The sequence below is a fragment of the Synchiropus splendidus genome, chromosome 8, assembly GCF_027744825.2.
Source record: "Synchiropus splendidus isolate RoL2022-P1 chromosome 8, RoL_Sspl_1.0, whole genome shotgun sequence".
NCBI classification, from domain to species: Eukaryota; Metazoa; Chordata; class Actinopteri; order Syngnathiformes; family Callionymidae; genus Synchiropus; species Synchiropus splendidus.
In genome coordinates, this window is record NC_071341.1 from 17,390,786 (window position 1) to 17,638,101 (window position 247,316).

Below are 247,316 nucleotides of genomic sequence, written 5' to 3' on the forward strand. Positions count from 1 at the left end.
ATTCATCTGTATCTGCACTGCACTTGAGATGATCGATACTAATGATATCAGTACTTTGTGAAGGTCAAGTCGGATTTAACAAGTGCCTCAAAGGGCACAAACAAAACACAAAAATTGCCACTTAAAAGGCAGTAAAGCAGGGATCTCGAAGTGGATTTAACACAGATTTGGGGGCCACCAGAGGCCAAGTCCAGGTGAGGCTGGGCGGCAGACCAGGGCAAGTGAGGGGTTCTGTGGTTTGTGCACATGTCGGCAATAATTTTGCTCATATTGTCATTAAAGTCTTCACAAAGTTATCTTGAATTGACACTTTGGATAAGTTCAACTTCAGCAGTGTTTATGTTTTGGGGTGTGAGTGTGAGATGTTTATAGAAGACCCTCCCCCGACCTTGTTGTTACTGCAAAGAGTCAAGCATGAAACTGCAGAGGACTTGGGAAACAAATGAAAGGGAGGATTAATGAAACGATGAGGGAAATGTTTTGGCACATCTGCCATTCAGCCCAATTGCAAAATTTCAAAAATTTTGGCAGCTTCCTGGTTGGTTGGATCATCATTTCACATGAAAACCCAACGAATAGTGTGCCGTCCCCATGGGCCCCTCGGTCTACAGCGGCTCCCAGATCCTGGCAAGTTGGGACAACGAATAAATAACAATAAACGGAGGCGAAAGCAGCACTCTCACATCCGACATTCTAAAAATGATTATTGATTCAGAATAATTCCAAACAGAGCAGATTTTATTTGCATGTTTCGGGTCCGGAGGCTAGTTGAGCTCGCACGCCGTGCTGTTTGGCTCCCTGCTGTGTGGCGTCTTTGAGTCAGAAGCCGCTAAAAAGAAGTCAAACTCTGATAAAAGAGTGAATATCTGAGTGTTGGAGTAATCTATCGTGGTTTGTCAGCGCAAACTCCTCTCACTGAAAAACTCTTCTTCGAGGTTTTTCACTTTCTCCAGTTTCCCAACATCACTTATTTATATGTTTATTTCGCTTTGATGTTTGCAAAGATTGTATTTGCGTCGTGGCTACCTCAGTTTCCTTAATGAAATGTTAATCTGTCTCCTGTGAATTATGTATAAGTTCCACATCATACGCGGGAATTCCAAGATTTCTTCACCTCCATATGTTATTTACCAACATCAACTTTAGCTTGATTGTGCGGCGGCTCCGACCGCTGCGTGGACACGCTTCACTCCGGGCGTGAGTTGCAGACAGTTTGCAGCCGTCTGTCTGAGGCTTGTGAAGGCAGTACAAGTCATTCCTCTAAAAGCCTGAGGCGAGCGGCGGAGTTGTTAATATACCTGAGCCGAGGCTCCACTGGCGGCTCGAGGAGAAAGTGGTCAATGTGGAGACCTGTCAAGAAAAAGGTGAGGAAAATAAGCATGTTTATTTTATTTCACAAAGCCAAGCAGAAGAACATGGCTAAACAGCTTGTTCTGCCTTTCTTCGGTTGTGTATTGTGATGTTAGCTTCTGCTTGGTTGAGGGGTTAGACCAGGGGTCTCACGCTGATCCACATGCTTTTGTTCCAACCCATCAACCACAGTTTAACCAATCAGATGCAGCTAAAACAAGCTGAAAATTCCTCACATGACTTCGCTCTTGGATGCAGTCGTGTCATGCTCAACAGATATTGAAGCTGCTTCATAAACCTCCTGTCCTTAGTTCCAATGATGACTCGTGTCCTTCCTTTGCAATGACCACTGTTTGAGTCATTTAGTTTTGACTTGGGTTTCTTTAGCTAGTGCTTCAGTCGCCGAACTGCGGCGGGTAGCAACAAAACATTATGACAAGCAACGCTGCAACTCTACCCAAGCAAAGGGCGAACACCTGCAACCTCAATCTGAACTGCATTTGTGGGCGCGTTTATTCAGGACTGGTGGTGCTGCGGGACAGAAGGTGGCGCTGCTCCTGTGCTCCAGATGCTTGATGAGGAAGAGTCACCAGATAAACCATCACCATCGCCAGGTGACGTCATAATATGAAAAGTAGATGAGTGAATTGCTTCCATTCCAACCTTTGGGTCACACTGAAGAGTCTTCTACGGTATTTAAAAGTATTTAAAGCTACAGTATTTAAAAATATTGACACCAAATACAGGGGTTATTCATAATTAGAAAACTGACACTGCTATGTAGATATTGTTACAAACTCAGTCCAGCTGGACTATAAAATCTGAAGGTCTGAACTCAGTCCAGTTGGAGCTTTCGGTACATTTCATTCCGACAGAGGCATGAACTGTAACCCAGGCATGCGGTCTATAGTATAGTAAGGATCTGAAAGTGGAAGCTTTCGACTACCAGCCTCCTCAGAACATCCAAAGAAAAACGATGGCGTAAAACGATGGAGCATTTCAGTCCAGTATTGTGACATTTGAGTGGATCAATATTTTCTTACCCCACTATTGCTAGAGTCCTATCACAGTCATAACTTTAGTATTATGACAAAGTGCTACACTCACTTGGCTCCCGCTCATTCAATAAGTAGCCGTCACTGTCCACATCTCAACTGTTGGTGTCGTTCCAGTGATACCTGCGAGATTCAGAGCCAGATTCCCAAGGTAAACACAGAGTCACATATTAGGAATGTCATGCTTCATAAAGCACTTCTTGCTCAAGTTCATGGTGGACAAACATTTATTTGATTTTGAATGGAAATGCGACCTTCATTGAAATCTTGTGAATATTTTAAAGAAGTAGTGTTCTAGCAGGCAAATACAGAGGGTATGTTGGACTAAGGATGTTGCTCCAACATACCCAGAATGGTCTAGACATGAGTGCTTCAGGAGGGAGGAGGGGTTCAGGTGGGGGGCTTTCTGTGGGAAACGTTGAGACGTCAACAAGACAGACAAACAAAACCCCTCTGTATCTCTAGTTTTGGAACAGAGAACATGCGTCAAAAATCAGATGCTGAAATTGCTCGCTCATCTTGGTTTGGGTCCGACCCGGTTCCTCTCCCTCTGCACTTGACTTCTTCTTGATTCAATACTCTGCTGCTACTAACAAAAATGATGGCTCCTTTGTAAAGATTAAAGACCAGGACAATCATGATTTGATGACCTGTGAACGCTTGCCACAGACTTCCTGTTTGACACGCTGGACGTGTTGAGGAAAGTGTTTTTATTTTTGGCTCTAAAAACAGACGGCAAGAAAAGAAAGCAAAAGTGGTTTCGGAGAATAAACGCCACTATTAAGATAAATGGCGAGGAGGGCTTCGCTCCCAAACATGACTCCGAGTCTTGTTGTCTCCTGGGCTGGCAGCGCTGATGCCGACTGTGTCGCCGCACCACGGGAAGTATTATTTGGACAATATTTCACAGCGGGGAGTTGTATATGACATCATTATCGCGGCGAGGGGATGAGAAGCATTAACAAAGGAAAGACAGACAGGCCATTACGACCCTCTTCGGCCTCTCCTGTCGAAGTACTGGAAAGAAAGAGGAGAACAGATTAGTCCACCATCAAAAAGCACTTAGAAGTTGGAAGACCCTCAGCCGGGCTGGCTATCCTGGAGCCAGAAGAGGAAGAGAAGCCAAGATTTTGAGAGCCGCGGAGATCGGTGGCTCACACGACAAGAGCCGGGTGCTGCCAAAATGTCCATATAGCTTCTGTTGACAGTGTTACAGTGGCGGTGCCTGAAGTGGAGGAGCAACCAGACAGTTCACTCAGACAAGCTGTGATAACCGAATGGAGAGGCTCTTTGTAGGAGGTGCTGTATCCTGTCCATTCCTTTATTGTGTCAGGTCAGGTCAACAGTTCCTTAAGTGGAACTCAAGGCAGTGATAATGCCCTCGCGTATGTATGCGGTTTGACATCTTACTCCTTCTCTCCATTGGGCTCCATTGGCAAACATCTGAACAAGGTATGACAAAAACAATGATTCAGCGCTATGTAATTCAAAACTCAAAGATTGACCAGATTAAAGGCCCATTTATGGCCAACGTTTCATACAGATCCCTGTATGTTTCCACAAACAGATACAGACCAAAGAGAGCAGTACCACTGGAAACCATGGGGGGCAGTGTTGCGGTTACTACCTGATAAGTAGCTCTAATGAGGCATGAAGAAGACATAACAATGGTGGAAATTCTCCGATATATTTAAGAGCCTCACTGACCTCCGCCTCCTACAACCTACAAATGTTTTCCTCTTTTGTGGAAGAGCAAATATCAATACTTCTTCCACAGTCGCCATGTTTGTTTTGGAGTTTGTCGTTGTCACAAACTTTTGATTCTGGGCTGCTCCCCTTGGTGGATATATTGGTGACCAGCAATACCAATGTAAAGAACGCAACATCTTTTGAAAAGGACGGTACATTTTCATTTGTAAGGGGAGCAAAAATAGTCCTCAAGACATGGGCGGATGCAAAGCGTGATTCTAGCAGAGCAATGGTGGTGCAGTGGTGACTGGTTCTTGAGGCAATGGAGGTGCTGATGCGGGTGGGAGCGAGTTTGGAACTGTCTGTAGGGAAACCAAACAGCAGATGATGGATAAAAGTTGTCAAGGTGCTCAGTTGATTGCCGGCAGGTGTGGCAGAGACAGTTAGAATTGAGGTGGCAGAACCGTGACTATTGTCAAACCCCCCTCGAGGCAAACCTCCACTGCCTCCTAGTGGATTCTGATTAGTCTTTGAGGTCACTCAAGAATAGGATGTTCAGTGCCACTGAGACTAGAAACAAGCATTTGGGGTCTAAGATAGCGCAGCGTTTCGGTACGTGTAAAACAACGTACTAGCCTGAGAAGGTCGTCTTTAAAATGAGCGGTTCATTGACTGGATTGTGTGGTATATAGCAAACAGGCCTTTTTACGAGTCCTTGGCGACAACATGAGGTGGCAGGTCGTCACCGAGTGCCTGCATGCCCCAGGAGGAACAGCATCAGGGCGTAACCCAGCATGTTGAACACCGCTCGTGACCCAACTCTTCAAGTCGCCTGCGGCGCCGACCAGACACGGTAATCAAAAACTTGAGGACTCGCGCTCCGCAGCTCGACTGAACTTCAGACTGTCACGTATGAGAGATGACAGAAACAAAAAGGCGGCTGAGGGAGGGCGGGGGGGATATCATATGTATTCCACCGCCGACTCCGGAGAGAGCAGACGCCGGGAAGATTGGCAGCGGGGAACAGATGGTCAGGAGGAGAAAGGAAACATGACCGGGATGTGTAGTTATGCAAAGATAAGCAAAGGAGGTGCCGGGAGTGCTGATGAGCGATGAGACTCTGGCATCATAATTCTGTGTCGAACACAGCTCTCAAAGTCTGGAGACATTTGGACTTCAGAATAGGTGGACTTCTTTCCGTCTCAGCTGTTCAAAACAAGTCTTTTGACGCGCTTGCAAATGTAGTTAGCATACAACTTTGATGTTTTTTTTCTTCTCTTGGAGACAACTATCACAACAACAGATGCGTCAGCGCCTGAATCTTCTGTTTAGATGCAAATATGTTGGCGTTAATAGGACTGCGACTGTCAGAGCTGCATAATGATGCTAAACAAGAGCAGCATGGAGACAAAAACCCATAAATATGAAACTGGGTGTGAAGTGGAAATGTAAACGTGTAGGTTGACATATTTCCCATTCAAAGAGGATGAAAGGACAAAGCGTTGTTGGAAAGTCGACGGGTCAGAACGACGAAAAAGAGCGATGTTTTGTGTAATTTAGCATGAAGGGTCTGGTTCTGTTGCGGCGCGCGAGGCGCAGCGAGTGTGACGGGAATGGAAAATGAAAGCTAAACCCGACTTGTCGACTCGAGCTGTCACATTTCTTGTTAGTGTGAGTGTTCTGGCAACAAATCTAACAAAACAAACGTCCCTTGGTTAGCGTGAGCTCTCTGGCTGGACTCAGGCAGCTGAGTGTGAGCTAACTGTGTTAGCAGTGTCAAGCTAAGAAGCCACACAACAGCAGGACTTGTAAAAGAAGTGCCATGGAGGGAGACAGACAATCCACAAAGACACATTTACAAAGGAAGGAGCAACAAATAATGATGAGAGACACTCACTGTGACACTCACAGAAGATGCTCAAACACACAATTCAGTTCAACACAAACACACACACTCAACACAAATACGCACGGATGCATTCATGGACACACAGGTTTGTCACACCATCTTTGTGGGGTCCAGAATAAGGGCCAAACACAAAGGTGTCCTCCGAGTGAGGATAGAGCACACACGCATCTTTGTGGCGTTCATCATTGCCATAACCCTTTCCCCAGCTACTCCCCCTAAACCTAACCATCCCAAACACATGGTTAACCTTAACCAGGACTCTGAATCAGACTGAAACTCAATTGTAATTACCTTGTTGTTTCGAAGCCCTCATCCTCAAATTGAGACTGAACCTTGTGGAGTCATAGCAACAACTCCCCAACAGACACCCAAGGGCCCCACAAGGGGGTGTTTTCCCTAAAATTGGACCTCACTAGGATAGACATGCTTAAATACACACACATAAACCCGCACGCATATGCTTTGTTTGCAACTTTTGTGAGGACCTCTAATTTCCTTAACCCTTTCCCCAGCCTCTCCTCCTAAACCCAACCATCGAAAACAAATGGTTAACCTTAACCGAGTTACAGTATGTTGAAGTTTTAATCCTCAAATTGAGGTTTGGACTTAAGTCCAAAATGTCCTCACAAAGCAAAATGTCCTCATATGTAGGTGAGTATTTTTGTAGTAGGTGTGTATTATTATGTATTAAGGGAGGTACTGTATTGTATGTGTCGCAAATGTTGCGAAGTGGCGCACATTCATTGTAGATGTGTCGAGGTGGTCCACACTCACTGACACAACACATGGACACACACACGTTCATGATGAGGAACACATTTTCTCAGCAGTGATCTGACGTCCCCCTCGCTCCGCCCAACAACAGCGGGCCGCTCGGGTCCGTGCGTGGACTCGGTTCTGATCTGACGAGCGCCGGCTGCCCTTGAAAAGATGCTTGGTCGGTGAAGTCCAGACGAATGGCCGATATTGATTCAATTATTACCGACAGAGCAGCCGAGTCATGAAATAATAACCCTGCATGACTAAAAGATGACTCACTCTTTCGGAGGCGGTTCAAGACAAATCCGACGCGATGGTTTTGGGGTCAGGGGCGAATCGTGTGGCAGACTTAATTCAAAGTTGTTTAAAATTAATGAGCGGAGCAGTCGCTGCGTGGCGCGCCGCCGTTCCCCGCTCAAACAGAGGAAAGTGAAGTTTGTGTTGTTTGGTAAATGTTTGTGCTCAGCATTAGGAATTCAAACCAGTGGAAGTTCAGCCGTTTGGAGCAGCAGCAGTTCCACTCTGGAAGCCTGAATTAAAATGAGAACATGTTTGTCCGGGGGCTTCAGTGGAGATCTGAGTTACCTGCGAAACTTTCCACATGTTGGAGCCGACCCAAATTCTCCGCCTGTAGAGACCACCGCCGGTTGTTTCACTCACCTGCATGTGGTCCAGCACAGAGAGTCTGAGTTGAAGGGTCAGGAGTTTTTCAGATGAACATGTAGACGGATGAAGTCGAGATATTCTCTCTTCTGTTTTTTAATACTCTGAATCATGCTCTCTGTGAAAGTAGATTTCGAACTGGATCGGCTCGGTTTGGAGTCTGAATAATTCCCCTCGATTCATGTCGCTTGGTGCTTTGCTTTACAGAACACTTTTGTCCCCTGAACGCCTCACAACTACTAGTTCGATTCATCAGTGTCCACCGTGCAATACAGTGCTCCCAAAACATTATACAAATTATTTCTCATATTTCTTTCACACTGATCGCTTCAGTTCCCTCCCTGCTCCTCAAGCGTACCGGTCATCGTCGACCTTTAACCCCAGAAATGCCAAAAATAGTTCTCTTCCTTTCCTTTCTCTTTTTCTTGTCAAGATTTATTTATTATCATTATTTTTTTATGACCAAAGTTGGAGGCCAGAAGTTTTTATCTGGCACAACTTCTACTGACATGTCCCCTGTTAACAATAAATAAATAAATACATGTTTATTTTTATTGGAGAAAAAGCCTTGTTGACTTTGATAACATTTTAATTAAAAAAAAAATAAAAATAAAAACCTTCCATTGAATTTCAATATTTTCTGTCTAATTTTGGGGTGAAATCTCTGTAAGAGCTGCTGTATTCCTATTTAAAAAAATAAAGACAATCCAATTTGACTTTGGATTTTATGCTTTTCCAGTCACATCCAATTTACAATTAAATTTCAATCTCGATCACCTCTCACTTGTCAAGGGTCAAAACCATCTTCGAAAGCTGTTTCGGGAAGTTTTGATCACAGACGTCTCAGATGAGTTGCCCCCCGCGATACGGTACCGAACAGTCGAACAGTGTTGAAGCTGAAGTAAAATTTAAGCCAAGGGCTTAAAAAAACTCTATCAATGTATGAATCTCATATATTAATACAAAATACTGACCATGATTTTGTTTTTGTGGACCAAAATAAATTGAGATGCAGTTCTCTGTAGAGCCAATAGGAGGCTCCACTTCCGGAAATGCTGTCTATACAGTTTGCAATATTTTGATCCTCGCCCGCTACACTAAATCAATCTTTCAACCTGTAAATGTCACTGGGGGTTTCCTAACTTTTATTTTGATAGTGCAACAAAAACGGCTGATCTATCAGCATCGTGGCGCCTGTGTTTTTCCTGCGCTCTAGTATATTTATTAAATGACAGAATGAGTGACGTGGTCGGTTTCCTGAGCCAGCGCGCGGCACTACATCACCTGGGATGAATCACTTTGACCTTCGCCGGAGCCGTCAGTCATCCAGAATTAGATTAAAACACTCCGTCATGTAAAGTTTTCTGTGGGCTCAGGAGCTCGCCCAGCAAACACGCCCTTTGCCCTTCAGATGAACCCTCCCAGTCCATGAATCTCACCGAGGATTCTCCTTCGGTGGCTAAAGTTAGGGAACATATCGTCGCGCTCCTCTTGTGCTTTGTGTCTTTTTGGCAACAGGAATGTGTTTAGAGCGTGAAGAGGAAATGACTGTTCTTTGTGTTAGTGGAGTGAGTAGGGAGCGAGAAGAGATGTCTGTTTTTGGGAACATGGAGCGTGATTGCTCTGCTTCGGTAGTTGAATTCAAGTGCATCTTCCTCCGGATGTAATCCCACGTTGCTCAGGGAACACAGCCGAGTGTATGCTGAGTGAATGTTGTTCGGCCTCGAGGTTTTTGCGAACAGGAGTGCGCTTCATCAAGTCATGTCGCTGGGCTATATTTACTTTAAGTGAAGGGAACATTAAAGCATCATGTAGTTCTGTTTACTGTGTGGCAGCTAACTGGATCTGATGTTTGTATAGGGAACTTGTTTGAAGCTTCATTTTGATAAGGGAACACTTTGTTTTCATTTTCTCTCTATAAGCTCATTTATATTTTTCCTTAGTTGGAGTGAAGGTACTACGAGTTGCTTTGGACTGTCAGGCTCACGTGAAGTAGTCAGAATTTTAAGTGGGAATTTATTTTACAAACTCCGCTGAATGAAGTGAAAAAGTCACAAGGGTCCTTCCGCAAGTTATTTGTATTCAGTGCTCCCAACGCAATGTGGGACGTAGCGTAACATAGAAGCAAGGCGACTGAGAAACAAGGAAGCAGCATGACAAACGTGTGTAAAGTTTACTCCACACTCTTGGTCATGTTGGTCAGTGTGAAATAATATTTTAGAATGTTAAATTATGTGTTTTAATATGTAGTTTCAGAACCATAAAAACCAGAGAAAAAAAATGTGTGAGTCCGGCAAATATGGAAAATAGCGAACTGATCCTGCCTACTGCAAAAGTTAAAGACTTTCAGGGAACATACTGAAATCAAATTAATGGAAAACATTTAAGAAAAGGCTTTGAATTTTTAGTTTGACCATATGAATCCTGCAGTTCTGTCGGCATTGAGTATCACTTAGGGAACACGGGGGACGGTTGAGTGAAAGGAACATTTTTTTCAAGATCATATTGCCTGTTTTACACGTTTTACTTGCATAAGTGAAGCTTGGGGATAAAAAAAAATGCTGATATCTATATTTACGGGTATTTATTTATGTGTTTCAGTGAACTATTTTTGGGAACATAGATGTTTTGCTTTGTACTGTAGGTCCTGGGTTAAATTGGGGAACATTTATTTCCTTTCATCAAAGACATCAGCTAAAACAAATACAGTTATTTTTTCCTCAAATGAAGTTTGGGGAACTGTATGGTATTGAGGTATTGTTTGCATTTGATAATATTTCAAATATTACACAAGTGCCCAACAGTGAGTTGGTGTGTGTTTTGGGGAACGCTGCCTCAGAATTGCTCTTGATGTCAGGACAAATGAAAAAGTTGCCTAAATAATAATTCATTTTTGTGGGCCAGTGTTTTTTCCCCTTCAGTGTGGGAACATATATCCTTAACATAATATCTTACTTTGATTCTGTAAAAAGTAGTCAATGTTCAGGGAACACTGTCTTGTCAGTGTCTTCAGTCTGGTTCCGGGGATTTGGGAACATTTCTTTGGCTTGGGTGACTTTAAAAAAATAAATAAGGGAACAACCAAAACAAGGTGTTTGTAGTCTGTCAAGGTCATGAAATGGATGGGATGCTTGGGAACATTTGAGCACGCTGCCACCGATTGTTATTTGTTGGTTAAACTTTCAGGAACATGGTGACCCATTATCTCTGTGAATGTCATTTAGGGAACATAGATGCTGAGGGCGCTGCATCTTGCATCTTAGTTGGGAACATGAGGACTTCGTTACTTGAACTTTAATGGGGTTTAGGGAACTAGTGATGTTGTTTCTGAAGTTGATGGTGCAGTGACTGAGAGCGTTTTGTGGGTTTATGATGACCTGAGTTTTAGGGAACATTGCCAGTCGAGTGCGCGCTTGCTGTGAATTAAACTTGTTCACTGAGCTCCATCAACACTGTTCAGGGAACACTACAGTGTGCTAGCGTCTCACAGGCCGCGGCGTCACGTTGTCCGGGCGAATGCAAAGCGGAACACGTTCCCTGTGTCAGCAGCCCTTTCTCTTTCCAGCTGAAGCCCCACAGTCAATAAATTCAGGCCGTTTCAAAGATGCATGAGAGGAATCTGCTCTCTGAGATCTAAGTGACGAGGAATTGACCTTCAGCACTCGTGGGATTGATTCTTTACCACCGTCCTCATGGTAATAGCCCCAAGTTCCGTCCTGAATCGTAATATGTCACACGAGAGAGGCCGGCTCATGAGGGCTTACAGTTGAGGAGGCAACAATGGCCGCGGCGGGAGCGGCGCCGTGCTCAGATGAAACACCAGAAGTCGCCGGCCGCCTGATTCCAAGCTGCTGTTTGGATAATAAATAGCAGAACTTCACCTGTCATTTGCTTTCACTCTCGCCGAGGGGGAGAGGGAGGGTAATTCACCCTCGCCTGGATTTATTTTTAGCTCCGCTTTTCCTCAGGTGCGACGGTCGAGTCAGCAATTTGATGTCAAATGGGAGTGGCACCGAAGGCCACGCTGCAGAATTGAACCAAATTCGGTCGGCAGCATGTTAAACCATGTGGAAAATCCTTGCAATGGGCTTCCAAAATGATTCCTGGACACACACACACCGGCGGTGGCCTCTGTCTTTAGGCATGGTCACACTCATTTATGTGCAGCGCTGGTGGCGGGAAGAGGGATGTCCAGCAGCCCATTAACACCTCCCCTCACCTCCACTCCTCCCTCTCCTCCTGACACCGCAGGGTCACCCTCTTCCCGTCTCCTTCTCGCCTCCAACCCTCCATCAGCTCTCATCACAACCGCCGCTGGCTCCTGAATTCAGAGGAATTCTGCCGCACATTTGCCGTAAATACTCAGCACTTTAGAGGTTTTCATCAAACTATTTCTCCTGTGTTTCAACTGGCGGATGACATGCTTTCGAAACTAACTTATTTTATCTCTGGATTTGGCCTGGAGCTCAGTTGGATCTCACAAATGTATCTTGTATGTTAACTGAAGTTGACTCTGCTAATTCTGTCCCTGCCGCTCCGAGTTTTGACTTTATTCTCTCTCAATTCATCCCACTATTTTGACGCTAGGTGGCGCAATGGTTAGCACTGCTGCCTCTCAGCAAGAAGGCCAGGTTTCATGTTCTCCAGTTACTCCACTTTTCGCCCAAAGACATTCTCCACACTACATTGGACACTCTGAAACTGCCCCCAGGTGTGTGTGAATGGTGTGTGTGAACGGTGTGTGTGAATGGTGTGTGTGCCCTGCGATAGACTGGCAACCGTCCTGGTGCATTCCTGCCTCTTGCCCAATCACCGCTGAGATAGACTCCAGCACTCCCAGGACAGGACTGAGTGGTGGTTAACTGATGGTGGACGTAGTACGTATGTATATTTTTTGGACTTCAGGGTTGCCGTATTTATGCTGTAGCTCTCCTCATTACGATTTTTATCACGTCACTTTCTCCTTTTCACTTGTTATGTATTCGTCCACTGACAGTAACACGTTCAAGTGATCTACTCTTTAAAGTTTTCATTCTGTCTTTTCTATTCAGTACTGCAATTTTTACCTCTTAATTTTTTTTTTCTTATGTAATTTAGTAGTTTAGTAGTACTTTCAACCTATGTCAGCCGAAGTTGTTCTTAATATATTTCCTCTTTTCTTCGTAATAACTGATAGCCCAGTTTATTCAATAGTTAATTCTCTCTATTTACTTATCAATTTTTGGTTTTCTTTGCCTTGGTCTAGATGAGTCAAGTGGGGAGGAGGAGGGTTGTAGATGGGAGCAGGTGATGGACCTGAGGATGGAGCGTTGGAAGGCACAGCCACAAGAGATAGAGCTTCTGATCCAGTCAGTCGCTGACGTCGTCCCTAGCCCTGCTAGCTTCTTCTGCTGGGCGCTGGCACGGACTCCATCTTACCCATGGTGCCAGCGGAGAGGATTGCTGGAGCCCATCCTGAGCGGCTTCCCTGGAGGAGGCGGCCATCGCTGATGCAGAGCCCAGGTACTGAGGGCAGTGGCCGATACCAACAGGACAGAAATCTCTCGCAGTCGGTGGCGACAACACCCTGCGGGGAGAAAACAGGGCGACGCGAGAGCCATGCCCTACCCCAGCAGGGGGCGTCAGCGAGAGGCGAGCAGCTGTGAGTTGCACCGTCTGAAGCAGCTGCCCGATCTCATCGCAGTGACCACACTTGATGTAGGCGGGACACAGGCGCTCTGGGAAGTAAGTGATGGTCAAGTGAAAGTATGAGGTGCTCGCAGGTGACCCCATGCAGCCCATTTGAGATTGAAGATGCTTGATATTTGGGGCGGAGATCAATCATTTGTGGGTGGCCATGACAGGTAGCCCAGCCAAGGCTGTCTGCTGAGGCACCCAAAGACCCCGGGTCACTGATGTAACTGGACTGTAAGATGTTGACCAATTACTTCCAATAACTTCAATTCATCTCAGTACAGTGATACGTTGGTTTTCAAATGTCCGGGACTTCGAACAAATCGGTGTTCGAACAAAAATTTCGAACGAAAATCTAGAACTCAGATGCCCCCGAAATAAGCCAGAAAAACCATGTGCGCGGACCGATCAGCTGACCCACCACGCGCTTTGTTATTGTGTATAACGCAGCCTCTGTATGCAGATGTGTCCTGTTAGCTACATTTACGGTCTGTGTTTTCTTCATATTGAGGTGTAAAACCTTTCCTGTCTCCGCACTGGACCGTGGTAGAGAGTCACAGGGGAGGTGCTCGCTCTCACTCCGGGGTTTGATGTCCTGTTGTGGGCTGGAGCTGGGACAGGGATGAGGCGAGTCTGGGACAGAGCGTGACTTGGTTTATGACTTTGTCACAGCCAAACTGCACAGAAGCGCACATTCAGAGCTGGACACGCACCGGGCACCTCTTCACTTCTGGAGAGACCTCACTCACTCGGCAACCCCTCCCACATGCAGCGGTCGCACACATAGAGGAACAGCGCACCTGCAGCAGACACTCTACATTCACTCCTACAAAAGACTATTTTAAGGCTTGGAACACATTATTTCTTTCTCCATTTATTGTAATGGGAAAAATCGATTCAGATTTCGAACAAATCGCTTCTCAAACGGCTGTCTGGAACGGATTGTGGTCGATAACCGAGGTACCACTGTATTTCATCTCACTTTGAGTCCCTGCTCTCTTTGTTTTACGCTTAAAATCGGACACACACATTAGAACAAGCATTTTTATTTTTCATTTTATTTTGTCACATCCATGTTTCTAATTTGAATTTGTATTTTTCTTTGTATTAATTTAGTCAAAGACATTTTTTTAATTAAAAAATGCTTATTTCAATATAATTTATAACGTAATTTATGCTGTTATTATTGTTTTACATTTTGAAGTGAGCTCTGAAATTATCCAGATTTTAATGTTATTTATTCATTTATTTTGCCTCACTCAACCCTTTAATAAGGTGGCGGGTGGTCCATCAGAGCCAACCAAAACAACCAAATATAATTAAAATTAAGATGAAAAAGCTTATGTATATTGTTTGCTTACATATTGTTTCTCGTGCCATGATTTTATGAAACGAGTCACAGTGGACAAATCACAAGCACGGGTTATTTATTATTTTAATATAACATATTAATATATTAACTCCTCTTAAAAATCCTCTCCATAAAAAAACACGCAAGTGTGGTAAATGCATGCAGATTAAGCTCCGTTTCTCGAGTGAGGGGCTTCACACACGCGACAGCGGAGCAAAGATCGTCTATTGGCGAAGCGTCTTCATTAGTCAAAAAAGCGTGGGCGGGACTCCGGCTCTCTGCAGCGAGTCACAGGGAGGTAATAAAGGGAGGCAGGCTCGCGCATCTGTGCCGTCCTGCTTCAGCACACTCCTCCTCAGCCAGGATCCGAGGCGGCAGGACTTGCTTGACTTGAGTTCATCAATGTGACTCCGTTTACCTGGATAAGAAGAGTGCGAGCGAGAGCGCCAGTGTCAGAGAGAGAGAGAAGACTGACGGAGTGTCGACGTGAACCGCTGAAGGAGAGAACGCGAGCAAACATGATGGTCCAGCAGAAGCTGCTCCTCGTCCTCTACAGCCTGAGCGCCAGCGTCTTGAAAGGTGAGCGGCTGGAGACGGAGACGGGCGTGGTGGTGGTGGTGGTGCCGCGAGTGATGCTCTCGCTGGAGCACCTGCCTCGGTGGCGCGGGCTGGAAGGCTCGGAAGTTGGATTTTTTTTCTTCTTCTTTTCCTGCGTCGTAATGCGCAAGTTGAGGTGTCAAGTTGAAGGAGCTGTCCAACTCTGACGGACGGCGTCTGTGTAGTAAAGTTGTCGTGCAGGGGGTGATGCGTTCAAAGGCATCCAGGACGCGGCGGCAACTCTCCAGACTGTCCCGCGGCTGGACTCGACAGCGCGGCCACCGCCCTGGATGCTCACGTCAGGTGGGCTGCTGTGGAGGGGAACAATCTCCCAACGCATCGTTTCACAGCGAGGCTCGGCCCACTTGTTGGTTTCCTCCGGGTACCCCATTTGAGCTTCCATTGTCGTGGTGTGATGGATGCCCTGGGTTTCCTTCAGGTACTCCACAAAGCACTTGACTGTGGAGAATCGCTCAACAATAAAACCCCCCCAAAAATCAAATAGTTTATAAAGGAGAAGGTTTTTGGGTGCCATTTTGTGTGGCTTTGAGGGTGCTCTCCTGGTACTCCACTTCAATTTGACTGCATCATGTGTTTGAAGCCTTTTCTGTTGCTTTTGTTGTGTGGTCCTCTCAGAAGGTTTCCTTACAAATATCCTCCAAATGAATGAAGGAAACCTGAAAAACAGAGTTGGAATCATATTTGGTATTTTCATTTGAAGCTTGGTGGTTTCCTCTAGGTACCCCGCTTAATTTTACCTGCGTTTTACTCCTTTAAGAACAGTATACACAACAACCATCCTGGTATTCTTTGGTGATTAACAATATAGTATTTCAGAGTTAATAAAGAACTGTGATCATGAAAATCCTGTGCTAGTTGTGGGGTTCCTCTGGGTACACCATGTCAGGAATATCTGTTTTTCTGCTATAAAAACTCAACAACTGAAGTTAATTTGAAAACCAATGCTTTTTTTTAAAAAACCACTGAAGGTTTCCTTGGGGTACCCCACTTGAATACTTCATAGTCTTCACTAATTTTCTTTGGGTACTAATAAAAAATCATAACTAAATTTGAAAAGGATGGTTTTGCTTGTCTGATACAGTAAAGCCTCAGGTTCTTCCAGGTACCCCGCTTCAAAATTGTATTGCATATTCCTCCTGTTAAATGGTAAAATAAATATGCAGGAGGGTTTGACAACATACTTTTGATGTTTATTATTTTAGATTGAAATCTCTGTGGTTTTCTCTAGGTACTCCGAGTTTGCTTTGCATGTATATTTATTGTAGCAAAAATATAGATTTGAGTCTTTTTGTATCAGTATCACACTTTGTGGTGCCAATCCTGTATTTCAAGGTTTACTCCATGTACTCTAATGATCCCTGTAATAGAGAAAAGTCGTGTGTGGACGTGGTGTTAAACACAGGAAGAGATGGTTTCCTCCTGGTAATCCAGTTTTTACTTGGAAAACAATAAACAGAATGGCCAGAATCTCAAGGAAACGTCCTTGAGTTGACAAGTGCTCCACTGAATGGTATATGAAGGGCTTTGATTTTATGGCCCTGAGCAGGTGTTGGCAGTTATACTCTAGGTACTCCCAACCTACCAGGTGGGAGAAAACACCCTGAAAACAATCAGCACATTCATGGAAGCTGTTTCACATGGAATTAGAAGGCGATTCCACCGTTACCGTTATCACCAGTCTGGTGCAGCATTGATGTGATCTTCTTTTTCATCCTGTAGGTTTACTTGAGGTACTCCAGATTTAACCCGCAGCAAATCAATAAGTGGTCCCTTTAATCGCAACGTAGACCTGAATTTGAGCTCTTTTTCTATTGTTGTGTTGCCAGTTTTGATGATCGCTATTATCTTTTGTGTGGCTTGGTGTGGTTTACTCTGGGTACTTGCATTGCATTTAAGAAGTGTTAAAATCAATAGCATTTAACGACCTTGTATAAGCAGGCTCCTTGTGGAAGTGTACTCCTGGTAACCTTGGTTCTTGTTTCAGGCCAAACCTTTGGATAATGATGCCGCTCATCTGTTGGTTTACTCCTGGTACTCCAGTTTTCAAATGCAAAGCAACACCGTACATAAACAGAAAACAGACGTCTTGTTTGGAAAATGTATATGAAGGCTGTTATTGAAGTACTACCTCTTGGGTTTACTCCTGGTACCATGGGAAAAGAACAACAGCCACAGGTGATCTGGAGGAGCATCTTAGTGCAGTTTCTTCCTGGTACTCTCATGGATCCGACAAACCAGAGTTAAATCCGTGGAATGTGGTTTAATACTTTTTCTGTGGCGCTGTTTCTGATAAACATATGTGTGAGTAAAAGCCGTGTTTTGTGCACCAACAAGTGGCCGTCCTATTCACGAGTCGTCTCCTCACATTAGTCAAACGTGGTGTTTCTCGGCGCCGTCACTTTCGGCGTCTGCGCTCCCGAGAGTCAGATCATTACCAGGACTTGAGCAGCTGTTAGGACTCGAACCAGGCTGCTTAGTGGGGTTCAATCTTCGCGCTGACTTGTAAATTCATCTTTAGCAAATGATATATTTTTTTGATCAGCGCTCGACGTGCGCGTTGCCTTTGGCGGCCTCTCGACGGGAAATTTCCGCTTTTGATTGATCTCTCTGAGTCGTCTCATTTAAAACGGCATCAGTATCCAGCTGTGGCCTGATGACACATCCGACCACATCCGCCTCCCGTCGCGCCTCTGAGACGCTGCCATGCAGGAGAAGTGACCATGTTGGAGATTTAATAACCAGCCGGGGCCTGGGTTTCTGCTGTTCTTGGTGCTGGTGTTAAGGAGGCAGCTCTTTGTTTATGGAGCCATTTGGAGTCTGTGTTGGAGGTCGTCTCTCATTTTCATGCTCGGAAACGTTGCTTCTACTGTGAAAGCTGCTTCCCTCCCAGTGGTCTTGGTTTCGGTGGTTCCTGAGGATTGTGTTATCTGGCGTGAGTGACTGGTGTGTTACTTCAAGTTCTCAGTGTCATGGCTGTCCATGTGATCAGACAGGTGCAATGTGCACTTTTTAATAAACAACGACAAAGTTATATGCAGACGAACAGATACCAGGCGCTGGAACCAGAACACGCACACACGAGGAAATAACGAAACGAAGCGAGAAGAACACGAACTAGGGAGAATTTAAAATATTCAGAGAAGCGAACAAGAGAGTGGAGTCTTGGGTGAGTTTACCGTAGGAACGCGAAGTAACCATCTGGCGACATGAGCGGGAACCAAGGTGTTGATATCCATGAAGACTCGATTAGCCGATGAATGAAAGCCGTGTTGCTCGGAAAGCTGGGGAAAAACAGGGAAACAGAAAGGAGACACAACCGGAAAACAAAAAAATAAAAGCATGAAGAACGCGGACATGTACATGCACATATTCAGTTGGTAGTTAGATTTGTGTTCGAGTCACCACCGTGTCTGGTTCACTTGTGCGAGTTGTAGAGAATAAGTGCACAGTCAGTCAGTCTAAAGCTGGGAGTTGTGTCGATAAGTGAGCTGAGCCAGAAGACACACAGCCCTTGATATATGATGCACCGCGGTCCTAAACCGCTGGAGAGTGGCTTGGCTTTTCGTGAGAGCCTCTGGTTGAAACCCTTGCCTCTCTGCACCATCATCATCTGGCCCGTGTTCTGGAGTTGGTCATGAGCTTGATGGACGTGTTGGACTGCTTCTTCGTTGTCATATGGAAACCTCTTGAGGTTGAGGACGACTTGCTGGTGTTAACGTAGACCACTGGATTGTTGTCGAGAAACAATCTCTTCTCACAGACACACAAACCCTGCGCCAACATTGACATCATGTAGCGTATCAGTGCAAGGTCATCGTGAGAGTCAAGGTCATCCATTTGCCTTGTTCAGCTCTGGACTGTCATGTGTTCCTCGATGGATGTTCTGATAACCCAGAACTGCCTGTCAGAATTGTCTCACCTGACAAGAATTCTCACGTCAAGTGTGTAACACTGTATATAATGCGTAACCAGCCTTGAAACTTGGAAGCGAAAATATCTGTAAATAAAAAGTAAATTCCAGTAAAAGATGGTTAATGAAGTTCCATCTGGATAATAGGTTTTGAAGGCGCCGTGAAAGTAGATGGATCCACACAATAATTGCTAGAATAAATCAACTTTCATTGACTGCAGTGACAGAATGAGGTGTTAGTCGGGAGCTCTGCCTTGCTAAGCTAAAGTGGCTATACGCTACCAAGAAAAACAAAGTATCTCATGAGATAATCCTGTGGTCTGAAGTGAGTAAGCCCCGGTAATCGACTGTATTGGCACATAACAACGTTAGCTGTCCTTGTGCGCAACTGGTGGCTAGGACTCTAGTTCGATTCCCTGTCACGACGCTTGCATTTTGCTCTATGCCGACACATTTCTTGAGTCGAGGGAGTCGTTTTGGCGCAGCTAAGCGCCGCCTCAATGCTTTATGGTTTCTTAACAACAGCTGTTTATTTGGCTCACAGATGGCGCTCTAGACTTAAATGAACCAGATTATATTGACTACTGGATCCTGAAATAAAAGTTAGACTTGGTTCTTTTGCTGTCCACATGTGCTTTGATCCATGAAACAAATTTGTTTTTATTTTGCCGCTAAGTAAGTCGCGAAGGAAGAACAAAGATGGTCCTGTAGAAAAATCTTTTGTATTTGGATTGTAATTTGGCATCAAGGAACAGATGACAAACATTTAGTTTCAATGAAAAACCCAGTCAGTTTATTGAGTTTGTAGCAGACGCTTTAATCAAAGACAGCGTGACTCACTCATCAGGAAGCTGTGAGATGTTGGTTTCAGCTGTTTGATGGAGGTATTTGCTAAAAATGAAAAGAGTTTTGAATCTATTGAGTCGATGAGATGTAGATGTGCCAGCTACTCCACTGGAAGTGGGAGCTCTCTGCTCCTCCAGGTCATGACAGCAGCACACATCATCGCCATGAAAACACAAGCGCGTCACAACGTGGCCATCACAACGCTCACTGTCTTCACCGTCAGCATCCTCATGTCTCAAGCTTGGGGACTGCTGCGAGGATGAGGTCACTCACCAAAGTCGCACCACTGGAGGTCAAACCACTTCTTTGGCTCACACTCCAATAACACGGATGAGGAGTCATTGTCTTCTCCTGGCTCTCCAACAGGTCCTCCACCTTCACCCTCTTGATCTCGCCTCTTCATGCCCTCCTTCATCCATGAACCTCCATGCTTGTCTCCACGTGAGAACCACTGCTGAACGCGTTATTGGAGCTGGAGTATCAACCATCCCATGCCGAGCCTCCTCCTGGTCTTCAGCTCCATCTACCACACCGGCTTGACAAAAATTGCACCACAATCATAAGCCTCTTGGTGGAGGTCACGAGGAGCATGCAACTCCAGCGTTATCGCAGCGTAATTGACAGTTCAATAGCCGCCCTGCTTCGCACGCCGCAGTGATACTGTAGACTCCCGGCTCAGCAGCTCGCTCATGCGCCAGAATGCTGAGAGTCGCTTCCTTGCAGGCTCGTCTTTCTCCCTGCAAACGCTGCCGCCGGCCCGTTCAACGTTAGAGGCTCGCGGCCCGTGCAGTGCAGTGCTGCATCGCCTAAATGTTTAATATGCCACTCTGACAGCGGAGACTAATCGTCTTGAGAGTGGTCAGGAAGGTGATCGAAAGGTTGTTCGGCGGTTGCTGTGAACAGATCTGTAAGACTCCTAAAGAACGGTGAAAGAAAGAAGGAAAGTTACTTATTTAAATATAAAGTTTTTTATTAAATATTGATGACTAAACTGTGTTGGTGATGATGAAATCCTTAACGGTTATTAACCATATGAAAGATGGAAACTTTTAGGTACTGAGCAGCTCCTTTTAGTCTGTGACCATGGTTCTCAGGTAGAGCAGTGAGACTGAGACATTTGGGGGGTGATGTAGTGTGAAGGCAAAGCTCTCAGCTTGAGATGGTGACTCCAGGATTCGGTCGAAATATAGTTTTCCACCTGAGACGGTCTGGGCTTTTCCAGCGAGATACGGTGAGGAGCTTGTTCATCTTCACCTCAGCCAGTCGAGGTGGTTCTAGTCTGGGACACCTCCCTGGTAATGTGGCCCTGGCTTGTTGTTTCAACAGGAATCCTGTACGTTCTCACACAGCGAAGATGATTCGATTCCTGTTGACAGACCAACAGAAACTCCTGTAACCTGGACGATATCGTGGCCTGAACGCTGACCTTCAGCTTTCACTCCACCTGAGGTGCTCGACGCACCCAGCTGGAGTCCACGCGACGCCGCGCAGACCAATGCTAATTAGCCTCTTTCCGGGCTGTCCGTGGAGACCTTCATCTCCGAGATGATCTGCATGTAAATATTTTTCTCTTGACTCGGTTTCTGTCTGAGGTCAGCGCTGCTCAAGTGTTTCATCACTTTTCATCTTCTGGACTGAAAAACACTCCAGTGTCGGCTTGAACTCGCGGAGTTACTGAATTCTTTCATTATGTATCTCTCTGGCTCGCTGTGTGTGTGTGTGTGGGTGCCTTATAATGCTATCTTTGTGAGGACCAATTATTGGAAACACACCTACTTGTGAGGATATTTTGCTTTGTTGGTCCCCACAAATGAAGCCCTAAATCTGCAGGTTAAAACTTCAAAATAACTGGGTTTCAGTTAGATTGAGAGTCCTGGTTAAGGTTAGCCATGTGTTTTGGATGGTTAGGTTTAGCGGGAGAGGCTGGGGAATATTATTATGGCAGTTAAATGTCCCCACAAAGACGGTGGTATAAGTGTGCGTGTGTCAGAGTGCATCTTCAGATATTGAAAAGCTGCTGTATTAATGGCTGAGAAGTGCTCCGAAGCCACTCCAATTCAACCTACACAACGCTGTATACTTGCATCTGTTATGGTTCAAGACGCTTGACGGGACCCAAGTGCAGTGGTGAAAGAGTCACAGGAGGCTGGCGCGAGTCAATACAATTATTTAATAAGAAAATACAAAACAATATAACAAAAGGCGTCAACAGAAAAAGCGAAAACAGAAAATAAATCCAGAGTGTCACCAAAACCGGGAAGAGTCCACAATAGAATGAGTCCAAACGAACCCGAACTGAGCAATAAAACAAAGTAAACTATCGACAATTGACCAGACAGACTCAATGTAAGACAGTCAAAGGAAATTAGGGCTTTCAATAGATTCAAATGTTTAATCTCGTTCAATCGCACAGCAGGGAACTTGCGATTAATTGCACATTATTCACTATTTTTTATCTGTTCTAAATGTAAATAAACGGATTTTATTTGCGATTCATCACAAGTTAACTCTTATTTAACACGATTAAACAAGATAAAAAATGTTGTCTATTGACATCCCTACAAATAAATACATAAATAAATATAAAAGAAAAAAACTTTTAGCTAGCAGAATGAATTGACCACACGGCAGAGGAGAAGACAAGAAACAAATTAATATTTGGGAGTCAAATGTCATGTACAGTGACTCAATGTGCATTGGAGGGACATTCACTTTAGCTCGCTATTTTAACTCATCGATAGGGCACCGAACTGCAGTCAGTACGGGAACAGGAACATCAGCATCTGCTCTGAAGTCGCACACATTGTTCTTTCGTTAAATTCCACTGCAGCTAGTTTCCCTAGAACCAGGTGATGCATCTGAAAATATTACAAATTAATGTCATCTGGAAACATTCCGCTACATAACAAGTTGCCTGTTCAGTCAGATCTGCAGGAGGCCGGTGAGACGGCGCGTGAACGCGTCTCCTGTGGTTTAGAATAATCAGGCGGCAGCAAAACTGAGCTGCTGGCGAACGCCGACGCCGCCGGTGGGGAGCAGGGGAGGAGGGGGGTGCGACACATTCACGTATACCTTTAAGTCTCAACTGAGGGCTGGCTTATCCCTGCGGACGGGTCTCTGGCTGCCTGGTCGAATACCGCCACAAATGAATAATCCGGTAAAAAGGACAAATCTATTTAGAAAGTTGACAGATACACATCTGCAGGGATAAGCCTCCAGTCAACGCCAAATGTGCTGCGACAAGAGGAACAGGCTTAGAGATTAGGTCCTCGCTGGCCGCGTGCTGTCGTCCGGCTTTTTGTCACGCCGTGTTTGCATACTCAGCCTCGTCGGAGTGAAGTGAGGGAAGCTGTTGGACGCGTGTGCCATCACGCTGCTCAAGATGATTTGGACCTCGGCGGGGGAGGATTTGAGGAACACAGATGTTTGTGATACTTTGGTGAATGACACTGAAAGCATAGTGGTATGCTACCACTGAACGCTACACTGACATGTGAGGTCCATGAGCGTAAAAAAACTGGTGCTGCAATATAGGAGGGGGGTGTTTGGATTGACAGGCTTTCAAGCGACTTTTTTGAACGCTGAAGTTCAAAGGTGCCTTGACCACAGCTCAGATTTCATGCCGACATGTCTAAGAGGTGATGTGGACGGCAAGTTGATCGTAGTGGGAGCTTAACATCACCAAGCTAATGCTGCCTCGGGAGCATCATTACATGGGAACAATATACAGTGCTACCTCGGTTTTCGAACGTCCCGGACTTCGAACAAATCGAAAGTCGAACAAAAATTTCGACCAGAACTTGAACGCCCCCTAAAAAAGCCAGAAAACCATAATGTGCGTGGACTGATCAGCTGACCCACGGCACGCTTTGTTATTGTGTATAACGCAGCCTCTGTATGCAGACGTGTCCCGTTTACTGACTGTTTTTTCTTCATATTGAGGTGTAAAACCTTTCCTGTCTCCACACTGGACCGTGGTCGAGTGTCACAGGGGAGGTGCTCGCTCTCCACACCTCCACTCCAGGGTTTGATGTCCTGTTGTGGGCTGGAGCTGGGACAGGGATGAGGCGAGTCTGGGACAGAGCGTGACTTGGTTTATGACTTTGTCACAGCCAAACAGAAGCGCACATTCAGAGCTGGACACGCACCGGGCACCTCTTCACTTCTGGAGAGACGTCACTCACTCGGCAACCCCTCCCACATGCAGCGGCCACACACATAGAGGAACAGCGCACCTGCAGCAGACACTCTACATTCACTCCTACAAAAGACTATTTTAAGGCTTGGAACGCATTATTTCTTTTTCCATTCATTGTAATGGGAGAAATCAGATTTCGAATAAATCGCTTCTCAAACGGCCGTCTGGAACGGATTGTGGCCGAGAACTGAGGTACCACTGTAGCATGTTTTGTCCACCATGAAATGAAGCTGGTGACGTTTGTTGTGCATTTCTCCAGCTGCAGATTTTTTGCATTCCCCGCGTCCCCGCATTGTCCCCGAGACGTCGCCTTTACTTCATATTCTGCTGTTTGCGGTGTTGACCTTTCCCAATCTCTGCCGGCCTCGTCTCTGTTGAAGTGGGCTTTGTGCCCGACCAGGGATGAGCCTGTGAATCTCATTTAGCTCCTGCGATCATCGGCTCTCTCTGCTCCCGTCTCAATGAACAAAGTTAATATTTTTCTCTGAAACGACAGCCCTAATATTCCGTGACCCAGTGGGCATGTAATCTGTTTTAGCCTTCCCCTCTCTCCTTCCTTTCACACGCACGGAATATTGACTCGTGTTGACGTCGTGTCACCTTGCTTTGTTTTCTTGTTTGTTTCAAAGCCCCTTTGATTATTTCCTCCCGAGTTCAACTGCAGAAGGACGGTCTGCACATTTACAGCCTTTTTCCTTCTTCAATAAACCTGCCTATTTACATTGACTCGCAGCACAGATTTCCTTTAGCTCAGCGGTTCTCAGTTGATCTGGCTGCGGGGCCCGTCATCACCCCTGAATGAGGTCATGGCCCAAACCAAGACAAAAGGTCACTTACTTGTAAATTGAAGTGTGGAATGCTCGGTTCAAACCTCACATAGAGCGCAGTAAAACAGTCTAACAGTGGTATTTTAGTTTTTTTAAATCAATAATAACACCTGGTAGAGATGTCTCGGGCAGCTTGGGTAAAGTTGGTGCCTCTAAATTATGAATTCCAAGGCTGGAAATTGTCTATAATATTTAGCTGGGCTGGAAGTTAAAGGGCCAGCGACGGCGTTTTAAAATAATAGCAGATTATTTTTTGCCCGAGAAAAAGACTCTGAAAGTCAGTTTCATGATCCACCAGTTGAGGACTTTATCTTGAGCAGGCTACTTTTCACTGTGGGCCACAAGGTTTTTACACTTGGTGTCCACCAGGGGGCTCACTACTTGGTTCTGACTCATCTGAAGGAGTCCCAGTTCTCACCGTCGATATTTTTAATGAGCTCATTTTTTTTGCTCAGGTTCGTTAATCTTCTGAAGGTGGAGTGGAGGTTCAGATGGAAATGCACGCTTTGTTCTGCGGTTCTTAAATGCTGTTTACTCCGAGGCAGTTGGTTCCACTCGACTGAGTTTTCAGATCACTGGGCGGCTCTTGATCCACATTCAGATCTCCAGACCCCGCTGGAATAACTCCTGCAGCACACTTGTTAGCTGCGAATGGAGCTATTTACTCCGGGATAATGTTTCATAATTTATGGCTGCGTGCGTTGATGTGAATTAAAGACCTCGACAGTAAATACATGCAAGCGGAGAGAGACCAGAGTGACGGGTCAGCGCTTGTTTGTGATGGAGGGTCCCAGCCAACGTATAACAAAAAATCACACCCACCACAGTCAGGTCTTTAACGGCAGCTTTTTGTTGAACTTTGTTTTTAGCTAATAAGGATTCTTTTTTTTTGTGTTGCTGTTCAGCAATAAATCCACCAGGGGGAGCATCCTTAAGTCAAACTCCCAAACAAACATGGCAACTGTGGAAGAAGTACTGATAATGTACCTCTTGGACAAAAGAGGAAATGGAGGCAGCGTTGAAGGAGGTTATGGGTGGTGAGGTTTGTCACTGTCTGATCTGGTCCGCCTGCCTGAAATTCCTGTGCTACAACTGGAAATTACCCATGTTTTACCAACTGACGTTTACTTGTAAGTGCGTACATGGTTGTGTCGCGCCAAGGTGATGAAGTTTTTTACGTACTAAAATACTTTTTTTTACTCAAAATAGTCTAGATTTAGAAATTGTATGTTTTTTATCTGATATTCTATTTTTTTTTTTTTTATCCAACAACATAAACAAACTCACGCACCGCACCACGGTAGACATACACCTCGTTCAGGGGCAGCATCTAAGGAGAAATGTTTCCGTTACAATAATGATATATGTATCGTAAGCAATACACTGAGCAGGTGAAATGTATTGGAGGAGCTTGAAATGGAGGAGTATTGATTCAATACTGCAGGACTTAAAAAAATAAAATATCAGATCCTAACAATTTCTAAATCTAAATTGTGACAATGTGATGACATCAATACGCTAAAAACATGTGCGCGTACACTGTGAATACTGCGTACTAACGCATGCGTAAAAGCATATAATTTCCAGATTTTAATGTTAAATATAGACTATTTTAACAATTATTTTTAAAAAAATGACAACTTCACGCGATATAACCAGTAAACACAATTCGTAAAACTTGCGCATGTCTGTTACTAACATTCAGTTCCAGTCCCGGAACTTCCGACGGACCGCATCAGGTGACAAGATTGTGATATATATATTGCGACTGGACAAAGGACAATTTCAAATGTCCCATTAGAGCTATGTCTCCGGCAGTAACAGCAACACTGCCCCTCACGGTTTCACGGTGGTACTGCTCCGTTTGGCCAGTGTACAGAAGAAACACGGAGGAAGTGAACGCAGAGCAAGGTTCAATCCGGATCCTAGTGGAACGCTGTACATAAATGGGCTTTAAGTCTGACTCACTTCCTGTCAAGGTTTTTAGCTCTAGTCTCTTTGCTTGAGTGACACTCGACAACACACGGGTCCACGAGGTGTCTAAGGATTGTTGCTTGACTAGCCTCTGCCCTGGTGGACGCACATGACACTGCACTTATAAAACTAGGTCCCAAACAGTGATCTGAAGCGGATTTCCGCCCGACTTGCCTCAGACTCCGTCTTTTGAGAGCTGGATGGTATTTAATTCACAGGTCCAGCACCCAGACAGGCAGCCAAGCACAGCCATCTCGCCGCCTTTCGGAAGACAGTTTACAACCCCGGTCAGGATTGAAGCGCCCACAGAAGGACAGCATCAAAGACGAGCTGAAAACATGTAAACGTCTCTAAAGGGACTTTGTGAGTGAGAAAGAAACTTCAGTGCAGAACCGCAGGGAACTGGTCTTTTTTTATTTTAAACAAAAACATGTCTGTGTCTCACACAAGATAAAAAGTAGTCTGCACCACGGAGCACAACCCCAGACATCACCCGTGGAGCTGCAGGCGCGTCGACTGACACGTTGGGGAGAAGTGGGAAAATAAAAAACAGAGATTGCTTTATGTTAATGAGTTCAGATGTGGCAACATTCAAGTCTGCGGCAGGCAAAATATGGCGGTCCGAGTCCAGATATCAGCTGACTATCTCTAGGCGTCCGCCTGGCACACTTGACTTGGATCTGGTTGCTATCTGGGTAAATGGTCACAGATAGTGTGATCACATGGCCATCGAGAGCCAATCAAACAGCTCTCTGGAAGTTTTGTGGGACTGGTGTTGCAGCATGGCATGTTTTAAAGTTCACTCTGAAAACAGAATATTTAGAAAGGATATTCAAGTCATTGCTGTTTTTTTAAAAATAGGAGCTGCTTTTAGAAGTGTCCTTATTATCTTTGTGAGTTTAGGAAAGTCCCCACGGTGATGTACTGAAGTTATTTATGGCAGGCTCAGGATTTTTGTTTTTCACTGGGAAAAAAACAAAAACGCTGTGAATTGAAAAAGGAAATGTACAGCTTGGATTTTAAAGACCCTTGGTAACCACGGCAGTGAGCACTACTGTTCTTCATAGCTTCCCTCTCGCTCTCGCTGCTTCGACCTCTGCCACCCTTCCCGCACTCTCCTCTTCACCTCTCATGATCCACTATAGCTGATGAGTATCGGCCTTCTGTGTACATGTATATATTTATGAATCTATGACTCACATTAAGCCGAGTTCAGAAGTATTTCAAATGAATGATTTGTGCTCTTTGGCTCTGATCTCCGTGGGAGCTGGTGTTGCCCTCCACAGCGTTAATGGCTACACTGTGTGCCGTATATATTCTAATCCTTAACATGGCTTCAGTGGTTCCTTTATTAGAGACCAGGATCAGAGTGCCTTCATCACTCAGTGGTCATAATATAAAGCTGTTATCTCCCTGGAATGGTTTTGCCAAATTGGCCTGAATGACCGAGCTTGGCTTGCTGCTGATCATAATGTAGAGCCAGCGTCCTTCCTTCCTCCCCAAAAAGCCCTAGTTTGAAAAAGACGCAGAGAAAAGCGCAAACTTAAGCTCATGCATGTTTATAGCCTTTTATTGACTTCCTCTTTAGAGGCTTCCCACGGCTCTCTAAAGCTGGAGTGTAGAAAGTGAATGCTGGCATATTTGCAAGTGAAGGTGGGGGATAAAAGCATTGAAACTCATGTCCTCATAAAGAGGGATCAGCAGTGGGAACGCGAGCAGCATAGCGATGCAGGAGGACTCGCAGCCAGAGAGCACGAGGAGGAAGAAGGAGAGAAAACCCTCCGAGCCTGTGAGCTGAGAGCGAGATGGCCAGGCAGGACGGTGCACCCAGTCTCAGTGCTCCCTCTCCTCCACTTGGAAACCGCTCCAAATGAACCAGTGAATATGAACTGATTGACATCACCGAGGTGAAGAAGAATCTTTACTCTTTTTTTGGGTTCCGGAAGAGTCGCTCTGAGCGACCTCCTCCCACGCTGCCGAAAAGAAAATGTGAGCAATGTAGATGTGACTGCAACCCGTGTGAGTTTGACCCTCTCCTGACCCCGTTTCTCAGATTGAGAATAAAGAATGTTTCGACTGTGTTGTTGAAGGATGTAGAAATGATGCCACAGTGGGGTTCCACACCGATGTCGCTCCTGTGTTCCAGCTCATCTTGGAAATATATCTACAAGAATACAAGTTAACTTCCGCAATATTTATGCTTCTGAATGAAATCTGAGATGATTTAGTTTTACTTTTTTGAGTGCCATTTTTTTATTTATTTGAAAAAACAAAAAACAAACAAACAAACAAAAAATATATATATATATTTAATATATATATATATATATATATATATATATATTTTAAAATTCCTCCTGACAAAGAAAACACCCTTCCTTCTTTTGCTTCTAAACTCTCTTGATGAGCAGCCACCGTGAGAGACTCAAGGTGGAACTGCAGCTGCTCTACTTTCAGGAAAGCTAGTAGCAGTGGCTCCACTGACTCCTCCAACTAGGAGGAGTCCCTAGGACTCACTCCATTTTTATACTGGCGGAGGAGATCTGGGCCTTTTGACCTCAGCTGCTGCCCCCCCCAAACCTGATCTTGAATAAAAGGAAGAAAAGAGATGGAGAAACTCAAGATTATATCATGCAGGGAGGTTCCATTCTGGGGTCATTCCCCTCCAGGTCAGTTTGGAAATACATTCAGAAGAATATTAATTCATGTGCTCTTAATTTAGTCCTATAAATATATTTTAATGCCTGCATGTTCTTCTTGTCTCATACCAAAAATATTGTTTGAATTGTAATTTTTAAAATATTTCTTAGTTTAAATGAATGTTTTCTGTATTCTTTTATTTACCTAGTAATATTGATCCTGTTCTGGCTGCATATAAAACTTCATCAGAACAGAACCAAAACCTGTTCAAATATTTGACAACAGAAACAGAGTAATGCCAGAAGTCACAAATTGAAAACAAACAAAACAATAAATAATTAAAATAAAAGAACGGAGCCCTAAAGACACACACAGAATTAGAAAAACACAAACTTATAAATCTAAAATAAAAAACAAAAAACAATGGCTGACCTTCCGTGAGACCCTGGTCACGGACCAAACAACGCTGTCGGGTTTTTGCGCACACAGTTGTCAACTGATCTGCAAAGTCACAAATGCCTAAAAGAGGAGTTTTGTGAACTTCAAGTCCTCCAGAATGTTCTGCAGGATAATGACGAAAAAGCTGTGATTTCATTCCCAATTGTGCCTCTGGAATGGTGGTTATCTGAAGCTCCCATGCAGCCCCCGGATAAAGTGCTCTAATGGCCGGTCTGGATGGTCCCGACACATCCTGGGCTCCGAGAAGATTACACATTTAGCTTGCTGTCATTCTGCTGCAGCATGTGGACAGGAGGTGCGAGTCAGGTGACCTTAACGACTGGACGCTGTAGTATCCCCCAGATAATGACCACTCTGAGCCCCGGGAGCTGACATCATCACCCCTTAAATACAGGGAGCATATGGACCGGCGGCGGAAACCTGCCGACGGTCACTTTTCAGAAGCCTGGATGAGGCTTTTGTATGGCGGGAAAAGAAGAGAAGAGAAGAGAAATGTCTGTTGGCATTTTTTCAAGTTGTTGAAGGCTGTGTTTTGTGGAGGCTGTAGTTCAGCCGCGCGGCCAAATAGCAGATGTCTCGGAAAGTGCACATTTTTTCTGGTCGCAACCCGAAGACAATGATGCGTTCAGAAATACACACCGGATCGAAAGGTTCTGGGAAAGTGCCCGTCTGAATGGAACGCTGCCTTTTGAAGGGCAAATGCGGGTCATTTGTGTAATGGAGATCGCTGAATCGCCATTTTCCGACTCGTAGTTGTTTTTCTCTTTTGACCGAAACGCTGCCTTGAGATTTGAAAGATGATGGAACGCTTCAAAGTCCAATTGATTACATGTAGCTATCGCTATGTTAAGGTTGCTAGCTGTACTTTAGCAAATTTCAATTGGTTTTAGCAGGTAATTCAAATGTGGTTTTGTTTAACATTCATATGTCTTCTTTTGTAGACCAGTATTCTCAATGTAAAAAATATGGATGCTAGGTTTTAGTGCCAATATACTTGTTTATCAGTCACACTTACTTCCGTTTACTTTCAGCATGCTTTAGTACGATACACTTTATCCTGTCAGATTCAAGATCGGCATTCGAGCCTGACCAGAGTGAAGTTGTGACCAGTCAACGGAAATATAAAATGAAAGACAAGAAGGGGCTTTAGACTTCCACACGCCACTCTGGTTTCCTCCCACACTGTGAGTGAGGCATTCATCCCAAACATAATGGAAGGAGAACATGAAAAACAAATGCTTGACATGTTTTCTCGTCTCGAAGTAAATTAAAGTAGAATGAAAAGAGTTTTACGGTGCAACTTAAAAGTTTCGCCGCTCAGTGACCTACTTTCCTTGTGCTAAAACTTGTGGTGAATCTGGAGGTCGTGCCGGGCTGCGGTGAGTCACGACGACTACAAAAACGTTCTCATCGTGTCTGAAGGTTTCACAGCCCTTAGCTTGTGGCGTGCACAATTTGGATAAACTCTATGCTTGTGACAACTTAATAATGCGAGAGCCAAACATTGTGACTAATATGAGAAGCTGGATTAAAATTTATGTATTATATTTTCAATTTTCTGTGTGGAAAAGATTTGTTTTTTCTCTTTAATCTCTTCTCTCTCTCTCTCTCTCTCTATATATATATATATATATATATATATATATATATATATAATTTAATTTTTTTTTCTTTCGCTGATTTATATTTTTTATTGTAACATTTTTTCCTTTGTGTTTCAATATCTAAAAGCTAAAAATACGGAAATGATTTTCTATTTCTGCTTCATATTTTTGTCTAAATTCATCATGGCTGCCAAAGTTATTGCTGATTCATCCATGGTCAAGATTAAACTGATTCAAATTTTTCAACCCATCTGCTGCAAAGAACGTCTCACTGAAGCCCAATATCCGCTGGACACTTCTGAGCCACGGCGCCCTCTGGTCTGCCTCCAGAGTGGATGCATCTGCTGTCTGTTTTTCCTGCTACAGCCTTTATTTAAGTGGGACAACTCTCCTGTAGTTTAGTTCAGTTTGGGTTGGACCTCCTCGATACATGTGCTTTCTACACTCAGAGACAGTTGGTTCGGCGATGAAAAGAGTTTGTCCTTGAATGAATGTAATTAGCTTCCTTGCAAAAGCATCATTTCAGCTTGTTATCTTCTTAACTTGTGTCCACTTTCCTGCCGCAGCGTTTAAATTAGCAATTCCATTAGACGAGTGAAATTTTATTGAACCTAATTCAAGCGATTCCACCGACGGCGTCGGCGGATGTCGGCGATTCTCGGGTGGTAATGGCGGCTGTGAATGTTTGATCAGAGAGCCGACGGCTTATCGAGTTAGCGGCGAATCGGCGTACGTACAGCAACAGTAATTGGACAACAATATGTTTAAGTAGTGGGCTTCATTAGATAAAAAAGTAATAACACGCACGGTGCAGCAGAAAGTGATGAGACTTGTAATTGCGACTGACTGTAATCCTGGTCTCGCTGCGCCGCTTCTCTCGCTGTGAGGATATTTTAAGGTTCCCGCGTCGGGCTGATATTGTATCACTTGTGCTCTTGCCACGGGCGACACGAAGAGCCGTAATAGGAAATATGGGTTTTCAAGATATTCTCTGTGCCACAAAAGCGCCGTCACTTTCACCCCAGACTGACATGCTCCAGCGGGGATTCACGCTCTGATGTGCGTCTGCGCGCGACAAACCCGTCGCACTGACTTGGCTCGGCTCAAACCAACATGTTGAGTCAGATTTCTCTTTCTCTAATTGTCATGGAAAACAAGCCAATCTGAAGATGAATGAGCTCTAGATTGCACTGCGTTACGAGTCGGGGGACCGGAGAGCCATAATACGGATTGTGTTGTGATGTCTCCGATTTTACCGCAGAGACCTTCTCGGACCCTGCAGCCCCCCGGCTCTCATTTAATTATCCAAATGTCACGACTGGAACTTCAGGAGCCTCTTTCTGACACTGGGTCTGAAGCTGATGCAAATTCAACTTGTGTATTTTTGTCTTTACTTCTTTATATTTTATAAAGATGTTTTCAACTTCCTATAAACATAGTGACTTTTTTATTCTCTTTTTGAGGTCTAATTTTAACCACCATCTTTGGAATATTTACATTCTCAAATAAAATAACATTAACGTGGAAAAGCACAATGGAGGTAGTCTGGTGTTCTGACTAGTACTTGGTACGCTAGCATTTCTGACACAAACTGGTCTGACTAGGAAGCCAAAAAGCAACTTGGTAAACGGACTTTTCCGAAACATACGCAAAAAGACTGGGTAATTCAGTAAGGTATATTCAATAGTCAGAAAAAGACTTGAACTATAAAGTCCGAAATTAGACTGGATAAACAGGAAACAACAAAATCGCCTTGAGCCACACAAAAGTTGGAAAAAGACAAAATGAAGGCCAAGAGCAACTCCCTAAACTAGGCAGTAGTGATGGGTAGCTGAGGTATCATGAAACAGTCTTGCAGGGTTGATGAAACAGCATCCTAATTTTCAGAGGCCACTAGATGGCGCTCATGGTTTCATTGAATTTACAGCAGTCAGCACCATCTTCAGGCCTCTAAAAATGGTGCTGACTGACTAACTAGTTTAACTTCATAGGTCCAGAATCAGCACGTCAGAGCGATGGTTCAACGCCGCCACTGTCACGGAGCTGTCTATCATCTGCAAACTCAAACAGGCCACGTTCAGACAGCGTTGCAGCCAGTCAACACAATACATACATGAAATTCACTCCATGTGATCATCGCCTTGTTGTAGTATCTATTCCCGACCATTGAGTGGCAGCATGTGTTTAGGGAGGTGTCACGAATGAGCAGCACACTGTGCTGAGTCGGCCATTGCTGTTTAAATGAATGCAGTCCATTGGGGTGAAACAAGGATGCCTTGGTGATGTGGCCGCCCTTCAGTTCCGACCGGAACAAAACCGGCTTTATTACCGAAAGTTCAGAACATGGACTCAATTGTTTGGTTTCTGTGTAAACAGAGGGTCAAAGCAGGAATCGATAGATAGACTTGGAGAAATTGTACTAAAATAAATAAGTACATCTTGACCTGACGGACGTAAGCTTTAAAGACAAATCTGAACAAGACTTGGAATTTAAAAAGACTTGGAAAAACGAAAGGGTTTTCTGCCTCCACTGAAGTCCGTATCGACACCTGTGATGACTAGTTCTGCCTGCTGCTCTGCCTGGTGACTCTTCAGTCCCTCGGTTGTCGTGTCAGTGTTTGAGAGGCCTCACCTGACGGCGGCGGGCGCTTTCCTCCACAGATTAATTTCTTCGCCGCGATAAATTAAGCGGAGCCATAAAAACGGCACATCACGGCCAAAGAGCTTTGAAAATAGTTTTTTCTAATTTGCTGACAAGTCAACATTACGGCGTGATCCTCGGAAGACCGCGGCGCTGGGCGCTGTAATGTGCCATTAGCCTGACACGTCCGCTTACCTATAAGTTAAAGCCAGGCCAATTAGAGTTTGAATGCATCTGGATGATTCATGCTGAAGTTTAATTGGTTTGTATGCAAGGCCTTAAGTGGTCTTCGGAGACGCTCACGGAAGTGTGAAGAGAAAAGGGAGGAAAACGTCTTAACGGCTCCTTGTGGAGTGAAAAGTTTGAGGTACACAATCACATGCTGATCCTTGAAAAAGTTTGCAGCCAAGTCGAGGGCTTCGGGTAATTGTTGTGCTGGCACTTTGGAATTTCCATTAGGGCTAGAAAGACTGAGGTGCACGAGTGGATGGGAGCTGCAGTGAGGGAGAATGGGTTTTGCGTTGTCATTTTTTTGTCATTTCCGTGACTCACCAGTAGATTTTCCGTTACTTCCATTGGTAAATATTGCCTGGTGAACCGAGTTACTTCTTTGACATGTGGCTCTGGGCAGACCAGGCAACCATTTTTAAGGGTGACAGCATCGGCACGCTTAAAAAAAAAAAAGGAAAAAAAAAACCCATCATCTATGTCAGGGTTAATGACTGCGGGGAATTGACGAATTGAAGCCCGCTGTAGCTGCGGGCGCCCCTACTTGACACAGAAGCAGCGTGACACTGACGGCAGAGAAAGGGGGTTCACCTCAGGTTCGTAGGGGAAAGGGGAGAAATTGACAGCTAGTTTTCATCGACTGAGGCCTTAATGAACTGCTGAACGCTAAATCGTGCAGCGTAAAAATGACGGCGGTGAATGGGGCCGCGGGATCCCAGTGCAGCACGTGCTTCAATGTGGCCTCTGAGCTTTGTTTTTCATGTTTCAAAACATCAGATGGCAGAATAACAAAAACGGCTGCACTACTTTATATTCAGCGAAGTGCCCCTTGTGGAGAGTTGTGGTAATGACTGTCTGAATTGCTGTTCCTGTGTGAGCTACCTGCTCGATCGACACAAAGGACCCCAGCACGCCCTCTAGAGGACAACTAAGTCGTCGCTTGATGTCTTGTCTTAGCTGAAATATTCTACATCAGAATGTTCATCCAGATGCAAGTGTGACGTATTTCACAAGTTTTTAAAATAAACTCCCGACTCAACAGAATATAAATGTATGAAAGGAAGGTGTTTTTATTTATGGTAGTGGGAACGTGTGAGTGTGAAAACACTTTCATTAGCACCCTTCATTGGATCATATGGAAACAAAGACGCGTAAAAATGTAGATGCATTCATGAACCTCGCTGTTGTCTTCCTCTTCTTTATCGCCAACACTGTTTCTCCTCTCCACTGGTCCAAACCATCTGGCCTCCTTAAGTTAGACCAAATACCCCTCAACCAGACTCATCCAGGAAAAGTCACTGAACTCCCTCCTCAAGTTTTTGAGCTATTTTGACCTCCACCGCGGTGGTCATGACAATGTCATGACCACCACGGGGGAGGTAACGGCAGCTTTATTGAGGCTACAACCACACATTCTCTTCTTCGAACACTTTCCATGCCTGCCTCATCGACACCACAGGGAGTAATGAGCTTGAATTTCAGTTTCATAAGTTCTTCACGGTGGCTGGGAAATCTCAGAGCAAATGCAAAACACTGCAACAAATTCAGACGCGACAACACGCGAGAGCGACTACTTTATACGGGTAGGGAGAACATACGTGCATGCACTCGTAGACCAGGTAAAACTTTTAAAACTCAAACATAGTACATTTCTGAAAAACAGAAAGCAACATAAATCACATGAACTTACTTTTCCAAAACCTTTTGCCGCTGTGTCCCTCAGTCATTTGGTCCTTGGCAACACCAGTTGCCACTAAGTTCATTGTGCATTTTGCTGTGAGCATCCGGATCCACTGTCCACATGGAGAAGTGTAACCATATCCATATAGCATTATGGTTCAGGGAGTTTGGGATACGGCGGGTGAAAAGGCCAGAGTCGTGTGGACAGAAGGCCGAGCCGACAGAATTTATGCGGACATGACCGACTCCGTATGGACAGGGTCCAAGTGAACATGTTGTTTGGAGAAGCTCCTGGCTCGGTTCCTGTGAGCCAGCAGATCATTCTTGATGTGATTATTTTCCAAGCAAAAGCACAGTGCCACACTTCTGTGCTTTATTTGACCCAGCCAATGGCGTTGGAGGATGAGGAGGATGGAGGTTTAGAGGGAGGACTTGCTGTGACTTAGAAAGACCTCCGACTTTGGGTCCTTCCTCTGACTTGCTTCCCGACCCTGACACCGCTTCAGGTTTTTCAACACATTCCCACGCCTGCAGGTTTGATCACAAGCTCGTGCTCGACTCAGTATCAACTGATAATTGTAATAAGGCTGCAGCGGAGTCACGCTGGGTCCCTCAGGTGACGGGATCCAGGCCAGCGCTCCGGTCTTTAGGACTGCCATTACACACAAGTCGACCCTGCCAAGGTGCCAGAGTCATCAGCGAGATGGAAGCCACACAAAAACCTGAATTAAAACCTCTTGTTTGCTCAATTCCGGCCCCTCAGCCGAGCAGCAGTGTGAAGATGCTCAGTCAGGTGCTGTGTTGCAGGAAATTGTGGATGCCAACTCTGTGCCTCCTCATCTGTGAACGCTCCACACACACTGCAGCTAATCGCACAATACAAGAATTGTCATTAAGCTGCATTTGAGCTGTCGGGAGACGCGGGAGGCATGAAATGATGCTTTGATTGACGTCAGCGCCGCTGCAAGATGTTCGCCGTGTGACTCGCTCCGTCTCATAGCGAGCGTTTCGCCAAGTGCCACGTGCCAACAAGGCTCTCGCCGTCATTATGGAGTTATTATTGCTGCGGTGTGCGTCCGTCACCAACAGCTGCGCTGTTTACCTGCCTGCTCTCGTGACTTCTGTCATCAAAGTCAGGGCCTCTGTGAAGGTCGTGCAGTATTTTCGGAGACATCCGGGTCGGAATCCAACGCACAAATTGCCTCCGCGCCAAATCAGGAACCTGACTGTCGTATTTCACCTGGATCTTGTTCGGATCCAGACCATATATTAACTTGATTTTGCTCCTCCACACCACAGCTGGCACGCATCCATTTCAGATCCAGCAAACGGATCCGGCCCATTGTTCAAAGAGTATGTGATCTGAATCCGGATTTGATGTTAGGCTAATGAATCCTGTCCAGTTAGTGAGGACTTGTGATGGGTAGATGAGCTTTTATGAAACAGAGTCCCAATTTTCAGAGGCGACTAGTGGGCGCTTTTGGTTTAGAAATGATGTGAGGTTTCATTGAATTTGTTTTTTAAGTCCAAACATTTTGCAGCAGACAGTGCCCTCTGGTGGCCACTGAAAATCAGGACACTGTTTCATGAAACCTCATCGACCCATCACTCGTGTTGACCAACAGCTACACCAGTGTGTAGAGTGTGGGGTTCCACTAGGGTCCAATCTAAGGCCTTAATATTTGATTTTTCATGAGAACCTTTATCGTACTGAGACTCCATAGTCAAGTTCCACGAAAACAGAAATCTCACTTGCAACTTCGACCAGAACTTTGTTTTGTACCTCCCCAACATAGTCTCAAACAAGACATGAAACAGATGAATTTGAATTTTATCAATGCTGCTATTGGCTTATGTGATGTGACATGTTGTTGACTTGACTTAGACACTGTTCAGGTGTGTTGTATGACTTATGAGACATTCATTTAAAGTTTTATCAGAAATATAAACTTCATGTATCCCTCCAGCTTTTAAGTAGCATCGACTGTTGCAGTGCATTATGGGACTTGTATCAGGAGGGGAAACGAGACAAGGTGCTTGCATGGGTCTTTAAAGTCATAAAAAGTGAGGACATGTTTTAGAGTTTCATCTAAAGCACATCCTCTATGGAATGACATGAGGAAGTCATTCACGGAATCTGAGGCGTAAACTGTACTTGACACTGACCACTGTCACGGCACTGAGCAAGGTGGAAACCAAGTGCAGGTGCGGGGAGTGGAGTCACAGGCAGGGATAAATGCAGTAAACACCAATAACAAGAATCTCCAAAACATCCACCAAACCTGGGAAAAAACCCTAGAGCAACCTAAGGAGCACATTGATGTTTGAAACAAACACACTTGGAGATCAGTACTCACAAAAGGATAAAGCAGACACACACAAAGGGATCAAAATTCCCCACCGTGGGATTAATAAAGGTCATCTAGTCTATGCGCTCTTATTTTGGAAAACGTCCCTGTCTTAAAGTGCACTTCCTTCAGCAGGAAGCAGGAGGACTCGAACTGTACCGCTGAAAACAAAAAAGCGACTCTGTATTTAGTCCTGTGACTATGTAGTGAGCTGTAAAGAACAGAATCCGATTGTTTATTTTTCCCACAGTCTTGTGTATGACATGACAAAGCTGACCGCATTGACCGCCTTACACACTGCGCATATGTGATGTGAAGTATTGATCATTTAGTGCAGTTTTTAGTTAGAGATCTGCCAAAGTGAAATTGAAATGAGGCTGACATTTCAAGTTATTTGACAATCAAAATTAAATGGTCCAATTTTAAGACGCGTCAAAACACCCCTTGAATTGAAGTGTATATTGAATATCATTTTGTGGAAGATTCTGGCAGAATAATGGAGTTAAGTGGTGATTATTTTCAGCAGCGTTTGAGATGGTCCAACTCTTATTGGAGCCCCGAAAGGCCGCTTTTGCTTTTACCAGAGTAGCTTTTGGTCAGTGTATTTTTTTGCCTTCATTCACTGCGCTTCTTCCGCCTCTGCTTGCGTGTGAACTGAATTCCATCACCAGCGGGTTGAAGTCAAATCCGTCTTCCGGACAAACTGGAGATCTCAGATGAATAATTAAAATTTAATTGGATTATTTTTCAGCTTCTACAACTTGCAGTATTGATATTTTCACACTGTGACTTGAGTGTTTTTTTTTTTTACTTGCTCCTGAATACAACCATATGAATAAACATATCTGCTGTCGATCCGATCATTAACCTGGATTTTGCTGCTGTACTCTGGTGACAAAAACAAGAAAAAACCCCAAAACAAAACGTGTGTTTAATGAGTGTGTTTGTGAAGCTCGGCAGCTAAAAGTGGAAACTCTGGCTGTACTTGACTGACAGGTACATAACAAACAGAGTAAAACCCATGACTGAATTCCTGCGTGCGCCCTTCAAGCTAAAAGCTGAAAATAACGTTCTCCCGAGAGTCCTAGACGCGTCCCAGAGCAATATCTGTGTTTATGCCCTCATTAATACGGAGACACTGAGCTTCAAGTGGGTGCTTATCAAAAGGAAAATTATCCCGCGTGACATAAACAGACGTAATTACACCATCAATCAAGTGAATTAGTTATGGATTATCTCTCCGTAATTGACCCCTTTGTATCGGCGGTTCAAAGTTAAAGCGATTGCCGCTTCCTGTCCCGCCTCGGATTGATACAGTTGCCTTTGTGTTTGCTCACCGAGTTCTGCCCGGGCTGTGATTTCGCCGCGGAAACGTTGGCGATGACGGATCCCCTTGAAATCGGTCTGAAGGAAAGAGAATGGACAAACGGCCCTTTGTGTTTGATCGTGAAACGGGGCAGGAGCCGTTTTAAAGTGATGAATCATAAGCTAATACTCAAAGGCAAAGCTTGGCGAGCGCTCCCTGCCAATATGATCATTTTGCTCTCCTGGAATGTAAATACTTCCTGGCCGAGCTTCTAAATGAACTTGATGTACTGTATCAGAGGATGCAACAACACAAGTGCTGCTGCTGAGCAGAGGTGATTTCCATGGAGACGCGCTCGGGCCTTCGCCGCTCTACCTGACGGGGCTCCCCTGCTCCCAAACATGTTTCGGTGAAAACAAGCAGGCAGTCGGCGATCGTGATGTCTCCAGATGTTCACTGCAGCAGCCTGATGCTTTATTCACGCCCGCATTTCAATATGACCCGACCACAAGGACGCAGAGGCTGAGCCCAGCCTGCTGCTGCTGCTGCTGCTGCTGCCGATTTCAAAAGGACGCTTTCACTTTTCACCGGGAAGAAATGGCTGCATCTTCTATCTTTCTTGTCAAGATCCGGTGGGGTTTGTCTGGGAAATGTATGCGCCCGGATGGTGAGAGGACGTGAAATCCCACCAATCTGGGCGAGTCTCCAGAAGTGATTCTGTCGTATTTGTTGAACCCCTGACAAATACTATAAACTTATACTACAGTGGTATCTCCGTTCAATCCGTTCCAGACGGCCGTTCGAGAAGCGATTTGTTCGAAATCTGAATCGATTTTTCCCATTACAATGAATGGAAAAAGCAATAATGCGTTCCAAGCCTTAAAATAGTCTTTTGTAGGAGTGAATGTAGAGTGTCTGCTGCAGGTGCGCTGTTCCTCTATGTGTGTGGCCGCTGCATGTGGGAGGGGTTGCCGAGTGAGTGACGTCTCTCCAGAAGGGAAGAGGTGCCCGGTGCGTGTCCAGCTCTGAATGTGCGCTTCTGTGCAGTTTGGCTGTGACAAAGTCATAAACCAAGTCACGCTCTGTCCCAGACTCGCCTCCTCCCTGTCCCAGCTCCAGCCCACAACAGGAAATCAAACCCTGGAGTGAGCGCTCCAGCCTTGGAGGTGTGGAGAGCGAGCACCTCCCCTGTGACACTCTACCACGGTCCAGTGTGGAGACAGGAAAGGTTTTACACCTCAATATGAAGAAAAAACAATCAGTAAATGGAGCTAACGGGACACATCTGCAAACAGAGGCTGCGCTATACACAAACAAAGCGCGTCGTGGGTCAGCTGATCGATCCGCGCATGTATGGTTTTACCAGTTTTTTTTTCGGGGGCGTTCGAGTTCTGGATTTTCGTTCGAAATCACAAGCAAAAAAAAATTCGAAATTTTTGTTCGAACTCTGATTTGTTCCAATTCCGTGACGTTGGAAAACCGAGGTACCACTGCACTACTCCAACTATATCCCGCTGAATGCTGCTATTATTATTGATACGACTACAAATCCATAACTAACATACTATCGTCGACGTGGCTTCCTTCCCCCGCTCACGCATGCAGGAAATGCGATTCCTTCTAATACTGCTGTTGTTACGACTAACACTGCTGCTGCTAACACAACTGTTGTGCGCTCACGCTACTGCTACTACTAACAGCAATGTTGTCTGTGCTATAGCCTGTGTGCAAGTTTCCCCTCTGCCTGTGAGCGTTCCCGCTCCTCCTGCCTGTGAATGCTACTAGCTATTCTGTAACATGTACGTCTGCTTGAGCTAAGTCTGGAGCTGCTAACTCTTCTGTGGATGAGAGCTACTTATCTGTCTGTCTGGTGGAAGGACTAACAAGAAGCTCACGGAACGATTCTCTCGTGAGCGGTCGCATGTTTTTAGCTTCATGTAGCAAGGCTAAAGGTCGGCCGTGCAGGTCTGCATGCTAGCTGAAGTAGACCTGTGTTTCAAGTTAACCCCACTATTAGTGAGTTGGAGCGAAGTAAGAGTGATAATTGTGTGGTAATTACCATGAGATAGTGGTAATTACAGTCACCTCAAGTGTAGCGATGTTATTTTTAATTGGCCGTTTTTGAGAGCTTGAATTTAAAAATGGAAACCACGCTGCAAAATGTCTGAGTCGTTGTCTGAACTCCAGGGTGTCAAACCAAGTCACATAAGAGACCAAAACTCAAATATTATTTATGGTCACTCAAAGAGTCAATTTCAGGTGATCAAGAATAGGAGTCCAGTTGCATAAAAGAAGGATAAATTTAACTCCTTCACCAGCGACTCTCGGCGCTAGAAACACTACTTTTTTCTCCTGGAAACACAAACATGCATTTTTTATTTTTGATTGATTTCTTTGATCAAATTCCCGTCTTTCCATGTTTCCAGACCAACTGTCGATCAGTACAACTTGAAAGACTTCAGTTCTGGTGCGCTAAGCTATGCTAAAAATATCGACGTGCATCGGAGGTGAGCTAGCTTTTGGCGCTCTTCGAATGAGGACCGCATTTATTTTCCCACAAGCAAATGCATATTTAAAGCTCCATGTGAAATGACATCCCTGAAGAAACCGAGCGGCTCAGTCATTATTCCAAAGTTTCCTCGTGACATTAACAGAAGTTGCCTGTCGGTCCCCGGATATTATGCTTCGTTCCACGGACTGGCGGGCCGACATCGCCAGCCGCCGCATCAGCGATGCAGAAGTTCTGCAAAGCAAACTGTTGACTTTGTGTTTCTCCACAGAAGTTGGAAGTTTTCCCGCGCGCTTCAAAACAGTTTTACTTGGAGCCAGCATCTCCTGCCCATCAGGGAGAACCATCTTGGGGCGCGTCGGTATAAATTTATACCCTCGGCCTTGCTGCCGGCATCGACTGTGACATCATTGGACGCTTGTCTCAAAGTTTCCCAAAGTCTGCCGATTAAATATTTAGCCTGTGTAAGGAGTTTAACTTGCGTTCTTACATTCCTTTAAGCGGAGTCCACAAGGCATAATGTGTTTTCTAAAAGAGTCGCGGCGAAGATTTGCATGACGCTTGATTCATATTTTGTGCCAGTGCTCGGATCCCTGCTGCTTTTTGTGTGGAAAATGAAAACTAATCACGCAGGCAGGCGGCAGCAGCTGGAAACAAGTATTTTTTTTTTTTTAAATGGGGCAGAATTGTTCCGACAAAAGCCTCTGTTGTTTGTGACACAAAAGCAGCTCAGTGGTTGGAAATGTCAGGGTCCTAATTAGGCGCAGTCAGACTGACCTCCAGTAACCCCGCCATAACAGTCTCTGCTTTTCTTTCAAAGACGAGGAAGCGGCGTCAACATCCTGCACTCGGATTTGTGTGTTACAGTATCTGACTCATCAGTCCCTCGACTGAGTCACATGACCAAGATATATTTAGCATTTTAGGGCTACTAGCTTTCTGTGGTGGAGTAGTCCATGACTCTGAATGTTGGAAGCAGGTTCACTTTCACCTTCCACTTCTGTTTTCCTCCTCCACTTCTGCATCGCCAGCGACACAGCGAGCCTCACACAAAAGGCAAATGCAGTTGTGTCAGACTCAGGCACTGACTCTACTGATGAAGCTGATGCATGATGCTACATTTTAAGCCAAATTTCCATCTTTCATATTATCATGTACTCTGCAAAAATATCTGTTGAAAACATCACATATTGGGTTGTTTTTAACTCAACTTCGGGGTTCAGGACCAGGAAAAATGTGAACCCAAAATGATGGGCTGAATAGTCAACACAATATTTGGGTGAAGTAACTGCAATTCTGAGTCAATTCCACCACAAAAATGAGTCTCAATTATTTTGTATTTTAATGCATTAAAATGTTTTGAATGATATTTTAATAATTATGTAGTGCTTTTCATCACCCACGGCACCATGGGAAGGGTTTAAGTGACTTGCTCAGGGACTGAACAACACAAACATGGCGTAGCAGGATTTGAACCAACAACCTCTAAGTCGCAGGACGATATAATAATGCAAAAAAATGTAAAAATGTAATGTAAAAAAATATATTTTGAACATGTCACATGACCATTGGACTTATCAAGACTGATGAAAAATGGTGTATGCACACAAAATTAGAAAAAAAAAATGTCAGAAATCGTGCTAACCCAAACAAGAAATTGGGTTTAAACAATAACGAAAACAAAAATCTTCTGAAATATAATCCAGAAATGCTGGTCTCCAAAACAACTCACAAATTCTGGTTAAAATATGAGCCCCTTACCCCAGAAAATGGGTTGGTCTCTCGCAACACAACCCATAATTTCACCCCCACAAACAGTGTATGCATGTATTAGTTTCATAGTCATCTCCCCATGATTCCTTCAAAGACGGGGACTGGAGCGTGACCCAGGTCACCAGTCCATCCCTGAGTACAAATGTTTAAACCAACATGTCCCACAAAAGTGAGCTCCGCTTTGCTCCCATGAGTTCGCTTCACCTGTAAACCAATAAAAAGTTGCGGGCTGTGTACAGTTTTGCCGCACGTCGTGTTCAAACACGACTCTTTCTTTTCTAAAACATCGTCTGTGACTAATATAGAATCCAGGACGACGTGGAAAAACTCAAGGAACTATTTGGAAACCAGGGCAGTAAAACCTATTATTCCTCACTTCTGGTTTGAAAGTGTTAATTTCATGGTGTGACCCATTTTCCCACTTCGCCCCTGCATTTATTGTGGCGCGAGGTAATTGTAGGCCACCGTGTCTTGGCTGCACTTGCTATGTTTCAAGGTGTCAGTGTACCGAAGCGCGCGCGTGTGTGTCGGCGTGTGTGTGTGCGCCTGCAGGGAAGGCCCATGCTGTGGATATCTGTCACTCCACTATAGCGGAGAGCTTATCACAGAGGGAACATTTTCTGCTCCGCCAGTTATTTGAATGAGATTCCTTCTGTGTGCCTGATTCTTACAGGATGAAATTGGCAGTGTTAATATGCAACTTTATACTGCAGAGATAAGATGTTAAATGACATCATTTGACGCAGACGCACGGTGTAATTTTAATTTAAACTGCTGTCGGCTGAGAGCGTGAATGGCCGCCCTCAGTGTGTGATGCTGGGATCTGCACCGACTTGAACGTGGGCGTCAGGAAGGACGTGAACGATGGCGGCTGCCGTGAGGAGGAGGAGCGTGGTGGCCCTCGTGGTGGCCCTCGCAGTGATGTCGAACCCATGATGGAGCAGACGGCGAATTCCGAGATGTTGGTTGATTTAATTACTTTCACTCCGCCATAGTGCGCTAGCTTCCTGATTGTCATTTCATTATTACAGTGAATGAGAATTCAGCCTCAGTTTTCTACACTCCACTGACCACTTTATTTTGGGTTGAGATTTGTTTATGTTTTTGCTCCGCTGTCATGTGTTTAAGTACCATGCAGTACATGAGCGTTGCCTCTTGTGTTGTGAGTAGCAGGGCGATAAACCTGGGAAAAAAATAAAATAAAAACAAAACCCACGTTTAGAGCCTTTAGCTGCCATACAAAAGCTTGTCAGTTATTTTGTTTATTTTTCCCCTTTTGTAATCCTCTCTCTGGTCATACAGCACCCCTTTAAAATATGCTGCTAGATGGTGTGTGTAGCTAAACACCAGTGAAGTCCTGAAGACCAACAGTAGAACAAGAAGTAGCCAAGGGACACGAGACCATCCAGCAAGACACACAGAAAACACAAGCAGAGGGCCAAAGCTGAGCGCACTTTGGCTAAAGCAGAGTCTAAACACTGCAGCATTTTTCATGCGAGACCTTGGTATGGATTCACATGGATTCAACTCGATTTGATTCAGTTTGGTTTGGATTTGGATCGGGATATTACACTCAATTTATCCCTGTTGTGTTTTGTCCCTCACGAACAATACTTCCATGCGAACCTCACGTGAGTATTGCTATTCACCAATATATCCACCAGAGGGGGCAGCCCAGAGTCAAAGTCCAGAGAATCAGACATGCCAATTTCCACCGCACCGGATTGGATAGTTGGCTACTACCTGGTATCTGACTGTCATATTTGGAGCGGATGTGACCTGGATCTCTACTGGTACCGGGCTGTAGATCTTGCTACTCCTGGCCCACATCCATTATGGATGCAACAAGGGGAATCTGTACCGACTGAGGCCCCTTGTTCAAATGGCATGTGGCCCAGATCCAGAACAGATCCCTGAGTACATCCGCATCACATCATGGAGTCACCACTTCTTGACACTGAGCTAGGCTAACGTCTACTGCATTACTGGGCGACATCTATGATGACATAGAAGAAGCTCACAGAAGCTGCACAGCAGAAGTTATGGGGAATCAACATTGTTTTCACCTTTGTCTTCCTGACACGGTTGTTGTTGCGCGGCTGGAATTAGCGCCGAGGATCTGGAATCTGGAAGAGAACGCAGAGGTGTCGAGCTGACATTTACAGCCGGCAGCAAAATTGTAACGGCAGCGAAAGTGTGAGTCTTCACATGGAAACATGATGAAATCTACTGACAACATCAGTGTTTGTTGTTCTCTGCAGGTGAGTTTAGGCAATTTAAACGCTCCTCAGACGAAATCACTGCGTCGTCCTGTCTGTGTTTATGACAGGGCTGCAGAGTACCATTTGCTGAAGTACCTCTAAGTGACATTGCAGTTTTGTGAGTTGCTTGTTTACTGAAATGGTGCACTATACCAGTAATGTGTTTTAATGTGAGGTTGGAATCAGTGGATGGGGTCGTGTTGATGTTTTAAACATGGAAGCACCGTCGTCGTTTCTGGAGACTCCTTCTCCTCCTTGTTTCTACACCTACACCTCATCTGCTACTCACACCTCGAACCTCGCTGGAGTCTCCCCGTTCTCTCCTCCCTACCTTTGTCTCTAAACCTCTCCACATGTCCTTCCAAAGACGACCTCCTTCATTTCTGACTCCTGAGTCTCAACATGTCAGTGATGACTGCTGTCCTACAAAGAGTCTTTCACTCTTGGTTCTGCTATGACGTCGCAGTCGTCCCCACCCTGCCTGCACTCTCTTCCTCTCTGACCATTGATGCCAGCTCAGATTTGCTGGTTTTATCTGACCAACATGTTTTGGAGCGACTGTGCTGTCGAATAAGTGCAAAAGGAATATTGAGGTGTAAAACCTTTCCTGTCTCCGCACTGGACCGTGGTAGGGTGTCACAGTGGAGGTGCTCGCTCTCCACACCTCCGAGGCTGGAGCGCTGACTCCAGGGTTTGATGTCCTGTTGTGGGCTGGAGCTGGGACAGGGATGAGGCGAGTCTGGGACAGAGCTAAGTTACTTGGTTGATGACTTTGTCACAGCCAAACTGCACAGAAGCGCACATTCAGAGCTGGACACGCACCGGGCACCTCTTCACTTCTGGAGAGACGTCACTCACTCGGCAACCCCTCCCACATGCCGCGGCCACACACATAGACGAACACTAGCTACCATGGAGCCACGTGATCTCCAGGGAGTCCTGCTTGCTGTACCTTAGCTTAGTCTGAATCTATGCCTCTGTTTGACTCATTTAAAATTGAAACACATAGCCCTCAAAAAAGTAAAAAAAAAGGTCAAACAAACATGAACAATGACTGATCTCTTTAAGAAAAGTGATTGAATTAAGACAGTATTACTAAATAATAACATTTGTCCCATCTTTGGGTCTCCGACTAGAAACCAGGCAAGTCTATTGAAATGAGACAGTGAAGTCCTGCACGTCTGCCGCAGAGAAGGCGGGATGTATTTTTATTGAATTATTCTGCCTTCAACCTTTTTGGTTTCATTAACATTGCAAATGCTTCCTCTGCGGATCCATCTCTAATGGTGTTTGGCAGAATTGTATTTTTATCAAACAACTTGTGCCAGATACATATTTAATCGTTTGCAAATCTGATGAGCGGTTATATTTGACTGAGTACGACTCGGATTAAAACAGGGTCAGAAGTTTCATCTGAGTAACCAGGTGCACTTGGATGTTAGTTTTAGACTGTTGGTTTTAAACTGGGAGAACTAGTCAAATGGCTTGGAAAGACAGGCGTCCTCTCATCCAAACATTAGCTGAAGCAGCGCAGGGTGTTGGAGCAGTGAAGGAGAAGGTTGGTCATGTTCTGGAAAAGGTAATTTTACTGAGTGATGCGAACTTAAATGTCTCTTTCCTTTGACTTCTTTTATGATTCATCTATTGGTTTTAAGATCTCTACTCTTTGCAGATGATGTGGTTCTTGTCGACCCATCAGGATCTCGGCCATCGTTGAATTAGACTTTTGGAGAACTATCCGTCGAAGCCATATTACCTCAAACGACTGAAGGATTTGCAAATTCTGTTTTAATGCCTTTTCAAGAATTTGAATTCGCTTTTGCTGTGGAAATTTCTGCGTTTTGGTGATGCTACAAAGCTACTAGAGGGTGACACATTAGTTACCTGGATGTAACTCCAGTTCTACGACTGAGGTCAGGGGTAGCCTCCTGTATAAGCCCTCTGCTACTGCGCATTGTCGCTTTTTGAAACTCAGCAACGGAGCGAACATTTAGAGGGCTTCGCATGTGCTCCTAGAACTGGAGTTCCATCCACGTAACTAGTATTTCTTTTTCGCAATGCTCCGCCCTCCAACGGACTTTGCTACTGGTTTGTTACGCAAGCAAAGGGTTTAGGGATGATTCACCTCAGCCCGAGAGTCCCCGCTGACCTGGTGGATAGATCTGATGATGTCATTTAGCTATTTTCGCAAACTGAATTGTCCTTTGTTTCTTGTGTGCTGGGGTATTTCACAGTACACAAGACCTTCTCGCTCCCAAAGTGTCACATATTGACAGTTGCCACGTGGATTTATGGGTCCCTGGTTGAGGCAGAAGTCACGTCGCATGACACTTTCTATTGAATTTCCCCTCCTGCTGCAAAGTGAGGATAAATCATTTGGAATAATCTTGAGTATTTCTATAATCCTGACTTTCACCTGACCAATTTATCTTATGGCCAGAAGGCAGACCCGTCATTTCCAGTGCCATAAACAGTGATGAAATGTTCCCCGTCCAGAGTATATTGTGGATAATATGCGACACAAATTTAACAGTCTACTGTACCTCAAAGAGCCTCAAAGATGTGTCGCTCATGCTGTTCCTACACCAATACTGTTGTTCTACTTGAGAACTGCTACATGTACCTGAGCAGACAGAGGTTCGAAACAGGATCACAAGTTCCATCCTCGCTGCACTGAAGTCTCATGGACCTGCACAACCTCTGGAACTAGATATCAAACCACTGTTATTAGATCTTTGAGATGAGAAGTTCAGAAGGTCTCTTCACTGACTTGCACTGGATGTCATCCCACGGCTAACCTAACCCCAACCTCAAGTCTTTGTTTTACGTGATGCGCTGCCCTCTCTCGGAAGGCGGAACTTGAGCTTCAATTGAAAACATCACGTGTCCTCGGCTGACGCTGAAGTCAGAGTTGCGTGTTGTCCACTATCTCAACATCTTTTACGCCATAGGAGTGAGGATGTGTTGACAAGTGCCCCGAGTCCTTATGTAGGTAGAACATTTTTGTGTCCGGTTCCTGTCCAGACTCATGTCAGGCTAGTGGCAGAGTGGTTGCTCTTCTCCCTGAACACGTTCATCTTCATCAGATACATCAATATCTGACTGATAAATCACTCATTTTGTCAGTGTAGATCCTAGCTCAGCCCACTTCCCAGCCTGTACATGGCTGCTGCTGTTGGTCGGATAAAAAAAAAATATATATATATATTTCATCCTCATGTCAGGGAACATCTGTTATGCAACATACTTGTGGAAATAAAAAAAAAGTCTAAGCTAAATTCTCAACATGTGGAGCAATGGTTCAGGGTTCAAATCCAGCTCTGCACCTTTCCAGGAAGAGTTTGCATGTCGTACCTGCCTGGGTTTTTACTCCGATTTCCTCCCAGAGCGCTGCTGAAGGGGTGAGATTAACAGCAATTCATGGTGAATAATAGACTTTTGGAAAAACAGTCAAAGTACCGATCAGCTTTGGTTGTCGTCCAAAACGAAACATCCTTCTCATCCCTCCAAAGACAGAGCCGGATCTAAACTGCGACGCCACGAACCCACATCCATGTAGACCGGCTGCAAACACTGGCGGTTATACAACGATCCCTCCTGAAGCTGAAATCCTCGCTTCTTTCCAGCCTCCACACGTCTGCAGTTCACTTCCTCAGAGAGACGCAGGATTGTTACATGAATTAAAAGATAATTACCTGTCTCGCTGGATAAAAAAAAAAATATGCCCTTGCTATAAATATTGGAGGCACTTTGCGAATTCAGCCTTCATCACTTTCCAGCACAAATCTGCGGCAGACAATGCTGCCTAATGGAGACTGGCTGACGGCTCAATAAAAGCAGCTGCTGGTCTGAACTCAAACGCGTCAACCTTGCGAGGATAAGTAGCTACAGACGAGCGACAAACATGTTCAAGTAGTTTGTTTCTCAACCTTCCTGGATTGTTCTCCACTCTTAATGCAGCTGACGCAACATCTGACTGAGTGATTATGGCTTCGGTGAGACAGGAGAATGTTTGTATTCAAGGGACTCTATCTATCAACACTTTGAATAGTGACCATAAAAGCAGGTGTTTCTAACTGTTGAGGGCAGGAAGGTTATTGTCGAATGTCAGGTCTGTGAAAAAATATCAATTTATAACGGGGATAGCTGTTATATGGCATATATAATATACAGTATATTGCAAGAGTGGTGTTCTTTGGAATGCAGTGCAAATGTATTTGCAAATATATTTAATGTTTCTACTATTTCCAAAAACGCATATTTGACTTTTCAGTGCCTTAAGCATCTTCATCCAAAGTTGTGTCATGGGGGCAGCTGCCCCACAGTTTCACTCGCCTCCATTCATCTAAACCTTGGTGGTGCTTTACATTTTTATGATCTTAATCACTGTTATGATTATGAATCAAATGTTATTATTAGAGAAAGCAGAGGTCATTTGAATATGCCCCAAAAATGTCTTCAAATATTCTCAAATATATTTTTGTTTGTTAAGTTAATGTATGTGTGAATTTCTAATAGCATATACCGCTGAAATCGATTCTGTTTTTCATGCAAAACTATGCTTTGGTGACACTTAGAAACATCTCTCAAACAAAAGGTCAAACAGCAGGGGGCGGTCTAAGTGTCACATCGGTTGCGATGCCTGGGACCTTACTTTTTTACTGTACTAGAATAAAGTATAATTGCACATCCACTCATGATTTTTTATTTATTTTTTTATTTTTTTCAATTTTGTCTTTTAGACTTTTTTGTTACAGACAAAAACAATATTGAATTGTTTAAATGTATATTAAGGTAAGTTAATAAAGTTATTCTCTATTGTAATGATCACATCCAGCAGCTACCATCGAGATTTTAAAAGAGTTTTGGAGGCATTTTACTGCATGCTGTTGATATTCATTAGTTCTGTGGTCCTTATTGTTTGAAATATAACTTTGAGGTTGTTTTTAAAATGCTCTCCGGGGGAGAACCTCGGTTGTAAAATTTTATAAGAACTGCTACAGATGACGCTGGAATTGAAACTAGCACCCTGCCAACCAGCGTGTTGCCTCCTATACTGTTCCGTGCTTTAAATCGTGTTTGGAGTGAAGGTAGTTTAAGAGTCAGTGCTTTAACAAGCGGTAGGAGCCAGAAAGAAATGAGAGAAAATAGAAGGAAACCGAAGCAGAGCACTTTAAATCAGCAGAAGTCAGAGAGCAGCAGAAGTTCTGTGTATGGGAGCGACTCTTAATTCACGGTCAACTTCAGACAACGTCCGGTCATCGTGACACAGGTCGAGTGACTCATCCGCTTCAACGGAGATTGTATTTACTGTGAAGAATCTTCTGGGCTCCTTTTGTTTTTTTTTTTTCATTCAGATGCCGAGCATTAAAAAAACATTTCTGTGAAAGCTGCCAATCTGAGAGGGTTCGCCAGCAGAAGGTCAGCGTTTCTTTAGAGCCGAGCCTCGACTTTGAAAGTCGGCTCCTCGAGTGCGTCTGCATAACCTTCGGCTGGCGCTATCGGCGGGTGCGGCGGGTTTGCAAAAATCTGGCCCTGCATACATTCAGATGAGTGAAAAACCGTATTTCTGCAGCCACCGCATCAGCACAAGTGGAGCGGAGCTAACAGGCGGGGTAAAGCGGTGAGACGGCCGATGTCAGCACATCCAGCCTGCAGCCAGTCAGCTGGGAGCCACAGACGCGCTCCACCTTCGCAGATTCCTGTGTGCAGGACGGGCAAGGTGAGCGCGGAGATACCGCGAGGATTAGGACTCTGACTTGTGAGGACAGTCATCTGCAGCTAAGAGTCTGACTCCACCACATGGACTTGGTCTGCTGGAGAACACGGCCATGTCAACGCTTCCCGGCCAAAGTGATGCACCTCACCCCCAGATTTATTTCATCCCTCCTCCTGCTGTCAGACTGCCCTGGTGAGCCGACCCCCGCCGGTGGCATCTGCAGATTCTAGCAGGCAGCTCCGTTCCGCCGGCTCTCGGGGGGAATGTTAGCGATGATTTCTCTTGAAAGATACTGACGACGAAGCAGGCAGAAGGAGTAAATATCCCTCGCTAGCCTGTCGACGCAGCACAGCAGCTGTCCTCCGGCTCTGGACTCATGAAGGAACGGCGTGTGAGGAAAGAGGTCCAGATGTGTCGTCTTTACCTCCACAGAGGAGGATAGGTCTTCTCCTCTGTTGCATGCGACGATCATGGCTGCGGCCCTCTGGCCCACACGCTGAATCGCTGACTCAGTTTCCACTGGGTTGTGCGACCATTACTGCCCCCTACTGAGTCATTTTAAATCTAAATGCAAGATGTTTGAAGTTTTAACCTTCAAATTGAGCCTTGAACTACTGGGGTCTGATAAAGGTCCCCAAATGAGGTGTGTTTCCAGAAATTGGTTCCCACAAGACAGACACACACAAACATACAGTACATGTTGAACTTCATTTGTTGATATAAATAAATAAATAGTGTGTTTTCATTTATGTATTTCTTCTTTTAATTGTGCATATTAAGAGAAATATTTCAATTTATTTTAATATAATATCAAATAATATAACAGTAAGTTAATCGGCTAAAATAAAAAAAATACATTTTTAGACAATACTATATGGAACACAGTAGTTTTTGAATTAAGAAAATGTGTGTTTTGCCTTTGTGTGCCTTATTCTAGTAATAAACAAATGCAAAACCTTTAAATGGTAGAAATGTTGACTCCTGGAAATTACAGGAATTAAACTGAATCTACATAATGGTAAAGCATTCGTTATTATGGGTCGCAAATGCTAAAAATAGAAAAATAAATAAATAAACTTCAATATATTTGAGAAAATAATCTAAAATATTGGTCACAAACCACCTGAAACACTCTCAGAGGCAGGATTATGAATATTAAATCCATGTTTCAGATGTAACGCTGCTCATCAAAACTCAACTCAAGGTTTAATTTCACTTTCAGTTGCAGCTTTCCTCCACTCAAATCCTCGCACTCACTGTCCAGTTTTCAGGAGAGTAAACAGGTCAGGCCTGAAACACAAGTAGCTTCTCAGCTGGCATTGTCATGTTCTCACTGTCAGTACTGTCAAACATGACGTCCAGAGACTCACGCTATAAGATGAGAAGTCCAAGAGTTCGCCGCTCTCCTCCGAACCACTTACCTACTGATCCCGGGGTCTTTTACGACTCATCAGACCGGCAAAAGCTTTTTTATTATTTATTCATTTTACAAAACAGACAGAGGAAGGAGCCCAGATATGTGGTGTCAAGGTCTCCATCAACAGGAAGCTCTGTGCTTTCTGGAGCGTCTCTCCAGTGTTGTTGTGTTTAGCAGCTCCAGCGCATCGACTGCAGATCTTCATGTGTTGAGCAGCTTTAAAGGGTGCCGCGAATGATAGTTGAAGTCTGATAGAAAGTGTATTGTATGTTTCAGCATTTTCATGGTCATTGCTTGTTTGTGTTTTTTTCTCATTTGGTGTCGTGTTTTTGGACTGCAGCTTTCCTGTGCATGAGTAGGATTGTTGTTTTGTGTGTCTATTTTGTGTTGTTTCAGGTTATTGTGCTTCTGCTGTTGTGGATCTGTGCTTTCATGTGCTGTTTTGTGCTTTTGGTTGTACGTCATTATCCGTCAGTGTGGGACACCCCCTAATGTGACACTTATGAGGGTTTCTGACACTTCTGAGATCGCAGGTGACATTAGGTAACTCCGTCAGGTCTTTGGTTTGTTGTGCGTCTCTTTATTCGACTTGTTGTTTTTTGTGTTGTAGGCTGCTGTGTGGCTTTTATTGGTGTGTTTCGTTGCATTGTCTGAACCCTTCTCTATTTTTTATTTTATTGATCGTTTACTTTGGGTTGTTGACGTCTTATACTTGTGGTCAATTTCTTCATTGTTTTTTCCTTTTTTTCCCTTTGTGCATCGCTCTGCTTGTCTTAGTTGTTCCTGCTTTGGATTTTAAAAAAAATATTGAGTTTACTTTTGGTGGCGTCTTTGTTGTGCTTTGTCCATTGTGTCTCACACAGGTCCCCACAAGTATATTTGCATACCCACACAGGCACACACACAAACATACAGTACATGTGAAACTTCATTTGTTGATATAAATAAATAGTGTATTTTATAATTTATTTATTTGTTCTTTTAATTGAGAATATTAAGAAAAATATTCCAATATCCCCACATGTATATAAAAAAAGAAAATTTTAAGAAAATACATACATAGTACACAGTAGTTAGGCAAGTGTTTTTCAATATGATTTTATTAATAGAATTATGAAATTGCCTTATTCTAGTCATAAACAAATGCAAAACCATTGGATGGGAGAAATTTTGACTCTTGGAAATTATAGGAATTAAATCAAATCTACAAAACGGTAAAGTATTCATTATTATCTGTCACAAATGCAAAAAATAGAAAAAAACAAAAATAAATACAAAAATAAACTTTTTTAGGAAATCATCTGAAATATTGGTCACAAACCACCGGAAACACTTACTAATCCGTAGTTTGGATGTAAAGCTGCTGATGAAGACTCAACTCAAGGTTTAATTTCACTTTCACTCTCTGTTTGTCTTAGTTGTTGTTCTTGCGTCTTTGTTGTGAAGTGATTTCTGCTGTTGTGTCTCACTGCATCACTGGTCTGTTGTGTCTTCATGTTTTGGGCTGAAACTTTGTGTTTTTCTTGCGTTGGTTGTGTCACTTTTTCCACTTATGGATCAAACAGCATCATCGGCGTGAACTGTATGAAGTGTGAAGTCTGCCGTTCTATTCTTGACACAAACCGGTCTTAATCGTGGCGCGAGTGATGATGTCATCCACGGACAGACGGCAGCTGGGTTTGGGTTTTATCAGGGTGAGATAGTGTTGCATTTCCTCGACGCCCGCAGACTATCTTGTCGGCCAAACTTGTCGAAAACCTATAAGCACAGCCGCATGACAACTGCCACGTCGGTTCAACTTCATTTCCTGTCCGGTGGCAAGATTGAGTGTGAGCAATATGTTCCTCTGCGCGCTTGTTTTATCTCCAGCGGGGCTGCCGGGCCTCTGCCGGCTGCCTGTAATTGCAGTGTCAGAGGGGATGTTGCGCGCTCTCTCCCTGCATGTCCACAGACAGATGGACCCAAGATCCGCGTCGACGTCCTGACGCTGACGGGCCGTGATGCCTCACATCACGCTGGCGCCGGCGCTGCGCAATAATCCCACGCCGTGGCCCCCACGCTGTTCCGGAGCGGCTCAGACAGCAGCGGGGGCGCGACGCGACACGGGAACATTTAATATCCACATCGCAAGTTGACAAACTTCAACCCAGGTGGAATTTCAATTAATAACAACAAAGCCTGGTTCGCTTTCCCCTCATAAGTGCGTCCCTATTAATATGCAAGGTGTGCCAAGGTCTCGGATCTGCAACCTTAAAGGTATGGCAGTTAGTCGATGCAAATGCTGAATAATTTATGGGAGGGCAAATAAATTCTGGCCAACAACACGACGCCGGGCTCCTGGGCCGATTGGTTGTTAACGTGAAGTTGGTGAGGAAAACTTTGGGGCTGCTAAAAAGGGCAGTGGCTGAATATCTTACTTGAGGAATTAGTCCGGGGATAGCCGGCGCATGCAGAGGCCAGATCAATGCAAGGCACGGCGGGAATTTAAACAGAATCGGAAGGTACCAATGCAGATTATGTGAATGTCAGGACGGCGTTTGATATTTCTCTGATGTTATTCCACTAACATCTATCATCAGCCAGGGTCGCGGAGGCAGTGACAGACATTAAGTTTGACATTTACTCAAAAGTCCAGATCCTGCGAGAGGCTCGCGCGCCGCTTCTCGGCGTTTAACCTCTTTTATGCTTCTGAGCAGCCGTGATCCGGGCAGTTGGGCTCATCACAGGATATTGGTGAACTCCCATGAATATTTCAGGTGGGCTTTTAGATTATTTGGGGTGTTTGAAGTCATGAGGAAAAGCCCCCTGAGCTGGCGGATGTAACTGTACAGCAAGTATAAAGGATATGAGGCTGTAGTTGGATCAAGACGCGGACTGGGACCAAGGGTGGTGGTGAGAGCGTCGCAGGAGGCTGGAGCGAGTCGATACAATTATTTAATAGCAAGATACAAAAATATCCAACAAAAGGAGTCACCGAACCGGGAGAAGAAAACAGAAAATAAATCCAGAGCGTCACCAAAACTGGGGAGAGTCCACAACGGAAACGTAAAGTGTCACCGAACCGGCAGAAAGAACGCAAGAAGAGTCCGTAATAGGAGAGCAAACACACAATGAACAATAAAACATCAATCAGTAGGGATTAACAGATACAGAGAGAAAACCAAGAAGCCACGCGGAGTCAAAATACAAAAACTCTGAGCACCAGGGTTTAGAAAACGAAAGATAATTTAATGTACGGCGGCAGAGAAGAACGAACGGAGCAGATAACCAGTTGGAGACAAAGGAGTCGATCTGTTGCTGGAGTCCATGTGTTTTTAAGCTTGGAAGATTATGGGTTGTGCTACAGGAACAGGAAGAACGGAGGGAGAAGGCAAAATGGGACGCAAGTGACCAAAATAAAAGCGGACTCATGACCGTAGGAACGCCATGCTGTTTCCCAGCTCTGATCTGAAGTCACAGGGGCAGCACAGAGTCTTCTCTCTTCAGGAACCTCCCTTACCTCTCCTGAGGGCAGAGTCCCTCCAGCGTGTCTTGGGACTCGTCCCATGCAGACGTGCCCAGAGTACCTCACCAGGGAGGCTTCTCAAGAAAGCGTCCTGGCCACCTCAACTGCTCTCTCTTCATGAGAAGGAGCAGCATTCCCAGTCTCTCCCGGTTGACACCGGTCTGCTCTCCACAGAAGCGTAAGCCCACAATCATAAAGCATCCCTCAGAAACCGTCTCTGCCGACATGAAGAGGGTGAATCCCTTTACCCTTGAACTCATGAGTAGCATGAAAGTTTCCCGATGCCCCACTAACTTTCACTCCTGGCTGCTATTTAAATATAGACCGGGCTATTCTTAGACTCCTTGTGGGCGCTGATGTGGCATCGATATGAGTGTCTTAATGTCTCTTCAGTCAAGAAAGGATATCGTATATTGTAGCAGCGGATCTTTTAAATTCACTGGGGCGACTATCTTCAGCTGCGCTGCTGCAAAGCACCTCGGATATCAATCGAGGCTGACGCGCCTGGCTGCTGCTGAGGCAGTCTGACCCGCTCTATCAATTAAGCCTTCCTGTTTATTGGCCGGCTAAATTCCTGGAAGTCAATGGCGTATCTCTGGACTGGCCTCGTCAGCATTCCTGTGTCTTGATCGGTCTGAGATACACACGGTTACATTGGTTTCTCAGTGTTGCGTCTCCCTCCGTCAGCTGCTAGAAAGTCTGTGGGTGAAACTTGCTAAATATAACCATGTGACTGACTCCCCGTCCAGATAAGGAGGGGGGTCTTATCCTGCCGTGGCACGTTGCATCACGTCGGGAGTGAGGCTTTTGTGTTACGTTGACTTATCAGTCTTTTTAGTCGCCTTCTGAATGAATACTTTCATGGAGGACATCAATGGAGGACGCAATAAGGTCGCTGTTACTGGACGTTCAGTTATTGTCTCAGTTCTTCAAGCTACTTCATTAGGTTGTCAGTGATTTACTCTTTACAGTGAGGGGTGTCCCCAGATCGGGTTTTTGAGGTGTCGGTTATCGACACACTTTTGGTTAGTAATGGGTTGGTGAGGTTTCATGAAACAATTCAATTCGTCTGGTGTTCCTGATGGGTCAACTGCAGGCCCTCTTTTATTTAGCCCCAGTGCTAAAGAAGCAAGGCTGCGCTGCATACTAGTGTTGGGTTGGTGAGGTTTCATGAAACAGTATTGAAGGGTTGATGAGGTTTCATGAAACAGTGTCCTGATTTTCAGAGGCCACCAGATGAAATGTTGTTGATGAAATGTGGACTTGCACAACTAGTTCAATACAACTCACATCATTAGTACACGGTTTCATCAACCCTGCTACTGTATCATGATACCTCATCTACCCATTCTTCAACATTCTGATCCCAAGAATAAAATCAAATTTAATGAAATTGTGCATCAAAGACAAATTTGTTCGAAGGACAATGTGAAAATCCTGGCTGTTTTGCATCATACTTATGAGTATATAGTAGTGATAAGTTGATGAGGTATCATGAAACAGTTTTGCAGGGTTGATGATTCAGTGTTCTAACGTTCAGTGGCCACAAGATGGCGCTCTCTTGTTTAGAAATGATGTGAGGTTCCAGTGAATTAGTTGTTCAAGCCCAAATGAACATCAGGACACTGTTTCATGAAACCTCATCAACGCTTCAATACTGTGTCACGAAACCTCATGGACCCATCGCTAGTATATAGCACACACCTGGCTACATTAGCACTGGCCCCAAATAAAAGTGGACCCATGAGGAACAACAACCTCAAGAACTGAACTCAAATGCTAAATATCCGATTCAGTGATGGATGCACCATCTGCCTCGTGTGCTTGTGTCTTTGCTAAAATCAGAATGAGCGGCTGTGATAAAACGCTAACAACGCTGCCTCATCCCTCTGTGTTTGCTCTACCGTGCAGGTTTACACTGAGTGGGATGTGCTCGCTGTGGGAAACACAAGCTGATAATATCTAATTCCCAGTGTGAAGGACATATTTGTCTTCCCACCCAGTATCCTGCGTGTGTAATAAGCCCACAGTAGCCTGCTGAAATTTCAACTGCAGGCTGCTGAGCGCTGGCGAAGCTTCCAGTTAACATGGAAACTTGCTCCGATTATAAATACACAAGAGGAATGACAGAAATGTGGCTTCTGAGGGATCATATCTTTGAGTGTCCATTAGCTCAAAATAGAATTATTATCGACTTTGAGTGGTGTATTGAGCTGAATTCTGCGGCTTAAAGGTGAAACACAATACACAGGGTCGTGGCCTCCAAGTGGCTACATCATGGAGTGGTTATAGATCATAACTTCCCCTTAGCCTTTTGAGGACGTTTGCTCGACAAGCTGAATTAATATATATTGATACAAAAGTAAATGTGTGGTAAGTCAGCTCAAAAGCTACAATATTTAGCGACACATAAATCCACAGAAGGTTGCTAGTTCAAGTACAGGATCAGCTCTGACCTGCTTTACTTTCCCAGCAACCGGAACCCTGGAAAGGGTCCAGCTTTCGCCCCGACTAGCTGGGAAAGACTGCCACCCTGTGAAGGGGTAATGGATGAACAGTGACAGAAGTTTAGAGTGAACCGAAGGACTGGATGAGAAGAATAGTTCGCAGATGTTTTGTCGTCTTGCAGATCTGACATGAAAATAACGTTGCATTCAGTCAACTGTTGTCTTCAGAGTTGTGAAGCTAAAAGCCTTTTATTGCAGCTTCCTGTCTCTTGTTGATCGGAACTCGCCATGAAAAGAGTTCCTCGACGGCCAAATTTCAGCCACAGACAGAACCTCTTTTGTCCTGTTTCCTCATCGCAACATTGCTCTCATAACAGTCGTAAAGACTCGCCATCCTGTTGGGCAGATTCCAGTCGGCTTCTTTCTTCTTTGATGAAGTTTATAGGAACTTTCTCTCCCACTGGCCTCTGATTCGAATGTCTTCCATCCCGATGACACCGGCTCCATCAACTTTGCATATGTACCGTCATCGGTGCGAAACATCTGCTCACCGTATCCGGGGGGAGTTGCCACCTCGCGGAGTTTTGCATTATGCTAAACTGTGGAACCAATCAGCCCGGCGCATGTACTGTGGCAGGCGGCAGCTGTCGTGACAGGGACGGCTCTTCATTTGTTCCTCTTTCTTTACCTGACAAGAGAGCCACAGCTGCAGGGGGCAGTGTGGTTGCTAGCGACGATGATGGTTTTGAAGGTGCACAGCAACAGTTACAGATATTTTAATAGGTATCTGTTAGAGCTGAGGATGAAAGACGATGGGTTTTCTGTTTAATATCTTTAGCACACAGGATAAACTTCATTTTCTTGTTGCAAAAGGTGAACTGTTGCAGTGCATTATGGGACTGGGAGTGGTGATACGACCAGCGGACTATTACTGATCGACATCAAATAAGTAGTTTGTGTGACAAGGAGCATGAGACACAAGGGTGGAAGGAAATGGTGAGGCAATAGAAAAGACTTTAAAGTATAGTTCTTCCTGCAACTGGATCACTGCGACTGGGGTTTCCAAGTACAGGGGGTTAAAGTGTGGGACCTTGACAATGAGGGACGGTGCCAGAGGGATGTCAAGTGACAAATTTTTGGGGGAGAACGTAGTCATAATGGGGTCAAATTTGTTCGTTTCTCTGGAGTCGATAAGAATTGTTAATTCCGCACCATAAAGTCTGACTCTATTCTCTGTGCGTTCACAGAGCCGCGTCACCGCTGGAGGAGTTCTAGCGGAGACGGATGGTTCATAAGGCTTTGTTTTGTTTGCAGAGACGTTGCGGCCTTAGGACGAACAAACCCCCTCGACATCATGGTCTCATGGTGGAAGAGTCTTCTGTGCTGGATCAGTGACAGTGGACAACCCTGAGCTAACAGCTATGTTGACGGTTAACATGGCGCTAACTGTTGTTGACAGAGGAAATTGGTTTATTTTTAATGATTGTCACTGCCTGATGTGGTCCGCCGGAAATTCCTTTGCTGGATCCGGAAATGCACGTGTTTTACCAACTGACGTTACTGATAAGCGCATGCGCACATGGTTATATCTCAGTTTTTTTACGTCGATCGTATCAATTCCCAAACCGAGTTTCGACTCAAGAACACAGGGAACCAAGGCTGTTATTGTTGGCGATCTTGCGTGCTACTGTCACGAGGGAGAACAAGCACTAAACTCTAGATCCAGTCCATACATGGGCTTATCTTCTTGGCATTTCTTCAGGAATCCCTTCACTCTCAAATGTTGCCGTACATTATGGGTCTCGCCCTGCTGTATTTTTTTGACACCATATGTCCTTGCAGGCATTTTAAGTCTGCAAGGTCTTCATCATTACCCCAGACAGCTGGGATTTTATATGGAAAACAACACACCCAAGAAGAGTCTGCCAAGGACGATTTAACCAGCTTGTGAGCTCATTCCAGTGATCAGTGCCCGTCCCTGTTTTTTCAACCCTGTCAGAGAGTGTGCGTGGAGAGGTTGCTGTTCCTGGCCTCCGTTGAACCGCCTGGATGTTTGTTTGTATCTCCGTGGCTCCCTGGAACATCAAGTATGCATGACTGGCCTGCGGACATAACGCCGAGGCGGCGCGAAACCACACGATGCTCCAGACAACTGCAGTAAAATGATATTAAGCGAAGAGCTACGCTTGTTATCAGACCAACTGCCACTTGATAAAGAAAATAGCTGCTCCCAAGAGGGCGGATGGCGTTTTAATTTGGAGCACTCAAGCGCCAAAGGGGTTCAGTTGTGTAAACATGTGATTCAACATGATTCGAATTTACCAGTATCATTATTCAGTTGTTTTCACAGTGAAATTATACAGCACTTTTTTTTTACTCCCTGATAGATGCGGCACGTCAGGAAGCAACATGGGCGACTCGGCAGGATGTTGAGATCATGTGTGCCCCCCGGGAGGAAGAGAACCAGAGTGTGAAATGGTTTATTATTTAACACTCAAACTTGCAAACGTTTAGAAACTTTTAGATGTGAAACCAAGAGCAGCAGAGGTGGGAATCTCAGCTTCCTGTGGGGCCACATTACATGCTGCGACCCTTGAGAGGGCCGTCAAGCCATATAACAGAACGAGAAAAATGAACCCTCGATGGGTAAACTTTTATAAATATTTGAATAATAAAGACAAGATAAAAAAAGATCAAAATCTGAACACTGAAACTGTAACTTGAATGAATATTTATCATTTAATATGCACTTCATTTTAAAATGTCAAGTTATTTATTTAGGTTTTTTTCCCCATATATATATATATATATATATATATAAATATAAACTCAGGTTCTGTATAATATAAAAATACAATATAATAATATTATATATTTTAAAATAATTTATATATATATATATTACCGATTCCCTTTGACTTATTGACACTGCACTATGGGATGGTAACTGAAAGATAACTACCCATGTTTACATCTGAGTGGTGCTGGCTGTGTGGGTTCCACAAATCTGGAGAGCAGGAGGAGAACCAGAAGAACCAATGGAATGCCACAGAAGAAGTGGGATGCAGACTTAGTTTATTCCAGATCAGCACCAGCATCTGGTTGTCAATGGTCAGCATCAAAGGAGTCAAAGTACAGAGAGTGTTACATGATTTCCCCGAATCCAGGACGCTTGGCTGGGCCATCATGTTGGAGAACAAATGAATATCTCTCATGAGAAACATGTGCAACAGTTAAGGATCTGTTTCTTAACACAAATGGAATGTTGAACTGAGGTTCAGCCATGCTGCACTGTTTAACAACAAGAGTTACTTTTGCACAAACAGAATGTTCAGCCAAGTATTTCAGACTTGGAGGGAAGAAAACGGGGATATATATATCAACTGGACCTCAGTTCAACATTCCATTTGTGTTAAGAAACAGATCATACTTTAACTTAACTGTTGCACATGTTTCTAATGAGATATATTCATTTGTATTTTCTCGTTTGCAGTCCGACTTATTTTCCTCGTCACTCTTTAGTTTGAAATATTTGCCGATCAAAACCCCGGGATCCACTCGCCAGCGACAGTCTGTTGATATTTGACTGGGAATCGATGAGCGAACGCAGCGCGGAGAAAGCAAAACAGAATAATCGATCAATGCCAGGCGAACATTGATCCCAGCCTGCCAATAGTCCTGATCCGTATATAAGTATTTGCCTTGTCGGGACAAAAGCAGGACGATACGTTTGATCTACTTCAGGAACCGTTGCGTCCAACTTCACTGCCTGTGATGAGCCCAACAACCGTTTTCCAAAGAGATGAAACCGCTCAAACTTGTGAGAGCAAATTGGACTGAAAGACCTTCTAATGATGATATAAAGCTCCGACCTTGAGCCGTCATATTTCTCCATGAACGCGCTCAAACCGAACGCCACCGCTGTAAAACCTGTAAAAAAAAAAAGAAAAAGTCCTCTGGGGCCGACTCTTTTAAGGGCTTTGAATATCCCTGAAGTCAAAGCAGCGGCCGTAAAACCATCACTACAGGGGTTGAGAGCTATTACCGCGAGGTGCCCCCAATTTTTTAAACATAATATGAGCCGAGGTTTAATGTTTAATAGGACACCTGCAGGTAAAGCTGTGCTTTTGCAGCTTGTTCTCAGCTCAATACCATCTGGAAAAGCACAACCCGAACCCGGCCGTTTCATGCGCCTACAGCGTATTGTTTTCCGTGGTGTTCGACTTCACCTTAAAACAAATTGGGGTGATGTTTCTCCAAAAGGCCAGTGTTGCACTTTTGTTGTTTGGGATTCCTCCACCTGCGATTCAGCAGTGTCTTTGTGGGAAGAAGTGCTCCTGTGCTCTTTGCAGGCCACGGGCTGTACAGTAATCAATGTTGATGAATGGGTAGGAAGACTCTCTTTATTCCAGCTCTGGCTGAATAGAAACTTTCCATTATCTCTCACAATGTATTCACTCTATCAAAGTGACAGGGGTGAGGCGAGCCACACTCCATCGCCCTGGCTGGGCCCAAACCTACATTCATCCGTCGACACCAAAGACAAAAACACACACACACACACACACACAGAGAGACAGACACATGGAAGGCCATGAGAACCTGCTAAAATAACAAAGTATGAACCAATAACATCTACGAGGATTTAGCTCCATCCATCACCGGTGTAATGATACTATTACTGCGTGGAAATATCTACAAGGATTTTCCTGATGGATGGTAGCTGTGCGTTTAGTGGCGCAGACTAAACAGAACTTGTGTTGGTAGATAATGTTTCGCAGATTTACGCACGGTGTTTTGCTGTTGTGAATAAACTGTGAGTTTAAGCCTTGGGTTTGGCGGAATGCTGTTTCCCTGGATGGCACTTAAAGTTCCTAAAGGGCCACTGCTGTGAAGGGTTGCATTGGGATAAGAAAGAAGACGGAGAAGAAAAAAATGTTAAATGTTTGTTACTTTAATATAAAACAAGGAGAAATAGAAATAAAGTCTAATAACAGCATTATATGCTTAAAATAAATGTTAGTATATTTTTTCATACGCATTTTATTGAAATATTGTCAGTATAAACAATAGTATCTTGTTTATTTTGGTGAATATCGGTTTAGTTAAGATACTCTGCTCAAAAGGTTCACCGTGTAGCTGTGGTGATCGGCATTTTATTTTGGTTTTATTTTGGTACTCGCACTTCCACTCTCCTGTCTTGTTTTCTCAAGCTTCACAAATGGCGCACAGTTGGAACTAAACTCAAATCACCTGCTGGAGGCAGCGGCCTTTCTATTCCACCCAGTTCCAGTCTCGTGTGCTGAATTGTGGAGTTTGCAGACTGCTAAAGAACGCGCTTGTACTGTCTTGCTGTTTAGAATTCATGGAAGTTTTTGCTTCTTTTTTTCAGTTGGACTTTTTTGTGTGTTGTTCTGACATCCACATGTGCTTTTGATTTCCAGATTTCTACTCCCTTAGTCACTCATTTGTTTTCTCCCCGTCTTGGTTGGTCGTTTTGGATTTTTTGACTTTTGGACTTCTGTTTATTAGAGACTGTATTTTTTGGACTATTCGCAGTTTCAATCACTTAAGTGTCTTTTGTTTTTCATTTTTTTCTAACTTTTTTTTAAATCCCCCTCTGTCCAGGGCTAGTTTCATGCACGCCCACTGTCATGATATGGCTCACTGCACTGCTCATAGAACTAGAGTTACATCCAGGGGACCACTACAACTACGGCTCCTCTGGAAGTTCAACGTTCATCCAACAATTTCATATTGTAGCTGTTGCTGAGAGCTGCTAGAAGCTAGATGATAATGCTTAACATCCTTAGTATAAGAAAAAAAACAGGGAAAAAAACCCATTAAAAACAACATGATGATTTAAGTCAGAGATTTGGATGGTGCAAAGCTTCTGAAGTAAGAAAATAAGGTCAGGTTATTTCACTGTCGGTGTGTCATTGTTGTTCTCCTCTGTGAGCAGCATTTGAACACATGGATGCAGAGTCTTGAGAGGCAATAGGCGGCTGCACACACGCTTCATTCTAACCGCTCGGACTGCAGCGAACTTCCCTTCCAAGCGTGTAGAAAGATGTCCTCTGCCATTATTCATGTCCACTCTCAGAAATGATTGCCCTCCCTTTCCTCGGAGTGAAAAAGGTCACTTCCTCTCCACTGGTCAGACGGTGGTCAAGTCCAGAGAGAACACGGCTCAAGATTCTCTCCTCATGACTAAAACATGAGCTGATTCAGGACATTGAGAGAGAGAGAGGGCGGCGTGATACCAGGGCTGAGGGTGACTTCCAAAACGTTCCCGGTCCTCTGGAATCATTTGTCCCGTCTGTCAGTCACTTTCTGCCGAGGACAGGGTTGAATGTCATTTGAATGAATCATGATGAAGTTCGGGATGACCAAGCTTGCGCCGTGCTCGGTTCAGCGTGGCCAAAGGTTGGTGGCCATTATGGCAACAGCATCCGCAGACAAAGACGTGACCCGGAGTTTGTCTGAACTTTCATAGCCTCATTATTGCTAGTCAGGCACTGTTGACCCTTGACCTGTGAAGCATTGATTCTCCACCATCAGGAAAGATGGTGGACATTGGTACTGCTATAAAAGCACACTTCTGAGTACGCACTATATTATACAAGCATGAGCGATGTCACAGCCTGTGGTCTGCTCTGAGAATTAAGGCACTAAAATTGAATTCAGATTTTCACCAGCTGTCTGAACCAGTGGTTCTCAGATGGGCCTCAATGTTCCCCGAGAGATTTAGAAAATTAAAATATATTTTAAAAGAATAGTGTGAATTCAAAAGCACAGAAGGTTAGATAGTAGTCTAGAAATGTTTTAATAAATATCTTATTATATGCTGTATAATAGTGCCTCAAATAAAGAAATAAAACCTTCCCCACATCGGGATGGTTTGATCCAACGTCACTCAATTAGCCCCTAGTTGTTGAGGGGAAAAAAAATAAATAAAAAAACAGCTATCAAAATATTAATATGATTCTTGAGTCTATGCTTACAGTGATTACTATGATTCTTAAGACAGAGACTATGTTTACATGGATTTTATGACCACCAGTTCAGGCATACACATTTTTATTAAAAAAAAAAAAAAAATTAAAACAAAACAATGTTTTTTAAATGTCATCTAATGTATATATATATATATAATTTATATCTATTTTATATATAAAAAAATACATATTTTTAACAAAAATATGTTTTGTGTTTCTGAAGCGGCTAAAAATATATTTTATAATGGGTACGTTGCTGATAAGAAGCACTGCCCTACATAATGCCACAGATGAAAAATGAAGCGTTTTTGTTTTTTTAAAGGATTTAAATGAGTTTCTCAGAATGACAAAGAGTTGATGTATATGATTTGGATTTCAAATGAATGCATGAAATGCATTTTTAAAAATGACTGCTTCACGTGGAACTGGAGGGTTTTGGGGTTTATTGGTAGTGATGAGGAAAAGGTGACGAAAAGTTTGATCCATGTTCAAGCGACACACCTGGTGTTTGATGCAATGAAATCCAACTCTTTGCCACAGGTCAGAATAACCTGCCTGAACTCTCACAGGGAAAATACACAAGTAATTGCAAGCAACTTGTTTTGCTGAGTGCTGCAAAAGAAGATTTGCTCTCAAGAAGGAAAACACTGCATCATGGGGTTGAGTTGAATGAAAAAATACAAAAATAAAAAGTCACAAAATTGTCTCGTCATTCGTCGGTTTGACTGAAATCCTCCATGTTTGTGTCGGAACAACCACTTTCGGCTTCACTCTGGACATACATTTTCATCACAGTAACTGCCGCTTTAACCTTTCGCCTTAATTTACTTTAATTTCATTTCTGCCGTGTTCTGTGTCGCGATCATTACGCCGAACACCGTCTCCAATATCCGCGCTGTGGGATGGTGTGTGTGACCATTAGGAGACTCGCACCGGAGCCTCTCCCCTGGATCATTATGCCTCTGCTGCGGCTGCTCCGTTTCCACCCAAAAGTTGAACTCATTATTTTTTCATGTTTCCCTCTCAGGAGAACAAGGTGATTCTCTTCACCGCTAATGCTCTGAAACAAGCTCTGGACTGTCGCGAGGCTTCCCGCCCCAGCGCAGGTTGTTGTTCTTTAAAAAGGGAGGACGCTGATGTGTCCGTCACTCATCGTTCCTCTCCGTGCTGTTCTTCATCTGCCACGTTTGGAATTCAATTCCAGTGATTTTATTGAACATGACAGTTTGGGGTTCGTGTGAAGGCACTGATCAATGGCGCTGTGATACTTTTAGTTTTTCTTGAGCGAAACAAAACGCCAACCAGATACAAATCCAGACGCATTTGTAACTGCGGCGATGAATCTAATTACTTTTGATTCCTGTTGGCTGCCACTTTACGGAGGCTTGTGCCGTCGCCTCTGATATCCCAGCCTTTTGTTGATTTATTAGCAACGTTAGCATCCAGCAGGCGGCGGCAGGACGAGGTGTGTCGCCGACCGCTTCCACTACAGGACGCAGAACATGAGGCCGAGACGGAAGAGCCGAGCTCGGAGATGTGATTTGAAGGTGTGTAATGAGGTTATTGCTCAGTGGAGCTGGGTTTCAGATTCAGGCAGAAGCTACCAGAATCCATGATGGACGAGCTGGAGAAAGTGACTGAAGGGAACCAGAGGAAGAGTGCGGGTTTTCGGGGGTTCATCGAGGTGTGAGGAAGCAAGGTTATTGGGGGATTTGAAGGTGAGCAGTGAGATTTTAGAATGATTGAAGATGGAGCATGAGTGGCGTGTTGTTGGAGATGTCCTGGTGGGAAGCCGGGTTTGTTTGGTGTGTGAAGTGTCCTGCTTTATATATATATATATATATATATATATATATATATATATATATATATATATATATACACAAGTAACATCCAACTTACGTCCATCCATACTTACGTAGTAGCCTGGCACTCCGTACGACAGTTACGGCAGCATCCCAGCATCTCACTCTCACACAGCAATATACCACTACAGTAGTGTATATATATATATATATATATATATATATATATATATCTCACTCCCTAGTGTCGTTGGGAAAGTGGACTTTAGCGTCCTATACTGGCGACAAAGGCAGCCTTCCGTGTTGCATGTCGCCACATAGGCGTTTCAATCGAGTAAAAACACGTTCCTTCCCGCGTAGCTTTGCAGATATTGCTATTCAGAAAACGCTTTTTGTGAAACACATGGCTATTTGAGGGGCTTTAAAAATCAATTGCAGAATGAAAGGAGCGCCATCCCATGCCTTACCTAACCCCAACCTCTGTCTTTCTTTTACGTGACACGCTGCCCACGGTGGCAGGATAACCACGGAAGGCAGAACACGTTCTTCAACCGAAAACCTAATGCAGTAACATGGATCGCTGAAGGCTGCCATCTGAGCCAGTATAGGACGCAAAAGTCCGCTTTCCCGACGTCAACATACTACGCCATAAGAGTGAGAAAGTACTGACCACATCGCAACCATGTCCAGCATGACTGACTCCATGCTGTGTCTGTTTCCTATAATGAAGAACTGGGGCCCAAGTTCAGCGCACTTGTGGACACCACTGGTGAGATCTACTGTGTACCTTGTACACAGTACCCCTCAAAAAGCAATCGCTTTTTGCAATAAGCAGCCTGACACCCTTTGCAGACAGTGTCGTTTGGAACTGTATTTTAAAAAAAGCACCATTTTAAATGACATAATCTCGCGGTTTTGTAGGTGTGACACGCCGCAGCCGTCGCCCGGCCACGCGTGGACGTGTTATTAGTTCAAGCATATTGACCTAAAAATGATTTGAGAGCATTCCACATAAGACAAAGAAAACATTTATATGTTTGAAGTTCAAGAGTCTTTTATTTCCAGCCGGGCGACTCTGATGATAATCCCTGTTTACACGCGGCGGCGCTCCAGCGGCGCAGTGACTGACATGTGACGTGTGCGCACTTCAGATTTGCACATCTCAAGCTGCTGTCTGATGCTTAAACTCCTTTCCTGGTTTATTTCACTCGAGGACAGACAGCTGTGGCTCCAAGGAGCCAGTCTGTTCATGCTCAATACAGGCGTCATTTAGAGCCCCTGTCTGTGCGACACCTACACCTGTGCACCTGAAGAATGCTTGTAGAGACGGCGCCAAACATGTTCCGACATTAGCTTTAGCCACACAGATCACGTTCACAACACCGGAGAGTTTGATGGTGACGTACTGGGCTCAAGTTTGCCCCCAATTGTGGAGGGTTGAGTCCATGCCTCGCAAGAGCAGCTGGCTTCCATTTGTCACCATTAGGAAGCAGAGCTTTTTTTTCAGCTTTTTATTGGCTTTTGTTTGCAGTAAATTTGAAAAATCATATTTATCATCTTATCTTTCTTTCATATTGCGACGTCCTTGTGTCAATATTTCTTTGCGCAGCTCCTTGAACGCTCTTGTTTATTCACCAAACCTGCCTCAACCCTGAAGAGGTGTTTTTGTATGCAGTCATTTATAATAGGCAGGAGACGTACTGTATATGCAATAAAAAAAATAAAAAAAAAATTAATAAAGTTTCACGGCCTCAGACCATTTGAAGGCGCAGGATTTCAACATGAATGGAATAAGTGAATTCAGAACAACAAGCAAAGAGTCATGGCAAGCTTCAACCACTTTCCTTTAAAAATTCCATTACCTGCAGTCTAATCTGGGCTTCCCAGGCTACAGCGGAGATCTAAAGTTCCGTATCTGGGATCTTCTCCAGGATTTATTCGGAGACGCGTAATGACTTTGTCCTTTCGTAGCGGTGACAGCGCTACACTCACTCTTCACATCGAGTCTTACCGTTGCTCCACAATCCATATTTTGGGGTCCTTTTGTCTGTTTCTCCCCTGCTCTCCAAAGCTGTCCAAAAATGTACATTCAGGTGAATTGGTGTCCATAAGCAGCCTGTCGGTGCCGGTGTCTCCAGTGAGCACCTCGCGTGTCGCACGTCCACTTGAAATCCAAACTGCCTTCCAAAAGTTTGAGGGGAATACAAGAAATCTGGGGATGAAAGTGAAAGTGAAACTATCCGTACTAAACTGGATTTTGAAACTGGGTCAGGAGCCTAAATGCAACAGTGATTATTTCCCAGTTCCATTGACAGACTACACCTTGTTGTCTGAAGTATGTCACCAATTGTAAATAATAATTTGGGGCGACGGCAGCTCAGGTGGCTGAGAGGGTCGTCCAATAATCGGAGGGTTGGCAGCACGCAGCTTGCTCCAGCCCCGTTATAATTATAATAATAATAAAAAGGCTTCATTACATAGAACCTTTCAGAACACAAAGTGCTTCACAGACTAAGCAGGGTTTAGACACGGACATGCTAAGAATAGGGTCTACACTTGCACATACGTGCACAGAGACATCAATGTCTCTGCGATAAGTAAAAAAGTAAATGTTTAATCGCATTGTGACATGTTGACATTGAAAAGTGGACTTTTAAGTCCTATGCTGACACCGAAGGCCGCCTTTAGTGTTGCATGTTGATGCATTAAGTTTGCAATTGAAGCACATGTTCCTCTTCCTCGGCATGTCCTTACTCTGTGGGCAGTGCGTTTTGTAAAAGAAAGACAGAGTTTGGGGTTAGGTACGCCTCCATGTGGTTACATGTACAATGAAAGGGGCGCCATGGCTAGCTCCATGTTTTTACGTGACGGCTGCATACGACGTCAGCATATTCCACGGAAGACGGAATGTGCTTCAATTGAAAGCATAATGCTGACGGTTACAATTGGCATCAGTATAGGATGCAAAAGTCCACTTTCGCAACATTCCCGATATTATGCCGTAAGAGTGAGGATGGGTTGTTGTGGTCGGTAGAAGTAGAAGTTTAGACAATACATGTAAATGCAGGCCTATGAAATGTGTTTTAAAAGGTGGAGGTTCATGTTGTGTTTCAGGTCTGTCACCTTTAGATTTAAATCTTGAGTTAGGGACTATTTTCAGGTACCTTCCTGAGGAGGCTCCTGGCTAGCTTGTAGGGGGTCAGCAATGCAATTGTGGGCAGGCCAAGAAGGGCATTGATCAAATCTTAACTATGATTCTGAAGCGGTCAGGGAACCAGTGCCGGGTGCTGCGGTGGTGTCTGTGGAGAGACACCTAACCCATCTCAAGTGTGCTTCAGTGACCATGGTGGTGGTCGGAGCATCTGTTGCGGCACTTGCGCAGCTCCAGGCGTAGCTTAGCACCCTGGGTGTGACTGTGTCTTGAAGGGGAAATACGTTGTGTAAGGCACTTGAAAAGTGCCATTTAAACACAAGCCAGAGTCATTAAACAGGAGAAGGAAAGTCCAGATAATGTGTTTGGAAGGCAACGTTTGGACGTGACTGCCCCGCTCTGAAGTCCAGGATCAGACAAGCTGAGGCGTTGAAGTGATTCCAAAACCTCCCTCTAAGTTCTCATCCGCCCATTAATATCGCTCCAGAAATCTGATGGCCTGTCACGGATCAGCCTTTATCAGGGAAAATGCCTCCAACATGAAAACCTACCATTAAAAACAACGAGATCCCCTCAAATTTGAATTCTGGGCGTTTTGTCTTCGGTTTAATTAGAAAGCAAATGAACGATGGGCTCTGCCAAATCCTCTTCTTTTTCATCTTCTCCAGGAAGGATTGTTTGTAAAAATAAGGCTGTTGTTGTTTTTCACGTCCTGATGCCAGATGGTGCCGTCCACAGTTGCAGTAAGATTCAGCGAGAAAACAAAAGGAGGAGAGTGGTAAAGCGGCGACGTATCTACGGGAGGCATAATTCATCACATTGGATTTGAGATAATGAACACAAAGTCTCTGTCGTCTAATAAAAAAACACCTAGGAAATTCCGATCAGCGAAAGCAAGGCAGCGAATGACAGAGTGCGATGACATTTGAGAGTTTCAGTTATTCTTCACCAGGCTGCGTCACGTCATGTGGAACCGTCTGACATTTGTCCTTTAGCGGCAGTAAAGATGGATTATTACCATTTCCAGCTCTTAATGCACATTATCTGCTTGGTGGTTTAAGAGAGCACATTCCGAATGCAATGAAAGTGCAGTTGAATTCCTTTTTGGTAAATCTGAGCTTGCAAAGAACACTAGCTTTTTATTGGTCGTGCTATTTCGCCGCACCTCCACCCTGCTGTTCCCTCCAGTGCTGGGCTTTCCATATTGCGACCATATAGTCAACCTACATCCCAGGCGAGGTCTCTGATCCAGCTGAGTCCAGTGTAGTCAAAGCTCTTCCATCAAACCTGCTAACATGCATCTCAAATGGCTTTTGTAGTTCGGCAATCGAGTCCGACACTCATCTTTCGGGCGTATTCCCACATTCTAAGGCAAAGAACCACCGCCTGGAAGCTCATTTTCTTAGCTGTTCATGCGGCTTTTGGAGGTAGACTGAATGACCCTCGGATCAAGCGGGGATTTTAGCGGGTTGCCTCAGCTCCTCAGTAGCTGAACGTTCATGCCTAAGTGATTTCCCTCGGATGCTGAGCAGACCCTTGTGACACACCCCAAGTTTTTTCTTTAGAGATGCAATATTAGCTTTGTTTTATCAGCATATGTGTGGTCAGGGTTTCCTCCAGGATTTTTGAAACTGTGGCAATAACAAAAAAAGCCTGTCAAGAAACAACAGAGAGACATGGAAGCAGAGGGCCACGTTTTGACATATACTGAAGTGGTAACCATAAAAATGCTAGTTTTTATTCATGAGAAGTAAATCTCCCTCCCATCTACAGCCGTCCTCGTGCGCTCCATGTCTTCATTTGCCAGAATGCAGCACTTGAGTTCCATGAGCAACAGACTTCAGTCAACCTGTTTCTGTCAGACTTTTTCATTAAAAACATGCCAAACCACCAATCGTGTCGATGTTTCCACTCCGTAATGTGTACAGTCGTGTAAGGATTGTGCTGCAATGTATGGCCGTAACCTGGTCGTAGTCATCATTGTCGGCAAGACACACAGGAAAGGACCAAACAAGACACAGGAGACGTCCACACTGTTCTCAGCTGTTTCATGGCGGACGAGAGCTCATGTTGAGCCCGACACTCATCTCATCTGGGGGGTTCAGGTTAGGCGTTTTTGGAAGGGTAACGTGTCTAAAGGCCGCACAAAGATGGGACGATCCATTTGTGTTTAAAAATCTGGCAGCGTTTTCCACATCTTTGAATCGGATAGGCCAGAGGGTGCAGGCCAACCATTCATATTTTCACGAGTCAGGTGTTGCTTGTTTCAGCTGACACCTCATTGGTTGAACCGTGAGTGACTGATCGGTTGGAACAAAGACCTGGCCTGGGTTTCCCACCTCTGTGTCAGATTAGATTGAATTAGATTACCTTTATTCTTCCCACAATTGGGAAATTTTGGTTAGTACAGCAACATACATTACATTACATAAAAGACAAACATTGAACAATAAAGACATTGACAGAGCAACAGCACAGTCAACATTGAAGCAGAGACAAATCAGCATCGTAACCAAAAAACTGAAATATACTACTTAATTGTGTTAATCATATAAAACAAATAGAAATGCTAAAATACAACAGGAATGTGCAGAAATACCACACAATGAACAGTGAGTCCAGAACTTCAACATGTGAACAGCAAACTGCAGGGACATTGGTGAGAAGAGAGGGCAACATAGGGGGTATTTTGGTGAAGTGAACGGCCGTCCAGCCAAGACCTGTATGTTCAGGGGTCGACACAGACACACACACAATAAAGTGAGAGCTCATTTGTATCAATAGCTTCATCCACAGGTTTGAAGTCGCACATTGATGTCATGTCCAGGGCCTGTTATTGCTTTACAGGCAACAGTGAAGCAACGCAGAGCAACTGCTACCTCAAACTCCAGCGATTTGAAAGGCAGGTTTTTAAGCATTCTAAATTGTGTTTGGCTGCTTTCGGCACCCACTTTCTCTTTCACGGGGGCTTTTAAAATTCCAGTCCACCTCTCCTCCGGATTCTCACCCAGTCATTCCAAACTGATGGCTCAACCGAGGCCTGACGAACATTTACACTGACAACTCCTCAACATGTGCGAGGTATTTCTGACTGTCAGGTCGCTTAATGCTGGCAGCTGGAGTCTTAACTAAAAGAGTGGAGGAAGAAGAAGAGGAAAAAAACCATCCCTTCACAGGTAATAAACACTTCACACCTTCTCAAATTGAAGTCTGAAGCAGTTCGACGCTGGTGTGAGTCTTGATTGTAAGTGTTTTAGTCAAACGTCTGGGTAGAAACGACGCAGCACCTGAGATGTGAGCGCACCGGAGCTATTTGTGTTTCCTACCGTCGAGTGCCAATTATCTCCAATAAAAGCAGCCAGGATGCTGGGAATCCTCCTCAAACCCTCCAATCTGTGTTGGGATCTAAATCAGAGACGAAAGCCAGATATGACTGCTGTGAAAAGAGACGTCGCTCCGTATCTGACAGAGACCACCTTCTCCTGAACTGCGCTTTAGCTCTTGCAAACGCTTTCATCAGGGATCCTCAGGAGGCCAATTTCCATCTGCTCCCAGTTTTGTTACCCAAATTCAACCCGCTTGCTTCGGCGGCCGCTCCTCAAACACAGGTTTGCCTGTCGGTGACATCAGACTGTCGCCAGGTGCAAAGTAAAGAGTCCTGCTTTTGTCTTCGGTAGACGCCGATGAGTTATAGCCAGCAGCTGTTTAGTTCACAAAATAACTTTCCTATCTCCAGCCCTGCCGTCAACTGTGGTGTCTCACTCTGGAGCAGACTGAGCCAAAGTCAAATGGGCCCAGGCCCGATATACCCTGCTCACCAGGGGGTCCCGTGTCCCCCAAAAACGAACACATTATCCTCGGATTGTACAAGAGACCTGGTCTCATTCCTCAATAATTCTGAGCCCCAGTTCAAGTGGTCAACGGCACCAGTTGGGGAATCGAGAAAGAGGTGACTCCATTTTTAGTTATAAACTGTCTCTCGAGTTGGGAGCGCCCTGCTCAAGTCAAGGTGGCAGTGAACATGAATCGCCCAAATCCTGCTTCTGCGGAAAACAAATGGCCTGGATGAGTTGGCACTTTCTGGTCCTTGCTGGGGGCTTTCGCACTGGTGCTGCCTCGTGCCAGTTCTGGTACCTGAACCAAATTTTGAAAGGACCGGCGAGTTCAGACAAGAAAAAATGGTTTGGAACATAGAAATTTGGTTCATGGCCGGAATCCTAAAAAGTTGGCTCGAGCTTCTGATCTCACACTTGTTGCACTTTTAGCGCCCTTGGACTTCAGTTCCGCTTAAACTACGATGAAGGTTCGATAGACAGCACAGAGCACTGGATCCAGAGTTGGGATGAAAGTCCTCTCTCACTAGTGTTTTGGGCTGTGACAAGCCACATGATAGCTTCCACAAGAGGGCGTCCTTGTTCACCGATCTCTACGTCTCACAACACCTTCTTGCATTTCTTTATTTATACTACTGAGCCTGAAATACTGTAAATACAGTCAAATATAGTATTCTGTTTGAGCTGTAGCCATTAGCGCAGCTGCTATGTAGCTATCCATTTTTGCTGTGTAGTTTTAGAACAGTGGAATGAATCATATCAGTATTTTTAAAGTGTTCAACCAAAGCTTCTTCATCCTACATTCTGCAGTAACAGTACTTCCAGTCTTCACTTGCGCCTTTTAACTGTTAGCATATGCACCCAACATCCTCATGTGGTCACATGAAACTGCTGGCATCTTCAAACGCTGACGAGAAAGTGCTCTTTTTCATTTTGGAGATGAAAACAATGCTTGCATTGTCCTACCTGATCACTGCTCTCGAGCAGCAGCAGCAGCAGCGAAGCACGAGACGCAGCGTAATGATGCAGACTGAGCGAAAAACCCCAAAATAATTAGCCAATTAAAGGTGTGAAACAACAGAGCGGAGGCAAAGTCTCAAGGTCAAACGTATTTAAATGCAAATGGAAAAAAAAAAAAAAAAGATCAGCGAGGAGGATGTGTGCTTTAACCACCTCGTAGGAATGAAACCGTCTGCCAGAGTTTAAACAGCACCGATAGAAACGGTCAATAGAGGGCACCGGAGTGAGGCCTTCTGAGGAGGAAGCTGCTCACAGTAGATACTAACAGACTTGGAAGGAAATGAATCTCCAGCCACCTGTGACTTCAGTCGTTGGATTCCTGAAAGACTGGACTGACCACTGGCTCCGCCTTTCTTTCTGCAACTGCAGGCTGACATGGGCGCAGAAGGAAGGGGACGTACTAGTTTATAGATAAACAAAGATGTACACATGCTTGAGGAGACTGCAGGGAATAAATACAGAGATATTACTAGGTATTTTATGTGCACATCTATGTTTGTTCTTGGAAGTTGATGGACAGTTTGACTGTGTAGGCCTCGACCTCTCAGGGGCCAAAACTCCAACTCACAGCTCAGGAAACAACAGAGCAGGAAGTTCTTATAAAGTTGTTCAATTCAAATGTATTTCCAAAAAATAATTTTTGTTTTATGCTTTTGTGAAGATACTAGACTGAAAGGTGGTGCAAGTGACAGTGATAATAAATAACTCAATAGATAAATAAGAGCAATAACAGTCCAGGTCCTTAGGTTTACATCTTGGTATCTGAGATACGATGACAGAACGACCGTTTCCTTTTGGGTTACCCTCAACACTGGACATTTATTAAACTTTCCCAAGACAAATTGATTCACTCCGACTTGGTTGTATTGTATTTTTAGCCATTTATGAACCAGTATTGGGTGCCATGGCTGTTGAGGTGCTGCAAACCCTCTGCAGCCGACTTCCACTCGGTGTGTCTCCTGGAAAACAAAACAACAACTGAAAAGAAAAGAAGAAGAATTTTAAGACACCGTAAACCTTTCTCTCGTTCTCCCTTCCTTCAGTGCATCTTCCTTTGGTCCTCTCTGCGGGAACCCTGCACACACTCTTGACTGATGTGCATTCTTATTTTAGAAAACAAGAAAACAAACTGAAAAGAATAGATCGCTGACAACTAATGTAAGAACAGAACATTTATTATTTATTTATTTTGGGTGTATGTTGGTCATAATACAATAAAATAGGATACAATTCAGAAAAGCATTGAAGTGAAGAAGCAACTTTTGTTGTTGTTCAGGAGAACCATCTGGATCCAGGAAGGTCGTGAAGGATTCGCCACTGACCTCTGTGTCTTCTTCTGCGTCTCAAACACAAGGCAACGTTCAGAAGTAGCAAAACGAAACAAGCGTACAATGAATGAAACAGTAGTTGTGATGAATATTGTGGTTATTGAACATCGCTTCACTGTTCCTACAGTTGATAAGAGGAGCCTTGACTCTGGACTGACATCGCTGGTGGTGTGGTAGCTTGAAGTCAGCCTCAAACTTTCAGCCTCTGTGCCAACAAGAACTATACAATTCTAGAATCATGAATTATGAGGGGTGTTTTCCTGCATGCTTCCTAGTGTCGTCTTTATCAGCCGCTCAAATATTTCAGCTTAACATGGCGTCTTATGTGTAGTTTCGCCTCAGGCGTCTGTTGTCACTCAGTTATGTAAAAAAAGCTGCAAGTCGAGTATTGTAATCACATTAGCATGGCAAACATTAAAAACTGAAATGGTTTATTTTGACAATTCACCGAAGCCTTCAACAAGTCAAAGTCGACGGAGCTGTTCTGAACCTAAAAGCTCATTTACATATTGTTTGCGATTGTATAATGACTCAAAATTAGCCTGTAATTAAATCTGAGGAATTCACACTCGAGTGCAGACAGTGTGTGTTCCGTCGGTGTGTGTGTGTGTGTGTGTGTGTGCGTCCACAGAAATCCATTTAGCCGCGTCTTCAATGGAGGAGGCGGAAAATAATGGGAGATACACTGGAGCGAAAACACACATCATCAAGGATCAAGTTTACTTTGAGAGAAAGTAAATGTTGTTTATGCCAAGAGCTGCTTCCAGCCTGCAGCAGGGTGTTTGGGTGGAGGTGATGACATCCTCTCAAAGCGATGACTATAACCGCCTATTTGATTAAACTTTGGCACATTATGGCCACATTTTTTACAAGTCAACTCGATTCCGCCGCCTCTGACAGCGATCGTATATTTGACAGGTCGCCTTTTAACAAGTTTGACACAATAAAATGGTGCAGCCCTTTTTATAAGTTATATAAATCCGGTTATCCATCTTTCCACACCCACGGAATTTCAAGCGCTCCGTCCCTCCACTCTGTCTTGGGCTGCCAGCTCTGGCTCGGTGCAAGGCCTGAAAAATCACTTATCAATAAATACATGCACCTGCTATCAATCAGCACATATGTAGGACGGAGCGCGCGACAAATACTCCGCCGCTGAAGTGTGTTCATCATCATCCGCCCGTGTTTGCTTCGCTGGCAGCTGCTGGGAAAATATGCAGTTTGGATTCGGGGTGGCTGCGAAGACTGCGGTCCGCCCGCTGTTCAGAAGAATAGTGGTTGTGCGGCGGCTGCAGGAGTCGTGGGATCTGAGGGGACATGAATCTAAACGGCAGTGGCGTCCAGAATTTGTTCCACCGACTGATCGCTGGAGGGATCGATGAGCAATAGGAGGGTGTGAAAAGACAAAGGTGTGATTAGAAAAGCCAAGCCAGTTCTTTAAAGAAGGATAATTTATAGGTCGAGCCGGGACTCCGTCCAGATAAATGTCCACGTTTGCTTTCCGTTTAGTCGTTGCCAGAAACTCTGAGGAAGCTGGAGCGTTAAAAAATAGTGGATATTCCTGGGCATTTCCGTCAGAAACTGCTTCTCGGAACATCAAGGTCGCCAGTGCTTGTTTTACACTTCCTCTTGATATATTGCTCAAAGTTTCTTCGGGAATGTGTGAAATAGCTGAGTAAAGTTTCGAACTGTTGTGGATCTCTACACACGATTCGTATTCCTATATAGCTTTCTGTAGAGCAACTGTCTGGTGTCTCTCATTGACAGTACTTGCGAATGGCTTTCATGTGCGGAGACCCTTAGTTTTATGGGATTCAAGTTCACTATCTCCAGTGAATCATTTCGTGTCTGTGGTTTTGCCACCAAAACCCGGGGTTCATTTTGCCTGGTTACAGGGTGTTGACAAACATTAACTGAGGAAGGGAGAGGACACCTCAGTGATCCCCAGTTTGTGAGACGTCACATGCTTTCAACTAGCCATGCGTAGTTGAGGTGTCATGAGGCAGTATTGCATTGTTGATGAAACAGTGTCCTGGTTTACAGAGGTCACTAGATGGCACTCTTGGTTTGCGTCACGGTCCCACCCTTCTTCTGCTTTTATTTTGGAACTGCTTCCTCCTCCTGGTCTGTTTCCCTCAGTCCTCAATAGACAGAGCCTGGCACACTCACACCTGAACATGATCTCTGCTGATCACCTCCACCTGCACTGAAAAAGAACTGACACATGGTGTTCAGTGCCACAGTGTCTTCTCCTTTACCTCAAGTTGTGTTCCTTGTCAGTGACTCACCAACTCAGCCAGAAATGTCACCTGAAAAGAAAAGGCGAAACATCACTACAACGGAAAGAAAACAAACATGGAAGGGGACGAAATGATGATGGCCATGGACATGGACAAAAACGACTGTGGAGAAAATCCTGGCAACAGAGCGAACACAGACTTTGCGTTTTAATGGGCGAACTTGAGGTGAGTTGCTCTTAAAATTACTCAAGAATATACCTTGTTATAAAAAGTATTGGTAGCTAAAACATGAGTAAAAGACAACGTTCATCAAAAGACTTTTTTTTTTTCTTTTGGTTCGCTTCTGGATTGGCAACACTCCTTTCCACGTCACAGTTTGGGTTGGAAGCGATGGGCTCTCTTGACACACATAAGCGCTATATTGAACAAGTATAACATTTACGATTGACAGCCTGACCAGAGTCAGAGCCGGTTATCTGGACGAGTTCCCTCTGAGCGCACCCCGGACCGAAAGAGTTTGTCATGGGATGATCTGATGAGAGTTACGGTCATCGGGAAGGAGGGAAATCATGATGAAACTGCCCAGTTATTCTTATGCGTGCGTCCCCTTTTACTCACATCATGTTTCACTCCATTGGAGTCACTTTCTGTTTGTCACATTTCAACATCCTGCGTCAAGAAGCCACTAGCTTTTTCCTTATTTTCCTGTTTACCTCTGTGCTTGGGTCTCCACCCCCCGTCGTCACATGTCGCTCTTTCAAGATCAAGCAGAGTAGTTTGAGTGAGGCAGCCATTTTGTTAACTTTACCAAGCTTTAACTTTGAAAATACAAATATTTCAACCTTTATTTTGATGCCAAGCTCTGTTAGTCCGTGAGATTGGAATACTGAAGAGAAAAAAAAACATGATAGTGCCCTTTTAAAAGGCTGAGATTGTGAACTCAGTATTGGTCCCCAGAAAACAGTACAAGTAACATCCGATTTACGACCGGGATCGGTTTCGACCAACCAGTCGTAAGTCAGATTGGACATAAGTCGAATGCCATTCAAAATAGCCGACGTGAGGGTTATAGGTCCTACTGTAGTGGTAGATCACTGCGTGAGAGTGAGATGCTGGGATACTGTGCTGCTGTAACTGTCGCACGCGGTGCCAAACATTGAATAAAAAAAACAAAAAAACACATCTGCTGGCCGACATAAGTTGAGCAGGTTGTAAGTCGCATGTTACTTTTACAGTGGTTTCCTCCTTGGTCCAATTTCAGTTTAGCAGTGACGGTGCTTGTATATCTCGCCGATGTCTTTTGTTGACCAGCAACATCACAAGACTCCTACTGGTGGTCGTTTCACTGGCTATCTTTACCGTCAAGCTGGCCCTCAATACCATAGTATAACTGCCGTATCGTGGTACAACAACAACAGCAACAACAACTCTCAGAATATTTGAATCATGTAACCACAAGGTCCAGACTGGATCTAAACCTTCCTCCTCTGGGCCCCTCCACTGTTTTCCTTCAAAGGAATGAAGTGTGAAGGTGCAGATTCAGTGTCGACTCTTGTTCAAGTGCAGAGGAACCATCTCTGCTGCTGCCTGTGTTGGACATTCGAGGTAAAAACAGCAACACAACACATGAAATGTGCACGGAATCCAACCTTTGACGCCCCACAAATCTGTGTTTTGATGAGGCAGAGGTGCAGTCTCTGTCGAGATCCCGACGAAGGCGATTGTTGGATGGTAACAAGGTGCCTGTGTGCGCTCAACAATAATAAGCGGATCAGACAGTCTGTACGTCGATGTCGGTGGCTCCGCTTTTGTTCCTGCGGGCGAAAGAGAAACTACACCGCCGTGCCGCCTTCCTTTCTAATTAAGTTTCTTTGTTGCTGTGGGATTTCAGGCTTGCTTGTCAAGACCACCCACTGGAAATGAAACTTGTCATACTTTCTTCAATGCCACATTCATTTTGAGGAGATGAAAAAAAGCAGCGAGAGCAAAGACTCGCTAAGATAAAGCTGTCTGAACTCTCCCATTATGTGCCAAGTGGGACGCTGAGATTAAATCTGCTGTTGACTCGTGGGTTTATCAGCAGTCACATTGCCCTTGGCGAGGCCTCCTGTTGTTTGACTTAAGCACCGCTTGTGGCCGTGTTTGTCTCCCTTGAAAAGATATTTGCCTTTATAATTGAGATGAGAGGGTTGGCGTCCAGGCCTTGATGTCCCATTTCAAGGCTATTTCTTAGCAGTCAGCTGAAGCAAATCAAGTTAATTCTCTGAACGCCAGATTACAGCCGCGAGCGTCATCACCGTGCCGCGCTCCGTCTCTGTGTAAATACATAATCAAGTTGTCATGGAAATGAAGGGATCTCTGGAAAAAAAAAAGCAGCCTATTACATGGTAATTAATTATAAAAATGACAATTGTTGTGTCATTCAAGTGCCGTGGGACTCTGGGTTCTGGATGGAGATAACCTGAATCGACATGGCGCCGGTGTCAGCAGTCATTACTCTGGGAGATTTAGCGACAGATCGTCTTCAAAGGGATGGCGTGTGTATGCAAAACGCAGGCGTTGGTCGGAATATCAATCAGGCTGGGACACGTGCAAACAACGTGAATTAAAGGGAACTTTAGATTGGAACTGGAAACCGTCGGAGCGGCCCGACCTGAAAGTCACCTACGACTCCGCCGAGGGGGCTGAATACAAACGCTTCTATTTAGAGACGGCGGCGTCTCTACAGACGTGGTGGGAATGAGGCGCGACTTGAAGGGCGGCTTTGTGAGGAGACACACGGCATCGTAGCAAACACCTGAATATTGACATTGTTTATACGTCCACACACACACACAGTGGCATAACAACAGAGGGAAGCGTTCAAGAAATTCACCTGAATGGCCCGTACAGTAGGATCCATACCTTTTAAAGGTGACCTTGTCAGGTCATCCTGCTGGTTTAGTTTGGTTTTCGAGCTTCTGTCTGGAGGTGTAGTGCCCCACCTCTGAAACACATTAATAGTACTGTAGATCAGCCCTTTATCTACGAAGGACTTGGACGCCGCTGTCTCTGGGTCCATCAGTCCGGCTGAGGAACTAGAATGCTAACCACTGGGATCACTTCTTGTCCATGAATTTTCCTTCTCTACGAATGAAATGTGGGCTGTGGTTGGTTGACTGATTGTGACGCATAGATGTAGCGTGAACGTTCCTTTATACTGCAACAGATATTGGATTAGTCCAGTTAGCTGGTGATTCTCGCAGTTTTACGACTTGTGACTTCAGTTTTTATTTTCATTTGCAAGAAGCCACTGGGAGAAACACTGTAACTCAACGAGGTTTGTTTTTTTTGGGTGATTCCAGTGAAATAAAATCATGTTATGTTGAAAACTAACGTGGTTCTCACTTAAAAAAAAGTAGGCTACTCCACTGCGAAGAGCTTGTCGCAGTGGAGAGGAAATATCGGTGCGTTTATCATGACTGGACGCCACTTTATTGATGAGAATAGAGGCCTTTCAGCAAAGCACTGGTCTTACGATGACTACTTCCTGGGATGAACGCTGATCCAGTGACATAAGTCTTGAATTGAAAGAACTTTCCCGCCCAAAAAATGGAATCTTTATGACAAATATAATTTGTTGAAAAAGGACTTTCCAAAAAAAAAAAAAACCACATCCACAGGAAGTAGCCATGCCCGAACAAAACAATGGAACTTCCTCCAAAATGCCACCAACATTAAATAAACTTGGAATAATACTGTAGCATAAAAAACAAGGTTCCTCTCAAAATGTCAAGCCTCAGAGTTGCAGTGGTGGGTTTTTGATGCCTACAACAGGCATGTGGACACTCGACCTCTGACAAGAGAGAGCTGCGGTGAAACAGAACAGGAAGTGTCCTTACAAAATAAAGCATGAAGGTCACTACTTATTCGTTTCGTCTTTGTATATTGCAATGTTTAGGATAGACTGCACCGAATGGGCTCGGCACAGTGCTGTGTTTTTAGAGTTCAGACTGTAGCATCGTCTCTTGTAATGAAATGGAAAAGCAGCGCTTGGTGTTTTACTTGGACAACCTTGGCTCAAGGATGAGTCGAGTGCCGTCACACTCTGCTATTTAATGACAAGAAAATGGAACCAATGGACATTTTTGACTTGAGTCATACAAGTTAAAGTGTTTTTTTTCTTTTCCGTGTTCATACTGAGGTGAACTGGTGACTGGAAACCGTCGGCTCCAACCCCGGTGAGCGTCTTCAGTCTAGAAGGATCCCTGCTCCACATCGTTTGCGGATTGATAAATGGAAAGTGAAACATTCCGCCCAGCGCAGGAAGAGATAGCAGAGGACACTGCAATGTGCAAACTGTAAAACAGAACAGGACGGGAGATAAAGTGAAATTAATGTGAACGACTCCTTCTTCTTTCCCCGGACTGATTCCGAATTTTTATTACCGCCATCAATCACGGTGTCCTTAAAATGCTAATTTGACATTGCAAATATGATTATTGTAGTAAAAAGCCTCCTGCGATGATAGACAAGCCGCTCGGAAGTAAGCTGGATCCTCAAAATATAGCCAGCAAAGATTAAAGTTGCCGGCTGCTCCCGAGTGGAACAATTCTAATTGATTTGGCAACTCTTCAAGCCCCGCCAGCCAAATTCTTTCTGGGGAGAAACAATATTGGATTCTTCTGAAATCCTTTTGTGTCCGACTTGTCGTTTTGCTCTAGAGTTCGTGTTCCTTCACGCTGTGCTGGCTCAATATTGCCCCTTGAGGGCAACAGGATTTCAGGAGATGATTGTTGAATTGACAAGCATTCGGTCATGTTTGTCATGTTTTTGGTTTTTTTTTCTGAGTCAAAAGTGAAGAATGGAGTTTGAGGTGAAAATTCTGAGGGTTTTCATGAGGTGGAAAGACCAGGTCAGAAATGTGCATGTCAGAGGGGCGTGTGGAGAGGTTTGGAGGCAAAGTGAGGGAGGTCGGATGGTTGGTGGAGAGGAGAGACAGTGTTGGACGGAGAGTGGGTGGATATGTGTGACTCGAGGATGATCAAGATCTACCTGTGGAAACCCCTGATAGGAGATGAAAGAGGACCTTGGCAGTATTTTGCTGCCTGATGCTGCTTTTGACTGCAACCAGGACCAAGACTTTTTCTGAGGTGTGGAACGGTTGGAGACCCAACAGAGCTTGTGTCTTTGCTCGACACAACAAATCTAAACGGAGATAAACAAGACAGAGAGTCCTGACACTCCCAGTTGAGATGAGTCAGAGTTGGTTATAACGCTATAACCATCTCATGAAACTGGGAACAGGGTGAGTGTTCAAAGCTTATATTCCGACTGAGAGCAGGTTCATCTCACCTGCTAGAACTTGGGATCAGTAGCTATACATGCTACCTCATTTAGCCATGAGCTTCAGTCGTGGGGGGCAAATGTTTCATGTTTGGCCAGATGCCACCACTCTGGCAGTGTATGTTTTATGATATGATACTCCTGAGCTGCGTTATTTAGGAAAAACCATGTGTTTTTTTTGACCCATAATTCATTGCAGCAAAACAAAACTCTCTCATTGAATGGTGTGGTCACTACCTAGACACAGTAGGAGCCTACTGACACATTTAAATGGGTGATGCGTACTATAAAATGATTTTGTTTGTATCGGTTTTTTTTTTTTCCTAACTCTCCAGCGGCACCACAGGAGCAATATCTGTTGGACCTAATCTCACATCGCACATCTGTCTGACTGAAGAACCAACCAAAGTCATGTCAGGTCGAGGGGTGATGCTCCGTTCTTCAAACTTGAATGTGGAGTCACATATCGAAGCTTTGTATTTTGGACACATGAAGTAATATTTCTGCAACAATTTCATCTCAGAAACAGGATGAACACGAAAATATTTTGGAAGCTTTTATGCTAAGTGCTAAAAGAACTCAGGTTTGACTGTCACTGACTGTCTTGTTTAGTTAATGCTGATTTATTTGTGTCATTTAAAGTAAAATCCACCTTTTAAAATGATGTTCTGAACTTTTAAAGACAAAACTATGTTTCTTTTTGGAGTTCAAACACTACAACTGAGTGTACCTATAATGCATGGTTGATCATATGCGATCATTTTTCAGCACATATACGCGGAATTTAATGTTGTTACACACTGGTAATAAATGTAAATGCATGTTCTCTATATTGTGTCAGATCTGCAGTATATTTTGGTTATGCAAGTACATGCCGTACCTGAGCCTCAGGTACTCCGATAACATTGAGATTCGGCGAAGTTTGTTGGAGTAGTTGGCGCTTCCTGTCTTGACTACCATCGATCATGTCGACGCGAAGGAATAAATATGTAAAGCAGTAATGTGCAGAGCAGCACTTTCCATCCTTAATTGAGTTCTCTGACTTTGCAAGTGTGACTTTACCAAGACAGCGAGTTAAGACGGCGTTTTTCAAAGTGGTTTACAATCTCTTGTATCGAGAATTTTGCCAGCGTCTGAAGCCATTGCCAGAGAGAGCATCTGTCTTCGCCATTTCAGATTTGCTGCCAGTGGCTGGCAGTTTAGTTACAAGGGCACTTGAGCCGGCCAAAGTATCGCTGAAGTCTCTTTCACACCAGACAGATGGATGTGAGTCATGAGGCGAAAATGGCCGCCAAACAGCGGCCGGCGGAACGGCAGACGGGCAGGAACCTTGTGAAGCCTCAAATTAGCAGCGTGGTTTCACTGTCATTTCTGCTAATTGCTCCGTTTTCATGTTGGGAGAGTGGAATGACGTGATCAATCCTGGGTGATAAACACGAGTGAGGTCCACGTCTCCTCCGCGCTGGAGCCCAAATGCTGTTCTGATCGCATTTAAATAGCACTGTAATGAACTCGGGGAGGCTTGCGGAGCAGTTTATGTTCAGGAGAACGGTGCCGTCTTCCTGTGGCCAGGTGCTTGTGCGATGCAGTGATGGACTGGCGACCCGTCCAGGGGCGTCCCCCTGCTAGCTGGGACACCGTGAGGTGAGCCAGTGGAAGAACGCAAAGAGAACTCTGAGGGTGAAGCTATAGAACATGGAAAAAAAGAAACGACGTGAGATTTTTTTTAAAATTTAATTTGGTAAAATGAGAAAATACATGAATAAATAAATGGGAAAACTGGGAGCCGCCTTTGGCTTCAAACAAAATGTAAAAATTGATCTCTGCCATCGACTGCCACTCCGTCAGCATCACATTTGTGAGGTGTCTCTTCTGCACTCTGCCTATAAATAGGCAAACAAAAGTCGCATATGGGAAGACATTTTAAACTCTTCTTACTGTTAGTTTTGTTGTGGGATGTAGCATTAATACACAATCTAAGTAATGGGTTACAATTTAGCTTGTTTTACGTCAATATTCTTACGTTCTAGGCAACGACATCGATCACGTATTAAGTCATTTAAGTTAGATCATTTACTTTTGTCGCGTTTATCAGTCAGCCAAACACCCAATGTTTACTCGTGAAGCACTTTCAGGCAAAGTCTGACAGATAAAAGATGACAATAGAAATTCTATTATAAGAAAAAAAAAATCCATTGCTCCACAGAAATGTATTTCTTGGTGACAAGTTCAAGTTCATGAAAGAGAATAATGGTGGAAACACTGCAATATATATATATATATATATATATATATATATTAAAAGATACAAGGATAAAACTAAAAAAATGAAAGTGTAAAAGTATAATATATTGAAGAGGAAAAACAAAAATATGAAAATGGAGATGATGTGAATTTTAAAAAATGTGCAAAAAATATGACTATACAGTATAAGACAAGACAGTAATAGTAATATAGTAAAAGTAATTCAATTATTTCAAATTGTGTCTGCAAATGTAATCAAAATAAAAACAATAAATAAATAGTTTAGCTTTGGCTCAGTCCTTCTCAAATAGTGGGACGGAGTGATGCCGTCGGGGGGCATGTGACCTCAGAACATACTATTTTATATATAAATAATAAAGCGTAATTGCACATCCACTTATGAGTTTTATGTATTTATTTTTTTCATATATTTTTTCACTTTAAATCTTTTCTGTTACAAACAAAAACAGTGTAAATGAAGTTATTTTTCATTGTAAATTGATCTACATTACTTTCTTTTTTCTTTAATGTGAACAAGGATGTACTTATGATCATTGTACAGACAAAGAGTTGGCGGAGAGTTGGAGGGGCACAAAACAAAGTGATGCTAAAATATTTATTCATAAACGCGACTTTATTAGAGAGGCACTTCCAGTTGAGAAGCCTGTTTAAATGAGATGAATAGATGTTGATATTGTCATGAAGACTGTCCCCACTCAACCTGAGTAGCAAGAAATGAAAGCGTCCATCTAAAAAAAAAAGGTATTAAATTCTGCTTGCAGGCACAACTGATCGGTTCTTCCGATGTATGGCTGGAAATCCTTTTATTCAATTGGACCTGGCGCGTCAGGAGCTGCAGGGCGCCGATCGTCGGCCCATGTTGAATAATTGGATGAGGACAATAATAGGATTGAATATATTTCTTTGTCCTCGGTGGCAGATCTTTTAATGGACGTTGAGACGCCGGCGCCAGGCCATTAGCCAGATGGGTCGGAGCAACTTCATCGCCGGCAAATGACCTAATTAGCCTGGTACGTACAGGACACGGCGCTCGGCCGGTCGCAGATGAAAATATCAAACGCCTCTTCTTTGTTAAGCGTAATTATTTGTTGGAGGTGGCGGCGCAGACGAACAGACGCTCGCTGACTCACCTTGTCAAGAGAAATACTTTCAAAGGTTTTCAAGCAGGGGCTCAAAATATTCTCATTTACGTTTTATTTCGCTGCATCTCTGACCCTGTTTTTTTAACGCGCTAAAATAAAGCGCTTCACTGACTGGTTTGACAGATCAATGATCAACTTGGTTAACTTCTCGCCGTCTCTGAATAAAGCCAGAAGAGCAGTGTTGTTTGAAATGATTCCGTTGTAGTTCAATTTTGACTTTATTGCAATATTTATTTTCAAATAATCTCACTGAGTTAATGTAGCATTTGTGAAAGTGCTGGAGTCAAGAGCTTTGTTTCTCCTCGCTGCAGTCAACAATGATCAGGTCGTGGGGGCAGCAGTCGAAGAGGCCCGGAGAATTCGACTGCGGCTCTTATGGAGGAACACCAACATGTCCCCTGGTCAGCCAAGACTATTAGGGGTCCGCATTAGGCAGGATTTCAGGAGACGTCCCCCTGTTGGCCAGCAAATGATAAAACTAATATTTTGAGACATTTAATACTGACCTGCTGTAGTTTAACTGACAAAATAATAAACTGCTGCAGCCACATTTATTTGATTTATTTTTAAATATTTTTCACTTTTTATGGCGTTAATCTTTCTGTTTCTCCAGTGTTCAATGTTGTTGCTTTGCTAATGTGTCAATGCTGCCGTGACAACCCAAACTTCCCAAATGTGGAAAGAATAAAAGCAGTTTTATTTAATCTAAAATAATATAATCCATAACTACTTTGTAGTGATGTGACTGAAAAAGAGAAAAAAATGCAGGAAAAATATTTTGGTTACTAATATGTCACAGTCACAGTACAGTTTTTTATTATGTACAAATAAAAACATTGTGGTTTTACTTGTGAACTCCGTGGAGGACTCTACCGTAAATACTATAATTTCATGTTCTGCTTCTGGCGCTCATAACTGTTGTTGTGTTACAGTATGGCAGTACCATCCATCCTTGGCGATCTAAAACACGTGAAATTAGAAATGGCTGTTTAGCAGGTTTCTGCGTTGTCTTTGTTGATCAAAGTGGACGTGTCAAGAGATTGTACGGTTAGTAAACATACATGGCCAAAGACCTGCAGTCCCATAACAGATGTGTTGTGTAATTCAAATATAAGGTCCTGGAAATTCAGATGTAGCAGTTTGACTGAGGTCTAATCCGCACACAGGTGATTTGGAATTGGGTAATAACAACAAATATACAGCAGGATTTACCATAATACAAGAGCAGAGAACTGTGAAGAGCCAATGTACAAATCTACTTCATGTATGTTCCGTGTTTCCTCGGTGAAGATGGCAGCCGTTGAAGGGTGTTGCACACTTTCATAGAACCACGGTTACGTCCTGTAACACTGGGTCTCTCGCCATTTACTGTAGTAAATGAAAGTGAAAACCAAACGTTTGTGTGTAGTCTTTGTCTATTGTTTAAAATTGAATTTGACCCTCTTGTTTTCTTTCACTCTACCTCACTTTGTATTAGTGTGCAGCTACAGTGTTATACGTCATCTGGGTTCGACTGTCGACGTTGATGGTTTCTGAACATTTTTGACAGTGCTTGGCTCCAGTCCTCATCCGTTCCTTCCCCCGTTGTGGGACAAGGTGACTCCAAGGTGGCGCTATCTCGCCTTCATACATCCAAAGAGCATTTGAGTCACATTTGCGGGCCTCAGGCGTAAACGCAAGTGTGAATGATTATCTGTTGCAGCCCGTGATGAACTGGTGAGCCGTCCGTCGTGTCTCCGCCGTTTGCTCCTGGTGTGCGAGGACTGTCTCTGTGACCCTGAATAACAATCAGGAGGTGAATTAATTATTTATTTTCCATTGTTCATTTTCCCATCCGAGGGACGCAGCTTTGCGCGATGGACCGCCGTGCGTTCCTCCTCTAATGCATCATTCTCTTGCTGACTGATGGAGCTTTACTTCCCATCTAATTTGCCGATGCTGAAAAATAAAGTGCTCCCCGTAGGAAAGTGGACTCCTTCTGCTTCACTTGAGTTATTGGAGTCTGTGCCACCGCCGACACCATGAAATATCTAAAATCAAATTCTGAAGTAGATAAACAAGGAGTTTTGGGAGCCAGAGTTTTAAGTCAAATGCTGCAAAACCGTGTGTTATTGTGTTGAAGCTATCAATCCATATGGCCTTTTGGGGCGTCGCGTGGCTGGAGTCCATTCCAGCCGTCGTCAGGGGACACGCTGGAAAGGTCACGAGGTGTCAGGTCACAAATTATGGGTACGTGTTTTTAGACTGTGTGAAAAAGCCCCGAGAGAGACAGAGAGAGATACTCACCACGGCGAAAGGAGAAGAACTAGGAATGTCTCAAAACCAAGCACAAAACTACAGCAACCTTTAATAAAATATACCTCTTTGACATTATTATTTCAAAATCCTGAAGCTTGGAAATGGTTCGAAATAAAGGGCATATGGTAAGTTTGCAACAGTATATTTACTCATCTGCTCTGTATACATCATGCCGTCACTAGATGGCGGCCATAGTGAATTCCATACTTTTTTTCCCCACTGGAAATACTCAACTTTGAGAGTTGAAACCTTGCCATCGTTGTCACCTCGACGGGGTGGACGTTTTCAGTCTTTATTCACGCCAAGGCATTCGTAGAAACTCGCCCACGAATACAGGGTACAGATTGAAGGTGCATGTGTCATCAGGATTCATATTTGCAGCTTGACTTGTTTAAATGCAGGAATGGGGATCGTTGAAATTGTGTGACATGATGGGTTAAAACTTCCAATATCGACCCATCCTAACTCCCATGGCATGATATATTCACGTTGGGAAAGTGGACTGATGTGTCCGATACGGACCCTTAAGGCAGCCTTCAATGTTGCACGTTATGCGTGTTAAGCATTAAGCAGTTCCAGGTGTCGACTGGAGACATTCACAAGCTCTCTTCTTTGGATCAGATGCTATTTTATAACCCCTTATATGCTCTACTCCTTAGTGACAGCGGCATCAGGAAGTCACAGAAACTCATAGCCGTTTGAGGGGCTATAAATTGATGCGTTGCCAATGTTAATCGAACGCAGCGCCTTCCCATGGCTTACCAAACCCCAAACTCTGTCTTTCTGTTATGTCACATGCTGCATGTGGCGTCAGAATATGTTGCTGAAGGCGGAACATGTGCTTCAGCTGGAAGCCTAATGCCTCAACATGCAATGCTGAAGGCTGTGGTGTCAATACAGGACGCAAAAGTCCACTTTCTCAACCTCAATATATTACGCCACGGGAGCCAGGAGGGGTTCCAGCAATGCCAGGGGACAGCATGACCCAAAAGTTTAGTGTCGTGAACACATTGTTTTGGACCTCACTGGGATTACAAAGGTCAACAATTAAACTGGATCCTTGGTGCCGAAGAAGGGGAATTCAGTGAGTGATGGCAACGCCGATGTGTGTTGCAGCTTCAAGATGAGAGTGTGTCCAGTGAGGTGAGTCAGTGGTGGAGGAGGAAACGTAAAGACATGGTCCGCTGAAATTAGCTTTCAATAATTGATGGGGAACAGATACAGCTCAGCTCTAAAGTGCTGCTGCTAGCCGTTGCTTTGCTATGCTAGCCCAAGTCATAACGTTGGGCTTGTGATTTAAAATGAGGGAGTTATGCTCTACACTAACATTGTTTTGGTTAGACTACATTAAGATGAAGCTGTGTTTCAAAGAGTCACTCCCTCTGATTTTATCGGTGCATATAAACAGGCCCATGTCTTTAATGTCCCCACAAAAAAAGAGGGGGAAAAAAAAGAGGAGAAGAAGAGAGATTGATCCGAGTTAATTATATATTTCCTCTCGGTTATTTTGACAGATGCTTGTTCTGGGGCAGTGGCCAAAGCTCAGCTTGATTTTCTGGATTGTCACGCAAGACTTGTGCTTTATTCTTTGTTGTCAGGCGAAGGAGATTGTTCACTTGGCAGTCATTCATTGGGAAGTAATTATCTCGGCTCGCGAAGATGTCCCGGTCGTGGAGGCGGGCGGAACAGAGATGTTTTCGGCAAACGGTTCCTGTGTGAGCCCCAGATGTAGGTTTGTTCTGCCTTGATAGAGAGAGTCAAACGAATCTGCTGCCACTATCGCTGCAGATTTGTGTTCGGCGCAAAGACACGTTTCATTGTTTATCTGTTTAGAGCGTTTCTTGGCTGTAAATAAAAAGCGCGTCAGGGCAGCCGAAGGCCTCGTGGGATATTCAGACCAGCCGATCAAGAATCCCTGGAGGTTCGACAAGCCGTGCCCTTCACGCTGAAGCTGTTAATTATGTTTTATCATTATGGGATGTCTTTACTTTCCATCTTAATAGCTTAGCCTTTTCCACTCCGCCACTTAGCAAATACAGCAGATTAGCGCCGGCCTTTGAAGGTATCTCTCTCCCTCTCTCTTTCTCTCGCGCGCGCGCTGTCTGTGGTGATGTCAAAGTCATCCTTCACTGCGCACAAAGAGGAGGCGAGGGACAGAAATGCTATTTTCTCTTATCGACGAATCAAATATGCAAGTGTGATTAACAAAGCAGAAAAGTAAAGTCGGAAAACATCTATTTATTGTTGCCGCCGAAGCCTCTGAGCCATCAGATTAAATCCGGGCAGGTAGTTAATAACCACAGAGGAGGTTTGCTCTTTTATTCGTGGCACCGGAGCTAAGCGATGAACAGATTATTCCACTCTCTGCATTGTCCTTGTTTCTGTGTCTGCATTTTAATGATTGTAATACCAGTATAATCTGGAGCTTTTTATTGCTGGACCTTTCTGTTGCGGTGGCTCACTGTAGCCCGAAGGGCGAGGGACACCCTGGAAAGGTAGTCAGTTCAACCTTGCAAATATTGCTTTGTGTCACTGGTAACTTGGTGTTTTGGAGGTTTTTGTCCAAACAACTTGGATAAAAGCAGAAGGGTGACGGCAGTTTTTGCTGGATTGGGAGCCTGTTCAGCCTTTAGAGGCCAAAACAAGAAAGTTCCTAGAGTGAGATGATCCGCTCAGAGAGAGGAGGAGATGTGCTCGGCTATAAAGGCACATTTATGCCCAACGTTACGTACAGATCCGAATATGAATCCTTCTGTCCTTGCTGCTTCCCGATATGTAGCTCTAACAAGGAACGACGAAGACATAAAAATGGCGTAAATTCTCCATCCTCCAGTCGCAATATATTTGAAAGCCTCACTGACCACCACCTCCTAAAATGCTGCCTCTGTGTTCCGCTGTTGTGCAAGAGGTACATTGTCAATACGTCTTCCACGGTCGCCATGTTTGTTTTGGAGTTTGTTGTTGTCATAAACTTTTGGCACTGGGCTGCGCCCACTGGTGGATATAGTGGTGAACAGCAGTACACCGTTTGCAACCAGCGGGTACATTTTCGTACGTAAAGGAAGCATAAATGGGCCGTAAGGCTTAACCTCTCCAGGATGTACCTTGGTGGTGGTCGTTTCATGGCTCGATAGGAAAGTGTCCAATACTGGATGCCTGTGGAGAAGAGTTGCGTTAGGAATTTGGTGTGGTTGATCAAGAAAAAAGGTGCTTCTGTATCACCTGCAGATGTTTGATAGTAAAACCTGGCTAGAGGACAAGAGTCTGGAATGGAACTTTGCCTTTATCTGGGTAAGAACGGGACTTCCTCAGGGAGTTTAGCACGATCCTAGTGATACTGTTTATACTCCTTTTGGTTGATGTTGGTTGTCATTAAGTGACAGGGTGATCACTGAATTCCATTCAGGAAAAGATTCTGACTTGTTGGTGTGCTGCGGAGACCTGATGGGACAAGGCGACCAGAGCCTAACAGTGCGTTCACACCAAATGCAAATAGCTGTGACATGTCACGCTACTAGCGCACAGGTGGCTGCTGGTTAGCAGCGACTAAACCGACTTCCTCCCACCCCTCATATCTTGTTTGGGCAAGTCTAAAGTTGGTGGTCAACAAGTCAACATCCCAAGCTGATGCCGAAGTCAGCTTTAAGTTGGGGCAGGTTTCACCTTCCGTGGTGTAGCCTGATGCTGTGGGTCGTGTGTCGTATAAAAGACAGACGGCGCTTAGCCATGTTATGGTGCTCCTTTCGCCCTTAATGGAATAATGTGCCCCAAATGTGTCGCATTCTTGCATATTGCAGTGCAACAGTTGCTTTTCTCCCCTGGTTTCTCATGGCATGTAGACAGTATCTACAGAGAGAGATTCATTCTGCAATGTTTGCTTTCAACTGGGGAAATCGGTGGATGAGTTGTGTCATCTTTTCAGGAGAAATCAATTGCGTCTTCACAAACCTTTTAATCTTCTCTGCTTGTATTCCTCTCATCTTTTACCGCCAAAGTTTGTTTCATATTTTTGCTTGAATGTTTCTTCTGCGCCCGTCTTCGCAGACGGCTTATCAGTATTCTAATGAACTCAGGTGGAGATAGTTCGCACTTGATAAGGGCAAGTGCGATGAAGTGTCAGCCAGAAGAACGCGACACTTGAGTCCCGAAACGGCGAGCCCCGACTTCAGAATGATATTGTAAGTGTTTTGTCGGCACAGATGTCTCCCGTACCAGTCGGCGGTTAGCGGTTCACACAGCCCCGCTCCGGCAGCTGGCGTTGCCTCCGAGGACGCATTCAATCATCGGAGTCTTCCATGTGTCAAAAATGAATCTGAATAGTGACCTCTGCAACCCGGCGCCGCGCTGGAGATGTGTTCTGCAGGCTTCAACGCTAATCTTGGCTCAAGTATAAACAGGGAATTTATTAGCATTGCGGCGCGCGAGCAAAACAAATCCCCATCTCAGGCACATTTTTGAGTATTCCGGAGGTGTCAGCAAAGGATATTTAGAGGTGAGTTTAATTAGAGCGCAACTCCCCTCTGCAGCGCTGGCAAAAGAATGCACAATAGCTCCAAGATACAAGAAAGCCACTTTGTAAGCCTGTCATGGTTTGGGTTTCCGCACTCCTCAATCTTTCTCAACTGCAGCAAACAAGCGCTATCGTTGACAAGCAAACAATATTGGTTTACGCCAGATAATGTGCTACCTACATTCGGCCCCTGAGGAGAGCGTGTCGGAATTAAATAGTATCCTGTCGAAGTGGTGTTTTCCAGCCCCGGCTTGGAGGGAAAGGGAAGCTGTTTTCAGTGAAAACACGTCGTGTGCAGAAATGAGAGGAGGCTATTCATCCCTCGGAGAGACGCGGCGCAGAGACCGCTCGGCATGACGGCACAAAAGACGGGTAATTATTGGTCATTCGTGGCTCGGCCAAATGTTTCTGCAACTTCACTCCGAACAATGGACCGGTGCCAAGTACTATATATTCAGTCTTGCGCTGCCTCCAGAAAACTATAGAGTCATGCAGGCGCGTTTGCATTTGCATACAGGTTCAAGTGCAGGTTACCCGAATTAACAAAGTTTGGAAACAAAGAAAGCTGCCTTCACTACTACTCACTGTATTGTTCATGTCAACTTCATTCTCAGTCACGTGTTTCTTTGTGGTCATTTTAGTGTTTCTACTGGTTCTAAAGTCTCGATTTGTCATGTGTGTGAGCAAACGCACAAACTCTCTGAGTGGTCACCTTCACCACTGTGAGCGACCTGCTGTCGGCTGTAGTGACAGCTGTAATAGTTTATAAGCGTTCACAAAATATATAGAAAAAATATTTACAATTACAATGGACACATTGAGGAATGGAACATGTGTGAAATGTTAAAATAAATAGGTAGAAAATCAAAGGCTTTCAATTGTCTTTCAATTGTATACATGTATACAAATGTAATATATATATATATATATGATTTATAAGGCTCATGAAGCTTCGTAGTCCGTAAATTTATATTCAATTCAGGATTTTTTGTTGCGCCCCGTAGATGTTTTTTTGCGCTGAGATCGTATCAGCAGTGCACGGTGGCGCACGCGTGCACCTTAGAGAGAACATTGGTCTAGAGTCCAGCATGTCCTGAGTCTTCCCCCCCCCGGGCCTCCTCCCATGTGAACGTCTCACTAAGGAGGTGACACACTGGCAAGACGCTGCCCCAACTGGCGTCCATCTTTGAAGCAGTGGTTCTGCCATATGTCCCGACCCCATGCATTGCAAAGTTATGTTGTTTGTCTGGAGTTATCGAGAGTTTATTGATGAAGATGTTGTCAACACCAGAGTGGTCCAATTCCTCATGCAAACATTTGTTGATTCCAACAACCCAAGATCGCAGATGCTGTCAAGAACTTTCTTCAGAATAAGCTCAGAGCCGCTGAAGAGCTCAACAACATGCTGAAAGCAAAACATTCTAGACAGTAATGGCCACTCTGAAGTTGATAAAATCTTCCTTTGAGTTATGGAGAGAACAGATATAAAATGAGTCATTTGCAATAATCGCAAGTTAACTCAGCTCTAGTGCGATTAATTAATGTACTGTATTTGTATTGTAACAACACGGTACAAGTCTGTACTTAATGAATGTAAACAATAAAGCGGTGCCACCTTTGACAAAATAAATAAAATAAAATCAATAGATTCACAACTATCTTCACTCAGCCCACTGAGATCGAGACTCGTTGTGACTGAACGGGTTAGCATGGCGGCTAACTCCCTGATCCTGAGCAAAAGTTGCGAAACACATCAACAAGCTAACAGTCCAACAGATTAGTGGAATACATTCACTCCAGTTCGGTTTTCTGCGACAGCTCACTCCTGGAACAGAACGCACACGCTATATTTTGAGCGAACGCACTTTCCAGTCCTCACCGTCATCAGTTGGATTGAGAACCTGGCGAACTCTGGTGGTCAGGGAGGAGAGGTGTCTATCCAGGTAGCTGCTTAGTTTGCATGTAACTGAGAAACAAGACTTGATCTTACCATCATGAGCAAAAACTTGTGACTACTAGTGACTTTTTTTGTCACCTTTTTGACAGATGACTCAACGTGACTCAAAAAGTGTAACCTATTTCTAGACTTATTGGACGCCTCATTTGGGGACTGTAGGCGTTACAAATCCTGTTGCTGCTGTCATTGCCGAAGTCAAACCTGAGGAATCACCTGATCGACCGACACAAGCTCGATACTTGAGTCACTGGACTTCAGCTGTGTGTGAGAGCCAACACTCCCATGAGGCTACTTGGCTCCTGTCATGACCGGTGTAGGCGGTTTAGGGCCGAGTTTCATCCTCCTCTCCTTTTCATGGCTGCTCTTTTCAAAGAGTGACAATGATGACGAATCCATCCACATTGTTCCCAAGTCTCACAACAAACCTCTGCATCTCTGGCTTTATCTGTCGAGTTTCTCAAGCCGCCACCAAGTCACCAGGACCGCGATGACTGACGCCGATTTAATTCACCCGGCTTTCATTTTCTGCTCCCCTCCGTATTATTCCTCGTTGATGAGTCATGTCACGGCTGAGCGTGGATCCAGTGACGGCACTAGAAAGCGATCCTTCAACTCATCCCGGGCATCAATCTCGCTCGGTGATGAACCCCAACTGCCTTGAAAAGTTCTGCGGCTGACAGCCTGCATGATCAGCCGTCACAGCTGGCTGTCTGATTCATACCTAAGCCTCACATCCAGGGAGAGATGAAGAGATGGGGAGAGAGGTCACCCTTCTGTTCTGCTTCCATGTCGGCAGCTTACTGCCGAACAACCTCTCAGCCGCCCTTCAAGAAGCCCCCAGGAGCCTGGAGTCAAATATAGAATAATGTAAACCTGTTCAACACGGGTTCCCCGGGAGCTCCGCTGGCAAGTAGCACAAGTTAATTTCTGTTTCACCTTGTTGGACTTTCATCACTTTCCCTGGTCTGGGGTCAGAAAATATGGGTTCGAACGTCAGGGTGTATTTCAGGTATTAAAGCAGCAGTCACAGTACAGTAAGTACTTCAGTGATACTTTATTTGTTAATGGCAGAGTATTTTCTACAAAGTGAAAACATTTCCTCTGAATATTATATCTGTTGAAAATATTAGCAGTTTCCTATGAAGTACGGCACTAGTTCTTCTCTCACATTCTGAACCCTGATATATGGATTTTTACAGGCTAAAGACCATCATGCTGCCAAAATATTGAGCCTTGTCGCATCAACCTGATGAAGTCACTGTCATTTAAAGCGCTCAAGATGCGCTGTTTTCACCCTTGTGTCCGCAGCTCCGCCCACAGAGCCGATCTCCTGGAGGATCGGAGACCAGAAGCAGCAGCTGAGACCAGCTGTGGTGTCGGAATGTCGGGCACGCGCATTTTGAGCGCTTTAATGTAAATAAAAGTTGTGATGTGTTTATGATTCAAGTCCAGAACATGGCCCAGTTCATGAGTCAGTTTCCATGCTGGACCCCGTTTTCAAAACTAGTCTAGAAGGGTTTAGTTTAGAAGTCATCCATATGCTTTTTTAAGCAGGCTGCACCACTGATATTTCTACAGTGCAGACAGCACCACTGCACCTCCGGATTATAGACCAGTGTGCCACTTGTATGAACAAGATCTAGTTTCCTTCTTAAATTTAGAGGGTGCAGCTAATATTCCAGTATGTTCTGTTTTTTTTCAAACATAATGTTAAAGTTTTTTAAATAATTATACATGATATAATCAGATATTGCATCCTTCACCATTTATGTCACGTTACGTGTCTTTCATTAATACAATTTGCTACCTTATTTTACACATAATGTGGTTTATTTTGGCTTTGTTTATCTGTCTTTGTTGAAATTTATCTATGATTTTTTTTTTTTTCCAAAAAAAAAAAAAAAACTTTTTTTTTTGGTATTCTGACTGATATTTTTGCTTCCGAAGACTCCAAATCCCAGAAGAGAATCCCAGGAGGATTCGAGCGTTTAGGTATGAGTTGTGGACTAATCCTAAACATGGCAAACAAACAAACTCTAATTTAATGTGTTCCCTGTCTAATCCATTTGCCACGAACACAGAACGTGTTCCAGGGTTTTCATTAGCAAAAATGCTCGGTTTAATTATACGAACCGTGTCTGACTTTTGTCGCGTCTCCTTCTCCCGCCTGAAATGGGATTCCCATCACGCTGCGCCCCAAAGGCAGCTATAATTGTTTTAAAGAAGAAAACAACTGAGGGCCGATTCTATGTTTTTTGGGTTTCAATTTTGAAATCAGCCAAGTGGGACTGTGAATCCTGTTCCGGCTGAGATGCCAGGCTTCGGCTTCAATGCTTTTGTGAGTGCACAGTTGGCTAGTTTCAGCAGTGGATGCTTCTGGAGTGGTCCTGCAAGGCCACTGTGCCAAAGACAAGTGGAGTCATTGTTGCGCTGAAGTCGCATCCTCGTTCTGATGAGCTGACGGTGTCTGTTGTACTGTAAAAGTCGGGCCTTTTATGTTCTTGGCTGGGGTTTTAAAAGTCACTTATTAAATTACGGTACATAGAGTTAGCGGACACTCCCATAGAAGCATCCATTTGTGATGGTCCGGACCGGTCCAGTGCAGGCTTTTAACTCGGAGGGCGTCTGGGCGTCTGCAAAACATGAAAAAAAATGGACGCCCGATTCTTGGCCAAGCTACGATCGAGAATCGGGCGTCCATTTTTTCATGTTTGCAGACGCCCTCCTAGCTAAAAGCCTGGTCCAGGGTGGTATCCCTCTGACACCAGTGAAGTGCTCCAGAACTTTAGCAAGTGCGGAAAAGCTGTTTCACTGGCCACAAAAAATGGTCATTGTTACCATGTCAACATGCTCCTCCAATCATAAGAGTTTGAGGAAGAAACTTTTAGAAGCTCAGCGGCTCCTCACTGGATCAACTGCTTATTTTTCGGACTTGCTTTAGCGGAGTCCACCTTCTCTGCCCCTCACTCACTGCGCAGCACAGGCTCAGACAGGCTTTAACCCCTCTGACCTTTATTTAACATTGAAAATCCTCCGTGTCTTTTTGACAGCCGGAACTTGAATGGAAGGAAAAAGGAACAGTGGCTGTAAAACTTGGTGCTGACCTGAAGATTTCAGGAGATATTGCCACACTTTCTGTTTTGTTTCCTGCCGCCAAGAAATTTCTCTTGCGTCTCTTGAGCAGGTTCAGGGGGTAAAGTTCACCTCACAATGACTGCAGTATTGCTATCGCTAAGCTAGCAAATAAATAACCCCTTTTAAAAACAGTTTCAGCATTCTGCCCTTCTTTCATATGCTATCGGGTCCATAGAGGCTGGAGACAGCTGGACGTGCATGAAACACCTCCACAGGGAGGCATCCAGGGGGCGTCCTCATGAGATGCCTGAACTGTCTCATCATGGAGAAGCAGAGGCTCTACTCCGAGTCTCTCCTGAGTGACGGATCTCCTCTCTAAGGGAGACACCGGCCACCCCTCGAAGGAACCTCATTTCAACCACTTGACATTGAAATGAAAAAAATAAATATATTTAAAAACTTAAAGTCACATACTAAGGATATAATCTTAAAGATTAAATATATGAAATTTCGATTTAGTAAATAAGAATTTTGAACAACATGTTGGGATCTATGTGGGCTCTGACATGCGAAATTGAGCTAAAATGCTATATATGATATATATTTACAGTGACATTGAAGCATGGAGGTCACAACACTTCACATAATTTTCATCTTTTTCGACTCATTTACACTTGTTTTAAGGCTCATAAAATGGCCCTGATGCAGAACGTCCTCAGGAGGAAAACTCCCCTCCTCTTGCTCCTCGCATAATTCAGATTTTATAAGTTCCGTATAATGTCACAAGTTGCGGTGATACTGCTTTTCAGTCTTGGGTGCGTAACTTCTGAAGAAGTTGGCCGCCACTGATCCATCTCAGCTCCTCATACTGTCGCCCACTCGCCGAGGACGCCAAGTTCATGGCTACAGAGGGAAAGGGCATTGGTTGTCATACGGGATCTGAAAGGCGCCTTATTCAACAAGGAGATCTGAACCCACTCTTGGTTTCTTTTCTTTTTTGAAAGTCACGTCGCCTCGTCATTGACTCCACAAAATGATTTATACATTATATGCTTTTTTTGAAATCATAGCTGGCCACTCCAGACGATTATTTCGGTCAGACCATTAGCTCTCGTTCAAGTTCCTCCGCCCCGTCGCGCCCAAGGAGGACTGAAGGTTATCCATCTGTCTGGCTCTATTTTCCCTGCGCTTTGTTGTCGAGTTGCTTTTCCAATATGTGAGGAGAGTCATTCCGTTCAATACGCCGCCTGCCCCGGCGCCGCGCAGTGATAAATCACAACACAGAGAAACAGAACTTTATTTGCATTCTGCTTCCATCCACTTTTGAAGCTGTAGATTTGGAATTCAATATTTTTTTCTCCCTGTGTCTGTTCAGTGCGAGGCTATGATCTCAAAGCTTGGAGCTATCAACCTTTTTTTTTTTTTTTTTTTTTTAGGGGAAAATCCGCCTGAATCTGTTGAGAGCATTTGCATATCCACATAAACGCCACTCGCGGGGTTTTTCTGGGGCTCAATAGCATCTTTTTATTGAAGGTCTTTTAATCCGACTGAAGGAAACGTTCGGGAGAGTGTGGTTGTTTACGTGGCCATAAGTTATGGCGATTAAGGTGAGCGAACTCTGGCCCGCGGGACGCAACCCGCAACCAGCGTTTGGAAGATAAACAGCGGGGCATGTGGCAGGATGTTGACCGACTCCCTCCCGGCTCTGCAGGCTGCAACAGGAATACATCACGTCAAAAGAGGCCATGGCTTCCAGCGAACTCCAGATTGCTCCCTCTACATACGTACACACACACACACACACACACGGAGGGCGCCTGCTCCGAGGGCTGGCCACTTCCACTTGACCGCTCTCACAGAGGCGAAGAGGGTATACACTCCCCATGACAGTGGCACTCTGTCGTCCTCCTGCAGACGGCCCCTCCAACCTGCTTCACTGGCCCAGATCGAGCCTTGTGAGCGCTGACCTTCATGTCCTGCACTGGTCCTGGAGCTGCCTCATGTACCTGACAGAGCTGGAGCGCGTGAGTTGAATCACCGCTCTGGAATAAACGGACAGATTAAATTAACCGCGATGGAAGCAAACACAACTGTTGTGAACAAAGAGTGGCTCCATCGCACACATCCGAATTACTTTTTCAGTTATTCTCCTTTGTAGAATCACAGACGAGTCCCAGTGAGTCAAGTCAAAAGCAACTCTTGTACATGAGTCAGTCATGGAGCCGCTGAACTGCACATTTCCGAGTGAGTCCTGGAAGTGATCACAGCTCAGGAATGTGTGGCATTGCACATGTGAGTCATTCCCAGTGTACACAAAGTGCCAGACAGAAAGTTGCTCAGTGTTGTGTGACACCAGTGAGTCTCGCATATCTGAGTGAGTCCCTGCGACGTGTGATGGAAGGTGGTGATCCCGCCCACAGTATTGTTACATCTTCAACATCTGTGTGAGTCAATACTGAGTATTTAAACTCAAAGAATCTTTTTTTGCTTATTGCTCAAGTTGTGAAACCGATACTGATTCTGACTTGTGGACCTGCATGGTCAACTGTAGAAGAAGAAGGCTGTCTCCCTCACTCGTCTGGGTTAATTTTCAAGACAGAAAAGGATTTCTGCACGTGAAGTCTCTGTGTCGCACACATCTCAGTGAGTCACAATGGAGCGTTATAATGCATGAGGTGACTCAGACACATGGGACCACTGAATGAAGTGAACACCTGCTGACTTGAGATGAAAGGCGAGATCACGACTCGTGGACTGCATCACACGTGTCTCTCCCGACGGCAGAGAATGGGGACAGACAATAGTAGAATAACTGTGACACCCGGGCCACGAAGACATCGAGCGATTTCTCCCCTCAAGTACATTTCAGAGGCGACAAAACTCAGGCGCTAATGAATTAAAAGCTCATTTGTTTAAGTTCCAGCTAACAGAAGCGATTACTTGTAAGTACACGTCATTCGCTTTAATAGACGCCAACAACATTTACTGAGGCTGTACCTCAGTAGCTTCTAGTGTTTTTACTTGGCTGCCTTTTTGTGTTTGTGCAGTTAGTGAGCTTAACTGAGTTTAATGGAGGATACAGTTTGGCTAAATGACTTGAGAAAGGGCGGCTAATTCGATAGCTGGCTAAAACGCCGGTTCTTGGCGCTGGCCACGCCCACATCTGGGAAACAAAACATCGTTAACATGTTATTTGTTTGCTTTAGATGATTGGCTCAACGATGGAAACGGTTGCAAAGACGCCCTCGAGCCAGAACATCGTCCTCACTAACCAACTTATGCTCCCATTCTCCTCAGAGTAAAGGTCACATGTGACGGAGAACAGCGCTTTGTGGTTGGACTTGTCGGAGCTACCCAACTTCCGAGATCTGACCAGAATGTTTTCAATAAATTATTCAACTGTGATATCACTGTTTCAAACTGGAAACGGTTTGAGATGAGGAAGAATGTTCAGCGTGACCCAGAGTACTGTAAATTCACTCATCTAGTCACCAGTTGGCCGCGATAGTTTATTACGCAACTATTACAAATGTTTGTCTGATCCTACGGAGATACTCTTCCTCATCTCTCCAGCAATAGTGATGATGATGGTTGGCATCATCACAGTTGAACACCAACAGCGTGTTTTCTCCCATGGCTTTGACCACGACTGCTTTTGTTGAGCAACACATTGGCAAAGTGGACTTTCACGTTGTATTCTGAATGATACTTTAATCCAAACTCTGACAGAACCACGCCCACGAATGTCGCTCTGACTGGAGTCACAGGTGTCCGGAAAGTAGTAACAACATCAGGCACGATATTAGCTGCTTAGCTTGTTTAAATGCAGCGATGCTACTGGTTGCAGTTTCATGACTTAAGCACGACGGTCTGCCCTACTACACTGTTGCCGTGCGCTGTGAACGCTGAGAATCTCTATGCTGTAGCTTAGCATTGTCAGTGTGTCGAGGAAGAGAAGTGAGTGATGCAGGGAGCCAGTAGTGGAGAGTGAAACCGGTTGCATATTGCACTTTGATCTTATTGGATGATTTCAGAACAGATCGATCACAATGTGTTTTGTGGGCAAACAAAGTTGAATTAGACAAAACTGCAATATATAAAGATGAACACATAGTTGTGCTCATGAAAACCACAAGCCGTTTTGGCAATGTCAAAAAAAAAAGTCTGCAGTCCTGACGCCACCACCAGAAAAAGGAAATAAGAAAAACAGACTGGAATAAAATAAATCATCATAGTATCATAGTTTTGTATTCAACAGTTTGAATTTAAGACGATGAACTTGGCATTGAAAAAAAAGTTAGCTCTGTGTGACTGGCATGGATTCTGACTCAAGAATCAACATGGATACATGTCACATGTCTTTGTCAACAATCCCGCAGCAGTTCAACAGCCGTCTTTCGCAACTACAGAAGGAAGAGCTTCGCTGCAATCTATCGTTGAAGTAATCAAAGACGTGAGTCAGGGTCTCTGCGTCGGCCCGAGAGAGTAATGCCTCCACGCTGGAAATGTTCTTCTGATGATGAAAAGCAGTTTTCAATATATTCCTGACGCGGGGCTCCGAGCTAAAATCAATGTGAAATGTAACACTGAGATCTTTCACTTGTTTGTGAGGACTGATTGATTTTAGTTGGGGGGAAAAAAAAGTGGTGGAGCCCAAGTTTTCTGCCATTCTTGTTTTTATGTCTAATAGCTCTCTGTTCCACGCAAAAACTTCAGATTGAGAGGCGAGACGACACAAGAATTTTAAATGCTCTTCAAGTCACATCACGTCAAGTTGTAATCTGCGATCTACAATTCTTGTGATGGAGCTCAGTGGGTGGTGGAATAAGATGGGAAAGTAGCCTTGAAAAGTGAAAGTGAGCCTAGTTGAAGCCTGAAGGTTGTTTTATCTGTGAAAATTCGTTTTTAGTTGTTGTTGTTTGGGTTTCTTGAGCAAAAAAATAAAATAAAATAAAAACGTCTTTCTTCTTCTACGTGGAGTCCACCAAAATAATCTCAACCTCAGTTGAAATGGCAAGCTTAACAAAGTTGAAACTGTTATTGAAACAAATCCTCAAACTTTGTGGAGTCTCTGAATATCTTAAAATAAGATGAAACGTGCAACAACAGTGAATGAAACAACACAAGAGGCTAGGTGCGGAGTGGAGGGAGGTCACACCGAGAATATCCCCACGTGTCACCTTTCAAAATACTGGAAACGTCTGGAAAAAAAAATCCATTAAACACAAAATAAAAGTAAACTATCCTCAACAGCAAAAGATAGAAGAACAGAGTGATACTGTTAGTACCAAGTCTGGAGTCAACACAAAGAAGGGCATCAACAGGAAGTGTACAGGAGCAGAAGACAAATGAAGCAGAAGGGAAGTCGTGACATGCGACTATTAGACTATTGAAATGATTCGGTTGAAAGTCTGCAGTCTGGAGAGCTTGGGAAGGAAGCTTGATGTTCCAGTGGAATTCCATGGTTTCGGTGCGTGAAACAGAAGCCCCGTGATAAAACATTGCGATAATGATGGCGTGATCATGACCTGGCGCAGGACACGTAACCTCAGACTGCCCCTCATCGTGTGCGTGAATATGGGTGACTTGTGTCAAGTGCTTCAGGTGCCGAGTCAGCATCAAACTGATGGTATAACTGGTCTAAAACTGCACACATCTGACTGGAACGGTGTAAAACAACAACTCCCCTCATGGCTACCTTAAATATTTCTAGATACACGGCACTAAATAAAACCCAAACAAAGCGCTGAATCCGTCTGTTTTTTTGGATTTCCCTGTATTTAAAAACCTTGAATCACGTTTTCCCCGCTGACATAGCAGGGCACAGTAAATCTGGGATTAACTTGTAAAACTGTAATTCCTCTTGTGGGTCCGGCAGAGATGTTTCTGTTGGCTGCGCTGCGCTGTAATTAACACGGTGGGATGTTTCTCCCTGGGCCTTCTGTGTCACACAGTAGTTCCAGTAATGAATCACCTCCACCTTCCTGCGTCTGCGGCGGCGGTCGCTCCGCGCAGACTGACACCTTTGTCCGACAGAAAGATTTCCGGAATGACGTTTTGACTGCAGCCCAGATTGCTCTCAGGCGGAGGAGTCCCTCCTTCTGAGGCCTAATGAAGCGTCCAGCCCGGCAGGATACTTCATCTCAGCGCCGTGCTCTTGTTCCAGACCAAACCAAGTGTTGGGCAGGTCGGACTCGCGGCTCCAACTTCGCTTCAGGAGCAGAAGGTACCATCTGTTCAATGCGGGGTTCAGGCACAGTTGAATTACGTTGTTTCATGGGTTCAGACACGAATGACTGCTTTTTTTTTTTACCAGCACAGTTACAGTTTGTTATCGTCAGTAGTGGTTATTGCTTAGTTCAATATTGTTTTCTTAGCTTGCTGCACACCTCTGATGCTGACTGCCATTTTATTTCTATGATCTTATTTTATTTATTGATTTTTTTAAATTAATTTTTTTAAGAAAAACAAGTCATTGTAGCAACATAAATGAACTATTTACAGCGCGTACAAAGTCGCAGGAAGGATTGACTGGAGCCATGACTCATTAAAAAAAAAAAAGATATTAATAATCGATACCAGAATGATGAGGTTTAAGTTGATATGTGCTCGAGAGATGAGCGAATTCTTTGCAGAACATTTATTGTTCATATACTTTAAACTTAAATCTTCTGCCATCAGTAGAATCTCATTTCGTGTCCTTCATCGTGGATGTTTTGGTGATGAAATCCCACTGTATAATGTGGTGCACCTGGAACTGGTGACTGAAAAATGTTCCTGTAAAACAAAGTTTTTTTAGATGATTTAAGCGTTATTTGCATCATTGACTTTATAGACTCAGTCATTTATTTTGGATAGAAAATTCCACCAATTCGATATAGACCCAACCGAAGCAGAAACCAAACCAAAAAAAGACATATGCATTAGCATGCCGTTGCTCCAGCTGATTTCACCTCCTGCCAGGTCACATGGCAACTACCTTCAGTTTGTTTTCTTCTTGGAAACTACAAGGTGAAGGGCGGAGCATTGTCTGACTCATTTCCTTTTCAATTTACTGGATATTTAAAACTTAATAACTCACTCAGCGACTCATCTACTTGTGGTACTATTTTTTTTCCTGTGTCATTTCTGTTAGCTTCTTGTGATAATGCGCGACTAGAAATGGCTGCCTCCGATGCAGTTCATTCCCAGCGTGTTCTTATCTACCTTCAGCTGCAGAGAAAATGGCATCTTTTCAGCTTCAACGTTGGCATTAGCTATTCCATCTCCCGGGAATAATGAGCGCTGATGGCCGCCACACGTGTCGAAGCTGGGAATGACCCCGGAACTTCGCCAAGCGCCCTCTTTTTTGCCCCTTATTTTGTCAATACAACTCACTTCAGTGTTTTTAAGCATTGGTTACTGAAGCTGGTGATGCGGTGGGGGTGAAACTGGACTCCTTAGAGACGGTTATGGTCCTGAAACTACGGAGCATCCTGGACACCCACCCTCTCCATCAGCTCCTGGTCCAATACAGCGGCACATGGACCAACAGACTGAGACTACCCAACTCAAAGACTGAGCGCCACAGGAGCTCCTTTCTTCCTGTGGCAATAAAAATGTTCAATTCATCCCTGAACAATTTACAGTGAAGGATTCTTTGGCACGATATTCCCTGCCTTCTGTTCTTTGAATCTGCATTTTCTTGCACATTGTTTATCAGCTCTTTTGTAGAACTTTTTTCCCTTTAATATTTGTTTTTCACGTTATAGTTTTATGTTGTGTAGAGAGCGTGTTACGAACAGAATTTCCCTCGGGATTAGTAAAGTTTTCTGCTTCTGATTGTAATGTGCTCAACTGGACAGCAGGAGATATTTCAGAAGTCGCTCGCATTACACACACAATAGACGCGAGAAGAAATCAATATTTTCTGAACAATAGATTAAATTCCATTTGTTTTCTTCAACCTTATTTTGCTCCCAGACAGAAACAGTTGCATGACCTCTGGCGAAGGAAGGTCCCACTAACATCTATTGTTGTTGAAGAACAGGTAAAGCATAATACTTCCATTCATAGTGTACTCCGATCTCAAAGTACTTCAGTGGAAAATGACAGTCCCAATCAGAGTGATGGACATTTTTGGATAAAAGGGTTCTGTGCCGCCCTCAGCTGACAGACGAGGTGCAGCTGAGCAGAAAGCTGGGTCTCCCATGGCGCGGGGCGCTTGGAGGAGCATCTTGCCCGATGATCGGAGGACACGGTCGGAGGACTGGGGAGTGATGAGTTCTGGCAGGTGGGGGGCGGCCAGACATGCAGGTTTCATTTAAGTGTAAATCATATGAGAATTGCTTTGAGCACTGGGAGACTTCTTCATCGATACAAGCGTTTCTTGAACCCGATCTGAAGACCAAGAAGGGTCTGGAGCTCCTCTTCAGTTTCATCTCAAAGGCCTAACAAATTGTCTTGAAAAGAAAGAGGCGTTGCAGCGTAGAGCTGCTGCTTATCTGGTGGAAGTGGCGAGATGGTCCTTCCATGCCTCCTTCTTATGGTTGCTGACCTCGGTGAACTTAGATGGTCAGATTCTTCTTCTCTTCAGTGACGTTTGGTAAAGACGGCCAGGCATCTTCTGAGCAAGTATGAGGGTAACGCAGATGAAGCATGCTCACTTTTATGTCGGGGCTTGAGTTAATGGTTGTCAGCACAAGTTGAAGCATAGGTCTCAACTAATACTGAGTAGTGTTCTTCCATTCTTCTCACAGTGGTGCTTCTCAGCTTCACTGGGTTTTTGATTCCCCTCTCATGGATTTAGTGAGACACCAACTTGTGACTCACTGTGGATGATGCGCTGAAGTGAGGGAGCAGTTGGTCCTTTTGAGGGACTCCATGGTTTCCTGCGCAGCAAGGCCTCCACTTTCATCCTTCCTCCTGCCAGATCACTGGTGGTCTTCCTCTCTCTCATCTCCGACTCCATTCTTGGTCCAACTCTGTCTATCCTCATAACATGGTCCAAGCCATCTCCCCTAGTTTGCCTCCAAGCTTCTCCCTCAGAGTCCAGTCCCTCGCAATTCCAACCTCAGTACCTTGATCTCTGACTCTCCTACTGTGACTCTGACTCCGGTGTCTCTGAACCCCACTGGCACCGGCCACGGCATAAAAGAAAATGTGATACATTTCGACATAAACAGAGAAGAAAAATAAAGTAGTTACTTGCTTATTTAGGGTCAATAACCAGTAATTACCATGTTACTAAGAGTGAACTTTTGGGCGAAATTTGGGTAAAATCTAGTCACGCTTAACAACACAGTGATAAGTAGTTTGAAGGATTAATTACTGAATAATATACCTCTAATACACACACAAAAAAAGTAGTTCATTTATGATAGGGGTCTCAAACTTGCTGTGCACAGTGTGCAGTTCCATAACCCGCCACTAGCTGTCGATATATAGAGTAGGCGTGGCCCGTCTGACACTCCCTCTTTGTCCAACGCGGGATGGTTAGGTGCATGAGTGAATTCCAATGGCAATTGAGATGACTTGTACATGGTCCTAGAAGCCATATCTGGGTCGCATATCTGGTGCGAGGGTCTTTTCAAATGAGCCTACTATTGTTATTCAAGAGTTCATTTAAAAACAGCTGCATATCTAACACAAATAAATAAGAACCTCACTGTCAGCTGTCTACAGTAAATGGCTTGAATTACTTGCTAAAGGTGGAACAGCAAGACCAGTTCACTCACCTAGGCTTTGCTTGTTCCCCAAACTAAAGTGTGAGCGCACATAAGTCATCGTCAGCTCTGTGATGGCTCAGAGTAGAGTGAAGAAATATTCCCATTCAAATGTGCTCAATAGTTAAAGACCAACTTGAGAAAAGGCTTCAGCTTTGACCACCTCCACGCTAACAGGAGGTTCAACTCTTTCCCTCCAGATGAGTATGAAAATCGCCTCTGGTGTTTCCTTTAAAGCTCTCAGCGTCACCATGTTCCGTCTTTGGAAGTGTTGCAGTGAAACATGTTCATATTTTCACCTACGTTGCTTCACCTCTTGGGGCAGCAAGGTGACATGCGACGGTAGCGTAGATCAACCACTCCAAGCTGCCAAAGTCAAGACTTGGAAAGTCAGCCTCTGACTCCCAGGTAAAAAGGCGGACAGATCCTTGGTGTCCTGAAAGGCCTGACAGCCGCCGCACCACCCTTCTCCCTCTCCTTTACGGTTATGGAGTCGGGCAGCTCCACCAGATGTCATCGCACCGCTCTGTTTATGTTGGCCTGTGGAGGCCTGAACACTGTTATAGAACTGCATTAGCACCCTTCATTAAACCGGGAGGATTCGCTGGCAGAATGATGTAAATAAACCCTGATATGAGCATCAGTATGCTCAGGACAGCGAGCCGGCGCTGCCAGGACGAGCTGGCCGCGACCATCCCGCGCCCAGCCAAGAGCGTCTGGCTCCTGCGGCGGGGAACATGTGTCGCTCTGGATGTTTGAGTTGCTTTGCATTTTCCATTCTGACAGTCTTCATCACCCGCTCGGAAACGGCGGCGATAATTGGGGGGCATGTCAGGGAGAGTAGTTAACACTGGTGGGGAAAGTATTCCTCCTGATTCGGGGGCAATGGATGGTTCCTCCGAACAATGCAGATCAATCACGTAATGACCTCGGCCATCTGTGCGTCGCTCTGTTCTTTTGTCACATCAAACTAGCTGTTCGCAATCTGGCGAGCCCTCCGAAACGGCCAGGGACGGTGACACCCCATCATTAGCGCCGTCTCTTCCAAAGTGTTTTTCTGTCGCGAGCGCCGCACTGTTTGTGTTTTGTACAGGCGTTTACAGCGCACTTTCCCTTTCCTCGGCAGATTTTAATCACGCAGGATTTCATGGGGGGTGATTTAACACTGTGTTTACATGCACCGATGCATTTAATCGCAACAGCTGGGTAACATGTGCAAAACTGATGAATATGTCACGCGTCGCCGGCTTCATCTCCTCTGACAGCTATAAAAATAAGATACGGCCAATATTAAAAACAAAGAGCCCGTGGAACATCCTGAGTTTGTCCAACTTTCAGACATCTGGGAGCAAAGAGGAAAAGCGCTTATTTTTACTGTGAAATCTCAACCATTTGTATCTGGCTCTGAAATCCGACTGTGTTCCCTCAGAGCAACAACTAGCAATTGCTACATATGCTAATTTGCTAACTCAAACTACAACTATCGGGCTGAGAGCTTTTTCTTTTAACTTTATTTTACCATGACTTGCACAGCTAAAGCTCATTTAGCTGGAAGTGAGTGTTGCTACAGCGGCTAGCACCACGGCTAATGCTAGTTTCGCAGCCCACGGAAGACAGATTAGCTCACTTATTCGCAGAATATGTCTACTCTACCGTTGCATGAGAAGTATCACTACAACCAGTAGTATTTCCACTAATACCTCTGATACTACATCAATCTCTGTTTACAACAAATATTATGTTAATAACTATACAGTTTTCTACAACAAATGTTGCTACAATTCCTACTGCTAAAAAGTAAGTAGTTGTTTTTATTAACTACTGCTGTTACATATATCATTAGAAACATTAGTAACGATTACTGCTACAGTAGGTATTGATGACATGAGTTCTACAACAAAAACAAATATATCTACACTCAAAACAAATCCAAATAAGTACGTCAACACAACAAATACAGTAAATTATTCTGCTACAAGTATTGCAACAACTTATTTTACTGAAATGACAGCTATGACAAATACTTCTTCGATACAGTAACTACTAATAGAACTACTGTTTTTGTTCCTACTGCCTTTCATCCACAACTAGTACTTTATCAAACTTTATTCATCCTCCTTCTGTTGTGTTCCACTTCCTGTCGGCCATATCTTGTCAACTACCTTCCATTTTTCATGCTTGGAAAACTTACGAAATCGCTTGTCCCCCATGTTTCCATGTTGGAGAGAACGGGGAGACTCCAGCGAGGGTCGAGGTGTGAGTAGCAGATGAGGTGAGGTGAAGGTGTAGAAACAACCGAAGGAGGAGTAGGAGCAGCTATTATTAGCATCTATGGACTTATGCTACTCCTAATGTGTTAGCGTTGTGCGTCAGGCTCACTCTGCTACGCTACTAGCCTGTTCTTGTTGGTTATTCCTTGTGTTGTATTCAACGAGTGGCGGTTCTTTCATTGGCGCTCGCAAATGTTTGCTGGTCAGAATCCAAAAGGTAACGCGGATATGTCAGGATGTTATTACTGGCATGTGTATCCAAGTCAGCTGGAGAAGTCGCTCTGACTCCACCGTAACCATTTTGACAACAGAGTAGCCAAACTCCAGATGAGGTCACCCCTGTACAGGTCTGTAACTTAAAATAAATGCACCAGAAAGAATTGGGCACCTCCGAACATAATGAAAAAAAGGCTCCAGTTTATTCTCGGGAGGAAGCTAATTTCAGTTTGGACTTGTTTACTCTGATTGAGGTGTTTGTTTGGAACAATTATAATCAGGTTTTTGGCTTGGAAAAGTTGTGCCACTGATTAGGCGACCACACGGGGAACAAATTCATTTAGGAATCTCAAACGCTTTTTTTTTTACTCGGCCCTTTTAGTGGTGAACTCTCTTTTTTAATTTTATTTTCACGTTTATTCAGAGCAGCTCCCCGTGAGGCCGTGATAAAAGGTTCTTATTTGGGTTGGGAATTGCCCTCCGGGAATTGAACTACCAACCTTGCCTTCTCTTAAACAGCACCAGTACTTCGACATGATATGGACAACTGCTACTTCTGTAGTGATGACAACACCTAGTCAATACCACGTAGAGCTCATCCTGAACGATTGATGCTACTACTGCAAACTCTACCGCTACATCCATGCCACCTGTAGCGCCAAATGCAACAGCTACTTAGCTTCCACCGTCACTACAACTGCTGCCATTTTAGAGTAGGAGAATATTTGCTCTAAAAACTTAGTAGCAACTTCTAAACAATCGACTACACTACTCAGATGTTGAAATAACGTCTACTACTACTGCTGTTACTACATCCAGTGAAACACCTATTGCGACTGCAACAGCCAAGAAAACTCGACTGCTCCTACTAGCAACCAAAAATAAGAGCAGCAACTATTGTCCGTCTGCTGTCAGTACTATTTCTATGATAATCTCAGCTACTGCTGCCAACCATTGCTACTTCGATTAACAGCCATCTGTACTTTTCACTTCTCCCTCATGTCCACCAATTACAGCAAGAACTACGGTCAACAAAAGAAGCAACCTAATATAAGCGTATTAATTTAAAGCACAACCAGTACTATCTTTGAGAAAGATACTACTAAATAACAACTGTCGCTGCTCCTCTTCAGTTACGACTTTTGTTTCAACTTCTAGTTTCTGTTTCAAGTTCTCATAAACTACTGAGAACAAATAATAAATGCTGACTGTTCATATTGAAAAAACAACTACTAGCATTCCTGAGTGCTCTTTTAGCCTTTCATGCTACTGTTGCGGTAACTACAACACCATCTACAACAGCAATCACAGGCAACTATTTCCACTTGAATGGCTATGACAAAAATAGCGCCATTAAATACTATCAATGTCGTAGCACCTTTTGATATAAAACAGCTATCAGGCTAACAAGCTAGCAAGCTACTGATACTCTCTGAAGCTGTGTGAAGCTGTGTAAAAAAGACACATTTAGATGAAATCTTGGTGAAATGTTGATCATCGGGACAAGAAATGCTCATAAAAGTGTGGTAATGTTCAGAATTTAGATCCACCAACCTGGGAAAACTCTCTTTTGAGACAAGCGTTGTGGCAAAAACCTTTTCTAATTTCCCGTTAATGGCGTTTTTCCGATTGTCCTCGGAACTGGGAAAGTCCCAGCTCTGACCCCCCAATGACGTTACTCAATATCTATTTACGAGTCAGAAGAACTCTCACCATCTGAAGTTCGCAATCCAAGATGGCTGCTTGGAGTAAGCACCTGTAATATTGTATAATATTCCAATTTACCTCCTCACTAAATCCGTTAATATACTCTATATAGAAATGATTCTGTAGCGTAATTTTAAATATTAACGCTGTAAATGCGAACTACAATGCCGACCTTGCTAAAATGGCTATCACTAGCCTGGTTAACTTCCGTGGGGATTTACTGATCTCGGCAGTGATGTCACTTTCTAGCACCGACTTCCAGGGCAACAGGCACGCGCCATCAGTGTGTGCTACCAACAGTGTATAATAACGTAGCAGTGGATGACAGTAGTTCAGAAATGAGCTGCTTGGAGGAGGTCTGCGCTATGACGGTGCCTCCCAGTGTTATAACAAGAAGCTCTTCCACAGGCTGCTGTCTGCAGCTACCGCAGCGTCATGAGTTTTTAAAGCGTCAGAGGAGTCTGGATGAGATGGAGGAGCATCTTCAGAGGCTGGAGGTAATGGTCCTGCTGCCTGGAGGGAAGGCTGAGTGTTGCCCGAGGCCACTGTCAGCAGAGATGGGCTCAAGGTTCCCGAGCAAAGGACACTGGGAGGGCGCGTCCCCCCTCACAGAGACACAATGATCGCCTCTGATGTCTTCGCCGTGAAACAAGGAGGCGACAGCCGCCGCAGACGCGCTCTGCGTAGAGAATTAGCTCTCATCAATTATTCAAACATTCACCTGCTGCCTTCTGGGTCGTAAAATTCATGGCCGCTTCTCTTCAAATCCCTCTGGGGTGTTTACTGCTGTGAAGAGGAAGACTGGTGACCTCTGTGTTATCAAGCTGATCGTCGTCCTGCCACCGTGTGCCTAGGAAAAATAGAGAAGTAGCTGTGTTCCACTTGGTCCCATGTTTGAGTGGAATAAAGTCTGGTGATCGCACCTGATGCGAGCCTCATACGGGGGGGGGGAACACAGTCTGGCAATAGCAACCTGACAGAACCGGAACCCCTCCCCTTAATCTGGGTTTTAAAAGAGTTGCTATCTTCATTTTTGAGATGATCATTTGTCTGGACTTCACGTTTGGGTGTCATGAGGAGATATTCTAACAATGGCACATTGACAGAATTTGTTTCCCTCCTGAAAACGTTGAAATGCCTGAGGAAATATATGTATAGTTGGAGCTGCTGCCTTTCAGCAAGAAGGTTCTGGGTGTGAATCCAGCTGTGGACCTTTCTTGGTAGAGTTTCCATGGTCTCCCCCTGTGCCTGAGTGGGTTTTGTCCTGGTGCTCCGGTTTCCTCCCACAGCTCAAAGACACTAGGTTAACTGGACCCACCAAAATTGCCCCTTGGTGTTTGTGAATGGAGTGTGTGCCCTGTGATGGAGTGGACTGAAGATCTATGTATGTATGTATTATTACTATTAATAATACAGTTTTCCAAATAAAATGTTTCCATTGATCAGAATAACCTCTTTAAAAATTGGGATTTTAAATAAATTAAACATGAATTTTAGTTTGTGGAAACTCTAACTCATTGTGGAGTGAAGAAAACACTGTAATGGATAATAATAATAATACTTCAAAACTCTAATAAATCATGAGCCGTCCGATTTGGTTCAGACGAATGTGTCTACAAGAATAAAAAAAACAAAAAACAGAAGAAACCTCAATACATATAAGTGGAATTTATACTGATATTATAGCTAGATTCACATTCAAATAAAAAAACGTTTTTTCAATTAATTCTCAAAGAAGTTTGGATAATATTTCAGGCTGTGTATTTGAAAGTTTTCTTTGTTTTAAAACATTTTTTATTAACTGCGAAGGACAAGAAACACAACAAGATGAACTGAGGAACAAGAATGTGTGATGAAAAAAAATCATAACTTGTTGAAAGAGTGTAATTGAATTCAACATTAATTATAAATGTGAAAAGCCGTGGGGGAGAGCGACAGCATGCAGACGAAAATGAAAGGAAAAGACAAGTGGAAACAAAATAACAGCTCGGCTTGGCAATGTGAAACACTTCTACTTGATGTGTTATCAAAGTTTTTATCCTGAGGACCATGTTCAGGCAGGAAGGGGGCCACACAGAGCCCACCTGGCCAAGGTCATTTTTAGGGTCTCAGGAAGTGACGAGAGATGTCAGAGATGGCGATAGTGAGGTGAGAAGAGCTTTCAGAGGGACGTGAAGAAGTCTAGAGCTGAAGTTAGGGAGATGGTTTGGACAGAGGAGAGCCAGTGTGGCACCAAGCATGGTGGAGATGCAAAAGAGGAAGACAAAGGTGAGGCTCATGATGAAGAAGATGGGTGTGACTAGCGCAGTGGTCGGCAATTCAACTTCCTCAGGGGCCACATGATCTGCTGGTGAGGGGCCCTCAAAGTTTAAACTTGAATATTGCGACCGACAGGGGTAAGAATTGTGTTTATACTTTAGTTTATGCGCATTTTATTCTCAAGTGTAAATGTCTTGGTAACAAAACTATGCAGTGCAACATGCGTATAATGTTATGAAGGCATTTTATTACATAGGAAATATTTTTATTTATTTATGTTGAGGTACAATAAACACTAATATACATACATTTCAATATCCTCATTTTAAAATGTATATTTTTACCAAAGAAAAATCCTGGTCTGTAAAGCCTCTGCCCTTATTTCATGCGTCAGTTTTCTTCCCCCAGAATCAAACATTCTCTTTAGTTATTAGTGTTTATATGGTTGCGGTGTCGCAGTGACCTGTGAAGGCAAAGGGCCACATGTGGCCCCCGGGCTGTACTGTACGTAGACCACCACCTCTGGACTAGAGGATTCCCTGGAGATGTCGAGGTGGAGGACCTGTCGCAGACGTGTCCACATTTTCCTGACGCACTACTGGCTCGTAAACCCAGATGCAGGAATGAAAACATGAATCTCCACAGAAGGAATGGCGCTGCTCCGCTTGTCGACAGCCGTATATTGCTGCCCACCACAGCAGTCCATTGTTAGAGAGTAGCCAGCATCCCCCCCCCCCCCCCCCCCCCCCCCCGTCCACCTCCCCTCACCCCCCCTCCCCCGGAGGACGTGCTGCACGCAGTCGGCCTGTTTTCTCTTTACTGCGTGTCTGTCAGTGATGTATCGACCATAATTCAAAATGAGTGGAAATGCGTGGCTTTTTGTTCTGGTCTCTCGCCATGCAGACTGATGTCTTTTTAAGTGTACAGGCTCTTGCTGTTTCTTTGATATCAAATGGTGCGGCATGGTGATCAAAGACAAAGTGGATCATAACATTCCCTCTGCTTTTATTTATTTCTTTTTTTTCCCGGTCGTGATGGACCTTCTTTAGCATATTGTTTATGCTCCGGCGCGTCTGGGGACGGCCACCTCGCCTATAGCGGCCGCGGCTAAAGAGCGTGTAAATGTTTTTGATGGAGGCTTCTGTGAAGGTTCCTGAGGACCGTGTGAGGGATTAGACAGAGGTGAGTGTGGGAGGCACTTCAGCTTAACACAAGGCCGGATGGATGTAGTGAGAGAGTCCATGTACATTAGCCGCGACGCCGCCAGAGTCGCTTTGACCTAAAGTACCTGAGATTATATTATCTGGAAACGCTAACTAACCAACTATAAACCAACACGCTACAAGTCAGTTCAAGCTCTCATTGTTGCTAGGTTACCGAAAGTTCCGCGCGACGTTCACATTAAGAATGAGGAAATGGATTTCAGCCGTAACATTATGACCCGCTGACTATATTATATCCGACAGTTCAGTCACAAGTGTCAAGTGTGTCTGATACACTTTTTTAAACTCCACATTAATACACGCACCTCCAGATACTTTAGTGATAGATCAGCAAATTTACAACCAAATATTCATGGATTATTGTTTTAGTTGTTTCATGTCAGACTAGTACTCTCACAAGTACCAGGACGACAAACTAAGCAACTTATTCATGTAGGGGTTGTGTAACCTGTTGCCAGTGTCGAAGTGTGTATTAGTGAGCGAGATTCTGCGCTCGCCGCCCCTTGAAAACTAGACGATATATGTATCAAAAGACTGTCTTTGAACTTGTTGGGCGAAGTAGAAATAAAGTGGAGAGCGGCTTCGTCTTCGGCTGAATAAAACCGGAATTCTTCTCCATACAGCCGACCTCATGGTTGCGGCGCGCTGGTTTGTGTTTAAGTTAAAAAGATGAATCAAAGCAGCGTTTCTCAAGGCCAGCGCCGTTGAAAACCATACGCTGGTTGTGAGTGGAGGAGCTCCTGCATTGTGGTTACACAGTTCGAGGAGCAGCTCATGATACACTCCGTCGAATGAATTAAAGATTACATGCAAGTGCGGAAGGATTTTTGCACGAGACGGATCTTCGAGGGATTGGTGACCTAAGTGGATGGATCAATGAAGGAAGATGACTGAAGATCAGACAGTGGAAGCCTTTGCAGTGGCATCGCCGTACGTGAATCCCATAATCCCCGGTGCTATTAGTTAAAAGAATCACTGACAGTGTGGAAATGGCAGCTGAATCTGGGGTCAGAGAGAATAACAAGGGTGGGATTTGGTGCAGCTGATACTTGACGCCGACATATTGAGCAGCTCTGGTTGCTCTTTCCGGAAAACCTCCTGGGTTCATCTGGGAGCAGAATCATGGTCACATTTATAGGGCAACAGCTGCCACCTCGCTCTCCTCGTGCCACTTGGCTTCAGGGAGATTTGTTAGTATTCACTCGGGCTGCTGATAATCTGATATCCATTTCTGACAGGGCGGCATAATGACGATAATTCTAAAAGGCTTATCCGGGTCTGCTTCAGTAGACCAGTTAATTTAAGAGCGTGGCCTCCTACACTGGCGCCGTCAGGAGCTGGAAGGTGGGCGTGCGGCCGTATGGATGTCCCTGATCTGGCGGATTAGAGACTGGGACGAGGTGTGCTGCCGTGGGGTCACACTCCATATGCACATCGATCCGTCTGCGCCACTTTCATTGACTGTACAATCCCACTTTCTTCTACGGAATCAAACCTGCGCTATGGATTCGCTAAAGCCCCGAAGGTTTTCGGTTTCAGGCCTCTGTGAAATGTGATCTGATGCTTTTGTATCATTCGCTAATTTGATACTCGGCAGGGGATTTCAAATTAAGGGGATGAGTCGCTCTATTCAAGTCGTGTAGACTGTTTAAACGGACTCGGATTGTGCATTTGACATGCTTTATGACGGCAAATGAATCTTATGAGTCACTTTTGAACTCTTATTTGCCACTTCAGTGGGTTGGCAGTACGCTACGTTCATATTCAGATGACTGCTCTTTAAGTGTTGAGTCCTTCAAGGAACTAAAACATGTCAAAGTGGCTTTTTAGGGGGGATCTGTGCTGTACTTGGGACTCACTCAGGTGTGTGGGACTCACATATTCAGCCCTGTCTGTCTGTCTCACTGTCTGTCTTTCTATCTATATATCCATCCATCCATCCATCCAACTTTCTCTCTCTCTCTCTTTCTGTCTGTCTATATATCCGTCCATCCATCCAACTTTCTCTCTCTCTCTCTTTCTGTCTGTCTATATATCCATCCATCCATCCAACTTCCTCTCTCTCTCTCTCTCTCTATCTATCTGTCTGTCTGTCTGTCTATATATCCATCCATCCATCCAACTTCCTCTCTCTCTCTCTCTTTCTGTTTGTCTATATATCCATCCATTCATCCAACTTTCTCTCTCTCTGTCTGTCTGTCTGTCTGTCTGTCTGTCTATATATCCATCCATCCATCCAACTTTCTATCTCTCTCTTTCTGTCTGTCTATATATCCATCCATCCATCCAACTTTCTCTCTCTCTCTCTTTCTGTCTGTCTATATATCCGTCCATCCATCCAACTTTCTCTCTCTCTCTATCTGTCTGTCTATATATCCATCCATCCATCCAACTTTCTCTCTCTCTCTATCTGTCTGTCTATATATCCATCCATTCATCCAACTTTCTCTCTCTCTCTTTCTGTTTGTCTGTCTATATATCCATCCATCCATCCAACTTTCTCTCTCTCTCTTTCTGTCTGTCTATATATCCATCCATCCATCCAACTTTCTCTCTCTCTCTTTCTGTTTGTCTATATATCCATCCATCCATCCAACTTTCTCTCTCTCTCTCTCTTTCTGTTTGTCTATATATCCATCCATCCATCCAACTTTCTCTCTCTCTCTTTCTGTTTGTCTATATATCCATCCATCCATCCAACTTTCTCTCTCTCTCTCTCTTTCTGTTTGTCTATATATCCATCCATCCATCCAACTTTCTCTCTCTCTCTTTCTGTTTGTCTATATATCCATCCATCCATCCAACTTTCTCTCTCTCTCTCTATCTGTCTGTCTATATATCCATCCATCCATCCAACTTTCTCTCTCTCTCTCTCTATCTGTCTGTCTGTCTGTCTATCTGGTCCAACATACCACTTTATTGGCATCGTTCTGTTCTTATTCTGTCGGGTGGTCTATTTCCTTGTTAGATCACTTAAAGTACTGTATATTTTGAGATTTGAAAAAAAAAAAAAAATATATATATATATATATATATATATATATATAAACCAATCATGCTAAAATATTTATAACAACACCTTTCCTCGAGCCCTTTGTTGCCCAGTGAAATGATCCACAGAGAATGAGTGAATGAATGATTCATTAATAAAAGATTTTTCCCTCTGGCATTTTAATATTTTTTATCATAAAGTGTGAATCACCACCATGTTGCAATTGTACCAGTTAAAGCAATCCCTACAAGTTCTGCATGGTGCAGCAATTTTGTCCGATCACAGCGACTTTCCCGTCCATTCCACCAAAAACACTTCAGTCTCCTGGAGCCCACCCCTCTGCACGGCATGTGCGGCATCACATTCCCTCCCTGCTGAGATGAAGTTGTGTGCAATGCCAAAAGCTCACATTTGCCCACTAATATTGCCCCGGAGGGTCCTGACTCCGATGTGAGCAATTCGGAATCCATTCATAAATGCCATGAGTCCCATGACTGAAATGTAGAATAGGCGGAACTAAAAAGCAGAACTCACTAGTGCAGCGTGCCGTCACCGGCACACTATATGGGGCGGACGTAAACAAACCATGAGATCCGTCTCTCTCCAGGCTTCTGACACTCCACATCTCGACCCTGTGGAACATATCAGCAGCTACTGTTTTAATAGGCTGTATTCATGAGCTGCTGAACAACTCCAGTCACACACACACACACACAAACATTCCTCACCTTTACCTCTCTGACTCCGCCCATCCAAAAGTCTGTCAGGCTCCGCCCTTGTGAGGAACTCTATAACTAAACAACAAGCACGTAATTCGCACCGTCAGGACGGAAACTACTCACGGATCATCATCATAATAAAGATGGATTTGTTATTTAGCATGTACAATTATTTATTTATTGTCTGTGTGTGTTCTTGGCACTTAAAATCTTTGAAGCCTGGAGCAAAAAATGGACTCTAGTTTTTCACAAGCTAATTTGCAAAGGTCCTTTTCCCCTGTCATGTTGTTGCAAAACCATAAATGATCGCTACTGAGTAAAAAAAAAAAAAAGGTTAAATTAGCATGGTGGTTCTCTGTTCCACTCAGAATGCTAATCATTCGTCGAAATAAACCAAATTAAAAATGTGTCCATCATCGTAACAACCACCGTTCTTCATCTACAACCCCGTCTTTTTTTTTTTCTCCTCAGAAGCGTAGCCCGGACCTTCTGGGCCAGTCCCGCTCTCATCTATCAAATGCAAATCTGCAGCTGACACCATCATGAACTGTATTAAAACTCATGCATTAGTAATTATATTCACTCCAAATATGTCTTGCCTCATCAAAGGTCACCGCAATGTTTTTTGGAGAAATTAATTTGATGGCAAAAACAAAAAACCTTGAAAGTTAAAGAGCTGCGTTATTGGACTTGAACCCGTTGACATGCAGCAAAATTGATGTTTGAATTTTCTATCTGGATATTTGCACAAATTATTGGGCTTAATACCAAGAGTGTTTCTTTGAAAGAGCAATGTCTTATTATTCATGGCTCAAGCAGTTAAAGACGACTTTCAATCTAAAGATATTAAGATCTCACTTTTGGAATGAGTCAGTTTTTGTCACTTTAGTTTTGAGAAAGAATGGTGGAGTGAAAATTATAAACGCACTTCTGAGCTATGTCAAGTGGAACGGCTGACGTCAAGCACAGCCATCGTGGTCTTTAATATTTCAGTAGATTTTGTGTGTCTTTCCTTCATTCCACAGCAGGGCTGGAACAGCAAGTCCTCCACCTCCGTCCTTCTGGGTTATACTGGCGTCACTACTTTCTCCTTCATCACCCCGTCCGTGAACCGTCGCAGTTGTAAAAGTTCAAATGAGTGCAAAACAAAAAAGTGCTATTCTACATTCATTTCATTTTTCTTCCAGATCTCAATCTTTATTTTTTTCTAATGTTTTAATTCATCTGAATTTTTATGTCTGAATTTTGTCAAACACAGATGATATTGAGAAAATTATCTTTAAATTATAATTAAAGGAGTTGATTTTTATTTATTTTTTCCAGTTAGAAAACCAAAATATAATCCAGATATTGCCATCATTCATGGTTGAAAACGTCATATAATACACGTTCAGTGGGGGGTTCAGTGGGGAAAACATACTTGAGATCATGAGCCTTCAAGTATTTTAAATTAGTTACTATACTAATAAATAAATGTATTTTGCACTCTTCCAACTTAATGTTGTCAGAAATGGTAACCCACTGGTTGCCTTTCCTTTAGTTTTGAGCTGAAAACGGTTTGTTGAACAACAGGAAAATGTCCCCTGAAACAAGGTGGCAGCTGCTGCTGACGGTGTAGAAGAATAAAGCCAGTTAAAAACGCCCATTTTAAATTGTAGACAATAATGACACGACAATGTTCTTCACTAGGGGGCACTCTTCAAACAGGCAGGCACATAAAAAAGAGAGGGTTTGTGAAAGAATGGTGTTTTCAGAACAGAAAAATGGAATTGTTTGGAGAATTTGAGGCTCATTTTTGTCGAATAAGCGAGAACATTGTGTTCTAAAGCAGATAAACTTCATTGCCAATCTCTCCCGCTCATCCTCCTCCTCAGTTGGAGAAGTGTCTTCTCCTCCTGTTTTAAGAATATTGAAGTGGCAAAGTCCGACTGTAGTGAGGAAAATCCACTCGGCTGCATGCAGAAGGAGGCTGGAGTGTTGTTCCATCAGCATCTCACCATGGAACAAGTGCGAGTGATGTGTTTGGCTGTGACTCGTAGCAGTGAGTCACCGCTGTAAGTCCCGACAAGCTCAATAGTTCCAGTGAAAGCTCCACGTTCAAGCTGAGCCGATGATACAGTCTGGTGGAAGTGTAGCGATTCCTGAGCCTCTGTCTTCCCCGTCTGCACTTCCTCCACCCCCCCAAAAAAAATTGGCCTCCGTCCTTTCTGTCATGAGTCATTGGTTCTTTTCAGAGCTGTGAGACCTGTTCCATCTGGCGCCGTGAGAGCAGATGAAATTGAATGAACGGAGCGCTTGTAGCGAAACAGAATCATTTGTTACTGTTGGTGGGAAAACATTTGGTCTGACGAAGTGCTGCTGCTGATTCAAGTCTCAACGCCTGTAAACAGAGAACATGTCGAAATATGTTTGTCCTCATTCAACGCAATGTTGGAGCAGCACTTGAAATTTCACCAACAATTTGGCAGTGATTCAGCCTTCAATACCCAGCCATCTACCTACAGTACAACCCTGATCTATCTTCCTACAGTTCCAACCCACCATCTTTTCTACAAACCTGCCAAGTGACTTCATACTTACCTGCATAGTAATCGAGCTACCATCTAACTGCACGCCAAGTTAATCCACCCACCAGTTACTTACCAGCTGAATCACCCCAATTCTTCTCTCTGCTGACCCATCGACCTGTTCCCTTGCTGGGCTACCTGCCTGCCTGCTAACATGCCTGACTACAACGACGTACCTACCCGACTCCCTTCGTGCCTGGCTATCTGCATCCGTAACAACCTACCTACCATCCAACCCATGCGCTTATTTTTCTATCCGCCGACCTGTCTACCAGTCCCTCAGGAGTACCACTCTGCCCATTGCAGTTTTCTTTCTGTTGAACTGTCAACTTACTTTTCAACCATCTCACCAACCTGGGTTTGTTGTGCCTACCCTCCTTCCTAGCCAACTACTTGTGTGTCTGCATGCCTACGGAACCCAACTACCTACCAACCAGCCCGTCCGTTTCCATCAGCCGACCTGTCTAGTTATTCCCCGACCTGCCAACTTTCAAACCTTCTAACCACCCTGCATACGTTGTGCCTCTCAGTCCACTACCCCTGTGTCTAGCTGCCTCTCTGCTTGCCTACAACATACCTACCAAACTAGCTACATGCTTGCCTAGCCTCCTCCCTGCATGTGTATGACTTAAATACCTACTGCCCCCTTTCTGTTGCCTATCTAGTCTCCAGCCACCTGACTGCCTACTATAAATTTACTGACCTGCATATGATGTACCTAACCGCCTACCTGTCCAACTATTTGTTTGCCCTAACTGCCTACCTTTTTACCTGCCTACATACCTTCATGCCCACGACAACAATCTACCCTCCACACTTTTCTACCTGCCAATGACATGCCTTAATGCCTACCTTCTTGCTGAACTACCTGCCAACCCATTTAAGTACCCGCACATTGCCCAACTACCTGTCGATCTGCCTACCCGCCTGTCTGCTCGCAAACCTTTTGACCTTATTGATCAATGTAATTTTACCATTTTAATACATTAAACAAGGGCCAGAGAATGAATGAAGCAAATCCAGAGAGAAGATCCATTCTTTTTTCTGAAATACTGCAAGTTCTGTAGCTTGTATATCCGGTAGAAAAAAAAAAAATCACAACAAATATAAACCTTAATTCTTTGCTTACATGTGTTCATGCATTTAAAAGACAATATTTTAAAAATGCATTCGCTTAATGCAGCTCTTTAACTTGACAGTACAGCAAGATCTAGCTGTCTAGCTACACTGGAACAGGAATCTACTTTGGTCCATTGACGGTAGGAAGCAACTCGATTTCTCGTTTTGGCTAACAAAAAGCTGCTATGATAGCGGCTCAGACTTTTGCCTGATGTGACCTCACCCGCACAAAAGCAGCGTCTGATCCGTCCAGTCGCACCTACAGAACAAGTGAGACATTCATTAGTCCTCCTCCGTGGATCTTGGCCCAGATGCTTATTCTCTCTTGGTTCCGTCAAGAAAAAGCTGCTGGTGTCAGAAATAATGGCGCTGCCTGGGCTACGAAAAGGAAGAGAAAAAAAACGCGCTGAGTGCACTTTCTTTCTCTCCAAAAGAGGAATAATGAAGTACATGGTCTGTGCTCCCCGTGGGAAGCGTAATTTCGTTTGCACACCTGACAGTGTGTGATTCCTTTTCCCCCGAGCACGAGACACGATTTACTCGTGCTGCTATTTTGGTCCGACCTAATTTGACATTATTCCCTTCACATCAATGACGGGTGTAAACGCATCCTGGGGTGGATCAGAGCTCTGTGTGCCTCCCAAAACTCACTGCAGCTGGACCATATCTTCTTCACAAGTTTCGACTTCTTCTCAACTTCTCACTGCTGCTGGAGGTTGTTTTCCAATGTCAAATGACAAGATAGGCGGAAACAAAACACGTAATTCAAGTCAATGAACAGCAGTTAGATTTGCACCACTCCGTGTCAGAATGAGGTTAAAGAAGAGGACATGATACTTCTGAGACAAAAATGAAAAATCAGTCCGTAAATTTAAGTCAATAAAACAAGCATCATTATGAGGTCATTTGCAAATTGTTCTTATTCAACTTTAGACTTAGACTTGGACTTCATTTATTGTCATTGCACAAGAAAACACAGCAGTGAGACCTTGGCAACGAAATGTCCAGTTCCAATAATAACACTTGCATAATAATAATATATAATAACTTATCCAATAAATATTAATGAGTGCAAAACTAATACTACTAAGCGCAAAGTAAGGGTAAGTAAAGTAAAGTAAAGTGCAAAACAGAAAACAAATATATTTAAATATATTATTTGAAATAAAAATAGAAATTTTAAAATGGAATTATTCAGGATTAAAATGTTAATTTCAGATACTATGTCATGATATAAATGTCGTACTTATTCAATGAAATATTCTTATTGTGATGAGAAAAAAAAACAATATAATGTCTAAAAATATGAAAGATAATTTGAGACTTTAAATCATGAGATAAAGAGTAATTGAGATTGAATTGAATTTAAATCGTGATTTTAGATATTCGAAAGTTGAAAGTTTGAATCATTATGACAATAAAAATCGAAATAGTGTAGGTGGAAACGTTGAGCGTGATTTATATGGAATGAAAAAGTTGAAATTCTCAAATTATTGTCAAGGTCATGTGTAAAATAAAAAGAGAATAAACAGTGGTGGCATGGTTTATGTCGTGAGCTGACTGTATGTGAATCCTGCTCTAAAGTCGGTTCAGTGCTGCTTTCTTCGGCGCTGCGTCTGGTTCAAGCCGGACGAGTGCAGCCAACATTATTCACAGACCTATTATCCGGCGAGTCGCTACACTATTAAAACGATTTAGAGCTTTTTTTTAGACCGAAAACAACTTGCCAAAACTTTCAATACCGTTCCTCGATCTCTGATAATTTAAGCACCAGAGCATGAAGGCGCTCGCCGGCTCTGCGCTGTGAGTGTTTAATTTCCCAACCTGTCAGCAGGACCATGAACACATAATCATGATTTAACTGCGGAACAACACTCCAGAAATATTGCGACAAATTCCGTCTCATCTTTACACCTTTTGTCAAGCTTGATTTCTCGCCGCAGACAAATAAAGCCGGCGCCCCGTCGAACCATTATAAACCTATGGTTGACTTATGATGAGGGTGATGCTGCACCAGCCTTCACTTTTACTGCAGTTCATGGTTAAAATGATGTTTGTGCTGCAATCTGCGATCCAATATCTGCCTGGGCCTGTAAAACCGGCGCAATTCCACCTTGCGGCGGCGTTATGGGATCTTCATCTCACAACAGATGTGACAGTAATGTGGCCCAGATACTGGAGTGCCGGTGTTATAGGGGGGTATAAACTGGTGCCCTGCTAGTAGAGCCTCACCTCTTCAAGGATGTCATCTAGCAGCAGGCCATCTGCCCTGGAGAGTCATTTCCAGCCGCCACAAAAAGAGGGAAATATCTATAATCCTGCGAAGTTAATGTTCGTTTTCAGCATGGAGCAAACACGGCCTCTCTTGTGGTCACAGTGTCTCCAGGGTGCGTTTTAGTCTCATTAGCTGTGGAGAGCAGAATAAAAATCTACAGCGGGGTTTTTTTTTTTTTTTTTTTTTTTTTTTTTTTTTTTTTTTAGGCTTTTTTTCCCCCTCAACCTTTGCACCCTTTTTAGAGCACTGCCTCTCTGTTTTAATACATACGGCCCGGCTGCGTCGCTGCTCATTCTAATGGGTCACTGCAGCTGCGGCGGCTGTTGCTGCCAATCTTTGTTTCCACACTGAGAAACTGCCTGCATATCGCTGGGCCATGTGACTCACTCCCAGGTCTCGGTGTGTCTCCACCTGCTCAGGAGGACCCCCCCCACACACACACACACTAGGAGCCTGCTGACTCATCGCTCCTATCGATACTTTTAACAGAGGTTGAGGCATTAGTAAAAAGTGAAGATGGATGGAGGCTTCTTTGGTGGATAGATAAATGGACAGCGGTGAGCTTGTATCCATTAGCATATGGATGGATTCAAGGGCAGAAGGATGGGTTGCTCGGGTGGAGTCGAGTGTGGAAGGATGTGTGGGAGAGCCCATCGATTTCACTGGATTGATAGTTTGATGAAAGAGTCTGAAGGGGTTGATGGACAGAATGTCAGAAGGCGAGTGGGCTCTTGATGGACAGGTGAAGGATCTGTGGATGAGTGGGACGGACGGATGGATTCAGTGATGGATGGGGTGGGCAACGTTCAGACGCAGTAGGTTGGATGGAGAGACAAGTTTAACATGGATGGATGAGTGTTAAAGAAAGGTAAGCTAAAGCAACCTGCTGCTGCCAAACACCTGCGCTGTAAAAAAAAAAAAAAAGATCAGTTGAGATAACCCACATTTTCAAGGCAACCCCCCTGCAGTAAGAGTTTTGAATTGTGTCAACGACTTATTCTTTCTTTTCCTCCTGTGACATTTCATTGCTGTACCAATTACATTTCTGCCTGTTTGGTGAATTGCTATTCACTCTTCTTTTTTGCCAATATAACTATATTTATTTGCTCAGTAGCATGATTCAATTCATGATTCAAATAAATACAAAATTCCAAATCGGCATATCCACAGTTTTATTTTTCAGTGAAAAAAACTGTTAAGAAAAACACATAATATACAACGTTTAATATTTAATTTATTATATTATTATTATATATTATTATATTATATATTAAGTTTACCATTACATGTAAAAAGTGTGTAAAAAGTTGCAGGTGTTTGTCCGAAAATTATGATAAATTTCTGTATTGTGAATTCCTAAAGAATATTATAGTACAAAATACTCACTTTTACCATGAAGCTGTGACCACACTGTGAAGGAACACAGGGCCTTGCTATGTAATGTGTTAAACCCTGTGGATCAACATCAGAGCTGCATTATGGGAATTTTCCAATTTTGGATGGATGGACAGACTGTTCTGGACATTGCTGAGACATTTAAAAATGAGCTTTAACAGCCAGCTAGCACTGTACGGAATATTTGAATCCGAATGAATGGTCCAGCAAGTTGGGGCGAGGCCCCACGTATTCATGGTGAAAAAGAGAGCAGCCACATTCAAAGCAATTTTGTTGCCATATAGCTCTTTTTTCGGTTTAATGTTTGTGCTCAGAGAGTTGTTTTGTACTCGCACCACTTTGGCAGCTGAAGTTGGTGACTAATGCAGCCTGCTCTTTTTGCTGATTAATCCTTCACAGCGGGACATTTTCCTTTATATAACACACATGAACTCAAATCATCTGCCGCTGTGACCTTGGAGGAAGACTGAAGGTCACAGAATTGGATTGTTTCGTCTTTGTCCTTGTCCTGGCTGGGTTTATTGCAATTATTCTTACTTGGATTTGATGTTATTATTTGAATTTATTTTAATTTGATGAATAAATATATCCTTTTTAGTCCTTGATATATATTTTGTTTCATCAATAATATATATTTTTTTTAATATATTAGCAGACATTTCTTTTGCTGCATAAACATTGGCTTAAATATAATAAATTTGCATAAAATCACATCCCAAATCATCCCAGTTAAATCGGACGAACATATTTGTTTCATCAGCTGGTATCTGAATTATGTTAAAATAAAACAGTAACTACCATTAAAAAAAGACAAGAGTTACACATTTCAGGAACAAGTCTTTTCTCACTGTAGTTCTCACTGTAGTTTATCTTGTTTTCAGTGGAAATACTCACCTTGTTTCGTCCCTCAAGGCCTCCTGACTGGTGTGGCCCCTGTGTCCCAAGGCTCCTTGTGCATAACTTTCACAGGATATTGATAACAGAAGACCTGCCTTTAAGGTCACCCGGTTCATCTCCTCCATCTTGTGTGCGACCAGTTCATCATGAGAAGAAGGTGATGGACGGCTGCATCCCACACCCAACAGCCGAAGGGCCCTTGCACATCGCTCAATGCTGCACTGAGGAATTGTCGTTTGAAGCCCTTAAATTGAGGTGTGTTGTTCAGGGCCTGGGAGACACTCGGTGTGAACTGTTTTTCTGTCGGCGCAGGGACACGAGTACCTCTGATGACCGTCGCTGTCGGACGGAACCATCAGTAACGCCGTAGTAGTTATCAGTTATGACGCCGTTGCACTGGAGGAGACGAATGGACCTGGAAGTGAAGACAGAGCTGCGTTCTGCTTCAACTCTTCGCTCACTTCCTCTTGAGTTCTGGCCCGTCCTTTACATACGGCATGTATTCCTGCTTTAGCTGCGACCTTCCTCAACAGGTTTCTTCTGAAGCAGCCTTCACTTCGGCCCCTCGGAGGAGAAACTGATAAGACACCGACCGTCCACGAGTCTTATCTGGAGCCCTCACCCTTGGACCCGGCCCATCGCCGGATTATAACGCTGTAATTATCGAACACTCTCAGAAGAAACGGTATTTATTGGCATTATCTCAGTTCACGATGTCGGCCAGTCGTAATTAACTCCTCCAGTGAAGAGTGAATGAGGTTGCCAGTCTTATCAGGTGGGATTGTGGCTGCGAGCTGTTTGCTGTTTGCCTTTTGTCAGTCATGAAGACCTTCTTATTGATGACTGAGGTCCGGCGGGCTAAATCGATATCACAGTTTTTAATGGCAGGTGTATATCAGCAGAGAACCTTTGTTCGTGCTGCCTTGGGCAAAAGCCTCATTTCTTCAGCGTGTAGACCTAGCCGTGGCTACGGAGGCGCTCTAATGACGGACGTCCGCCGGTGGCGCAACAGGTTAAGCAAAGCTATTAGCCAGTCCGTCCTCGAAGTCCTGGCTCTCGATCGGCGACACCATCTGAAGAGGACGGACAGGAATGGCGAAGAAGTGGCGATGACAGATGAGGTGTTTGTCCTTCACTGAACATATCTCCGGCGATCTGGGCCAAAACAGCAGATTACTGGTGATGGATGAGCGGTGTTTACGGCCAGCGCCGTCCATTCCGGGGAAACCTAATGAGCAGAGTTCCAGGCGTTCTTCTTATCACTCTGGGAAAGACGTGTTGCATTCATGAGCAATGGCTCTCACTCGTAGCTGAGCGGCTATTCCGCAGTTTTGGCAACACTCTCATCTTGTGAGTTCAGTTAGTCGCTGTAATGCTTTAGCTGTAGTTTGGTTAGCTGTTAGCATACACTGGGGTCACTGTGTTCATAAGAAAAGACTCAGATCGGGGCCCTTTTTTAGGTCCATGGCTGCCTTGGTGCCCATGACCTGTGCGATCACCGTTCGTGAGGTCATCTCTTTAGCTAATTGAAAAGGTGGGATAGGTCAGTCGCTAGGACACATGAATAACATGATACAATGCAAGTCACTTCATTGCCTTGTGAGCCAATGTAATTGATGTACCAAGTCTATCATTGACATTACTTTTGAGAATCCAAAGTTCCGTTTTGTCAACACTGGTATGCAGTTGTGAACAGTTTTGTATTTAAATTTCAAGCCTCACGAACGCTGCCACTAAAGCCATCAAACCTGGCGCCGAGTCCCTGCCTCTCCCGGGTCAACCTGGTCCTGCGGAAGCAAACTGTGAGCAGAGCAGGAATCGTGCCAGGTGGCCATAAAACTGCCGCTCTTGAATTTGGCAAGCGACCCAAACCGGCTGAGGCGTTGGGCAGCGTCCCACTAGTGTTAGCCATAATGAGGCGTACGGACGGAGTCTCCGGGGAATCCAGCCTTCGTCACGGTCTGCTGGTCCAGGCTCAAACAAACGGATATGGTCTTTCCTTCTTTGCTGAGATTCGGAGGCGGCGCACGGCTGGTGTTTGGGACAACTGTGGACCATTGAACCCCCGTCCTTCTCTATAGTTTGCTTCCACCAGACTATCAGTTGTGTTTGAGTGCGTGACTTAGTGAAAACTCCTGAAGAATTTGGAAGCTTCTTAAGACCTTCAGCTGATGTACGGAATATATTGCTGGTGAGCAATGGTTAAGTTCTAAACCGCTAAATAAAAGAGACTGAGATCATTATAAGTTTCTTTTTTTTCTTCTTTTTGTCAATGCTAAATTATTCACAAGTGAGGGAACAGAAGCAGCTCATGGTGTAGAAAGCGCTGAGGTAAATGGCAGTCCTCTTGATGGATGTTCCTGCTCTCACTTATGGTATTCATCTCTGGGTAGTAAGTGAAGTCACTGGTACAGAGCCCAGTCGTCCGGGAGAGACTCACTGTAGAACAGCGGCTCCTCCGTTTTCAAAGGCACTGTTCCGCAGAGAGGCTGAAGGAGCGGAAGTTTCCGGGGTGAGGAATGTGACGCCGCCTCAGATCGACAGTGGCAGACGGACATCCTAATAAACTTCATGAAGACGTACATGAAAAAGATCCAATAAAGAACTTGAGCATGCCATTCGCCAGACCAGGAAGCTTATCTCAAACCAATCTCATTTTGATCTGGCCAATCTTCAACAATAATGTGCACCATTTCCCGTTCGCAGGGATAAAACCGCCAGGCGGTCATAAACCCGGCCATCGCTTCTGGTTGGGTTCTTGAGAGAGGAATAAGCGATCTGATCTGTTTGATGCTTCTTCATACATATGGATATCTCAGCAGCGTCTGAAAGTCTTTGTTCGATCTCATTTGAATCAATGTCATCTCCTCCTCCGTCCAGCGAATGGAGCAGTTTTGCTCCCGCGCCGAGATAAGAGGAAGTTCAGTTTAGCGCGAAGTGGTGGTTTGGAATATTTAATCTGCTGGTCATCGCCCCGGTCACATGATTCGGACTGAGCTTGACTGAAAGTGAGAGCAGTTTGCCGACAGATTTCCTATCGATTCCTGGGTCGCAGGTTACCAGACAGTGTTCCCTGTTGTTATTTACACCCCCTCTCTGTCCGATAGCTGTGATCCCCGGCCGGCGTGAAGGTGAGCGCCTGTCATTCCTCCTTCGATCGGCGGTGACACCTCGCGGAAAGAGCGACTGCCCTCCGAGCGCTACTTTGATGATCGCTTGTGATGGCCGGCCCAGGTGCCAGAATAACATTAGACCTGCTGGACAGGTGGCGCTGGAAGCGAGCAGGGCTTGGAGGCGCAGTAATTAGGGCCGTGCCAGCCAGACCCCCATCTGGTGCCCTGCACAAAAGTCCGATCCATTAAATCTCAAGTTTTGTCACAGATGAGAAAAGCCTGGAAGAGGTTTGCATCACCTGCCTAACTTTTCCAACGTAAGCAGTCGGCAGCGAAGAATAAAGATGGGCTCAGTTTGGGAGACTGCAGGATGTTTTTCTCCCCGATATCGAGAGGCGCCGGGGAAACGTGGGGCGGGGGCTTTTTTTTTTGTTTTTTTTAAAGGACACCTTCAGCCTGCAGACGCTCTAATTGGAATGTGTCGCAATAATTCCACGGCTCATAGCTGTTGAGGACAGTGAGGGACTTTACCGTGGAGAATACTCTGGATTATTTAAAGCAAGAAAACAATCATTATCCAATTCATGGGATGGCATTTGGTATCGATTGGGGCTTGAGATGTTTTCTGTTTCTCCACTTCAGTTTGTGGAATGAAAAAGAGGATAAATGGAAGATATCCGAAGGCAAGGGGGGGATTCTGAGGTTGGAGCAGGCTGGTCTCTGGCCCATCCCACGGGGACTGTCGGATGCTGCCTTGGGGAGAAAGAAGACCCAGAGCGACGTGAGCAGCAAGTTTGCTTCCATGAACTTTCACTTCAGCTGGATCCAAACTGTCATTGGGCTCTGGTGATGGTGTGATGAGCACCAACTCACATCCTGGCCTGTCAAGTTGTATTCGACAAGGGTCGAAGATGAAGGGTGGTGCAGTAGAACCTGCCTCTTCAAAATGTCATCATCAAGTACCTGCATCCTCACGTGTGGCGTCAAGTATCACGTGAGATCGGCTTTCATCTGATGGCTTGGTGCCTATGCCGCCAGCGCCGCTATTGCGTTGATGCTTCAAGAGTAGATTGTGATTCACTTTCTGCAAATAGTGTTTTTCTCATTGACTTTCATACAAACAGTACTTTCCCTCCGGCAAAAAAACAAGCTTGGAGTGGGCATATATCGCTATCACAATATCCATATCAGGTGTTTTCAGAAGTGTTGTCAACTTGCCGACTGTGTCACTAAATTTAGGGACTTCCCAAACCCTATTGGCGACGTTTATTTTGTGACTAACGACAAATGTACCGACTTTTTCTTGGTCCAACTTTCAATTATGAAGCCGGTGTTCAGGGGAGGGGCACCTTCACTCAGCCCATCCACCATCACAATGCTCACACAGGTGTCAGTCACACTCACTGAAGTGTCAGCGCCGCTCCGTCTGCAGTCGGAGACCAGTGAATTCGGTGCCGCTGCACCTCCAGGCGGCCAATAGCTCGCGGATGTCATTATGCAAAGTAGATGGTCATGTCATCTGGAGACATCTATGGCTGCCAATAGCCTGTTTCCTCATTGAGGAGTTGGCAACACTGGTTTTTAGACGCCAGTTTCTGGTGCATAACATTTGGCTTGGACGGCAGTTACACTGCTTCTTTTTTAGACCGAGTTCTCCAAGTACTGCGCTGAGTTTCAGGAAGTGAACAGCCACAAGAACTCCACTACATCGGAATGCAACTCCATGTTGGCGCGGAGAAGTCAAGGACTCCATATTGAGGTTAGAAAGCGATTTAAGCGACTGTTGAGTGGCCCTGACCCTCTGGAAGCTACTTTCCAGTGATGCATTCGTGAGTAGACCTCATGAAAATGCCTGCATTGATGACCTGACAAGCTTGAGACTGGCACTTGTCAGAGCTTGAGCTCTGCTTTTGTCACTTTGGGAATCTATTTTGACATTTACACAGCGGAGGCGTCCTGAATAATCCACTCAGTGAGGATAAACGTCCTCGCGTGAACCCAAACCGTCTCTTCCCTCAGCTATTTTGTCTTTTTTAGCAAAGTACCCCTCGCTTTCCCGCGCCCCTCAATGCTCATTCTTTATTCGCGGCGCTCCAGTCGGAGACATGAGGGTTCTAAATCTAAACATCAGACCGGTGCTTCCTCGCTCCCGGAGATGGTACGTGTCATTTCAGGAGAGTTTTAGGGAAAGTAAACGATGGCATTGCAGTCGGCGCTGACATGGATGCTTGCAAGCCGAGCACTTTTCTGGGATTCCCCTGTTGTCAGCCAACTTTGCCGAGTCTGCACTGCGACTGGAGTCAAATAAAAGTGAAGCCCCATCTAAAGCAGTTTATAGCCGCTCCGTCCCAGCAGACGCTTTGTCTCCCTCTCTGCAGGATGGGGCTTCGACCCCGGGATTGTTTGTGAGGCTACAAAATAAGTCTAGTAATAATGCAGAATAAAGGAACTCCTCTAATGGTCAACATAAAACTCTCGCTGCTTGTTCTGAAGAAGCTTTATTTAGACATTTTTTGAAATGACATAGCTGTACTGGGAGTGTAGGAGTACAGTTTTTTGGATACAAAGTAGCAACAACCCACTTTTTATTTTATGGTATTGAGAACCGCCTTTATTGCAGTGATGGTGTACCAACAGTTGCATCCACATTCTGGCACGGGAGTAAGGCAGTGTGCTAGTAGTTTTATCTTCAAATACCTGCGCAACATCTGGAGGTGTCCCAACAGGATTTCCCAGAGCTGTAGTCCACGGTTAGAATACTGGTTCTGACAAGTGACTGTGCAACAAAGGGGAATATTTATCACAGAATTTTTTTTTTTCCAACGTAGCTTCGCTGCCACATCCATGTCGAGCTATGCCTAGACCATGTAGAGCTATGGCATCGACTGGAAATGGTCCTATGTTAAGAGAAGCGCTCCAGACGCACTCTTTAAAAAAAAAAAAAAAAAAAAAAAAAGGGTTTTCCGATCATCAAACTATATTAAAAAATAAATAAATAATAATAATGACAATAATTCATAAAAATAATTACTACATTTATGGTACATTCATAAGGCTTCATAGAAGAAGTTCTAACGTGGTTTATTAAATATTATCAGCTGCAAATTTAAAAAGAAAAAAATCTAATTTCTAATAATAAAATGCAGCATGATTAGGTTCGAGTGGCCTTGAGTGTTTATAAGTAGATTAATTTAAATCCACAAACTATAATCTTTTATAAACATTGTCATCACGTCACGTGTCCATATGTACAGAAGAGACTTAAGATTATGATATGAGATGTGCATGTAATCCATATCATATAAAGTAGAGGTGGGCAATGAAATTTCTTCGAGGGCCACATTAGGAACTGTAACTGTTGTGAGGGGCCATCATCAAAAGAGAGACAGCTACAACTACAAAACATGACGGAAAAGTATCCAAAATATGTACTTCAGTAACAAGGACGAAATGAACCTAAAAAGATTAAATGTAAGTACAGATATTAAAAAGTGTAACTATGCCATGAAACCTATTGAAATATTTAATTTTATATGCATTTCATTTGAATATAAATAAACATAACTATGGACCGGACGCTCAAGATAAAAAGGCAGTTTATTTCAAAATATATTTTCAATATTCTTTCAATGTATTTTGAGAAAAAGAAGAACACACAAAAATAGTCAATGAACAGAATAAAATTATAGTCTTCAAACATGCTATATTTACTGCTCAAGTGGTGGTGGTGACTTAAAGAGAGAACAAAAAAAGCAGAAAAATTTGAACATGATTTATAATTTTAAAATAGAGGCATCAGGCCGCATATGGCCCCCAGGATGCTCTTTGGCCAGGTCTGATATAAATCAGTCATTGATGTGAAAAGTGTAACACATGCAACACAGTAATTTTACTGTACTGTTACGGAACATGCCATTAAGGGTTTAAAAATTCATATGTAATATGATGATGAAATGATATTTTTTGTACATTAGTAAATGGATGACAAAAAAGTAAGAACCCATCAGTTAAAAAAGAAACTGGAAAAAAAAATGTTGTTATTGCAGAGCAACATTGAGTTGAGTTGAGCAGTCCATCACAAAGGTAAGTAATAGATTTAAACGTGTTTTCCACTCTAAGTACATGAGTTTGGGGCGAACAGGGATAAGGCCAGACGGGTGAGGAACACTATTGGATGGAGAGAGAGAGATTCAAGGTGAGCGTAGGATGGGATCATCTCCTCTTGAACGGCATGGTGATGGACAGATGATGTGTGCTGAAGATGGATGGTTGGAGGAGAATATGGGGAGAAGAGGTGGTCAAAACATGTCATGTCATGAGTAATGGTCAGATATGAAGGAGGTGAAGAAGAAAGTGGAGGCCCCGTGGAGCAGGAGGGAAAGGGTGCCTTTATAGGACAGCAGTGGTCACTGCCATGTAACTCAGGAGTCAGAGTTAGGAGAGCCAGACATGAAGATCCTGAGGTTGTCATTGGGAATCTCTTTGTTGGACATATATCAGAGGGACAATGTTATGGAGGGCAGATGTTCTGGACACACGCAGCAGAGAGACAGCGATGGACCAAGAATGTTGGAGGAGAAGAAGGGGAACTTAACTGTGCAGTTGTTGGGTGGTGAATATGCAGGAAAAACTCGCCCCCGACGCCCGAGTCCACGACTGTAGAGGTGCAGGTGCAAATGCTGATGCAGTGTTTTATTCTTTGATTTGCATCGGCGCCGCTTCAGTGGTTATTAGTGTTTTGTCTACAAACTTGATTGTTGAGCCCGCGGTGATTCAGTCCAGGCGCTGGTGTCGATAAATCTCACAGTCTATAAAAGAGCAGGCCGCCCTCAGGCCATAGCTCCGGATCCACCTGACGACTGGTCTGCCTCGGGCGTCTTCTCCAGGGTCCCGATGACCCTCGTGCAGACTCTCAAGGGTAAAGAGGAAGCACTCTTCCGCTAATCCTCTGTTGAGATGCTAAAGAGCGAGGCGTCCTGAGCGCTTGATTGGTTCTTAGGGGCCATTATCCGGCAGGTTCGGTCTCAAGTGGAGAGTCTCATCACTGATGAATGGCGCCGCCGCCGCTCTTCAGCCGCCTGGATACGGGCGGTGGATTGTGTCCTGGATTTTCTAGCTGACACCAGCAGCAGAATATTGTCATGTGGATCCTGGGGTGATATATTTGGATGCAGCAAGAGCCGAGATTTGGAGCCACGGTCACGGACGATGGCGTCCTGGTGGCGCCGCTGTCCCTGGTGCTGAATCTACAGCCTGCAGCTTGACAATGTTTTCATCTGACACGACTCTTGTCTTCATAGATGTCCACTAAACCCACTTGAATTTTCTGCAAACTCCAGATGAAATATTTACCCTGCGGCGCGCTAACCTTCTGTGGCGGTCACATGATCTGCGCCGGCATGTTGTGATTCTGCACGTGTGTTTCCACCTGATGTCTCGCGAAGCCGCCGAGGTGATTTATGGAGGCAGTATTTCATATCAAGGTGTTAAGCTTCGCCTCTGAACGACGGCGAGGATGACAATTTGAGAAAGTGAGCAGCTTCATCAAAGTGGATTATCTCTGCTGCTCTGCAGAGGTCGACCTTCTCCCCGGGTCCGTCCGGGCGCGGCTCGCGCCAGTTTGTTTAGGAAGGTAAAGGACTGCTGTAGCAGGATGGAGTGCGCTGGAGTGCGCGTTAAGTATGACAGAGTGCCGTCTCTGGCAGAGACGTTTGTATGGATTACATTTATTTGAAGTGTTCTTCAGCGAGGATGTGGCTTGTTTCTGCCAGTTTTAACCTTCAGAACGTCAAATCCTTTGCTTTAGTTTTGTCCTGTCCCGTGCGTCGGCGCTTGTGGTGTATGTTTCACCTGTTTGAGCAACACATCCTCACAGTCATGGTGACTATAAGGAGCTATATATAGCAACTGGGAGCCGTCAGTTAGGTGAAGAGAGCTTCCGAACATCTCCTTTGCGCTTCCTATAACCACATTCAGCTGTGTGTCAGTAGGTGTGTGGTTATGATTCTGTTCTTTGGTGGTTGCATTTAGCCTTTTGTGTTGTTGATAGGGCTGAAAGATCATTTGTTATTTTATCAATATTCCATTTTCATATGGAGCATTCAAAGCATACATGAAGGATCCAGATCCGGATGGAGCCATCTCTCCATCTGCGTTCATGTTCAGTTTGCTGCGGATACGGACCAAACAGAGCAGAACCACTAGGCCTTAATGAAAAGCCACCATGGGTCTAAAGACCAACCAATGTCATTTCCTGCTCGCTGATGACTCACATCTTTATATTGGAATAAGGAGTTTTCTCTAAAGCCTTAGTCATATAGACTCATATGGGCGTCTCATGAAGATGAAACCTTGGCGCCTCCCTGTGGAGATGTTTCAGGAATGGCTGGCTGTGAGGGGTCGGTTCAGGACCTGATGGAGGGATTGGATCTCTTCACCTGCCTGGGAGCCTCTCGGGATCCCCATGTCAGAGCCGGCAGAGTTGTCTGGGAGGAGGATGTTTGGCACTCTTGCTGAAGCTGCTGCCCCCACCACCCTGCGACGGATAAACAGGCAAAGGTGGATGGATGGATGGATGGATGGAAAAAAGTTCAACATATTTAGTAGATATATTTAGTAGTGGTGGGAATTTAATTTAATTTAATTTAATTTAATAGAACAGTTTGCTCTCCAGACAACAGGGAACCTTTGTAAGTGCAGGAGATCCTGGTCCACTGATCCCACTGATGCACAAGACACGTGGCAGCTAGGATGATAACAACAACAACAAACATGGAGGAATCCCTGAACAAAAGCAAACAGATGCTTTGGTTCAGGGAGGTTTTTCACTACACACTGTACACTGTACTTGAAATTCTGATAAAATTGAAATTCTTATACAAATATTTTTAAGACATGAAAAGAGCCACTGTCAAACTAATGCAAAATAAACAGTATTTTGTTGTTTAAATGTATGTATGGGTCCATCATTTGATTCAGTCATGTGGCTTCTTGTGGCAAATATTCTTATACCATTAAACATTATTATTATTTTTTTTTTTTTAATCGAACCCCACCCCTAATATTTCGATTGAGACAGGAGAAACAAATATTCTGTTGTCTTTAACTGTCAAAGAGGAAGCCGTGGACGCATGCTCCGGGCCTGGTGGACCCATAAAAAGCCACAATTAAAACCCGCACGTCTGGACATAAAGCCACCACAGACCCCAGTTAGCTGTCTGCTTTTCTTCTCCAGTGGAAATTGCAGGTATGAATCTTTCATGTTGCTGTCCTGAAAGCGTATCATTACAACCTCCTGTCAAAATAGGCAATTTTGTGTTGAATGGCCCATTGAAATGGTGAATTCAAAATGGCTGCGCTCCAGGCAAAGATTTGATTTAAGTGCCGCGGTGAAAGTTCAAGGCTGCACTGGACAAAACCGACGGGCTCAAAAGAAAACAATAATGGGCGATATCAGAGTCGGCGCTTCATCCCGGCGTCAGCCCGTGACTCACTCCGTCACTCCGCCGTGATTAATGACCGGGCTTCTCCTCGCCATGAATTAAACAAAAGAGTTTGTGATACTGATGGGTGTTTTAACGTCAGATTTAATACCAGTCAGGAGTCGCTTCTGGAAGTGCCACAGCAGCTGCCATATCTGAGCCTCGCTGCTTTCCACATTTACTCACTTGATCTGCCAGAAAAGAGTCTGTTGGCCATAATTAACCTGTGAATCCACAAGTCTCTGGTGACTCCACAGGCAAATGAAATGCGAGAAGTAAAATGTGAAGAAAAATATTGCCGGTTCAGCCTGGGGGCCTTTTTTTATTTGCCCATCAGCTTTCGGAGTCGAGGTCACGTCTCCTGGTCCGGCCGCTTGCAAGCGTCATTTTCACTTTGGTTTTGTTTCATCTCTTCTTATCCACATAAGCTTCCGCCTGACTCGCAGCCTCCCAGCCATGAATTATTTATCAGTCGCTCGTCTAACGGTTCCAGTTCTGAGCGACAAAGTCTTGCAGCTTCTGACTCCGGGCACCGTCCTAGTCCTCATCCGCGTCCGCCGCTGTTGTTCTTCTGCTCCGCCGCAGACACCATCCCAGCCACACAGACAGAACTGATGGCGCTGGCAACCAGAGACCTATAAGTAAGCTACATACATGAAGAGCGAGTGCAGAGGAAGCCATATGTCGAACTACAAACCCAACGGTCATCTTGACTCTTCAAGAACATTATCTAAGTATTTGGTTGCAATTCAGAAAAGGCAGCTGTATCGAGAGAGTGCGACTCTTTGGAGCATCCTTCAGGGCTAGTTTTGTGTTGTCGCACTACTTTTTCAGTTGGCGGGGTAAGACAGTCGTCTATTGTCTATTTGGAGGTCAAGAGCGAAACAGTTTTTATGGGGAGTCACAAACTGATCCACCAATGAGCCCAGTGGTTACAGGCACACAATGGTTAACCAATCAGGTGTCAGCTGAAACAAGCAGCACCAGCCTGACTGTTTAGTCGCAACAAAAGTTGGTTCTATTTGAGATCCCTGATCAATTTTCTCCCGCTTCTTCACGGGGCCACCAGTCTGAGCAGGGATGCCCAGACTTTCCTGTCCCCACACACCTCCTCCTGCTCTTCTGGGGGGGACAGGGGAGGGGTTCCCAGGCAACCTGAGAGACATAGTCCCCCCAATGTGTCCCCGGGGCCTCTTTCCAGTGGAACATCTCTCTAGGGAGGTGACCCTTTTTTCAGTCAGGCTCGACTGGTCTGGAACAGAAGTCAGCCCAGTCCGAAACCAAGACAAGGCAGAGTGAAAATGCATTTAAGCCTGAGACCCTAAAAAAGTGGTCTTGAGAGCCGATCTGGGACCAAGACCAAACTGGACACTAGTAAAAAACTCTGTTTGTTTATCGAAGTGGAGGAGGCAAATACTGTTATCAAAACTGACGGTGATTTAATGGGCTTTACTTTCGGTCATGCTGCTATAAAACCATCTGTGGCACAGGCTTACTACACGTTTTTTACTTCTGTAAATATTGACCATTTCTCCTGAATCCCACTTTAGTATAGTGAGACTTACCTTTTCCGCTTCAGTGCCCACTCAAAAAAGTGCCCTTCATTTCATACAACCCCAAAATTTTGTTTTTAGATAGGCTAAAAAAACAAGAACAAATCCCAAGTACCTTTATAAAAGGAACTTGGACAAGCCTGTTGTAATTCAAATCAGTTCTTGTGGCGATTTGGTTGATTCCACTCTCTGTTCTTGTTTCGTCAGATGAAACAATTCCTTCTTCAAAAATCGAGGAGCTCAGAATTGCAGTGTTGGTAGGAATTTGGTTGCGAAGGAACTGGATGAGCCAAGAGATTCTTATTGTTGGACCCTTTGCCAAGAGCTGGTGAGGGTGGGCTTGTCACCACTGGATACTGCAGTGTAGAATTCTGAGGGAACTGGATGAGCCGGCCATAAAACCATCTGACTGCTTGCGCGGTGACAATGATCCAGTTATTGATCAGACATTGGAAAGCTATCATGCTACCTCAGGTACTATAAATGAGACCTTAAACGTGTTGAGTCATGTTTTTCCGAACAATTCTTTCTGCGCTCGTTTTCTTTCATGCTGCTGCCGAAACTCACCTGACAGCTTCCATTACAGCATACATTTCATTTTTACTCGGTCATAAGAAGATGAGTGGGCCTTTATTCATCCGGTGGCGTCGCATCCGTGTGAAAGCCAATCTTTCTTTGCAACTGCGGGGACACTCGGCAGCTTTTGTGACATGAAAAGCCTCAATTGAAACACAGAAGATACACGATGAGTAAATTGAAGAAGGAATTGCGCGGCTGGTTTGTGTGGCGGTACAATATGTGCGGCGGTAATGTTGCCTTTCACCACTCTCCTGAGGAGCCGCTTAAACTGTGATGTTTTTATTGAACCGGCAGCAGAGATGCAGGTCGGTGCAGGATCACGTGCTGCCAGCAGGGACCCGCACCTGCATGTGTGTGAGCTGTGAGTCACGGCTGTTTATGGAGGAGTTTGCTCTTCCAGAGGAGTTTAAAAGCAGCAGTTCATCTGGTCGCTGTCCAAGCAAAGCCAGCCGCATCACAGAGGCGTGGAACATCAGCACTGTACTGCGCTCTGCTGCTGGAGTCTGTGTCAGATGCGTGTGTCTGCGGGCGGCGCTTTATTTCCCACTGGAGAAGCGGAACAGTGTTGAAGCTGAACTGAGTGTGGCGTCTCTGGAATTGCTTTTGCTTCATTCTTGAGGTCATTTGTGACGAAGGCGAGGAAAACAGTTGGGTTTTTTTGGCTGTGTTTGGAGCTACACGTCTCCGTATTCCACGTGGAGTTGTAGGTGTTTGAGGGGATTTACACCTCGAACCTCCAGGTCCACCACATCATGCTCTCACTGGGCTTGAATCACTTTAGTTGGCCCATCATACGGGGGGACGCTTCCGATCTGAACATCTCACCTCTGCCACTGTTTGTCACTTAACCCTGTGGGAGCTTCTGTCAGAAGACCAGCGCTCATTTCTCCAGAACAAGCTATTGTAGGGAAGCTTAGGATGAAGTTGTTGTGACGTTCATACATACTCTACTCTTGCATTCATCTGGTTGCAGCCAGGGTCAAGAGGTCAGCACTCACCTGGTGCACAACCAAGCCAGACCAAAAGGGAACTGTGACTTGAATCAGAGCAAGTAGCTTCAGCTCGCTATTTTATGGATGAAATTTGTGGCACTGCAAGGGCAATAAGAAGACGCGTTGGCTTGCTTGAACCAGCACATTTTGGTGTACTGACATGGAAGTTGCACTGTTATTAAGACTCACACTTGAGAAAAAATATATTTTTTGAAATGCTCATACACTTGTAGATTTCTTTTAGATTCAACAATGTTCAAGGATGTCCTGCCTTGTAAATATCAATCTTGAATTTGCAGCAACATGTCGGGAACATTGGAGGCCGGGTGGGCATCTTCAGTAAACAAAAACTGTGTTGAATGAACAGATTTCAGCGTCATAGTCAAATGGAAGTTGTTTAATTGTTCAGATTGTTGGCTGTTCTTATGTATTTATTTATTTTTCCCGCAAATTATCCAGAATTCTGTGGAATCTATTTGGAAACCTATTTGTGGAAAATGAGAAAGAAAAAGTCACATAAGTAAAAAAGAAAAATAAATGTTGCATTTACAGTACTTCAAAGCTTTAAAGTACTCTTAAACAACATCCTCTGAAGTTTTCACTGGAGTGAGGTCATAATGTTTTTAGTTCGACACAAATAAATGCCAACAAAAACAAGCCTCACCCAGTAAATATTAAATGTCTTGCGTTGTTGCATCTGGATTTTTAAATACTCTATGGTTTATTTATTACAATTCAGTGTTTTGTGTTCATTCAACCGTCCCTCCGAGGCACTTCATCCTCAGACATCGCCTCCGGTAACAAGCTCTTCTTCCTCAAAAACCTGCTGACAGAGTTGCTTCTCCTTTTGCTACGTCATAAGATGGCGCCGGCGTTCGACCCAGTTACGACCCAGCTGGTCTGCACCGTCACCGCACACGGCACCACAGCGCATCTGCTCCTCTGGTCTAGTTCAGCGACGCAGGAAAATGCAGCCGAGTCGAAGGAAACTCTCTGGGTTGTTTACACTTGCTCTCAGCAGCGTTTTAATTAATCATTGAACGCGCGTGTGTGTGTCCCTGCGTGCGGAAAATGATAAAGTGCTGCCGGTAAAAGGTACCGGCCAGGCGTGTGTGTTGGCGTGACACTGACCCCTCTGATGGCCGGCGCGGGACAGACCTCTCAGCGCTCCCTTAAACTAACCGCCGCGGGGACCATGGAGGATTGCTTTGTTACGGCCCTGAATACTCGCCTCAGGAATAAGTCCCGCGGATAAATGGAGGCACTTCAGTCCGTGCCGCCAAGCAAGCCGCATTCTTTCTTCGGCAGGCCAAACTGGCCCCCGTCCCATCTCTCTGCCTGCTTGTGTTTCTCTTCTTTACCCAATTTCTTCCTTATCTTGTTGTCGCTGGCGCGCTATTATCCATTTTATTGTTTCGCTGCGGCGCATATTGTCCAGTGTGGGATGCTTTGTTCCTCTCGCCCGTGTTTTGTTATTGTCCTCAAAGATGAGCAATCTGTTTCTGCGCGAGCCTTGGGTTTGATTTTTGGGATTGTTATTTTGGTTTCAAGAGCTTCGGTGGACGCCCACACTGGAAACTGGACTGCAATCAAATTACATCTTCAGATTAGATTTGTGCCCAAATGGGGAAAAAAAAAAAGCTCATCACGGCGCGATATCGGCTGAAGCTAGTGCTAACGGACAGAATAATTACGCAAGTATTTCAACCTGGACGCCTCCGCTGGATGTTGCGGCAAACCTATGTTTTGTGGGGGGCGTCATCTTGGTTGCCAGATCTGGTTGGAGCCTCCTATTTAAGCTCCGGACCAGAGGGAAATCTAAATGGGAACACCTCAGTATTCTTGATGGATGAGCCTCAGTGGCAGGAGCGACAGTGAGACAGTGGAACAATAGCACAGCTCTCCTCAGGTCACTCCAACTGTGCTCTGAGGACTGAGCGGGGCAAATGAGTGGAGTTCTTCCTGGTTGGTGAGCTCGGAGTTCAAAGGCATCAGACTCACAGGCTTCGCTCGCTGACCTTGTTTTGACCTTCATTTTCAAGATCTAACCAGGGAGCAGGACGGTTAGGGTTGGTTGCTCCTCCTCATCTTCTGCTGCTTCTCCGCCTTGCTGTGATGCTCATGTTGCCTACAACAGTAGATGAGGGGCAGACAGTTCTGAAGGTCCAGATAAACCAGGCCAAACCAGAAGAAGTATCCAGTGAAGCCAAGGTCAAGATGAGGGACGCTGGAACGCTCAGCAACAAATAATCTGGCTGGCAATGTGGGAATAAAGCCTGATGTTCAGGGATCGTGGATGAGATACAGCTGAAGCAAGGAAACACGAGAAGATGGAGTCTGGACAGATGAATAGAACACAAGAAGATGAAGCGAGTTGTGATCTTTAAAATCCAGCCTTACAATGCACTGCAAATTCTTAACAGGAAACAAAAAAATACACCATTTCAGGGGTGAATTTCTAACTTCTGGTGTTTGACTTTTCATTAAAATCTTAAATCACGCAAGACACAAGCCCCGGCTCATCTGAATAAGTCTTGTTTCCAGATTTAATAATAAAGCAAAGTTGTTTTACTCAAGTTTTTATTATCCCTTCTTTCAAGCATGTTGAGCTCGAGCCATGTCACAACAATGTATTTATTTCACCTATTTTTGGGGTGAATTTCCCTACTGTGGGACAAATGAAGGACATATAATATCATGTAATATAATACAGTCAAGTCAAGTTGAAATCATTTTCTGCTAGTTTATGCTTAACATTAGCATATTATACCTCTTTTTGGGCTGTCAAAAGTTACATTTTAAGAAATGTCAACCTGTATTTTTTGCTCATTTTACACCATCCCCCCTTCCCTGGATACTTCTCATTTCAAAATATGACAATCTTGAAATCTTGTCAAATGCATTTTGGTGGTTTGTCAGCAACTCATCCAAAAGGTACAGAAGCAGGTCTCTGGTGAAGGAGGACAGTGGAGATTCATGTCTTGCTTGAAGGTTGTGGATTGCCTGCAGTGAGAGATGGTCTACCCCGCTTCTGGGTTCCAGGGCCCAAGGTCCTGAATATGCTGTGACCAGGAACAGATGATTCCATTTTGGCCGTGCTCCAGATCTCCGTCTGGATCCAGGAATCTTTGGATGGAATCATTCCTCTGTCGATCCTCTCACTTCCTTGTTGCTCCCCAGAATTTAACCGTGTCAATGACGTTTCAAAAAATGTTTTTCCGACTTAAGTTGGCTTCTAAAAACACTATTTCTTCTGGGTTGAATTTCATTTTAAAGTGTCAAAGTCACCATGCTGTGAGCCATGACAGTGGAAAACTGGACTGTGACAAAATATCGATATGGCAAAGTATCACGATGTTTCGCCTTAAGATATATTATCGATATGCTCTTTTCGGATATGGATTATTTGTTATTAGTTAAGTTCAGCTGCTATACACGCGTTCATCATTCCATAGTCACTGAGGGCAGTGGGGACTGTGAGTCACCGTCTTAGATGTTGTCCAGATAAACTGTAGGTTATTAAGAGCAATGTCTTGGTAACTGCAGTATCACCATATCGAGATGTTATCGTTATCGTGAGCTGTTTATCGCATATCGTATCGTATCGTGAGGAACCCTAAGATTCCCAGCCATAGTGGAAAAGGGTGAAATCTAAGACTGGTTGGGACCTTGGTGAGTCCCGTCCTCTGACTCCCACCGTTACTCTGCACCCAGCAGGAAACGCTGTTCTCCCTCACGTCGGCAGAATTTCAGGTTATTTGTACATAAATGGATGAGGAGCGCTCACGTGTTGACTTGGGTGGGATTAGTGTTCGGCGGAGCTGCGTGGCATGTGAATGATTCATCGCCTGTGAAGACTTGGATTCCGACTCGTCACGTTTGATGCGGAGGCTTGTGTGTTTGATCTCGAACAACCTGGATGGATTTGTTCCATTGTTGACTTTAGTGGATTCAATTCTTGGAACGTCCGCGCGCCTCCCTCGTCTTTATGTGCGTTCAGCTCGCTGTAATCTGCTCTCTGTGGTGCTTCCAACCTGCACTGCAGCCAGTTGAACCTTTGCTGTTCGAGGATATTTCATGTGACTTTTGTTTGTTTCTCATTTTACTGTTGCGTCTATAGTCATTGCGCCTCGCGCTGCTTTGATCATTTCACTGTTGCGCATTGTCTTTAAAGTGTTTTCCTGATTAACAACAATAATGCTGTGGCTTGTTTTGTGGGACAATGCACTTTTATTTTGAAACCACAAACTGAAGTGAACTGAAGTGTTTGACCCTGCAAGTTTATTTATTTTAAGGCCAATCTACTTTTTCAACGCATTTTCATGAATTAAAATGTATTATTATTATTATTATTGTCTCTAAAGTTATTTCAGAGACAATACAGTTTTTACAACCTGTTTTTTAAAATTAAAAGACAAGTCTCTTTTCACTCAGCACAACCTGTTTTTACTGCATGTGGTCATCATTTTTTTTTAAAATACTACTTTTTAAATACTACTTGATTTTTTTTGTATTTTTCAAAAAGTATATGCATAAAGTGTACATTTATTTTACTTCAAAATTTTTACCTGTCCAAAAGAAAAATATTACTAATAATGATGATAATAATTGTTGCTTAAAAAAAAAAAAAAAATATATATATATATATATATATATATATATATATATATATATATATATATATATATATATATATATATATATATATATATATATATATTCTCTGTCTCTCACCGTGTCACGTGTTTCACCTCACACAGCAAACAATTATCATGCGATCACTGTTCCTCCCTCACTCCACCTCTAACCGACTGTTTTCTCCTTCTCACCCCTCATGCTATCAGTGGCCGGGACAAAAAGCAAAGCGAAAGGTGAGTTATTGCCTCCATTTTCTCGCTACATGATTTATGTTGCTCACGGTTCCCAATAAACAACGTTTGGATCGGCTTTTTATCTCCCCCGAGGGCCCGGGGGAGGGGGGGAGGCATTAACATACGGAGCTGGAGGCAAGGCATTCTGGGGATTCTGGTTTCTCAAGGAGACCACTGTACGACATACAGCTGCTTGACAGTCAATGATCAATAATTCTCTGTGAAACAAAAGTTAGCAGTCCAGAACACAGCTGTCAATACCCCTGCAGCAGGTTAATATTTATCCAGGTCCTTCAATGGAATCCATTTCTTTAAATTCTGAGGAAAAGTGCGTCTTAAAACAAACAATAAAAGAATCAATTGTGCGTCCTCTATGAATTATTAACTGAAATGTAGAAGACAGATGTGAAATTTCATCTTCAGCCACCGAGTCTTGCTTTGGATCGATAAATGCTCGACGTATGAGCATTAGCACGGAGAAGGCCTCCAGTTTTGGCTGCAGAATTACATCAGATACTGGTGTCAAACCCGGTCAACAGTCAGAGCGACGCTCTGCTGAGTGTGACTTGTATAGCTGTACCAACCAAGTTACCCAGATGCTTTTTTTTTTTTATTCAGTGAGTCCGACCAGCTTTCATTCCAGACAAGTTGCGCTCATGTTCCTTTCAAACAAGTGCGGACATTTTTAATAAACAAGAAATTTGATATTTCACAATGATAAAATCCAAAACATAGTCTGCTTGATGAAATAAAATGTGTTGGGTCATAGTGAAAAGTGTCACTTTATTGAACGTTCTGATGCACTTGAATGCAGCAGTGTTACGTACACTGCAGATGGCGTTGGCGACGTGAGGAAGGACCTTTCCCTGCCCTCTGTGATGTGGTGCTTTTCTGGCACAAACATCACAGACAGTGTTGCCACCTCTGACACTTTGTTGCTAAATTTATCGACTTTCTGAACCAGCTTTTATTTTGAAAACCGACTGGTGACAAATGTAGCTACTTTTTCTTGGTCCCAGTTTCAATGAAAAATTTCCCGCTGTCTTCAGCAGGCGTCGGCTCATTCACCGAGTCCCTTCCCCGTCATGAGGCGCTCACAAGTGTTCGTCACGCTCACAAGTGTCACAGCGCATCTCTGTCTACAGTCAGAGAAAGTGAACATGGTGACACTGCAAATTTGGTGCTGACATCATTTGGTGACAACTTCCAGTGACATGTGTAAATAAGGCATCATAAAGCATTTGCGTTGATACCGTGTCACTGAACACTGACCCCTGCTGGACATACTGAATTGACTCTGATTTGATGACCTACTGTGTACAATAATTCCATTTAAGCCTCTGCATTCACATTGTATTATTCCATATCTTTGAAGAATGTGAACATGTATCATAATGTGAAATTGATGCTGATGGACTTTTTGTTTTTACAATTTTTTATTTAAAAAAAATATGTTTTTCCAATGTTAAAAAAAAATCTAAATATAGTATGTTGCGTTCTTTGCAAAAGTAGAAACGCAACAGACCTTTCTTATCTACGAGGACAAGCAGCTACTCCAAGTCTCTCCCGAGTGACAGAACCCCTCACCCTATCTCTAAGGAAAACACCTGCCACCTGTCAAAGCCGCTTGTATCGGAGATCTTGGTGTTTCCGTCATGACCCAGAGCTCGTGACCGTAGGTGAGCGACCATGCTTGATCGGTAAATAAGGAGCTTTGCCTTTTGGCTCAGCTCTCTTTTACACACAACAGTGCTACCACTCCTGCACAGATTAGCAGACCGAACACCATCGCCCTTACCCCTTCACACGAGAACAAGACCCCAAGATACTCAAATGTATCCACTTGAGGGAACCTTGAGGAATCTTTATCCTCTAACAACATGACCTCTCTGGCTCCAACAAGTTAAGTTTCCATGCAAAAACTCTTCATAAAATCCTTATTAAAATCCATGTTTTTTAATAACTGCTCTCCAGTCCAGCGTGGAGTGATACCCAGGTCTAGCTCAGCGCAGGTCGGCTGCGGGTTCAAGGACACCGATGAGAGTCAGTTTCACATTTTCCCCGTGTGCGGTGATATTTCCCAGAGAGTTTCCAAGCGGAGCTCCCGAACGTGCCTCTCATCCCTGATCCCGCCGTCGCCCTCAATAGTTCATCATTTGTCCTGATACTCGGTGCGCGTGTGCACGGCGTCTCCCCTCGCTGTCATTGATTTGAGTTCAGCCACTAACAAATAGTCATTTTCGGACTCATTATGCACTACGCTGCATAAATAAATACATCTCAGAGGGTGTTTTGTTTCTTCTTCTTCCCACTCAAACACAAATTACCTTCGTCCTCAGTAGTGAGGGAGCTGCAGAGGATTTAAAAGCATTTTCCCGGCGTCCTCCGGTCGGCTTAGTTTTCACTGCTGCCTCTGTTTTATGTCTCTGGAAACGCAAAATATGAACGATGGCTTTAATATTCGCTCTAAATTCCGAGGATTGTAAACTACGACGTCAGCATGAAGAGTTCTATAAAAAGGGGAGCTCATACCTTCAATTCATTTAAAAGTGTTTTTTGTTCATTACTACTTTATTTAGTCAACTCTTGAAAACAATTATAAGCAAATTGAGATTTAAAAATAAATGTGTGTGTGTGTGTGTGTGTGTGTATACACTTGTTTGTCCCGTCTTGTGGGGACCAATTCTAGACCAAACACTATCCTTATGGGGACCGTATGCCTTCGTGGGCACCATATAGCTGGACTCCACATGGTTAACCTCAATTTGAGGATGACAGCCTCAAAATAACTGGGTCTTTATACATATATGTTTATAGTTTATATAGTTTATTTATAGTTAGGTTGAGAGTCCTGGTTAAGGTTAGCCATGTGTTTTGGATGGTTAGGTTTAGAGTGAAAGGCTGGGGAAAGGGTTATGTCAGTGAGAGGTTCCCACCAGGATAGGAATGTGTTTTTCTTCTTTGCTTGTTTGTTTTTCTGCGTTATTATAAAGGTGGAAGTGAGGGACACTCTGCAGAGGATGGAGAGAGGGAGGCTCTTGGTCTTTGGGGAGACTGGAAAGATGTCTGACCAGAGGAGGAAAGGTCTTCTGATAGTGATTTTGGAGAAGAAAGAGATCAAGTTGATCTCTGGGTGGAGGATGTTGGAGATACCAGGGATGAAGAGGGGAGATGTGACACGAGGATGATCAAGGTTCAGGGCCTCGAGGCCCCCAGAGGGCCACGGGACGCTCAGTTTTAATACATTTTCCATGTATGGTGGCAGTAGTGTGTCATTATATTGACTTGACATCTGCAAATCTGTGATAGTTAACAACGATGGAGAAGTTCTTGAAAAGAAAAACTGATATAGAAAGAGATGGTGCCCCCAACAGTAAAAACTGCTCACGAAAGCACCTGTTGAAGCAGTTTTGGAAATTGAAAATGGCAACACTTTCATTTAAAGTTTAAATAACATATGTATATATATACATATAGATTATTTTATGATATTTTGACATGGTTTTATTATATCTATTTTATTCAGAATTTTATTCAGTTTTTTCCAATTTTCTCAACAGTTTGCATCAAGTGTATTTTTTTTTCTTTTTTTCATCAGTAAATTTGAATAATATGACTTGCACCTGCTTCTGCTGATGGTTGGACTTCTCCATGACAAATATCTTTGCACTGATCATATGGTTTCATGTCATTTCACAAGGTTTTGGTTTGTTTACGTGAAAGTACATTCAATATTGTTGTCGATCACAAATGAAATCAAGAGTAATGAATCAGTTCTATTCCATGAATGGGCCCTGGGGCCCATTTGTTCTGGGAAAGATGGGCCCCAAGATCAAAAAGGGTTAAGAACCTCTGCTCTACTGCATCTCTCACTTACCCACATTTGCATCATGTGACTTCCTCAAAATGCCACTGAAACAAATGCATTTTATAAAAGCAGCGGCTCAGTTTTGCTGCCTCACGATGGCAAGAGTCTTAAACCAGGGAGTCCGACTGAAGCTGAGGAGCGGCTGCAGTCACATGACTGGCTTCTCGTGTTGTCGCCCAGACAGCTCATCTTGATTTCTCCTCTTCTTAAAATGCTGCGTTGCTAATTGCGGCTCTAATGAGCAGAGGAGGAGGCCGGTGGTTCATGAAGAAAAGATCCGCGCTCAGCAAGGAAATGCAGCTCAGCGTAGGGACGAGCAACAACGTTCCAGCTCTCTCATTGGGCCTAATGGCTTTTATTAATAACACGGAGGAGAGTAAATATCACTTCTGCTTGAGTTGATGAATGGCTTCCGTCGCCGCTACAGCCGCTGACTGGGCGGAGGCCTGGCGTCTGGGTGAGGACGGGGACATGGAAATGAGTCAGTGCAGTGGCCAATAAAGGGCTCTTTCACCTTTAAACTCTTCAGGAGGTTTTTCATTGAAATGTGTCGTCTATAGATGTATTTATGTCGCACACTGTTAAAATTGTAGAAAGAATATAAAGACATTCAGCAACATTTTTTTATCCTAAAACAGAACACCATCATTCCTAACCATATATCGTACACCATATACATACAAACATCTTCAGTGAACCAGGGTTTAGTCCTGGACTTAGTGCAGGAACCTATGCCAGCAGTCATTGGGCGAGAGGCAGGAATATTATATGTATATGTTTAGGAGGACACTGCACACGGGGAGAACATGCAAAGACCATAAAGAAACCTGGGAATCGCACCTGCAACCCTCTTGCTGAAGGGCAGGCATGCTAACCACTAGGTCTCACTAGATAACTGCTCTCTCTCTGTGACTAGAACTGGAGCTACGAGTCGGACTCCAGAAACGTGGGGTTAAATACAATGAAAAAGAGTTGAGATGAGGGGCGCAGGAGACTCGACAAATCTGTTTTTCACCATTCCATTTTACATTTCACCAGCATGCAGAGGCACCACAGTCCCAAAATATATCTACAAATATCTGTACCACAATAGTGTTTTGCACAATATACTGTAGGCTCATAAAACCTGATTTATTATTCATGTCTTAATTCATAATTTTAGACTGTGATCTCGGACTTATTTACTCAGATGAAGAACTCAGGAAGAACAGCTTTGTCCCATCAACATGTCTTTTGTGCGACTGCATCCTGAAGAAAATGGTCAGCTTTATCCCCTTCTTTTTAGGGAAGGTGAAAAAGAGAGTGCAGGCGTGGTGGAAATGGGCGGAGCACCAGCTTTAGAGGAGTCAGGGGCTGAAGACACTGAGGTGGACATTGGGATGAAGGATGGTGTCAGATGTTAGAGGGACATGTGGAGACGAAGTTGAGGAGGACAGATGTTTGGACACGTGGAGAGGACAGACCAAGGATGTTGGAGATGAAGGAGAGGAGGACGGCCGACGTGGTCCATGGATGTGGAGGATGAAGATCATTTTCCGAGGATCAACAACGGACCTTCTCATGGAGAATATGCTTTTCAGAGCTCGGGACCAGAAGATCTTGCTGGTGATCGACTCTCTGAAATCTCCTCCTCACCCTCTGTAAATGGAGTTTGAAGAGCGTGACATCATTAGTCTGGTGCCTTCTAATGGCTGCTGCGGAGTTTAAAGGAAATCCATATTTCTGGTTATTAAGACAACACGCCGCATGAATCATAATCAAGCGTGTTTACAAGCGAATTCCCGTTAATTAAAGCCGCATCAGGCGCCGCTGAAACGTGTTGGTGGGAGGTTGCTTTTTTCCTTCTTCTTCTTCTGCTGGCTGCCTCTCACAAAGAGTCTAATCCCACATTGGAGGCACGTCACATGTGGAGCCAGGTAATCAACACCAGCTGAACGTGTAATATCCTGTTTCACCTGGAAACAATACACTATTTCTGACCTATTTTCTCAAGCTGATGTATCGTCTCTTTCCGCCAGGCTATTTTTTTGTCCTCCTCCCGTGAAGACTGCTGAGAGTTTTCCCCCAGCAGAGATATTTATTGCCAGTTCTGCTGATAGTCCACCCCCTGCCTTCCTCGCTGCCTCCCCCGCTGTGGCAAATCACAGGGGAGGACGACTTTCAGTGCCACCTCAGAGTCCGAGGAGCTTCACTTCTGCTCGGCTGCGGCTCAGTAACAGCCAAAATGACTTTTCTGAAAGGCGGAAAGGCTGATGGACAGTTGACTTCACACCTCCGCCTCGTTCAGAGATCAGATGTTAGAAGCCAGTTGGGTTTATTTCTACTGCAGTGTTCGCACGTGAGGAAACAAGTCTGGGCTTTTTGTGACGCCATTGAAAATAGGAAACTATGTGAAAATATGATCAAACATAATGTGAAGGACACGTCTGTTTCAGTCCTCTTCCTGGTCTGTGACGTCTTTTTCTTATGTCCTATATCGGCATCTGCGTGAAGGACCTTGGACGTCACCAAGTCCTTTGTGATCTGCATGGTTTGACTATGTAACATTCCAACATTCCAAGTCCATTCCAACCTTCCCCGTGTTCCAAGTCTGTTTTTATAAGTTCAAGTCACACTTTTTCATTTCTTTCTTTCAAAATATCTTTGAATTACTGAATTTATTCAGTGAATTTTGATGGGGGTATTTTTCAGTTTCAAACTCAGCTGCCAGTCCAATCCAATTTTCCAACTCGGGTTCGTAGTGTATTTTAGACTTCCATGTTTACAGTTTCTCCGATTCTGTCGTCCAAATTTAACATGACTATTTAAAAAATGTAATCTAATCTAATCTTTCCAATTCAGTACAGACGTAACCAGTTAGGACGTAACCAGTGAGGACGTAACCAGTTAGGACGTAACGTAAGGCCCCTGAAGGACCCAGATCCAGGGGCAGCCGCTGCCTGCAAACCTCCCCCTAAGCTTCATTTTGCACTTGGCCACATTGACCACCAACTTTTCCAACTCTCAGATCGCGAGTCTTTTTTGGGCCATCAAGTTCTGTTCCATCTTTTCCACACTTACACTAATTTAACTGGACTATTTTAGAGTCTGTTAAGGACTTGTAAACCAGTCAAATCCTTGCTAGGCTTCAGGTGAGTCTCTTTTTGAGGTTTACTAGTTCCATTACAAGTTTACCGAGTTTTTTTTTTAACTTCCGTTTACCAAGTACCAGTCTTGTTTAGGACTTTACAAGTCTGTTCGTGCACTTCCTTTGCATAGACTGTCTCTGCGATTGACACGTTAACGCTAACCCGACTCTATTGTGCACTTCCTTGTTTGACAAATCTATGGTGGTTCACCAAGTGGCTTCCTAGTTTGCCTCTTGTGCTTGTGTCCAAGTCTATAGAGTGAAGAGACCCATTGTCATTCACCAAGTTTATTTCGGACCGTCTTAGAAGGAGTTTTTGTTACGCTTCAGTTGTCCATTGATTTTCTTCCATATATTCCTGGTATCCCAAACTTGTGGGGGATTCGAGCCTATCGTTTCTCTTTTATTCGATTTGTGCCACATACTGTATGTGGAGCTCAGCCTCTGTTCAAAAGCACCACTGGGGTTTGAAATTGTAGTAGGCGAAACCGCCGCCCTCGGGCAAGACATTGAGAGTCAATACAAGCAGCTTGGCTTGATGCGTCCACTGAACATCCTGTTCACCAAGTCGTCTTCACACAAGGAGCCGGATGTTGAGACTGTTCAGTCGATAGGGAAAAAGCGCCGCACCAAATCAAAGCGGACGATCCTCACCGTTGCAACATGAATCACCCTGGACAGGTAATTTACAGATTAGCTTCAGTTAATGGATCAGATCGTGATTTAGTGCTAATTAGCTTTTGTCCTTAAACGCTTTCCTAAATCCGTCCAGTCAACTAAGCGGAGAAAGTTTATTAGATGCTGCAAATTATTGCTTTTCCCTCCGTGGAAGCGATCTCTGAGCCGAGCGGCTTTAAATTGCTCTGTCAGCGCAAGTGATTGTTTTTGGTGACAGTTGTGACCTTTTGTTGCTTATAGGAATAAATGATTTTCCCGGTGTTTTCCCTCGGCAGGGAAAAGGTCACTGCAGGTGAGAACAGATGCGAGGATGGCTTCACCGATAGACGCCACCTTATCGGCTCCCGCCTTCTTATCGTCAGCGTAGCTAGCTCGACGCTCGGATGTTACTGGATATGATCCGATTCATTAGCATGCGCTGTTGAGGTACACGCTAGGTGACTGTTGAGATCTGTCTTGCCCGCTCTTGAATGACACGCTTCCGTGTCATGTTCACGTCAATCCCTCTCTCCCTCTCCACACCAGCTGCGCCGTGTTCACCAGAGCCGCGGCGGAAGATTGCGTCAGCGTTACAGGCAACAATTAAGCAGTGGTTTGAGATGTGGCCTTATTTAGGCTCGTGTTGTTTACATGATGTGCTTCAAAGGGTGTTGCTGCTCCCCTCCAACGTACGGCATGGAATATTAATGCGCAGGGAAACCGCCGTCTTCTAACAAGCAGATAAGGCTGGCCTTTATAGCCGCGGCTGACCTTGTTTGCTAAAAACAAAGCTACGTTCATATCAGATAGACGCGCGTGGAGCGTGAGAGGAATTCTGTTTTGCCAGTCAAGTGGTGCATTTATGTTGAGTGAAAGTCGATGATGTAAATGCTGCAAGTTGTTACGCATGAGCGCTTTGAAGCGGCTAAAATGACTTGTAAACAAGCAAAGTTTTCAGGCGAGACAGGAGTTTAATCTTGCAGAGAGTTCTCTTTCATCCTTCCCATCAACAGATCCTGATTTCCCGATCTGGACCGGGGTTGATGCGCCCCGTGTTGGGCGCCATGTTGGACACCTCGCAACACGGGATGGACATGCACACCCTTCTTCCTGTCAAGCGAGTCAAAGACCAGCTCCTGCCAGTCCAGCAGATCTCAAGACATTGACAGCCGAATTATTACGGCTTAGTTTGGACTTAAAGTGCATGTAAAGTCCGACAACTGGAACTGAAATTGGAATTTCTCTGTCGGACTACACGACCAGGGTAATCCGGTGACTAGCTTGACTGAGCTAGCATGTAGCCGAATAGCTGTGGCTGTGTGGCTGCATGAGCTTCGGCTACGCAGCGGAACTAAACAAACGCCAAGACTTATCACAGTCTACTGATGCCTAATAACCTTGTTTACGAGAAGTCTTGTGTGATCTGATGCAGTATGTGTGTTTCCGATGTCTGCAGCGAACACATAACAAACCCGATCTCAGCTGTGTTTTGTAACTCCAGATGACAAAGAGCTGCAAATGTGAAGATTTGTCTTCAACTTCCTTCACTCAGGTAGGTTAGAAGACTTGATTTAAGGAACAGCATTAGCACCACGTTAGCAACCGTTAGCATGGTTGCTAAGTTAGTCGAGGCCGGTGATCAAAGGTGCAACTCTGTACTTTAGATACTCCACATCCATCATTCGTCTTAGACGTAAACAACACAATCTCTGGAATATTAGATTTTATTCAGAAACTTGCAAGTTTATTTCCAAAACCTGCCGAAGGAAAAGTGTTTTACGATGACGACGGTGACGCGGCTGAACCATCGCGTCGACGCGCTGATTCTAGACTGCTGAAGTTGAAGGACATAAGTCATCAGCGCAATGGCTGCCTACAGAGTTCAATAAAACTGTTTGAAACTGTTGAGCCGGAAGAGCTCACAGCGCCACCCCTTGTCATGGAGGTGAACTGCTCATAGCTCGATTGTCTTTGCCCTGAACATGACACAATCTGACTTGGTGGCTTCCTGGAGCTATTGCCTTAGTCGTGCTATGCTCTGCATGTAACCACAGTCAATGTCTTCAACTTCACCACACCCTCCTAGTGTCCAGGAATCGGTCGCTGGAGCGGATTGACTTTCCTCCGTGGCCACATTCTAGACTGTAGTAGGGCCGTCACACCGTAAGACAGGGGGAATTTAAGCTTGCTTATGGTTATTCTATACATCATTTTGTTGATGTTTAATCTCAAGCCTGTCATGTGACAGGCTGTCTTTGGGCGTGAGGTGATGTCTGACTCGTCTTCCAGACTCCCAAATCCACCGTGAGTTAAACTGTGTGATCCTGATGTTGCTGGCGTCAGACACACCGTGTTTTTTGTGGAGGTATCCTCCTGTGCGCTGAACAAAGAACAATGGCTGGCACCTCCATCGCACAGTTCGCCAAACACACAAGCACAACTGACAGAGTGTAAGCCTGTTGGTGTGAAGCCTGGCGCTGTGATTCCGGTAGGAGGTATTACTCTGGTGCAAAAACACTGAGCAGCGCCTGGGTTAGAAATTCATTTTGCATTTGCTTCCTGAACAAAAGGAAGCAGTTGTTGTGCGGTGCACAGAAGAGAAGTCACACACCTTTTTGAAACCGCAACAAAAGTGCAAAAGGTTTCCTGTTTACGACACATTTCCAAAGTTGTATGCTCAATGCTTTTGATATTGTTGTGTGGCACGTGACAAACCTGTGGCCCGGGGGCCAAATTCGGCCCAACGGGCCATTTAATGTGGCCTGTAAGAGCTTTCAACCTGTAGTTCATAATTAAATTCAGTTCTGGGCAGGTACTTTTTTTTAGCTGTAGTTGTACACACAACATTTCTCCCAGGCTGAACTACATGTAATTTTACAGGCAAACTTTGTAAAGTAGCTTCCCCACCTCTGGTACACCGTCGGCACCCTACGTATATTCTGTTTATGTTATCAGCTTATAACAATGTTTATTCAGTATAACAGGTGCTGAATTTCAAAAAATAGTGTCGTCCTAGTTCTAATAATACTGCTGTGCTGTGGGGTTGGGTTCAGGGTTAGTCTCGGAGCTAAGGGCTCTTGAGTGTTTATAACTTGACCACACCTTATACTTCATAAACCGAGCCAAATGTACCAATAATGCATTATAATGTAAATAGTTGAGACCTTTATGTATTACCCTGATCTCTTCTCCGGCATTTCACTGAGTTGTGACCCACTTATTGTTTAAAATTTCATTGTCCATTATTATTATTTTGATGATTTTAATTATTATTATTGGCTTTGTACCCGTTGTTTATCCTGTCACTTTTATTTTCTCCTGACAAACTGTTTCATTCTGATTTTTATTTTGTACTGAAGGTATAAGTTTGATAAACACTGACATTCAGAATAGAAAACGTGGTAGGCCACAGAAAAATAATGTTCCCCGCGATAACCCTGAAATATTTTTTTGTCAGTGATGTGTAAACAAAGGACAAGTTTGTTTGCTTTTTAATTGGTATTTCAATTCCATTGACGCTCTTTTGTATTGGTAGTGAAGGCAATTGTGCATGAGGGTGCCACACAGTTGAACCAGCTCGTGCTGGACTGGTCTCATGTTGTCGTTGGTTCGCACAGCAGCGTAGAAAACCAGACTTCTGGACGGAAGTCGCAGTCCACCTACCTAACTAGCAGCGACTAAAATGCGCTGCAGTGACAAGTGGTTTTCATGTTTTAGAGTCTCAGCATGCCGTTGTTCGAAATTGGCTCAACAGCAAAAGCTACAAAGATTTATAAAATGTCCTTTTGGCAGATGTCGCCACAAACAAGTTGTTTGGAAGGGAGTTCTGTCTTACACTGTAGCCTTTCCTTTTGAGCAATGTTCTTTTCTTAATGGCCCAAAATCCATCGCACAAACCATCCAGATAATCCCTCTCGGAGAGGACTTGTCTCCTGGAAGGACTTGTCAATCGATGCACATCAGCGACTCATCTCATCAACATAAAGAGCGACTTGAATAGCTGCGAAAAGAATGGACTCCAAATTCTAAAACAACAAAAATGTTTTCTTGTTTTAACTTCATTTAGGAACTCTGAATACCTCCCCTTTGGATCGGAGACTGTCCGTCTGGATAATGGCCGCCTGTCGCATGACTCTCCACGCCGGTGTTGATGCTATCACTCGCTGGAGCACTTTAGTGGTTTCCCTGCCAGAGCTAACAACAGCCTGGCGCCGGGCGAGCGAAGGCGATCAGATTGAGGTTGATGATTGAGGTGTCAGCGAATCTTCGCAGTTCAGCAAACATGAGCTTCTCAATTATTCACTTGAAACGCCCCGTGCGAATGAGTAGCCAATTCCATATCAGTGTTGACTGCTAATGCTAACTGCCAATCCCATTGAAAACATCAGTGAAACAGTGTCCCACAAGGGTCGGTCATTGGACCATTGCTTTTTTCACATTACTCCTTAACTTTTTCCTCTCGCGAGATCTGTGAATGGTTGGATGATGCCAAGAATCAAGTCCTTGTCACCACCTTTTTCCTGGGATCTCCAAAATTCTCCATCCAGTTTAACCCAATTAACCGTAACTAAAATACTCACAATATCGACAACTGAGGCTCGAACTTATCTCCATTTATACAAGCAAAAATGGGGAAAGTATGACAGGCATAAAATGTTTTCAGTTACCGTCTAGATCCACATTACGTTCCGAAAGTGCAGTTGAACTCATCACCATCATTCATTTAAAAAAACCCATCACACTATGGGTGTAAAGTGAGTGGCTTGGTGGGGGGCTGCGCACTCTTGAGTGCTAGCTCTAACTTTATTGATATATGGAGCTAAAGGTGTGGATTCATTATGGAAATGTGGATTGTAACTTTCTTGATCTGGCTGATATGCTCATATCCGCCTTATTAAATGCGTGTAATGCATGATATCACAGAAGGTGGCACAGACAGCATTAGCAAATATGGCTAGTAGATCGACATTTTTGAAAAATAACATCAATATTTTGATTTGCTCACAAATCTACGACCAAAATGAACTGAAAACATTGTATTTACCATTTACCGTTTCTGACTTTGTACTGAACAGTCTGATGGTTATGAGTGCGTTCATTTGTGCTCGGATCTGGGAAAGTCCCAGTTGGAAAGTGAGGGAATTCTCAGCACTGAGTAGGCAATCCAAGATGGCTTCCCAGAACGTAAACAGGAAGTACAAGTAACATCCTACTTACGACCTGCTCAGCTTTCGTCCATCCGTACTTACTATTTTGAATGCCATTTGACTTACGTCAAATCCGACTTGAGACGTCGTAAGTCGGATGTTACTTGTGGAAGTTTTGAATCAACGAAATACGCCAAACGAAACAAACACATTCAGAAAATTTCTGTGTCCACTTCAGCTGGTTTTCTAGTAGCAAGTTGCGTCTATTCAGAAAAGGCAGTGAGAACATCTACTTTTTCAACTTCGGTAACAGGAACCCGCGTAACTCGTCCGTGACAGCTCCACCTTCCCATTTCTGAGGCAACTGGCACATAGCATAATTCCTCCGCTGTTAGCTTCGCTAGTTCGTGGAAGCGTTAGCCTACTGGCAGGCACACTCGCTTGCTTCTGTCTGGGTTGGAGTTGGGGGGCGCCACCTACACTGCCAGAACTGCTAGTTCATTTTTGTTTGAACATTTAATTTTGAATTCTGTGCAACCAATTGTCGTGTACCTGGGGAAGGCAACGGGTGTTGACTCGATGGTGTCACGTACGAGGGTGTCATGTCTTTGGTGGTGAACTCTATTGAAATGTAATTTTCTTTAGTGTTACTGAGAAAGCGGTTGATTTTTCTGGGTGTCGATGTATCCACATTCGCGACTCCCATTAGCCCACAGATTCACCCCAAAGATACCATTTATTAAATGCATTCAAGTATTATCAGCAGATTAATCCCGTCCACATTTCCGGGGCTGTATAATGAATAAGAATGAGGCTGTAACCTGAGTCTCTGATCAGATCCCGACGTCTTTAAACACCAAAGCTGTTAACTGTGTGAAATTTCCATTACCACTCGTGTTTGCTGGTTAAACTCTGGCGCTCGCGGGCGGCTGCAACAGCTCGGCTAAAATTAAAAGAATTTTATCACCGCGACAACGTAGAGAGGAATGGATTTCATTACAGCTTCAGAATGTCATTATTTCCCTGCCAGGCGGAGATATAAAATATTAAAATGTCTTGAAATGTGCTGGTGGGGACGTTAAGTGGACAACCGAGTACAACACCGACGCCGATTGTGTCTCGTATTCTGCCCTCGCAGTTTCACTCTTTAACGTGTTTATTAGGACAAGGACAAGTCCTTTTTTTTCAGACAGCTACAGCACGATATTTGCTTTCACGTTGTCCTGACGTTAGATGAGTCGATGAGGTGGGTTGTTGGACTGTTGCTCCCCGATCTGAAAATCCCTGATATTTGAGAGGAGAAATGATGAGTTTTAAACAAAACCAAATGACTGTCATTGAGCAACAGCTGGTTGGAAATTGCAGCCACCACCCAGCAAGAGGTGACAAAAATAAACACAAACGCGCCATTGTTGTTGTGATGTCTGTGGAGTTTTCATGTTGAGGAGTAAATCTATCCAGTGTAGCCTGTTAATATATTTGTTATATATTAGTTTGGATCAAACATCAGCTGCTCTGTTGATGACGTCTCCAGGTTTATCTGCTCACGGCTTCACACAGCCTGGCGACCGCTGGTCACAGGGGGTTGAGCTCATATATAGTTTTGAAATCAGTGCTGAATGAACAACACGTGCCTTTTGTGTCCAGATCATCTAAAAATGAATCGAACCCTAATCACATGCTGATCTGGTGCAGACCCGGGATCCATTCCAGATAACGGTCCATTTATGGTCAGCGTTACGCACAGATCTGAACTTAGCCATCTGTCCATACTCTGCGTTCCGTATTTCTGCGTGTTTCCACAAAGCTTACACATACAGGCTAAACAGAGCAGTACCACCGGAAACCATGGGGGGCAGTGTTGCTGTTACGACCCGAACAGACACGAAGAAGACATAACAATGGCGTTCTCCAATCGCAATATATTTATCGGCCTCACCGACCACCGCCTCCAATAACGTTGCCTCCATTTTGACTTTTGTGCAAGAGGTACATTTAATACTTCTCCCACAGTCGCCACAATTTTTTTCCTGTCGTCAATGTTTGACTCTGGGCTGCTCCCCCTGGTGGACGTGTAACATCATTTGAAACGGACGGGTACAATCTGCTGCTACCTGGCAATGTATTTAAAGGATCAAAAATGATGGAAGTCACATGCTTTAATGTTGGTGTATATGAATATAATATATATGTTATCATGTAAATCTCATATTTTAAATCAATTTGACTGAAGATATGGTCAATTTCACTGGAAACCTGGACGTATAGTCAAATTAGCAGCTAGAGTATTCATTCGGAATTCAAATTTGTTACCAAATATTCATTAACTTCATGAAAATTCTTATCTGGAATAGTGCAGTGACACCCTGATGCCATTCTGGATGTTTCTTTAATAATAGAAAGCATCATTTCTGACGTGAGAATCATGATTATTCCCGTCTCTACGTTTTAAAATCCGTAACGCTTACGCACTCTGCCTATCGCAGACGCAATGTCTCTCTGATGACATCACTCATGTCTGCGTTGGGACATTGTTTTTCTTGTTTGTTTGTGTTTAACTGCATTGTCAAACAAATAAATTGTTCAACTGAACATGCTAGCTAGCTAGCTTAGCTCGTCGAAAACAGGGCTGGCTGAAGCTAGGGTGAGGTGAAATATATGTGTTTTTAAATGGACTCAAAATGGCTGCAGCTTTGTGGGCGGATCCTTCAAATTAAATGAGGTTAATAACAACAGTAAAAGCTGCATTTCCAGAGCTTTGTTGACAAACATATGTATCTTATTTAGCAGACATGCTATAGCCTGTTTGAGCCCTTTCAATTCAGTGTTTTTTCTTTTGTGACTTGCTCTGCAATGCTTGTCTCGAAGGACATTTCCCAGCTCGAGTGTCCCACCTGCCAAATCCAGACATCTTTCATCTCCAGCATGGATTTAGAAACCGCTGGAAGCTGCGCCCGCGGTGCCAAAGCTGCTCTCTTACTCATAACTGGGCCAAAAGGTCAGGAGACATCTCCGTGAGCCAAAACCTTCATAAAAGTTATCAATAGATTCTTCATATCAGTTCATAAGAGGCGCTGCCAGATGACATTTTCTCTCAGTTCTTTGCTAAAAGCCTCGCTGGAAGTTGTTTGCTGCGGTAGAAATATAGAACTGTCAGAAGCCGTGGAAAAAAGCGTGGCGGAGATATGACAGCTGGGGAGCATATCGCTGGACCGATGCAAGTGTAACGTGTCGCCGCAAATTTAAAGTGAAAGTCACACGTTGTGCTGAGGGGAGATGACGGGGACTCAACTTTGTTCAGCCACTGAGTGAAGCGCCAAGCTCGGTTCTCAAAGCGTACAGTCGCTCAGGGCGACGGAAAACATCTGTGTGACTGTTAGCAAGCGTCAGTCGTGGATCTCAGACATTATATATGTCAAGTGTGTTTTTGAGGGAAACCTAATTGCAGGCTGTCGCCACCTTTCTCTTCTCTGCAACATTTAAAACGCGGCTCACAAATCACGCTGACATCTGGCTGGTTGGTGGGCGGGCGGTGACAGGAGGGTGTTAGTCAGCGCGCAGGGTGATTTAGATTCCAGTTAAATACAACCCAAATAAGTAAACATTTGCAGACGAGGAACCACCTGAGGCCGTGACGCAAAGAGCAAAGTCATCTGTCTGTGATTCATGGTGGAGCTGTGGCCGGTTTATGATGATGTCATTGCTTCCCGTCTGTCACACCTGGACACACAAGATTTTTTTTTTTTTTCTACTCTTTACGGGTCACTGAGGCGGGAGTGTGTCCCAGCTACCCAGGGCAAGTGGAGAGGGCAACAGGCGACCAGTAGAGAAAATATTTGGAAAATATGAAAGCATGTCGGCTTTCAACCAGATATTCAAACCTCATTTTTGGTTTGTTTGTCTGTTTTAATGAACCTTAATCCTGGACTAAACAATGGAGCAGTTTTTGCCTTCAGTTTGTGAAGCATTTCAGGAGGCTGCATTTCATGAAGTGTGATTCCACCAAACGGAGCGACACACTGGGAATAACAAATAATATATGAGGGTCTTTACATAATACTAAGTTACTTAGTCTTTTTGTTCACTGGACGTCATAAAATAAATAAAGAAAATGTATTAATACAATTTAAAAAATGTATGCCAAAAAAAATAAATATGATGTACTGTAAATAAACATATCTATTTTATTTTGTAAATATAGTTACATTTATTATTATTACTGTTATTTATTTATTAACATTATTATTTACCGTCGATACAATTAAACACACTTTTATTTTATATTTGTGTATCCTCATGACATAAAATGTTATCCTGAAAAATACATTGTTTATTTATTATACGTCTTAAGGAAAATGACTAAAATAAAACTGAAGACAGATATGCCTAGAAGAAACTTCAGATTTTATAGCATTAAATATTTTCTTCAGGAGCTTCCAGTTTTCAGCTACTAAAATGTATATATTTTGAATTGATTTCAATTATTTACTTGCTTTATCATTCTTTTTAAATTTATTTTTTTCCTCTGCACTTTATCTACACAACATCTACTGCCTATTTTTTTATCTTCATGAGCGACAATTTTATTTAAAAATATACATGTATTTGGTCGTCAAATGTGTTTAACGTAACGTACATTTAAGTTCTGCTGCAGGACTGTGACGTTGTTGTTCGACTTCAAGTTGAGTTTGTCCTTCTGCATCAGATCTTCTTGTTGTTCTACTGAAGGACATGTATTTTCCCGCGGAACAGTGAAGTAAGCTAGGTGGCTACCGCGTAGGTCAAATGAGCCCCACACAGATAAGACGCCGGCTGAATCACTAAATCCCTCCCTGAGATTGAATTGTTTATCCGGTGATGGAGATTGAGTTGAGATGTTCCTATCTCAGAGCAAACTTGACTGAATAGCACAATATGTGACACGACCATTAATCAAAGGCCGTCGCGCGGCGGAGAATGGAGTTAGAACCAATGTGATCTTTGAAGCATTGAAGAGGTATAATGCATCTGCCAAGTTATTACCGCGAGAGGAAAAGGGGGAGTCGCGCCGTGAATCCGGCTGGATGTGAGGAGAAAAATGTAAGTCGCGCCATTACAGAACTCACACTGAGCCGGAACACAGAGCTTTCTGTATTTGTCTCACATGGGAGGCGGCGCGTTTCTCCTTCGCTCCACCAAGGAAGGCGCTCCACCGGCGCCCCCGCCATTTTAATTAAATGGAATATTTATACACTGCGGATGTTCAAGTTCCTTCTCCTTCAAACATGCTGGCAAATAGGCCACACAGTTTAGAGTTGGCCAATTAATTACAATTTTGTCAAGTAACAGCAACAGCAGTGATTAATTATTACGTTCTCCAGAGTGTGTTGTGTGCTTAAACACCTCGCGGGCTTCACGGGAGATCTTTCAAGATTTATTTAATGGTGTGTACCAACAAAAACGCCCGCCATTACTCAGATGGACTTTTCTCTTTCCTTAGACATTCGGACTAAAACGCAGAGCTCCTTGAACGTTACTTTAGATGAACCGAAATAGTCTCTTTGTTGTTGAAAGAGACAAAATAAAGTCAAATAATATTGGCGTCACATGTCAGTTAGCATGCAGAGCTAAGGGCCCAGACTGGTGTCCTGACTGGGGTGTGAACCCGTGACTGACCACCAACAAATGGAGCTGATTCCAGGATAGCTCTTTCCTCTTTTCGGCTATGTGACAGGTATTCCGATATTTCATCGTTGTCCGTCCCCAGTAACTGTAGTCAACTGACTGTCTTCAGACGTAACAAGTCCGATTTGTCGTACAGAAAATGATCCCAGCTCACCCAATTGAGTGGAAGACTTGGAATCACTCTCTTCCAGGCTCATACACGTCGCTTTCAGTCAAGTTTTCCAACGATTTAATTCGACATAGTTACGTATCGGACGTCAGCAGGCGCGTCTCTTGTACACTTCTATGTGCATTGGGGTTAACTACTTTTTCTACGGCTTCAGTTACTTTTTATTTTTTCTTAAATTGATATCTGAAAGACCTTTGATTGATATATATTATGACTGACTAATATTCTCAAGTTATTTAACCCAGAAAATCTGCGATAAAAGTGTGGATTTCATTCAGCTCAACCATGCAGCAGTGAACAAAAGTGATTTCTGGGTTCCTCACTCATTCCTACTTCCTGTAAAGTTCAGTTATTCACTCTGATACATGAATGACATGAGTCAACAGGTCGAGAGTTCACTTCAAAAGCGAAGCCTCAAAAACTACAATGGATTGACTTGAACAATGAAAGCAAGGAAGTCCAGACTACTTCTACTGAGGTTTTGCTGATTCAGGCCGGTAGACAGTTGTTACATAGACCAGAGAAGTCTTTGGCAGTCACAGTCTTCCGGTCCAGTCATTTGACTTCTCTGTGACTCAAAGACTCCACGAGTCTTTCTCTGCTTGAATTTAACCCAGTAACCTGCCATACGTTTATCCTGGAACTGTGGGATTCAACTCAGCAGTAGACCGTGGAAAGGCATATTTAGAATGGCGTCATCTCTGCCCCGAAGGATCTTTAAATACTCTCTGCCCAACTAGTCCCCTACAGTACTCCTCCGCAACAGTCACGTTGTTGAAGCTCAGCATAGGACAGGAGGCCCAGCTGGGCAACAGTTACAGGGCTCCACATGCACTCATAGAACTGGAGTTAGATCCAGGTAACTAGTATTTCTCCAAAAATGACTAAACAATGACTCGAGTTAGATTTGTGGGAGTCTGTGTGGAGACCTTGTCTGGCCATCCTTGCATTCAACATAACTGTCTCAGAATTTGGGAGCCCTCTTGTGGTCACCAACATTATGACTCATCACAAACCTATTCTTTCATTTGTATGGCGTCGACTCATGGGTTAACTGCACATCTGGCTGGTTCATCTACGTCGACTGCTAAGGTCTTGTCCTGGAGTTCGACTCGCTGAACCGTAGCATCCATGAATCTCATTGAAGCGACGCCCACCCAGCACACCTGGATAAATATCGTGATTGTTTTCTGATCCAGATTCAGCACAGCGGGCGCAGACCTGTCGCTCGGCTCCGATGTGACATCGAGTCATTAGCATTCACTTCTCTGTTTGCAAAGACGCCACCGTGTCGACAAACACGGGTCTGAACTCGTCGCTTGATAAACTGCGAGGAAGTCGTCGGGATGTTAAGAATTTCTTCGGTAACAAACGTCGACATCAGCTCTTTCTTAAAATATATTTGTGTTTTGTTTTCCTCGCTGAACCTGCCTACAGTTTACAGTTTATTCTGCGGCGCCGTGCCTGACTGCTCTCCAGCCATTCATCAAGGCGCTGCTTTCCATTATTTGGTGCAGTCAGCTGAAACTGAGAAAGGCTTCGCCGGTGCCACGGCTCATTCTTCCCCCCACTAACTCTCTGTTCTCTCCGACAGAGATGTTCCACGTGCTTCTCACCTCACAGCCCCCGAAACTCCGGCCATTAGACGAGTCGTTGAAATTAAACATGCAACGCACTTCTCTAATGATCCGCGTGCTCGAGGTCCGGTCCGGTCAGAAGGAGAAGCCAGGCATTTCCATTGACATTCATCACGCCAGCCTCTTAATCCTGACTTAAAGTGCAGTCATGAATATCAGCCTTCTTTTTTTTTTTTTACGCTTTCAAGATATCCAACTGGCAAAATCAATAACGTATCATATTCTAAAATTGTCAGAGTGATTCCATCAGGCCGTCGTCTGACCTGCATTCTGATAAACGCCTGAAGAGAAGCTGGTGGAGATTATTTTAATACACATTCGACAGACAGACGCTCTGAGCGCATTATGCTTCACACCGTCTGCACAAATCTCATCCAACACTGCCGTGATTCAAAGAGGCGATGGCGGCTGCGCTATCAGAACTTCTGGAGGCAGAAACCCAAGTTCCTGTCTCTTCTTGTTGCTGAAAAACAGGCAGATCATAAACGCCCTTCGTGTCCACTCCGTCCATAGATAGATGATTTGAAATTGCCTTCAAACCAAGACTTCCGACTTCATAACCTTGGTTGCAAAGTCAGAGTTGTTTGACTGAACTTTTGAAGAAAATCCTTTGGCATAACGTCCAGCTGCTCTTCTCTCAGATGCTTTCATCAGAGGCCTGCAGTCGAAGCCACAGTCTTGGTGTTTTCGTCTCATTCTGTCGGCCTTTATCTCCATTGTAAAGTCACCAGGGCGAAAGTGAAGCCTCTTTGGTGTGTTATGTTTTGACCCCCAAGTCCCCCCCTCTCCATTTCAAGCTGGTTATGAAGTGCAATTACCGTGTTTTATGAACGTAAACATTAACTTGTTTCTTAAACTTTCTGGTGCTCAAACTATCAAAGTCAGCAAAGTGTGGGCAAAGTGCGGTCCTGGGGCCACATGTGGCCCTTTGCCTGCGTTCATCTGGCCCTCATGAGGTCCAAGGAAAAGTTCAAAATAAATGTTCAGATTTTTCATCCATGTGTTTGAAGTCGGTTTTCATTTGAGTCGTGACTAATAGGAAAAAGATTTTCCAATATTTATGATTTACATTGACAACCTTAATAATTATTATAATATCAATAATAATAAGTTGTTTAGTGCCATTATGAAGCTGAATACCATGTGAGTCATTTGGATGTGTATATTTTGGCAGCTGTTTTTGACCTAAACCCATAAGACCCAGCAACGTTGTGTCCATCACTGTGTGCACAGATGTCCCTGGTGGTCCTGGCCTGCGTTATACGACAGTCGCCATCGCTCATTGTCACATCGTAGCTGGCAATGTAATGTGCGTTTTTGCGCCATATGTTGTGTTATGAGCCATGAACGCTTTGAGTTTTTTTTTTTTTTATGCTTCTATTATGTTGACATTATCTAGCTAAGCACAGCGCTAGCTGCTAAACTGCCTAACATAGCGCTAGCTGCTGCTCCTCTCTAAATAGAGGTCATGTACCTGACAAACATGCACTTGTTACAAATAACTCAACAAATCAATTTCAGTGTCGACCCTCAAAAGTCAAATGCGAAAGTCCATTTATATCATTTACTCACTCACGTTGTGTGAAGTCAAAGCTAAAGTCTGGCCTTTTTCCTGTATTTGTGTGGCCCCTGTGAAATGATTCTTGTTATTATTTTTTCTAAATTTAATTTCCTTTTTAATGCAAAACATCTTTTATTCAGATTTTTTTCATTACGTTTTGTCCATTTGTAATTCCCACTCCTGTTAACATACTTAAACACGCTTGAGCTAAATGTACTTCCAACAAGTTATGCTTTTTTTTCACCAACTATTCCTTGTCCCTGTGAATGAAATGAAAAATTCATTCATTCATTTTGTCTTCAAATGAATTGTATGTAAGTTTATATTCAAATATTTTTCCATGGTATAATTACACCTTAATGACAGTTTTATTTAATAATCTTCCCTTTCTTTTTTGTTCAGAGTAATGTTGAGTATTTTTCAACTCACCATTTGATTTGTTTCTTCTGTATTTTATCTCCCCTCACAGCACACCGAATTTCCCGTGGCCCCGCCTCTGTTATTTACAATGGTTGGACTATACTGAACTGTACTCAACTGTGACTGAAATACTCCTCAGTCATGTGCTTTTGTTTTGTGGAGCCAAGAGAGGAGAGAGTTCTCAAAGAGGTGATTCGGGGCTTTAAATAGAATAGTCAATCGGATTTTAATCTTTCATTCCATTGTCTTTCCATCCATTTGCATTTTTTAAAGCCGAAGCTCCACATCACTCTTGTCTGCCATGATTGTATCTCCTCAGGTAAATATTTGATGCCTGTCTCAGGGTGGAAGTTAATGTGGCGGCAGGAGTGTGCCGCGACACACCGTGCAGCGCTCAGAAAGGCTCGGCACTAATCTGGTGTGTGCTGACATTGTGACTGATGATCTGTGTTGCTGGTGGCCAACCTGAGCATGGACCATAATCTCGCTGCTCAGGGTGATATTGTCAGTTGCAGCGCTCCCAGGAGTGGGCTTTCTGGGCTTAGCACTAAAAATAAAAACAGCAGCTCTCAGATCCATGTGACTGCCATAAAAAAAAAGAGGGGGGGGGGGAGCACTGCCCAGGGACCAATTACAGCTCCGGGAGTTCGACCCAGAAGAAGGCTGTTGGTGGAAATGTTTTGATGAAGCAAACGTGTAAATATCTAGAACTCTAAAAGCATGAAACAGGATTGATTTTTCTGAGAGAATGAGATCATTAAGTTCATCATTTCATGTTTTTAATCTGGACCTCCCTTTGAGAAACTGTAGGGAGGCAGGATTGGAAAGAGGGAGGCGGAGGAGAAGAGAGGCGCGACTGATCTTCAGTGCTCGGAGATGTTCCTCAAGAAACAGGCAGTGTTATTTGAAAAGGAAAGAAAGGAACACTCTAATGGTATTCGTGTTTCCAAGGGCTCCTTCCCTCACCATCCTCACCTGCTATTTCTCACTGTAAATGTGAGTACATGGTCAACCGGCAGCAGGCCTTGTAGCGCCTTCACGTTCAATATAATACATTCAGGCGGATACTATTACTCCGGTATCGACGTGCAGCGGAGCTGATGTGCTCCTGGTTTAAGGGATGGACTGTCCTCCCTGAAGGCATCGCTGCTGAGACGCACGTTTATTTGTCACTTTGTCATCAGCGGGAGTGTGGATCATCAGAGGAGCAGGCAACCTTCAAACCTCCATTACGCCTCGCAGAACTGTTTGTTCCCTGTTACTTATGAAGGCTAAAACACACAGCTATTATATACAGATATCGCCCCTTATACAGCACCACGTCGACACACATCTTTGCACATAAGTGCCTTTTCACTCTGCAATACGCGCTCCACTGTGCACAAACTTTCAGTAGAGGAACATCTGTGTCGTGTTGTTGCTCTGCTCAAATTTATCTTGTTTGACTTTTGGCATTTTCCCCTCTGTGGTTGCCATAGAAACATGAGCTGTTAAACCTTAACCTTTCACAAGGATCCTGAAGCTCAGTGGTTTTCCTCCTCATCTTCAATCCACCCATCCTCACAGAAATATTGACTTTGGGAAAGTGGACCTATACTGACGCCCATGGCAGCGTGTGGACAGATTAGGTTTTCAGTTGAAGCACATGTTCCTCCTTCTGGGCTGAGGGCAGCATGACACGTAAAAGGAAGATGGAGGGTCATGTAAGCCATGGAATGGTGCTCCTCTCATTCGAGACGCAACATTGTGTCAGTTGCTATTTTCCCAACGTTAACATATTCCGGTATGGGACTGAGGAGGGGTTGCTCCAACACGCTTGCTCCAACACTGACTCTTCCCCACGTGTCCAAACAATCTTATTCTTTCAAAGTCACTTACCAACCTCAGTATCTTCATCTCCAACTGCTGAGTCTCTTTGCATCAGAGGCAGTGGCCACTGCTGTCCATCAGAACCTCTTGCTGCTCCTCTTCGGTCACCCCGAATAGTCGTCTCCACCCTTCACTTCTCACCTCAGCTCCAAACTATAATCCAGAGAACAACATCCAACTTAAAAAAAAAAGCGCTGTTTCATTACACGTACTACTTAACAGCGGGGTGCGCATGTTTTAATCATCTTTAAAGCAGAGTGTGCAACCTTAAGCCCTGCTCTGTGCCTCCACCAGTCAATAAAAAAAAGTCATAAAAAGAAACTAATTAAAACACGGCATTAGTGATGAAATCTCATCTTAAAACACAACAATTGAAGACCTTAAATAAGATATGTATATGTTAGCAAGTGCTAAACTAGTCCTCCCAAAAAGCAAGCTAAAAAGAAAAGTTACTTTCCAGAGGTCCGGCTGTGGCAGGGCTCTCGAGTGTGTCGGGGTGTGGCAGCAGAGAAGGGCCAGCCACCCGTGAGGTGAGGCTTTGTCCTGGGGGTGCGGAGGAGGCTTGTGGGGGGGGGAGAGTAGAGGCGAGGTTCCTTCAGGTAAATGAATCTGGCCCCTTCTAAATGTATACCAATCAATAGGAAAACTGATCGTAATATTGAACCACAAGATTATGACTTATCGGTATGTTGTAGAAGCGAAAGCTAGCTGTAGCTAAAATTCTGGGTCTGGGGTGATTCATGCTCCCTCACTCACATCAGTACGGATCTAGGCAGAGCTGCTCTGGAAAAGGCAAGGGCCCGGACAGTTTTTTTTGGGCATCTGGGAGGGTGGGGGGCGGAGTTCAGAGATGCGTCTCTTAAGGAGGTCTAGCTGAGGTGTTTGATGTGCGCTTCAAACGTTAAATCGGGGGTGAAATCCAAGGTTAATCGCGGATGAGAAGAGCAGTCGATGATAGCCAGCGAAAGAGAAGCAGGCGGTGGGGGAGGAGTTTATTATTTATTATTATTATTTATTTGAGCCATTGAGCTTGAGGAAGTTGTGTCTCACCCATGTAGGGTTTTACCAAGCAGGGAAGCTGAGTAATGGATTAGAATGAGATTCCACGGTGTCCTACTGTACCTGGCAGAGGATAAGTATCCAGCCCCACCAGGATTTTTTTCAACATGATGGAAATAAGGACCATAGGCAAAAGAGCTTGTATAAAACTAGTGTGCGTTTTTAGCCAAATTAGCTTTGCGCTGCACTAGTGAGTTCCACTTTTTTAGTTCCGTCTATTCTACATTTAAATTAATTTGTTTATGTACGAATCTTGGCGGCAATATTTGTGGGCAAATGTGAACGTCACAAAAGGAGGGAGGGAATATGATGCCGAATAACATGCCGCGTGCCAAACATGCCGCGTAGGGCGGGAGGAGACCTTTAACCAAGTGCAAGCAGATTTCAGAATAGTGCCTGAAAAACACCGCAACCCTGAATTCAATTAAACCTTTTTCCCAGTTCAACATCTAAAACACCGGCACGACAGTCCTCTTGTTTTATTTTCCGAGGCGCCGACCCCAGCGTGTCTCCACACTCCAGTCAGTCTGCTGGATCACAAAGCAAAATGGCCTGACTGGAGTTTTCAGCTCAGTGACTTTATAAAATTCTTCTCAGCGGTGGACTCCAGATTTAAAGCCACTCCTACATCACCCCCCCCAAAAATGAAATCCTCTGCATTCGGCGCTGTGGATTATATTTCCACAGAGAAGGAGCGTTTGCAGACTGCAACAGTGAGTCGAGACAATTTCATGAATGTATTAGCAGGAGCCCCGTTAGCTGCGAGTGCACACAAACCTGCGCCTCCTTGAATGTCATATTCTTGACACAGCGGCGCTGCCGATTCCGTGAACAGCTCTTATTGGCCTCAAAGGCATAATTATACAAAGGAATATAGAGATCCTATAAGCTCTAACAAGGGTTGGGTTGCAATGCATTTTCATTAGCGCTGGGGTTTTTCCACTGAGGAACGATGTGACAGAGAGTTTCTGCAGAAACTGACAAAAACACCTCCACATGTTCCACGCGCTGCACTTGCTCTCAGCGTGTCGGAAGCATTTGAATTTCCCCATAATGATGGAGTCGTGTCAGTTTTCTGGATCTGCTGTAATGACAAGTGATAAGTGATTTTCCCTGGCGGGATGGTTCCCCGCATGACTATTTATAGTGCTGGCTGGCGTTCACCTCCAGCCGACATTGGCTTCCATCAGGACGACGGAGGTCAAGGAAGGTCCGAGGACCCCTCGGCTGGCCGGGGCTCTCTGCGCCCCCATGTGAGGCGGACTAATGAGGCAGACAGCTGCTCCCTTGGATGGAGCGTCTCTGGCGAACTGTACCTGTGAGAAACGAGGACAATGTCACCTCCATTACTGGAGGACGAGAGCAGAACACACTAGTTAAACTGATTTAAAATCTTCCGACGCGCAAGGAACCCAGTCTATAAATGCACCCAGGAAACCGTCACTCTTTGGTTATGCAACGTATAAAACAGCCAAAGTCTGTCTCAGTACAGAATAACCAAGTGTATGCTTGTTCGAAATGGACGTGAAAGTTGTAAAAACTTTTTTTGCGAATTTCTAGCATTTCCTTTGATTCTTATTTCCGCTATTTCCGAAAATTCAAAGGTGGATGGAAACAACATTACTGGTGGGACTCACTTCCTGTGTCGGAGAGTGCACGCCTGTCAGGGTTGGCAGTTGGCATCCCAGTCTCTCTCCACGAGTCCTTGGGCAAGACATCTTCCTCTCCTTGCCTCAAGGTGCTGGTTGGTCCAGATTTATCTTTGCTGTCAGGGTAAGGTTTTGAGGTGCCAAGAAGATCTTAGGCCTGGCTTTTATTACTGGTGTTGAACGCCACTCTCTTGTCCAAGTTCCTAACCAAGTCAAGACACGTGAATCTGTAAATCTAACCCACACCGAACTACAGCATGGTTTGGATGAAAACAGACTGATGGCATAGAACAGGGGTGGGCAGTTCAAATTCCAAAGGGGCCAGGTTATATATATTGTGACCTTTGAAAGGGGCCGTCGAACCCAAAGAAAGGAAGGTAGAGGAAATTTAAAATAGAAATCAAGTGATCGCATGAAATTACACTTTAAAAATGCACGAAAAGGTTGGTTTATTGCAGGTTTTTTTTAATATAAAAACCACATCTCATACGTTTCAAAATCTACTTTCATTTCTGATATATTTTAAGGGACAAAAAATACTCCTAAAATAGCCAACAGAAAAAAACGAACACTTAAGAAAAATAATCAAACGAGAAAGTTATCTTTCAGTTGCATCATAATGAACAAAAAAAAAAAACAATGCACAAGACAAAAATGTCAGAGACATATAGTTTTATTCTGACTCCAGGAGGGCCACATAGATTCAGTCAAAGGGCCGCATTTGGCCCCCGGGCCACACTTCCGCATTCCAAAGGGATCTTAGTCCCTCGGTTGAGGATCCGTGAAGAAGTTAAGAAAGAAAAAATGTCAAGAAAGTTCCGACTTATGTGGCGATGGAGGGCTTGTTGCTCTAGAGTTTTCTCTGATCGACTGAATGACAGTGAAATACATGAACTAAGCTCCATGTTTCGGTGAGAACACAGTAACAAATACACAAGTAAACACAGTCAACATCCCCAAATATGCATTCTCGTTGCTCCCGTGGTTCAAAAGAAGCCGCGTGGGTCTTGCTCCTATTAGCCTCGGCGTCTTGTTATCCCCAATCAACCAAAGCCGGTATTGGTTTTGGTCGCCGGAGTTCAATAAAACACGAGCGGGACAGCGACGCCTCACAGTGTAATTAGGGGACTTTGCGGCGGCGACATGTACAAATGCAGAATAAGAAGGTAAAATCCAGCGAGGCCGGGTGATTAGGCCTCATTTGGTTGTCTCCCGCAAACTGTGAGCCGCCGCGGTTGCCGGGGCCGGGCAGTGGCTCGGATCTAAGGCCCACAGTGTCGAGGATTATGTGTCAATTTACCGCCCAACTGCAGCCGAGACTCCACAGACGGCATGACTGCCTCGAATTAGGCCATGCTACCAATTAGGAGCCTGCAATAAGGGAAACCCTGCCAGAGAATAAAACCTTTTTTCAGCCGCTAAAAATCTGCTTTCCAGCATCGGCAAGACTCTTTCGCTCCTCTGCTTCATCGCGATGGGAAGAAGACTGCAGTACAGCTGGAGTCTCAGACTTCCAAGTCCAAAGTTTCCCCTCCGCGTTGAAGTGCATAAGTCGACGTGACGAATCCCGAAGCAGGTCTGAACACTGCAGATGGAATTGGTTATGACAGCAGGCAGGTTGAAGCTATTTTTACCGTGACTCATCTCGTCGAAACGGCCAACATTACAGGTTCACCGGGAGAGTTCACATTAACGCCTTCAAAAATCCTGTTAGGTCGGCAGTTTGGAGAAAGTTGCTTATTCAGGGAAAGAAATTTGGGAGGATATTAAAAGTGATGATGCGCTGGAGCCATGAGATTATGTTGAACCCTCCTGTGACATGTTTGTTGATTGGTGTTTATCATTCATGTTTATATCGAGCAATAAACTCACTTTTCCACAATCAAGAATCATACCTTTTAGTTCCTTACTGTAGTATGAGACGTAGTTAATAAAATGAAAACATATTGTGGAGGAGCATCAGTTTGTTTTGTGCAGGGTGCTGATTTTAATGGATTTTAATTTCAGATAAACACAGGCTTATTACATTTTAATCCTTTTATTTAGCCTCTTTTTCCAGCGTGACATTTTGTCCATTTCAGGCCACCGTAGATGAAGCTACTTGCGCTAGTTGCTTAAGCTGAACTCAGGTTTGCTTTCGCTGCTTTTCTTCACTTCTTTTAAAACGCTTGATCTCCGTATCTCGAACGAATGAAGATGCGTTCATGAGTGTCGGAATTTTCCATGCTCCTGAAAATGTCCGCAGCCTACCTGCCCGTTCACCCCTAACCTTGAAAGAAAGAAAAGCCAACGAGACAAAGACATATATGTATATTACTAAACAAGGCCGCAAAGGTGAATTCAATTTTTTTAATGGATTAAATTAAAAAATAACACAAAGTTATTTACAGAAAAATAGGATAAATATTACTCATGGTCTCTCCTATATTATCCTGTGTTTCCTTTGGTTTCCTCTCGGCACTCCGGTTTCCTCCGACATGAGGTCAATAGATGACTCCAGATGGTCTGTATGGTTGAGCGCGTGTCAGCGAGTGGTTGTCTGTCCATGAGACCAGTGATGGACTGTCCAGGGTGTCCCTGCCTGACATAGCCTGGATTCAGGAATTTTAAAAAAACAATGTGAAAATGAAGGAAGAACAAGACAGAACAGAAAAAAGTGTTTAATGCTAAATGTATGTGATACAGACCATGATGTTTTCCTGTTTTGTGCTTGAATTATGTTGCATTTGACACAAATTCTCATGATGGTAATGATTCCTTTTCTGCCCTTGGAGCCATAGTTCAGGGTTCAAGCCCAGGGACCTGGCAGGAGATGCTGGGGACACCCTGGAAAGCTGGCATAAGTACGGAGAAATTATTGATCCGTGGATTTAATACTGATAGAAACCTGTGTTCTCATCATCAATATATAAAAATGACAAAAGACAAAGACAGGAAGCAGGGTTCCTTTGTTGACACGTGCAGTCCTGACTACTTCTTTTGGGGAGGTCACAGGCCCTGCTCTCCTCTGGGTGGTTGACAGTGTATCAGCAAGATCTGCATCAATCTTCTGTCACCCTGATTCAGATGTTTAATTTCATTCCACTCCAAGTCAACTGAGCGTGACACAATAATATCTGTGTAATAAATATGGAGCAGGAGCATCTCGGCATTGGACGTGTCGCGGCCTTGAACTCACCGGCGCTGCTCTCTCTCTCTCTCCTCCCACAGGTGGCCAAGGTCAGTTCCCCATCACTCAGAACGTGACGGTGCTGGAGGGGGGCCAGGCCAACATGACCTGTCGTGTGGATTACAATGATAACACCTCCCTCCAGTGGTCGAATCCTGCACAGCAGACTCTGTTCTTCGGGGACAAGAAAGGTGAGTGAGGCGTTTTGCTGGCCTGAGAGTCGGGAGTCGCTGCGACTTCTTGTCGCTTGGCTTTGCTGACGTTGTTGTTCACACCGTTCCAACACTGTGAATTCACTCGATTTGCATTTAGCTGCCCTCGATTCGCGGCTGGATCCCAGTCCGCGCCGCAGCGGAGAGAAATGGGGCTGGTGATGGAGTGAATTACCGAGCGCTCTCTTCAGCCAAATCCAATTTTAGGGTGACAAAAGTCTGAAGTTGATGAATTAGACTTGGAAGAGTTTGAGGTGTTCATCTTCCTGCGTGTCTGGCGGCGTGCTGCTCATTTCATTCACGCCGGCTTCTGTTCATACAATATCAATGCTCCAGTGATTGAAGATGAACTTTCCCTTTGAATATCAATTGATAGACAGCGAGCGAGAGAAAGTCACTTCCAACAAGAACTCCACTCTCCCTCACAGGTGATTGCATTCCGTAATGAGGTCTAAAGGTGTTTTATTAGATTAAATTACCGCCCAATATAATTAAGTCAAAGTTAAATGAATCATAAATAGATGTGCTCGCGTGGATGCCGCCAACAAGCCCCGAGGACTCGACTTCAAGTCTCTGAAGTGGAACTTATTTTTGTATTTACCTGTAATTCCGTCCGTCTGTCACTCTCTATTAAGGCGACCAAAGTTAGTTGTGCTATTGATGCTTGTGGAGAGCAAAGACGCACCGCTGTCACTGTTCACGCTTTCAAAAATGAGTCATTTTTGGCTCCATCTTCACCTCAGCTACTTGGCTGCATGTCTGTCGCTACTATGGAGGCAATGGACTCTTCATTTTAGCTTTATTCAGACTACATTGGAATGAGCATTGTCAGCCTCCAGGGGCATAGTGTTAGCTGTTGCCTGTGTTTATGCCTCTCTCTGGAAGTCAGACTGTTTGCAGTTTAATTTTTAATTATTTAGATTAGAGTAGAATAAAATACATTTCAATGTAAATGTGATCTTTTATAAGATTGTAAGCCTTTGAGATTATTGTGTACTACGATACAGCAAATTTGCTGTGAGAACAATTTTGTATGTCTTTTTGTTTTATTTTGTAATCCATCTATTTATTTTTTTTAGCAATATTTTGTTGGCATCTTGGGTCCATATGCTTTATATACCGTAAATCACAGACTATAGAGTGCACTGGCATATTAGCCCCACCCACTACATTTAAGCAGGAAAATAGATCTTGTCCACACATGAGGCACACTGGTCTATAAGCCTCAGGTGCAGTGGTGCGGTCCGCGCCATGGAAAATACAGCGGTGCACCCGGCTTAAAAATGCCTGAGGATCACTTCTAAGCTAGTTTGGAAAACAGGGTCCAGCATGGAGACTGACTCATGAAACAAACTCAGCAAAGTTCAGAACTTGGACTTATCATCGTATTTATTACTTGCATTAAAGTGTTGAACAAGGAAGTTACGGTGCTTCCCCGGTTAAGACAAAAATATTTTATTGTTAACAAGCACCATCACTTCGATCATGATTTGTTCTTATGTTCTTGACGTCCCTTCAGTAAAGATCCTTAAAATAATGTGTGCCCATTTGGGATGGAAATGTCCCAGCCATGCCTGATGCTATCACTTCGCTAACAGAGCGGAGGTGTGTTCAAGTCGCTTTCTGAAAAGAATGCAGTTTTCCTCAAGTAGACTTTTTTACTTGACTATATTTCCCCTGAAATATACTATATATTTCATATATATTTCACTTTAGTTTACTGTTATTCATATTGTCTGAAGTTTGAGTTCAAGGTTGATCCATTGCGTAAACCCTGAATCAGCAACGTCATTTTGTCTCCGTCCTCACTGGATTTAATGATGGCCGACCTGTGACGGTTGTTTTGAGGAATCCGAGGTCCCACGTTGGCTCCCTGTTTTTCACAGGTTAGCATTAGGGTTTGTATATAGCGTAATGTAAAGTAGTGTCTACTGAATAGCCATTTACTTCTGTGGAGATCCAGACTTCCCTCTACCCAGAATCCTTTGCTGTCCGTCACGCGGATGCCAGATTTTAGTTTCACCGTCACGCTAAACTTCACAGCACCAACAGCTCCTCTCGGGCAGGAATTAATTCCCATTTCAGCAGATATTCCACCTCCAACTCCATCCTCGGTCACTTCACAGCCCCCTGTAAGGCCTCATGAGGTCATGGAAAATAAAACCAGAACCAACCGTGGCCGACTGGAGCCAGCACTTACCTGTACAGTGAATCCAAAGTCTGTGGGTTGTGTGCCCGGCCTTCCTTTTGTATCTTTTATTGTGACTCAAATGTGTCGAACAAACCTGTTCTGTAATTAAGTGACAGTCAGACGGTCCCCAAGCGGCTTTTCATGGCAAAGATTGAAATATAAAGCCTATAAACTTTTCCTTTCAGTCAACTGCAACTCAGGCAAAGGCACAGCTTTGCCACAGCCTCTTGAAAATCTGAAAATTATCATGATAAAACATGGAAACGAGGCTTTTATTCCGTCGCCTGGTGTCGGTGAATGCAGAGCAATAATGTAGATGTGAATGTGCCGCGGCTTTAAAAGCATGCGTTGAGTGTTTCGGGGAGCACAATATATGTTTGAACCACTTTGCCCTCCGTGGGCAGCCATTTATATTGCATGACAGAAAAACTTCTCCCCGAGCAATATGGATGACTCAAATGAATGCGGTCCACCCGGCTGAGGTTGCCAGGGCCAAGTGTGGGAACACTTCCTCTCCGTCTCGTTCTGCACAGCCAAATAAAAAGCTTTATTGGCACAGACTAATACCATGCCTGTGAGGCCGCCATGAGAAACGGGAGGCGTGGAACAACACAGGTTTTGTGCGAGGAAGAGGGTGGGACACCTGGGCAGAAGCTCTGCTCAGCCAAATCACCAGTTAATTGCTTGGCACAGAGCGGCCGCCGTCCTTCTCCCTGTTTGTTTGTGCCTTCATGTAGGATTCAATGGAAAATGTTCGATTCAACCCTCTGCTGCTTTTGTGTCCAACAAAACCCCGCGGCCTGACTGGGTTTGTGTCTCTGAGTCAGAGGAACAGCTGGTCCTTGTTGGAGATTAGATTCATACTTGATAACAATTTAGCATTTTCCTTGAAGCTACAGTTCAGGGTTTGGCCTTCTCTCTGATGCTTTAGCGCCACGATGCTAGGCTAAATACAGCAGTGTAAAATGGAAGGAAAATGAGACCATGCCAGCTTCATCTGTGTCCCATGGTTAAGTTCCGTTTTCGTGTACCTATGACTGGCTCTTAAAGCAAAGGCCACTGACTAGCTTTTTGTATTTGTGGCTGTGTAGTCCATTCTCACTCCCAAGGCGTCAAATAGCGACTAACTTCAAGTGACTTTTGTACCCCATGTTGTGTCACTTTATATGTCAAGTGAGCGCCATCTCATGGCTAACCCCAACCTCCAGCTTTCTTTGACATGGTGCGCTACCAGGCTTTTAGCCAGGAGGGCGTCTGGGCGTCTGCAAAACATGAAAAAATGGGCGCCCGATTCTCGACTGTAGCTTAGATGCCGCCATATACCAGTGTAATCTGGCGACCAAGATACGGTCGAGAATCTGCAGATGCCCAGACGCCCTCCTGGCTAAAAGCCTGCATGCTACCCACGGTATCCAGATATGCCACAGAAGACCAAACATGTGCTTCAATTGAAAGCCTGATACGTCAGGGCTGACTTCTGCGTCAACATGGGACGAAAAAGTCCCATGTGCGTTTGCCGGAGTTGGAGTCACGGTTGGTTCTGGTTCTATTTTCCATGACCTTGCGATGTCTTACCAGGGGGCTGTGGAGTGACCGAGGATGGAGTTGGAGGTGGAATATCTGCTTCCACGATGGGAATAAATTCCTGCCCAAGAGGAGCTGTTGATGCTGTGAAGTATAGCGTGACACCTCCAGCTTTCTTTGACATGACGCTCTACCCACGGTCTCAGTAGTCTCACGGAACAGATCAGGAACTGCCAATATGGAGCAACCAGAACAAAACAGGTGTTGGGTCTTTGTATTTAAGGATCACCTGCAGTCGTAACTGAGAAACACGATTTACTGATTCTCGTAGCAGCCCATCATAACTCTTGTGGGGCACCTACCAAAGAGAGAAGGTGGTTTTCAGCCGCACTACTGTGGTCACATGACTGTCTATGTGTTGTTACTGTCGGACTAGCATGGGTCCTTTGGGAGCATCCTCACTGGTGTTTTTGATGGTCGTTTGTCTGCTCCCATCCTTGTTTGGTCCGACACGTCAGTGATGAGAGTTAAATGTGTTAAATCACCCTGTCACTTTCCAACGGTAACAACGTTCCCACATCATTATTGTCATTCACTGCCGTCATCCTGTCACAGGCCCGGTGACGGTGGCTTGACAGCCAGTGAGTCAAACATAGCTGGGCTACTTTTAGAGGTTGTTTTTTCTCCTTCTTTTTTTTGTTTTGGGTTATATTTATATTTGTTAAAAATATTTCAATAAATGAAAATACCCACAGTTGGTGACTAAGGTTAGTGTAATAGGGTAAATTTGATTTATTTTAAACTACATTTAAAGTAGAGAACTAAATAAATAGCAGAAATTTCCAGAACAGACCAAAGAGAACAGATTCGGAGAAATCTATGCATTAGTTAGAGACCAGAGATCTGGTGCTCGCTGTAAAGATCCAACCTCCTTTCAGCTCCACAACCTTCCAGGAAAGTGAACTCTCAAGAACTTCCTGCATGAAGAGACGGACAAAACTGGAAAAAACAAAAGCCCTGCCTCTAAATTCGGGGGCATTTATGTGGAAATGGTTGTCCTCCCACCACTAGGTGGCAGATCATCTGATAATACATCTCCAAAATGACAAGAACTGATAAAGATAAAGAAGGAATTCAACGATGAATGGGAAACAAATATATGCTCGGCTTCTTAGAGGAATATACATATTTAAAGTTGGTGGTGTAGATTGTAAACAGTGAAATGGTAAATTAATATTCTGTTCGGCCAGAGCTTCAGTTCCGTTATAATTTTCGCCACCATTTTAACTGAATTAAACACAATTAGCAAACCTTATTTCACCTCGCACACCAGCTGTGAATCAACGCTTGATCAGGTTTGATATTTTTACAGAAATTCTAAGCAATAATTTCTGACTAAACCCAGCTGTCAGTGTTTTAAAAACTCCTTCCTGAATAAAACATGACTAGCCTTCCCGTCCTTGTTGAAAGTTTGACTAAATACAGTGTAGCACTTTTGTTTTCCCTCCAGCCGGAAGATGAAGGCTTTTGTCTTGCTGTGTTTGGGGTTTGATATTTAATAGCGCAGGAGGAAACGGAGTATTAAAATGACCTTTACGATTCCTTTTGAGCATTTCGTAGTACTCTTTAATGTCTGTGTATTAAACAGGTTTGCCTGCAGCTGAGAGAAGAAAGACTAGATCTGACCTCTGCCCTGATTTTAATTTGCTCTATTTTTAATTCGGCGTCTTTTATAGCAAACGCAGGACCATTAAAAGAAGGGATGGAAATATAATTAAGGCAGACAGCTTATCTTGTCAATAACGGCTGAGTTTTTGCTCATTTAACTGTTTAAAAGTTCTGGGAAATATTATTTTCCACGGTCTTATTGTGTTTTGATTGGAGAGCTCAGGAGGAGCGCTTCACAGGCCAGACAAGGTCAAGGTCATATTTACATGGAGCCAGCTCTGAACTATCTCAGGGCACTTCCCAGTGTGAGGTCCTGACCTGGTTAGTTTCAGGACGGTGGAGGGAGAGCGGATACATGTCAGTTGACCCACACTTCGGTCTGGGCTGAATCCTCTCCGCTTCATATTGGTTTTATCTTGGCTGTCGGGCAGCATGGGAGGTTCGTGCTGCTGCCAAATGGTTGTGAGTTCGATTCCTGCTTGGAGCAACTCTAGTATGGAACTGTGTCCTGGAACTGTTCCTCCTACTGAGCAAAAACTGAGATCATTTTAAGGCTACTGTCAGACAGAACATCCAATAGACACCCTACCCACAGAAACTTAGTAGACTGTGGTCAAAATTGCGGTCACTCACACGCAGTCACCCTCCATCTTTGCTTTCCAGACTCCCCACGATTATCAACATCTCCTCAACGACACAAGGAGCTGTCATCAACATAGGGAACACCAGCTACCACCCGGGCTTGCAGACCATCACAAGTTGAGCTTGACATAACGTCTCCATCAGGTGTGGAATCAACTAGGCTGCAGCCCATCCTCACTCCCGCGATGTTACATTGACATTGGAGAGGCCGGCTTTTGCGTCCCATACCGACGCATTAGCCATTCAACTGAAACAAGTTGCGTAAAAGAAAGTCAGGAGTAAATAGCGCAAAGCAAATAGTCATGCATTTCTGTCACAGCGATTTCCTGACACTGCCATCTCTAAAGAGGATGGCATCCAATGGATTATATACATCGCAACTGACATCCAATGTAATTCAGGGAAACTTTTGAGTTTATTTCCTGTGCCAGAAAGTCGACTTCACCTGCTGAAGTGGCCATTATTTTGCCAGCTGGGGGCAGTATGCGCCAAACTGCAGTTTAAGAGCAACTACAGTAACTCTACGTCACCAGTTTTTGCTGTAACTGGTGACAACCAGCTCCGTTGCCTACTGAAGGCCATTCTCTGTCTGACACAATTGTGCTTTTTGGCAAGTAGTTTGCTTCCCAAATGCCAACTGGAAAACTTATTTCACTGCGGAGGACTGTTTCCGCCTGAACTATTTCATTTCCTGTGTCTTGAGGGGAGTTGCTTCGGACTTTTACACCTGCTATGTGCTTGCTGTCAAAGTCCAGCGGACTTGAGTCCAGGTCAAAGCCCAGGTTTGTTTGTGTTGACATCTCAGATTTTTGGGCCAAAAACACTTTCACTCAAGGCAGAGTCCATGGTGTGAAGGCACCCTTCACATGCTGACAACAAGGTTGACAAAAATCAAAGACTGAATAACTCAACTCTGAGTTCACCAGTGTGCATTCATTAATGAGATTTACAGCAGTTCCCATCGCTCGCTGGGTTTTAAACCCAACGCAAATGACAGAGTTTAAAAACAATGAAAGCGGTTTTGCGTCTGCGACATATTTTCCGTTTCATCCCCACAGTTGTCTTTGAGGACGTAAGGCCCTGAGGCGGAGAAAAACGTGTCTTGGCGGGATGCTGGCGTAATTCAGATTCAGTGTCCACCTGAAAAGAGTGGATCAGCTGTCTGTGGCGGAGGCAAATATGTGCTCTTATTGTGCTGTGGTGTGATGAAAAGCTCCACACAGTGAGGTGCTCCAGCTCAGGAACACGCAGATGGGAACCTACCGTATCACCCTCCACTCAGTCAGAGACAATTGAGGAGTTGCACCTTACAGTACCACTTAGCTGCCCAAGGATGCACCTGAGCGTTTGACAACTGGTCAATGGATCGACGGAGCACAGCGCTGCGTTCTGTTCTGCCTGACTTTGACTTTACAAGGTCAACTTGGGCATTTTTCTGCTTCTGTTCTGGCTCTAATTTATTCATTTAACTCCAGTGTCTGCAGCTAAGTAGAATCTAACTTAATCCCGGGCCATTTGAGTGCCTTGAATTTTAATTCACTAAAGAGCATGTTAATGTCTTTAAGCTGCTTACGGCTGTTTAAAATGTCTCTCAGATCCAAATTATTTTCATGCCATGACTTGGCGGAGTTTCTTGTGAGGCCGCGTGAACATGCTAACCACGTTTACGCTACAATAATCCAGGATTACACGTCCTTTGGATTTAATCGCTTTGCATCTGTGACTTTGTTTAGCATCTTAAAAGTCTATTTCAGAGTTAGATCGATAGAAATAACCGTTAGCACGCCGGTCCGGGGCATTTATGTGGCATGAAATGGAAATGGTTCTCCTCCCGCCACTAGGTGGCACATCATTAGATCAGACATTTCCAAAGTGAGAAGAACTGATAAGGATGGAAGGAATTCAAGTATACAAGTATATGTCTGGGATTCTAAGAGGAAAAAAACGTCAGCACGCTGGTTGAAAATTCCTCATGACAATGTGTTCATTCTTTAGCTTGGGGTTAGCGAGCAAATGACGGTTATGCTAACTAAGAGGGTTCAGAGTTACAAACTAGGAGCTGGTCGGAGCTACGCGGTGAATTCGAACACACAGAATGTGGAGACAAGAGTAGAGGCAAAGCTGGATAAGTGAGCTGGATGGAGGTGACCAAGGTGGACTTGAGCTCACCTTTGTTTTGCTAAATCTATCTGCGATAGCCTCATTGGACCAGGACCTTCAGCATGCACTGGGGCGGTTTGCAGCCGAGTGTGAAGCGGCCGGGATGAGGATCAGCACCTCCAAGTCTGAGGCCATGGTCCTCGCCCGGAATAAGGTGGTTTGCTCTCTCCGGGTCGGTGGAGAGTTCTTGCCCCAAGTGGTGGAGTTTAAGTATCTTGGGGTCTTGTTCTCGAGTGAGGGAAAAGGGGAGCGTGAGATTGATAGACGGGTCGGTGCAGCGGCAGCAGTGATGTCCTGCCGGGAGGAGACCCCGGGGAAGACCCAGGACTCGCTGGAGAGATGATGTCTCCGGTCTGGCCTGGGAACGCCTCGGGATCCCCCGGGAGGAGCTGGAGGAGGTTTGTGCGGACCGGGAAGTTTGGGCTTCCCTGCTCCGAATGCTGCCTCCGCGACCCGACCCCGGATAAGCGTCAGAAGAAGGTAAAGGTGAAGGTAGCTGCGATAGTTGAAAATCATCATGGGTTTGAATGTGTGTTGGCCACTCTTGTGTTGATAAATCTTCCTTTATGTTGCATTTCAAACTGATACAAAGTGTAGCGAGTAAACTCAGTTTTAGAGCAAGTAAATGAGATAAACATTTCTTATCTAATGGCAACCTATATGTGAGAGGGAAAAGTGATTATCCTTTGTTTATGCATCTGTTCTGCGTAGTTTTAGCCGAAGTTATTAAGTTATTATGAAGAATATATATAGTGAGGAGATGAAGACGAGGAGGCGGAGGACACACACCAGCTGCACTGACAGACCTGTCTTGTTGGTGTTTCTCCGAGCGCATCGGGGAATGAGCAGCCACGTAAAAACCCAGCATGCACTGATTCAGCAGACGGTGAACTACAATATAACAAGGGAACACTGTATTACATATCGATATTTCTCCCCGGAATCAACATGTTTATTTTTTCACTTTATTTTTCACTTTTTTTTCCTCAAGTTTTGCCGGGAGGCAATGATGTGACGCTTCTGGGTCCCACCAAAGCGTGTGCCCACTTTGGCTTTGCTTACAGGAAAAATGGATCGAGATGTAAATAATGTTGTGGTAACACAACAAACATACAACGTGCGCTCTCTAATGCCGTGGACTGTAGGAATGCAAAATGTAACTCTTAAGTGTAACTGGACTGCCTTCATAACAATAAGCTTGTTTTCGTGTACATAATAATGTACTGTATTATCTGAATTTTCCTCTTGAAATAATGATTCTAGTCAACAAATATTACTAAATGCACCACTATTATATAACTAAAAGCATCACAATGCATCATCTCGCTTCTCCTGTATTGGGATACGTATCGTATTGCAAGATACCTGCCAATACACAGCCCTACCATGCACTGCCATTCTATGCACCAAGAATGTATATGAGCTTGAACATACTCAAATGTGTGCATTCAGATGAAGGATAAATCCATCAATCCTTGCTCAACAATGCCAGTCACCAGCGACCATCACAGCCCCCATATATCAAGGTAATGGCAGCCTCATGTGCGTTTGCTGTCACTCTTAAGAGCCAAAGCAAAGTGATATAGGAGCTTGGAAACACACCGCCTTGATGTTCAACCTGTTTCCAAGCAACAGAGTAAAGGTGAGTTTCACACTTTTGGCTGTTGCAGAGATTCGCCTCTGGTGGGTAGGTAATCCCACTGGTCTTCGCTACAAGTTGTGACCCACAATTTATCTACACTTCAGTGTCATTTCTCATCACAGAGCTGGAAGCAGCTGAAAAGATGTGGCTGCAGGTCGGAAGGGGAAGTTGACAGCCTAATGTATCACTGGTGGGAGTATAAACGATAAGAAAGACTTCTATCTCATCCTCCGCCATGAGAGGCTTCATTCAAAGCTTGGCGCCCTCACACAGAGAGAGAACGGCAACCTTGCTCCAGCCTTTAAGCACATCCATAAGTGCCGGAGAATAGGATGCACTCCATAATGGCGTAGAAAAAGAAGACGCTGGGTGTTTCTCCTGCTTAAAAAGGGATTGTTTTGGGAATGTTTTTGCTTGTTCTTTATTGACATCGACTTGAGTGGACAATGTTCGGGTTGTAACTCTGAGAAAGATACCGTTAAATCTAATGTATTATGACGTTTTCACGATGATGGAAAGCAGACTGAGGTGTAGCTATTGTAAAGACCACATTAAGCATTTGCAACATAATTCCCATTATGTTTGACGCCTTGTGAGAGAGGCGACTGTCCTCATCTTCTTACTCATGGTCAAATTCTGCAGCCTATGATGGACCCACTAACTGACCCCAAAACTAAATCAGCCTTTGTATTGCTTTGTGTATCCTATCCAAGAATTTCCTTCCATCCGTGTTGTGGAACTTGGTCAGGTTGTGATGGCAGCAGCAGCAGAGCAAATATTTGATACAAAAGATCAGGCGAAATAGTTCAAACGTGAGCGAATGAGGTCATGCTACATAGTTTTGCATGGGGATTTTATATCATATGCCTTTTTCTATGACTCTTCCAATGCCATTTTCAATACATTTGAAACATTTATATCAACAAAGAGAATTAATCCAGCCTGGACAATACCCTGGTGATGTCATGCTTTCCTCCCGCAAGGAAACGTATGAAGAAAAGAGGCACTACTAAAAGTAACATAGCCCAAATTCGAAGTGCCCACGTAGTAAACCAGTCGTCTTTAGCAAAAAAAAGGTCAGACAGCTGGAGGCAATGTGACAATCTGGCTAGAGTTTGCCGAGGTTTGTCGAGGCACCGCACCAAGAGTCTGTGCACCATGACACAATTGGCAACAGGAACCCGAGGAACACTTGAGCCTTGAGCTTAGCTTCACTGCCAAAGTCAAGATTGGCCCGTCCCTTCCTCTATATTAAATGTCAGTTAGTCTGCAGGTCACTGCAAACACCAACAGCGTAGCGAAGCAGCGATGGATGACCAAGTTCCTCATCCCAACTCAGCGATTGTGGGCTGTGGCATCACGTTCTACGTCTGACTTCTAAGTCCGATTTAGACCGAGAACCACCACACACACAAACCGGCAACCTTCCATTAGACATGTCTTCAGAATGAAGTGAAATGCAAGGGGAAACTTGTTTGTTTGTATGCTAACTTTCGGAGGGAACTATTGATGAAAACACGCACCCATGTGGCCTGGACTTTGGGCACATTTGTCAGAAGTCGAACACAGCCCTCCTCTAATGTGGTGCCAGCGAGCTACTTGGCACACGTCTGCTCATCCATTATGTATTTCTGTCTGTGGGTTTGGTCGTCGCCACCTCCGAGCAGCCAGTCACCACCACAGCAGACCGGAGCAGCATGCAGATTCCTTCACAGCAACAGAGACGGATCTAACAGCCGGGGCCAAAACATCATTCACGCGTTAGCCCAATTAGAGGGAACGGCGGTGCGGCGGGTCACCACAATGAAACAAATTGATCGGAACCATATGTCTGTTTTTGCGGAATTATCCCTCCAGTACGTAGCCGGGTCTGTGAGTTATTATTACTGAGCAGGACAAATGAGAGCGGAACTGTCCTTCTCCGTCTTCATTATGATTTGCTTCATTTCTGGCTTCTGAGGGGGAAACACGGAAACAGGGCAGCGACACTTCCAGGAATAATAATGACGGCTGGGGCGCAACAATTAGCAGAACTCTGAGGATTAGAAAGTCTTCTTGTGTTATGACAAAGCATTTCTTAAATCTCTTTACAACCCGAGAATAAGACAATTGCCAGACGTTTAAGTTCTCAAATGACCTGAGATACTGTAGAGGTGTCATTTCTTTCTTTCTTTTCCTGCTTCCAAATACGTTTCCCCGTCTGTATATACAATACAAAAGTCTGGACACACCACTGCGGTCCTTTGATCTACCGTGCCTGACCTTGTAGGGAGCCTAAGTCTCCGCCCCTTCCTGTAATAAAAATGTAAATAAAATGAATTTATGTCCATGTGGTGATCAAAGTTATTTTATGGTCCACTTTGCCTTGTGCGCTGGATCATGCATGTGCTGCACCTCAATTTAAATAAAAAATAATGTTGTGCGTTTCGACTGCGTTTGTCATGCAATTTATGATTTCTTAGCTTGTGAAAACATGTATTATTTGATGGCAAAGCTAGTAAATGGCTTATGCCTTAAAACCAGTTTCATGTGGACTAAAATATTTATTCTTTTTGAGTCCATATCAAGGTCATAATAGTTTTGGCATTTTTCATTAGTTTTTATTTAGTTTTATTTTTTTATTTTTTATTTTTCGTCTTTCAAATTCAGCTGGTTTTGAGCGTGCGTTGGGTAGTTTTTAAGTTCATTTGTTTTTGTTTTATTGCTGTGTTTTTCTTATTATTGGTATTGGAACAAGATTGAAGATTAAAACAAAAATATCCAGTAATAAAAAGTCAACAAAAGACACTATGTCAAAAAAGCATGCTTTGTGTTTGGCGACCATCATTGCGCTAGTCAGCGTTGCCAGGTCAGGTCTTCAACACGAGTGACGCCACAGACTTGACATGCCGCACCTGGCCGACCGCTGTCGTAAAACCAGTCCAGCCAAAAAAAAAAAAAAAGACTTTAAATCATCTCATGAAATGAATAGACAAGGCAAATTTTTGAGTTTCAGTTGGTTATCTTTTCATGAAAAACATTTCATTTTTATTTCATTTCAGTTCACGAAAAAGCTCGACAATTCTAGTTTTCGTTTTTTATCATTAATAGATTTACAAATGTGCTGGCATTTTAGTGGGAAAATACGTTTGCGATGTGAGTCATTAAGTCCGGGCCAGGCTGCGAACGGAAGAACGCAGTCAGCAGATTGTCCATTCCATCCTCGGCAACTCTCCGTCGCCGTAATGCGGCACATGGAAAACTCACCGTGACAAACTCTGCCTTCCATCGTCTCCATTCCTTCTCGCTAAAGTTGCCGGTTCATCATTCATGACATTTAATTGGGACATTGCGCGTGGATCATAAAGGTCACCAGGCAAAAATTGATCTAAATTGGCTTGTAGTAATCAAAACGCTGTTAGGTGCTAAATGAGTGTTCTAATGCGCGCATTAACACATTCATTAGCTTGCGAAAATGAAGGATAATTACCAAGGATGCGATTACTGCAGCGTGCACCAAAACCAAAGTGCCATTCTGGTAAACACTCTGGATGGCTGTTCATCAGCCGCGTAGTGGACGCAGCTCACCTCACAATCGCCGTGTCCTCTGTTCATAATTGACCTTATTCTTATTTGTAGCGGCTGTTAAAGCAAGATGATCAAAGACTCATGAAAACATAAAAGCAGAGGCGTCTGAATCGGCGTGGTGGCGCAGTGGCCTTCACGTAATGAGAAGGTGAATTGAAGCGGAATTGGGAAGCACTTCGAAGAGGATGAGAGATTCTGGATAAACAAGGTTGTTTGGTTTTTTTTCTTTAGAGAATTAGCTCGACAAATTGGCAACTTCATTAAAGCCAGCACATCATGGAGATGGAACGGCAGAAGAGCTGGGATGTATGTGGGAGACACCACAGGCTGAGCTTCCTCATGAGGAACCGTCTCCAGCTCCACCTCTTCCACTCACTCCTAAGGCATCACATGTTGACGTTTGTCAGGTGGACTTTTTCGTCCCCGGGTGACGCAGAAGTTGACACTTCTTTTCCCCCTCCCACAGCATTTCCAGACACCATAGACTGCGCTTCACTGGACAGCCATGGGGTGACGCTCCTAAAGGCTCTGCCCTTAAAAGACCATTTTATATCACTGTGTATATCACCTCCTCTTCATGCACTTTACACTTTTCTGTGCCGTGAGTCACGGGCACGTAGATATGAAATGCAATGCAGAACTCTGACATCAGCTTTGGACGAACAAGTCGACTTGACTTTACTGTAGTCCAAAGGCAATGCTGTGATACTGAGAGGGTGTTGTCCAAGCTCTCAATCTTGAATCCACAAACAGGAAATGAGGATGAGTCAGCGCACCATTAGAATGCAGGTAAAACAAAAAAAGCTCTTCAGCTTCACTATCAGAGGAGAAATGGCAAGGCGTTGCAAGACAGCTGCATGTTCTACTGGTGCCAGTGAGCATGGAAGCCTGTTCTTCTAACCATAAGATGAAGAGCGTCTTAAGAAATAGGTGAAGCAAGTTTAATGAATGATGGATGAATGGTAACCATCTGAGTTTGGCTGGTTGATTTTGCTCTGAAAGTTTGCCTCAAACGGGTTTGGAACCAAATGCTCACCATTTCTAATGCAAACAAATGGCAACCTAACAAATCTGCGGACAAACGCTATCAAAAACATGGGTGAGGCAGTGTCAGTGCTCACCAGTCAGTCCCAGTATTTACTCAAAACCATTCTGTTTCGTACTGCTGACTGTTCTCATTTACATTAGCATTCACTCACATCATCTCTGATCCGTTCAGACACTTCATCCTCTCACAATAGGCTGAGTGGTCGCTTCCATAACAACATGGTTGGAATCAAAACAAGTCCTTGGTTTATATAAACCTGCTCTTCTTCCTCAAAAAACGTTGACACATCCCTCATTATTGGCTGATATCGCAGCTACTTCCACTGCTTCAGTGGACAGCGCACCTGTGTTAGGTACCTCCAGAGACATCACAAGATGCCGGAGGTGGTCGACCCACTTATGAGAACCTTGTCAGGACCTCAATGTATTTGATGGTCTGGTAGATCTGGTAGATCCGGTGAATAAACACTCTTATACACGTCTTTAGCTGGAACCAATTAAATATCACGAGAACAATCATACATAACTGAAGAAAATGAATGAGTAGATGAAAGCACTGTGTATATTTAGCCTGTTTTATCGCCATTGATTTGTGATTTATTGATGACTCTGAGTCATTTTTTTATGAATCTGTAAATCTTTTAAGAGTTCTGACAAGGCAGCCGCGGTGAGTCCAGAGGCAGGGCTGAAACACATCCTTCTTCATTCCAAAATAAATCCTGGCAAAGGTGAAAACAGCAATGTTTTTAAATAGCAAACAAACAGCAAACAGCTCGAACAAGACTCGCCGGCAGAAGGGTTGCAGAGAGGAAGCACCATCTCCAGGTATCAGGGTTCAGTGGGAGGCTGAAGATTTCCAAACAGCTCGGCTGGAGAACCGAAGCCAAAATGTGTGCCTTGAATAAATTCGCCTGCATTTAAATGGCTGTGTAGCACAGTTCATTCTTAATATGAAAGTTTAGATGGAATTAAGGACGTTGGTGTGCCATCACCTGCTTCTGTACCTGAGACATGACAGCAACATCCAGCTCAGTGGAGTGGAATACTAACAGTGTTGCTTCTTCCCCGCGTTTTCCTCCCCTGCCGGAGGTGGGACTGAGGAATAATTTAAAGAACGTCAGCCTCCAAGTTTGTTCCTTCTGAATGTTTTGTTTACTTTTCTCTGGGTTCTTTTTTATTGCCGACAGAATGTAGAAAGCCTCTGTTGGCGATACTTATTGTCCTTCTTCCAGGGGCTAATGGGTTTGAAAGTGTGCTTGGCTCTGGTTTACCGACACCAGAATTACTGCTGTAGACTGGGACGCCGGCATCGCGAAAAGTTTGGTCGCTGCTCAGGAAAATGAAGAATGAGAGCGCTATTACATCTCAAGATGTTAGAGTCTGACGTCAAGTTTGGTGCCTGATTTATGAGACCGTCGTGACCCACTGTCCCCTGAACAGGGGGGAGGTTTTCTTTTAGATTCTATTTGATGCCTAGGATTCTCAACTGAGCTCAGCTGCCTGGTCTTGTAGACATGTCTGTAGACAGGCTCAAGAGCTTTGTTACGCTCAGACAGACAGGAGACCTACATGCGTGTGAACGTAATGCACATGTGAGTAAAAATAGGTCGATATATTGTCTTTAAAGTCCAAACTAGTCACAAGGGGTTTGGAAGAAGCCAGTGCGCTGAGAGATAAATCAAAAAGAGTCATGGCGGCTACACACAGGACAAATGAAGGACATCTAATCTAAAAAAATAATAAACAAAGGATGCTGTTGTCAGACCTGAGTTCTTGGGTCACGATCACTGAAGAGAAGCAAAAGCAAACACAATTTATACCAGAGTTTGAAGCAAGGCACGTTCCAGTTGGTCCTCCAGTGTAGATGTAAGTCCTCTTTGATGGTGTCACTTCCACCTCTCCACAGCGGGACCTTTTAATCTCAGGCTACATTCTACAGTCTAACTGTACTGCCAAACACCCGAATTTCACTTTTACTTCGCATCATTACTTCAGACACGTATTTACTTAAGTACTGTATCCAACACAGGAAAAGAGAACCAAAGCAAAATCCTAGAACAAATACTGATACGAAGAGAGTTCCACAACAGTTTTGGGAACTGAGCTGATTGACGGCGGCCATGGAAGAGAGTGGCAAAACTTCACCATAACACACAGATAAACGTAACACCACCCACCCCAAAACTCAAACTCTTCCTGTCCCAGCTTGATGTCTACAGTCCTTGATTGTCTTCAATTGCCCCTGACTTGGTTGAGCTGATCCTCATCTCAGAAACTCCACTGAGATGATGGTCAGCAGACCAGGGCTGGATCAAGAAACATGGTCTCCAGGTCGACAAAATACTAGACCTAGAATATCCATGAACCAACTCAGTTCAGGGTGAAGAGACTGTCTACTGGTCCGTGGCAACGACAAAGGTCCTGATCCAATGATCTTCTGAGTGTCCTGTACGAACCTTAGGGCCGTGACAGTGCGATACTAGAGCAAAAGTTAGTGCTCACAAAGACTCAATGGCGAGTACTAGTTGGAAGCGACGGTATTCCACCATTACTTCAACAACAAAGGAGTCCAGTGAGACGCAATTGTGAAGTGATGACGTGTCGACGCGAGCTGAGCGAGGTCCTCCGTGACTCTGGAGGCCCCACGGCGGGGGAGGCACGCACACATTTGTCAAGCGCCGCTCTGATAATGTCAAATGTTAATTTGTTCAGCAAACTTCAAACTACACATGAAATCAACAGGATTATGTAACACCCCCCCGCGCTGCTACTTGTTTTAATAAGAATTTAATTTCGACAGACTCCCATTGTGCCGCCGCGCGCTCCGTCTCTGCCAGCCAGCTGAAAAATGAACAGACTGGAATATATTCCGTCTCATTATTCAATAGTTGAAGAGGGCACGTAGCATTGCTGCTAGGAGAGTTCCTCCGTATTTCCTCCCTTCCTTTAAGTGCTGAAAATGAGTCCAATTTGAGTAGCATCTGCTCGGTGGGATCTCACCGAGCAGCAGCGGTAACAATGGCCCTCTGGAACAAGACCCTTTTCCTTGCTCTTAATTGCAGCCACATGTGCGGCGGGGAAGAGCCCCCTGCTTGCACCAGTCGCCCTGGAACGCATCCAGAATCGCCCACGCAGTCACTGAGCTCGCACAGCCAGCAGCAAACACACTCTAATTGCAAAGAGAGGAGCCCCGCGGCTGGAGAGCAGAAGGAGGGAGGGGCACACAAGACCCGGTGTTCTGGCTGAAGGACGGCGGAAGCTCTAACATTCCATGACACGCTTATAATGAATCCAGTGACGGGAAAAAGGGGGCCATTATTAATGCATCCGGATATATTAACAGCTAATCATCCTCGTGCCGTGATCGTCCAGCATGTGTGGCGCCACAAGGTTCCAGTCTGCCATCGGCCGTTGTGCTCACCTCCGTCTGAAATATTACGGTGCTATGAATGTATAATGAGCCGGGCCAACTCACTGCTTATTCAGTTCAAGTGTTGATGCTCTTCTGCTTGGCCTTTTCCAGTCGGAATGCTTTTCCACTTCAGCTTATTCTCACTCCCAAGGCGCAGCATGTTGACAATCGCCAAGTGGCCTTTTGCTTCCCAGGGTGACACGGAAGTCAGCCTTCTGTGTCGCATGTTGACATGCTTCACTGGACAAAAAAAAAAAAGAGAAAGTACTTGAGGCAGGCTTTATATGAACACGCCACTCCTATTCCATATCGATACATGTTTTCACCAGATCTCACACGAGTGGATAAATCCCTCTCTAGCATGTGAACAATCTTTGCGTTGCTATTTGGTTAGCATTTAGCATTGCTAGCGGTTTTCATTAGGATCCAAAACTAGGTGAACACATTTTCCTTATTCAAATAAGGTTATGCAAGTAGTTATATGATCTAAATATGGTTGGACAAAATAATGCCCGGAGCATTTTGACAGTCCATTTGAACTATTGCCGAGAGGCAGACGGTAAAGATGCATCAAAGCCAGGACAAACAAAATACAGAACAGCTCTTTCCCGACATCAGTGTGAGCCCTGAATGTGGATATATGACTTTATGATGGATTGTGATTGTTTATTCTGTCTATCATCTGTCTATCACTACTTGTTTAATCTTATTTAAAGAGGGGAATGTGTGTGTCAAGGACACATAGGTACTCTATATACTAAGTAACATCACAAAATGCTGTGGGAGTTTTATGTATTTATTGTAATCCAACTTTATATTTACATCTCTTCTGTTCCTCATGACAATGACATGGAGGCCCTGGTTTCTCCTTGATGGTCTTCAGTTCTTCAAGAGGCATTCTCTCAAGTCCAACTGTTGTTGATTCCGAATCAGTCAAGTAGATCAAATCTTTCCATTAAATCCAAGCCGAAATTTAACACAGGAAGCCTCTGAATAAAGATGGAGAAATCATTTCCCTCACAAGAATCCACTGTTTTTCCTGGTACCATTTGTCAGCCTCCGTCTCTTGCTCACTGAAATGAAGAAAGCCAATGTGACATTTGCACTTCTGCCTTTGTTTGCAGATTTAAATAATGAAGCAGACTGTCTGTCTTCTGGCACAAGAGAAAAAGTGTATTCTCATGAAGATTCATCGTGTGAACTCTGCTGTATTTACATAACTCTCAGGAAGAAAGAGAGAGCGAACTGCATCAGATCAGCTGAAGATGTCTCCTGGGACCGCCTCCCACTGTCACGGTCGGCCGTGCGTGCAACTGTCGAAGACACCAAACAAACATTGCTTTGCATCGAAGGCCAGTAGCCGCGGTTTTCCTCGTCAGCAGGGGGTCCTGGGTGTCAGTTTTACTGATTCCAGACGGCCTTGGTACGGCCTCCATCACAGCAGATGTACTGCACATTAAGCTGCCATCCGACAAGGCTGCGGCGTCTACAAGGTCAAGGTGCAGATTTATGCCTCTGTCTAAGCAGAATAAAGAGCGCGGGAGCTGCGGAGGGTTTGAGGGAAATGAACCTTTTCATCACATTGATTTCCTAAAGCACCTGGAAAAGACGCTTTGTCAGCCGCTGGCATTTGGACCTGATTGTGACGGATCTGCCTGGGCCCTGAGCCTGGATCGGTTTTCGGGCATGGTGGTGGCTGCTTGCGTTGCTATGCCGTTTGAGTTATAGCTCAACTCTGGGTTATTCAAACATCCGTACGCACCTGTCGATCGATATGTCACCCACCCGTGCCGTGTCGCCGGAGCAGCCGAGGGAAAGCCCTCCGCTTTTGTGTGTCAAAATACAAACAGCACAGTCAAGCCACATCCATTTTTAAATATTCACACTTCATTTTACAGCCAGTCATGGACGTTTAATCTTTATTAACGTTGACCGACATTGGTTTATGACCGCGGGAGCACCGTTCTAATCTGTGAATGAATGGATGCACTGAGGAAGAAGCTCATGTCAGCCAGATGATTCTTCATTGAATGAGGTGCACGTTGGTGGGGGTCATTATCTGTCCATCAATGGGACCATCAATGATGTCATGAGGGACTGAGTTCCGTACATCTTGACTTGGGCATTTGGACCCTTCATCTTCTGCATCTACTTTTCCACTGTTAGTCCCGGTGCTCCAGGATTCTATCCCTGCTACATTGGGGTAAGCTGGAACACCAAGCAGCCCACATGGGCTTTGTTTCAGGATGTAAGTGGTCCCCACACGTCCTGACCTGGTCCCAAGTCTGGCCTGTCCCCACTTCTGCCACCTGCTCACCTGTCCTGCACTACATTACACATGCGCGTAAGTGTGTCGGCGCATGTCATTGGGTTTGTGTGGAGATATCTGACTCTTGGGAGAAATGTCTTTCTCACTTGCGAATCATGTTGTGGGAAGGGGACTGTATAAATTACGCTTGAATGAGTGAATGACCACTTCATCACATGGCAACCACAGACGGACCAAACATCTCCCCGTAGTCTCACATCCAATTAGTGTCACCTGTTTTTTCTTGGACTGTGGGAGGAAACTAGGGCGCCCCACTTCCTCCACACTTCTTATCGTTCAATAATTCCTTCCCTAGTCCTCACTCCTTAACCCTCAAGCTCAATTCTCAATTTTAACCCTCAACCTTAGCCCTCAAACCCAAGTGTTAAGGGCTATGTGTGTGCTAGAAATGGGTCACCCCTTAAATTGGACCTTCTCAAATAGAGGGGGGGGGTGTGACCTCAGGGAACATACTTTTTTTTGCTGTACTAGTATAAAGTGTAAGTGCACATCCATGTCATGATTTTTTTTTCAGACAAGTTGATGCATATTTTCAGTTACAAAAACAAGGTTATCCTTTATTGTAAGTTGATCCATATTACTTTCTTTATTCTTTTCTTTAATGTTAACAAGGATACAATGTTATGCAGAGGAATACGTATCATTATTTACAGACAAATGATGCTATTTATGCAGGCGATGGAGAGTTGGGGGGGTGCGAAACGTACTTCTTCCTGGGGGAGGCGCAGAAACAGAAAATGGCTGAGAATCACTGCCTGAAATGCAGATATGTCCTCAGACTGTGGGATTACAGTATTACACAAAAACACCATTCGGTCAGTAGAATATGAAAAGTAAATGTCATGGAACATTGAGGTAAATATACTTACTTATACTTAGATTTGTCACTCGCTTTCTTCGGTGCATTACACACCATATTTTATTGACTGAAACTATGCAAAGCATTGTGGGTATTCCTCATTCCTAAGGTAGGTGGCGGCGAATGTTTCCTGAATCTTGCTCTGCAACATAACTTGCTCTTCCCTGGTGCCGGCGTTTTTGAGATTTAGGAATTAGAATTCACCGATTGTGAGAAAGTGAGCTCTCTCTCTCTTTATTACGGCTGGCTCCTCCAGTTCCAGCTAAATTCCCTCTCACACTGACATTTCTGGCTGGATGTTTGGCTTTGGATGAGTCACTCTCAATACACTGCTCTTGTTGATGTTACTCAGGCGTGCGCCCCCTGCAGGCTTCTCCAATGAAGGATTATAGGCAGGTGTGAGGAGGGTCCCAGACAGACCCAGCACGGCAGAGATCCTCTCTCTGACCTGGGAACACCTTGGTGTTCCCCATGAGGTGTTGAAGGATGTTTCTGGAAAGAGGAACATTTGGACTGCTATTCTTTGCATGCCAGACTTTGGGATTGATAGAGAAAAAAAACGGACGTAAGGACTACATTGATGCCATTTGTCCTGGACTGTCTTAGCTTGGCTGTTATTCCAAATTGTAAATTTGGATCTGAATGAGTTGAGCATGACCCTGGGTTCAGAGGCCCAAAACTGATGAATGAATGACTGCATGAACCGTTAAAGCAGATTCATAGAAGTGTGTTTAAAACCCAAATACAAACCAGAATTGCACAGATCAAGAGTAAAAACACACACAAAATCGACTTTTTTATGTCCAACTGAAGCTCCATGTTTTCAGCAGCATGTGATATGTTGTGAATGAGAACAATAAGCACACCAACCATATGCTCCATGATTTTGAAAAAGTATCCCTTTTGAGGAAATATAGCTAATTATGCTCTTCTCAGTTTCCCGGTGAGCCAAAGGTGCGTTGGAAGCTGCTTACGTCGTCAGGTTTTCGACAGAGCAACGCTTGTTTGGATCAAGTCGACCATATGGATGGACAGCTTGTGGGTTTTTGAGGAGTTTCACACCTCGGTTTGATTCTCGCACACAAAGACGGCAGTGTATTTGTTTAAACATCATTGTTCGATATTCAATCAGGAAATGAAGAGGGAAAAAAAAGTTGTGGAGATTTAGCGGCGGCATGACAACAGACCCCCATGAAGTTGAAAGAGAAATTGCGTTTTGAGCTTCTCCTGGTTGACTGAGCTCCTCTGAGGTGTAAAACTCAGGCTTCTAGTCGAGTTCACGGTGAGTCTCTGGGGTTCACACCTGTCTGATCACTCAAAATGAACTCTGGATATAGGTTGTCTAGGTTTTATTGCTTTTGTTTTTTACTTTATTTTTGAAAGTGACACATATGTCAAGCTCTTGTGGGCTCCGCAAAATGGCTAGGGGGCCGGACTTGGACCACAGGCCTTGACTTTGACACCTGTGCATTAGTGACTCAGGAAGGCCTTAGTTTTCTTGTTGCGATGGTTACATTTCCTTAAACCACTACAAACTTGATGCCAGCGGTTTTGCTGGATTATTATGACCAGTCGTATGCTAGCTTTTGCAAAACTTTTATAACAAGTCCTTTGATCTGCTTACGAAACACTTTCTCTGCTGGTGCTTTCATGGACTTGAAAGGTTACATCCAACCCCTCCTCACTCCCATCATGTAACATGGGAAAGTGGACTTTAGCGTTTAATACAGACGTGAAAGGCAGCCTTCATCTTTGCATGTTTACGCATTCGACTTTCATTTAAAGCACATGTTCCGCCTTCTGCTGCGCATCCTGACGCCGTGGGCAGCGCGTCCTGTAAAAGGCAGCGGGAGGTTGGGGTTGGATAAGCCATGGGATGGCGCCCCTTTTCATTTCTCATTTCTCCTTCACACAGCGAAAAAACAGCTGTATTTCTCTACAAAACCAAAGCTTGGAAAGTTTTTAGCTTCTGATCTCGGCTGAGCTCCGAGAGCCCAAATGTAACACGCACCCTAAACACAGCCAATATAGAATGCTCCTCTGGTTCTGTCTTCAACCGGAGAGGCATTTGCGAACATCTCAGATCCGATTCGTGTGGGACGGGGGTTAAAGAGAGCATCAGTCTTCTGCGGAGACGGAGGAAGAGCGGGCCGGGGGAGGTACAGCATGTCGTGTTGTCCAGCTCTTTCATCCTTCCAGCCTCAACTTCCCATATCTTCCGAGTTTTCGTACAGTGTTTGCTCAGACCCCCTCACCTCTCCGAGGCAAACATCCTCCAAAGATCGCAGCGCGAGCCTCCGGGCGTTCTCACTCTCTGTAGTCAGGATGCTTAACTACAAAGAACATCAGTCGTCTTTGTTTCAGGATGCGGCGCGCTACAGTAAGACTCTCAAATGTTTGTATTTAGCCCCTCAGTGCGGAGGAAAGCGGCTCTCTGTTGGCTTCTTATGAAATTTTAATTCTGGCCTGTGGAATGTTTCTATTTACTCGTTGCTCTTGATAACAAAGAGTCTCAGGGGCGGTTGTTTTCGACGGCGCTCTCCTCTCTTTTACATTCTATAGAGAAGGATAATCAAATGACGGTGAGGTGGACTAACCCCTGTTCTACAAGCTTCTCTTTGACACCATTTCTGCACATCAGAGTAACTATCTGAGCAACAGTGGTTTCAAACCAGCAAGGGCTTCTTCAGACACCTTAAATAGAGGTTCTTCTTTTAGCAGTGCTTGGTTGGAGCTCGCCTTGATGTTGTTCGTCACACTAAATAGAGATTCTTACAAGGTCAGAGGTCTTCTTTAGAGATGTGGAGAGGATCACTCCAGGGTTAGATCACTCCGCGTGGAGTTAGAAAGCACTCGTGTGAAAGACATCTTAAAATGGGATTTTTAAGGTGGTAGAATGACTTCTTTTTCAGTTTCTACCCTCAGTTTATTTTAGAAAAGAAGATTAAAAAGAAAAAACAATGGTTTGAAAAGATTTTTTTATTGTGACTATTTGGGTGGAATGAAAAATCATAACAATTGTTGATCTTGTTAATAAATGTTTTAGCTTTTTTTGCCCCTTAAGCTAAGAAGAATAAATACATAAGCAAACTGTCTGATAAAAACCAATGCTAAAAAAATAAATATATACAGGATCACAATATTGGAACAAAAAAAGGCTCTGAGGTTTGGGGGAAACTTTATTTATTTCATTTATTTATTTATTGTAATCTGAAGAACATCTCAAAAGGAACTCTCAAACTGTATGAAACAAAATCAACCAGACAGCAACATAAAGAAACATGTTATTATGAAAAATAAGAAGGAAATAAATTCATATATTCAGCAAAACTATTTATTAAAAACACATCTTTGCTTCACGCTTCCTGTTATGACAATGAAATTAAAAACATAATTCGAAGGTTGCCCAAGGAGTGGGGCGTGGACAGCAGTCTCATTTTCATTGTTGCGTTACACTCTGGTTTCCTCCCACAGAATCCAAAAATAGGTGGGTAAAATCAGACGGGCTCCAGCATCTGCTCAGGGAATAAGCAGAAGATAATGCTAAAAATAAACATAAACAAATGAAATGTTTTGTTTGTGGCCTCTGAGAGTCTGAACGCTGGAGAACGCTGAACCTCTTGTGGCTCTTTCCACCATCTCTGATAACGGTGAGCCACGTCTGCTGGTTATTATCCAGCGATCTAATTTAAACGCGTCGGACAAGTCTTCAGTCTGTGTTCATCGCTAAACTCGAGCGCAGCAGGAGCCTGTGATGAACAGCTTCTGAAGCACTTCAGGTGCGCCGCCCAGAATCTCCTGCATGGGAGTTGACGTATCAGAGCCGGCGTATTGGAGGGGGCGGGGTGGGGGTTCTGGTCCAGAGGCCAGATGAAGCGGTTTATTCCAGGCTTTCCTCCTGGTGGTCGTGGAGAGACAAGCGGCTGATGGTGAATTTGTGATCATCGAAGATGACAGTAGAGAGACGACCTGCGTCGCCGAAGCTCCGCTGAACATGAAAGATTTTATTTTGGGCTCGCTCACGGTGACGGCTAGCTGCCGCTGCTCAAACATCAGCCGCCGTGAACGGACCAAGTCCCGTGTGATTCGGAAGCTTCATAGGTTTTTAATTGTTTTTGGCTGCGGCCAACAGCTTGTGCTTCAAAATGTATGGCGTTTTTAGTCGGTTCAACACAGAGCGTCACGACTCCCGCCTTCAACAGGATAAACAGCCAGTCAAGCGTCAAGTTCTCCTTTAAATAGTGTAGTGGGAACAAGAGCATTCCAATCCTCCTTTCAAGGAGTCTTTGATAATCTTTCCACATTTTTTTTTTCATCTGAAACAGGAGAAACTTTCTGGATTTGGTGAATTTAAGTTTAAATTTGGTTTGTTGATGTGTTTGTCTGTTTTAAGAGCAAATTCAAATGTTTTTTTGTAAATTATCGAAGTGTTTTTCCTTCACAGTGCTGCCTTTGTGAAGACGGAACGAACCGTGTAGAAATGAAAGTTAGCATTTTAGCTGCCACACAGAGTAGTGGGTCTTTTCAATAACAAGGAACTGTGTGGAAGAACTCAAAAGATAATACAGTACTCATAATAAGCCGATCAACGACCCAAGAAACCACAAAATATAAATACATGAAAACAAAATTATTTTTTTCAAAATGTATCAAAATCAACTGTGTTATTTTTTGTAGATTTCATACAGTAGGATTAAAAATGAATAACATATTAGAATAAATATAGTAATTCCAGTAAGCAAGTCCAATATTTTAAAAATAAATTATGTAAAAAACATAAGAAACAGAACATTTTTGTTTAGTCTCATAATAAAATGTACGAGTGGACAAGCAACAAAAAATCCCTTTAAAATGGAAGTTCAATTTCTTTCTTTCGATTGTTCAGTGACTTATGTATTTCTCATACTTCGATGGCGTCTGACATTCAGAGGGTGTTGCATTGTTGTCACTAGTGCCATATCTTCCACTAAGCAATAGCTGTGTTGTAAAACAATATGTCAATAAAAACACATATTATATAAATACTACATGCATTTTAAAAATGTGAAACACTCCATTATCTTAAAAAATTAAATTAAATTTAAAAAAATCAAAGCAAGAAAACTATTTTTTATTGCTTATCACAAATAAAGCCATCACAGAAAGTGCCGTTGAACTCTCACCAAAAACCCTTCTAAATTTAGCATCATCTGTGTGGTCAATGGTGGAATGTCAGTGTTAGAAGGGAAAAGTCTCGACCTGTTCCACTGACCTTGGATGTGTTTGCTGTGATGACGCGGAGTAGCGCTGTCTGGCTAACCGTGCTTCTCCCCTGCAGCGCTGCGGGACAACAGAATCGAGCTGGTGCGAGCGTCGTGGCAGGAGCTCACCATCCGGATCAGTGACGTCAGCCTGTCGGACGAAGGCCAGTACACCTGCTCGCTCTTCACCATGCCCGTCAAGACCACCAAGGCCTTCCTCACCGTTCTGGGTGAGCAGCTCCCCCTTGCTTCCGTCAACAGTGAACCTTGTGTTTCCTGCACCCGAGGTGTCGGAGAGGCAGTCTAGTTTTGTGTATCCTCAGTTCCCTGGACTGATATTCTCACACGTTTGGAAGCCTGGAAGCCTGAGAGTCGAGGTGACGCCCACCTCTTTGCTTTGGTGCATGTATTTACACACATTAGCGAAGGCAGATTGGAGGCTACAAATGAAGAAAAGTTGAAGCCAGTTAGAAACTTGGATGGTGAGAAAGTAGAAACCCGCTGCCGTGCCTTTTAAATAACTGATTGAAAGTTAAAAGGCAGATTCTCACACTCCAATGTAGCGTCTTAAAAATTCACTGAAGCATCCAACTGAGTGGGAGTTCAACTTCCTGCACATTTTTGTTCCTCGTCCCAGATTTCTAAACGTGTGAAAATTTCAATTTTTAAAGATTTCTTCTTTTTGTGCGGCGATAAAGTCATCAGGACGAGAGGAAGTCGAGCGAACGCAGGGGCTCGCCAAAGGTTCCGGTGCCGAACCACGCAGCCGCAACTGAAGTGACTTGTTTGAGAGTTGCTGTTGAAACACAAACTGTGGAGGCGTCGGCTTGTTCAGTCTTCATGTGGTCTCATGACAGACGCTGAAGTAAACGTTCTTAGCTTTGACTAGACTGACTCATTCTAGTCTGACTGGATCACACTCGAAACAGAGGAGTCCAAAAAAAACAAGGCCGTCCAAAATAGACTTGATAAACTGCACCGGACTTGGTAAATTTAGCAGGCCAAAGCAGAGCAACTACACACTTACATCAGTCCAAAACTGACAAAACATCTTGGTTTCTTCCGTTCCAGTTCCAGTAATTTTGAACCTGCCAGTGGATTCAGATGGGAAAAACTTGGTTTGGTTTACTGAAAAGTTGATTCAAGGCTGGAACGCTAGATAGTTGGTTGTGGGCGTCACACGTTGCACACCGTCCACCAGATGCCTTCGACACTATCGTCTCCTCCAAGTCGTCTCTGTAAAGTAACAAGTGATTTCAGAATGTCACGGCGACTTACCATGTTGTGTTTAATAACTTCCGCTAACTTTTCTAGCGCCTCCCTACTTTAATAGCTTTAAACATGTCGGTGTGAACTGTCATGGCTATGGAATCATGGCCAGACTTGTTAGACTCGGAGAAGAAGTGGGGGAGGAGGGACAAGATAGTGGAAGAGGAGGAGGGAAAAGAAGAAGAAGAGGGGGAAGGAAATGTAGGGGCACTTGATGGAAAAAGATCCAGGAAGTCCAATATTTCTTTTCAACTGGGTCAAATAGCACAGTTGATTCAGTAGTGAACCTGAAAAGAAATGAGGAAATATTGTGTCCGAAATAAACATGGGAGGAAGTCTGCAGTGTGAACTAGGAAGTCTGACTTGTAAGTTAGAAACCCTGATTTGGTAAACTCATTTAAAGTCTTGAGAGTCCCTCAAGTCCCAAGAATCGCAAACTGTCCGATGACAAAAGCGAACTGTTTTTTGAGAGCATTATTCTTATGGAAAGTGATCTGAACTCATGGTGTGACTGGGTCGTCGGCAGGAGTGCCAGGAAGACCAGAGATCACCGGATTCACCAAGCCCGCCTTGGAGGGCGACTCCATCACTCTCACCTGCACCACACTGGGCAGCAAGCCGGCCGCCACCATCCGGTGGTTCCGGAATGACAAAGAGGTCCAAGGTAAGTGAGTCCAGATTCTTGTGTGGCGCTTTGACTTCAGGGGTTTTGTTGGGAGCATTTGAGGGGAACTGGACAAGCCGGCTGTGAAGCTCGCATTTGGTGTGGCAGGGATGAGCGTGTTTTGTCTCGCTCGTCTGAACATTGCAGCGTTTCACGCTTTCCTGTAGGTGTGATGAATGACCCCTACTTTCCTCCCTCAACGCCACCAACATGAACTCTCTCTGACACACGCACCGAGATGCGGAGAACTCAAGTTTGTCTCTCAGGAAACGTCCCACCTGGCACGTTTATGATAATTTATTCATTTCCCGGAAACCTGGCTCAAAATAGACTGCATTTTTAAAATGAGACACTGGAGACTGGAGAGGTTGCATCACGTCGTAAGCCTTTTATTTCAAACTTGTAGTTCCCATTTAGTTTTCCTTTACAACAACGTATACCTTTTTATATGTAGATGTGGTGATATTACAAAAAATAATTTGCTGAAATGAAAAGTTGGAATGATGTTCAATTATTGTGGTAAAATAATAATAATTAGAAAAAAAACAATAAATAGATAAACAAAAAAAGATAAAAGGTCAATTTAAAAACAAAACAAATAAGATGAGATATAATTGCAATTTTGGGTTTATTTATTTAATAAAATTGTCATCAGGAGATTTTGAGCAATGCAAATCTTTATATAATATATATTTCAAAAATATTAAAAATAAAATATAAAATTTATCCAGGATGACTGACCAATGTTTGAGCATGATTGATACATATTAATATTCAATAATTATTACAAAAATAATTAATATACAATGGTGATTTTAGTATTAACAATTTTCACTTTTGTATATACTAAATTCCTAAAGAAGTGCAAATAAATAAAGTTAAGAAAATAAAAGTAGAAATATAAATGGAAAGAAATATATCCACCTTCATGTTACACATGCATCAATGATCCATGGCTAAACTAGTGTCCCATATGGATCTATGCAACTAAAGAAAAATATTGAAATGACAAACTTAATTATCTGAGAGAGATTTTGAGTTTAAAAAATATATATAAAAAAAATATCAAAATACATAATAAAATACAATTTATCAAGGATAACTGAACAATGTATAAAATCAAAATAAAAAAAAATAATATGATGCAAATCAATGAAGGAAATGATGCAAATTAATAAAAAACTTGTAGTGATAAAACAATAATATAAAATCATAAAACTGATCATTATTTGTTGTCAATTATATCTTATTTATCAGATTTATGAAATTGTGCCTTCATTCATTCCCAAGCTTGGGATGTACGGGATACTAGGACTGGTAAAATTTGGAAGTATATATGACTAAATTCATGATTAATGGAAATGAAAGTGGAACTGCAAACACAACCATCTTCCTCTCCTGTATTGTGTCACGTCTGATTTTCCTAGAGGAAAAGCTAAACAACACTTTGGGCGCAAACTCTTCCCTGGTGTCGAACATGTCCTACTGGATGATAAAAGAAATAGCATCACAGTATTTTCCCGATCAACACCTCAGTGTCGAGGTTCTTGGATTCCACACTGAAAGTTGGTTCACTTCGATGTTCTACTGAACGGAAGCTGCGTCCGTGTTATTCTCCCGTTTGAAATGCTTCATCTTTAAATAATTCCAAAAGCAGCGTTAAAGTTTCATCAGCCCAGAGACGTTTTCCCAAGCCCCTCACCCCAGACGGTGACTGCGCCCCCGTTTCACCGTGGCAGCGCAGCCATTAAAAGTGATGGAGGGCATTCAGCCTCACCTGGCTGACACAGACATCAAGCGGCAGATGGCTCACAGTGGCGTTCGCTGATCACAATAAACCTTGCAGAACTTTTCACGCCTCTCCAGCTCTTTCTTGTAAACCATCTGAAGCTCTTTGTGTCTTTACTGCTTTTATCGCCCTCGTATTTCTGCTGGTGGCGGAACAGGGAGATTAAGAAACGGAAAATGAATTTTTTCCCTCCAATTTGATGGCGGAGGTAAACTGCACGCGCCTCTTTAATGTTACGCAGCCGGCTGAGATTCTCGGTGACACTTTCTCTTTATTGAAGATTTGCACCAGAGAGCGTTTCCTTGGTGGTTCTGTCGGCGTCGGCCCGACATGGCACCATGATTGATGGCTGAGGGGTCTGAATATGAAGCGCTCTTGTTAAGATGACATGCACGTAGACTCCTGAAGGGCCGGCGCTGAGCCGACACGCGGCACCGCAACCAGACCGGCTGTCCATCTCCAGTGGCAGCCAGATAATCTCTGTTTTTCTTTGTCCTCCGTTGTGAGCGGAATGAATATCGAAGGTTTCAACTTCGGCTGGTCACTCGAGGTCAGGCGCGGTGAAGGCTTGGCGGGGCTGTCGCCATGATGGAGTTGGTTTTCAGGCTCCCAGCAGCCGAAGATTTCATAACTGGACAGAATGGTTTTCATGTTTTATATGAAAGTTATTCAGATCATTCTCCTCTAGCATCCTCCATCCTCACTCCTGTGGCGTAATATATTGACATTTAAAAGTGGACTTTTGCGCCCTATACTGACGCTAAAGGCAGCCTTCCGCGTTACAAGTTGACACCTAGATGCATCCATGGATTAAAAGACATTTTCCATCTGAAAAGGTTAATCTCTGCTCTGCTACTCACCTCAGATGTTCAGCCTGCCATGAACATGAGATGACGCGTTCATGGCCAAATGAAATAGGAACTCGGGGGGCTACGTTGCACAAACAAGCCAATGGGACTTACCCCGAATTTCCACAGGGTGAGGTGAAGGAGTTGAGGCAGAACTGAAGTGGAGTTTTCAATTTCAGACGGGAAGGTGGAAGCAGAGCAGAGCCGAGTGGTTGTTTTCCACGTGGGAGTCGTCAATCCTGCGGTACATGGCGGGGTGAAAGACGCAATGTCTGTGTTGAGTTTATGACAAGCGTCGCGAAGAATGGGTCGACGCACAGCCTCCAAAATGAAAGAAAGAATATGAGGAAAGAATACCTCCGTTGGCGTGTTTACACTCTTCTTTCACAGTAAAAGGCGTCAAGACATAAGTGTTTTACCATGAAATATTCCCAGATTGCTGTGTGGAATTGCAGTGTGCTCCACTGACGCTCTCAGCCAATGGAACTCAACTAACTGAAAAAAAAAGTGCATTGCTTCCAGACGCGAAACTGGAGGAGATGGAAAAGGTGGAGGCCAGTAAGCAAATCGGTCGACAGTTTTTCAAATGTTTATTTCAACCTGCTGGTTTGCTATTTCACCTTTACAAGAACTAGCACATTGTGCAGCATCTGTGTTGACTATGTGAAGGCATTTTAGGAAAACTATTTATGGACTAAAGTTTCAGCTAGTGCTAGAAAAGTAACCTCTCATTTGACCCCCCGCCGTGTGACCTTCCTTTAGCTGGTTTGGCGCGGGAAACCAGTGACCTCTCAGGTGAAAGTGTCCATATGCTCTCAGGTTGAGATGCAAAAAACTATTTCACATAATAGTATTACATATTTAACACTGTTCAGTCAAGCATTTGTCTTCATTCAGCTGACTGCAGCACACTATCTTTTCTGACCTCACTGAAAAACAAATCTGATCTTGAACAAATCCCCAGCTTGACATGTTACTTCCTGTCTGACAGCGACACAACACATTTATTTTTGAGTGCCCAGTGTGTCGGGAAAGTTCCGCTTAGTAGCAGCAAGGTAACATCAATTTCCTGAGGCGCACGAATCGGGCTTTTCATCTAATTTGCTATTAACGTCCGGACGAGTACAACAACTCATACCCGAGCCAGACGAAGGGAGGGGTCAAAGGTCGCCCTCGCACTAATAGAGGACAGCACACGGAGGAATAGCGGCGCTAATAGATAACCGCACAAAGAGTGCTGCCCTTGATGACACGGATTTACATATGGAAATATTTGGACTTCCTCACCGCCACCTCGGAGCACAACTCTGATCATGAGAGCCTTTTAGATTCAACGTCTTCTAACACTAATCCGCTGCACCAGTTGGATTCCAGACTGCAGTAAACATGCTTTTTCTCTCTATTGATTGGGGAAAGGTCCCTGTTAGCACCAGGCAGCCGACAACAAAGTGGCAGAAACACTCCCCGGCACATTATTCCTAAAGATAAATGGCATGTATCTCTTTGATCTAAATCAGACTTCCTGCCTGAAGGGATGATAGAAACCATTCTCTTTTCTTAACAAGGAAAACGTTGTGTTTTCTAATGACTAGCCGACTTAAAGCAGCAAGATTCATTAGTTCTGTTTTGCCTGCAAACTTAATTTCCAGGAGAAACAAACGAAGGCAGCATGGCTCGTTGCGGCCCTTGTAACTAGAGTGTAAAATAACCAACCAGCACTGTTTAACAAGAGCCTACAGGAAGAATTGATATGAAAAAGTGACTGGGTGAGTGATTCATTGATGATGGAACCTAAGGAAGAAATAGCAAATAAAAACTTGCTGAAATATCGGCCATCCGATATGGGTTTTTTGAATACTGGATCTTAGGTTTCATACATTTATCTTGTGACAGTTCCCTCATGAAATGTTGAGGGAAACTCAACGTACTGGAGGTACTGGAGCAGGACTGCAGGTCCCTCAGATTCTGTCTCGTACGTCTCTGGTGATGGAGTCAGTCTCTCAATTGACTTGGCTCAGAGCATTTCTCACAGACCCTTTGGGCCAGAGTTCGGATGTCTGCCGCAAAGTTGTCCAGTTCACCATTAATCTCCTGCCCCACATGTGCCAAGTCACATTGTAAACTTTAGTCCACATTGAGGTGAGCTTTGAGGTTTTCTATCGCTCCAATTATTCCCTCAAACAGCAAACAGCAGGTTCTCTGTTGGGCTCTGTCCGCCACTAGCTTCCTATGACAAACTTTTACCTTCTTTAGTTCGCCCTGACTTCCCCGACTTAGCTTTCCAAACTTGAGGCTTATGCTTCCTTCCTTAACACTTTGGTTGATTTTAGCCTCAAAAACACATTGTTATAATCTATTTTTTTTAGGAAATTTAAGAGCAATAGTTACACACTTGTATCTCCATCAATAGCTGACTAAGTACATACATACATCTTCAGTTAACTACCACCTAGACCTGTTCAGGGTTGTGGGCAGTGCTGGCACTGGTCAACTTATGAAATGAAATTGACTTTTAAAACATAGGCAGAAAAAAATAGAGTGCAGACGTCTCATTCTGCTTTAAACTAGTATTAAATTCCAAGCTCTTGCATCTCCAGGGACCGGAGAAAGGTTTTCAGTGCTGTTGAAATGTGTCTCACTTGCAACTCAGATTTGGCTTCTGCACACCAACCATGCTTGGTTTCACTTCTAGTTGTGCCCCCTGTTTTAGAAAGAAGGACCATGCCACGGTCGTTCAACAGACATAGATTCCCGCTCAAACACAGTGCTGGTGTGAGGTTAAAAAAAGGACATTTTCTTGGAATTTTCAACAGTTTCCTTCCTTCTTTCCTGGCACCACGTTGCTATTGAAGCGTTGTTGGCTAACACATTCGATCATGCCTGTACAAGCAGGGTAGTGTGGCTGGAACTGCTAATGTCGACTTCTATGAAAGCATTGTAAATTGGAACGGCAAATTCTTAAGGTCTTACGACGCAGGTGTTGTCATATCGGCAAGTCGTGTGACCGATACGAGGTAAGACTGACATAGTGCCAGAGAGATACAGTCAAGAAATACATTTTATGAAAAACACAGTAGGCTGCATGAAAACTGATCAGAGTTTTGTCTGGTGTGACTATCTCCTAAAATAAAATCACTGCATCAAAGAAGAGAAACTGCAGAGTCAAATCCAGTCTAAATGTTTACCATTAGCAACAGCCAATGCCAGAGGGGAATTAAGCTAGGTCGAACACGAACTGTGCACATTAGCATAACGCTGAAACTTCAGTGAAGTTGACTCACCGCTGAAGAGGAACTGGCTTGAAATGTTCTACACTGCTGAAATGAATAAACAAAACAGTCCACGTTCGGTATGCAAGCGCCGTCGTGTTTTTGTTCCTCAGCAGATTACAATTTGAAGCTCAGCTGTCATTCAGCAACACAAGCAATTTATATGGCCCCCATACCCTGCCAACAAATTATTTGACTCGGGTTGACAGTTGCATTTTGTGGATTGTAATGCGGCGTGTGCCTCTAATATAAATTGTTGAGAAAACAAATCATCAGAGCATGAAATAAATATGACATGTTTTCGCCATTACACCTGCTGTTGCTGCTGCTCCCCCGGTGAGGATAACTTTGACTGACAGCACGTACCGGTGGCAATGATCCACTGCAGAACAACCAGTGGCAAAAAAAAAAAACATGCCGCTCCCAGCACATCGTCTCTCTGAGGGGAGCTTTAAAGCGGCACCTACAAAAGATTCAGATGGGGAGCTCTGATTGACATCCTCTCTCTTTGACACTTTGACATGGAAATGAAGTTTTTAAGTCGAGCCCTGCAGTCTCGCCTTTGTTTCTTATTTCTTTTTGACTAGTCGAAGCGGCACAGCGGTTTTATTTGCCCAAGTGGTTTTATGAAACCTGGAATAACAATTTTTAGGATTTGAGTTTGGGGCAGAGGAAGGTATATATGTGTACTGATGCTTTCAAGAATAAATTACATTTGTGGTTTCGGGTGGAAACTTGTGGCACAGACAGCCAGACATTGGATGACTTGGTGGTTCTGGAGGGTGTAAATTGATTGATTTAAATGCTGGAACTAAATGTCTGGTGTGGAAAGAGCTGAGCCAAAAGGCTAGTGTTGTCGACCAGAACGTGTCGAGAACAGAGCATCCAGAGACCAAGACAAAGACCAATGCGGTGGGAGAGACCGAGACCAGAGTGAACACAGGCGTCAAGTCTACAGTGTTGAAACAACAGTGTCAAAAGAGCAACACTGTTCTTGCTCATGCTCAGTAAGGCTGAATGATGTCAGTGCCCCATAAACGTAGCTTCTTTAAGAGTGCTCACTTTGTGTATGTTACAAACTCCAAAACAAACATGGTGACTGTGGAAGAAGTATTGATAATGTACCCATTGCACAAAAGAGGGGATGGAGGCTGTGGTTGGTGAGGCTGTTCAAATTATCGCCACTGGAGGACGGAGAATTTCCACCATTGTTATGTCTTCTTCATGTCTCATTAGAGCTACGTATCGGGTTACAACAGCAACACTGCGCCCCGGTGGTACTGCTGCTACTGTTTGGCCGGAATCTGTAAGCTTTGTGGAAACTAGCAGAAATACAGAGGCAATGAAGGCAGAGCACGGATAGAAGGCTGTGTTCATGTGCGTATGGAGCATAAATAGACCTTAAGACAAGATCCACCTACATCCTGCTGCCTCCCAAAACTTAAGCTGAATCAAAAAAAAAAAACTGACTTCTGGAAATAGCATTCTAAAATGTGTGAGAGGAGCCAGGACTATTCCCTGAGGAGCTCCGGAACTGAATGTACAACATTTGCAGTTGCATATTTTTGAAAGAAAGAAGTTTTACTCATCCAATACAAGCTTTTTTTAACTAAGTAAGTGCGCCCTCTCTGGAGGATATTGCATGGGCCTGCAGGCGTAAAAGGGCAAGCAAGAAGCGTACCAATCCATCGCAGCCTGGTCTACTGTATATGATCTGTTGCCCTCCTGCAGGAGAGACAGAGGCATCAGGCACCCAACATCTTCTATCCATGGACGATCAGGCTTCCAAGTCATAGATGAACAGTAAACTATTCCAATAGTTGGAAGTGTTGTTGTCAAAAAAATATTGTATTGGTATTTCCTCAGAGAAACAAACACAGTGTGCATCATATTGAATTGTTGTATTTTTCGGTTTTGTTTTATACATGAAAGAAAGATTTGAAAAACACCTGTAACAACACTTGTTAGTACATGTAAAAGGCATTAGTTTCTTTCAAGCATATTGAGCAAAAACTTGGCTCTGGATTTAATTCACGCAATCCAGAAGACATTAAAAAAGACAACCTAACCAGAGACTGAATCAAGACAGAGAGTCCAAGACCAAAACTGGATGCAGAACAAACTACCAGTTTGTTCCAATGAAAGCATTTCAGTTCTTGATTTATGGGGAAAAAATGCCCTCCGTTTCTTTGGCATTAGGAAATAGAATGTGGGTGTCTGAGTCATAGATTTATGCTTCTGTATTCTGCAGTCTTGGTCCTGGTCTCTGTTTGCACTGGCTTTGGTTTAGTGGTCTGAAAACACAACAATAATGAACAATAAACCTCTGGTGACAAAGTCACGGGCAAAAAAGTTGGTCAGAACCAAAACTAAAGTGGAAAAAAAGACAATCGATAACGCATCCAGAGTGGAGGACACACATTCCACTAATCTCCAAATATCCTCGGGGAGACATTTACGTCCCGATATAAAAAAGTATAGCTAATGTTTCACAGGCGGTAAAATCAGATGCAGCAACTGAGGCGTCTCATTAAAAAATACCTGAAAAACGGAGTGCCCTGAGTGTTGGAATCTGCTTCTTCTTGGCACCACCTGAGCACATTCTGACAATCGCTGCATGTGTCTGCTCTCTGGCGACGCTCGGAGCCGCCTCACAACCCACTGACAGCTCCTCTGTGGCGGCTGTGATGCTGCAGGCGACCCCTCAAATGAGAGGAAGCGTCAAGGAGCTTCGATATCAGAGGCGCCGACTATCTGGCCCTTGGAAGCCAATACGTGGAGTGGAAGTAGTTTGCTGTAAAGTTGTTTTGCCTCCAAATATCATCAAATATTCAACAGGTAGTCAGGATAATTGAAATGAAATGTTGAGCAACTCATCCATCACTTCAGTCAGACCTTAGTGAAAAGAGTCGTGTCCTCTCACACTGCATCCACTGAGTTTGTACTCAGTACTGCTCACTCTTGACAGTGTTCACTGTCTCTTATAATTCTGAAAAAATGGTGTGATACCCCTACCATTTTGTTCAGATACCATCAAACTAATGGCTACACACGTACAGTATGCTGGCACTTATTGTAGTTGGGTACACAGAGAATAGGGGCCACCCACGCTAGGATTTTGACTCCCTCTGCCAAGAGTTCACCCCCATGCTGAGATTTCCCGTCTTCCATAAAGTTTGTGATCCTCCTCAACTGTCGGTGAGGGAATATAGGGGGAGTTTTTCACATTGTGAGAGCCAACAAGATGTACCAGTCCTAGTGATGGTCCAGTGAGGCTTCATGAAATGGGGTCCATATTTTTAGAGCTCAGTAGGTAGCACTGTTGGCTTAAAAATGAGATGATGTTTAATTGAAATGCTTGTTCAAATCCAAAGAGTTTAGAGCAGAGACTCTGATAATAAGGACATTGTTTCATGAAGCCTCATCTTCCCATCACTAACAATTCCGTTACGCGTACGACCGTCACCCCAATGCATGCAACAATAGCGGATACGAAGGAGTGAGAGAAACTAAGGAGGCGGCTGAGACAAGTCGTCAAGCTATCTATCTATCTATCTATCAAAAATCTTGAGAAACAGGGCAATGAGAGAAGCGAGGAATCAAAGGAGTTGGACGCAAGGCGACCATCTGGCCACGCAGACTGGAACTCGGGTGTAGAAATCCTGGAAGCTTGATCAGCAAACAAGATCCAGCTGCACGGCCATTAAGCTGGTGAAAAACACAGAAGCGAAAAAGGCAACAACAAAGTAAAAGCATGAAAAGAACCACGGAACATGACAACTTGGCTCTTTCAACCAAATCTGAGCTGCAGTCCTTCCCAAAGTCGAGGCTTCTCTACTGCTGTACAGTCATGTCTAGAAAATAAAATCAATTTTTAGCTGGTTTTGCTTGTTCCCAGAGCTGGCAGATCGAGACAACGGGGGCTTAGCTTGGGCCTGTGTTGATGCCCAGACCTGAATTTAGCTACCCTAGCAACATCATCTGCATATAGCATGAACTGTATCATGATCAGAAGGGTGTACTGCCTTCACTGGACTCTACTGCTGCAAGCGGTTTTCCAGAATCTCAAGTTGGATAATTGACTTCTCTTCAACACCTTAATCGTCTGGAGTGGTTTGACAACAGGACGCCACGGAACATGGCACCCTGACTGTGTTCCCCCATCGCCAGTCTGTGAAGGATAACAAATTGTTGCTCATTATTGTGGTCAAAGCCCAAACCCTCAGACAAACTGGAATGAAAATAATTCCACACTGCAACTGGAGCGAAAGCAGGACGATGCTTCCATCACTATTTCAAAATATGAATATCTCTTTTGAGTCAGTGGGGTGAAGCAAGTGGAACAGATCAGCCCAAAATGATGATGATACGGATGATCTGGGGCTCATTGCGGAGGGATTCTGTATTTAATAGAGCAGGGGATTGAACAATTTGTGCCTCTCATGTGTGCACGAGAGTCAGGGTGTGTGTTTGTGAATAAGGAGGAGAGAATATTGATTGACAGAGGACGGCAGAAATATCCATCAGTCCCTGGATGAGTAGCTCCAGACCAAACTCATAACCGTCGTCACAAAGTTCTCAAGAATGTTTCTTTCATCTGGTTCAGGATAAAGAGTCACAGTGTGGGATGGATGTGTCGGGTGCATGGGGTCGCATCACTCTTGGTATCGTTTAAATAACTTATCTTGTTCTTGGCAAGCCACACTTTGAAGACTCAGCATGAGTCCTGAAGGGGGAACCATTAGCTCACTCAAGTTTCTTTCTTGTTTTCAGGCTTCCAAATTGCCGTCCACTTGGTTTTGATAGAAGAGAGTTCACCAGCAAGTTCCTACAACCTACTTGGTCTTGGTGTCACAGATAAGCTTCGGGTTATAGTGACCATCACCAAGGGCCTTTGAGAGAAAGTGTGTCACTTTGCCCCTCCTCCTGGGTATAATGTTTCTCTATCTTAGCCGGAGTTATAACTGAACTACCGCTCTGTTACTTATTTTTATGCCTTCTGTGATGTATTCTAGTTCTTGGAAATCATATGTCGACGAGCTTCTCTTGTACATGCTACCTCACACTCCCCAGCGACACCATTACTGTACACTCACTTGGCACACTTGTCATGGTCCTTGTACCCCATGAAGTCACTGGTTCCAGGCTTTAGTGCTTTTCCCCTGCTGGTCAAGTCGCAAGTCAAAAAAGCAGATTTGTCTGCTGGGAGTGGGTCCATAGTTAATGGTAAGTCAACACGGTGCAATGGAGAAGGTGAATTTTATCTACAGTGGATGTATATCAGAGAAATAAAAGGTTTGGTCGTCGCCGTCTCTGGGTCCATCAGATCTTCCAGAGGCATCATCATCTCTGTGAATTCCAAAAACTGCCACGATCGTCATGTCGCCAGAAAATATGGCCTCCAATTGACGTCTCTTGAAACATTCTGAAGCTGCAACTCTGTTGCCCCAGACGTGTTACTTCCCTGACAGCTGAATTCCCTCTTGACATAGTGGTTCTCTTGCTATGGGTCAATAAGCAATCCATGAGTCTGAGTCACTTCCTGTTGAGTGAAAACTTTCTCACAAGGCATGAGTTTGGCAATTCACAAGAATTCACTTGACTTTTCCTCCCTTATTAATGGATCTGATTCGTGACTCACAAGCTATGGTATCGACTCAAAGTAGATCTAAGGAGCAAGTTTCTCCATGGACGTCGCTGACTTGTTTAAATTTCATCAGCAGGACGCAGAGACAAGGTCTCAGCTGGTGTGGCTCAAATGAAAAAGGACCAATAACTGAACCCTGGGGAACGCCAGGGTGCGCTGTGGTCTCCATTAGCAGTGAATGGATGGTGTCCTGTACCTGAGGTGGTCTTCACCGTCTCCCCAGGCGGAGTGTATCTATCGAGCTGCACCTTTCCTGACCTCCACTTGTGTGTGACAAAAATGCAGCATCGACAAAACAAACGGGAAATGTGATCTGCTTTGATGGAAGAATATTTGGGCACAAAACTGCGAGGGTAAAAAGCAAAAGTTGTGGTTGAAGAAACTCCTCGGCACACTGCCGCGGGAGCTGTTCTTCTGTACGTGATGACTGGGATGCTTGAGAGCCGGTCCTTCAGGAGCAAACACGTCCAACCAAGCGAGTCAATGTTGAAACTTCCTCGGCTTCTCACTCTACTTTGACTCGACTTTCAAAGAGCAACCAGTCTGGCCCTCAGAGGAGATTGATGGGAGAAAACAACTCTGCAGCTTTCAGGAAAAGACAAACTAGAACTTTTTAGATTCGGGGGCCGAAATAATTATGTGCTCCATTGGATTTGCCTGAAGTCACGCGTGCTAATTTGGCCCTGCTCTGTCGCCCACAGGCTCGAAGGAGGTGAGCGCAGTAGGGAAATCCTTCGTGGTGAAAAGCAGCCTGCGATTCCAGGTGGACCGACGGGAGGACGGCGTGGCATACACCTGCAGCGTCGAGCACGTGTCCCTGCCGACTCCCGACATGACCACCGAGGTTCTGGAGGTCCACTGTGAGTGTCTCGCCGGCACACTTCCTCCCCACCGAGCAGGATTAGGCTGGAGATTTGCATTGAGAATCAAATACTAGAATTGAGATTACATTTATGTCTTCGGGTTCAGCTTTGCATTTCTTCTGGATTAGTGGAGGATTAGTTTGCAGGTATGGGATTAGTACCGGAGCAGAAACAGGGATAGGGGCTCAAACCGAGAGCTGCCGGAGGATGAGGAGCTAACTACTGCTAACAGCGTGGGAGGTGATGCTGGTTGGGAAGGATCAGGAGCAGCCGAGGAGGAAGTCGACAAAAACATAAAAGTTGAATTTGTATGAAAGAGAAATAAAATAGATAAATAAAATTACAAAAAAATACCAAATTACAACAAATAACTAATAACAAATAAATAAATATATATGTAATTAATTACAACAAAAATAAAAAATATATACATATAACATTGAAATTCTTATACAAATATTTTCAAGACATTAAAAGAGCTTGAGTTTAAATGAGGTATAAAAACTTGATTGATTTATATTCTTGTAAAAAGTTGTTCTATCCTGAATCAATCTATGCAAGAATTGCGAGTAAAGGGTGCTTGAATGTTATTTAGGAATATAAAGGAAAAAAAGCTGCAAAATATAGTCTTCAACTTGAGTTGAGAGAAAATATTGTTATAAAATGTAACACCAAAAATTAAACTATTTATTTCTCCACATTATTTAGTTTTTAGCTTTAAAACATGTTTTCATCAATAAATGTACAGTGCGATCAACCTCTAATGTTTTGTTCCTGTATGACCTGCAGACGCTCCTCAGCTGGACATCGCACACTCCCAGATCATCCCACAGGAGGGCCAGTACTTCAAACTGGAGTGTGGCCCCAAAGGAAACCCTAAGTAAGTTCCCTCAAGATCTACAGTGGAGGTTGAAACCCGAGTGTGACCTGCCTTCTACGTGCTGCAGACCCGACCCAGTGTTCTGGACCAAAGATGGAGGAGAACTTCCCGACATCGAGCGAATGATCGTGGAGGGCAGAGAGCTCACCATCACCTCGCTCAACAAAACAGACAACGGCACATACCGCTGCGAGGCCAGCAACTACCTGGGGACCAGCAGCGCCGAATACGTCCTCTTTGTATACGGTGGGTACTTACTTTTCATCTTCTTCAAGACTCAGGACTCTTCTTTTGTGTGCGCCAGAAGACGTCTGTGTGTCTGGCAGCTTCAGTCGAGCGATAGTTGGCTGCTGCTGCCGAAATAAGAAGCTGGGAGAAAAAGAGAAAGCGATGGCAGGTTTGGCATGTTCTGCGGAATAATAGTGTTTGTGTCAGGAAATCGCTGCCAGTTTGTGTTCCAACGAAATAACCAGAATTATGAATAGATTGGCCACAGATGAGAAAATATTGGATTGTGGAATCTTTGGACAGAAATCCGGAGCAGGAAGCTTTTGGGACGGCTGAACAGCTGGGGGAATGAAAGGCACTGCGGCGAGGGTTGAAGTCAGTCAGATTTGAGATATTTCACCAAAATCCAATCATTCTCCAATTTTGGATTTGGATTTTGACCAAACCAACATATGAGTTTACCTTCAAGTGTGTGATTCAGTGGAAGCTATCGGCGCTAGTTTTACGGTTGGACAAACTGTCACACTGCGAATCGACACAGGCTGAGGAAAGAATGTTCAGTAGAAATGAGCAAAACAAAAAATGAGTTGTTTTCTGTGCAGATTTTCTGGACTCTTCCTCAGAGACTAAGACCAGGAGAGACTCAAATTAGATCCAACTCACTGAGAGGTCACTTGAGCTTCCAGTCCGGATGTGTCCTGGTCACCTGCCTACGGCTTCTCCTCGCATGTCCACCTCAGAGAAGGCGAAATTCACAGTGAATTCAGTTTTTAGAATTTAGCTTGGTTTGCTGTTCCATGGGTTGGATGTGGGTCGGACCATGCTCGTAGTGGGAGCCCTCATCCCATTTTTGCCCGCAAATGTTCCCGATGACTTGGTCATGAGTGCCTCAGCCAACTGGTTTTATTTGACTGAGACGCACATCAGTCCAGCTATTCTGATGGAAGGTAACCTTGTGTTTCAGTTCACCACAGCTTCTCTGGCCTTGTGGTTAAGAATGCAGGGTCAACATGTCACCTGCTTAAAGCAGAGGACACGTGTTTCATAGTTGTCTGCACACATACAAAAGCTGCCAACCCGATGAACCACCCCGCCGCATAACACTCTACTTTAAGCCTAATGGACAATTGCGCAAAACTATAAAGCAGGCTGACACACACAGTGTAAGGCAGTTCTCAAGTGGCCCAAAACTTGGTCACGAAACTGCTTTCGACGTTTTTCTGGGGGGTTTTTTGTGTCCCAAAGCGAAGACCAATTGGCAACCACTGGTGCAAGTGGTTTGTTACTTCACTAGAGTCCAGCGGTCATGCGTTCAACCTCCCCTTTGTCCTCCCTTTTTTGCATTTCAGCGATAAGCATCACTTTCTTTATCATTCTTTCATTTCAAGAGCTCAAAAGTTGTTCACTATCACAAATTTGTAGCTGTCAAGTCAATTCAGTGACACACAACTGCCGCCATACGTGGCTAATATATTAAAACTGAGCGTCTCACGGCCCAGAGGTGTTAAAAAAAAATAATTTTAGCGACCCTCTAGGTGGCACTCGGGCCCCAACCATGGGACTCAGCCCTATGGTTAAGAATCACTGCTGTAAACAACACCATAATTACCCTGTATTAACTTTAAATACACAAGTATTTCGTTTATTACAATTTTATTGCTGTTCCCAAAGCTATTGTGTTACCTTTTTGGAGTCATGCGTCCGAATGAATAAATAAATTGTACCTGTTTTTCCTACTACATTCTCCATTTCGAATTGATTTGTTAGTTCACATTATTCCTGTATCATCAGTGCTGTCATTATGGTTATGATAAAGACATCAAATATAGTTTACCTGTGAATTTAAATAACTTCAGAACACAATTTATGCATGCAGAATTGCAGTTTTGACTTTAGTTCCCCCTAAACTCATGCGTGTCTTGACCTGGACTGCTGCCTCCGGGATCTGACCTCGGCTCAGAACAAACATCATTTTCACATTTTAAAAACAAGACTCATTTAGTGGATGCGATGTGCCGATGTTGAAGAGTAAATTTCTGCGACTAACATGATTTGAGTGAAGCCGTGGCAACGCAGCGTCTTCAGAACAGTCAGCACGTCCCTGTTCTGCAGCTCCTGCTCTCCGGGACAGAGAAGTGGAAGGAAGGAAGAGTGACACATTAGTTATTTTCTGTTATCTCCGTCTTCTTTCATCACGCTGGTTGAACAGGAGAAGACGGCGGCGTCACTCCATATCATCCTGTCATTTCTGTGCACCGAAGACATTTTCCACCTCTCCAAATGAAACAGAGACATTCATATCATGGAGCTACATGCGTCTGGGGCCTCTAATGCGCTTCAAACGGGTGAATGATAACCCCTCTGCAACCCTCCAGACTACAAATGTCCCGCTTACATAAGAAGAGAAATGGAGCAGGTGAAGGATGTGTGCGCCAGAGCTTCATTTCCGCCGATGATGACAGTCATTCTTCAGATCAGGACTTTGCTTGAATACTTGCAGCCTCCCAGCCTAATTTGCTAATGACAGAAGAGCTGAGTGGCAATAAATGTCACCCGTCCGCCGCCATTCATCACCAGCCGCAATTATCGCCCTTAATGTACGATATTGAATACAGCGAGGAAACTGCAGATCATAATTACTGGGAGACGTCGGACTGTAACCGATCGTGTTTGGTTAAATGCAGATGAATACGGTTCGGGGAGACCGAGGGCTGAAATTTGGGGGGCTGGAGGGGAAAAGGTGGGCTGGGAACCGATGAATAGAGTCACTTCAGACGACTCAGAGTGATGTCACACTGAGACAAGATGGATGCTCACATTCATCAGGTAGAACTGCCTCAAAACTGTCCTCATCTAGCAGCCATTCTATTCTTGTTTCTGTTATTCTTGCGTTTTTGTTATTCTTGTGAGCTGCTAGTGTAGTTTTGTTATTTATTTTCTTAGCATTTGAAATAGTGTTGACCGCAATGAGCTCAATGGGACAGCTGGTGGCAGCGGCATTACGGAACTCAAATGAAAACAGAACACTACAGAACTTGAATCATCTGTTCTTTGTCTTGTTGTCAACATGCCGGGAAAATTCCTCTGAAATCTGTTGGACGCACAACCTCCTTGGCGGAGGTTACGATGTGCATCAGGTAGAACCCATTCACTCCCATTTCAGTCGCTGTGGGGATGGGTGGGGTCACGGCAGAGGTTCATCTCTTCAGAAACCTTTTCCAGTGGGTCAGCTGAGGGCCCAGGAACCTCCTCCTTGGTGGCCAGACTCTGGCTCAGGAGGTGTCCTGGAGACATGCAACAAGCTCCTCATCTTCTCCATCATCTTCTCGTCTTCTTCTTCCTTACTCCAATTAATCTGTTGATCACACATTCCATCCTTCCCTCACTCGCAAACAAGACCCGACTTGAACCCCTCAGCCTGGAGATGGATCTAGACCACGGTGTGGGCAACTACATTTCTAGAGGGGCCGCATTATGTAGCGTTGTGTAGTGATGGGCAGATGAGGTATCATGAAACAGTACTGCTCCTGGTTTGATGAAACAGTGTCCCAATTTTTAGAGGCCACTAGAAGGCGTTGTCTTTGTTTAGAAACAATGTCAGCTTTCATTGAATTAGTTGTTTGAGACCAAACATTTTGCAGCAGACAGTGGCATGTGGTGGCCTCTGAAAATGAGGACACTGTTTCATGAAGCTTCATTAATCCTTCAATAGTGTGAGTGGCTGAAAGAAGAAATAACTAAGATGGGAAAACTAAATGGGAAAATAAATAAATATAAACAAATAAAATAATAGAATAAATAAAAATAAATGATTTTTTTTAAGTGCAGACATTGAGGTTATTATGTGTGAATATGAATTCACATTATGGAATAATAAATACTACTACTTCTACAAATAATAAAAATTGAAACAAAAAAAATGACAATAAGAAGAAAAATGTATGGTTGCACTCGGGTTATTTGATTTATTTCAATGCACGTTCAATTCCAGTGCATTTTAAGGGACAAAAATTTCTCACAAAACAGTCAAATACAAAGAAGGAAAAATAAAGCATGGAACAAATTCAACAAGGACTGTATTTCAGAGTTTCTCACAGAATAAACCAAAAAGTCTACCTGGTTACCAGTTATATAACTTTACTCTGACTCCACGAGGGCCACAACAATACAGTGCAAGGGCCCCACTTTTGCTTAGGTCTGACCTGGTCAGCAGAGGGAGATCTACAAAGGTCAGCCATGTTTGTAGTTCACAATTGTTTAAGCTCTCAAGAGTGATGAAGCTTGGTTTCTGAGGTCAGTAGGTGGCGCTCTGATGTGACCTTTCATGGAAATGGATGGTCGTCTTGCGGAGAGTTCTATGTGAACATGACAAGACTGTATCATGACGCTTCGTATTCATTCCCAGTGGAGTACCTACAGTAGCAACACACCTCCCTGCAGAGGCATGTAGGGCCCTGAGCTGCAGTTCAATCCCGGTCCAGGCTCAATTTGAAGCTTCAAATAATCCCAGCCTTTCTCCCTCTCCGCCGTCCCAGCGTTTTCCTCATTTATTCACCCGCTCCTCGACTCATTTCATCTGCCTGCTGTTGCGCCTGCAGTCATCCAGGTGAAGCAGCAGAATTAAACCCACAGCTCCAGCCACGCTCAGTAATTGATTTGTGTTGTTTTGATTTCCATGTAAGTTTCCTCGTGTCGCGCTTCGCTCCCTGTGGAGACGTTTGTTTTCCTTCCCCATTGTTCCTGTTTTCATTCAGCAGACGTCATCACCTTCGCGCCTTCATCTCCGCCCGCCCCCCTTGCTCTGCTGAGGCAGATCCAGCTGTGTGTGTTGCTGCGAACATGACTCTGAGCCTGCAGCCCATGATTGATGGAGCCAGAAAATCACCATTTGTCTGGTCGAACTGGAAATTGTTTCTATTTTCGGCGTCTTTCGTCGCCTTTGCTCTTCAGAAACAGCTTCTCCAGTCACTTTTAATTAGGACTCCAATTTTGATGTGCTTCTATTTCTGCTCAAGGTTTTGGGGGGACAGTAAAATCATCTATAGCTTTGGAACAATGTGCAATAATGAACAAAACACAATAATAATAACAAATAAATAAAATAAAAATGAAATATCCCCCATTATATCATTGAATTTTCCACATATTATTATTATTATTAATATTATATTCTGTATGCTGTTTTATGTGACCTACTAAGATGTTATGATTGGAATGTATAATTTTATTTATTTAAAAATTGCTTGATGGAAATCTGTTGTTTTCTGTTCATATATTCCATCAAAAATGGAATCTCCTTTCTTCCACTATCTACATGTTTTAAATTGGGAATTTATCCTTTTACATAATAAATAAATTATAAATGAAGTAGTCATTACCATCTGGCAAGTAAACCCCCATTATTTCATTTTAGTCTTGAAGTCCTTTTATTCGACGATATTAAACATTCATTGTATGAATTATTCATTTAAGTATGTGTGTTTTTGAGGGTACGTTTTCAATCCTATTTACTATATTAGCAAGTATTTTTCTTAACTGATAGTTTAAGGGATCTAAACTCGTGTTATCTGTCGGCGGCACGTTGTGGTCATGGTCAGACCTGTAGCCTTGAAGGCCAGAGTGGACCTTTCTGTGGAGGCTTTTCACATGGTCTTTCCTCTGGTCACTACATTTTCCTCCCACCGTCTGAAAAAAAGGTTAAGTTTTCTCTCAGTGATCCAGAGTGTCCTGTGCTTCTTGGGCCAGGAGTCTGGGACAGGTAACATCTAGAGGGATTTCAGTGCATGTGTGCCAAATCCGAGGTCAGTGGTCTTGATCCGACCCCCCTATTCATTGAAGGAACATGAAGCAGCTAGTTTAGAAGAGAAGCAAAAGTTACTTGGAATTTTGAAAAACAGAGTTGACTAGAAAGTTTATTTTGGCACATTGAGCTGAGTGGATCTGGATCTTGCGAGGTTTTTTGACAGTTAAAATCTTGTACGTTGAAAGGGGATCTGCTCCGGATCTGGGCAACAGGCTGTTTCAACAAAGGGCCACGTCCGATTTGGGTCCACTTGCCAGATCCGAAGCGGATGTGGGCAAGATGTGGCCCGAAGTGGCAACATCAAGTAAATATGCGGCCTGAGGCCAGTATGTGTCCGGGCCACATCCAGCTCAGATGCGGGAGGAAATATCCAGATAGTCTTATCCAGAAGGCTGTCATCATACTTTAGTCTTTATATTTGAGTAAGAAGAGCTGGTGAAAAGACAGTACCAATGTTCTAAAACCACTGACAAAAACACCTTTTCCTTACGAATAAAAATAAGATTTACCGGTTTTCATTTAGCGTGTGACCATCCGGGGCTCCTTTAAGAAGGCAGCGTGATGGGTAGTGTGACATAGACATATGTTGTGTGTTATGGTCGGTGAAGTGTGTCCAAAGCTCCTCCCAGAAACTCGATGAGGCTTCATGAAACAGTATTGACAGTTGATGAGGTGTACTGCCCACTGTAAAATGTTTGGACTTTAACAACTAATTCAATGAAACCTCCCAAAATTTCTAAACCAAAAGCGCCATCTATTGGCCTCTGATTCATCAAGCCTGTGATACTGTTTCATGATGCCTCATCTGCACATCACTGGCTCAAACTTCCGGATTCACTGGACGGCGAAACCCTTGTAGGTTACATTCCATTTTCTCTTGCTTAGTCCCCGTGACTTCAAAACAAAACTACGTACGGGATGGTTTTGAATGAGCCTGTATCTGTTCAAGTTTAAGACTAAACTGAAAAATGGGCGACAAAATGAGCACAAGACAGTGAAAGGCTGGAAATGAACCACAGATGCAAACACCGGATACATATGTTTAAAATGTGATGCCTTTTATTTGAAAAGTGCCCCTCAAGGTACATTCAAATTCATTTTTCTTCAGACTCATTTTGTGTGTTTTCAGATAGCAGACAAATACTGCAACAACAACAGCAGCAGCAAAAGGTTATCGTTGGAAAACCTCTGAAAGAATGCTAATGGATTCATTGTTAAAGTCTGGTCTGTCGGTCTGGCATTTCGCCAAAACCTATTTCCACTTCACTTAGAAACATGAGTCCTGAAAATGATGGCTGCTGTTTTAACGGCCGCCCCGGCGACTGAGACCTGAGGCCTTTGGTTGTGAAATATTCTGCTTCAACCATCACAACAGTGGACCAATTCTCTCTGTGCTTTGTCTTCTCGATTCAACCCTGCAGAAATTGTTTCGCTGTAAATTCCTGGTCACCTTTTTTTTTTATATCCCCGTGTCTTTCCTTTTACTGCTATCACTGTCTGCAACCATGGCAACAGCTAAAGACTACCCAGGGCCCACGACAGGTAAATATCTCTCCAGACGATCATTGCAAAACCAGCATTGCGGCCCTGAGCGATGCTGGATGTGGATTCTAGGCCGGGGTCACATCACTGCCTCCTCCACCCAGCATGAGCCTGAAACCATCACCATGCATGGATGCTCCCTCTGCTGACGCCGGCCTCTCTCTCGGCAGCTCGTGTCACAGGCCACATCACGCTATCTGGCTGGGCTTGTCTTTGTTTCGGGAGATGGATGGTTCTATCTGAGTGGCGCCGGCTGGAGATTCGGTCCGCGCCGTGCCGTCAACATTTTACATTCCAGCAGAACTGCGACGGAACTGTTCGGCTCAACTGGCTACAAGTTTGAGCCACGCACCGACACCGACGGTTAGCTCGCTGGTAGAGCTAACGCTCTGGAGTTTCCTCAGTGAAATATTCAACTGTGATATCAAAAGGCCGTATCTTGAAAACAGGCATACTGTAAGAAAAGACTCTTCAGTTAGACCCAAAATTTGGTATCGCAAATTCACTCGTATAATTGGCGTCATCAGGCGGCCATTGTGAATCACATGACTTTTACAGATGATTCTTTTCTGGACCATTGGTGAAGCTCTTCCTCATCTCTGATGATGATGTTGGCTACTGTCGCCTCTCTCTCCGTTTGCCTCTGTTTCCGCCTTTTTTTAACATTCCTACTGTGATAGAAACACGCCTTAAATGTTGCTCATGTTGGAGTTTGTGCAGCTACGGTGCTTCTAGGGTGAAGAGGTAAAGGTTCTGTAGTCTCATTTTAACCGTCGTTCAAGTTGAAATGGCAACCAGATTATGTGGGGACAAAATTCCGACATGGTCACAGGCTTCCTAAACACAGCGATGATTCACTCACACACCAGTAGCCCTGTCAAGAAGGGATGTCCATCCCTACATCAGCCAAACTTCTCCATTGCTGTTGGAATTTAGTGCTTTATGTTCGGTTCCAGAGGAAGTTCCTTACAGAGGGTCCCCTTTAGAGTCTTTGTATTCTGTTTAGGATGGTTGATGTTTTCGGTTTCTCTCTTCCTTGAAAGGCTGGAAATGAACCATCGGTTTCTCTCTTTGTTACAACAGCTTCTTCATCCAGTCCTCTTGAATCGTCTTACCTAGTGCCAGAACTCAATCCTTCACTGGCAATAGAAGTGGCTCCAAGAATGGTGTCGCGCCTCATCGACACCCTTACCTTGGAAACAACTTGCGTCACTCTATTACCTTTTGTACTTGAGGTTAGCGTCATAGTCTCTTCTTGTTCTTGGTTTGAACCTCCACCGTGGTTCATGCAGTTTCCAGGGTGAATTCCGTATCGCACGTTGACGCATTACCCTAAGGGTCGTTCGTGCATCTAAGCTGACGCCCCACAGTCTTGCATCCAATCCGATTCAATTGAAGTCATTCACATGGCTTCCACCAGAAGAGCAGCACCGTTCCAGTAGTGGTTTGTGTGGCTTTGAATACGCAGAGCTTCTATTTTTTCCAGCAGACCACTTGAGCTCCACGTCAGACCAGAGTGCATGGTATCTAATCGTTCAGCCAGTGTCCAATTAGCCTTGTGAGCATGTCTTTGGACTGCAGGAGGAAACCAGAGTACCTGGAGAAAACTCACACAGGCACAGGGAGAACATGCAAACTTCAACGGTAAAATCCACTTGGAGATAGTCTTGGCACCTTGGTAGTGAATATGTGTTTGTAAAAGCTCAGGAAGGAAAGAGATGAGAATCTCCTTGTGAAAGTGTGTCATGAAGATAAAGGATATAAAGGCCTTTCGTGGAGAACTATCAGTTCAGAATTGTACCCTAGATTGTACACATTCTATCACAAGCTCTTACAGAGTTTCCGACGTCTTTTACCCACATGAGAAGATCACAACTGGGTCACTGTTGGAGAACAAACCTGAGCAGAGGCTTCCACATGTTCCTCTCAATGTGTATCAGCAGTGGTACCACTCTGAGAGCTTGCATCACTAGGGCCTTTCATCTTTCGCTCTAGCTTAGAGAACAGTAGTAGAAGCTGTGAAGGACAGAGTCCAAACCACCCAGCAAAGACTCCTGGGGCTTCAACTGCTCCTCTACTTGACACCACGATAACACATGGACATCCATGAGGGGGCTGGGCGGCTGTCAAACTACTCTCCTCAAAGGATTCCATTCTTCTCTGAAACCTTGAAAGACATCAAAGTCCATGTGGTATTGGGCCCGTCCAGAGAGGCAGACCATCATTGCCTGCTCAGAAAGTAACATTCTCTAATATCTGTATTATACTCATTATTCTGAGGGAATTATTCTGAGGGCAGTGCAGCTTTGAACTGTCGATGGTTGATGTGAAAATTGCCTCTTGACAGTCGACTCGCTCAAGGTCAATTATTTCAAACGAGTCCAACACAGATGCCGGTAATTCGACGCAATTGTGTTGAGCCAACACGATTACCGTGGCACCACACGGAACAGCATGCTCGCGTCTCCATGCCTCACACCAGTCGATGGAGGCTCTTGACCGAACAGCCCCGCCGTCATTTTTCCCCGGGTCACTTCGCGAAAAGCCGGCGTAAGACATTCATCAGAGTGAGGTAATGAGAGCACCGGAGGAGCGGCCGGGACTCACTCACCGCCCTGAGGACACATTTGGGTTGAGTAACACTTAAGAGTCGAAACTCTGCGGCAGACAACACAACGGAAGGAGACGACAGACAAAGAGGTCGACACAGCTTTAGAGGAGCCTGAGTTTTTGCCTGACATTTGTTCTCTTGTGCTTCACAGACATCTGAAAGGCCTCTCAGATGTCAGTCAAAATGAGTCATGTGGAGATCTTTTCTGTTTGTCGATCACCTTTCACCCCTTTCTGCAACCCTCACAATCATGAATTATTATTTTTGAAATTACTGATAGCATTTTTTGTTTGTTCGCTTTGGAGTTTTTGCTTGCTTTTGTTTGTTTTTTATTAGTATGTTAAAATAAAATGCACCAACTGATGCAACTGTGTTTTTGGATTGTTGACCCCTCTCCAACTGAATCCCATCCATCATTATTGTGTGGACAATTTGAACAAATTAGCTATTTGAAATTTCCTTGAGTTGTTGAAAATCCAGATATTTTTGGGAGTAAAAACAGAACTCTCAAAACCCTAGAGTCAGTTATTGATTTGAAAAATGAAATACAACATGAAAAAAATGGCTGAAAAAAGTTGACTATTATAAAAACTTCCAGAGAAGAAATTGAGAAAAATAGGAATAATGATTATAATAAAAAAATAATAATAATAATAATATTAAAAAGTGTCTGACGTTCTATGAAAGGTCGAGTTAAGTTAATATGCAGTATATATGGAACAAATACAAAAAATGTACCCGAGAAAATATATGAAAATAAAAATAAAATATGGTAACAAAAGGTTGAACAAAAGATTGGTGACAAAAAAACAGTGGAAGAAAAAAAGAAAAATAAAATACAGCAACAAAAAGTTGAAAGAAAGACTGGAAAAACAATTATGGAAACACTAAGAAACAGTAATATTGATTTTCATTTTTAAGAAAAAAATATATATATACGTATATAGAAATGAATATTGATGATTTTTTTAAATAAAATGTAAAATCAGATGTAATGTCATTAGTTTTAAGATCACAAAGACTGTACGGAATGTTTGTAATGCAGAAATTGACATGTAATTTTATTCTCATAAAGCAACAGTAATCTTTCTCCAGCTCAGAGTCCTGCTGCTTGTGTGTATTTTTGTTTGTGTTTTTCATTGCCAGTACTCCTGATAAGCAGCTGTAGCTGTTTGGCGGGAGCAGTCGTTTTGCTACTGTATATTACAGCTTATTAAAGCGCTCCAGCTGCTGCAGATCCTACAGGTGATGATGTTATTTCCTCGTCTGATCATCCCCTGTTGTCTCCATCTGCTTGTCTGCTCAGATCCGAACGCTCTAGGACAAGCCGGACCCGACCACGCTCTAATCGGCGGCGTTGTTGCAGTGGTGGTCTTCATCACCTTGTGTTTGATCATCGTCCTCGGTCGATATCTGGCAAGACATAAAGGTAAAAGCGGGTCGCTCCGTCTGCTCTGACTAACAACCTCCCCGCGCTGAGTCGATTTCCACTTCTGCTGGCAGGGACTTATCTAACGCACGAGGCCAAAGGAGCAGAGGACGCGCCCGACGCCGACACCGCCATCATCAACGCCGAGGGCAACCACGTGCACGCGGAGGAGAAGAAAGAGTACTTCATTTAGGCTTCTTACCTGACAACTTTTTCGACAACAGACATGCAATTTGAAGCTGCCTCAGTGTCACCTCATGATCTGGTTTCCTTCACAGACTCGTTGCTTTCTTCTTCGGCGAATTCACACCGGTTTTTCAAAACATTGGTTTTCTTCTGCTTGAGTGTGAAGCACTTTTTTTTTTTTATTTCTATTTTTAGTTGACGGTGCCTACTGCTGTAATTTTCTGCTGCTGTTTCATGCCCTCTATTGACTTCCTGAAGTGTCACTTCAACACATCTAAACCGTCCTCTAAAACATCGGGAACATATTCATTTGGAGCAGAAATGGAAAAGCCGTGATAAGTCCAGTATATTGGTGATAAGCAGCAGCGTTGCCAACACTCGACGTGGAGTTTTCAGCTCGAGTTTCCTTCAGATTCTCTGGTTTCCTCCCTCAGCATTAGCTCCTTCCTTGGTTAGGAATTGTCGCACATGCAAGTTGAGAATTGGTCGAAACTAGAATAGAAAAGCCTCAGCTCATGTGAGGAATGAGAATGGCAACTTTTACAGAACTGAAGTCACATTCACACTAAAAATATAAACCCGATTTTATAGTTGAGTTACGTAACTTCATTATGTTGACGACTGATTTGTTCAGTAAATACAAAAGAAACTAGAGTATATAAAATGTAAATAAATGTGTTTTGTGCAGAAATGTAGCCATATAAAATGTAGTTTTCCGCATATTTTGCAGTTCAACTGCGCTGGTTATCGTCAAAAACCCATCTGGAAATGTACAAGTCAACTCAAACTTCTGGTCCTGCTAATGTTGCTTCTTCATGTTGTGTTGAAATGGCCTCCAAAAAGTTCATCTGAACTCCAGCTTCATTGGCCTGTTTCCGTAGCGGTACCATACCAGTTGGTGCTACACGCGCTCTCCATCACTCTGGTGGAATCGGAGCATCAAAGCTCTTCTCTTGAAACAAAGGCTCACGATTCGAGATTAGATGAGATGAAACTGAATTGACTTCCAAACTTATGTTTCAGATAAACCCTCAAAAACACAGCCATAACAACTTGATCTAGAGCCATTCATTGCAGAACTCCAATGAAATGTGGAAAACGTCTTATTCACTTTATTAAACAACAAACTGAAGATTTACAAAGGAGACACTTCATCTATTGTTAACAGCAGTTGGACAGACCTTCACCCATCGTCACTCTTGTTGACAACAGGCGTCTCATCCTTAACTCATTCTACAGTCGTAGTGCATTTATGAGGCTTCATAGAAGATGTTGTGAATGTGCATAATCCTGTATGAAAACTGTATTATACGGTGAGGCAGAATTTGAAATAATATTGTCCTTTTATTTCTAATATTATACTGTGTTAAGGTAAACCGTACGTAAACGTACCGTAAATGATTATGAACATTCACAACATCCTTTATAAAGCCTTCTGTGTTATGAATGTACTAATAATGCATTATCGATGAGACCTTTACGCAAATATTTCAGCAGCAGATCTTTGTATCAAAGAGCCACAGGGATGTTTTAAGACATTATTTATTCATTTCTTATAATTGTGCAGCTCCTGGAGAGAACCAGACTCAAGGCGACTTGTCACAGTCACTGCTTTTATCGGTCGGAGAGAAGGCTTAAAGACATACTGCTGAGGAAGGAGAAGGGAGTGAAGGCGAGGAGGAAGAAGGAATAGCACAAAGTCTACACTCTTTAGGGGTGAGACGTGAGCTAAAGTTTACATCTTAAACATCGACATGAGCCAGTACAAACAGACGTAACCGTGAAGAAGCAGTCTTCGCTCTCATGATCAGAACTTTTAGGATGATGTTGGCTTATTCTCTCGGCTGTGGGAAGAAACTAAAGAGCGTCTGGAGGAAGCTCACACCAACAGAGAGACTGGAGAACTCAAAGAGAAGTCAAAACCAGGCGGCTTCTTCTTTTAAGGTGATAAATGGATGGGATTTGAAAGAACAAGAAGAAGGTGGGTGTGTGAGCACTGCCTGTTTATTCTCTGAGATTCCCCATACCAGTTTTCTGGGTCCAAAAACGAAGGGAATTATCAAGAAACATACTGGGATTATCGGTCAAAGTCCCTGTAAAGTGAAGTCACAGATTTGTTTCTGTTTCAGAGCTGACGCCTCCGTTTCTGTTTTAACAAGCAGCGCCCCCTACTGTACGATCGGCACTTTTGACAGTGTCATTGTAGCCGCCATTGGACTATTTAAGCCTTGAAAACTCACACATAGTGAGAGCCGTCTGCAGCTGTGGTTTGTCCAGAACCGGACCTGCCGACAGACTGATGATGCAGCAAGTTAGAACCGGCCTTTAACATGTTTACTGAGAGTCCAGTTCATGCTAGCAGACTGTCATAACAGTGAACTTGCCGGGCTGCCTCCAAACACCACACCATTGTTGCGTTTTCCACCTCGCCCATTTCATTTCCTCCCCTCACATCTTTCTCTCACTTAAAACACAAGCTTTTTTTTTTTTTTTTTTTTTGCTTTACAGGGACTTAGCTTTCAAGTTATGTAACCCAGAAGCCCGGTGATTCTCTTTGGTGACAGAAGCAAACAAGCACAGTCCCCTGCTGTAACCCCAAAAACGTACACGAGATTTCCATTCCTGTCCTCGCCACCACCGTCGTGGTTTTCCACACCGTTTGGAGAGAATCAAAGCACAAAGTCTGAGGACGGACGGCAACACAAGCGGCTGATTCTTGTCTCAGGATCGACGGAGACGGCGTCAGCGCTAAGAGACTTTCGGTATATTTGCAACCATGATTGTGGAGATTTTCTTTTCGCCGATTTTAACACAGAAGAAAATCCAAATTCGTGAATGAGTGGAACCTTGTGGGGTTCGTTATTTATTTGGACTTTGAATAACTATGCTCAATGTGTGGATATCGCTGTAAAATACTTTGCTAACGTGGATATTAGTGAACACATCGTCGACTCTTCGGATCCCTGACGCATCGATTTGTATATGAGCATACGCAGTATTTAAGGTGTCCTTTCTTTCATTGGCAGAAACTTTTGTAAATAATGTGTAAGTATTTTAAAATATTTGGTTTCTTTACGCTCATATCACTTCAGTTGAAATACCTTCAAGCAAAACAAAAAAAAAACGTAATGTATTTATGGTCATGATGAATTGACATTTAAAATGTAAGACACCATGAATTATCGCTGTTATTACTAAATAGCCGTCTTTTATCAGCGCCCCATTTTTAATAATGTAATTAACCACGAGGGACGAAACAAGGATCACCGTTATGGCCTTTTGAGTTTGCTGCAACTGTCAGGCGTTGGTGAGCCGCACATCCATGGGTGTACATAGCCACTGTATTTAACGGTCTCGACATGACTCACCTGTGTTCCTTTCTTATGCCCACATGATTCTATAAATAACTGAATTTGTATAAATCGCTGTAATTTATTTGCTTTATATGGAGGGTGTGTGAGATTTTGTTTTGATTTTCCTCTTCTCAGTATTGAATAGTCATTTTTCAACTATGCCACTGTAAAGAAAAAAAAAAAAGAAAATAAAAGGTGAGAAAAAAAACGCGGATTAAAATATGAACAACTTGAAATCTGCCGTGTCTTTTATTCAGGGCTGCAGCCACCCGTCCTCTATCATCGCGATCTCTGCATTAAAGCTGAGGCTGAGGGGCCATCGGGCCCAAAATGTCCAAAGTGCGGGACCATTGCTTCAAAGCAGGACATTTCTCACCACATATTGAGCAACTCAAATTCAAATATAAAGCTTCAAAGGAATGTATAACACTAGACAAATGTGAATAATTTGTGTATATTTCTCATCGCTATTTACAACCCTACAATTAGACGTGTTTGTCGTTGTTTCTCTGACGTGTCCTTTTTCTTATAAATTTTACATCAGTGTATACGTGAACTGGAGTAGACACTCCACAGTCATGTGCCATTTTGAAATATTGGCCGGTAAGGGACATGAAACTCCTCCGCCTTTCATGTTTTTAGCTGTCACATGATTCAATTCAGGCATTGTTAACGGCTAATGTTGCTGCAATGGACCCGGACAGTTTTAGAAGAAAACACAGAGGACCACATACAGTATAAGAAATTCACATTTTATGAACAGGAGTCTGCTTCTTTTTCAAGAAAAAAAAAGAAGAAAACAGATCATGAAAAAAGCAAGAGACCAGGATTCAGTGAAGAATACAGACTGATAATACGTTTCTGACCTTTGTTTCAATTCACAAATGTCTTATATATTTTTATAGTATTTATTGGGGCGTTTAAGAAAGAGGAGAAGAACGCCTCTGGCAATGCACTTCAAGCGGTGGACGTAATTTGACAGGTTGATCAGATTCATTGTGGTCAATTTTGTCATCATTCAAAGGTCAGTGAGCTGCTCGTGCCTGTGCGTGTACGTCGTACCTGAACCTGCACTATCACTGGCTGAAAGCGCAGCAGATGCAGGAAGAATCGCCGCTGACCCCATGGTCATATCTTGCTTGAGTCCATCTTTGAGGGGTTTTAACACTACAGCGTATAAGAGCCTCTAAAATGAATATTAAAATATATTCATTGCTGTGACTTACGTGTGAGAAGTACATTGAATTATCTCTACTTTCACAGTTTTCAAAACTGTAGTGTGTAGAAAGCTCTCCATTACTAGTAGCTTGCCAGCATTGAGTCATGAAAACATGCTATTGCTAAAAAGCTTATTGGGCGTGCGGCGGAAGACATGAAATCTATTGTCAGGATATCTATTGAAGCTAATGCCATCACTCAAGACGAGACTTTAAAGCAGGACAAAAGCTGCGGCGCATTACCTTGTCTTCCAGTGCAATCTGAATGAGTGTGAGCATGCTTTACTTGTACTGCACCCGGCAGCTGGAAGACCTTTGAAATAAGCTGGCTGAGTCTCTGAGAAGCGTCGATAAATGCCCGACATCAACCCATCGCCACTCCCATGGCGTAATATAATGACATTGAGAAGTGGAGTTTTGCATCCTGGACTGACTCCGAAGGCAGCTTTCCACGTTGCATGTTGACGCAATGGAGTAAAAACCTTTTACGTACGGCCGTTTGAGAGGTTATAAATAGCAACTGGCATGGTCTTAAAAGAACAAAAGGCTTCCCGAACCTCAACCTCTGTCTTTCCTTTACGTGACACGCTGTGTGGAAGCCCGAGCATGCGCTACGATTGAAAAGCAAATGAGTTAACACGCAATGCTGACGGCAAGGACGCAAAAGTCCACCTTCGCAACGTCAGTGTACTGTCAACGTCATCGTCCACTGGCCTTGGCTTTGTAGTAGACAACAATAATTTCAGGAAAGGGTTGCACACAAGCTAGTCTTTTAAGGGCTTGCGCTACCAACCAGGAAAGAGGGACACTTGGTTTTCAGTTGTCTGAATTTAAGCTGTGGTCTACGGGAATACACTGATCCAGGAGTATCTCATCAGTTGTACAAGTCTCGCCCAACTACAACTTTACTTTGACATGCTGGATGAATAGCTATGCTCCATGTTTTGTTGAAAAAAGTTGAATTCTCCCCCATTTTCCTGGCTCGCCGACAATATTCTGCAGCCGTTGACTTCATCTGTCTTGGAAATATGCTTCTGTCGTTTCAACTTTAGCGTTTATAATATATGCTAATTCACTTTAAAGTTTTAAAATAACAATATGAAGTTGCTCCGTGAGTTCGCCGAAGGCTCTGCGCTGCTCTTTACTGTAATACGAGGAGACATATGGGAAGACAAGTGTCTCACAGAATTCTTCTCGCTGGAGCCGCCATAGGATGTGCTTGAAGTGGCTGAAGGAAGCTGTTTGCGGATGTTATCGCAGCAGGCTGCTGGTGCTCTTGTTTTTGACAAACGGCAGGAGAGACAGAGGAGATGAACCAATTTGTGATTTGACATCGTGGTCAAGTGTGTTCTTGTTGGCTACTCTAATTGAAAGCGAAAGACTCGGGCCCCTGTGGGCGCGACAAACCAGCTGTTTCCAGCTATGACAAAAAAATGTGACAATGTGTTTTAGTTGGTCTTTGCTGTTCCTTCTATTTCGCCATATAATTTTACAGTGTTATTACACATTTTTCAAGAACAGGATAGTATAGGTCAAACTGTTCTCACAAGCCTCCGAACGCTGCGGGGTTGAACCTCTTGGAAAGGACACTGTCCTTTGAAGATTCAGAAAGGCTTTTCCTCCCCTGATCTTCAGACGGATGACACGACGACCTCGGCCACTGTTCTGGTAAGTGATGGGAATTTTAAGCATTTAAAGGCGGATGACACTCTTCGGTTATATTCATGTTCAGTAATTGAGACAAGTCCACTTTAACACAGTTCACAATAAGAATAAAAGTTGTAGGAAAGGTCATATAGAAGTCCTGTTTTGACTAGTGACCAGAGAAGGCGCTGATCCATCTCACACGAGGAGCTCCTACCAGCTCACACCAGCCAACATTTACAGTTGAGGGTAGCATGTGTAGGAGGGCGTCAGGTGTGTTCTTGCAGGGTTGTGTTGGGAATTCTGGTGTTCTTAAAGCTCATGAGTCACGGCTTTTACGTGTAATATCCAGGGTCTGGAAGGTCAGTCAAGAGCCAGTCCAGTATCTCCTGTGTGCAAGAAAAGGATTGTAGGTCCAAAGAGAGTCACCCTTCTGTTCGCCTTTTGAGAGGCCCATGGCTCCAGACAACATGGCTCTGAAGGTCCATCGTGACATTTTCCCAGACTGCCTCCTCACTTGGGTGGGAATCAATCACACTGCTCTTAGTTTTCTCAGTTAAAACATGACAGACCTTCCACCAAATCATCCAGTATTCATTCCATCTTTCCACTGCAATGTGGACAACACAAAGCTTCACTTACACATCAAGGATTCTCCAGGCTTTGCTGCTGGTCTTGGTGACCAGTTGGAAAGCACAACAACCCATCAAAAAGGAAGTACTGTCCTTTCCTTTCTTTTGAAGGATTGTTGTCCCGGAGCCCCTCACCCAACTGGCATGTTGCTGCCTTTTGAGTCTTACCAGGAGTCCAAGGCTGCAGACAGTATACTCTAGCTCTGAAGGTCCACACATCCCTTCACTTTCAGGGTCCAAAACAGGCCATGCTTTAACAACAGATCTGTTGTTGTCTTCGTGTAGATAGCTTTAGTCAAACCATCCATCTTATTGGGGTCTCATTTTTGGGCACACCCCTCCATGTGACAGACCAAGCTTCTGCACCACTTGCCTGTTTCAGTCAGGTGACATGACTTTACCAGGGGTGCCAGTCTCCTGGCCGTAGTGAAGAGCAGCATACCTCTTTGGTGCCACTGTTGTGGTTGAATCTGCCGCCATTTTCTTCACGCCCATGGTAGTGACTCTGTGTTGTGCTAGGTGGTGGAACTATGTTGGGGCTGCAACCACCGCTGAGTTGGAGGCCAACAGGGTGAAAAATCAAGCCGAGTTTCCTCCCAATAAAGTAAACAGGGAGGAAGCTGCGTGACTTATTTTGAATGGATTTTGAAAACACTTAAATTGCCTCAAAATTTGGCAAGAGAGCTGACAAGTATTGCCTTGGATTATTTTCCTTCACCCATTCACTGAAGGTCAAAGTGCCACTGCTGAGGCGAAACATGGCACATTCCAACTGGACTAAAATGTCTGTTCATTTTATATTTTACCCGAGGACTCTGGGTAAAACTAATCCCATTGGAATAGAGATCAAGGCTCCTAAGGCCCCTTTTATCTGATCCGTCTTTTCCCGGAGCCAGATACTGTTTAAGTCCGCGTCTTCAGTCTCGAAGAAAATGTCGATTTGTTGCCGCAGTGAGACGGATGAAGCCGGTTGTGAACGCCTCGTGCATATTACCGTGATGCTGTTAAACATATCAAAAAAGAAGGATCTGGTTCCATAACGCGTCGCTGCAGTCGTAATGATCCTTCTTCCTCCCGCTCGCGTTGACCTTGAGCATAATGTTACTTCCCGGCAGACTAATGTTGCCATTATCAGCAACAGTGTCCGGCCAACCATCTGCCTGCTTCACACGGCGCCTCGCCCCCCCTCCCCCCGCTCCCTGCCCACTTCATAATCATTACTAGAGAAAAGCCCTGGCAGTTCAAATAAACATCAGCTGGGCTTTCGCGCCGCTTCCTGATATTAATAGCTCTGTTATGCTATGTGAATTGAGATGTCGTGAATAATGCCTGACAGAAAATAATGCTAGGAATCCGTCATCGTTTACTAATTGGATATACGGCGGCGGGGAGGAGACGCTGCGTGCAATTCAAGCGGCCCTTTTCTTGCTCAGTGAGCGCCAGACCCCGGGCAACGTTGCAATCGCAGTCTGACCTCAGAGAAGGCGGCGCTGGTCCTACCAGACTGAAGAAAGCGATCCCCCTCCGCAGCCCGAAGCCGCGGTCCGTATCAGTCCTCCAGCTCACAATAAGCTCTTATCATAGCCGAGCAGAAGTCTCCGACAAAATCCAGCCGGGAGGAATTGATATCTTGGAAAACATTACTGTACTTAAACATATTAGCTTGACTGCGCTGTTTAGACTCTGCTGTGTTGAACATTAAGTCTTCAGCTAATTGGCTTTTTTTGCCTCCTCAGTCGGGGAACAAGCGACTGTCTGTGCCACTTTTTGATAAGAGCTTCCAAATGTGAAGTTGCCACTCCGATCCAACTGTCTTTAGCGCTGTTTTTCCATCCCAGTGTGGATTAGTGAGGAGCGGCGTCGAGACCTCTCCATCCCTGACGCCGACGCTGATCCTGCTTGGATCAGAGTCGCACACTCTGGTGTAGACGTTACGGCACTTGTTTTCTCTTCCTAAGCATGGCAAGTGTGTTGGTCGCATGGCGACTTGCTGGGGACGTGTGAGGGATGAGAGCGAAGACGAAGAGGGATCCTGGAGAAACTTCGCTAAACGGAAGCAATTGAAGGGGGAACAGGGTTGTTTGTTCTCTGGATCATGTTCTTAATTGCAGATTAAGGTTTAGTCGGAGTATTTAACAAACCTCAAGTCAGTAATGAGAACACAAGTAGTAAGGCAAGAATCAATCTGGTGTAGCAAGTGTTACGGCACGTGTGAGTCAAGTGAGGAAACGGAGAGAATCCAAGCTTGTTTTAAGCTGAACTGGTCTGCTGTCAGCGCTGCTGCTGCTGAGCAGGTGAAACCCAGGTCTGAGCTTCTCACGTCCTGCCGTGGAGTCATCCAAGCAGATACTGACTCACTGTCTGATCCTCTGATGAAGAGTCCTGACATTTTCAGAATCAGTAGATGCCGCTTTTCACTCTATCTATGGGCGACTATTTGAAATCATTTTTAAACTGGGAGCTCTCAAAATAAAGCTTCATGAAGCTTCATCAGTCCGTGGATAATCAGAAAACATCCTCTGCACCACGGCGCCTCCTGGTGGACATTGATGGCGCATGGTCTTTCTGCAGCTGTAGACTGAATCAGTGCCCAGCGGCGGCAAGTCTCACTGTGACTATCAACATTTAGTAAATGAAAGATTCTAGAATAAAGCATGATACGTTCTGAGTTAGAAACTGCTCCACCAGCCTTCCACATCTCAGCACAGCTTTTGAACATTTCTATTGCTGTGTTCCAGTGACCTGGGAAGTGGAAGACTGAGCTGGAAGTGATGTCACAGCTGACTTGAAGGTGTCAGCGAGAAGCCATCTTGGATTGCGTGCTCAGTCTGGTGAGGATTCTCCCACTTTCCAACCAGGACTTCCTCCATTGGATCGGGCCTCACTTCGGAGCACAACTGAGAAAGGACTTCTTCAGTCACCAGGGAACCTCTCCTGACCCTCAGACAAATTCACCAGACATGTTCCCAAAGGTTCTATCTGAGGTCCCAGTCTATTTTCCATTGACAAACCACCTGGATGAATCACCATCTATCTTTCTGCTTCGATGAGGACGACACACTTGTTCACCCATATAAAATCATGGTGCTGTTATGTCATGTCTCGATGATGTCACCTTTATTGAGAACTTTGAGAACCACCCCCCGACCGCAAGTCAGCCATGGCCCTCAGATCCTTAGGTGGGTCCTTGCTTGTTGACCATCGGTCATGACTCTTGAGCCTTCTCTGTCAGGGCACCTCCAGTGGAGCTCAGAAACCTCCACCTTAAAAACAGTTACTTTTACTCTAGTTCTAGTCCTGTCCTGCCAGAAATGGAGGTGCTACCAAAATAGAATCTTATTGTTATTACATGTTATTACATCATGTAACAGCTCCAGTTCTCTGCTCGCTCACAGCTTTTCATTTTCCCGATACTGAAATTCAAATCTGAATGCTGACGACAGATCAACCCTTGTCCTCCTCACCCTTCAGAGCTATTTCAGACCGTTGACCCTCCGCACTGGGTCCCAGAGAGAAGAGTGAGTGAGCGCTTCATCAACGTGAAGGAAGTGTGATGGAAGAGAAATGTGAGTGCCGCGCTCCTTCCCGTGTCCCTTGTTCTTTTTCATTTAGGTGGAACATTTAATTTACAGCGAACAATCACGGTCAGTCCCCGGACACCCTTTGACTCGAAGCTGCAACATTCACGCCTCATCTGCCGAGCGCCGGCGCCGCAGGATATTAGCTTGAGATGTGTTTTGCCTAATCACATTTGATGAGATTAAACAGATCGCTCACACTCGTCGTCACGTGGGGGAAGTCGGCAGGAGTCAAATGATCTGGAACAAAGAACATGAGCTCGGGTTTCTCCCCGGACGCATCACCCCGCTCGGATTCAGCAGCCAGGCCTCGTGCTCGCCGCCGGATTGATTAGTGAAACAGGACAACAGCGCTGTACGAGAGCCTCATTCATCCACGCCGACCGGCGCTCTCCGCGGCGGCTCTTTAAATAGCCAGCGCAGGGATTGTCTGTCGAGCGCTGATTTATTCGGCTCTATATTTTTAGATCTAATTAAACCAACTTGCCGTATTGTTTGGCGGAATCTGGAATGGTGCGGGCCCTGGAGAGTACATAAAGGCGAGCCTTGTCTTGGGAAGTCTGCTGGGACCAGGCGCTAGTACCTGTAGCATAAGGTATGAGAGAAATAGTGCGCCATCTGTTTGGATAGCAGCACCTGAGAATCTTCCAAAGGAACTCACCAGAGACTCAATTAAAGTTGGAATATTAGCCAGCAGGAGACTGATGCTGCTCCAGTCGCGTGACAGCTACAGGAAACACTGGAATTCATTTGGTTGAGATTAATTTGTCTTTAAAGCGAAACCGTGATGAGTTCAGACTGAAGAAATGAAGCCGTTGCTGTCTTGGACCATTTAACACAATTAGATCTTTAATTCGTCGGCGCGCGGAGGAGCCTTGTTTAAAAGCAGGAAGCACATTAAAGGACAGGCGGGAACCACAGGAAGTGTTTCATGTGCCAGCGACGTTTAAAAAAAAAAAAAAATGAGGGCGAGAGCAAAACTTCAAATTGGAAAATGATGATGAGCAATAAAGCCACAGTGGACGGATAAATCAGCCGAATAAAACTGTAATTAGTTGGCGGGTTTTAGATGAATATTGCCGGGAGCGTGAGTGACGCTCTGAGCCAGACCCGAGTCAGCACTCCCCGAGACGGCCCGCTTTATTTATGAGCTCCACCGACACTGAGGACGCCGGGAAATAAATCAAGACTTAATGAAATACTGCATGAAGAGTGAATGAAGAAGAAGGATTTTAATCCGGTCGGACAGTCGTCGCTGGTGACAAACAGGATCACGGCGCGCACGAGGCGAGGACATGTCGAAATGACAGAGTAGAACCTGTGTCCCGTCAAGCCTCCCATGACAAACATTTTTTCCCATTTAAATCAAGGTAAATAGACCCGGATGCTTTGGATGAATGGAGAATGTCGGAGACACCACCTTTCTGGGATGAATAATGAGGACAAATATATGAAGCGTCTCAGTCATGTCACGGGATTTTGAGCTCACGAGGTAAAATGGAGCAGCACCCACGTCGCACGTCGATGAAACGTGAGAACATTTGTGTTGGTTGGTTTAAGCGACTCTAAATTCTTATCGTTCTTGATATTTTTGATCAGTTGAAACCAGAACATGTCAGCCATTTTTGTAGTCCTTTCTACATCAAGCCAGGACGTTCGAGCATGGCGGCCATTTTGTAAACATTTACTAAGTATAACTTGGTAAGTTAAAACGCAATACGGTTTTGGATGAATGAGAATGTCGGAGATGCAAGATTTTCATGTTAAAACACTACCTTTCTGGGATGAATAATGAGGACAAATATATGAAGTGTCTCAGTCATGTCACGGGATTTTGAGCTCACGAGGTAAAACGGAGCAGCACCCACGTCGCATGTCGATGAAACGTGAGAACATTTGTGTTGGTTGGTTTAAGCGACTCTAAATTCTTATCGTTCTTGATATTTTTGATCAGTTGAAACCAGAACATTTCGGCCATTTTTGTAGTCCTTAACACCCTTTCTGCATAAAGCTAAGCCTTTCGAGCATGGTGGCCATTTTGTAAACATTTACTAAGTATAACTTCGTAAGTTGAAACGCAATACGGTCCCTTTAATGTGGAGGACTTGCTGATGGAGAGAATAGAAGGTTACGGGTGTTATTGAGCTTGTTTTTCTGGTTTAGTGAAAGATGTAATTTAGTAGTAGTAAATGAAAACACACATTACTCAAAACAAAAAACACTAATGATGGGAGATGGGATGAAAACCACCATGGCAAAAGTTGTGATCGTAGTGTTTTAGAGGCACTTTTAGTGAGAGTGGTACTGAAGCCTAGCGTTAAGGTTTAACACTGTTTCCACTTTAATGGTTGAACTAGATTAAATATTTTTGTAGCTTTTGAAATGTCAATGACCGTAAACTAGTAATGGGGAGATCAAGTTTCACAAAACGGCGCCCTGATTTTCAGAGGCCACCAGATGGCACTGTCTGAATCCTCACATTTCTAAACCAACAGCGCCATCCAGTGGCCTCAGAAAATTAGGACACTGTTTCATCAACCCTGCAAAACTGTTTCATGATACCTGAGCTACTCATCAGTACATCAGGAGTAAGAAATGGTGCTCACACTGCAAATGTCTCCAGACAAATCCTTCAAAAAAAGTGGGGCTCCAGATGGCAATCGATCGCATAATCTGCTTTGGAGGTGGAGGTATGTGGCTGTAGCAGTGTAATGTAAACAAAAATATTGTCTTATTGCCAACATCATTTTAAAGTCGAACTATCTGACATGCAAGAGGTGTATGAGGTGCTTCTTTTTCTGCATGTGGGAGGTAAACAGAGGAAACCCGGGTAAGCATGGGGAGAACATTGGCGAAGGTGACCTTCAATGTGAAGGAACCAGCGTGTTCCAAAGTTTCCCCCCGATTCAAGGTGTAAAAATAAACTCCACATCGATCACCAAATTGCCGCTTGGAAGTACGATCCGTCTCATGTGCGCTCTCTGATTCTGCTGTCAAACAGCAGCTGCTGTCCAATCCAAACACAATATTAACTCTTCAAACATGATAGTGAAAGTGCCTGCAGGCAGCCAGCTGTCGGGACGAGCCTGGACTTCAGTGGATCCTCGCCGCTTTGTGTAACGCGTGAGACAGGAGGCTGAACCCACACTGACTTTTATCATGGAACTCTTTTGGGAGGACGGTGACGCGGCTCCCTGCCGCGCTCTGCTAGATTTCATTGTTCTCCTCTCCATACTGGAAGCGTCTCTGTCCATCAGACAACATCAGCTGAAGAAACTGATGACTCAGCAACAAAGTTTCCACGCCCAACTATTTCATGAACTGTGGAGTTGCTGGGAAGTATTCGGCTGTGGGGCGAGCAGCGGCGGGATGGATGGACCTGGACTGCTTCCGGAGCCAGGGGCCCGCCTGCGTGGTCCTCAGCCGTCGGGAGTTGTGCAGACAGACAGCTGATGAAATAGTGGCGCGAGCAGCGAAAATGTTGAATTCCCTCTCATTTAGTATTCATTGGATCGGCCGGCCAAGAGTTCACCTTGAGGGGTCATTAGTAAAGTGGGCCCAGAATCCCAAAGAGCTTTTCTCGGGCCCCGTTTCCACGGAGCACTTGAAAACACAACTGATTGCTTTTAATGACATTGATCATCAAGTTTACTTTGGCTGAATTGAAAAGGCTAATGAGAGTGAAAGTGTGGAGCCGGTGCGACTCGGGAAATAGAAGGTGGGATTGGTCAGAAGAGGTTTCTCTCCGCATGAAAGTGGGCTCCATATTTACTCTTGTGGTGGGAAGGGAAAAGCCATCACAGAAGTAATGTGTGCTGAACAAACGGACTGTTTCAGGATGAATCACTCGTGTTTTTGATCAACAACTGGGACACTTTTAAATCCTTTTTTTGGATGAGGAAAACTCAGCAACGCGTCTGGATTAAACTTCATTTTTCAACATGAAGTTTTGTCTTGTCATATGTCATTGGGCTGCTGCCTTCTGACCATGACTCATTGCCCCATGTCAGGGAGCAGTGCTCTACTCTGAGCCTCACTCAGATGACTCAGTTTCTCACTCTTTATCTGTGACTAGCCACTAATCCAGCGGTGGCCAACCAGTCAGACCATGAGAGCCACATTGTTTTACTGTGCTGCTGAAAAGAGCCACATCCTACAAACATGTAAGGCGGTAAGGCTGGTCACGTGACTTAGTGGCAGTATAGTGGTTAAAGCACATCCCTGTGTGCCACAAGGTTGCTGGTTCACGTCCGGCATATGTTCTCGTGCATGTATTTTTAAAATTCATACATTTTACCGTGACCCTCCTGGAAATATCAAGCAGCGTAGATACAAATGTGTGCACCAATTTATATATATATATATATATATATATATATATATATATTTTATTTATTTTTTTTTTTTACATGTGGCCCCGGTCTGTGTGTGTGAGCGTCTCATCTTCACTCCACTGAATAAAACGGACTTCACCACCATCAACAATGAATAACAGGTGAAACACATGCCATACGTTTAGTTTAGGGAATGACAAAATGAAACATGGAACTAAGTCCTGTAAATCGTGTTGATCGTGGATCTGAGGCTTGGAGGCCGTGCGGTGAGGTTTATTGTTTATGTTGTTGTTAAAGTCTGTGAACAATATTTTGACATTTCGCCAGAATAGCTTACTTTCTCGTCTTATTTCGTGCATAAACGATCATTTCAACAGCAAAACCAGAGCCAGTTTGGCGGCTCATTTGGGGAAGAGCCGCATGAAACTGGGGAAAGAACCTCGAGTTGGCCAGGTCTGCACTATTCAATGCTCTGCTCCTGTTCGAATGGTCCCTTCCCTCCCTTCCAGTACCCAGGAAAGGTTCAGACTAGATGCATTTCTCAGCCACTTTGAAGCCAGTTGAGGTGGTTCAGGCATTGAGTCACCATCCTAAGGAGATGTTCCAGTTATGTCCACCTTGGAGGAGGCCCTGGGGCAGAGCGAGGTCCTGCCACAGAGATTACTGTAGATCACCTGGGGTGACCTGCCGCATTTGTCACCAAGAAGACCTGGAGGAAGCTTTCGGGAAGAGGGAAGTCTGAGCCCCAGAGGGAGGGAAGACATTCATCACAACATGAAACAATACTCATATTTGCTTTTCCA

General features: G+C 44.1%; 1 protein-coding gene across 3 annotated transcripts; it reads left to right on the forward strand.

The window, feature by feature from the left end:
* The first annotated feature begins 14,720 nt into the window (after window positions 1-14,720).
* On the forward strand, window positions 14,721-235,353 carry cadm2b (cell adhesion molecule 2b). Of its 3 annotated transcripts, XM_053872864.1 has the most exons (11): window positions 14,721-15,028; window positions 148,212-148,238; window positions 178,276-178,425; window positions 204,805-204,957; window positions 206,523-206,660; window positions 218,915-219,073; window positions 219,866-219,956; window positions 220,024-220,202; window positions 227,503-227,529; window positions 231,447-231,569; window positions 231,644-235,353. In XM_053872864.1, the coding sequence occupies exons 1-11, from the start codon at window positions 14,968-14,970 to the stop codon at window positions 231,760-231,762; spliced, it is 1,227 nt and encodes a 408-aa protein (XP_053728839.1). In that variant the 5' UTR covers window positions 14,721-14,967; the 3' UTR covers window positions 231,763-235,353. The 3 variants fall into 3 exon arrangements, with proteins under 3 accessions (XP_053728839.1, XP_053728840.1, XP_053728841.1); XM_053872865.1 differs by lacking the exon at window positions 227,503-227,529; XM_053872866.1 differs by lacking the exon at window positions 148,212-148,238.
* Window positions 235,354-247,316: the final 11,963 nt, after the last annotated feature.

Bases quoted from the DNA above. Each gene is read 5' to 3' on its own strand.
- cadm2b (XM_053872864.1), top strand. From the start codon at position 14,968: ATGATGGTCCAGCAGAAGCTGCTCCTCGTCCTCTACAGCCTGAGCGCC. The intron at 178,426-204,804 runs GTGAGTGAGGCG...TCTCCCCTGCAG, and splicing joins GTTCTTCGGGGACAAGAAAG to CGCTGCGGGACAACAGAATC. The intron at 219,074-219,865 runs GTGAGTGTCTCG...TATGACCTGCAG, and splicing joins CGAGGTTCTGGAGGTCCACT to ACGCTCCTCAGCTGGACATC.